The sequence below is a fragment of the Delphinus delphis genome, chromosome 2 (assembly GCF_949987515.2).
Source record: "Delphinus delphis chromosome 2, mDelDel1.2, whole genome shotgun sequence".
NCBI lineage: Eukaryota > Metazoa > Chordata > Mammalia > Artiodactyla > Delphinidae > Delphinus > Delphinus delphis.
In genome coordinates this window covers 149,199,694-149,443,486 of record NC_082684.1, presented here as the reverse complement: position 1 = coordinate 149,443,486, position 243,793 = coordinate 149,199,694, and the positions used below count along the sequence as shown (strand labels likewise).

Here is a 243,793-nt window from a genome sequence, read left to right as displayed (position 1 = left end):
GTAGATCATGTGGAGTGTCATATACTAAAATTTTAAGAGCCACCACATCTGTAAAGTGATAGCTAGAAAGGTGGATTGAAGGAGGGACTTTCACATTTACTTTACATAACTATGTACTGTAAAAAATTTTTATAGTAAACATGTATTGCATAAATTAAAAAAATTAAATTTAAAAACAAATCATTGCTTCACTCACGAACTGACTAGGGAGAGTGGGGATCCCAAGGATGAAGTTTTTGAAGGAGAAATTGCTTCCTTTCTCTAACCCTCTGGGAATGAGAGAGAACTGGTGGGGTAAAATGACAGGAGAGGGAACCTTCTGTTGGGTGCCTTGCAGCCAGTCCCCATTGTCACCACTTCTTATTAATATTTTTCATTCTCTTCTGACAAGAAAATCTCCAAGGACTTTCCGGAGGTTACTTGTGTCCTGGGGTTCCTTTTAAAAAGAAGTTATCACTCATTTTGTTAGTCTGCAAAACTGCCAAGTGAGCCTGCAGTAAGTGAGATCTCTATTATCTGTCACAGGTAGCAGTGTTGGTTGTCTTTACCTGCAAGCCAACTCTCAGTGTAGTGACATAATCTGTGAGTACGAAGAGGAGCCACACAGGAAGTGTGGTAAAGTCTCGGCCTATGACAAAAGAAGGGTAGAAAAAGAACCATTATGATAGAGATAGTGCCAGGGCAAGTGAGAGCAGACAGATGCTGGGTCACCATACCTCACTGGGAAAAAGAACACAGACAAAAAAGGCCTTAAGAAGTAGATGGACAAAATGTCAGCACTTGTTTCCCTTGCACAAACTTGCTAGGAAAAGCACAAGATGCATCCAGCTGCTTCACTCATTTTCTGGAAATTTTCTTTAAAATGCCCAGAAACGTGGAAAACCAGGTACTAGAAATAATTCTAGAAAGATTGCAGTGTCGTATCCACATAAAAAGACACCTGCATACACATACATCATTAATTTTTGGAGTACTAGAGAGGTCAAAGCAGCAATAACATTTTTTTAAATTAAATAAAGGCATTTTGATGTTTTAAATACTTGGTATTTTCTGAGTTTTATATAAAATTATCAATATTGACTTTTGTCAAATATATATAAAAAGTCTATTGGGATTGACATATACACACTACTATATACAAAATAACTAATAAGGACTTACTGTATAGCACAGGGAACTCTGCCATACTCTGTAATGGCCTGTATAGGAAAAGAATCTAAAAAGAGTAGATATATGTGTATGTATAACTGAATCACTTTGCTGTACACCTCAAACTAACATTGTAAATCAACCGTACGCCAATAAAATTTTTTTTAAAAGTCTAGATACATGTATTGAAATACATATTCCAATAATTAGATGACACTTTAAGAAGAGAAGACACGTTAATGATACTCTCACCCCATTTTCTCAATCACACAGAGCCAGAAAGGTCAGTTCCATCAGATACCATTAGAGCTAGGACTATAATCCAAACCTTATGGGTCCTAATTCCATGTTGATACCACACACCTAAAGATTAAAAACAAACCTTTATAAATTTGTGTCACTGAAAACTTTTTTTTCGTGGAGTGTAAATAGACTTTTCTCTTTAAGCTGGTGTTTCAAAAGGACTTTATAAGAGGCTTCTTGCTGAGCACCCCACAGCCTGCAGGTATACACTCTTATATGCCTTGTATAGTCTACCCATTAGCTGAGTGCCAAAGTAAAGACCTTCCCATCTCCCAAATTCCAGACTGCTCACTTGGTTCTAGACTCCCAGGTCTCCTGGGTCTGGCCTACTTGAACTGTGTGTATTTTCTAACCTGCGTTCACAGCTTTGTGTGAGCATTCCCAGTATTTGTGCCTTGTTAACTGATCTGCTGTTGCCCACTGTCCCTGTACAAAGATCTAAAACCACTCCTCTTTCTGAGGGGGATGGATGGGAAGACTTTTGATGCGCTCAATCATGTTCCTTTACTCAGTGTTTTCCCAGTTGCCAAATGCCTTCCATGTGACTGTGAATGAGAAAGTGATAAATTGGTACAAGGCTCAAGATATCTCTCCCCTCTTATCAGCTGTAAAGCTAGAATAGAAACTGTCTGATCGGTACCAGAAATTCACTCAATCATATAAATGTCTCATCTAAAAATAAAAGCCAAATACACATTTCTTTGTTTCTTGCATATATTTACAATATAAATACTAATTTGTTTTCAAAGTACATATTCTTTTAACAATTTGCAAAAGTTTTCTAGAATGGGACAGCAATTTAACGTAAAGCCTTTGTAGTAGTGATTAAGGAAAAAATAGAACTGTTTTGGGGATAAGGGATTCTAGAAGGAATATGAATGGGCATGATGATCTGAACTTGCTAAGGGAATGTGAAGCAGCTTACTCCGCGTTGCACTGCCGATACAGCATGTTAAAGGACTATTGTGTGAGACAGCAACCGGGATGGGGTGTTGTAAAAACTAAACCTGGGAGATATAAAAAGTACACATGCTTGCATAGTGCGTTAATCTTGAAAGAAGCTCAACATTTCATTCTCATTTTCAATAACTTAAATGAATAGTACTTAAAACACATCACACAAAATTAAAAGACTTGTGCATATATTTCAGATTTCAACATTAATGTCAAAAATACATAGTATGATTTTACATAGGATTTGTGCTACATTAGAACACTAAAGACAAACATCACTTGAGTAGTAAGGAAAACATTAAATATTAAATAACTGAGAAACGAAACGTGTAAACGCTAATCTAACTGTGGCGGGGGTGGGGGGATGGGGGGTGGTTTGCTCTTGCAACAAGTCCAGTGAAGTGGTTTCGACAGTACAAAAAGGGTTAGGACATGAGTGTTTCCAGTCTCCTTGGAATATGTGGATCTCATCCCAGGAATCCTTTCATAAAAACTGGTCCAGGATAACAGGAGAGGACCCACTCTCCTGCTTGTTAATTTGGTACACTCCCTTCTACGCTATTTTTTACTTTCAAACTTGGGTACTGAGCAAATACTTTAAATTGTCACTCTTTATCAACATCTTGGTGAAAACTGAGGGTTTGTTGGCGATTCAGTGTAAGATTTGAGTTCATATGCAGCACCGCTATCAACTTCCATCGACTTTCTAGAGAACAGGAGCCGTACATCTCTATGGAGGTAGATCTTTCCAGATTTAGAACTCTGGAACCTAAACAAAGAAACAACAAAATGATGCTTCATTTCAGGGAATTAGTGTTTAAAACAAACAAACCTGAGTAATTAAATTTTGAAAGCAGGAAGGATTAGTCTTGCTACAACATTAACAGTGCCTCTTTAACAAGATATTTAAAGTCTTATATTGCCAAAGCACTTGCTGCTATTTCAGTGCCTCTCCCTCACTATCCCTAAACATTCCATACTCCCTTTCCCCTCTTACAATGACAGAGGTGCTTCTTTTTGTAAATCTGGGTTTCACATGCAATCTGACTCTACATCCCTGACACCACAGCACATGCACCTTTCCTTACCTGTAGTATGCACTTTCAGTTCACGTCAGCCAATTACACTACATTTGGGCATCTTCTAGCTACAAAGAATGACCCATTTCACACAACTTGCCCTCCTACAATTTTGAGTACATTAAAATGGATTCCACACTTGGAAAGTCACCACAGAAAACTATCAAGTCTTGAGACAATCACAGGATGAGAAAGGACTGCTACCACCAGTAGTGGCTAGCTAAATAAAACTTAATCATCATTAGAAACCAAGAGGAAAGTTAGCAGTGAAATGAAAATGGTTACCAAAGCTGTGTATGGAACTGTTTCTATCCTCTGCTAACAGCTTACAGCATAATACAGGGGGTTGGAGGCTTTAATCACATAAACGTAACTGGCAGATAGTCAAACATACCCTTTAGTGTTAATTTCTCTAGTTTTCCCTTTGCATAGCAGAAATATCTGGGTTTGTGGATTTTATTCCCAAATTAGCTGAAAAATCTGGTGGTCAGTTGTATATATTAAAGCAGACCTCAGACTGGCTCACTCTTTGATTCTTTCTGCAGTTTTTCACCTTCTCAATCTGAAGAAGAACATGGTGAGCTTTGGGAATTATGCCATGCCTTCTAAAGCAGTTTCTTCACAGCATTTAAGGTATCTAATCATTATGTGGAGATGACAAAAGCTGGGATAGTTGACTTTTTGGCGAATGTTGGTTATATATGGCTAAGGCTGTTGTAACAGATTGAAGTTACCTCCTCCTGATGAATAGGGCTCCTTGGAGTAAGCAGTTAAGCTAAGATGAATTACTGTCACTGATGTGATTGAGGACTTCTTATGAACAACATCAGAAAATTATTATTAGGAATAGAGTTACAGGCAAAGGGCTACTGAGTTCTCTTCTAAGCAATACACTTGCTCATTGATCTTAAGAACTACACTAGGATTTCAGGGCTAAAAACCTTACCCTATGATGCTGGAAGCATGGACCTCAAGAGCAAACAAATGGTTTCTCACAACCTAGAGCTATTAGCTGGGTAGTAAAAGTCTGAGGAAAATATATTTCTAATGGAATCACCAGAATATAAGCTGTATAAGAACAGAGATTTTGTCCCTGCTGTTTCCAAGAGTCTAGAAGCATGCCGGACACATCAATGTTTGTTGAATAAATGAATGAATAAATGAAAGTTAAGAATTTCCCTGTCCAACTCAGCAGCCACAAGCCACATGTGGCTACTGAGCACCTGAAATGTGGCTAGTTCAAACTGAGTACAGCAAAGGAATGTAAATATCTCATTAATACTTTTTATATAGATTACATATTCCAATTATAACACTTGAATATGTTAGGTTAAATAAAATATATTAAACCTCTGCTTCTTATTACTTTTTTTAATGTGGCTACTAGAAAATATAGAACTATATAATATGGCTCATATTACAATTCTATTGGACAGCATGGGTTTAGACAACTGTGTTTCATTTCCCCCAGATATATTAGCATTGTTTTGCTATAACATAGTTTCCATTACACAGCTATAAATGAAAACTCCCCTAATTCAACAAGTAGTAATGACTGAAGGAAGATATGCCATGTGTTTTCTGCATCCTGGCCTATCATAAAGAGTGTCGAAGTTAAGCAAATTCCAAGGGGTACTCGTCTAGTTAGAATGACAGTTTTTAAAAATAAACTAAAAATTTTAGAGTTTTCTTCTAAAGTAACGTATTTTCATATTCATTTGAAACATTACCTCAGATGTATGAGGTAGCGTAATAACCGTTCTTCTGTATGTCGGATGTTCTCTTTATTAACACTTCTCTTCATTTCTTGTTTAACAGGTACAGAAAAAGTTCTTTGTCGTAGGAATGTCTGATGATTGGCTGGCATATCTCGTAAGTCATATATCACAACAAACATCTTCACCACAGTCTTATTAGGATTAAATAAGGTCTGAAGAAACAATATAGAAATTATTCTTTAAAAACAGTGATTTGTTCATTTGATTCAAAATGATTGTGCCAATAATAAAATAGGCTTTTCAATAATAAATTAATCCCAGTGGATATAATTCAGTTTGGGGGAATAAAGTTAATAAAATTTCAGAAGTTTATGAAATGATATTCAATATTTTTTAATGGTTCAATTAGATTTTTTATTTACAGAAATAAAAGAAATAAAAACTCCTGTAACAAATCAAAATCTTTAGTCACAAATGTCATATTAATAATAGATAATACATAACATTTACTCTTGTTCATATTTTAAGAAATGGTTCCATTAGATTAAGCAAAATACACCTTCACTGAATTAAAGCATTCCAGTTCAACTACTTCAAACACTAGCTTTATTAAAATAAGTCAACTGAAAAATGCTCAAAATAGAATTTTAGTTTTCCTCACATTTTAATAGTGAATAAATAGAATTTTTTTAAATAAAAAAATAAAATCTTGGTAAAACTAGACTTTGATATGATGTTTCAGGTACATATGGTTATTATAAAATTTAAAATATATTCTCAAAAAAGAGAATTTTTCTTGTTTGGAAATTTTTCCAGGTTTAGAAAATAAAGTTCATTATTATTAGTTACAAAGTAGGCTACGTAATACTTCATGTTCTCACAGTTGGATTCATTTCAAACACTGCAGTGATACTAGACTTTTTTTTTAATCATCATCAATATCATAATAGACTGAAATTAAATTCAGTTGCTACTTGGCCATTAATAACTGAAGGAATATTATTTTTTAAAGTACTAATTTTTAAACAAAATTCCAAGCTGCTGATTTGACTTTAACCAAATTACCAACACATCAATAGGTAACTTGGTGCCCATGCTTTCAGAAGCTCATCCGTGGCACTGGACATCACTCACTGAATCAAAATGAGAAATATATCAATATTATGATCCAATTTTTGAAATCTAGTGAGTCTTAAGATTAAGGCTAATAATACATTTAACAACCACAACAACTAGCAAGCCAGGAGTTCAAGCCATGTTTATACATAATTAAATTTATACAAGGAATGAAAGACATATCCAAATTTCAGATTTAAAATAGCCAGTAGAGTTGGTAGTCTTCAAACAAGGGGTAAATGTGCTGCCTCTGGGTTTCTGCCTCATTATTATGACACCTGATAGCTAGCTTTCCAGTGACCCACACTTTCACAAGCACTACAGAGCCAGAGGCAAGAGATCAGAAGATGATCACTCTTTTAGTTCAAGAAATACATTCAACATAAAAATCTTACTTTAAAATGCAGTGATTTTTCCTTGGTAAAATTTATACGTATGTACATACTGCAATACATACATGCATATATATTGCCTAGTACTATGTTTCATTCCTGTGTGATACGAAATAAACAAATGTACAGACTCTTCGCTATACTGGAACAACGAAGATGAGTAAAAGTGGTCCTTCGAAGCACTGATCACACTGAAGCCAAAGGTCATCAAAAGGCTTGCTGGATTAGACCAGATCCTTAGTGTGAGGAACTCAACTAGACTCTTTTTTTTTTTTTTTAATTTCAGCTTTATTGAGGTACAGTTGACAAATCTCAGCTAGACTCCTTCCAAGAGTTGCAAGAGCCAACACTGTAATAGACTTGCGCGCTTACAGGATTATCCTGGGTCTGACTTGGAGATGAACTCAATCACAAACTGGCCTCGATATAAAATTACTCTTCTGAGAACCCTAGATCAAGGATGATGAAGGATTACTGCTCTGGGCTAGAAGAGTTCTCCTAAGCCAAAACTAGATCTACACCTAGACCAAAAGGAAAGAGGCATTCTTTGCCCTGACATCTGTCGGACTGCATTTCTGCTTTGTGTAACCGTCTCATTAAATCAATTTTAGAAATTATTACAGTAGGGATAATATAATTTTGCTTCCCATGTTTCCCTGACAAAGCAATACTAATATTTGGGGTCTCCTTTTACATAGGTCAATCTCAGTCCGGCTTATTATATTAAGTAGAAGGTACTGGTAATCTAAATTCTAATTATACTGAAAATAGCTCTATTTAAATTATGTTAACTGTCATACACTATTTTTCTAAAGCATTCACCTTGATTAGCTTATTAATGCTTTCCTTTTATGGAGGTCCCCAAATGGTCATTCCTGAGGCAGAGCAGGGAAGCTCCAAACAAAGCTGCAGCCCCACTGTTACTTACCAAAGTTGTTGCAGCAGCAGTAGCAGGAGAAAGGGCTAAGTTCTATATGTATGTGAGAGAATGATTATTGCAATTGTAGGCTATAAAACACATACCACTTGTATTGTTCCTGAAGGAGGTACTCGATAACCCCTTTTACCAAGGGACTCTAAAGTAATCACACCCTTGAAATAAAAGAAGACAAACTGAGTACAAACTGATGCATATATATACATAAAAGACTAAAATAAGAATAATAAATCATGTAATTAATAACATTTCAGAATTGTATTTGTATGGAAAAACATTCACATTGAATTAATAGAGATACATTCTATGAATATGAAATAGTGAGGATCCCACCTCACTAGGAAACAATTTACTGTTCTTCCAAGAGATGCTTCAATAAACAATACATAACATCAATGACCATACTGCTTGAAATTAATATTAAGATATAAGATATAGAAGTGAGAAGTTCTTTAACTAAAAAGGAAATAAAGGGAGATGACAGGATTATTCTCTTGTACCATGTGGGAGCAGGGAAATGAAGCAAAACAATTTATTGGTCTTTGGACATACAGAAACTCAGGAATGAGGACTGATCCTAAGTCTTTCCCAAAAATGAAGTCAATTCTTCAGTCAGAAAGTTGAGTTGTTATATACACATATGGACTTCTGACTAGAGACAGACCAGTATCATCAGCATCACCTGTGAACTTGTTAGAAATGCATAATTTCTGGCTTCTCCCCAGACCTACCAAATCAAATCTGCATTTTAACAAGATTCCCCAGATGATATCATATGTACATTAAAGTTTGAGAGTCACTGCCATATTATATAAAATAGTTTTCTGAGAAAGATGCTGTAATCACTGCAGAAGTTGAAACAATGACGAACAGTATAAATTAAAACACGGGAAGCTAAGACTGAATGTGTGAAAGTTTCTAGATAACCAGGATGACCAAATTACTACAGGTGGTGACTGTGATACTTAATTCTTAGGTGGCTTTAAGAAACAAATGCTGATTCATTTAACTGGGTGAATAGTTTTCTTTTGAGTAGTTAAGTAGAATAATTGCATGCTCTACAACTCATATCCCATCATTTTACACTGTACCTGCCAAAATGTGTCAACCTGATGTAAAAGTAAATATAAAACAGGACTGTCCCATCAGGCAACATTTGTTGGGTTTGAAAGACAGACCAGGGGAGGCGGTGGGGGGTAGAAAGCAGTGGACAAAGGTAAAAGGGAAGGCCAGACTCTAATATGTGAATACCTAATCTCCAAGTGAACAGCAATTGACAATCAGAATATTAAATTAATACGTTAATAATGGGAAATGTTCATGGAAATGGGCACTGAAAAGACATATGTGGTTCTTAACAAATATGATTACATGGTCATTTAAAGCATGAAAACAGCATATCAACAAACTGCATCCCTAACCAACACAGTAATGAAGTTTTAATAATTTTTCTCTTACAATCTTCTCTACATGAAAAAATGCTATGGTATATAATGCTCCTCTTCTTCCTAGTTCCAGAAAGAAAAAGCAGAATATATCTAAATAATAGCTACCTTTCTAATCACATTGCTCCAGGCAATATATTACTGTTTTTCCTTGCCATCCTCCGCTAAATATATATAAGAAAACTGGTGAGGGAAAATCTACTACCAAGCCTACACTTACTTCCTTTAACACAATACAACTCTAATAGATTTTAGAACATAATAACAGTAACTAAATCAATTTATAAAGAAAGAATATGGATAAAACCCCTCAAAGTTTAAGGCAACACTTTACAACAATGATTTCTAAGCAATATAAGACTAGCATTGGCAATGGCAAGTTAGGAATTTTGAAGGGATTGGGAAAGTATTTGGAATTTTATTTGTATTATTATTAAATTTATTATTTTTTTAAATTTCATTATTTTAATTGGTTGGCATATTAATATTTCCACCTAGAAAGTTACCGTATTTAACATAAAGAAGAAAAATACATTTTCTTCTGGCATTTTAGGATGGAATAGGTAGATTAAGATGAACTAAATTTGGTCAAAATCTTACACAAAAAATTCTCAAGTGACTGGGGAATAGAGAATATGCAAAGCTAAGTAAAACTGAAGGAGGTATATCTTAATTTCGTTAATTATAAATAGAAGAAAATATATAAAATATATAGTGCTGTTAATATGATCATAAAGCAAGTCATACCATGAATTTGCCACTGGCAAAACTGCTTTAGACCTTTCTGCCTGGTTCCACCGTGCAATAGTTTCTAAACAGTGAAATGTTGCCATATTACGTAACACTTGGAGAACATTTTTACTACTGACATAGGATTGGAGAGAGACATTTGTATGGCTTTGAGCTAGTCTAAAAGGAATTATTTAATGAAAAGCCCTGTACTATCTCTACTCCACAAAGACAGAATTCTCTGTGCTAAAATTTCACCCTTGCAAGTCATTTGTATAATTTGTCATGAGAGGTCCCAAGGTTATTATTAGAGTAACAAATAGGAGTTTGGTGTCTCAGCTCCACTGGTCTGTGATATGTACTATCTTATCAAAACATGATCAGACCTTTGAAAACAGACTAAACTACCAAAATACAAATAACACTCCCTACCGAATAAGATTAATTTGATTAATTTACAGTAGGAAAGATCCGTGGTCTAAAATTTGGACTGGGTCATTTGTAAAGGGAACCCATACCTAATGAGTAAAAACAATTACATATTGGAAAATTTATTAAAGAATATTATCAGAGAAAAGTAAGAAAAAGATTCTTAAAGGATAGACTAACTTAACCTAATTTAGACTCTTTTCAATATTTATTCAAAATCTGTGATCATTTGTGTGTGCTTTCTGGAGACAGAGTGATAAAATCCTTTATCTCTCTCTTTTTAAAATTTAATTTAATTAATTTATTTTTTATACAGCAGGTTCTTATTAGTTATCTATTTTGTATATATTAGTGTATATATGTCAATCCCAATCTCCTAGTTCATCCCACCCCCGACCCCCACTTTCCCCCTAAATCCTTTATCTCTTAATCCTTATTTTTTTAGAGGTCAACCAAGGTCAAGAATTAATGTTATTTTGCTTTTTTAAAGCATAGTTCAAATTACCTCTTGCTCATGAATTTCACTCAAAGATAGTTTTTTGAGCTGACTTTCAGCCAATTCACTCTTTTACTTGTTTCTAACTCATCCTAATGGTCATCAGGGACTCTGTACACTAATGACCTCAGATCTTATCTTTCCATTCTTTATTACCATGTGCCAATAGAATACCTGAAACTAATGAGACTTCTTGATGTCCCAGTAAAGCAGAATGGCCATCTTTATAGCTATATTCTTTTTTTTTTTTTTTGCGGTACACGGGCCTCTCACTGTTGTGGCCTCTCCCGTTGCGGAGCGCAGGCTCTGGACGCGCAGGCTCAGCGGCCATGGCTCACGGGCCCAGCCGCTCCGTGGCATGTGGGATCTTCCCGGACCGGGGCGCGAACCCATGTCCCCTGCATCGGCAGGCAGACTCTCAACCACTGCGCCACCAGGGAAGCCCTATAGCTATATTCTAATATTGTAAGCATTCCAGTAAGATACACATTTTTTCTGGTATTGAGCTTATCTCAATGATATTTTCCATTTTATTAATTATTTAAAATTAACAGTTATTTTTTCAAAATTATACTGGAAAGTGGATACATCTTACTATGGTAAATGAGTAACAAGTGGTATATGTGATAACTGGGTAGGCTTGTGAAGAACTGGGCCTCTGTTTTTTATAACAACCACTGTTATGCATCTTTACAATTATGACCCACAAGTGTTATTATTATTGAAAAAAGAAAACTTTGAATAAATGACACCACTGTGCTTTTTAGATCAAAGTATGAAACACCAATCAGAGTCTTGATTAAAATTTCACCCTTAGAATGGAATAAGGCTTAACAACCTTCCGTGAACAAACTACATCAATAATGAGTAGACTGCATTTAGGTCCCTAAAAAACTGTAACTTCCCTTCCTCTGTTGTTTCTCAATTATGCAGAATTTGCTTTTCATAGTTTTTATTAATAACAAAAGACATTGCTGCTAATGTCCTTGAGGAACCTAGAAGGTGGGGGAGAGGGATATTAGAAAGGAAGCAATTGGGTCAGGAGGTAAGTTAGGAAATTCAAGTAGCAAGACCAGAGCTGTATATTTCTATGCCTACTGCAATTTGTATTTCTCAAAGTAAGACCTAACATAAAAACCCAGATCTGACTCCATATTTTATACCATCAATGTAAACTTCTTACAGACTTGCACTGCTAGCCACTAACTTGTCTTTTGGAAAAGGGCTGATAGTAATCACACACCAGGACTTGGTATCATTTTTGCAGTTGAGGGCTTATTTCATCCTCAAATCCACTGGAATAAAAGATGGGAAAGATAAAATTATAGGATCCTAAGGCTCAAGACAGTGCTCTTATTCCTCTTAGCTATTTTACTCTCCACTAAAACATTGGCATGGAGTCAGAAATAGCTAGTATTCTAAAGAACCCTAGGATTGGAAAACGAATGGTCCAAAGATAAACCAAACAGGAGAAAGGGGGTGAAAGGGCATCACAAAAGCCGTATGTCACCAAATCTTTACCTAAACTCTACTGAGATGAGGATCATAGTGAAGGCAACACTGTTAGGACTAGAGTGCCCAGTAAGCACTTGAGAATCTGCGTGAACTCAGCAAGATATGGAATCACAGTGTCACTAATCAAAATTTTATCATTTTTTCATATTACATAGAAACAAGTAAATTTTCAGCACAATCCTCAAATGTAATAGAGGATATCTGTTATTAGAGCTTGCTCAGAAAGAAGTTGTGAGGTGTTATTTTGGCATATTCATCTCTATGCAGCCTTCAATCCCCTCTTAGGAAATGCTTTATATTTTCAAGCATGGCACCAAAGTAGTACTAAATCTCTTTAAACTTAAAGGTATTTGTCATTAAGATGGTTGATTTTAGCAGAAGAAGACAATTAAAAATACTTGCCATATAAGGAGAGGGAGCATTATCATCAGAAACACTGTAGAATGACACTTCAACTGGAAGAGTCAAATGAGTGGGGCAGAAAACACCACTTGCCCCTACCTCGGCAGTAAAGCCATCAACAATGCCGAGAGGATCCAAACGATAGTTCAAGACAGACTCCTGGAAGGCAAAATAAAAGAATTTTTAAGAAATAAAATTTAAAAGTTAACACATTCATTCCTTCTTTCTATTTAAAGAAATATGTTAGTATGCTTTCTGGCACTAGAAAAGTGGTCACTGCCATTGCCATGCCCTCATTTCAAATGTTCATCTGACCTGAAATCAACCCCCTCCCAAATCAATCTTCTACCACCTTACAAAGTTTGGCCTCCTTACTATTCCAACCCCACACTGAACTATCTTTGAACTTCACCATTATTTTTTTTTCACCATTATTTTGATATAATCGTTTAATGAGTTATTCTTATCTCTGTAAAGAAAGTATGCTCTACCAGAGCAGGTATAATATCAGAAATTTTCTTATTCCTCAGAGTATATTTCTACTGTTAGCCACAGAGAAGCACTTGAAAACTTGTTAACAGGTCATATACAGAAGTTCCATCAAAACAGAAAGCCAAGTACTCATAACTTTAACTGAAAAACAACTGCCTCTTAAAAATTGTTGTTGGATGTGACATATGTTTTATTGTTTAGTTTAATTTAAAAAACAGTAAATACACATTGGGAAAAATTTAAAAGTACATAAATACAAACAACAGAGAAGCTCCTTATCCATCTCTCCCAAGCTCATTTGCTGAGGAAACCACTTTTAACAATTTAGTGTTTATCTTTCCAGGTATGAGAAACATGTTAAACCTTTCACAAGCTCTCTTTCCTATACATATATCAACATATATATGCATACATCAAGAAATGTGAGTAACATTTCTTTGATTCAGTAATTCTTTGAAAAGAAACACTCCAAGCCCTCATGAGTCTAAATTTGAAAGTGGCATCAGCAATTCTCAAGTCCCGTGTCAAAAAGACCAGACCAAGAGACCTATGTTACAACGAGCCTTCTATATCTCCCTCCTGCCCTGCAATCAATCCAATCCATACCCTGCTGATGGGACCTCTCAGTCTCACAGCCTCAGCTCTCTCAACACCAGTAACCTAGCTCAGACCCTCATAACCTCTCCTCTGAACAAATGCAATACTCTCTAATTAGTTATTCCATCTTTAGTGTATCATCTGTATTACTGCCAGAGTTTTTCTTTAAAAAAAAAAAAAGTCTTACGTTACCCACCAGGTTAAAAACTTTGTGTTTCTTGATGTCCACAGGATGAAGTCAAATACTCACAGCATGGTACGTAAGGCCCACCCTACATCTCTTACCACAGCTCTCCTCACTTGCACGCAGTCTTATACTCCAGTTCTGGATGATGCTTTTCAATATCACCATGCTCTTTTACTACTTTTACACATATGCCTTTGCACATGTAGCTCCCTTTGTCTAGAATCCCTTGACACTTCTCACACAATTTACTTGGCAAATTCCTACTCAACTTTTGTAACTAAGCTCAAATGACAGCTCCTTAGTAAAACTTTCCCAGTCCCTTAGCAGAGAGAACAAATATATGGAGACTGAGAAAATTTCTATTACAGTGCTAATTACTTTGGTTTATAGATTATTTATATGTCCAACTTCTCCAGCAGACTGTAAACTTCTCTAAGGCAGGCAGTTTATTATTTAGCTTTATATTCCTAGCATATAACATGACACATAGTAGGTACTCAATAAATGTTTCTTAAATAAGAAACATGTTCTAAGGATGTATGAAAATTTCAGAAAAAGAGCACAAAAATGCTAATGGATAAGGCCAATGATCCAATGTAGTCTACGACTTTATTCAGATTTTTGTGACTTTAAACGAATATATTGTACTAGCATGCATGTTAGGCCCTACTGAGTGCAAAACTACAAGAAAAGGAAATAAAAGGCATACAAATTACAAAGTAAGAAATAAAACTGTCCCTATTTGTAGATGATGTGGGAATCTACATACAAAAATCCGCCCCCTCCAAATCAATAAAATTAATAAGCAAGTTGAGCAAGGTCATAGGTGATTATATATGTTTATACACACATACATACATACATACATATATATATATACACACACACACACACACATACATATAAAAACACTTATATATATATATATATATATATATTTTTAGCCCCAACTCTCAGCATGCAAGATCTTAGTTCCCCAACCAGGGATCCAACCCATGCCCCCTACAGTGGAAGCATGGAGTCCTAACCACTGGGCTGCCACGGAATTCCCTAAAATCACTGTTGGGAATGTAAATTGGTACAACCGCTATGGAGAACAGTATGGAGGTTCCTTAAAAAACAAAAATTAGAAGTACCATATGCCCCAGCAATCCTACTCCTAGGCATACACCCAGAGAAAACCATAATTCAAAAAGATAAGTGCACCCCAATGTTCATTGCAGCACCATTTACAATAGCCAGGACATGGAAGCAACCTAAATGTCCACTGACAGGGGAATGGATAAAAAAGATGTGGTACATATGTACAATGGACTATTACTCAGCCATTAAAAAGAATGAAATAATGCCATTTGCAGTGACATGGATGGACCTAGAGATTGTCACACTGAGTGAAGTAAGTCAGACAGAGAAAGATAAATATCATGTGATATCGCTTATGTGTGGATTCTAAAAAAAGGGTACAAATGAACTTATCTACAAAACAGAAGTAGAGTTACAGATGTAGAAAACAAACATGGTTACTGGGGGGTAAAGGGGGGAGGGATAAATTGGGAGACTGGGATTGACATATACACACTACTATATATAAAAGAGATAAAACAGATAACTAATTAGGACCTACTGTGTAACAGAGGGAATTCTACTCAATACTCTGTAATGGCCTATATGGGAAAAGTATCTAAAAAAGAGTGCATATATGTATATATATATAACTGATTCATTTTGCTGTACACCTGCAACTAACACAACATTGTAAATCAACTATACTCCAATAAAATTTTTTTTAAAATGTCACTTACAGGTTCATGTTTAAGATTGTTTTCTAATTGAAGAAAACTAAACCCTTGATATACTTGATCCCAAGTAGAAGAGTCATTAAATAAAGCAGCACATGTATCAGAGACCTTTAACCATTTGATTTTTTAAAAATAATCTTATTTTATAATAAATTTAGATTTACAGAGGAGTTGCAAATATAGTACAAAGCACTATTTGATTTTGAAAATCAGCCTCCTTGATCATGAATCAGCTGCTATCAGCTCACCATCATCCTTCCTGGGTCCCAGAGCCAGTTTTACCAGGTAAGAAGGTGCGGTCAAGTCTACTTTCCAGCTCGAGTAACGGATACCTCCATCCAACCTGATTTCACCTAAGTCCTGCATCTCCTCCACCAGCTACCCAATTCTAAAATGTCACTGCCAACAATTCTCCCAACTTTACTTCTCATGAAAAGGAAAGGAAAAAGGGAAATCAAAAAAGGAAAAAGGGATAAGGAAAAAAGAAAAAGGGAAAGGAAAGGAGGTGATTTCAAGGCTTTAGAAAAATATAATCCACTTATTTCCTTTTTAAGAACAAATGACATAAATGACACCATGGGTCTAGGTTAGGAAACTTCAACTCTTAAAATAGTTTCAAAAAACATTACCTCAAAATTTCCTAAGAGACTAAGACTTGTTATAGGTGGAGCACTAGAACTCAGAAATGGTTTTTCATGAATATCTGGATCATCTTCAATGTTTAAACATGGTCGAGGACTATTTAAAAAAAGAACAAATCAGCAAATGGACATATTAACAACAGTATTTTCTAATTCACTTTTGTACAAATTAAATTAGGAGGATCTGATCAATTTTACTTCAACTATCATAATAAAAAATTAATGTAACCAAATTTTAAGATATGAAATATCTCATTTTAAATTCCTGATTAGATTTTATAATCTTTGTTATAATATTTGATAAAGAATATAAATAACATCCTAGGTTTCAAGGTGGAATTTATAACATATCACATAGCAGCATCTACTGGAAATATATAATATTGTAATGCAGTCTTCTATATCAATCTTCATTTTAAGTTAAAAATTAGAATACAAAGGCAAACTTATGTGACTAAGGAATATAATGAGAGTATTATTTGTCAACATGGAACAAATTGCCAAGGCTTTTTTGCAAAGGAGTATAAGACAAAGGAGGAGGTGAATGACCAGAAACAGACAAACCCACTTAAATGTTAAAACCAATGTAAGTGTTTTGTTTATCATAATGACCACTGTATAGTTAGTTACTCATCATCTTAATTTCTCCCTCACTCATCCTTAATAACTGTATGTGTGAAATCATCTTGAAAATGATAAACTGAAAAATGGGATTCCTGTTCAAAGTTTGATTTTCAGAGTCAACATTATTTACTGTGAAAGGCTAGAATTTTGTGCAAGATTATTTCATATACACTAATGAATTTTAAGATAAATACCTTCTAGATGATAAGCTTTTCAGATGCAGTAATGAAGAATCCAGATTAAAGCAACCTGATTGTGCCTTTCTTTGAGGAACCTAAGGTTAAAATAATCACTTGTTAGGTTTCAAAAGAATTTCAGAAGACTATAATTTTTTTCTTGAATTGACAGGACAATTTTCAAATGAAAGCTAAGCATATCTTAAAAAATAATAAAACTTCTCTCCTAACAGCTTATTAAAATCATGCTCTTTATTACATATTGTCCCTATGTCCTCATTTTATTAACTAGTTTGGAAAAAAAGATGATTAATAAAAGCACTTTTACTAGGTTTTTATTTTTTTCTTTTTTTGGCCAACCGCACTTCAGAATCTTAGTTCCCCAACCAGGGATTGAACCCTGGCCACAGCAGTGAAAGCGCTGAGTCTAAATCACTGGACTGCCATGGAATTCCCTCGGTTTTGATTTTTTAAGAACCAGAACCAGTTTTTTCTAAAACCAAATCTTACATGTAATCCCAACATACAATATAATAAGACTTTTACTTTTTTACTTTATATACTTCTGTATTGAGGGGGTAGGAATAAATGATTAATAGCTTTACAATAAAAGGGGGAAAAAAAGAATTAAATGGCGATGGGAGTCTGGGGTCCTGACAACTCTACTGTTCTTTTAACCATCCCTACCCGACTGCACATTTCCCAGAACCCTGGCTGGGGCTTCACAGAGAATAGGTTTGAAAAATACTACTGTGGATTTTTAACCACTATTGTATAACAAATTACATTTAAGACAAACCACCAACTAGCTAAAAATGATCTAAAAATGAAAGACCCAAGTGTAAATTAAAGGTAAAATCACATACAACATACAAGTTAGACAGATTTGTCTCTAGAATTAATGTTAAATATGTATAAAGTATCTGAGTGATTGGTCTAATTTGTGACTAAGAAACAGATGATACTGAAAGTCTAAAAAACCTCAATATTTTTGAGAGTTGTACAAGCGCACCATTCTATATTTTGGAGTTAGAACTTAATGTGAAATCTTCAATCCAAATTCTCATGTCTTCAATTCAGGAAAGTTTTCTACTTTCATTTCTTCCAATACTGCATTTTCCTCATTCCATCTAGCCTTCCTTTTGGAATTTCTACTAGGCTTATACTGAACATCTCATTTTATCCTCCAGGGCTCTTTCATATTTTACCATTTCTCTTCCCTTCTGCACTTTATTCTAGGTGCTTTCTTAATACGTGTCTATCCATTGACTAAATCTCTATTCAGCTGATTCCAGTCCACCATTTAATCCATGTGTATGTGTATGCGCACGTGTGTGTACACTTCAATTATATTTTTCATATTTTTGATTTCTATTTTTCCAATCCCACATGTTCTCTTATCTCAGTTCCCTGTCTTTATCTTCATTTATCTCTTGGAACATACATTCACTCATTCATTCATTTATTTATGTTAAAATCTTTATTGGAGTAATTGCTTTACAATGCTGTGTTAGTTTTTGCTGTATAACAAAGTGAATCAGCTATACATAAACATATAAGCCCGTATCTCCTCCCTCTTGTATCTCCCTCCCTCCCACCCTCCCTATCCCACCCCTCTAGATGGACACAAAGCACCAAGATGATCTCCCTGTCTTGAAACATTTTAAAAAGAATTATTTCTGATTCTCTTTCAAGTTGCTCTGATAACAGGATTCCTAAATATGAATTTTCCCACTTCTTCTTGCTGATTCTTTTAAGGTGCTTTGTAATTTTAATTCCCCTGAGATCATCCTCAGTAAGAGTTATCTTCCATGAAAATAAATCCTTGGTGCCATGGGTGATAGATGTGGGATAGTTTCATGTTTTCTCATAGACAGCACAAATTCAGAACCCCCTAACCATGGGTGACTTAGGCTTAGGTCCAAATTCTTTTGGGGGCTTCTTTTCCCATCTACTCTATCCCTCCTATTGCACCCCTTAAGTAAATAGGTGATTTCTTTTCTCTTCTCCCATTTCTAGAATGGCAGTCCTCACCTGTTTCTGGCTTTATGGAGTTTGGTTTTAGGTCCCAGCTACGACCGGTATAGACCTGACTCCTGATCCAGCAGGAGCATTAAACCCTAGCACTATATTAGATTTAGATATCCTAGAAGGTCATAATTTGCCCCAAGTTAGTTTCGGAGATTTACCTTTCTTGCACTTACACTATATTATGTATTTAAAAGTTGTGTTATATTTTGTCCAGGATTTTTGTGTTTGGGAAGGAGGAAGGATCTTCTTGTATTAACTCAGTCCACCACATTGAACAGAAGTCTGTAGTGCTTTTTACACCAGCATGATGCTGTAAGTTTTTTCCTCATCATTTGGGCATTTTGAAAGCACCTCATACGTAGGTCAAACATTTGGGGTTATTTTAAATTGCTTAGAATTCAACTTCCCTAAAATAAACACCTAAGGTCCAAGTTACAAATTTAAAACTAAATCTCTTATTCAAGAATTAATTTTTGAAAATATGCTAGATATTGTATGCTTTGAGTTTACTTAAAAAAAACTCACATAAAAACAAAAATTATGTCAATAGCAAAAATAAACATGTTTTTAGTTTACTAGGATATTGACTGCTTACCTCTGGTTTAACCGAAATGGCAGCTTTAGCGACTATCAAATGCTTACCAGGAATGATACTAATCATCTTCCCAACACTAAGAGACATTATCACCCATTTTTCAGATGAGGAAACTGAGGCTCAGAGAGACAATATTCCTCACCTAATGTCACACAGCTAGGGTGAAGTCAGCGTGATGCCAAAGCGAGGTTCTTAACCATCACACTCAGATCTATAAATTTATTAGTAAATGTAGAGTGGGGAAACGTCTCAAAATAAGACGATTAACTGTACAGGTTGCAAGTCAAAGACAGCCACAAATTTGATTCCCAGATGATTCAGCTGGTGGTGTCAACCAGCCACAGTACTATGATACAAATCTATTTAGAGAAAATCCACTTTACACTAAGTATTTTCTTTACATTAGTGAGAATTAATACGCTGGACAAAAGAATTTCAGAGAAATTTTATAATCCTAATACAATAAATTCATTTTTATTCATTTTTTCTGCCTTTTTCCATATTAACATTTAGCTATTAAATGTATCAAAAAATAAAATGTTTTCCCACTAGAAATTTATTTTGAAGGTATTTAAATTTTTTCAATTAAAATTTGGATAAAGTGATTTGCAAACATTTTACATGTTTTGCAAGTCTAAACATAAAATAAGAGAAAAACACTTACAGGACTGGAAAGAAGAGGCAATCCAGTTCGAGGATGAAAGGCTCTGGTTGAGGTTCCATCCAAGGAATGAAAATTATGTTTCCGCCAGACACTTGAGTGTTTAAGTGGTATAGTTCTCTGCTAGGAAAAGATTTAGATTTTAATGGCAATATTTAAAATTTTTTTGTTTCTAGATTTATTCTTAACATCTACTGAGGTATTACATCCTTGGTGGTAAAGCTAACAACCTATATAACTATCTATACACACATATATATACACTTTAATCAAAAAACAGTGTTTAAGAGTTTTTTCTAAGTTGATGAATAAACTCAAATATTCTAAAAAAAGTATGTCCAAACACAATTGCCTTATCAACATATTTATCAAAACTCAGTCTGGGCTTCCCTGGTGGTGCAGTGGTTAAGAATCCGCCTGCCAATGCAGAGGACAAGGGGTTCAATCCCTGGCCCGGGAAGATCCCACATGCTGTGGAGCAACTAAGCCCATGCACAACTACTGAGCCTGTGCTATAGAGCCCACGAGCCACAACTACTGAAGCCCGTGCGCCTAGAGCCCGTGCTCTGCAACAAGAGAAGCCACCGCAATAAGAAGCCCTTGCACCTCAACCAAGAGTAGCTCCCGCTCACCACAGCTAGGGAAAGCTCACGCACAGCAATGAAGACCCAATACAGCCAAAAATAAAAACAAATAAATAAATAAGTTTGTTTTAAAAAAAAACAACTCAGTCTATCATCTAGTAAGCTAATATTCAATTCTTTTAATCTGTGGGAAAAAAAAAACTCACAGAAAAAAATTAGTAAAATATTCTAAAATATAAAACTATGTCAGTAGCAAGAGCCATTCTCAGAAAATATAATTTGGTACAGCATGATACAAAAATTTAAATGTGAATTTTAAAATATACTTAACACAGTCACAGTATCATGTTTTTGAAGTGATATAAGAAACAGACTAATTCTTAAGAATTTAAAATGGCAAATTTATACCCAGAAACAAAAAATGCATAAAAACACATGAATAAAAATCAGAGAAGAATAATTGGGGCCCTGGCTCTACCATTTACTAGCTTTATGACCTTGGGCAAGTTACTTAACCTCTCTGGGCCTAGAGTTCTCATTTGTAAACTGGAGTTAGTAATAGCGCCTAACCTCAGAGCGTAGTGAAAGGATTTAGTAAGCCAGCATGTATAAAACACTCAGAAGAGTGCCTGGGCATCCAGTAAATGCTATATAATTATATTTAAAGTAAGTGTATGAAAAAACAAATCTTAGTGGCTTGAAAAATACCATGGTCAAAGTAAGTCTCCCTATTAGGTACCAGAAAGGATCGTGAAAAGCTAGTATTCTTAAGGCCAGGGTAGGTTTTTGTGACAATTATAGTTTTAGGAAATTGGAAACTGTCATTTGATTAAACCCATGTGTTAGAAAGAGATCGTCTGTTGAAAAATATTAATTGGAAACATGGCATACTTTTAAGACTCTAATGTCCGGCAAAACTAATTTGTATGATAAAGAAGATGAATCAAGGTCATTCAGATTTGGATCGAGGCAGTTAAGTAGTTTTCCATATAACTGAGATATAAATTTGTGATACTTCTTGGAAAAATAAAGGAAATTTAAGCCTAGTAATAATTTTCTAAAGTTAAAAAGTGATTTGGTAGACAAATAAAATGGAACTAACTTAAATATCTTTGATTTAGGTAGTGCATTAAAAGCTTACAAAATGTTTAAAAATCTATAATTTGATTATCACCACAACTATAAGCAAAAGATATTCATCGTTCTTATTTTAAAATCGAGGAGACTGAGGGTTTTACAAGTTACGTGATTTATTCAGCTTCACTCAAGGACCAAATTGTCAGGACTGACACTTGGGTATTCTGACCAACAGCCCAGTGATTTCACTATAGGTATTCCTAGGCATAACACAATGGGCACACTGCTTGTACTAGGCCAGAGCTGCTGTCAAACAATACCTTAAGCTAATGATACAAGTTTCATTTCTGACTCTTATTTACTCTCCAGCAACTGTTCACAGTATTAAAATAAACAAAAAAAGGCAACAGGAAGAATTTACCTAGCATTTGCTCTGAAGTGGGCAGGTTATTTACAAGGATGTTTATTATATCAGACAGTGAGTTCTATAGATAATGGGCATCTTGGGCCTAACTAGATCTCCTGTAAACAAAGTTCAAACCATAACAAATGTTTGAGGATTACATTTGAAATGTTAGATATTACCTACCAATACCTCTTTATCTTTCAGGCGTTCACACGTAAACAAACAGTCTTTTATATTCTTCCTCTGAGAACAGTTTTGAGATTTTTCATCAACTGGATCTTCTTTCTTATCCTGTTCATTGTTTAATTGGTTTGGCTTTTTGCATTTGAAACCTTCACTATCTTTATTGAGGTAATTTTCTATACTATTAAGTTGAGTATTTTGTTCGCATGACTTAGGCTTTTTTGAGTCTTTATCTGAGCACTCATTTGCATGTTTGTTCAAATATCCAGACATTTCCAACACAGTAACATTTATTTTCGAGTCATTTTTTTTTGAATGATCAAACTGGTGATTGTTAAAAGATTCTGGATTATAATTTTCATTTATTATTATTTTGTCCTTATACTTATTTGTGCAAATCTGTTTGTCAATACTGTTACATTTTGAATACTGTTTATTGATTTCATTGTCAATTTCTTTTTCCTTAAATTGACACTCAGAAAGTGTGTTTTCCAATCTGATTGTGAAATCTAAGTTATCTTCTTTGCAAAGAGACATATTTGAAGGATTCATTAAACCAGTGGCTTTGTTCTGTGTCTCTTGAAATGTACTTTGGATTTCACTAGGATTGTTCTGATGCAGATTTCTTCTTGTTTGAGGTTTCAAAGAAGGCTTGACATTACTATTGCATTTAAAAGAACTAAAACGTTTATTAGGTGTTAAGTGTTTCCCTTCACTGATGTTATCTAACAAGGAAAATTTTGTATCAGAAATGGAAACAGAGGTGTCATCCTTGTTCTTCTTCAACAAATTTCTGTCTTCATAGGAACTCCTAAACACTTTAGAAGGAACTGAACTGGAGTCCTGAATGTTGAATGATTGCCGGGGCATGTGAGGTGCTGTTGGATCGATGTGCTCCAAGTGCTGAGCAATCCTTGCAATGACATCTTGCCGCTCCTGGAGTAAAGAGCTTATCAAAGGATTAATCTCACCAACAGACTGATCAGAATGAAGACCATTAGAAATGCAAGTGTCACTTCGAGGAGTTTCTGGTTTTACTCGAATTTTCCCTTCATTGGTGTCTTCTGAGGAGGTGAGCGCTGGATTACCAAAAGAAATGGAGAACGTTTCTTTACATTTTCTCACATTTTCATTTTCTTGTGAAACCCGGAAAAGCTTTGAATTAAGTGAACTAGATTCTTGTGTATTAAGTGGATGTCCAGAAACATGTGAAGTGCTTGGATCACAATGAATCAAATGCTGAGCTATTCTTGCAATAACTTCTTGTCGCTCCTGAATTAAAGAGCCTATTAAAGGATTAGTCTCACCAACTGACTGCCAGGAACTCTGGCGGCTAGATTCACTAGAATCAATCACTGAAAATGATTTTAAAGTTCTCACTGATGTTTCATGTGACTTTTTATCTCCTATACCACTGAAGCCCAGAATATTGCCTTGAGATGTTCCATAGTCAGATTTACCACTAGTGCCCGGATATAGTTTGACATTTTTGACAGTTGCAGTATATTCTGGAGTTGTGCCATTTTTTGCATGTAATATTATGCTTTCGGGTGCCATGGTCCAAGTTTGTTTGCTACACAGACGCTGTGAACTGTTTGTACTACATTGCTCTGCTTCAGTAGAATTTCGGTGCTGATGGGTTTTAAGTTCATGGTCTTGAACTCTTTTCTCAAAAAGGCCAATATTAGTGTGAATACTACAGGTCAAAACTGGATAATTAGATTGTCTGGGCAAGGACTGAACACTGACTTTCAAGGCCACATTGTGAGACACATTGGGAACAGGAAACACATGTTCAATTGGAGTTTGTGAAAAATTCCACTGTAGGTCTACATCAGCAGCACTGATTCTAGAATCACACAGAAAAAAATGGAATCAGTGGATTATAAAACATATCATTATTATATGTTATTTAAAAAATGTTAAACAGTCATATACTTACCTTTGTTTGCATTAATTACTATTGAGATTTTATTTTAACCTACTTTACCATGCATGTCATTCTAACAAAACCAACATAAATAGATTATACCTGGAATAGAGACCATCTTCTTTTTAAGAACACCATTCTATTAAAGCATTAAAGCTCAAAAATACTATAATTTAAAATTTGTTGTCAAAACAGAAAAAAGGACTTTCCATTTACTACTAAATAAATGGATTCAGCTAATTCTGTTGCGCATGGTGATTAAGAGATACTCTCTATCTCACGGCCACCTGCCTAAAGAGACAGTTAAGACAGTTGTTCAGCAGCCTGTGTGTTTATAATTTTCAGGATCTAAAAATTAAGTCTACCATTATGGAAATTCAGCAACCCAGAAAGTTTTTCCACTTTATTTATAATGGTGGTACATTCTCATTGTTAGTTCTGTAAAGTAAGCTAAAAAGTTCTCTGAAAACTATTCTACACCAGATTTAACCCAAGAAGCAAAATGCATATTGAGTCATATCTAAATTTCTCCAACTTGTTTTGAAAAACAAGTAAAGTTTTTAATTTTTAATTTCAGTAAATTTTGTCCACTTATATTTAGAAATGAAGGATATAAACTGCCTAAAAGGTAAAATGTCATTCAGTAGCTAACCACTGTAGCTGAATACACATTGTCCTTTTTCTGCCCTAGACATACCTGTAAATAATATTTCGTGGAATAGCACCATGAGAAACACTCAGCCAAGCACTTAATTGAGAAAAAAACACAAATGAGCGGACAGCCAATAGGAGAGTCTTCTCTTCAATAAATCGATCGCCACTCCTAAGGGAAGTAAAAAAGCATCATCTAAATGTCAACAAGTACAAAATGGCTAAATTTTAGAAAGATAAAAGCTGAAATAAACATATCACTCAGGACATGTGCTTTCAAGAGTATAAGAGTGCATTTACCAGTGTCATTTGAAGTCACATAAGTACTAAATATGTAAATTTTACTACATAAATAGAGGGACTCAAAGATATGATATATTATTAAAATAATTTATAGAAAGTAATGGAAAACCTGATTTACAAAGGACAACTTCAAACTCAGTTCAACTTACTGTCGAGGAACTGGCTCCAATATCCATCTTTCTAATAATAACGCATCTTGCTTAATTGCAGGATCATTTAGATCAATCCCTTCTGTGGTGGGCCCATCGTCACTGTAGCAGCAATCTGGTAGTAGCATCACTTCCACCATGATTGGAAGGTTATTCTTCCACAATAATGCGACCTCAGACCTAGTTCGTCGGGCTTGGCGACACTTGAAGAAGATGGAGATAAGCAAAATGGCTCAAGAGCCCACCCAATTTTATATTTAAATTTGAAAAATATAATTGTAAAGCAGACATCTGTAAGAAAGTGAGTTGCCTATTGCAGGGCTCAGCTCAGGCTTGTCTGCCTATTTAGGTTTCCTCATTAAACAATGCATCAGCACTAGGAGCTCTAGAGTGTGGGGATTAGTAGCAAACAACAATTATGATGCAAATTTTCTCCGGGGAGGATATCTTTGCTCTATTTTGCGGAAAAAGAACTGCCATGCCCAATGTCTGACAGGCCGCAAGATGGCCCAGCCTCGCCTCATTTGTTAATTACATCATCATTAATTAGAGGAAAGATTCATTCTAAGATCAAAATATTAAAAACTCATTTTCATTAAACACTCAAAGTAGACAACATTTTTAGAAGTTTAAAATTTTGGACTACAGTTAAGAGACTGACTGGGAGGAAAATCCTTACAGCAAATTATACGCTACATATCAAAATAAATATTTTTAACAGTATTCTACAAAAACATTAATGATAGCAAAAAGTATCCTCCCATTAAAAAGGGGAGGGATATAAGAGGGAAAGTGATTAATGTGGGGAAAATAATTATGAACATCAATCTATTAAATAAACAAGAACACAAAGTTGATGAACCGGGGCTGAGACTAAAACTAAAGAAAAGCTAATTCATAGTAACAAAGATAATCTTAAATCTGGTGTGTGTGGAGGCAGGTATGAAACTGGCTGCCCACCTGCCTGCTGATGGAAAAGCCTTTTAGAGCCTTGTTCACAGCCAAAATTATTAGCTGCAGTTCAGGATTAGTACCTTTTCTTTATGTTGTGACCAATTTTATACTTAAATGTGAACATTATAATTGTGATTTAACAAAGTCAATGACAGAATTTAAACAGGTTTATATAAAAGATAAAAAACATTCAAAACACAGTTCTCACCTGGGCCAGCTTATCACTACATTCATGTTTGCTAGTTACTGGGTAACAGGACTGTGCTGGAGGGCAATGGAAACTTTCCGTCCGACCTTTAACAGAACATTCAGGTGTTCGTCCTTCTGTTATTAACAAGGCCAGAGAGACCAAGAACTCCTCTGCATCATATTCAAAATATTCATCCAGACTATCTGGTATCAAAAAAAAGAAAGAAAGAAAGATGGGTCCTTGCTTTAAGGTATTCTTGACAAGAACTCTTTTTTTTTTAACATCTGTATTGGAGTATAACTGCTTTACAAGAACTCACTTTTTTATGTCTAAAATAACTAATACCATAGCCCAAATTCAAGTATATTCACTAACAAAGAGTGAAAAGAGAATAAAAGTGAGGCAATTAAAATACAATAAACTCTTGGTACTTCCCTGGTGGCGCAGTGGTTAAGAATCCGCCTGTCAGTGCAGGGGACATGGGTTCGAGCCTTGGTGCGGGAAGATCCCACATGCCACGGAGCAACGAAGCCCGTGCGCCACAACTACTGAGCCTGTGCTCTAGAGCCCATGTGCCACAACTACCGTGAGCCACAAGTACTGAAGCCCACGCTCCTAGAGCCCGTGCTCTGCAATAAGAGAAGCCACTGCAATGAGAAGCCCGAGCACCGCAATGAAGAGTAGCCCCCCCTCACCGCAACTAGAGAAAGCCCGTACGCAGAAACGAAGACCCAACGCAGCCAAAATAAATAAATAAACAAACTTATTTAAAAAACCCAATAAACTCTTAATTCACAAGGTACAGAAGTCAGATGATGATGGATAATTCAAAATTTCATTTAAGACAAAGCCGGTTAAAATTACGGCATAAAATTGTTTTTATGTAAACTTCAATTAAAATGTTTAAGATTTAGGAGTACATTTATAATCTTTTAGATAATGATATTTTTGGACACCAAATACAATAGTTTTCACACACAAAACTTCGCCAATAGCCAAAAGGTCAAAATGTCTTATTAGGTCATATAAATATTTTCAGCTAAGACGTTTTATTACTGTTATTAAATATTAGAAAAAGAGGCAGATACAAATGTATGTTTCTCCCTTTCTCTCCCTCTCCCTTCCTTAACTAGTTCCTTGTTCTTAGAGCCCTAATTCTGTGATGTGGACACTCACAGCCACAGGGTCCTTCTCTTTCCTTGCTATGCAGTGGTAGTAGTTTCAGAGGAAGAAATTTTATAATTATCCAACAGGAGATGCAGGCCTGTATTGCAATATATGAAGTGTGATATTTTTTGGTTACTAGGCAGTTCCAAACAATCTAACCTGCAGATGTTTCACTTAGATATATTAAATTAAATTTTTTTCACAAGTCCTCCAATTTTAAAAGCACGGTTAGTCTTTAAAACTGTTAACCTGCTATGCAGGTTGAACATGCATGCATGTGTACATGCACACACGAAATTCAATTTATAGTGCAAACTTGAAAAGGTTGCTTTCTCTTATCTCTGCCAGCTAAGCAACACATATTTTAAGTGCCTAGCACACTGTAGTAGGTGACAAGGGGACACAAAGTTGTACTGCACATAGCTAATAGTTTCAGAGGATTTGATTCAGGGACGATTTTTTAAAACAATAGAACACTGAAGCATATAATAAATTCCAAAGAAGTTCAGATAACAGTGGTAAAATTTTGCCAAAGAGGTAGATGTTAAGCTGAACCATGAGAGAGAAAGTGCAACTTGAGCGGAGCATTTGTACAAAAACAGTGTAGAAAAGGCAGGACTGGAGCCTGATTGTGAATAGCCTTGAAGAGTATGACGACGAGTGCCTATTTCTAGCCTCAGGAAGGCCTTACCAGGAAAAGAAGGAGTCTTGAGAGCCAACTTGATTGAGCTGGTATTTTAAGACCATTCAGTCCCTAAAATGACCATTTGCAATATATAAAATAACAGCCAGCACTTAGTAATGTTGTTAGGCATTGCCAGTTCTCACTACTTTCTATACATTAACTCATTTACTCCTCAAAGCACCTCTAGAAGGGACTATTACCACCATTTTTATAGATAACCGAAGCATAGAGAGGTTAAATAACTCGCCCAAGATCACCCAGCTAGGAAGTTGCAAAGTTGAAATTTGAACCTACACAAGTCTGGTTCTAGAATCTGAGTCCCTAACTACCCCACACATGCTTCCTTTCACTGTGGCTACAAATTTTGCCTTTATATACTTTAATAGACATTTGTAAAAATATAAATAATATGTATTCAACATATATTTTAACAATATATTTTGGAATATTGTGGTACAGGATTTGTTTCCAGGAAAAGGACCATAATTTATAATAATGTGCCAAACTGGGGGAAAAAAAGAGGTCTCAACTTTCAACTTTCCTCCAGGAACCAATTAGGTCATAAGCCAAGGGTCTCCGGTGGTCTCCTGGGACTCACTGAGTTAAACCATGGTGTCCTTCAGAGGGAAGCAAAAGACATAAAAACAAATCCATTCAGACCTTTCTCTGATGGTTCTGTGGGTTTTCAAGGCTAGCTCAGGCTTGCCATGGGCTGGCTACATGGGATGATTTTAGCTCCCGGGAGATTTCTCTGGGCTCATCCTTTTCCCTCTCTCGGACTGTGGGGTAATCCTGCAGAGCTAAGAATTGTGGCAGAGCAGTGGCTCTTACACTATGGAAAGCTGAATGATGTCAAGATGTCAGTTACTCCATGTGAGTACCAAGGATGGTTCACAGCCTAAGTAATGTCTCATATATATTTGGCAGTATTTTTTTTAAATTATAATTTATCTCCAAAACCCTAGCAGGATATCCATTGACAGATGAATGGATAAAGAAGACGTGGTACATATATAATACCATGGAATATTACTGAGCCATTAAAAAGAAAGAAATAATGCCACCTGCAGCAACATGGATGGACCTGGAGATATCATACTAAGTGAAGTTAAGTCAGAGAGAGAAAGACAAATATCATATGATATCACTTATATGCGGAATCTAAGGAAAAAAATGATACAAATGAACTTACTTACAAAACAGAAACAGACTTAGAGAATGAATTTATGGTTACCTGGGGGAAGGGTGGGAAGGGGGAATGAATTTATGGTTACTGGGGGGAAGGGTGGGGAGGGGGATAGATTGGGAGTTTGGAATTGACATGTACACACTGTTATATTTAAAATAGATAATTAACAAGGAGCTACTGTAAAAAAATAAAAAACAACCCTATCAGGAAATGGCTTACTCATATACTAGAAATTACCAAGTTTAAAGTGATAAAAATTAAACTGTTATACACTGTAAAGCAACTATACTCCAATAAAAATTTTAAAGAACTGTTACGTGATGACAACCTTTAGGAACTTGTCAGGAAAAATTTATGAGTGTCTGAATTTTAATAAATGAGAATACTAAATCACAGTAGTCATTAGAAAAGTTGCATTATTAAAATTTTGATAATTTCAATCTCTAAAACCTCTGCCATAGTGCAGAGTTTACTGTAATAAAGAATATGACTAAGGAACTGGGAAATTTTATGTCATACTAAAGAAAATTCATTAGATCCGACGATACTTTGAGGACATAGCTTACTCAAGAAATAAGGTATAATTTTTGGGTCTCTGAAAACAATTTACTCTTTACGAAAACAAAAAGTGCTGCAAATCTAGACAAATACGGGCTGCTAAGGCTTACCTACTAGCTATACATTTTAAAAGAGATAAATTATTTGATGTGAAATATAACTTTGAAAAGAACAGAAAGGATGTTATAAATTGTCACAGGCTATCAATGACAATTGACAGTGGGAATTAATCAATCAAATCATAGTCCCTCTGCCCCCAAAACCTCAATGAGGATAGTGCTTACACCACAGTCGGACTAGAAGCCATGACCAGACTAGCTCCTTTTTTGTGGCACACTCTTCTGGCTCCGGAGTTCAGCCATCTTAAAGTTCTTCATCTGTTCTCTCCAACAAAAGAGGTTAATAATTTGGCCACTGGGAAAACCTTAAATAATCAGAATGACCCATAGGTGAAACAGACTAACGTGGGAAGTAAATTCTTCATCACCAAGGCACAAACAGACTGATAAACAATTGCCAGGGGTGTGGTTGAAGGGATTTAGCTGTCAAGTGGAAACTGAATTAGACTTGCAGTGGTTCTTTCAACCTTGAGAGTCTATGAATCTCTGTTCTTCAGAAGTACTTCATAAAAAACCTAGGGGAGAGACCAGAACCACCACTTCCTTCTTGGGAGGCCCTAACCAGGAGCCCCTCTCAATCAGAACTCATCATAAACACTTAATGGTGGTGCCTCTGGATCCTTGATTTAAAACAAAAACCTAGGATACTTCAAAGCTCTGTCTCAAGGAAACAGAAGAAGGTCCTTCCTACCATTGGGCTGCTGTATATACTGTTCAATGTACTTCTAAAGCCTGCCAAGGTAGTAGATTGCACCCCCCTCATATATGGAATAAAATGGCAAGAGAAGCATGAGAACCCCTGGGGGATTGCCAAAAACAAAGTTTCTCTAAAAATAACGTCCTTTCAAACTTATGATGGACAATCTAATAATACGACTAAAAATTATTCCATGAATTTACTCCAATGAAATAATAGAACAAGTACACAGAGATGAATGTTGAAGGATATTTATTAAAATGTTTATACCAAAAAAAAAAAAAATGTTTATACCAGTCAAAAATAATTGTAATCAATCTAAATGTCCAACAAAAAGGGACTGGTTAAATATACTGTGGTACAGTTTTATCTAAAATAATGATATAGATCTACTTTTGACAAGGAAAGATTATCTACATCATAAGTGAAACACAACTCTCAAAAGAATGTTATGATCATGTGTTTGTGGAATTACACATGCATAGAAAGATATACATGCAACAAAATATTATCAGTCCTATAAAGCAAACACACAAACACATAAACTAAATTTTAAATAAATTACTATTCTCTGACTGGCATTAGATAAATGATAAAGCCTATTAACTGAAAAATAATATGTAAATAAAAGAATTACATAGTGTCATATATTTTAATTAGAGTTATTGTTTTGTAAAACCCCTGCTAAGGAGATCATAGTCTGGTTACTCAGTAGAGGAATTTGTGAAGACACACGTAAGTAACAGCACACTGGTTCTGGTGTTGAAAAATTAGAACTTAGCAGTTTGAAACACTTTTCTGCTTTGCTTTGCTTTCTTTTTTTCTCTTTATAAATAATCTTTTAAAAATAATTAGGTAAGAACTAGCACCTCAAACTGATAATATGAGAAACATATGGATGAATCTGAGAAAGGGTGTTAAGAATTAGTAGAAGAGGTTATGCTCAGAGAATTGGACTCTCAGTTGATATTACCAGTATGTAGGTATGAAGATGGTGCTAAGTGCCATGCTATAATTGCAAAAATTGAGAATAATTATGTAAATGCTTTATACTAACTGTTGAGGGATGGCTTTTCTGAGCAGATAACATTTAATTAAGCCAAGGTCTGAACAAGGAACAAGCAATTCAAAAATCAGAGGAAAGAGCATTCTGAGCAGAGGGTCTAAGGTGACAATAAAGGAGTAATGTCCCAGGAACTAAAAGGTGAGTAAGGCTGGAATGGCAGTAGCAGAGAGGGAAAGTGGTAAGAACTATAGTTTAGAATGGTGGGCAGGGACTACATCACACAGGATTTTGAAGCTAGGGCAAGGAGTTCAGATTTTATCCTAAATGCAATGGGAAGTCACTGGAGGGTTTTAACTAGAGAAGTGACACGATCTGATTTACTTTTTTAAATGATCGCTCTGACTGCTATGTTGATAACAGAATAGGGGAAAAAGAATCAGAGTAGGTATACTAGTTAGGAGGTTGTTGTTTTCCAGGGTTGGGGATATAGTTTTGGGAATCATTGGCATTTGGATGGTATTTAGAGTGAAGAGTTACCTAGAAGCATGTAGAGGGTATTCATGACAAAGGCCAGAGGCACTCTAAGAAGTAGAGATCTGTTAGAAGATGATGAACCAGCAAAAGGAGCTGGTATATGTCAAGTATGGTATCATGGAAGCTGTGAGAAAAAAAATGTTTCATGGAGGGCATGGCCAATGGTCTTAAACACTAGTGAGGTTTAATAAAATATAAACAAAGAAATGACCACTGTATTTGACAATAAGGAAGTCATTGGTGACTTTGACAATAGCGATCTCAGTAGGTGGTGATGATGGAAGATTAGATGTGACATACATTGTCAATTATTCTGAAGGGTACAGATGATAAATACAAAAGCCTACTTTCCTAGTCCTCTCTTAACACAATGGCAATTCATGTATCACAATAATATAAGTATTACACATGCAAAATCATCACTCATACAAAATTGTCGCCAAATCCCAAAAGGGAATAAGAGAAGTTCCCTTCTAAGTCTATGGTACAGGGGCAGGAGATTCTCCCTCTTTATGGTCCTAAAATCCAGTGACTGAACAAGTCACTAACTTGTTCTTCAAATTTCTCTTGAAATTAAACCTTCCTTTTTAACCTCAAAACAGTTACCAAGTTAGATTCCTATTACTTTACACATAAATTACTACACCAGTCTCCTAGCTATGGTCTAGGACTCTAGGCCCTTTTTTATTCATCTTGCACCCTGATGCAGATCAATCTTCCCGAAAGCCATTCCATCACATTCCTCAAAGTTTTTCTGTTTGTTGTTTGTTTGTTTTACTGGCTCCCTAACTTCCTATTAAACCCAGTGTGAACTCTTAAGCCTGACATTAGGGCCAGCGCCACTGTACAGAGGTAGCTACTCTGGCTGGGCATTGCCAGATTCTGATGTGAACACTGCCTCTTGAAGTTATACACTGAGGTGACCCTGCTTAAGACTCCACCCACCTCTGGTTCTTAATCTCATCTTTTACTGCTCTCTGTGTTCTACCCAAACTGCTGTCTATACCACGCTCTACTCATTTCTCACCCTGTACCACTGCTTTTTCTTTCTGTACTGCTAACTTTAGCCAACCCTCTCCCAACTGCAGGCACTTCCAGAGTTACACTAACCCATCCATTTCTTTATAAAAATATTCTTAATATTTCATAGATGTTTATCTCCTAATGGGTTAAGTTCTACATACATTGAAATATTTTTGGTTTCTCATTTATATGTTCCAATCTCATAGGTATGTGTTGAGTGTTTCTGTTTTAAGTGAGAATTGTAAAGGACCTTAGAAATCATGTGGCCTAATCTACCTTACTTCCAGATGAAGAGAGTAAGGTAAAAAGACATTAACTTTCTTGCTTAAAGTTGTATGCAGTATGCATACTGGAGAAATCCAGGTTTCTTCATTCCTAGTGCAACTTGACTTATACACCATGAGAAGTCTTTAAGCAGAGAATAAAAGACAAAGCTGACTTTAATGACAAGTGCAAAAAATAGTGGCTGTGGCTATAAATGAAAGCAACTTTATATCTGTACTATTATTTTATTAATACTAGTGACACATAAATATTTCCACTGTCAGAAGAGTACCTTCAAACACAAAAATATTCTCTGTTTTTGTTAGCCAACAACAAAGCTTAAACTGAATTTAAAAAAATCCTCAGCACTCTATTATGAAAAAGGCAAGTGATCTGTAAACAAACTTATCATGGACTGACTTTAAAAGCTTTCTAGACGTGTGTGGTTTAAATTCAACCAAGTATTTCTGCTGTACATCTACAGTAACCACCAAAATTCAAAATTATGATTAAAACAATGAATATTCTGAGGTTCTATCTGAAAAACAAAGTCATGTGTATGTTTTTATAATAATCTAGCTCTTTGAAAATTGGCTATAAATTTTAATTGTCACGTAATACAAACATTCAGTTAAACAAAGATGATCATTATCATCTTGAGTTGTGGAGTGTTTTATCAAGTGCTTCCTCATCTTAATTCTCATTAATTAGCATAAAGTAATAGTTAAGAACATGAACTCTGAGGTCAGGCAAACAGTTCTGTTACTTGCTAGTTGTTTGGCTTTGTACAAGTTATAGCGATACAACCTCTCTTTGCCTTAGTTTTTAAAAAATCTATTAAATGGCAATAATAGTAGTATTGACCTTCAGAGGGTAGTTAATAGGTTGTTATTTGTAAAATATTTAGAATATTGCCTGGCACATAGTGAGCACCATACTGTTTCTTTTTTCTTTTATTTTCCATCTAACGTTTCTTAAATTTAAAATAAAATAGGGACTTCCCTGGTGGTGCAGTGGTTAAGAATCCTCCTGACAATGCAGGGGACACGGGTTCGAGCCCTGGTCCAGGAAGACCCCACTTGCTGCGGATCAACTGAGCCTGCAAGCCACAACTACTGAAGCCCACACGCTTAGAGGCCATGCTCCACAACAAGAGAAGCCACCACAATGAAAAGCCTGCACACTGCAAGGAAGACCCAACACAGCCATAAATAAATAAATAAATAAATAAATAAATAAATAAATAAATAAATTTATTTTACAAAATGAAATAAAACAAAAATAAATGCGAAGGCATAGGTTTTTCTCTCATTTTACAGATGAAAAAACTAAATTTGTAAAATCATTTGCCCAAGGTCACAAACAGTATCAGTAAGTAGAGAACCATCTGTAGGAGCCCACTTTCCACTACCAATAGTTCTTAATAATTCTCAATTATGAAAGTTCATTCTTATTTTTCATTTCACACAAAAAAGACTCATTTTTAGGGTAGAGGTTACCCTACCAACTCAGGGCATAGATTCTAGAAATCTCCTCAGATAGACATATCTTCAAGGATTCCTGGTATTAAAAGAATTTGGACAGCTATTCCTTTCTCTCCTTATGTCTCCCAAGTTTAAAGGTTTCTCAATTTAGATATCATGGAAAAGGTCTGGATCATGCAGTTCCAGAAAGAGCAAGAGGATATCCCACTTAAAAACATTATCCTTATAATGCTTGGCAAAACTGTACAATTACATCTGCTTATAAATAAAATGTTTCAATGTTCTGTTTTGTGCATTCAAAACCACTTAGAGTTAATTAAAACCAAACTTGGTCCCTCTGTCATCAAAGAAAAATAAGCAGCTTCTGTGGGCAAAACTACAGGGGATAAGTTAAAAAGTGGGGCGAGGTGGGGGGAGTCTTGGCTTTTGTATAGAATTCAGGAGTAAGAACTCAAAGGAACCTTCAAGAGTATGTATTTTCATTAATCTATAGATGAAGAAATTGGACTTCAGAGAGTAAAGTGACAGCTCAGACACACAGAGCAATATAATGGTAACGTGAGGCCTTAAATCAAGATCTCCTATGTATATAAAATGCTAAAAATCTGAGGACTTATTTCCAAGTCTCATCCAGGGTGCCTACCTAAACTCTACTCCCCAATTAGTCCAATTCCAATTCTGGCTCAGGAAAGAATAATGGATGGAGACTCAGCCTCAGGTATTTGTTGGCTTAGCATCAAGATCATTCTTACAGCTCATTCTGTATTGGTTATCCAGCCTGTGAATGCTGATTCTGGTCCTTACTGTAAAACATCTTGATGTTTAATTCCCAATCTCTGTTTTCCTTTGAATTCTAACTGGACTTTCCAGTTTACACGGTTACTATTCTGCAATCTTGACAGAATTTTCTTTGTTTCTCTGCTCATGCAACCACTCTGAACCCTGTCTTTCACCACTGAGACATGAGGTGCTTACCTATCTCAGGACTGTTTCCTCAATATCTATTATATCTGATAGGGATTCCTATATGCCATGGCTACCCAAACTAAACCTGACACTTTGAAAGCTGCAAAAGAAGAGTTGTGAATGAGTTGGAAAACCAAAGGGGGAAGGGAAACGGGTTAAAAACCTTAACTAAGGAGTACACTGTTACAAACTGTGTATTTTCCAATGGAGAAACTGAAAATCTGCCAACTTTTTTCTAGTCCCTGATTTCAGTTAAATTTCAACTCAGGCAGGAAGCAGACACAGAGGGAAATCCTCTCATAAGCTTCATGTGTTCCTACTGCAATTCTTAATCTACTCTAATGGCCGATTGTCTCTAATTAGATTATAAACTCTAGGCATGCAGGAGCCAGGTCTAACACATCCATCATTCTATTACCAGTGCCTAGGACAGTGCCTGGCGTATAGGAGATGCTCAATGAATACATAAGCAAAATGAAAGAGTGGTTAAAGTGTAGTTATTTAACTAATTAATAAGATCTCAGTTGCAGATCAACTTGAGATCTATGTTAAAGTATGACCAACTCTGAAGAATTCAGGTATTATAGGACAAGTGACCTCAGATTATTAGCCCTCTAACAAATGGCAGATTGAAGGTGCCAGGACATCAGGCAATGCACAAGAAGTTCTTTTAGCTTTTATTTTACTACGTTTTTTTAAAAACAGAATTTAACTTACTCACACTGACATTTTAATAAAGAGTTGTTAAAACACACACACACACACACACACACACACACACACACACACACACCACTAAAATGATTATATTCATGTGTGTTCCTGGGCCTCAATCATCAGTATCTCAAGAGAATTTGTTTCCTACATTCCAATTTGACAGCCAGTTCTGCCATCTGATAGTGTATTCTCTAAAATGTTGAAAGCAGGTAATTTTTGAGGGTCAGATCTTACAGATATCTTCACACTAAATCTCAGAGAAACCAAAGGAAAAGCCTTGGCTAATTCTCTAATCACTAATTCTCTATCGTTAACAATTAGCACAACTAGTATAACCAATGGAAATGGACTAAAGGAAGGCAGGCTTAGTGATCTGACAGGTGAGAATTAGGACTTTCAATTATTTTCAATGCTCCAAAATGTTTCTTAAATTTTTCTAAAACTGCTCATGTTTGTAGACATTCTAACAGGCTCAGAACTGGTGTTTTGAAATTTTCATATATATACACAAAAATTTAATTATTGTGAACAAAATCAATACAAAATATTCATTCCATCATTCTTAGATATTTTAAGATTAACAGTATTTTCTAAAGCACTTTGAACTTCTTGAAACAAGGATCTAAATAACATTAAAAGACAAACAGTTCTAGTTCTAAAACTAAAAAAGAACATAAGAGAATTCTGGAAGCATAGAAGGTGCTCCTTTGATATGAGCTATGACAAGCCTGTGTACTCAGAACTCAGCCCATACTGAGTTCCTATGTTCCCTAAATTACTTACAGTCAAGTAATAAGTACTAACCCTTTTCCCACCTTTGCAAATATTGCATAATAAAAAACAGCAATCACCTACCAATTTGAATTTGTTTACCACAACTATTAAATAAATTACAGTAACAAAAAATACAATGCTATGTAATTTTTTAAAACACTATCGTAGACTATATTAAAACTTTAAAAAAGGCATATATTTTATGCCATTTAAACTGCTCAGATGATTATATTATAGGTTAAAAGCTTGCATAACAAAGAAATATGGCATTTATGATTAGTATTTACATATCTTCCATCAAAATAATTTTTAACTAAAAGTGCTACATAGGCATAACACAAAAGAAACAACTCTTTATAGTAGTAAAACAATTGGTGAGTTCATTAAAAAAAATTCAATCTAATTTATGCAATACTTACTACTGAATTTTTCACCCAGTTGTTAGCAGATAGATATTGTCTAGGCACAGAAGAGTAAATAGAGTTCACCAGAAGCCAGGGAAGGTAAAGCTTGTACTTCACACAATTCTGCAAGGCGACTCTCTTCCCAGAGGACTGTAATTGGCTGCCGTAACAGACATCTTTTCCTCTACAATCCGAATTCCCAACTACACAAAGCCTCTAATATGTAAGTGCCATCCACATTCCCCTCTTGGCTCCTTACCAATTCAACCACAGTAATTTGGTTGGAGATAAGGAAAGTTTTAAAGAAAACAATCAGAAAAGAATAGAAGGATAAGTAACTAAGAATTGTGATCAAAATAAAGAGAAAAAAAGGAGGAAAGGGACAGGGAGAAACAAAATAGACAAAGAAGAAAGAATAAACAAGAAAATAAGATGGGGCGGGGGGGGGGAATATAAAGGGAAAAATAAAGTATACAGAGTAAGAGTAGAGTTAGAGGAAGCTGAACAGATGAGGGAGGGAAAAACTTTTCAGGGGAGCCATCACTTTCTGTTCTAATTGTTCCTTAGACTCTTTTCCTAAACTCCCATCTTTCAAACATTGCAAAGTAGGCTTCCCTGTCTTCTCACACATGTTCTACTAGCACCCCTAAAAGGAGCCCCAAATTTGTTAGGTAGTTGTATACCCATTGATTAAAAACATTTTAAAGTAGAAAAGGCCAATTCAATCTGGATTTCAGTTCACAATAGTGTTCAAAAGGTACAGAGCTTCAATTTAGTGAGCATAAAATATTAACTGTAACCTAGGCAAGTTGCTCTCTTAATTATTTCTCTGGTAACTAAGAGATGATTTATTGTTTGATAACCATATTGCTTATAATAATTTTTCTGTTGGTTTTAGATAAATGATCTTAAAGATTAATTTTTCTAAAGGACACATAATAAGCCAAAATTATAACTGTGAATTTTAAACCTGAAATATTAAAATTTTATGTTCTTCTATAGAACTGTGATGGTTCTAAACTGTGGCCTAACTTCGAGGAAAAAATTGGCTTTATGATCAAGTAGATGTAAATTCAAATACTGAGTGAATCTAGGCAAATTAAAATAATTCTTTGAGAAATTTCTGAGAAAAAAAAGACTCTGCCCTTTGATCTCTGGCATACACCGCTATGGTAGGAATTATCAAATTAAATTTCAGTTATTATTTAACCTTAAACAGCAAACCTCATGTAGTTGACAAATATTTATTTATTTATTGACAAATATTTAAAAACCCACTATAAATTCACTGCTCTTTATGGTCAGAAGACATTCTTAGTAAAGTTTTCATACAAAGGGCCAGAATATAAATTAATTATTGATTTCGGGCTGTATTTCCTTCATAATGTATTTGATCCAAGGAATGCTATGAAGCATAAAACCTTCCCATCTCCAGAAATGAAATGAGGTTATATACAACATAACTGATGGTCAAAGTGAAAATTAAAATTCATGTAAAGATCTAAAAATAAAATTAACCTTTAATAACTATTTCGTAACTGCAATACGTAAAACATTCACTGCAGAATTTGATTTTACTGTTTTCACAAAGACAGTAGGATCCAGTGAGGACAGTCCTGGGCAAGTTCAGGCATGTCACTTAATTTCTTCATTTATACAACGATAATGGTAAGTGTCAGGGGAGAAAGGAACTTCTTCCCTTTACCTGGGTTGGGTCTCTGTACACAGGGAGAGCAGGACTTTGCCACAACTCTTATCTTCCACCAAGGAACATACTGGGGAGAAACGCATGATTTCTATATTCATCCATTTTATGAATTCTTCCACAAGGCCAGTAGGATGGCTGACATGACTGGTTTGATTTTGGTAGTCACTGTGCTATTTCCAGTCAAAATGGAGTATCAGGGACTTGATTTACCCACACACCTAAACCACAACAAAATACAAACAACTGTTTCCAGACACTGGACAACAGACAGTGTAAGACAGTGATCTCTGAGAGAAAAATAAACAGGTGAGCTCTAAACTGCCCAACTTTAATGCCTGGAGAACGTTTCCAGGCCGAAGGACAGGGAAGGAGAAGGCAGATGGAATCCAGCAGTCTCCCTGAATCAAGCACAAAAGAACTAAGGGAAAGGGAAGTTAGGTGGCTAGAGTCACAGGGCAGAGTACCAGACAAGGGAGAGTAGCACAAAGAAGGTGAGCTCAGGAGAAATAGAGAAGGAGTGAAAGAAGAAAACTGTCAACCTGGAATTCCTGAAAAACAAACAAACAAACAAAAACCTTAGACCCAGAAAAGCTGAAACAAGTTTATCACCAACAGACCCTCACTACCAAAAATGGTAAAGGAAATCCTTCTGTCAGAAAGAAAATTAAACCATTTGGAAATCTGGATCTACACAAAGAGAACTGGAAATCATAAATATGTAGGTAAATAAAAAATAATTTATTATTTGTTTTTAAATCGCTTTTAAATAGAACTATTTAAAGGAAATGTTGAAGTATTTGAAGGTAAATACTTCAAAGTATTTGAAGGTAAACTGTGACAAGTTAATTATTGCATACTTTAAAGTAACTACTGAAAAAACAAACAAAACATACCCCCATAAAACTAATTATAATTAATAAGTTAACAAAGGAGATAAAATGAAATTATTCAAAAAAACCCCCCAAACTGTCAATCCAAAAGAAGACAGAAAAAGAAGGATAAAGGAACAAAGACCAGATGGGACAAATAGAAAGCAAATAATAAGATGACAGATTTAATCCCATCCATATCAACAATAACCTAAAATGTGAACGGTCTAATTAAAAAGCAAGGATTGGGCTTCCCTGGTGGCGCAGTGGTTGAGAGTCCGCCTGCCGATACAGGGGACACGGGTTCGTGCCCTGGTCCGAGAGGATCCCACATGCCACAGAGTGGCTGGGCCCGTGAGCCATGGCTGCTGAGCCTGCGCGTCCGGAGTCTGTGCTCCACAGCAGGAGAAGCCACAGCAGTGAGAGGCCCACGTACCGCAAAAAAAAAAAAAAAAAAAAAAAAAAAAAAAAAGCAAGGATTATCAGATTGGTTAAAAAAGCAAGACACAACTGCATACTACCTATAAGAAATCCATTTTGAATATAAAGACACAAATAAGCTAAAAGTGAGTGCTAACACTAGCCAAAAGAAAGCTGGAGTGGCTACAGTAATCAGATGAAACAGATTCCAGAGCAAATGAACTTGCAAGTGATAATGGTGGCCATTTCATAATGATAATGAGGCCAATCCATCAAGAAAGCATAACAGCCCTAAACATTTACGTACCTAAGAAAATAGCTTCAACAAGCATAAAGTAAAAATGATAGAACTGTAAGAAGAAACAGACACATCCACAATTATATTTGAGATTTCAACACCCGCTTTTTCAATAATCAATAGAACAAGTAACAGAAAATCAGTAAGAACATAAAAATCTTGAACAGTACCATCAATTTGACCTAATTGGCATTTACATTACACTCCACTCAACAAAAGAAGAATACACATCTTTACTAGGTACACATACAACATTTACCAAGACAGACCATATTCTGGGCCACAAAACAAGTCTCAATAAATTTAAATAGTTTTAAATCATCCAAAGTGTGTTCTCCAACCATAATGGAATTAAATTAGAAGTCAGTAAGAGAAAGATAGCTGGAAAATCTCTAAATATTTTGGAAGTAAATAACTGGTGTGATTTCAATAGTCACTGGACCACCTCTTTACTCTGAAGTGAGGTTTCCAAGTTTATGGACTGAAATGTGTCCCACCACACCTCCCCCGACCCCCAAACTCATATGTTGAAGCCCTAACCTCCAATGTGACTGTATTAAGAGACACGGCTTTTAGAAGGCAATTAATGTTAAATGAAGTCATCAGGGTGGGGCCGTAAACCAATAGGATTGGTGGCCTTACAGGAAGCGGAAAAGAGAAATCTCTCTACCTCTCTTCCTTCCCCTCCCACCTCCCCCCTTTCCAAGCACATGCACCAAGGAAAGACCATAAGGGCTTCCCTGGTGGCGCAGTGGTTAAGAATCCGTCTGCCAATGCAGGGGACACGGGTTCAAGCCCTGGTCCGGGAAGATCCCATATGCTGTGGAGCAACTAAGCCTGCACTGCACAACTACTGAGCCTGCACTCCAGAGCCCAAGAGCCAGAACTACTGAAGCCTGTGCGCCTAAAGCCTATGCTCTTCAACAAGAGAAGCCACCACAATGAGAAGCCCGTGCACCACAACGAAGGGTAGCCCCCACTCTCTGCAACTAGAGAAAGCCTGCGTGCAACAACAAAGACCCAATGCAGCCAAAAATAAATAAATTAATTAATTTTAAAAAAAGGGGAGACCATATGACCACACATCAAGAAGGCATCCATCTACAAGCCAGGAAGAGAACACTTACCAGAAACCAAATCAGCTGGCACCTTGATCTTAATACTTCCCAGCCTCCTTAACTGTGTGAAAATGAAATTCTGTTGATTAAGCCACTCAGTCTATGGTATATTGTTATGGCAGCCCAACCTGACTAATACATCAAGGATAAAAGCCAGGAATCTGCCTCTATATTTCCTGTTCTTTGCTGAAACTCAGAGGGTGTAGTCCTGCACCTTGTTCCAGACTTCTAGATAAGGCATGCTGGAGCCAGTGCCTAAAGCCTACATGTTCTCAATTAATAAAAGAGGGAGTAAAAATACCAGGCATAAATGGGTTTCCAGAATCCTTGCACTTGGAGAACCACAGGGTGCATGCCTGGTTTAATAAAGTGATACTCTATTTCTCATTCTATTGATACCATCAATCATGTGTGTATATACTTGCAGTTGGAAAGGAGAAATGGTAGTTAGTACTATGAATCCCTAGCAATTATAACTATCCAACCATCTTACATAATTGTCATGATGATCAGAAGTGAGGTATGCCAAACACTGATTCATTAAATTAATCTTACTCAAAGGAAAAAAAACCCCTTCTGTTCGAGGGCATGGCTACTTAATGAAGTCAAGGTGGGGGCAAGAGGAGAAAACTGAGAAAAGAGTGAGGAATAAGGGGAAAAGAAAAACAAAAGTAATGATAAATAAATGAAGAATTCACTAAGTACAACATCATATTCTACTCCCCCCTACTACCTATACATCTCCAAACCCAAATCTGCTCTTTCTCTTGAGTTCCCTATATAGTCTAACATTATCGATGCTTAACTGCCCAAGCCAAAAACTTGGCAATGGAGTCCTATAAACGGCACCACCTAAACAGCTCTAGCCACTTTTCTTCCTCACTCTATGGCCCCTACCTATACTACCAATGGCCATATGGGGACTTCCCTGGTGGTCCAGTGGTTAAGACTCTGCGTTTCCATTGCAAGGAGCATGGGTTAGAACCCTGGTCAGGGAACTAAGATCCTGCATGCTGCATGGCGTGCCCCAAAAAATTAATAAATAAAAAAATAAAATAAAGAAACCGTTAAAAAATACATACTTTAAAAAATGTCCATATGTTACACACTAGTGTGTATAAAATAGATAACCAACAAGGACCTACTGTACAGCACAGGGAACTATACCCAATACTATGTAATAACCTATAAGGGAAAAGAATCTGAAAAAGACTATACATATATATATATACGTATAACTGAATCACTGTGCTGTACACCTGAAACTTATATGATATTGTAAACTATACTTCAATAAAAAATTTTAAAAAATAGCCATATGTTAAAAAATACCTCCTGTAAAATGCTATAAAAAAATATATATGTATTTCACCAAGAGTGAACCCTAATGTAAACTATAGACTTTTGGTGATGATGTGTCGATATAGATTCATCGACTGTAACAAATGTACCACTGTGTCATGGGGTATTGATAGTGGGGGAAGTTGTGCATGTGTGGGGAACAGGGTGTATATGGCACTCTGTACTTTGTGCTCAGTCTTGCTGTGAATCTAAAACTTCTCTCTAGGGACTTCCCTGGTGGTCCAGTGGGTAAGACTCCGAGCTCCCGATTCAGGGGTCCTGGGTTCGATCCCTGGTCTGGGAACTAGATCCCACATGCATGCTGCAACTAAGAAGTCTGCATGCCACAACTAAGAAGTCTGCATGCCGCCACTAAGAAGTCCACATGCTGCAACTAAAAAAGATCCCACATGCCGCAACTAAGACCCAGGGCAGCCAAAATAAATAAATAAATATTTAAAAAAAATAGAACTTCTCTCTAAAAAAAAGTTTATTAATTAAAAAATATTTCCCTTCTATAAAATGCCAGAAAAATATTCTTGGTGTTTTTTTTTTTTTACTTTCTGCAGATTTAAAAAAATAAAAATCAATACTGAAAATAATCTATTCACTTATCCCAAAATTGTACTTAAGAAGTTTCCCTCAGGAAGCATGAATTATGAAGACAAAAACAAAGATTACAGGGGCTTCCCTGGTGGCGCAGTGGTTGAGAGTCCACCTGCTGACGCAGGGGACGTGGGTTCGTGCCCCTGTCGGGGAAGATCCCACATGCCGCAGAGAGGTTGGGCCCGTGAGCCATGGCCACTGAGCCTGCGCGTCCGGAGCTTGTGCTCCGCAATGGGAGAGGCCACAACAGTGAGAGGCCCGCATACCACAAAAAATAATAATAATAATAATTATAGTAGAAAGCAACAAAAGAAGCACAAAAGAAAATTATCAAATCTCAGATGAGCTATCACTGTCCCAGGATCAAAAAAAAAAAAGACGTTCTGTACAAACTTAAATTAACATAGTTCATGTTTTATATTAAAGCATTTTAATGCCTGATAAGTATGAATATACTTAAAAGTCTTCAGGGTCTGAAAAAAATGTGTAAGTTACTGAAAGAACTGAAATAATGTTCTGCAACATTATTTGCTATTTAATTTGTATTACAGGTAAGAAGTTAAGTGACTGAGGGAAGCACAGTTCTTATTATAACTGATATTCTCAAAGTCTACTGACAATAATATTGTTTCTCATATAACCTCTGGTGCTGAGCTTCTTGGACAAAATTCCCCTAGACTAGACTATTGAATACCTATGTTAAATTCTGTATTTTGAGAATATGCCAGAGTAAGAGTCCTTAATGAGCAGTACAGTGCAGTATATTGTATAATGATGGCTTTCAGCATTCTATAAATACAGCAGTCTTGGAAATATCAATTTAATGCCAGTCAGATTTGTTTATAAAAGAACCCACCTACAGGAAATAACTTAAATAAGTTTCACTTACAAACTGAAGACTGCTTGGACACCTTTCTCTGGTCTGTGGTTGTGGATCCATCATGCAATTATAACACTAGTATTTACAATGCTATAATAACAGCTGACACTTCCTAAGCTCTTACTATGTGCCAGATACTATGATGATTATTTTATCTTATTTAATCTTCACAACGACACTGGGAATACATCACACTGTTTTACCTCCAAAAATAGCCTGATTATATATGGAATGGTCATTCATATATAACCACTATTGTTAATTCATCAAATCTAAGATGTCATTAATTTTAAGATACATGACTATTTTATCTTTCATTAAGAAAGAAAAATCTGCCAATTTAACTACAGTGTGCATCAAAGTGTAAGAAACAAATTTCCTTCTGATTTCAAAGATTTAAAATATAGAAAATGTGCATGCTAAAATCAACCAAATATGGTAATCCTAAAATTATAAGTTTAATCAGAATCTGATTTAAATGCAGTATTTCTTAATAGACCTGAAAACAAAGTGAGCTAACTAACTGAATGTTTTTCAGCCTCTTTTGAGAAGAAATCCAACCTTGGAGAATGAAATCATTTCGCCAACAAACTTCTTAACTGAATGGGAAAAAAGAGAGAGAGCTACAGCTGCAGGTGTTCATATGAACTGCATTCATACTTTACGCTTATATATTTTTAGTCTAACTATGTACATTCATTATTCAAAGTAAAAACACCTTCATCAAAGTGTGTGTTTAACAGTGACTGGTTAATCTATATTGTAATAAAAGGGTGAAATAAGACTGGATATTTATAGTTTCGTGGTTAAGATCATGATTAACAGACAATCTGAATCCTGGTTCTGCTGCTAATAACGATGTAGCCCAAAGGAACTTATTTAGTCTCTCTAAACTTTACTTTCCTGAAAAATGGAGGTAATACCTATTTCATAGCATCAATGATTTCATGAGGTAACAGTATGTTGTGTTGGACAACATGGCATACAGTAAGCAGTTTTATATAATACATAGTCTTACTGTTCCTTAATAAGCCAAAGTATCTGGAGAGAAATTTTCAATAGTTCTAGAATCTTGTGGTTTGGAATCCCAGCTGCACATTGAACAAACTGGAGAGCTTTAAAAACAAAGTATAAGACAAAACAAAAAACAGAAACAAAACCCAGGGACACATCCAAGACTGGATATTATATTCTTATAAAAGCTCCCTAGGTAATTCTAATGTAATTTTAATGCAACAAGGATTGAGAACCACTGCTCTAATTGGAAGCTTGAGGCTAAGCAAGGGGAGAAAATGAGGATATTAGGCAAGGTGGTACATGGAGAAAATAGTGGTGACATTCAAAAAGCAAGAGACCCGCTTTAACATATGTACACTGGAGTTACATTTTCAGTTATAGCTGTGAATTTTCAAATATCCATTTATAATATATAACTGAGGTAGAAGTGGTTCTCAGACTGGGGTCTGTGGACATTCTGGGGATCTGACAGCTCTTTCTCCAAATTTAACACGTGATTTATTTTCAATGAAAATCTCAAAAAATGAGCAAAAACCTAGCCTGGAACATCCTGGACAATGATAATCAAGGATTGCCTTATAATGTCAGTGCTATATTCATATGTACTATTATGATTTACATTTACAGTTTTGCTGGTGTTTAAATAACACGACTTTAACAGCTCTAGGCTAGTGAGAGAGGTGGACTTAACACAGATGATGTTTTTATATTGTGTGCAAAATGGTGGCCTGGGGTACCAACAAAAGTTGACAATGAGTCAAATGGGACAAGCAAATATCAAGCCATTGTACGGTAGGCACGTTCATCTCAGAAGGACTTGGCCCATAATACCAATCATGATAGTCACATTTTGACCAGTAACTTTGTAACACATCATAATGATTTAAAGTTTACTGGTTCTACAGTTTTATTTGCACTTAGTTTTTAATTTTTAAAAACTTTTTAAATATTTTAATTTTATTGGAGTTGATTTACAATGTTGTGTTAGTTTCAGGTGTACAGCAAAGTGATTCTGTTATACAGATACATATATTCATTGTTTTTTAGATTCTTTTCTCATATAGGTTATCACAGAATATTGGATAGAGTTCCCTGTGCTCTACAGTAAGTCCTTGTTGGTTATCTATCTTATATATAGTAGTGTGCGTGTGTTCATCCCAAGCTCCTGATTTAACCCTCTCCCCCATGTTTCCCCTCTGGTAACCATAAGTTGTTTTCGATATCTATAAGTCAGCTTCTGTTTTGTAAATAAGTTCATTTGTATCTTTTTAAAATTAAATTCCATATATGAGCGATATTGTATGATATTTGTCTTTCTCTGACTTACTACACTTAGTATGATAATCTCTATGTTGCTGCAAATGGCATTATTTCCTTCTTTTTTATGGCTAAGTAATATTCCATTATATATATGTACCACACCTTTTTTATCCATTCCTCTGTTGATGGACATTTAGGTTGCTTCCATGTCTTGGCTATTGTAAAAAGTGCTGCAATGAACATCGGGGTGCATGTATCCTTTCGGATTATGGTCTTCTCCGGATATATGCCCAGGAGTGGGATTGCTGGATCACGTGGTAGCTATTTTAAGTTTTTTAAGGAACCTCCATACTGTTCTCCATAGTGGTTGTACCAATCTACATTCCCAACAACAGTGTAGGGAGATTCCCTTTTCTCCACATCCTCTCCAGCATTTATTGTTTGTAGACTTTTTGATGATGGCCTGCCTGCATTTAGGTTTTAAAAATCATTTTGGTTTTATAGTTGTACGAGGTCTATAAGAAAATTATACTGAGTTCAGTTTTCTACAATGTAATTAAAAAATAACTTATGTCAGCTGGTTCAAAAATTTTTTTTCCCTTAAATAGTTGTGGGGAGTCCTGGAAGAAAGACTGAATGGATTCAAATCTCAGTTCCATTATATAAGGAGGAGGCTTTCAACTTTTCATAAAATCTTTAAGATCTCTTTCTCTCTCTCAGGTATTATTCTGAAGTTGGCAAAAAGTCATACTTGGCACACCTGTCAGAATGGCTATTATCAAAAAGACAACAAATAACAAGTGTTGGTGAGGATATGGAGAAAAGGGGACCCTCGGGCACTGTTGGTGGGAATGTAAATTGCTGCAGCCACTATGAAAAACAGTATGGAGGTTCCTCAGAAAACTAAAAATAGAACTACCATAGGATCCAACAACTCCACTCCTGAGTATTTATCCAAAGAAAACAAACACACTAATTGGAAAAGATATACGCACCCCTATGTTCACTGCAGCATTATTTACAATAGGCTAGATATGGAAGCAACCCAAGTGCCCAGATGAATGGATAAAGAAGCTATGATTTATATATACAATGCAATATTACTCACAAAAAAGAATGAAATGTTGCCATTGCAACAACATGGATGGACCTAGAGGGTATCATGCTAAATGAAATAAATCAGACAGAGAAAGACAAATACTGTATGATCTCTGTTACATATGGAATCTAAAATACAAAACAAATGAGCGAACGTAACAAAACAGGGTCATAGATATAGAGAACAAATTGCCAGAGTGGAAGGGGGTTGGTTGCCAAAGTGGAAGGGGGTGGGGGGAGAAAAGAAATAGGTCATGGGTATGAAATGTACAGTGTGGGGAATATAGCCAGTAACTATGTAATATCTTTGGTATGGTGACATATCATAGCTACACTTATCATGGTGATTATTTTGAAATGTATAAATACCAAATCACTATGCTGGTGCAACAGGAACTAATATAGTGTTGGATGTCAACTGTACTTCAAAAACAAAAAACTAATGCACTCATAGAAAAAGAAATCATTGTGGTTACCAGAGACAAGGGGTGGGTGAAGGGGGAATTGGAAGAAGGTGGTCAAAAGGTACAAACTTCCAGTTATAAGATAAATAAGTACTAGGGATGTAATGTACAACATGATAAATATAATGAACACTGCTGTATGTTACATATGAAAGTTGTTAAGACAGTAGATCCTAAGAGTTCTCATCACACAAAAAAAGGTTTTTTTCCCTGTTCTTTAATTTTGAGATGATGGATGTTCACTAAAGTTATTGTGATAATCATTTCATGATGCAGGTAAGTCAAATTATTATGCTGTACACCTTAAACTTATACAGTGCTGTGTGTCAATTATATAGAGAGAGTATGATCCTATTTTTGTTTAAAAAGAGTTTTAAGGGCTTCCCTGGTGGCGCAGTGGTTGAGAGTCCGCCTGCCGATGCAGGGGACATGGGTTCGTGCCCTGGTCTGGGAAGATCCCACATGCTGTGGAGCGATTGGGCCCGTGAGCCATGGCCGCTGAGCCTGCGAGAGTTTTAAGACATCTAATATTATATATACTTACATGAGGACAGGAGAAAGAGTAAAGATACAAGCACAAAACTATAGATACTGTTTATCCCTGGGAAAGTAGGCATAGGAAGAGGTAAGGAGTTTTCCCTATTTGCTTATACACTTTTTGTTTGTTTGAATTTTTTTTCAAACACCATGTACTATTACTGTAATTTTTAATCAAATTTTTCAAAACTGGGGGACGGGGCAGTGAGAATCAAATAAAGATACATGCCTTTAAAGGATTTTAAAATCACAGATAAGAAATACCTACCATAAAAACTAGAGCATTACCAACTTTTTACTTTGCTAGATATTTTTTAAAAGACTACTGAAATAGAGAACTCCTAAGATGACTAATTATATATAAAACTTTAAGACCTCTCTCTTATATAAACTTTCCAAGACACAACAATATTATTTAATAACAGTTCAAATATATATACAGTGATTAAGGGAAAAATATTGAGTATCTACCATACACCAGTGTTTCTCAAATTTTAATTTTTCTAAATATTATGGTAGACAGAGTAATGACCCCCCAAAAAATGTCCATGTCCCAATCTCTGGAACCTGTGTATATGTAACTTTACATTGAAAAGGAACTTTGAGGATGTGATTAAGTTAATCTTGAGATGGTGGGGGAGGGGTCCCTGGATTATCCTGGTACGCCCAACATAATCACAAATCCTTATAAAAAAGAGGCAGGAGGTAGAGGTGAAAGATGATGCTACATTGCTACCTCTGAAGACTGGTGAAGGGGCCATGAGCCAAGGAAAATAGGAGGCCTCTAGAAAGCTATAAAAGTCAAAGAGACAGACTTTCCCCTAAAGCCTCCAGAAGGAGGAAGACAGCCCTCTGGACCCATTGTAAACTTCTGACCCCAGAACTGTGAGACCATGAATGTATGTTGTTTTAAGCCATAAAGTTGTGGCAATTTCTTACAGCAGAAATAGGATCCTAATACAAGTATCATCTTAGGAGCTTGCAGAAAATGTATATTCCCAGGTCCTACTCCCAGAGATTCTGACTCAGGGGGTCTGCATGTTTAATAAGAAAGCTCTATGCCTCTGATGCAGGTGATCTCTGAATCATACTTTGAGAAATAGCACTTTAGATCATACATCAAAATAAATACCTCACAAGTAAAAAGAATCACATCTAAATTTTAACGGGGAAAACTAGCAGAATATTCAATATGTATTTATTTGACCTGTGGAATAATGAGACCTTTCTCAGCTTGGCAAGAGAAAAATACACACAAAGGAAAATATTGGCAGATTAAAATGTTTTAAATCTAAATTTTATATATTTCTTTTTATATTTCTTAAAGGTAAAAGGTAGAAGGGGACTTCCCTGGTGGTGCAGTGGTTAAGAATCCACCTGCCAACGCAGGGGACACGGGTTCGAGCCCTGGTCCGGGAAGATCCCACATGTCATGGAGCAACTAAGCCCGCAAGTCACAACTACTGAGCCTGCGTGCCACAACTACTGAGGCTGCGTGCCACAACTACTGAAGCCCATGCACCTAGAGTGCGTGCTCTGCAACAAGAGAAGCCACCGCAATGAGAAGGCTGCGCACCGCAACAAAGAGTAGCCCCCACTCGCCGCAACCAGAGAAAGCCCGTGCATAGCAACGAAGACCCAATGCAGCCAAAAATTAATAAATAGAATAAATTTATAAAAAAGGGAAAATATTTCTATACTATATGGTTGACAAAGTGTTCCTATTTATATTATATTATTCTATATGCTATTTTAATTAAACTTACTATTTCAAAAGTTGAAAAGAGAAAGAATTCACATAAGGTGAAATAAAAAGAGTAAACACATAGAGAGGAATGTTTACTCTCTCTAGCAAAGAAATACCAATTAAAACCATGTTGAAAATCCATGTTTTATCTACTATAATAGTAAAGTTAAAAATAATTTTTTTAATTATCTATGAAAAATGGTTTGAGTGATGTTATGTCAACATGATGGAATATCCAACAGCCATTAAAATAATTATATTATTTAGAAAAATGCACTCAAAATCCATTAAGTTAAACAGCAATACATACAATATTATATTTAAGACCTTTTTCAATAATGTATAAACTGATATAAAGATGATCTGAAACAATGACAATATAAAAAACTATAATAAGTTTGCTAAAGTTTGCTAAAATAAACTCTCTAAAGCTTCTGAAGATTTTTAAATACTTTACTTCTTAGAAGCAAAATTAGAAAGAAAAACAGTACTATCTATCTATCTTTTTACTTTCACCATCATTTCATAAAAGAAATAACAAAAATTTAACAGTCATGATCCAGAAAAAGGAGTCTCTCTTGAGAAAGGCTGCCATCTTTGCCATGGACAAATGAAAAGCTTATGTTAGACTAGCACAGGTCTGAGGACCAGTCTTTGGGAACCAACTACTACTACCCTGAAAACTACTGGACTTTAGGCCCTGTGTGAATAATAACCAAGAGCCCAACTACAGTTCTCTGGGGGTTCTTCCTCTTTCTCTCTCTACTGCTCCCACTTCAATCAGCCTGAGAAGCTTGTCTATCATTTGAAGGAGCAATGATAGGGAGGGTAGAGACCATGTTCCACAAAAGTGGAAAACTGCCAATTCTAAAAAAAAGGGGGCAATGGACCAGAAGTCAATGAGAAAGATAGCTTGCCAAAAAGAAAATGAGATGATGTAATAGCACCAAGAAAGAATACCCACTGGTTCCTTCAGTGATCCAACTGGTTGAAGCAGGGAGACAATGCCACCCTTTTAACCATTTGTTTGTTCAAGTGGATTCATTCATTAACCTCTGTGCAAATGTGGGGAGATCAATTATTTTGAATGGAAGTTGCAGTTTAGCTGTAAATGGCTATTGTAAAGATATCACCTTGCTATATACAAGGTTGGTAAGAAAAGAAACAATACTTCTTTCTCTCTAATTTTTTTCCTCAAAGGCAGTTTCATATTGCTCTATTTCCCCTTTAAAATGGGTAACTCTGCCAAAGACAGTATCCTTTGATAAAGATAATGATCAAGCAGGGGGATTTAATGCTAATGTAATGCTTTTAATTAACGTTTTATTGGATAACTCTGTGGTCATTATCGTCAACTTCAATCAGCCAAGTACAGGATATTTCCTAGAACCAGATTAAACTGGTTTTAGTTCAGCCAGTATACACACAATTAGAACTATCGTCAGTCGAGCATAGCTATTATCATCAAGCAATTATTTATTGTTATATTATTTTAAAATCCTCTGTTTAGAAGATAAACTTGCCAACATGCTTTAATTCCATATTTAACTTAGATCTTTTACCTAAATTTTGATAGCTAAATAAATCTTAACACTAACATTTATACTTGTAACAGATCTTGAAATTGACAGATCTCTCAATAAAACAGAGGACAAATGAAAAAAATTTTTATAATAACTTGCAAAAAGTATGAAAATGCTATACTAGAAGTCAGAAGATCTGGATTCTAATTTCAGCTTTGTCATGAACTGGTTCCAAGACTTTGGGAAAGGTCAGTTAAACACAAACTCACTTGTAAAATGAAGGAATGTGAAACTAGATGGCCCCTTCCAATTTAAATAATATCTGATTCTACATGTGCCAATTTTTGGAGTTATAAAATACTATCATCCCATTTACTGTCAGTACCACTTTGTCCACAAGCACAGACTGATCCTGGTACATCTAGCCTACCACAAACTAAAAATAATCATGGGGGTGCTGGTCAGAGTACAAAACTTGTCCCAACTACAGCTGTTTTTGCTTTCTGTGACTCAAAATCTTAGAATTATCTATGCCTCCTCCCTTTCTCCTGCCTCCAATAAGTAAAGTCTGACTGCTTCTATTAACAATCTCCCATATCTGATCCCTCACCATTCCCAGTTTGGCCAAAGCGTTGGTTGCATAAAGAGAAGGAATGAGAGACGAGGTAAAATAAGGACGCTATCTGTCATTAATGCCCTTTATGCATCCAATGGTCTGGCTCACCTGATCTTATTCTCTCCCAGAGCCACCTCAAGATATCCCACCCCTCCGTATTCCACTGAATCACTATAATTTTCTTGTTTCCAGCACTCCCCTCCTGGCAAGCCTCATAGCCCCACCTCGGTTGTTTTAATCATTCTCTCCAACTATTCCAGTATTCTTAAAGCCACACCATGGAAAAACTTTGTGGTAAGGAGGTGATTCATCCTTTGTGCTCCAACTCTCCTAATACTCTTACTGCTTTTCCATTCTTGATACCCCACTAATTTACCAATGAGTCCCAAAAATTACAGCTAGTGACTCAAAAATCACTTCAACTAACTTTTTTTTTTTTGCGGAGCACAGGCTCCAGACACACAGGCTCAGCAGCCATGGCTCATGGGCCCAGCTGCTCTGCGGCATGTGGGATCTTCCCAGACCGGGGCACGAACCCGCGTCCCCTGCATCAGCAGGCGGACCCTCAACCACTGTGCCACCAGGGAAGACCTCAACTAACTTTTTTAAAACTGCATTTTAAAGGTTCAAATCTCACCATTTATACAAGCCTTCTAAAATATTCTTTGGAAGAGTTTAAAAATTTTCTTCATAAAGAATTTGCTATTAAGTTCATTCAAAATTAGATTTGTTTGTTACACTTGTGCATGGGTTTTTAAAATTACATTTTCTAACAATCTCTACTCTCATGAAGTTAAAAATTTAACTTTACCACTTGATCAAAGTTCTACAGATTAAAAGAACAGGGTATGATATGATCCGGCAATCCCACTACTGAGCATATACCCTGAGAAAACCATAATTCAAAAAGAGTCATGTACCACAATGTTCATTGCAGCTCTATTTACAATAGCCAGGACACGGAAGCAACCTAAGTGTCCATCGAGAGATGAATGGCTAAAGAAGATGTGGCACATATATACAATAGAATATTACTCAGCCATAAAAAGAAACCAAATTGAGTTATTTGTACTGAGGTGGATGGACCCAGAGTCTGTCATACAGAGTGAAGTAAGTCAGAAAGAGGAAAACAAATACCATATGCTAACTCATATAGATGGAATCTAAAAAAAAAAAATGGTTCTGAAGAACGTAGGGGCAGGACAGCAATAAAGATGCAGATGGAGAGAATGGACTTGAGGACATGCAGAGGGGGAAGGGTAAGCTGGGACAAAGTGAAAGAGTGGCATGGACTTATAAATACTACCAAATGTAAAACAGATAGCTAGTGGGAAGCAGCCGAATAGCACAGCAAGATCAGCTCGGTGCTTTTTGACCACCTAGAGGGGTGGGATAGGAAGGGTGGGAGGGAGACGCAAGAGAGAGGAGATATGAGGATATATGTATATGTATGGCTGATTCACTTTATTATAAAGCAGAAACTAACACACTACTGCAAAGCAATTATACTCCAGTAAAGATGTTTAAAAAAAAAAAAAAGAACAGGGTATGAAATAATGCAATGAGCTCTAGTTCAGCTTAAATACACAATTCTTCCCTAGGTCTTATCTCAGCTCATCTGGTCCTATTATACCTTCCCATGATGTTTTATTGTTTTTAGGAGAAGAGCTCATTGTACCTTATGCTTTTCCTTCCTAAAACTTAGCACAGATAAAAATAAATCACTATTTGCCTCTCTTCTCTAACCCACTAAGCTACATGAGAACAAGGACCAACTCTCTTACAGTTACCCAGCACAGCACTTAGCATGAAGAAGCTCTCAAACACTTGTTGAAATACTGAATGGTTAATGTTCCATCATATTTTGTTTTCTGCCTATTTCAGCTTATTTCTGGTTAAAGTGATAAAGGCTTGCTGTTACCCTTTCCAGATAATTATCATTTTATTCTTCTCTTGGATTTGACATTTTGCACTGAAATAGTTTTTGTGAGTTTTTTTTTTAATGCCCTTATCTATATAATTTTCTTAAACGGGACAAGGAAATATTTGTTTTTAAAATAAAGAAATTGCATTAGGTAATCACCACATCTCTAGCCCAGGACAAATACATTTTCATTTTAAAAAATAAAAAAGAGAGGGGCTTCCCTGGTGGCACAGTGGTTGGGAGTCCACCTGCCGATGTGGGGGATGCAGGTTCGTGCCCCGATCTGGGAGGAACCCGCGTGCCGTGGAGAGGCTGGGCCCGTAAGCCATGGCCGCTGAGCTTGCATGTCCGGAGCCTGTGCTCCACGACGGAAGAGGCCACAGCAGTGACGGGCCCACGTACCACACACAAAAAATAATAATAATAAAATAAAATAAAAAAGAGAGAGTACTTTCTGAGTTCTAATTTCCATATTGGTTATTGGAATTTCTAGGCCTCAACAGTCTTTTAAGGGATAACAGAGAATTCATCATACCAACCTATTGATTGCTTATGTGATGAGTTGGGGGCAACTTAAGCTCTAGAAAGAAAACTGTATTTTAAGTAATTTAAAGACTGGCTATAAGGTAAGAGTGGAAAAAAGAGGTATCTGCATGTCAAAAAATTCAAGTGAAATCCAGCTCTTCTCCAGAAGGCAATGGGAGAATGCCTTCAAGTAGAGGACAGTCTTATGGAGCACATTCAGATAGTCTAATTCAGGGTGATGCCTGATAGATAATAAAGGTGTTACTAGAATGCTTAGGTGGGAACTCAATCTCAGATATCAGAAAAAGCTCCCAGAAGGCCTGATATTTAAAATGAAAGAATTAGGGAATTCCTTGGTGTTCCAGTGGTTAGGGCTCGGCGCTTCTATTGCAGGGGGCACAGGTTCGATCCCTGGTGGGGGAACTAAGATCCCGCATGCTGTGTGGCACGGCCAAAAAATAAAAAAAGAAAGAAAGAATTAGACCTAGTCAGTGTTACTGAGGTGTTCTTTTGTTTTGCCTCCTTAAGTTCAGGCTGCCAGAACTGTGCTTTTAGCCACGTATCATAGATGCACAGGCACAAACTTAGAGCTACACAGATTTTATTCATTTCCTTTTTACTTGCACTGACCCTATTTTTTAATTTCTCTGTGCTCTGTGTAAACCATTAAGCCTAATTCACCACTTTTTCAGGGCCTGAAAATCCTCAAGTAGAAAATATTGTCCTTTCCACTTTTGTAGGAATATTCCTATATTCCCATATAGGGTGTTATCACTCCATACCACATGCAGAAAGAACCATGGGACAAAAAAGCTGAGAAAATACTGCCACAAAAGGAAACAAAATCCTGGGCTTCCCTGGTGGCGCAGTGGTTAGGAATCTGCCTGCCAAGGCAGGGGGTCATGGGTTCGAGACCTGATCCAAGAAGATCACACATGCCACTGAGCAACTAAGCTAGTGTGCCACAACTACTGAGCCTGTGTGCCACAACTATGAAGCCCGTGTGCCTAGAGCCCGTGCTGCACAACTACAGAAGCCACCGCAATGAGAAGCCTGCACACTGCAACGAAGAGTAGCCCCTGCTCGCTGCAACCAGAGAAAAGCCCACACGCAGCAACGAAGACCCAACGCAGCCAAAAATAAAATAAATAAATTTATTTTTTTTAAAAAAAAGGAAACAAAGTCCTGTCTCTCAAAACCACAAGTTCTAGATTTAGCTATACACTCAAAAGATGACCCTGTGCTAAAAAAGCAACAATCCACTATTCTAGTTCTGTTTTGTTTTGTTCCAGCTTTCCTAATCCCAGATAACTGGCACATAACTTTCCAAAATTACTCTCAAGCTTAACCTAATTTAGTCTTTCTTACATTTTTATCTCGTGGGAATATGGTTACAACATAGGCTAGTCCCCAAAAATACATCCTGTCCTTTCAATCTCCTTCCCTCTACCACATGCATGATTCCTACTTTTAAGTACTCTTAACATTCATATTTTCCACTGACTGTGTGTTGGTATGTGTGAACCCTAAAACTCCAGCACAAATAAAAAGTGGATAGAGAGTTGTTTTTAGTTAAGAGTTGAAAACTTGCACATACACACTAAGATCAGTTCTGCTCAGTTCTCTTGAACAAAGATGGAATTAGGTAACATCTGTTGCAGTGGACCTGTCATCTCTAGGGCAGAGCTATTTCTGGAAGAGCATCCAGGTAAAAGCCTAAGGCCATAGGAGGTGTCTTCTAGGTCTCCTCTTATCTCAGTCTGCAACTCAGAGATGATATGTAGGTGCTGGGAACCTAGATATTACATTCCAGGCCTGGTCCTTTTGTACTAGGTTCTTTACCAGAAGCCCATCCAGAATATAGGAGTCAGCGCAGGAATATGGGGTACTCCCTAGGACAAATCCATTTGCAAGAGTATTAATGTACAGAGTACATGATAGAACATTTTCCCCCTCCTCAGAAGTTACAAAACAGCATCCCATGTTCACTACTTAACACTTTGCTCGTATACATATCCTGAAGTTCTTATCCAGTTTGTTTTAAACCTCAGTTCTCTAAAATTAATGCCTTTATTCTCTGACTAAAGGCAAATTATGTTTAACAAGATTTCTTAACTTAAGAGAATTTATGAACCTCTGGATATTTTCCACAAAATTATGTATGTATATACACAGATGCATTTTTTTTCCTAGCAAGAGGGTTGATACTTTTCAGCAGATTCTCAAAAGGGTTAGTACCCTAAATGAGAAACAATGACATAGAGCAATCTTTTTTTTCTTTTTCTGTGTGGACATTTTTCAGAAAAAAATGATTTAAGGTAAACAAATATACCAATGCAATGCAATCAGGTAAAATCAGGATACTTATTTCTAAAAAGGTTCTCCTACCCTTTTTGTTAGATGTGAAATAGTCTCTGGACCCAATGCAGAAGCCACTTGGGCAGTACCACTGAATGCATTGACAGTGAAAAAATGGAGTACACTTGCAAGAGACTGTCTTTTCTTTACATTTGCTTGTTCTCTAATCCTCAGTAAGCTAAACTTTATCTTCAGCAAATTGGAAGACTAAATATGTTTGTGTTGGCTTCCCTGGTGGCGCAGTGGTTAAGAATCCGCCTGCTAATGCAGGGGACATGGGTTCGAGTCCTGGTCCGGGAAGATCCCACATGCCGCGGAGCAACTAAGAGCCTGTGTTGCGCACCTACAGCCGTTTCTCCGCAACAAGAGAAGCCACCGCAATGAGAAGCTTGCGCACCGCAACAAAGAGTAGCCCCCGCTCGCTGCAACTAGAGAAAGCCCGTGTGCAGCAACAAAAACCCAACAGAGCCAAAAATAAATAAATAAAATAAATAAATTTATAAAAAAACAATAGTTTACATAAGAATCACAAAATCTTAGCATTTGATGAAAATATGAAAACCAGGATGGGAACCCAGATTAACCCTCTCTCCCAAAATAACTTAAAATTATCACCACCCAAAGCAATGAAAATACTGTGCTCAGCTGAAAAGAATCTGAAATTTTGTGTACTTATTAAAATGACAAAAGAGCATTTTCTGAACATTTTGGCTTAGAAGTTTGAGTTTTCAAATTTTAGCCCTACACCACCAGATTTTTATTCTGTAAGTTCTTATATTTCAAAACTGTTACATTCATCACGTATGTGACAATATTTAATTTCTGGCTTCCAGACAGCTGGCTTGTCCCTTGTCATCAATGAGTGGTAAATACAAGGTCACCCTTAGCCCAATCCTAGTTGAGGAATTCAAAAGAAAAGTTAGAAATGAGTTACTTCCGGGTAAACAAATCCCCAGTGGATTTACCAACTCTAGTCAGTCAGCCCAGCACTTGTGGGCACTTGTATGCACACACAGGTGTGCACACACACACACACGCACACCAAAAATAACACTACATCAAACAAATTTTTTTCTGCCTTCTCTTCTTCATTTATCTTCCCATTTACTCATTATTTCCTTGCCATTATTGACTATTATCTTTCTTCAGAGGTTTAGTCGCATACTTCCCTATCAGCCTTGCCCTTTCTTCTGCCCAAATCCCCAAACTTCCACAATTTTCTGGGTCATAAAGTAAATTGAGACATCTGCATAAAAGTATATCTGCATATGTGAAATTTAGAGGGAAAAATATAAAAAACTATACTTAAAATTCTCAGAATTTAAAAATGTAGAAGAATTTTAAAGAAAAGAGAATGGTTAATATTTAACAAAAAAAATTATATAAATAACAATGATTGTAAATAACTGGCGGAGTTCCCCTTTCATACTCTGGATGACAAGATGCCTACAGCAAAATCTGAGGCCCAACTATGTATGACCCTTAGGGCCTGGCTATTTTTTCTACCCTATCTTGACTACTTCCTGTAATTTATAATTTTAATGTCCCTGTGCTTATCATAAACCTTATAATTCAAATCCTTTGATGTTCAGAAGTCTTTAAATGAGTAAAATAGAGACCAGTGAGCAACAAGGCAACATTTCCAGTTTCTCAAGTAACAGTCATCATACTACCACTTATAACTCAGCCTCACCACAAAGGATTATATAATCAGATTCAAGCAGTACAGTAAACGACTATGTTTTTTAAAACTTGGGTCTTTGATTTTAGATACAACGGCATCTGAAGATTTAAAAAAAAAAGATTTACTATGCTCTTGCAAAAGCAATATAGTTTATGCAATAACACTGTTGCAACATGAAAATGCTTGATAAAATGCTGTTAAGAGGCATCTGGTGGCAGGGTCTGGGGAAGGGGCGGCAGGCGCCACGTCGGGCCACGAAAGTGGCAAGAAGAAGCCCCTGAAGCAGCCCAAGATGCAAACCAAGGAGATGGATGAGGAAGATAAGGCATTCAAGCAGAAACTGAAGGAGGAGCAAAAGAAACTCGAGGAGCTAAAAGTAAAGGCCGCGAGGAAAGGCCCCCTGGGCACAGGTGGAATTAAGAAATCTGGTAAAAAGTAAGCTGTTTCTAGACTCCACGTATTGTGTCCAGGCAAGTTAATGAACAACACACACACACATACACATGTGCACACAGCAGCAGCAACAACAATCTATGGGGTGGGGGGCAGGGGTAAGAAATGAGAATCTAGATTTGCTACCATATATTATCAAATATGTCTACTTATCAAAAAAAAACAGTAAGTTGTTCCTTGTGCCTGAGGCAATGATGATCCTTAATTCCGTTCCTGTTTAAACATCTGGATTAAACATCTGGATTCCCTGCCATAACATCTGTTGCCACCTATAGCTAGAATGAAGTGTTGTCTTGAAACCTATTGTACATTTAAGAATAAACTTTTGTAAAAAAAAAAAAAAATCATTAAAAAAGAAAGTGCTGTTAAGACAAAACTTCCCTGCCTAGCTGACTATAATAATCAAATCTTTTTTGGATTCAGAACATGAACAAGTGATGGAATTTCTGCAAGAAGGAGTCAAAGAAACATTGTATCATAGAGCACTTAGAGCATACCTGTAGGAATCAAACATTTGGGATAATACTTGCTGTAGGAATGATTTTTCACAAAAGACCAAAAGAGAAAGAAATACTCAGATTGTTACCCCTTCCCAGCCTGAAATTTTAAATTACAGAATTTTTTTTGAAGAACTATAAATGAAATACTATTTTCATATTATTGCCTGGTTATTTAAGAATAAACAAAAAAAATTATTTTATTTAAAATAAAATCTGTTACAGCAATCACACTGCATCTGATAAATATAAGAACTTCTATTTGCTACTGTATCAAGTGGCTAAGAGAAAAAAGAAATCACTATTTTTGAGAACTGAAGTATTTTTCTATTTTCAAGTACAAAGAAGTATAGTTAATTTAAAGATTTGGCACAGAATAAGACAATTAAAATTCTATTGTCAAATAACAGATAAATTCAAAGAGTTGAAATATGCTAGCAGTGTCACTAGCCTTGACCAGAGGAACTTTCAGATGTGTTAAGACGTGTAAGAACCATCTTTAGGGGCTGAGCCCAGGAATAAAATCTGGGATTCTGCCAAGACTATTCCTCCTGCAACACAAGGCAAAGCTTTTGTGTGACACAACAGTAGATCCAAATTTCTTGCCAATATCATGTACCTTTATTTTTGCAGCATATGAATGAAATCACCCTGCTCTTGGAAAGTCTGTTAATTCTTAAGAAATAAACCAAGGAAAAGGGAGTAGTAAACCAGTTCAAGCAACATTTTGGTTTTTGTGGTTGTATATTAAAAAATAAAATAGTAGTTGATGAGAGTGATAGCTAAAAAAAAATGGAAACTAGATTGACTTCCATGTGGTTAGAGCTACATTTGATGATCTTGGGTCTACTCAGCATACCTCTGCCTCCCATCCCTGCCCTTCTCATAGCTCCTCTTCTGCAAATGAGTGCTTTATATTGCAAAGGCCACCAAGTCCAAAAACTATAATAGCTTTCCTTATTTTGCCATAATTTTTGTAACTCCTACCAAGTTCAAGTTTGGGGGTACACGTAACGAACTGAAAAAACTAAGAAATGCCAGTCTTTTAAAGTTTAGCAACATGTAGGCTCACATAAAACACTTTTTTAACGTTTAAGGCCAATTTATTTTGTAAATTTTCACCTCCTATTTGAAATCCTTAAATTACTATAAATATATATGTATCTTTAAAAATGATCAGTAATGGGCGCAAAAGCATGAAATGTATTTTGAGTTCTTTTCAAGAAAAGATATATCTCTCCTCTCTTATAAAATAATGCTACCCCTTCCTAATGACAAGCACTTCTTGAAGAGAACAACAATATCAAAACCAATCCTATTCCAAAATATATCATATGTAGAGATAAAAAATAAAGCTTGAATATTAACTTGGAATTTATATTATATTAATTTTATTCAGACATAAGTTACCTAGTGAATTAAAAAGGAGCCACTTACACAACTGGGTGAAACTGGATAAGCAAAAGAAAATTGTTCATAAATGGGTAATATACTAATTAGTATTCTGTTCTGCTTTAATTAATTTAAAAGAATCATTAGCTAAATCAACTATATAAAATATAATTTCACAGTATTTGAAATTATGTAAAACTTTTCTTTATATCTAAGATATTTTAAAACTTGCCTATAATTAGTTGGATAAACTGGTTTTTCCAGATCTCATAAACTGTAACCCATATTCTGTTCAATTATTACAAAATTGAATTAGGTTCAATTTAATAAGACTGTACTATATTTGCAGTATTAACTAAGTCAGATATGGAATTATTATATTTAATTAAGGTTTACTTTAATTTTAAAATATTATCTTAAACATTTCTGGTTTGTCTTCAAAATCCTTTATTTTTTCAGTTTTCTATATGGACATTTAATAGAACATGCCACTACCTTTGCAGTTGGATTTTACTACTATCCTTTATCTGAACTGAGAAAGTACTAGCCAACAGATCAAATAATTAAGAGGTTATACAATTTGAGGTAGCATCTTCACAAATCCTTTATAGAAAGACACCATGTCAAAAGTATGTCAAAATTCTCACTAAGCTAAATTCTGACAATCTCTGTCAAATTCAGAAACAATGAATTTCAGTTAAAAATACGTAACTTATATTAAATACATTCTCCTTAACAGCTTTTATTTTAAAAACACCTCCTACCCCCAAGTACAGTTAATACTTCTGTCTAAACCTCATTCTCGTCCCAGTTTTCTCATTTTTATTATATTTTTTTCCCCATTAAAGTAAGCATATTGTATTTTGGTTTCTTTTCTCCCTACTCATTGTTCAGATCAGCATTTTAAAAATCTTTTAAGCAATGCTGTTCAAAGAAAACAGGCTATATGAAGCTAAAGAAAATTCCCTAAGTTCAATGTTTTTCAACCTGAGATCATTTTCCTGGACCTATTTATTAAAAATCCACGCAAATCAAACACTACAACTGTAAACAGCTACAGAAAATTGGAAGCTTAAAAATAAAGCCGTTGAAAACACTTCATTACACACCTTCTCTGTGAAGCCCTTTGTTTCCACTGAAAACCATACTGGAATCCTTGTGTAAAATAAGTTGCCTTCTGGCTGTCAATAGCTATACAGTCAGTAACTGAGGGATCCAGATGTCTGCAGTGGTTAAAACAAATGTTCAGCAGTGGGTGCTGATTCCGCTTCCCTCTGTGTAAGGTTTTTCACAAAGGCAGCAGACTAAGAGCTCACATAGCAACAGCACTCACAGCTGATTGGATGGAGGATACGCTCTGCCGCCCCTGCTCGCTAGGTCCACTACAGCTTCCTGTCTGCTTGGCAGCGGTATCTTGTTGTCTTTGCTCCTCTTACCAACTCAGCTGTGTTTAGGCAACGTGAAAGGAAAGATCAGGAGAACGATAATGACAAAGTATTCTAGCATGAGTCCCTAAAATGTGCATCTCTGGGTGCTTTTAAAAAGGAGAGAAATTCATAGGGCAAACATTTACTTCAGTGTTTCACATAAAACTGAGGACAAAGAGGGGTAGTGGAGGGAATCAATTTATTACTTCGCATTTCAAGTAAATCAGGCTCTACCAAGTGAAACCCTCTGAAAACAAAGAATACAAAAATTTTCGAAAATTAGGATAAAGCATCAACCTCCATCTACCTAGAACTATGAATTACTTTACAACAAAGTTCACAAATTCCAAGAAAATCACGCAGGACCAGTTAGATAGTTAAAATGAGACAGGGCCTAAAAATGGTCCTCCCTCAAATTTATGCAGTGCCTTTTAAGAGGGCAAGAAAAATTGAGGTTAACAGATTGCTTAGAAAAAGATTTTAAAAGGAAAAAATAATTGCTTAATAAACTCTGACAACAATAAAAGATTTAACTAGGTATCTGCATTAATAATATCTCTTCTTACATAAACGACAATGACATAAAATATAAAACAACGACACTGAGCCTGGATTAATTTATTTTCTCTATCATAAAAGTATCTGGAGACAGGAAGGCATAGGAATTTTTTTACCCCTAGGTTTCAAATACTGGGCTTCAATGTACCAATCTACACTATCTCCACAAGCTTTAACAACAAAAACAAAAATCCATCCCCAATTTACGAAGATGTTTGGGGGAGTCAATGCAAGTGTAGTAGGACATAAACAGATATGAAGAATCGGAAAAATTCCTCATTTAGGAAATATTTCCCTTGAACTTCACACAAGCTAGGATAGTGTTTTTCAAATTTTTAAAGCAATGGAACCCTTTTAATTTGCATTCTTCCAATAAAATGCATTATTAGTGGTGGCATTAGGATTTCTATACAGGAGGGGTTTGTGGGAGTAGGCAGAGGCAACAGCAGAAGCATGCTGTTTATTACTCAGATCTTTGTTTATGTGGAGTGTCTTGTGGGTAGGGCAGAGAGGCTGATGGAAATGCTGGCACTACTAAAGCACCCCATGAGCACCATGAGGCTATTTTTAAATGAGAGGCTACAAACAACACTGCAGTTTCGTATCAGCCCCAGAATCTACAAAATTCCTACCCTTGAAAAAGCTTTTAGGATCTCTGGAGTTCTACAGTATACAAACAAGAGATATAACCTGTAAAAGTTAAATCTTATTATTACCTTAGTGTAAGGAAAGAACCTGATCCTTGCCTCCACAATTAGCCAGAGGGAGAGCTGCTAAGCCCTCTGAGAAATAACAAGAGAGAAGATGTGTTTAGGAGCACAATAACCGCTGAGCTAAGTGACTCGGAGAAAGAATGGCATAGTAGAGAGAACAAGGACGCTGGAGTCAGGCTGACCAACCTGGGTTCAAAATATTAATCTGCCATTTACAAACAGTAAGACACTATACAAATTACTTAACCACTCTGAGCTTCAGTTTTTTAATCTATAAAATGGAGTTAACTCACAGGATTATTGTGAAGGTTAAAAGGTGCTCTTTGCCAGCCAGACTGCTTTTTTGGTTACTAAGTCTCTTCAAAACTTAGGGTCTTTGCAAATACTATTCTTCTTTTGCTAGGACTTGTCTCCCACAACCCCTTCCATTGATAAGTCTCCATTAAATTTCTCTTCCCCAGGGCAGCTTTCTGTGAGCCAAGACTAGTCTCAGGCTCCCTGTACTTTTTTCTTAGTACTTAGCTCACAGAACGTTAAATAATTATTTGCAAAAAGACTGGTTGGACATTCTCCTCCACTACACTGTAAGTGCTTTAAAGGGAGGTACTACATCTGTCTACATTATTGCTTACCTAACACCATGCCTGATTTATATTCCACATACTATTTTATTTGATTTCATAACCTTGGGAGGTAAATACAAGTATCATTATCGGCATTGTTCAAATAAGAAAATCAGCTCTAAATGTTTATTTACTCAAGTCATACAACTAGAAGTCAAAGGAAATAAATTTTTTAAAATTTTTGGATGAATAACTTTATAATTCAAAATTAACTTCTGGGCTTCCCTGGTGGCGCAGTGGTTGAGAGTCCGCCTGCCGATGCAGGGGACACGGGTTCGTGCCCCGGTCCGGGAAGATACCACATGCCGCGGAGCGGCTGGGCCCGTGAGCCATGGCTGCTGAGCCTGCGCGTCCGTAGCCTGTGCTCCGCAACGGGAGAGGCCACAACAGTGAGAGGCCCACATACCGCAAAAACAAAAAAACAAAAACAAAAACAGAATTAACTTCTTCCTATATCTTTGAAAAAAAGAACATATAATCTCTAAACTGTTTTAGAATACTTCCTTTCAGTTAGAATTCTTAAACTTTTTAATTAAAGTCTAATGATAGCCTGTTTCTATAATCTAAAACTACTGATTAACATTTACAAAGAGAACTTATTGAAAAAATATTAACTTTAATCAGAAATATGTAATTATAAGTGAATAAAATGAACTCCAAGAGACATGCCACCTTAAAAAGTAAAATCCAACCAAGAGATTTATTTAGTGAAATGCTTCCTCTGCTACCAGTTTTCTAAATGGTAAATAAATTTCAAAATGGCACTTTATATAACTCTGAAGAATGCTTGCTTTTTTTCCTGGGTCATCTTGGTACACAAAGCTATAAATAATCTCAACAGTCTACAAGTTAAGAATCTGAATAGGACTTCCCTGGAGGCGCAGTGGTTAAGAATTTGCCTGCCAAGGCAGGGTACGCAGGTTCAAGCCCTGCTCCGGGAGGATCCCACATGTCGCGGAGCAACAAAGCCCGTGCGCGACAACTACGGAGCCTGCACTCTAGAGCCTGCAAGCCACAACTGCTGAGGCCTGCGCGCCTAGATCCTGTGCTCCACAACGAGAAGCCACCGCAATAAAGAGTAGCCCCCGCTCGCCACAACTAGAGAAAGCCTGCACGCAGCAACAAAGACCTAGCACAGCCAAAAAAAAAAAAAAAAAAAAAGAATCTGAATAATATAAAATGCTATACTAAGTGCTAGTCTCAGGTTGTCAATTCTCAATACTTAACCATGAAAAAGCCCCTTTTTGCCCAGCGTGGTCATAACTGTACTCTCCATAGACCAGTTCAAGAAATATAAATTATTTATATTATACTAATGTAGGAAATAAATAGGAAAGCAGATCTTCCATAAGAGTTTTCTAAGGTACATATTCCAAATATAAAATGGAAAAATTTGAATTATCAACTGTTTCAGATCATTTGTGTCCTCTGTTAGCAGAAATAATTGGAAACTATCTACTTTTAAAATACCTTAGATATAACCATGCTAGCTTGGACAGTTTTTAAACAAAAAGATATCCTTCTAGAAGGAAAAAATAACCCTTCAAAGGTAATGATTATATAGCTGCTATATATGTAGGCCCACGGGCCAGGCATGGGGCTAATTTCTTTACATGCCCATCTCTTCTGACTCTATGGTAGTTAACTATCCTGAGAGATAAGGAAACCGGCTTGTAACCTGCCCAAGTAAGCAGAACTAAGTGGGCAAAGCCAGGAAGTAGGTCTTCCTAAATCTAACATGTGTGCTCCTAACAATTCCTTTCATAATTACATTTCCATAAGATAAATATGGCATCACGTAAGAATAACATTTAAATACAGAAATCTCAAGTTAACATTTTCCACTTATTACTCATTCAATAACCACCACTACAGCCCCATTACACCTCAGAACTGTCATTGATACACTACTTATAATACAGAAAAACAGGATTTGACTACTAAACAGGGAGCCAGCCTGTAGCAATAGTGAAGGCACAATAAAAGATTCAATCTGTAAAACTTCACTACTTTATGGTCACAGAACACATACCTGATTCAGAGAAAGTATAAAGGGAGTATTATACAAATGAACATTGAACCAGGAACCACAGATCTGGGCTCTAGTCTGAACTCTACCACTAATGAGCTTTGTGATCTTAAGCACTTCTCTGAAATTGCTCACGTCTAAGTCAGGAATCTTTTTTTTTTTCCTTTTCTTTTCTTTTTTTTTTTTGCCTGCAATATTGGTATGTTGCAAGGATCAAATAGGACAAGAAACAATTATTTTGAAAACAGCAAAATGCTACACAAATAGGATATTGTCATCCCTGGTGGTCAGTCTTCTACGGGTTGGCACAGTAAACATGTTTGCACAAAATCCAGTGTAATTACTGAAAAGATCCCTTAAAGCAGCAAGACATAATGGAGAAGAGCCAGACAGTCTAGGGTTCAAGTTCTTTCCACTTAACAAGCTGTGCTATCAAATTATTTAACCTACCTCAGTCTCTTTCTTCATCTGTAAAGTGGGAGTAATAATTTCTCTAAGAGTTATGAACCATGTAGTCCAATACTTGCTCTCAAGCAATTTAAGTGTCCTCTTTTCTTTTGCAAACATCAGTTCCATAAGATGTTACTAAAGAGCAAATGTACATGCATACACACATACACATACCAACAAATAAAGGGCAATACATCAGTAGTATCCCATATTAATAACAGTGGGGATAAAATTTAAATCTTGACTACCAAAGAAAGATTTTTATGACACTGATTTTTTTTTTTTTTTTTTTTTTTTTGCCGTACGCGGGCCTCTCACTGTTGTGGCCTCTCCCGCTGCGGAGCACAGGCTCCGGACGTGCAGGCCCAGCGGCCATGGCTCACGGGCCCAGCCGCTCCGCGGCATGTGGGATCTTCCCGGACCGGGGCACGAACCCATGTCCCCTGCATCGGCAGGCGGACTCTCAACCACTGCGCCACCAGGGAAGCCCGACACTGATATTTTTTAAGTTCGTTAAATGATGTCACTTTGACGACACGTTTCACAGCTCACTAACTTATTTGCAAGAAAGACTAAACAAAACTAAATTTTACAGTTTGGGGAATTAGGGAAATTTATGGTTTTTCTAATTAAATCAGAGTTTTTATTCAAAAATTATGCTGTCAGGTCACTACTGGGATAAATTAAGCCATAAAAAGCTATATTAATTTCCACTCACATGGAGATTCCTAGTGATCATTATTGCTGAAATGATTATCCAGTGATTTGTATTTATTATGACAGGGTACCAATAAGCCAAGTGGCCAAACAACAATCCAAACATACTGTGTTTTTAAGAGCTAAAACACTTCTTAAATTTAAAATATTAAAATGTACCTAAGAGACTTAATTGGGATTCTCATCTTCCAAAAGATTTGGGGTTATGATGACCTACATTAGTTCCAGGAGCAGAGCCTTGTTTACAAAATCTAAGATCTTGGAGAGAAGAAAATGTTCTAGCCTGTTTTTTGGCATCACTCATACTACATTGTTTAAAATGAGCTAGAACAGGGATTATTTATAATCTAAGCTAGTGGACAAACACTCTAATAATATCCACACACTAGTCAGATTTAATAAGTATCAAGATCAGGTATAAGAATCCATTTTTAATATCCTATAGTACTTGGTCTTAATAAAAATATCATTATTTATTTTCTTTTTTTAAAAATTAATTAATTAATTTTTGGCTGCATTGGATCTTCATTGCTACACCCGAGCTTTCTCTAGTTGTGGCAAGCAGGGGCTACTCTTGGTTGCGGTGTGCAGGCTTCTCATTGCAGTGGCTTCTCTCCTGTTGCAGAGCACAGGCTCTAGGTGGTGGGCTTCAGTAGTTGTGGCACGTGCGTTCAGTAGTTGTGGCTCGCGGGCTCTAGAGCGCAGGCTCAGTAGTTATGGTGCACGGGCTTAATTGCTCCACAGCATGTGGGATCTTCCCGGGCCAGGGCTCGAACCTGTGTCCCCTGCATTGGCAGGCAGATTCTTAACCACTGCACCACCAGGGAAGTCCCCTATCATCATTATTAAATATGTGCCAGGATGAACATGGGTTCCCCTTTACCTATACCCATATTTCTTTAAAGATATGATCTAGGACGTTGTTAACCTTCTGCTATTATAAAGAATGGTATGTTTGATTCATACCATCAACCTAGAACCAATCAAGGGTTTTTTATTCTGATAAAATGATATTTTAGTAAAAGTATTTCCATACAGATAATGTATCTTACATTTACTTGTCCCTTAGATGATCACAACTTTGTGAAATAAGAATGAAGAAACAGAATCACCTAACCCAGGTTTAATTCCAAGTCCTGGTTTGTTTTGTTGTTGTTTTTTTTCCCCACAACTAGCCATCACTGGTAATGTCATTACCTCTACTAATTATGCCAATAGTCATACAAATGACAGATTCTGCATTTAAAATTTTGGAGAATGTTAACAAAAATCTAGTAAAGTAAATTAGTTATGTGGAATTAAGACAACCTCATGTAGCTTTAAGACTCAACTGCTAAGCCCTCAAAGTTTTAATAATTTGCTTGCATTTTTAAAAATTTTGCTAATTTCAGACTATTTCATATAGTCTTGTTTCCAAATGATATAACAACTCTTCTGGCTACCTGTATCACTGCAAACTCTAATGTATCTAAAACTGAATTACTTTTCCTCTGATTAGGATTCACCATTATTATCACTCCCAGTTTCCTAAGCTAACAAACTTCGGAGAGAATAAAAATAGCCACTGATTCTGTGTTTATTAAGTGCCTGATACAACGACTTTACTCAAGTTATGTCATTACAACAAACCTATAAAATGAATACCATTATTATCTCAATTTTAACCAATGAAGAAACTGAACCTCAGAGAAGTTAGGTAATTTGATCAAGCTTACATAGAGCAGGTGACAAAACCAGAATTTTAACCCAGGTCTTTCTAGTTCTTCTAAATGCTAAAACAATCTGCAGGATTAAATGTGAAATTAATTTAAGGGACTGGGGCTATCATTTTCTTTTTAAATGAAACAGGAAAAAGAAAAGATGAGCCACCATTGCGTGCGCAAGATTGAGTAATGAGTTTTGCTTAGGAGGAGGGAATGTTGTTATAGGGCAGGAACTTCAGCTGTCTTTGTGGGCAGTCAAAAAAATGTTTAACCTACTGCTCCGTTTGATACTGCCTCTCAGTTACCACCACCCCCTTAATTTTCCCAAATAGGTGTTTGGTTCTACCTTATCACATTCAACCAACATGGACTTTGGAAGCATATATTAAAGGCTGATGTTAAGTTTTACCTAGTTTGAGAAAGAAGTAGTTGCTAGAGATTTACCACCAGAATGCATGAATTCTGTAACTACTAAATACACTTTTTTGTGTAGAGGGAGAGCCTTTTCTTCACACAAATGCTAGTCAACCTCTCAAAGCTTTCCACTTTCAATACAATTTCAGTTTACACAATTATTTTACCCAGCAAGCCAGTGCAAAGTACTTATACTTTGCATACCTTAATAGTTTCTAACCTTTTAGACCAGGAAGGTTTTAGTTGCATCGCCTAGAGGGGAAAATCAACAAGACCTCATGAACTAAGCACCTCAATTGAAACCTGCACTTACTGAGAATAAATTTCCATTCCTTATTCTCAAAAACGAAATAAAACAGAACAACCAACACATACATACATACCCCCTATATTCAAACCAAAAATATTTGAGACAACCACAAATAGAAAAGGGTAGTGGAACGTCAAAGTTCTACAAGTCTGTGCAGGCCATCTGATACTCTCTTCCTCTGGGCCAGTTCCCCTACTCCCCACCTGCGCCTCTTCCAAAACAGTACAGGGTAACCACTCCAGTCCTGATTTGTCTGTTGACTCAGGGAAAAAAAGTCAGGAAAGACTACATTTGACAACAGGTTTCACAGGGCAAAGATCATGTTAGTTCTTGCTCATGATTATATTTCTACCACATATGTGCCAGGCACATAGGAGGTGCTCAATGAATATTTGTTTCAGGAGAAGAGAGGGAAAGGAATCTAACTGTCCAAAGTTTTATCATATTTAACAGTAAATTCTAAAAATGATAAGTCATTTTATCCATATACTATGTAATCACTAATTTAAAGTTTATTACAGAAGGCACTGTTCATAAGAATTCAGATGACTTTGAATAAATATTTTTTTTGCTATAATATGTGCATTTTGGTAGAAACATTTTAGAAATCAAGAATTTCTGAAACAAAGTCCAGGTGTTTTGTACCAAATCAACATTCCATGTTGTCAATCCCTTGATTTAGTACAAGAGTCCACATAAATTATAAAATACTAGATGCAATATCCTACAGAACACAGCTGAGGCAAATTGTCTGCCTTGAGCTATATTTAAGCTAGCTAAATACAGAATAAAATGCAAGTTAATGGAAGACAAGATTTGAGTGCACTAGCAGGACAATAAAATGGCTAATAACTAGGGTGAACATAAAGTTCTTTGTCCAAACAATGACACATTTAGAGTGAAAGGAGACAACTGTGAAATAGGATTGAACACAAGCGCAACAGGCATAAAACCAGGACCATCCCAGGTAGCATTTAATCCATCCCATCCCCCAAGAAAATGTGAATTTCATGGTTAAAATAGATATATAAAATGGTTTAAAAAAAGATATATAAAATGGTTAACTTAATTTTTTAATGTAAATTTTTTATTCCATGAAACTCACTGATCTGAGTCAAAATATAAAATTTATGATATTCTATGATATCTGAAATACTTTACAACTGTGCATTAGGTTTTTCAAATGTCCTTAAAAAAAAAAAAGTTACCATATGCAGCTCACTAGTCCTAGCTTTCTTGTCTGAAGGGAAGGGAAAGAAAGATCAGGTCTTCACCCACAAAGCACTGACAGTGATTAAGTACACAATAGGCACTTAAATGTTTTCTCAAACATCTAATAAATGCCAGCTCTGAGCCCAGCACCATAACAGGTGTGAGGGAAGAAGTCAGATGCTGTGCTGCCCTTGGAGAACAAATACTCTAGTGAAGGAAGCCCAAATTGTGGTATGTGTCCTAGTCTTCTTTCATTTCCTAAAGCATGCCAGTCTCTTTCTAAATTCAGGACCTTTGTACATACTACTCCCTTGGCCTGCAATGTTCTTCTCCTCACTCGTTACACAGCTAGCTCCTGTTCTCACCTCACTTTCTCAGAGAGGCCTTAGCTAATCATCCCAACCAAAGGGGTCTTCTCCCTGCCCTAAGTTGTCACCCTCTTAACCTTTGTATATTTCCTTCAGAGCACTTAGAACATGTACTTACCTTACTTGTTGAAGAAATGTTAATGTATTAACAATAATAGGTAACATTTATTGAATATTTCTTCAGAATCAAATACTATTCTAAGCACTTTACATGGATTACTTCATTTAACCACTATGACAGTCCTTTATTTAGGCACTATTACTAGCCCTGCTTTTCACGTGACAAAACTAAAGATGGATTTCCTCTATAATTCTTAATAAGCAGCTTACACTATTTCTTGACTTTTAAATTTTAGGCGTTATGTCTAATTTCTTTATATTCCTTTCTCTTTTTAGCAACCCAGTTTCAAGGATTAAATATTTCTTTCACTTTGAGTCTATGTATTACGATTTGACTTTCTTTTAAAAGTATGTATACATTACTTGAGAAGAATGTTAAAATATAATCACCTAGCCTTTGTTTCTTTCAAGTTCCTTGAGGAAGGCTGGATGATCATGATGTCATTTCTGATGCCAGAACCTAAAGGCAACTGTGATCTTGCTAGAGGTAACAGAGTACAGAAAAATACTCAACTGGCTAGCAGGTAATTTAAGTTTTACTTTTGTAGTTAGAGAGGTTACTTCTTTTTTGGGGGGCCTTATGTTTTCTCAACTGTAAAAATGAAAGAGATTCACACTCTCTAAGGACCTTTCCAAATCTGTTGTCTAGCAATAGCATAACTTTTAGAGTAATTTCAGAATAACAAAAGCATTTTCATGTCCTGAGCTCTTCATAATGGAATTTAATCTGTACCACGATGTAACCCGATGATTTTTTTTTCATTGTTAGTCATTCAGAGTCCCCTGGCAGATCCCTGAACTCTGCAACATAAGCTACAAGAAACAGCACAGGCCAGGGTTGTTATATGCTGGACTACAGAAACATGTCTCCAGGACTATCATTCAACCAACAGAATAACTACCAAGATTTGAGTATACTTCCTCAAAGGCACAGGTATGTTCCTTATTCCAACTTCTGAAGAGCAAGTATACCAACTTAAGAACATACATGCCCAGAGAAACAATTTTTAAGAAAGGAGTTATGAATGATGGAAAATAAGATTTCCTGCTGTGCTCTTTCTACCACAATACACTGCTGAACAAACCCCTCTTATAACCAAAATTTTTTTCTTGAAGCTTTGGTGTGATAAGTGTTTATTTGGTTGGGTAGTGGAGAAGATATATGTTCATTCTCTCCTTAACACAGCTAGAAAAGCTTATCAGTATTGTGGGGAATTTCCTTACTCTTAATGCTCACATGCAGTTGGGAGGTACAAGGGCTTCTAATCCTACAGAGTTCATTAAGTTTCTCCCAGCAATTGTCTGGAATGAGAGAAGGAATCTCCAACTTCATCCTGTTCTTTTCCCCTTTATTTGTTCTAACACACAGCTACTTTAAAATAAACTGTGCAGTTTACTACTCTGACCAAAGAATATCATAAAACAATAGCCATGGTATTGTGTGCCATCTTAATATTCCCAAGAATTTTCATAAAAGGCAATACACACTAATCCCTCATATATTACAACAAATGGTGGTGAAGGGAAAAACATATAGAGAAGAAAACAGCCAACAGTAGACATGAGTGTCAGGTAATTTTTATAATACCAGGTAATAATGTAATTTTGAGGGCTAAAAAACTGAATTTAAGACTGTCGGACATTCAATAATCTCTGTTCTGGTTTATAATGAAATTATATAAATGTACTGCCAAATTATTCTTCCAAAAAGTTCTCTTAATCATACAAAACAGTAATTAATGGTGCCCCACTATCGAATGAATGAAGCTCAAAGTCCTTAGCTTGACATTCAAAACCCGAATCCCCTCATTCCTAAGTAACCCTTCCAATTCACATTAGTATACCTGCTAGCCCTCAAACATCTTTATTGCTCATGTCCTCTCTTCCAATCTTTCCCCTCTTAATCTCTGTAAAATTTCCATCTATCCAAATCAAACTTTTAAGGCTCAATACAGCTGCTGTCTCTGCCAAAAGACAGGCTTTGCCCTGAAATTAATCATCCCAGCTGAAATTAATCATTCCCTACAAACTCTGATAGTAGACATTACTTTTACCATTTACTGTACTCAGTTACGAATATCTTGTATTATGTTTGTTTGTTTGTTTGTTTGTAGTTATCTCATTTGATCCTTCCAATAACCTTGAGAAGTGGGAATAAATATTCTCATTTAGAAACAAAAATGGACACTGTAGAATTAATTCTTAGTTATACAACTAACAAATCACAGAAAAATAATGCAAAAAGTTTTCCAGTAATAAGTTTTATGCTGCACCACAAAGATATTAAAATGCATGCAAGCATTCATTCAATGACAAATATTTATTGAGCAGCTACTAAATGCCAGGCACCAGTCCATGCATGGGGAAACACAGCAGTGGACAAACACCACTAAGTCCCTGCCCTCTTGAAGTTTACGTTCCTATTGGGAGAAAAACAAAAACAGCAAATAAATAAACATAGAACAGCAGGTCAAGCAGTGGTAAGGACTATGAAGAGTAATGCAGAGTCAACAGACAATAAAAGAACTGTACTCTTTTGATAGGATGATCTAGGAAGGCTTCTTTGAGGAGCTGACAACTGAGCAGAAAGTCAAATGAAGTAAAAGACAGTCATGAGACTTATATTCCAAAAGGGAACAGCAAATGCCAAGTCTCCATGGTGCCAATGTGCTTGTGGTGACTGAACAGCAAGATCGATGTGCCTAGAGTACAGGGAACCTTAGAGAGTACCAAAAAATGAGGTCAGATAGGTAGCATGAAGCTTCAGGATTAAAAATGGAATTCTTCCCAATGCAAAAATAATTTAAAATATAATTCTTTTTCAATTGAAAAAGTCTTAGAATTTCACCAATACTCATTTTCCTCTTACATCTACTTAGTCCAGGTAATTTTTTTTAAAGCTAAATAAAATAAGGAAAAATCTGCTAAAATCTTAATTAACTGTCCTATTTACATGACCTAATTTTTTTTTCCAGAAGCCAATCATTTTATTTACTTGTACCTTTACATATTCTTATGGTGTACTCCAAGAGCTTTCTAAATGTTGTTCAAACATCAGGGTCTAACTCCTTTTCTGTAACAGAAAGCAACTTACTTCCTTAAAAGGCAGTATGACTATAGACAATACCAGGACAACTAGAGAAATATAAATATAAACAGTATATTAGATATTAGCATTGTGCCAATAGATTTCTTGGGTGGGATAACTGTATTGCAGGTATGTAGGAGAATGTTTTTATTTTTAGGAGACACACAGTGGTATGATGGTAAATGTTTAACGACTGGCTCTGCAAAGGAAAAAAAAAAGCCCTGGTTTGTAGCACTGCCAATTTCCATGGTGTAAATGCTGGTACCATTGCTGATTTCAAGCAACCAACTGGATGCAGAGCTGGGAAGAAATGTACACAATCAGCTTTCACATGCTGTTACCAGCCAGTTCCACACTGAAGTACACAGGGTTGAAGTGTCATGATGTCTGCCACTTACTCTCAATTTATAGAAACAAAAAACAAAACAAAACGAAAAAGCCCCTATGTCTGTCTGTCTAACCACTTACCTATCTACTGACCTCCCACTCAAGAGAGATAAAACAAAAGTGGTAAGATGTTTACAATCCATGAAAAGTATTTGGATGTTAACTGTATGATTCCAACTTTTCTTGTGGGTTTGAAGTAGAGCAAGCAATGTACGGAAGTTTAAAGAAATCCTATGGCCAACTCTATTGTATACCAAAAAATTTGTTTGTATATCAAAATTTTTTTTGTATGTCAAAAAAATTTGGGGAAGTATACCGAATATGATATAGAGCTTTAACTTAAAGTTATTTTTAAGATCAAAACCTTGGAATTCCCTAGCGGTCCAGTGGTTAGGATTCCACATTTTCACTGCTGAGGGCTCAGGTTCAATCCCTGATCAGGGAGCTAAGATCCCGCAAGCCGCACAGCGCAGCCAAAAAAAAAAAATCAAAACGTTTTTAAAAAAAAGCAATTTGCCAATACTGAATGCTAAAGTTATACATTCTCCTACTATTATGAATTTAAGTAGAAGTGACCCACTGGATAATGCAACAAACCATGATATGTCTTCACAAAAGAAAATGGCTGATTTGGTTAAAAAATGTAAAAGAATTCTCTAGATGTCAGAGTAAAGTTTTATCAATATAAATGGCCCGATTTCAGCTACTGTTATCAAATTTTAATTCCATTCAGAATATATAAGTTTAATAAGTGGGAAAATAACAAATGGGAACTTCATATTAATTTAAAATGTTAATTCCTAACTATAAACTAGTTGTGCTCTCAAAAAGGATGTTTTAAAGTCCAAATAAAAGTCATACTTTGAATAAATATTATTTATAAATAATAAATAAATAAATAACAATTATAAAAAGTTATGACTAGATTCCCAGGCTAGCCTACCAAAGGTTTCTTAACCTATAATATTAGCCCATTTCTTACAGCATCATGGAACAAGCGTAAATTCTGGGTCACAGATGCAGAAGGGCCATGCTCCAAGCACTGAAATCAATCCTAGCTTATATTCTAAAATAAAGAAAAAAGCAATTTGGGGCACCATCTGACCATTCTAATAATTTCCATCAACCTCCTTCTAGTGTCCACCCCCACCCGAATCTCTTTGCCTTAACGCTGCTCTAAATGCTCTTAATGGTGTATGATCACCCAGAAATAGTTGGTGTGCTCCAATTACCTACTTTCCCTCTCCCCTTGCATGCACGTTACAGATGTGTAGTTCAGTACTTGTTTCGAGTTCCTCTAGTTGTATATTCCAGAATACAAGGTTCAGAGTGACAAACAATAAGGGCCTATCGATCTCTTATGCGTTTTATGATTAACTTTCACAACAGAGTACTGAAACATTCATTTCCTCAGTGCAGCTGATCCAAGTTGTGTATCCTTGGAAATAAAACACTCACCAATCTCTATCCTGTGCCAGGCACAAGCTAGGTGCCGAACCATAGGTTCTCAGTTCGTCTTTCCCACAATCCTTAAGGTTGATGTTATTAGAACAAAATGAACTGAAGTTCTGACAGGTTATGTAATTTGCTCAAGGTCATTTGGCTGATAAGTGCTGAAGTTAGAATTTCTAAGTTTGACCCTAAAGCCTTAGGGTCTTAACTCTTCCTTTTTAGCATGCTGTAATTTGAACTAATTTTATAACAAAATATGCCCATTATTTCAATAATCCAGAAAAATGTATAATTAAATATACATTTATTAATCTAAATGGATCTCTTGTTGGTGTAATTTCAATCAGAATAACAAGGGGAAACTTTAAAAACAGTAAAAACCAGGCACTGTGTGAATGGATAATTTTAGACAGAATGAACCCACCTAAGATACACTTGGGAGCACCTGGCCCTTTGCTCATCTGTACAGATGATCCTGTCCATAGGGCAAACCAGTCAACATATATAGCATTTCACACCTTATAAAGTTCTTTGACACATTATCTTACCTGAAACTCAGAAGCAACACTTTGAGCCCAGTACAATTTACAGATGAGAAAACAGGCTTGGAAGTTGACCCAAGTCACAGAACCTATAAGTGACAGAATGAGCCCCAAATCTAAACTCTAAATCCTTTGAGTCTTTATCCTACTTATACTCATAAATCTGAAGTTATCCAACAAATTTAATCTCTCTTTCTTTCAAAGAAATAGTAACAGGAACAAATTCAGCATGGTGGTTGGAGAGCAGAGAGCTACCAGAAGATGTCTGTGTGTGGATCATTTGTTAAGTAGATGTATATAAACTGGGGACCACCTATACCAAACAGCTTTTGCCTACTTCTTATTTTACAGCATTGTATTTCAATTTAATCAATTTAAAAATATAACCTTTTTTAACTTTTTATTTTACATTATAATTTATTAACAATGTTGTGATAGTTTCAGGTGTACAACAAAGTGATTCAGTTATACATATACAGGTATCTATTCTTTTTCAACTTCTTTTCCCATTTAGGTTGTTACATAATATTGAGCAGAGTTCCCTGTGCTATACAGTAGGTCCTTGTTGGTTAAATATAACCTTCTTTTAAGGTAAGTTACGGGCAAATATATCTTAAATCTATTTTTTTTAATTAGGTATAAAGTTGTGAAAATAGACTAACAGTCAATAATGCAAACAAATTCCTAAAGTGAGAGAATTTCAGGTGGTGACACTAAAACAATCAATGATTGCTAATCATCTGCTTCTACTCCTATTTGCTCCACAAATATTGGGATATACTAGTGATTCATTCTTTCAGCAAATATATATTAAGCACCTCCTATGCACCTACCATGTATAAGGCTATCTGCTAGGTGATGGAAATATAGTTGCAAACAAGAGATAAGGTTCTTGTCCTCATGGAACTTAAAATCAAGCTGTGGAGACAGACAATAAGCAAAGAAAAAAATCACAAAATGTGGTAAATGCGGGACTTCCCTGGTGGCACAGTGGTTAAGAATCCACTTGCCAATGCAGGGGACACAGGTTCGAGCCCTGGTCTGGGAAGATCCCACATGCCGCGGAGCAACTAAGCCCGTGCGCCACAACTACTGAGCCTGTGCTCTAGAGCCCGCAAGCCACACTACTGAAGCCTGTGCGCCTAGAGCCCATGTTCCGCAACAACAGAAGCCACCGCAACGAGAAGCCCGCACACCACAACAAAGAGTATCCCCTTTTCGCCACAACTAGAGAAAGCCTGCACGCAGCAACGAAGACCCAACACAGCCAAAGATTAAAAAAAAAAAAAAAATGTGGTAAATGCTATGAAGGAAACAGACTGCGGAGACACAGAACAACATAGGACACTAATTTAATAAATAATAATAACAGCTAGCATTAATTGAGCACTTTAAATAGAGTAGTCAGAGAACATCTCTCTGAAAAGTGATATTTAAACCAAGGTCAGAAGAATGACAAAGAGCTACCCATGTGATAACTAGGGAGAAAGGCTTTTTAGGCAGAGGAAATAGTGCACACAGGGCTGTGTGAATGGTCATCAAAAACCTAAAAGCTGGCCAATGGCACTGGGCATGCTGAACAACGGGAAGAGATGCAAAAAGCCTTATCATAATTTTACTGGATGAGTTTCTTTTATATGAAAAGGAATATGTGAGAAATCTCAACTCAGGTTATTGCTAGGTCTGTCTTTGGTATTACACATGGATTAATGTCTAATATTTTGACTAGCTACTGGCATTTTTAGCCAGTCCATCCTGTTTCAGTTTAAAAAGAAAGTCTGACACAATCAACGTCAGATTTTTCACCCATTTGAGCAAAGACAGAATTAAGTATTAACAAATTGACTTTGGTTTACCTACTAAGAAAGAAATACTGTTTCCTAGTACTACAATTTTGCTTTTTCATTTAAAAAAAAGTCAGTATTAAGTTAGAATTTCTAAGTTTAACATTCCCTCAGTTTTTAAAAACTTCAGCTTTAAATGGGGGAAAAATACTACCATAATTAGGTGCAAAGTTGAGAAGGACAAAAGAATAAATGAATATAAATATTCTTCATTTAACAACTAATTTTTTTCTATACTTGTTCATAATACAGAATGCTTAGGCCCCATGGGTTTCTTCACTTTTTGAAAAGGAAATCAGCTTTTGAGTCACTCTCCCTATGTACACATTAGCCTCTCAATTCTACCTTCCAATTATCTTTTTTCTCATCCTTCAAAGAAATGACAGTGTTCCACCCACTGAATCACTTCCTTCTTACTGAATGACAGGCAAAAACATAGGGAACCTCTATGTCAAGCCCTTTAGTACTGAATCTCAGAAGTTGTATCAAGCCAGCAATTATTTGACAGCTACTGATGTGTCAAGACCCATCAATGTAAATGGATGAAAGATCAACAGTAGTCATTTTTGGACTTGAGCTCACAGGGAGTATACAAAACATATACAGCTTAATTAGCCCCTTTCTTTTGTCCTCCCCAGCTTTCCCTAAATGATTGACTTCTTAATTAGAATATGTCCAATTGTAGCAAGAGCAGTTCACATTTGAATGTCTACTATATCCCAGCCATAGTTCTAAGCACATTACATGCACTAACTTATTTACTCAAAGTAACCCTAAGGCAAGGTACTATTACTTCCTCCATTGTAAAGATGAAGAAGGTGAGGCACAAATAAGATATACAGTTTTCCAAGATCACAATAATTAGTAAATCTGTTTTTCATTTTCCTCAGGCCTATTTTAAAACAAATTTGGTCCCAATATCTTATAATACTTTAATATAACATACTCCTACAAGTCAGAGGGTTAAGAGCATGTACCCAAGCTTATTTCAAATCTGGGCTAGCCCTCTTATTAGCTGCGTAACCTTGGGTAAGTTACCAAACCTCTCTCTCTGACCCAATTTCATTTATCTATAAAATGGAGATGACAATAGCATCTAATTCCTTGAACAATTGTGATGTTTAAATGAGTTACATATAGGGCTTCCCTGGTGGCGCAGTGGTTGAGAGTCCGCCTGCCAAGGTAGGGGACATGGATTCGTGCCCCGGTCTAGGAGCGGCTGGGCCCAGTGAGCCATGGCCGCTGAGCCTGCGCTTCCGGAGCCTGTGCTCCGCAACGGGAGAGGCCACAACAGTGAGAGGCCCGCGTACCACATAAATAAATAAATAAATAAATGAGTTACCTATATAAACTACTTGGAATAGTGCCTGGCACATAGTATGTAGAAGAGTTAGCTGTTATTAGTAATAGTACCACACCACTTCCACCCCGGGAATTTAGCAAAAGCCTGATCTATTTAATCTAGTCAACACTTCTTTTCCTCTAACATCTGTCATTCGTATTGTCTGACTTACACTGGCTAACAATGAACTATTCTTAGCAAGTAAGCAACACATCTAACTCCCATGCTATTTTTTTCTAGTCCTTACCACTTCTTTCCTCCTATTTCAGTTGCCCAGGAAGAACTGTTTGAGATTAAAATGGTTTGCATTATACTCTAGGCAAGTTCATAAGCCATCGCAATACTAAAGCTAAAGCCTGAATTTGTAATACAATCAAAAAGGGGGTTTCTTAGTCTATTCAGCCTGCTATAACAAAATACCATAAACTAGGTGGCTTATAAACAACAGAAATTTATTTCTCACAGTTATGAAGGCTGGAAAGTCCAAGATCAAGACACTAACAGATCTGGGTGTCTGGTGAGGACCAGCTTTCTCATTAGGCAGTTGTCTTTTCATTATAACCTCAGATGGTGGAAGGGATAAGGGCACTTTCTTGGGTCTCTTTCATAAGGGCACTAATGCCATTCACCCTCATGACCTCATCACCTACCAAAGGCCCCTACCTCCTACTACTATCATTTTAGGGCTTAGGATTTCAACACATGGATTTTGGGGGCACACAAGTATTCAATCTACAGCAGAGGGAAAAAACTAAGCATTCCTCTCAGTTTTAACCTCAAAAAATCAAATTGATTGGTATTTTATTCATGGAACAGGTTTTGCACTAATAGTTTTTTCTTAAGAATTATAAATGACTTACAATATGTGTTCAAATATGAATTGAAACAAAGTATGTTTAAATTATTAATGCCTTGATGATTTCCTAGATGTTATAGGCCTTAACCTTTCATAACAGTTGATAAGCTCAGACAACATTCTTAGAAATGTCTGACGAATAAACTGTTTCTAACCAAAGCATAAAGCATAGCAAAATTGACATTTATCTTTTAAATTGAAAAGATGTTGATTCTACTTAAATTGTTGAACAATACCATGAACTTGGGACTTCTGAAACCTTGGGACTTTTTTTTTTTTTTTTTGCGGTACTTGGGCCTCTCACCCCCGCGGCCTCTGCCGCCGCGGAACACAGGCGCCGGACGCGCAGGCTCAGCGGCCATGGCTCACAGGCCCAGCCACTCCGCTGCACGTGGGATCCTCCCGGACCAGAGCACGAACCCGCGCCCCCCCGCATCGGCAGGCGGACTCCCAACCACTGCGCCACCACGGAAGCCCGCCTTGGGACTTCTGAAATCAAAACATAAGCTTATATTCTATTATTTTGAAAAATATTTTTATAGAAAAAATATGCATTCAAAAACAAACAAGATTATAAATACCATACATTTATACCATAAATAAATATTAAATGTTAAAAACATAAAATGCTTTAATTGCTTCTATGCAAAGACCATACTTCAGAAATCTCTTGAAACACTGGGCATTCAATATCTAACTAGGATCAGATCCAAACTTTACATCCTTGAGTACAAGGTGAAGTAACATTGTTTAACCTCTCCAGCTGCCCAGCTCTAGTCAGAATTTAAAAATATATTTCCAGGAAGCTTGGTCCACCCATGCCACCCCCTACATATAGAGGTTAAGATGTAACTGTAATAACAAATGACACAGAAATAAATTACACATACATCAAACATCCTTTCATAGCTTTTGTATCTTCTCAGATAACTATACATTAAAAGCCTACTAAATCTGCTTGAGCCTTAGCAGGTTACAGGTTATGAATGCAAAACGAAACAAGATACTATTAGGTTATTGCACATTTGACTATTTCTTTACCTCTGTTGAACATATTTTATAACCGACCAACATATAACCACCTGTAATATCTTGTTTAACATGGTAATGATCATTTATTTAAAACCTACTATGTGCCAACCAGTGTCGTATTTCATTCTAACAACTATGAGAAGTTGGAATTATCCCCATTTTACAGACAAAGAACCTGAGACTCTCAAAGATAAAGGAAATTAATGAAGATTACACAGCTAGCAAGTAATGGAACAAGGATACAAATACAGGTCTGATTCCAAAACCTGTGCTAATGATAACATCAAAGACTCATCTTTGGCAGCATTGCACAAGTAATGTTATCTAACTGCTGAAAAATTTAGAAAAAGAAAAAAGAGGAAAAAAAAGATTTACCTCAGACTATAGTAAAATTCTATTACTGTGAAACATGGCCATTGTACAGTAACATCTTAATTATCTGGAAGTACAGTAGAAGGTCTTTTAATTTTCACTTAATCAACTAGCAAGATTGTCCAATGCTTTCCATATCTTCCATAGAAGCAAACTGACAGACATGAGCAGCTAATAAGTTACTTTCCAGTTGCCTGCACACTTCTACTCCTACTAGTTGAGTTGTATGCTTAAGTAGTATCTGGTGTTTCTTCCCAAATCTGCTTATGTGAATTTATTTTAAAACTATATAAATCAATGAAATGAATGCACAAAAAGGTTATTTCTGTGAAAACTACATTGAATGCTTTGGAAAGCACATATTTTGATGAACATAATTTTGATGAATATATATTCCCTCTCCTCCCAAAACAAATTTCTGTTGACTACACAAATATCCTTGTAATTCCTGGTGTACACAGACACCTATAAAGTTGTGTGAAACATTAAAAAAGAATTTAACACTTTTTAAATGTAAAATATTCCACCCTTGGATTTTTTTGCAGTCTTATTCCACTTTAAAGAAATTGAAAGTAGAAATCTTAGGTGTACATTTTTGGTGTGGTTTACATAGGGAAGATCATATCTAACTCTGAAAAACAGACCCCATTTCACCCCCCAAAAAAGGGCCTTGAGCCTACACCAAAAGACAAATGAAATAATTAAGGCTGTTATTTTTTCTGATTCCTCATTTAAACTTTTTAAATTAGCCAACCAACTACCACATGCAACCATGTAGGATAAGAGGGTCCTTTTGCACTTAGAAACTTTCTGAAGCACAGCTGTATACCACTAAGCAAATATCTCACAGTTTCTACACTAGAGTTCGTATACTTTCTTAGCTTCTGAGTGAATATCTGAAGGTTTTCCTATTTATTCTCATTTTTTAGAGAACTCAGTGCTAAGCATGGTTATCTAGTTCTTTATCCCAGAGACTAAAAGCAGTAAAATTAAAAGGAGACAAGAATAAGCATATTGACAACAAAGACTGTTGACAGCATGGGAATTCAAAAATCAGATCTTAAAAAAAATAGGCTGAAGTGGTTTAAGCTAGAGGAAAAAAAAAATCTGTGTCCACATATCATGATTACAACTGAAAATATTTTTGGCATTTGAAGAGTAAAGTTTCAGTTAGCCAGAAAATTAACTCATATAGAATAGCTTCTTAGTTACCAATGTAGAAAAAGTGAAGTATTACTGTTGTCAAGCTCTCCCATAATTGTGCCTTGTCAACCACAGGTCAAGAAATCAATTCAATGGATTATGCAAGCAATTTTTAACAACAGAAATAGAACAGAAAGTACAAGACCACACTGCACATAGTACGAGTAAGTATGTTTTGTGAAGTTTATTTCAGTATTTCTATACTACTTTGCAAAGTAAAAGATACTTCTTACTCTAGGTCCTGGTCAAAAGAAAGCCATGGGCCTAAAGACTCATATTATAAAATATAGTCACAATACTAAACTTTCAATCACCTCATTTTTACATCATAATGCTAAAGATAGCTACAATTTTAACGAGAAAAAAGTCTCCTTTTTAGGAGTCTTGATGCATAAATGTATTTACTTTTCCTAGTAATCTACATTAATATATAACATTTTATTGTGTTTAGTACTAGTTTTGGCTAAATAGAGATTGTGTGCAAATACTATTTTTTTTAACTGCTTAGGGGACTTCCCTGGCGGTCCAGTGGGTAAGTCTCTGCCCTCCCAATGCAGGGGGTTCAGGTTCCATCCCTGGTCAGGAAACTAAATCCCGCGTGCATGAGGCAACTAAAAGATCCCGCGTGCCTCAACAAAGACCTGGTACAGCCAAAATTTTTAAAATAAACAAACAAACAAACAAACCTGTGTAGGACCTTAAAGCGACTTTTGCAACAACCACCAACACAAAAACAAAGAGCAACTCTGATTTTCTTTGCTTGTTTATTTTGAGATGCAATTACCGACCTTGGTGCCATCTTTCCAAAGTCACAGATGAAATCTAAAAGTCTAAACTTGGCATTCTACACAAGCAACCTGCTTAGTAACAATATTCTTGCTAATACTTAATTCATACAAAGCTGATTTTAAGAAACAACCAAACACTTAAACTAATCCACTAAATTAAGTATGGCTTTCTCCACTTCTTTCTAGTGCATTTTAAGACAGTATTGCCAAAGATGTATTTTAATAGAAAAGAAAATTTGACTTTCTAATCCAGTTTGAAAAACTATATGGAAAAAATAACCAGTTTAATATATATCTTTTAAAATTATTTTATTTTATTCTTTTAAATTATCATTTATTGATTGATCGATTGACTGCCATGTCGAGGCCTGCGGGATCTTAGTTCCCCCACCAAGGATCAAACCTGTGCCCCCTGCAGAAGAAGCACGGAGTCCTAGCCACTGGACCGCCACGGAATTTCCCTTTTTTTTTTTTTTTTTTTTGCGGTATGCAGGCCTCTCACTGTTGTGGCCTCTCCCGTTGCGGAGCACAGGCTCCGGACGCAGGCTCAGCGGCCATGGCTCACGGGCCCAGCCACTCCGCGGCATGTGGGATCTTCCTGGACCTGGGCACGAACCTGTGTCCCCTGCATCGGCAGGCGGACTCTCAACCACTGCGCCACCAGGGAAGCCCTCCCATATCTTTTTTTAAATAAGCATCTAATTCATAAAGATAAATTAACATTTCCAATCTGAAAGTCTCAGATTTGGAAGGAACTCTGTCATCTAGTCCAACTCCCTACCAAATACATTAATCCTCTTCCTACAATGTTCCTTGGACTCAAATTCCCATATGACAAACTCCTACTACCACTATATTAAAACCTTCTAAAGTTGGTCCTTGCAATGGCCAATCAAAAGCAGATTGATAAATGAGTTTTCAATTCCTTTGAAATCCTTGAGAAACACAGTGTATGCATTATTCCCATAAGTCCTGAAAATACAGGTTTATTAAGGAAATGGCACATTTACAGTTACTTATTATAGGGATTTCAGTAGCCCTGTGTATATACTGATATACTGGACAAAGCCCTGGAGTACTCTGCAAACTTTTAGAGTTTGCCTAAAGCACAAAAATCAGCAATGACAAATAATATTTGTGAACTCAATTTTAAATTTTCTCAGTTTATCAAGATCAAATTCTCAAGTTGAAAAAACTTTTAAACTTCTTTAAAATCGAAGTTAGATTGAACCTAAAAATGAGTAATGTAACTCTAAAATGATACCAAGTATTGTGGCAACAGATACACGTGCTGTTCTTGGCAATTTCATTTTTAATATCTCTTGAAACTAATACTTTGAAGACACTTTTGAAGAATGTATTCTCCCATCTAGTTCCTAACTCTTCCATGCGCCCTTCTCTACCTTACCAGCTGGAATCTGTAACAGAAACAAATAATCATATGTAATTCACAGAGAGTTGATCTTGCCGCAGAACTAGGTTAACTTTTCTAAAATGGGGCACAGAAAAAAAAATCCTACTTAAATCAATTATTTACCTCGGTCTGGCTTCATCTTCACGCCAATTTCCACCCAAGGTGCTGTGAAATACACGTGTGGGTTCTTTCAACAGGCTCGCCGCCGATTCTGTGGCTACTGCTCCGTTTTTAAAATGCTAAAAGACATCAAAATAAAATTAATCTGGTCTTGCCCTCAACACTCGATCTTGCAAGAAAACTACTGCTAACAGGCCTCTCCCTGGCACTAAGCGCGGTGACAGCACCATCCGCAGGTCTGAAAAAAGCAAAACTCTGCACCGCCCTCCCCCATCTCCTCCGGACCAAGCACCCCTCTTCCCCGCCCCTGTGCTCTCCAGGCCAACGTGTCCTTCTTTGACACAGTGTTTCGGAACCAAAAGGAAGACCTATTTATAACCTGAAGGTACAGGCAGGGAAAAAAAAAAAAGGATTCAAACAACACAAGCTAACTAACCCCTTTGTAAGAAAAATACCGCTGGGAACAGTGGCACCTCCGCAGTGGCTGGTATAGAAATGCTCCGACCTGGTGATTTGGGCGCAGGAAACTCTTCAAGACCCCAAGCGCCTCGCCTACAGCTCCGCCCGCCCCGCCGGGCCTCACCTGTGTAGTTACCCTCTGGCTAGTCTTCCTGCCTCAACCGCGGCCAAGTTGACACAATGAGAGGGTCAGAAAGAAACGCGAGTCATCTCCTCGTGCCCAGCCCCCAGTCCCAAACGAACTCTACTGGGCTGTCCCGGGGCGCCCCTGCCACCCCCCGGCCCTGCGAGGTCTTCCCGGGAAGGTGTTTACGGCCGGGCGCTCGCCCCTGCTCGGCGCAGCCTGCCCGTGCGGCCCCCTTCCGTCCCGCCGCGGCCCTGATCTCCTTCAGCCACGCCGTCCGGAGCGCCGCGCCAGCCCTTTTCCCCGCCGGAGAGTTGTTTTCATGGCTCCCTCGGCCGACCTCTGCTGACTAACTCGCTCTCCTCTCCCGTCCCAATCCCTCCTCCTCTTGGCACTTCTCTCCGCCGCTCGCCCAGCGGCTCACATCACACTCCCACCTCAGACGTGAGGCTCCGAGAGGCGCAGGGCCGGCGAGAGCGGAATGTGGCGCGCAGCGGCCCCCGGGGCTGCGTTAGAGGACCATGGGGGCCCGAGACAACAAGCCCGACGCGGCTCCCCGGCGCCCCTGTGGCCATCCACCCCCGCCTCGGCCGCCGCCTCGCTCCGCTCCCGGCGCTCAGCCCCTCGCCCTGCCTGCCCGACTCGCACCCGAGCCCCGCTGCCCCCGGGCTTCGCCTGCCCGTCGCCCCGGCCGGCCCGCTCGCCCCGCGCCTCTGCCAGCTCTTCGCCCGCCCGCTGCCTCTAGCTCTGGAGCCCCAGCTCCCGGTCCCCCTCGCTCGCCCAGTTCTTTCTCTTCAGTTTGCCCTGTCAAAACACTGCCCGGGTCACGTGTCCCAACAACAGCCAACCCACCGCTCGTCACTTCCTCCCCGGCGGCCTCCGCGGCGGGCGCCCGGTTGTTATGGCAACGCTCCCCGCGCCCCGGGGCGCTAGCCTGGGGGCCTGGGTTCCCTTGCTGGTGCTGCCGGCTGCGAAGGGCCGGCGGAGCCCGGGAGGCCCGAGAGGCGCCCGGCGCTTTGGCCGCGCTCGCCTCCTGCCTGCGCTCCGAGCTGGCTGCGGCGCTTCTGGGACCAGGAACCGGAGCTGCGCTATTAGAGCACAGGGTAACTGGGGAGATGTCATCCGAGGGCCTGCCCCAGACGTGGAGGATAATTATAGTCTCCTCCTCCTCCTCCACACTGGATGCTGGCGCAGAGTTGTGACCCAGCCCCAAGGGGCTTGCAGTGCACGGTGGAAGTCGGGTCTAATTAATGTGGCCAAGACAGGAGAGTGGGCAGCCATACGCTGCAGGGATTGGGGAGTTTAAGAGCAAAAACCCTCCCCAACCAGATTTTTTTCAAATCACCAGGGATTTTAGTAGGATTCGGAACCCAAGCTCTAGAGGCCTTCACTGTGCTAAAAATAACTTTTATAACCTCTAAAACACTGACTCATGGCAGGAGGACACTTTTGACACCGTGTTATTGTTAGGGAGCTGTAATTTTGTTGTTGTGCTATAACAATGTGACATGATGACATTTCGTGTTGCGATGTTGTATCATCATTTCAACACAAACAGATGACAAGGATCTACTGTAATTAAAACAAGCAATCCTAACAAGGGCTGAAGCTATTAGTTACTCAGTTTATAGACAAAGTACACATGGGGTTGTGAGCTCAAAACAGAGACAAAGAGAAGTACAAAATTTGCAATCCTCTTTGGTTTCATTTAGAAAAAGCCTTTTTTTTTTAAGAAATAATTTTGCATACAAGAATCACAACAGGCAAGTACTAGGTTAGGTTTAAAGGTGATTTACTTTAGTCTTTGTACTCTTCTGAGGTTTCCAAAGTTTTACAGGAAGTATGTTTACTTCTACATCAGAAAAGTTTTTGTAAATTACAAGATTGGGATTGCATTTTTTTTGCCTCAGATCTATTAAATACATGAAATTTTTATTATGAAGAAAACAATATTTTCTGGATGTTTTCATATGCACAGTAAAATTACATATGCACCTGCAATTAAAAACCTTAACTCTAAGATTGCAACTAATCAAAACAGGACAGAACATTTAGGAAGGTAACATTCATCTTCATGGGAAATGTTCTGGCATCCTGAAGATGAAACTTCTGACAAATGGCAACAGTTCCTTTATGTAATAGCTGCAAATGTTAACTCCCAGTGGATTTGACTTTGATATTACAGAATACTGTAATATGTAGTTTCTTTTATGAACTGAAGCTTTACTTGTTCTAACATCACTTCTCAATTAACCTTGGTAATGGGAGACAGAAAGAGCAGTTAAAGATAATCCAAAATCCTAAATTTAGCACAACAGCTGGGACCAGATAACAGCTATTGTAAAGGCTTACTGGGTGAACAGGCAGCAAGATTTGTGATTTAGCTCCTCTTCCTCTGCCGAATTTGCAAGAGGTATAAAGACCAGAAAAATGTTGAGAGTAGAAGCTGAGAATATTGGATAATCTGGAAAACAATTCTCTTTTAAACAATTAAGTTTGTTGTTTGTTTTTTTTGCGGTACACGGACCTCTCACCGCTGTGGCATCTCCCGTCGTGGAGCACAGGCTCCGGACGCGCAGGCTTAGCGGCCATGGCCCACGGGCCCAGCCGCTCTGCGGCATGTGGGATCTTCCCAGACCGGGGCACGAACCTGTGTCCCCCTCATCGGCAGGCAGATTCCCAACCACTGTGCCACCAGGGAAGCCCTAAACAATTAGGTTTTAACAGCACATGGATAAATGATGCTGTCTGAACATTTGTTAGACTACCTTGAAGCTTTTTATTGAGAATCTTAAATTTGTTGAAAAATTGGAGATCATTATGGTAGTGGAAAAATATTTTAAAAGAGGTGTATTTTTGACTCATTCATTCATTTTTCAAATTATTTTTTCACTCAGCCTACATTTATGGAGCACTCACTGTCTGCTAGGCATATGCTAGTTTCTGAGAGCACAAAAGTCACCAAAAACAGGGTCATTACTCTCATGGAGCTTACAGTATTGATTACTACAGTTGCATAGCCTAGGTCAAGTCACATTCTACAGCCTCTTTTAACCTATAAAAATGAGGGGTTTGGACTCAGGCAGTAAATAATCTCTTTCCTTTCTAATTCTAAAACAATCCTGTAATTGTATAAAGCATTTGTAGAATGGTTAGAAATAAGGACCTACCTACCATGGCAACTCTAAGTGTTGGTGGTAAAGTGTGTTTGCACCTTGGAGCACTCAAGCAAAACAAACATCTCTGGTTCCTGCTTGGTGAGGTGTGAAAGTGGGTGAAGAAAGCATGTCAAAACAGCTGGCAGGGGGCTTCCCTGGTGGCGCAGTGGTTAAGAATCTGCCTGCCAATGCAGGGGACCTGGTCTCGGTCCCTGGTCCAGGAAGATCCCGCATACCGGGGAGCAACTAAGCCTGTGTGCCACAACTACTGAGCCTGCGCTCTAGAGCCCGTGAGCCACAAGTACTGAAGCGCGCATGCCTAAAACCCATGCTCCGCAACAAGAGAAGCCACTGAAATGCGAAGCCTATGCACCGCAACAAAGAGTAACCCCCTCTCGCCGCAACTAGAGAAAGCCCGCGCGCAGCAACGAAGACCCAACGCAGCCAAAAATTAAATAAATAAATAACTATTTTTTAAAAAACAGCTGGTAGGAACCTTTCCCCTTTTGCATCTGATTTGCTCTCCATTTTGCTTTCCCCTAGTGTTGCAAAGACTTGAGTAATTAACTTCAAAAAAGTTAGCTCATCTTCAGCTAGGAGGTAATCCCCTCAATTTTGATATGTTTTGCTGACATGGGCAGTGTATAACAAAACTGTGTGTTTAATGGAGGTGTTTTACTAACTAAGGTGATGAGGATTACTGGTTTGCTCACTTTATTAGTACAAGGCTGTTACTGTTACCAAGGTCATGGAACCAGTCCAGGCTACCAGAATGAGCTCCACCAAAGCAGGGACTGGTGCATTTTTCTTCTTGTATCTCTAACACCAAGCATAGGACCTGGTACAGAGTAGGAGCTCAATACATGTCAACCTTTGTATTCACCAATAAAATATTCTTGTACATGCCCACAAACTGTACCTCTAATACCAGTCGGCATTTACTCCCTAGTGGGATAAAGCTAGATAGAGAGCTGGGAAATCAGTGGGTGGCACAAACTTCATACATGAAGGATAAGTTTTCATTATACTTTTGGTATTGTCTTATAATAGTAGGAGCTCGTTGTGGGTTGAATTGTGCCTTCCAAAATGCTATATTGATGTTCTAACCCTGATACCTGTGAATGTGACCTTATTTGGAGTTAGGGTCTTTGCAGATGTAATCAAGTTAAGATGTAGTCATGCTGGAGTGGGGTGGGCCCTAAATCCAATTACAAGTGTCCTTATAAAGTGAGAGAGATTTGACGACAGAGGAGAGACAAGGAAGATGGCCATGCGACCGGGCAACAGAGATTGGAATGATGCAGCTGCAAGCCAAAGAATGCAGAAGGTTACCACGAGCCACCAGAGTCTAGTAAGAGGCAAGGAAGGATTCTTCTCCAGAAATTTCAGAGGAAGCATGTCCCTGCCAGTATCTTGCTTTTGTCCTTTGCATCTTCAGAACTGTGAGGGAATAAATTTCTGTTGTCTTAAGCCACTCAAGTTTGTTGTATTTTGTTACCGTAGCCCTAGGAAACTAATATAAAACTCCAGCAAAGAATATTGCCATAATTTTTTCTTGGCCTGTAAGTTGCATTGCTGATATTGCAAGTTTTCTAAAGTTTCCACATTCTGAATGGTCACCAAATCATGGAGATCTTTAATTCTATAAAAATTACAGTAAATAGTTGGAAATGTGAAGAAAATCTCTCTAGTGTCACAAAAGAACAACTTTATGATCATGAATAATAAGTGGTTGAGAATCATCACATGAAAATACACTGTTTTAGATATGGAGATTGGTAGATCTGTTTTCACCATATTGTGGAAATAAAGACTAGTAGAATTAACTGGAATGTATAGATAAATCTTCTAAGGTAAGTAAAAAAATATCAAACTGTGTACTTTTAGTTCCTGAAGCAACAAGAGGAAAGTCACGCTATCTTTTCTGTACCAAAATTGTTTCTGATTGTTCAGTCATATTTATTACAGTTCATTTCTTCCTAAGGGAGAAAGGTCATGGAGTCGTTGCTAAGGTATTGTTCTCATGTAAGCAACCCTCCACCTTCTTTTAAATCGGTTGGCTGATCTGTTCTTTTTTGAGACTCCTGTTTGTCCACCTTCTTTAACCACGGGTATAAGGAAGTGAAAAATGATTCTTTCTGGTTCCTGCTTGCAGAAAGTGACTGTAGTACTCAGAAATATGAAAGCTTCTAAACTTCAAGCCATGGGAACCTTTCATCTGAAGGTTTGCTGAGCTGCTAGAGGTCTCTGAGCCATCAAGACTTAAGATCTTTTCAAAAGTTAAAAATAATTGTTCATTTTTGTGACAGTAATTGTGCTCAGCACTTCACATATATTATACATTTGATCCTGAGAGGGTGATATTATCTTGTAGATTAGGAAACTGGGGCTCTGAGATGAGTAAGTTTCCCAAGGCTGCAGTTAATAAGTAGAAGCAGCCTGCTTCCTAAGTGGGCTCATTTAATTTCCATTACAACATGATAAAGTAGGTTAAATTATTCCAAATTTTTCAAATGGGGAAACTAATACTCAGAAACATTTGAGAATGGTTGCACATTTGGAATGTAAATTGGTTTATGTAAACTTAAGCTCAGTGCTTTGAGATATAAGTTCTAAATAGAATGGCTGTGGTTGGTTTGTTATATGTAAACTCCAAAGAGCAAATAGTCACACTTAGTTAATAACAGCAGCTAATATTTCTTGAGCTTTTAAGTAGTAAGCACTATACTGAGTGCTTTATAGGTATTAGTTCATTTAATCCTCACAATATCCCCATGAAGTATTATTATCCCTATTTTATAATCAGATAAACAGGAAAAGGGAAGTTAAATAACATGCCAAAAGTCAAGCAATTAGGAAGTGTCAGAGCCAGGATTCACACCCAAGGAGCATGACTGTGGAGCTTATGTCCTTAACTACCACCTAGTACTGGTCCCATATAGTTTGGTTTTCCTCCTAAACCTTGTATCTTCCTGCCACTGGGCTTTTGCCATTTCCCCCACAAAATGTTCCTCCCCAGTTCCTATCTAAACCCTTGTGGACTTTCAGGGCCCAAAATCTTACTTCACAATGCCTTCTAACGCCCACACTCACACACACCCATCTGTCTTTTCTATGAACTCATGTTTTATTTATTATGCTAAAACCACATACTATATATTTTTTTATCTTTTTATGGGCAGAGATGAACTGTGACCTCGGGTTCCTTTTTATTTCTTGTGTTGACTGACACCAAACTGGGCACAAAGCCTGAAGTAATTACTGAAGACCTGAGGCCATCACTATTCTCTAGAACTACTCCAGCCAATACAGTAGCCACTGGTCACATGTGGCTACTGAGCACTTGGAATGTGACTAGTGAAACTGAGAAACTGCGTTTTCCATTTTAATTTAAATATAAACTGAATGACTGGTTCTTGATTCCATGATTAGAAAAGTAAGTATGTTTGGAACAACTTAGGTATATGAATCTACTTTCTCCAACTGCAAATTGTAGGAAATATAAATATAGATCAATTATTTCTTTTTTTTCAACGAAATTTTTTATTGTAGCAAAATTCACATAACATAAAATTCACCATTTTAACCATTTTAAAGTGTACAGTTTAGTGGCAATTAGAACATTCACAATGTTATGCAACCATCACCACTATCAGTTCCAGAACATTTCCAACGCCCTATAAAAACCCTTGTACCCACCATTCAGCAGTCACTCTTCATCCTCCCTCCCCCAAGTCCCTGGTACCCACAACTCTGCTTCCTGTCTATGGATTTGCCTCTGTTGCACATTTCACATAAATAGATCAACCAACATTTTTCAGGCTCAGCACCTGCTAGGCACCAAGGGTATGAAGATAAATATGACAATCTGCTCTTAATGAGATCACTTTCAACTGGGATGAAACATTTAAAAAAATCATAGTAGAATGTGATGTGACGATTATTGTAATCAAAATATGAACATTGTGAGAAAACAGATGAGGGAGATAAGGGATGCTGCAAGAAGTAAGATTTGAATTTGGGCATGGGGGCAGAAGTTTGCTAGACCAATGAGGGCTGGGCAGGAGGGTGGTGTAGAAAAGAGGGAGCTGGAGTAGGACAGGGAGAGTGTGACCAAGGCACTATATCAATTATTTCTAATGAAAATTTAGCAACCAAATTGAAATGTGCTGAAAGTCTGAAATATACACCAGATTTCAAAGACTTAGGAAAAGTATAAAAAAAGGAATATAAAATATTAATACTCTAAAAATGTTGATTATGTGTTGAAGTGATCCTATTTTAGATAGATTTGGTTTCTTTTAAAAAATTTTTTAATGTGGCTACTGGGAAATGTAAAGTTACATATGTAATTCACATAATACTTCTATTAGACAACACTGCTCTAGGACTTGGTAGCTTAGTAGCAGCAACACAAAAGACATTTGAAAATCAGCTATGCTCCCCAACCAAGTGATGCCTTCTAGCAGTTCAGATTTAGGGCTAAGGGAACTTACTGCTTGCTCTAGTCCTATCAAGAGTTCTATGCATCTTAAGCAGAAATAGAGACACAGATGTAGAGAACAAACGTATGGATACCAAGGGGGAAGGGGAGGTGAATTGGGAGATGGGGATTGACATATATACACTATTGATACTATGTATAAAATAGGCAACTGATGGGAACATACTGTAAAGCACAGGGAACTCTACTCAATGCCCTTCAGTAACCTAAATGGGAAGGAAATCGAAAAAAGAGAGGATATATGTATACATATAGCTGATTCACTTTGCTGTACAGTAGAAACTAACACATTTTAAAGCAACTATACTCCAATGAAAATTTAAAAAAAAAAGAGAGTTCTATGCATCCTATGGGAATTCCCTGGTGGTCCAGTGGTTAGGGCTTGGTGCTTTCACTGCAGAGGGCATGGGTTCAATCCCTGGTCAGGGAAATAAGATCCTGCAAGCATAGCGGTGAGGCCACACACACACACAAAATTTCTATGCATCGTAATGAGACTTGAACGCACCACAAAATGGTGAGAGCATACCTTAGATATAGTAGACACAGTAGTGAATGACCCTTCCAAACACACATGTTAAATTCAGTAGTGTTTTCATAGAAATTATTTTCCCTTTTGTGCCTGTTAAAGGATCACACACAGAACTATCTTGCCCCCAAACAGTGTGAGCTATTTTCAGAAGCAGTGATGGGTGGATTTCAGTTAAACTCTCCATGAGCTGGTAGAGACATTAAGTCTAATATAAATCAAGTTACTGGTCCTTTAAATCTTTTCATCAGAATATATCAGTTCATTGCATCCTAATGCGAATTCTATGACAGTGTTTTTCACTGTAAAAAAAAAAAAAATCCAGACCATTTGACTTGAATGTAGATATAAACAACAACAGTGACCTCTGTTTCAAAATGTGTATGATAAGACACAGCAGTGTAAAGCAACTATACTCCAATTTTTAAAAATGTATGTGATAAACTAAATGATTAGATATTTCAGAAAAAGTATTTTGAGCAGAGTCTTATTCTTCCAAAAGTTTTTAAAGAAGCAATCTTAGGTTATTATGCTATTAGGTTTTTAAGAAAGAAAAAAGAGTGTAAGACTGTACAAAAATAATGCAGAAAATCTCCAACTCCTTTTTACAAATGGGAAAACTCATAACTGAAACTAAATTCTTCACGTGCAATTGATAGAGCATGATAGAACAATTTGTAATATAATTTTTCAAATCAAATTTCTGCTGCTTCTGCCAGAACCAAAAAGCTCAATGCAGCATAAAAAGAATTCTAGAAGTGATTCCTTTATTTGCCTGCTGTGTATATCTTAATAATTTCATTCTGCCATGCTTCAGAGAGAAGAGAACATTAGCTGCCTTCTTATTCCAAATTTCACAGGCAAAATTCTGTACTTGCAACTCAGTGTAATTGGTCTTTATTTCCAAAACGTCATTTCTGTCTAACATAAGTTTAATTCAATTTGGCATTCATTGAATTTTGAATGCCAAATACTTTGCCGGGCTCTAGAGAAAAAGAGGCCAGAAAAGCAAGTACTTACACTCCAAAAGCTTTATTAATCTAAAAAGGAGGTGGCAATGTAAATAAATAACTGCAATTTATTTGATAGCAGCAAAAAATTCATGCATAAAGAAAACAGCTGTCACAAAGAAGGAAAGTTGCTTCTCTCTAGGAGAAGGAGTTGCTTAGGAAGGAAAAGGAACATATTAGCTATGCTTTGGAGCATGAAGGAGTCATCATCAGACAAGCAAAATGGGGTGGGATGCAGATGGGGGAAGTTGTTCCTAGCATGTCACTCCAGCATGTTACTGAGGCAGGATAGAATATATTTTGTTCAAGATGCCATATTAGGTCAGATTCAAGAAAGTTAAATGAAAGTGATAGGAACAATATCAGACAGCCCCACCCCTTTTGCCATTGGCCGCAGTTCTTCATCCCTCCAGGTATCCATGCTTTTCCCTTGTAACTTGCAGTCTCTCCCAGTAATAGGTCAGAATACATTGCCCAGATCCTGGTTCAGCCACACTACTTACCCTGACAAATAGAATGAGGCTAACATGATAGTTTTGAGCTAGACCTTAAGAGGCCTTAGCTGTTTGCTCTCTTGTGCCTCTACCATTTCCATGAAAAACAGATACCAGGGCTAACCTGCAGGTCCCTGGAAGATGAGAGACAAATGGAAGGAACTTTAGCCACCTCACATGACCCACAGATCATTCCAGCTTTGATTAGCAGTACCACCATAGCCAACCCATACACCCAAGAATATGAATCGTTGTTTTAAGCCACTAAGGTTTGGAGTGGTTTGTTACACAGCATTTTTGAGGCATTAGAAAACCAATACAGCCGTAGCAATGAATTTGCGTCTTACCTTGTGCATGACAGAAAACTATAAAGGATTTTTAAATGAATAGTTAGATTGTTTCAGAAAGATGGCTTCAGCAACAAAGTGGAAGATGGAGACGGAAAGAGATGGTGGCAAAAAAGCTACTACAGGGCTTCCCTGGTGGCGCAGTGGTTGAGAGTCCGCCTGCCGATGCAGGGGACGCGGGTTCGTGCCCCAGTCCGGGAAGATCCCACGTGCCGTGGAGCGGCTGGGCCTGTGAGCCATGGCCGCTGAGCCTGCGCATCCGGAGCCTGTGCTCCACAACGGGAGAGGCCACAACAGTGAGAGTCTCGCGTACCGCAAAAAAAAAAAAAAAAAAAAAAGCTACTACAGTTGCCCGACCCCGAGAGTATGCAGACCTGAACTAAGGCACTGGCAGTGGGAATAAAGTAGAGAAGACAGACTGGAGAGAGGTTTAGGTGATAGAACTGATAGAATTTGGGTGGTGACTGGTTGTAGGCAGAGAGAGAGGGCAGCATTCCCACGCTTACCACGCCATCCTACCCTGGCTCAGAATAGCTGATGAATCACCATGTACTTTTAGACAGGAAAAATCAGATGGCCACTGAAGGCTGGGGTAGGGGTGGGCAACAGGGGATAATGTATTTAATTTAGGTACACTAAGTTTGAAAAACCTGTAATCATCTAGACAGACAGTATGAAAACAGAGGAAAATTCTGCTCCGAAGCTTGGGGATGAGGTCTCATCTGAATGCGTAGTGCTCAGAAACCATCACCATAACGAATGGTGGGTACTCCATGGGATAGAAGAAGGTGCTATCATGGGATGGAAGAAGGAAGGTGCTCAGAAATGGTGGCTGCTGCGGAGAAGTCAAATAGGTAAGGGAAATATTCTTTTGATTTAGCAATCACGTCACCCTTAAGAGAAGAAACAATTTTGAAACTGTTTTAACAGATGGACAGCAGTAGCAGTAGCCTGGGTCCAATTAAACTCATTGTCTATTCAGAAAATAACCCATAGTTGGGAAATGCACAGCACCAGTGCTTTGAATCAGATCACTACTTTACACCAGGTCAGTCAGTGTGGCATAATTCTGAGAACAGTTGATATTTGACTATGAGCACATGCTTTGGGAATTTAAAATCATTTGTGCTATATCCCAGAAACACCATTATCCTTGATTTCATGAAGTGCACCAGCAAAATCCAACATGCAGAGATTTCACAGAAATTGTTTTTCTGAGAGTAATGTACTTCAGAAATGTTTTCTGATTTATAGGAGTGTCACATATGAAAAACCAGAAAAAACCCTCCCCAGCTCTTATTCATAAGTGCCCATATATTGAATTTCTCTTCAGTGTGCTATATACATGACATTTTTCTCTCAGTAAATCATGGTTCATTTCTGTCTCTTCATCAGAATACACCATGGTGATCCTAGGAAACGTGATTGGGTATTGATGGCTTGTCTAGTAAATGAAATCCACACAGCAAAGATGTGGCAATGTGAATGTAAACTACAACTCGCGTGGCGGTCTGGATTGTTAGATATTGATATGGGACAGGCCCTGGTTATTGCTTTTAACAGTAAGGTAGTACTAGGCCAGGCCGTGCAAACTGCCTCAGGGTACCTGCCTCATTTGTGGCCCCCCTTTTGCCATGTGACCTTACCCCCTTTGCCACAGGTGACTGAACCAAGGATCATTACCTGAGCTGAAGGCAACACTATATAGGTTGGCAAGTGACCTGTGAAGTGGCTCAGTGCTAGAGAACTAAGCCCAGCAGGAGTACCATTATATTGGTTAATGACTGGCTAATCATATTCATTATGATGGTGGTGGTGGGAGGGTAGTGATGTACTTCAGACATGCAGAGTTAGTGGCAGCTGAGCAAACACAGAGGCCTCCTTAATGGTGAACAATGGGAAAGGGGGCAACAGACACCCAATTCTGAAAGAGCATTAACTGCTCTTAACCCAAGAGCTGCAATTAGGCTGCTAGGGGTGTTGCCAGTCCCAAATGATGGAAATGATGGTCAGTCGGCTGTATACCTGTTGGGATTTTTTTTAATCTTCCTTTTATGGCTCCATGAATCCTTCCAATAAACCCCTATAACAAAGGCAATCTGAAGATCTCTGATACTTGAAATTTGAAAGCATCTAACATAATTTTACATTGCTTTTTATCGTGAGTAACAATGTTGAGATACATTATTGAATTAGGGTCCCTACACACATCAATTAATTATTCAATCAACAATATGTACTGATTACCTACTATGTGCCAGATGTGTACTAGCATTAGGAATTTAGTAGTAAACAAGATTGACATGACTCCTTCTTGTATGGTGCTATGGTCTAGCCTGGAATACGTAGACTACTTGGGTCTTAATATGTACTATATGGACAAACCTAAACTTAATATGTCTCACAAGCTTGTGATCTACAATTGTTTTTCTTGTTTTAAATATTTATGGTTTTCCAAGTATATGACATTGATAAGGGTATAGCGTTAATACTTGTGTTAATACTTTGGTCTAAGGATACTTACATTTATATCTGAATAACAGTTCAGAGCTTTCTAAGATTTACCATATTAGAAACAGAGCAAACAACAGAAATCAGGGTTAACAAAACCATAAACTATTAACTAGAACCTGGCCCCTAAGTAGAGCCAGAAGTATAGTAACAAGATGAGGCTTGTATATAGAAATCAACCAAAGAGAATAAAGTGATGACATTTGTATGCCAGTATTTTGCAACAGTGGTAACGTGCTACCTATAAATGAGAGTGAGTCCTGAAGTAGAAAGGCTGAACATTTTTCTTTGCCTTAAATAAAAGATAAACTGAAAATTAATGGCATGGATTGCCCAAGATAACACGGCTGAAAATAAAGGTATAGGTGATTCATTAAACTAGACTGAAGAAAAATGGAGAAGATGGAATCTGGTGCTTGGTGAAACTGAAATCTCAAGGAGTTGACATTGACGCATCCTGTTGGTAACTCAATAGTCAAGCAAAAAATTTTAATGCTATATTTCTTAGGCTGACTAAATTAAGAGTGAATGTCTTTCTCAGTGGAGATAAGATGGTCCAGTGAGAGTAGAGAGTTGGGGGAACACTGTTAAGTTCTTCAGAGTTTCTCGCACTCTATTATTTTACTTGGAGCATCAAGGGACTGAAATACTCTTAGTTATATTTTACCATTAAAACTTTTTCACGTTTACCTTCCAAGATACTCAAATCCCTAAGCCCCTGAACTTCTAATTGCTGTATGAGAGTTAGTCTGGTTGCTATAGTAATGCTATGGAAATTATCTCTTGTTGTCTTCAATTCAATAGGTTGCAGTTTAAAGGTCTGCAGCTCTAAGCAGAGAACACAGACAACAATGGAAATTAAAGAGATGACATAACCACAGCTACAGAAGATAATTTAATTAGCACAAAATTTTATTTACATAATTTATATAATTAATTATAAAATTAATATGAAGTGGATAATCTTACGGAAAATATAAACTTATAATATGGAATCAAGAAGAGGTAGAGAACCTGACTAGACTAATCATCATCTAAGAAATAGAAAAGTTAGTCAAATATCTACTTCTTCAAAAAAGATAACAGGCCCAGAAGAGTTTGGGAGAGTTCTGCCAAACCACTGAAGAACAGGTAATTCTTTTGTTATACAAACTGTCCAGGGCAAAGAAAAGGATAAAAAGCTTCCTATTTCATTCTGAGACCAACATAACCCTGATAACAACCCAAAATGGAAAGTACTGTTTCCCCCCCAAAACCCCACAAGAAACAAATGTCATTTATGAACACAGAAGCAAGTATCCCAAATACAGTATTAGCACAGAATATGGCAGTATATTAAAGGACTAACACATCAAGACAAGAGAGTTTATTCTGGAAATACAGAACTGCTTCAACATTATGAAGTCTATTAATACAAATCACCATACTATCTGATTAAAGAAATAGAAACCAAATGATCATCTTATGCTGAAAAAAGAACTTGATAAAATTTAACACCTTTCCTATCAAAATGCCTGAGAGAGCTAACAAGACGGGAAAACTTCCTTATAGAGAATTTACCACAACCTTATGGCAAGCATCATCCTAATAGTGAGACATTCAAAGCAAGCATTCCCTTGAAAGAACAAGATAAGAATATCTACTTCCACCATTACTATTCATTATTGTATTTGAGGCTTTAGTCAACGCACTAAAACGGGAAGAAAGACATAAGATACAAGTAAATGGAAAGGTTGAAACAAAACTATTTCAGAGGTTATGGTTAAACTAGTAGAACAAATAAGGGAATTTAGTACCATGTTCAAATATGTGATCAACATTTGAAACATTAATAGCTTCTAACACTCCAACAGTAATCTATTAGAAAATGTCTATTTTATTTATTTATTTAAATCTATTAGAAAAAAATCTATTAGAAAAAGCCATTCATTTCAGCAACAAAACCATTACATCACTTAGAAATAAACCCAGTGAAAAATGTTGAAGATTTACATGGGAAAACAACAACAGCAAAACCAAAATGACATAAAATATTTAAATAGCTGGAAAGACAGACCATGTTCCTGGATAGGAAGACTCAATGTTTAAAGATAAAATACCTCAATCAATCTAAGTGATTTTTATCTTCTTTATGTTTATAGTATGTATTTTCTGATTTTTCTATAATTGTTACAAATTACCTGTAAAATAAACATGAAAACAAACACATACACACACACGCACAAAGATTTCTCAATCTATAAGTTAAATACAACCTCAATCAAAATCTCTACAAGATTTTTAAATGGAATTTGACAAGTTGATTACAAAAGTTTGCATGAAACCTTAGAATTACACTTAATACAGTGAAATGCTTACACTAAGAGCATGTGAAAACTAATACCAGCTAATGGAATCACCTCTTCAAGCCTTACTTCTCATGCTCACATAGAAAAAGATATTAGTTGAGGGGGATGGCAGATAGCAGTGCCTGCACTCTTCTCTCTCATACCTAACTCTCCTTTCTCTTATTCAAAGACTCTAGGTGAGTTCTCTAAATTAAGTGCACTATATAATGTGACTACTCGTCACTTTGATACATTTTCTAAAGAAATACTACCTAGAATTTTGCAACGTTTCACATCAGTCTCTTTGCATTTTACACTTAAACCTCCAACTGAGTACAATTTAAATATGTGATTGTTTAGAATTAAAGCATATAATTAACATTTCTCCTCTGAGACTCACGAATTCATAGAAATTTGATATGGCACCTTTGTGTTAGGTCAGGTACAAAATACAAACAATACTGAAACAAAACATTTGTAACATACACAAAACCCCACTGTTTCACAGAATGAGAAAAACCCATTACACGTTTTTAAAATCTAATTTTGAAATATATTTTGTCCTATTTCCCTGGATTACCATACTTTTCCACTGCTAAATTTAATAATTACTGTACGTTTTCTGATAGCTCTTTCTAGTGTTCTTTGTTTTGCGGTCACATTTTTTCTGACTACTTTTTAAGTGTTACTTTTCCTCCCAAATTCTTTCTGTCATTAGTCAACAGGTACTCTATGAACAAGCCCAAGTTTCAGCTATCTCCCACATGCTGATCAACTTCCAAATCTAAAATTCTGTACCAATAGTCCTTTCCCTCGAACTCCAGACCACCCAGGTATCCACCAGGATGACCCACGGATCCTTCCTTAAAATATTAAATCAATAACATTCTCTTTGTTTCCTGAAAGCTTCTACTTCTCTCCTGCCTTTCCTTTTTTAGAGCTGCATCACCATCCCCTATTCATTCATACAGTATCTATTGAGCATCTGCTGTGTACCAACCACTATTCTTTTTTTTTTTTTTTTTTTTTTTTTGCGGTACGCGGGCCTCTCATTGCTGTGGCCTCTCCCGTTGCGGAGCAACAGGCTCCGGACGCGCAGGCTCAGCGGCCATGGCTCACGGGCACAGCCGCTCCGCGGCATGTGGGATCTTCCCGGACCGGGGCACGAACCCTTGTCCCCTGCATCGGCAGGCGGACTCTCAACCACTATTCTTGATATTTGGGACCACAGTGACCAAAACAAAGATCTCTGTTCTCATGGAGCTTACATTCTAGTGAGAGAAGATAGACAAGAAATTGAATAAGTGATACAGTATGTAAAAGGCAGGAAAAAAATAAATCAGAGTAAGTGGGATTTGAGGAAATGTTACTAAACCAAACTTGGGTCCACTCACGCACGTGGAGTAAAGCCTATCTACTGACACTGGGTTATGGTGAAGGAAAGTGCAGCGTTTATTGTAATGGTGCCAAACAAAGAGAACAGGTGGCTCATGCTCAAAACCCTCGAACTCTCCAAAGGGTTTCAAGAAAGCGTTTTTAAAGGCAAGGTGAGGGAGGGGTGTCCCAGTGTATGTGATCAGCTTGTGCACAATTCTCTGATTGGTTGATGGTGAGGTAACAAAGTGGTTTCACAGGGGTTAACATTATCAATTCTTAGGTGCCAGTAGGCCTGGGGGCTACATTCTTATGATCATCAAGTAGTTAATTTCTTCCATGAGGTAGTGGTTTTAACATCTGAAAAACTCAGGAAATTTGTATTAGATACTATTATCTAGGAATTTCGGAGAGGAGCTAAAGCAGAGGATATGGGGGAGGGGTCTGTCCCAGAAAGGCCCCATAGGGTCCTTCTTGGTTACAGACATGCTATTTCAAATAGGGTTGTCAAGGTAGGCCTCACTAGTGTGATTTGAAGGAGGTTAAGGAAGAAAGGACTTGAAGAGGTTTGAGCAAAGACTTGAAGGAGTTAAGGGAATTAGCATGTGGTTAAAGAAGACTGTCCCAGACTGAAAAAGAGTCAGTGCAATAGCCCAAGGCAGGAACATTCCCTTGTTTGTTTGAGAAGAGGAGCTGTATCTGAAACAATGAATGGGGAGGGAGGGAGAGGAGAGGAAGTGGAGACAGTAGGAGATGAAGTCAGACCATGTGGGGCCCTAAGGACTATTGTAAGGACTTTGGTCATTGCAGGGCTTTGAGCAGAGACGTTATGTAATCCTACTTACATTTTAAAAGTCCACTTTGACTGTTCTGTTGAAATCAGACTGGGGGGGATAAAGACAGACACTACTAACCAGTTAGTAGGCTATTACTGCAATCTAGGTAAGAGTTAGAGTGGCTTGGACTGCCAACAGCCCTCTTACCCAGTCTCCGAACCTCAGTGAACTCCTCTAGTCAGGGCTCTCTCCTGCTTTCCCAGTCATCGCCCCACCTACTCCCAACACACACACACCTCAATTCTATTTCTGAATAGTAGACACTGCCTTTAACCCCACTACAATGGCCTCCATTCAAACTAGTCTGGACCATTGAAATGGTCTCCCTGCCTCTAGCTTATCCCTTCTTCTAGTCTATCCTATCAGCAATGGTATCCTTCTGATCACAAAGAATCTTCATCTGAGATGCACACATAGAACTCACTGGGTCTGTGAGCTTGGTGAGAAAAGAACATTTTAATTTTTACTAACATCTAACTGAAATTTAGTATTTCTTTCAGTTATGAATGTAAGCAACAAACCATAGTAATGGTAGAACCCATGACTATTGTCAACAGAAATTATAGACATTTTCGTATCACATTAAAGCTGAAACATATATCTCAAGACATCATTTATAGCCATACCTACTTTGAAATTATGATAATTATTAGATCTACCACTAGATCTTTTTACATGCCAATAATGGAACAAATGGGGCTTCACTGGTGGCGCAGCGGTTAAGAATCCGCCTGCCAATGCAAGGGACATGGGTTCGAGCCCTAGTCTGGGAAGATCCCACATGCCGCAGAGCAACTAAGCCCGTGCGCCACACTACTGAGCCTGAGCTCTAGAGCCTTTGTGCCACAGCTACTGAAGTCCACGTGCCTAGAGCCCATGCTCCACAACAAGAGAAGCCACCTCAATGAGAAGCCCGCGCACAGCAACGGAGACCCAACGCAGCCATAAATAAATAAATAAATAAATAAATAAATAAATGGAACAAATGCCATAATTTAGAAATATTTTGTATTTCAAGATTATTGGATTCCTTTGAATTCTTATGTAGTTTCACTTATACATTTTAAATTATTATTATTAGGAATTTATTCTTAGGAATTCATAGGCTTCATAGGCAGACTTCCAAAAGCATTCAAGGCCAGAAAAGATTAAAAAGATTAAACCTATTGTTCTAATCATATCATAAATCCATTTGCTTATAAATAAATTTGCTTGCAAGTCACAGAGTAGAAGATATTTGCAATACATACATCTGGCAAAGGATTCAGACCACCTTAAAAAAAAAAAAAAGACTCCTATAAAGCAATAAGAAAAAAGGCAACCAACTCAATTAAAAAAAAAATGGGCAAAAGACTTGAACAGGAATTTGGAAAACAAGGATATCTATGTGGGCAATAAACATAAGTAAAGCTCAACAGGGATTTATATGCCTCATCAGGGAAATGCAGATTAAAACCACAACAAGATTACCAGGGGGGAAGGGTGGTGGGGAGGGATAGATTGGGAGTTTGAGATCAACATGTACACACTGTTATATTTTAAATAGATAGGCAACAAGGACCTACTGTATAGCACAGGGAACTCTGCTCAGTATTCTCTAATAACCTAAATGGGAAAAGAATTTGAAAAAGAATAGACGCACATATATGTATATATAACTGAATCACTTTGTTGTACACCTGAAACTAACACAACATAGTTAATCAACTATATTCCAATATAAAAAATAAAAATAAAAAACCACAGTGAGAGACCACTATTCCCTCCCCAGAAAGGCTAAGATTTAGAAGACTGACAATATCAAGGGTTTTCAAGGATGTAAATCTCATATACTGTCGGTGGGAGCTGCAAAATGATGCAATCTCTTTGGAAAACCATTTGTTAGTTTCTACTAGAGTTAAATATGCATTTGGTTTAGGATATAGCAATTCCTTTTTTTTTTTTTTTTCTTTTTTGCAGTACGCGGGCCTCTCACTGTTGTGGCCTCTCTCGTTGCGGAGCACAGGCTCCTGACGCGCAGGCTCAGCGGCCATGGCTCACAGGCTCAGCGGCCATGGCTCACAAGCCCAGCCGCTCCGCGGCATGCGGGATCCTCCCGGACCGGGGCACGAACCCGTGTCCCTTGCATCGGCAGGCGGACTCTCAACCACTGTGCCACCAGGGAAGCCCTAGCAATTCCATTTTTTATCCCCCAAAGAAATGCCTATGCCCTCTAATTTGTACATTATATTCAAAGCAGCTTTATTTATAATATCCAAAATATGAAACAATGCAAATATTCATCACACAGATAAATAAATTATGATAATTTATGTAACGGAATACTACCCATCAATTAAAAATGAAAGTCTCCAACACAAGATGGAAAAATCTCATAGATACTGTGTTGCATGAAAGAAGCCAGACACACAAAAAATTCTAGTATGTCATTCAATTTACATACAGTTTAAGAGCAAGCTAAACTAATAGATGTTTTTAGAAGTCAGAATAGTGATTAACCCTTCAAGGAAAAGAATGAAAAGTACACAAAAGAATCTCATAGGGTGCAGGAAGTATTCTACAGTTTTACCTCAATGGTGGTTATTCAGATGTATACGTATGTAAAAACTCAAACTATATGATTAAGATTGTGTACTTTATGCACTTTGCTGCATGTACGTTATCACTCACTAAGTAAAATAAAGTTGGTCATATCTGCAGAAGTGGTAGTGTTTAGGGAAACTCAAACCATGGCAAAGCCATTTGGAAAATGGTTTTAATATAGTCCAAAACAAACTGCTGGTTGACCCAGTGGAAAAAATAAGAAAGTTATTCTTGGATGAGTAAAAGGGAGAATGAAAATAGAAGTTGTTTGTTTTTTTTTTTATGTTGAACCTTCTTTTAATTAATTAATTATTTTTTATTTTTGGTTGTGTTGGGTCTTAGTTTCTGTGCAAATGTTCATAGCAACTTTAATTGTGGTAATTCTAAACTGGAAAAACCCAATGCCCATTATCATGTGAATAGATAAACAGCTTTCCTTTTGTTATTTATTCCTAACTTCATCTCATTTGTAGTCAAAGAAGATACTTTGTATGATATCTTAATTTTAAATCTATTGAGACTTGAGTTGTGGCCTAACATGTGGTCTACCCTGGAAGATGTCCATGTACACTTGAGAAGAATGTGTGTTCTACTGTTTTGGGGTAGTGTTCTGTGTAAGTCTGTTAGATCAAGTTGGTTTATTGTGTTGTTTAAATCCTCTACTTCTTAAGGGGGAGAGGAAAGGGTAATGGATGAAGAATTGGAAATGGAGGAGAGGTGGAAGGAATATGACCGGAGGGTGAGCATGGGGGGCGGGAGTATGACTGAAGGGGGTGGAGCATTTAGAGAAAAGCAAGTAATTTCATGGCTTGTCATGATTAACTATTATTTGGTGTCGTTACTACTAATCACAACTATTAATAATATAATGCAGTTAGCATAAGTCTGGTCCAAAGTAGAAATCTGATACACAATATTTAGTATTTTCTTTTCAATTGACATGATGACTTCTCTACACAATGAAGGTACTCATTCACTGGTTCATCTAATTTGTCACACTGTGCCGGTTGATGCTGAGGACAAGGTGGTAACAGAGACAGCCCAGGCCTTTCCCTCATGGGGTTCATCTTCCAGCGGGGAGACAGACCTTATCCCCAGAAAGATTGAGCCAGGGTGGGCAGAGCAGGATTGGGGAGCCCAGGAGGGTGAAACAGGAGAAAAATCCCATACACATAGAGAAAATGGTACAATGTACACTCAGTTACCCACCAGCCAGATTCAGAACTTGCAAGATTTTGACACCAGAGGCACAGGTTACAGAAGAAAAAACAGACAAATTAGACTTCATGAGAATTAAAAAAATTTTGTGTATCAAAAGACACTACCCACAGAAGAAAAAGGTGACCCATAGAGTAGGAGAAAATATTTGTAAATCACATATGTGATAAGGGATTAATATCCCAAATATATAGAAAGCCCCTAAAACTCAACAAGAAAAAAACCAAACAACCCAGTTCAATAATGGGTAAAGATCTGAGTAGACAGTTCTCCAAAGAAGATATGCAAATGGCCAATACGCACATGAAAAGATGCTCAACATCACAAATAATTAGGGAAATGCAAATCAAAACTATGATGAGATACCACCTCACACGCATTAGGATGGCTGCTACCAAAGAAAGAGAAAACAACACGTGTTTGTGAGGATGTGGAGAAATTGAAACCTTGTGCACTGTTGGTGGGAATGTAAAATGGCATAGTCACTGTGAAAAACAGTAAGGCAGTTCCTCAAACAATTAAAAATAGAATTATCATATGATTCAGGAATTCCACTTCTGGGTGTATAGTCAAGAGAATTGAAAGCAGGGTTTGGAAAATATATTTGTATACTCATGTTCACGGCAGCATTGTTCACAATAGCTAAAACTTGAAGGCAACCCAGTGTCCATCAATGGGTGAATAGATAAGGAAAATGTGGTATGTATAAGTTGTAAATACACACACACACACACAGAGGAATATTATTCAGCCTTAAAAAGGAAAGAAATTCTGCAATATGAGACAACATGGATGATCCTTGAGGACGTTATGCTAAGTTAAATAAGCCAGTCACAAAAAGATAAATACCATATGATTCCACTGAGAGTACTTACAGTAGACGAAGTCATAAAGTCAGAGAGTATTAGTGTTGGTTGCCAAGTGCTCAGGGGAGGGGAGAAGGGTGTTATTGTTTAATGGGTATAGGGTTTCAGTTTTATAAGATGAAAGAGTTATGGAGACGGATGATGGTGATGGTTGCACAACAACGTGAATGTATTTAATACCGCTGAACTATAATTTAAAAATGGTTAAGATGGTAAATTTTATATTATGTATATTTTACCATAATTTTAAAAAAGGAGAGAAACCACTGAATTGTATACTTCAAAAGGGTGAATTATATCACTAAAGCTGTAAACAAACAAAGAGTGTCATAGAAGGGAAAGCTCTTTCTTACAACAAATGTCATTTAATAAATGTAGAGTCAGTGGTGGTATAACTGGGAAATTACTATTTTGCAACCATCATGGAAAAGAGTGGATGCTAAATCTAGTGGGAAAATTTGATGAGGAGCAGGGTATTTGTATGGTCTCATTGTCTCCAAAGATTGTTGATTGGCTGCAAGGGTACAAGCAATGAATATATAGTGAAGAAATAAACAATGACTGGGTGGTTGAAATTAACATCACCCAATAAATGCTGACAGATATCATGTGTCTCCAGATGTGATAGTCTGGGGAGACCACAAAATCACCAAGTAATGATCTAGCTGGGGATACATAATTTGAATTCTAGTGAGGAAACACTAGATAAAGCAATTGAAGAATGTATAACATAATTGGCCTACATTCTTCAAAAAGGTCAGTGTCATGAAAGACAAAGACAGACTGAAGAACTATTCCAGATTAAAGGAGACTACAGACATGGTATGATCTTATATGGTGAAGGAAGTATTATTTGGACAATTGACAAAACTGGAATATAGACTATAGATTAGATTATTTTATTATTAAATATTAACTTTCTGGAATTTGTTAATTATATTGTAGTTATGTAAAAGAATATCCTTGTTCTTAGGAAATAAACACTGAAGGCCCATGATATTTGCCACTTGCTCTCCAATGGGTGAAAAAAAAATTGCAAAATAGTGGTGGGGCTTTGTGAGGGAAGGAGAGAAGAGAGAGAGAGAATGATAAAACAAATGTTGAAACCCTGGTAAATTTGGGTACAGAGTACACAGAAGTTCTCTGTACTATTCTTACAACGTTTCAGTAAAAAAAAAAAAAAAAGTTAAATAAAAGTCTGTTTAATATTGTTAAATTCATTTGCCTTTCATATGTGAGCCCGAGAGCAGTTTTTTTTTAGATTAATTTTTATTGGAGTATAGTTGATTTACAATGTTGTGTTAGTTTCTTCTGTATAGCAAAGTGAATCAGTTATACATATACATATATCCACTCTTTTTTAGATTCTATTCCCATAAAGGTCATTACAGTATTGAGTAGAGTTTCCTGTGCTATACAGTAGGTTATTATTAGTTATCTATTTTAAATACAGTAGTGTGTATATGAGATTGGAATTGACATATACTCCTGAGAGCAGTTTTGCTTTGGATAGCCAGGAAAATCCTAGTCCCATCTCTACACTAGCTCTATGTCATAGAAACCTTGTCAACAGGGGGTGGAACCACAGGAGGCCTAGGGATGTTTTCTGGGACTTCAAGAAAGGGTCAGAAAGAGAAAGACAAATACCATAGATATCACAGATATGGAATCTATCTATCTATCTATGGAATCTAATATATGATACAAATGAACGTAACTATGAAACTGAAACAGACTCACGGACATAGAGGACAGACTTGTGGTTGCCAAGGGAAAAGGGGTTGAGGGAGGGGTAGAGTGGGAGTTTGGGGTTAGCAAATGTAAGCTATTACATATAGAATGGATAAACAACAAGGTCCTACCGTATAACACAAAGAACTGTATTCAATATCCTATGATAAACCATAATGGAAAAGAATATTACAAAAGAATGTATATGTATATATATCTGAATCACTTTGCTGTACAGCAGAAATTAACTCAACATTGTAAATCAACTATACTTCAAAAAAAAATTTAAAAAAAAAAAAAGGAGTGTAGTTACCCTCGGGAAATTCTAGTGAATGTTAATTTAGGAGAAATGTTAAATAGGAGAAAATGAAAAATGAACAAAAGGAAGGGAAGGCTAATGCCTCTCAGTCCTGTTCAGCAGCTCGGGGTACTATGACTCTTCAACCAGAACAGCATACCCCTTCCGGAAACTTCTCCTCTCACTTACATGTCCTAACCGGCCTCTTCTCAACAGAAAAGGGAGGGAAGGGAGGAAGGGGACTTTCTTTCAGGTTCCGAAAAGTGAATCAAGTACATTTTCAGATAGACTTGAGAGTAAAGGCCGCTTCCTGATTCCTATTCCTCACCCAAAATAAACTTCTCACCTGAGTCTTAACCCTTTAAGTAGAGAACAAATCTTCTCTTTGAAATAAAGTGTTCAAATGCAAATAATTGGCCAGAGTAACACAAACATGGAAATGCATTCATGTTACTGTATAATCAGTTCATGAATCAGTACAATCCACAACTCTAAAGGACTAAGAAAAAACTAGGAAGAGATTTTCTTGTTTTGGAAAAGAGAGGCATTGAGAAAAAGAAAAAGAAAGAAAGAAATTCCTGACATGTAAAGAGAGGGAAGAAACAGGAGAAGAGAGATCTTTACTACCTTTATAATTTGCTGGAAAGTTAATCCTGGGATTCTCAGGACCAAAACACTTGACGGGGTCATTGCTATTAAACTGCAGGACACTAACTTTCCTGCTTGCACGATTTACGAAGCTAGCTTATCAGACTGACTTCATAACAGATCTCAGGTTTTGGAGGATTTTCTGAATCAAGATGTGAGTATTAAATTAAGGCACTTTGCCTCCATTTTTTTTTTTTTTTTTTTGCGGTACGCGGGCCTCTCACTGTTGCGGCCTCTCCCGTTGCGGAGCACAGGCTCCGGACGCGCAGGCTCAGCGGCCATGGCTCACGGGCCCAGCCGCTCCACGGCATGTGGGATCCTCCCAGACCGGGGCGTGAACCCGTGTCCCCAGCATCGGCAGGCGGACTCTCAACCACTGCACCACCAGGGAAGCCCTGCCTCCATTTTTTAATCTGTAAAGTGGCTATAGTTATATTTGTAAAATCTACCTCATAAAAGAGTTGGGACTGAAGAGAGAGTTTCTGTTAAACTGCTTTAGGAAAGCAAGACTAGCACAGATTTAAAACTGTATAATTTTTTCCTATTCCAATTGGTCTGAACAAATTCTCCTCAAGCCTCTTACCTTAAAATTAACCCTTAGGTCATTCACCCCCATATTATCCATTGTTCACAGATAGCTAATTGTTTCACTGACATATTACTGGAGACTTCTCCCTTCCTCCCTAGTAACATGAGTTTTCTTAGTTGACCAGTGTCACAACCTCAAATCCTCCAGGGCCCAACCAAGTACCACAATTCCTGAAGCTGGCTCATGTGAGGTGAGTGTTAGGGAGCAGTGAGGACTGGGCCAATGGAGACAGCGTGCCTGCCTGAACCCCTTCACATGCAAAACATGTTCAGGCAAGTGGGTCAGTTTTGTTCCCTCTAGATTAAAGGATGTCTAAATTCCCTTTTAACTTCCAAATCTCATGATTGATTATTTTGAAATCTCACATTTGGCATGGTAACTGGCCTGGAACCCCTTTCCCAGTATGTATTAAACTGCATGGCTCTTGCTGGTCACCTATCATTGCAAAATCATTGGCCTTTGCACAGTAGCGCGGTTACTATCAAATAAAAAGTTCACATAAAATGTTTCGCGAATTTGTGAAACTTTGCCCCAAAGCTCGAAGTTGGCTGTCTCTCTTAAGGGACCAAGCTATTGGTTATAACACGACAAGTTACGGATTATTTTTCACATTGACCTTTTAACATAAAATGTATACAGGTCCCTTTCACCCTTCCAAAGATTGTACCCAATTTCTACTTTATCCCCCTTGAATATTCCAGATAACTCTAACCTCATCTGATTACAAATCCCTTCACCTTGCCTAGTCTCTCCAACCACATCGCCGCAACCACAACCTCCCATCTCTTATCTTTTTACACCCATTCCCCCTTTCCTCTTCCCCCCTTTCTCCAGACACATACCCACTAGGTCTTGTTCACAGAGGCCAGAGTGTTCCCTGCCACAGAAGATAAGATGAGGATCTGGGAGTCTGGAGACAGGAGCAGCCGCCTAGGTTGCTGCTTCAGCTGTAAATAGGCAGAGGGCGGAGCGTGTAGGAGGGGGAGACCCGTTCATTAGAGAGGCTGGGAGCTCTGGCTTGAGGGAGGAGGGGGCTCTTGGACTGTCGCAGCTGCTAACCCCAAGTAGTTTTGTTGTTAATGCCTAGTTCCTGATATTTCAGCCTGATTCGTTCAACCTACAATAAATCAGCTCAGGGTGCTTTTTATTGTTGTAATGATAATGACAATTATGCCCCCACAAGAACTCAGACCTCTAAATTTCTGGAGCTAGTGAGTTGTATTGCTGGCAGCTGATCCCAAAGAAAGGCAGCAGCGAGGTCAGGTGTCTTAAAGTTCAGAGGCCTGGTGTGAGAGGTTGCAACCTGGGAGATTGCAGCTGTAACTAGTGTAGTTTCTGTTCCTGTTGTATGTGTATCTATATGTCATTTTAGGTCCACGAGGGACAGGCCTGGGCCGACCAGCTCCTTTGACTCTTGTTAACAGCTTGCTGTTCTGCAGCCCCTGGAGCCAAACTCTATCATGGCCTCCAAGGTCCTTCCTGTTCTGCCTCTGCCAACATCTCCACTTGTTGCCCTACCATGTGACCCTCTTCCACTGTGCTCTGGCTACACTGTGTTCTCAATGAACCATATCCCATAAATAAACCAAGTGAGTTCTGCCTCAGGACCTTTGCACTGGCTATTTCTGTGCCTGGAACATTCATCCCACTGCTACTGTTCTTCCCTTTGCGTAAACATCTGGCTCCCCCTCATTCATTAGTCAGCTCATTGAGTAACAGTCTTTCTAAGGGTTTCCCTTGACTTTCCCCTCAGCCACAGGACACTGTTTGATTTTCTTCATCGTTATTAGCACTACCTGAAAGTATCGAGTTTCTTTGTTTACTTGGGTATTTCTCCAGTCCCCTCCCCTCACTAGATGGTTAAGTGCCATGAGGGCAGAGCTGGGCCTGTATTGCTCATAATATTATCCCCACCTTCAAGCTTAATACCTGACACAGTAGGTGTTTAATGTACCTTCACTGGCTAAATGAATGGGACACTGTTCATTCATTGACTGAGTATTAGTGTGTACTTGGTGTGTGCCAGCTGCTGTGCTGAGCACAGGAAATATTAACAGCAAACAAGACTGGTAAAGGTTCCCCCAAGGAGGCTTCAGGTCTAGAAGGAAAGACAACTATTAAAATAATAATCAATTAATTGAAATTGTATCTTTTTTTAGATTTTATTGAAGTATAGTTGATTTACAATATTGTGTTAATTTCTTCTGTACAGCAAAGAAACTCAGTTATACATATATATATATTCCTTTTCATAGTCTCATTTTCCTTTCCATTATGGTTTGTCACAGGATATTGAATATAGTTCCCTGTGTGATACAGTAGGACCTTGTTGCTTATCCATCCTATACATAATAGTTTGCCTCTGTTAATCCCAAATTCCCATTCCTTCTCTCCCCTCCCCCCTTCCCCCTCAGCAACCACAAGTCTGCTCTCTATGTGTGTGAGTCTGTTTTTGTTTCGTAGATATGTTGATTTGTATCAAATTTTAGATTCCACATATAAGTGATATCATATGGTATTTGTCTTTCTGTTTCTGACTTACTTCACTTAGTATGATAATTTCTAGGTCCATCCGTGTTGCTGCAAAGGCATTATTTCATTCTTTTTGATGGCTGAGTAATATTCCATTATATATATATATGTGTGTGTATATATATATATATATATATATATATATATATATATATACCATATTGTCTTTATTCATTTATCTGTCATGGACATTTAGGGTGTTTCCATGTCTTGACCATTGTAAATAGTGCTGAAACTGTATCTTTTATTTTTTAACATCTTTATTGGAGTATAATTGCTTTACAATGGTGTGTTAGTTTCTGCTTTATGACAAAGTGAATCAGCTACACATATACATATATCCCCATATCTCCTCCCTCTTGTGTCTCCCTCCCACCCTCCCTATCCCACCCTTCTAGGTGGTCACAAAGCACTGAGCTGATCTCCCTGTGCTATGCAGCTGCTTCCCACTAGCTATCTATTTTACATTTGGTAGTGTATATATGTCCATACCACTCTCTCACTTCGTCCCAGCTTACCCTTCCCCCTCCCCGTGTCCTCAAGTCCATTCTCTACGTCTGCATCTTTATACCTGTCCTGCCCCTAGGCTCTTCAGAACCTTTTTTTTTTGATTCCATATGTATGTGTTAGCATACAGTATTTGTTTTTCTCTTTCTGACTTACTTCACTCTGTATGACAGTCAGAATGGCCATCATCAAAAAATCTACAAACAATAAATGCTGGAGAGGGTGTGGAGAAAAGGGAACCCTCTTGCACTGCTGGTGGGAATGTAAATTGATACAGCCACTATGGAGAACAGTATGGAGGTTCCTTAAAAAACTAAAAATAGAACTACCATATGATCCAGCAATCCCACTACTGGGCATATACCCTGAGAAAACCATAATTCAGAAAGAGTCATGTACCACAATATTCATTGCAGCTCTATTTCCAATAGCCAGAACATGGAAGCAACCTAAGTGTCCATCGACAGATGAATGGATAAAGAAGATGTGGCACATATATACAATGGAATATTACTCAGCCATAAAAGGAAACAAAACTGAGTTATTTGTAGTGAGGTGGATGGACCTAGAGACTGTCATACAGAGTGAAGTAAGTCAGAAAGAGTGAAACTGTATCTTAAAACAATAAACAAGAAATTGCTTGTTTGTTCACAGATTGCTATAAATGTACATACCAGACGTGTTGATAGAGGAGGTAAGCTGTCAGTCACAGAGTCCAGAATTCTCAGGAACCTGAGTCACATTTATGAATTGATAAAAGGATTTTATTCCTGGAAACTTGATGAAATTCCATGGAGCAAACAATCCATTTCTAGTTCTCAGACTAATATTCTGCTGAGGTGTGTGATCAAGACTGCCCTGTGGCACCAGCGTATTTAGCAGTCTCAGGGAGTTAATTTGACAATAACCTTTGAATCCATGCTTCAACATCCAAAGAATTCAGATTGTGGGGATGACCCAGGGCTCTGAGTGTCCTTTGGAGATTGTAAAAGAGATCTGGCATAAGGCAGGCATTGCAATAGGTAAACTTTAAAGTTTTAGAAGGGAAGTTGGGAACAGGTCACTTTCCTCTAGGAGAAGTTACAACCAGTAATTTTGTTGGAACTCTCTAGTTTCCCCCAGGCTCCCGAGTCTCTACTGGACTCATTTCTTTCAGCTGTCAGGCCCCTGAAGGCATTTGATTTTATGAGCCCTGCTTCTAGACATTGAATTGGACGCGCTACGAGTTTTAGTATTCTGAAATCCCTGGAAATTTTCTGTTAGACAAATAAACTACGATTTGGGGAAATTCAAATGCTAAGATGCTGGTGATTTAAGCACCAATCCAAAAATCCTCAATATAAAGGGGTCTAAGATACTAGGATGATAAATCTCAAATCCTAAAGATTCATAAAGTAAAACTTTTTTAGCACATCCTTTTTTTTTTTTTTTTTTTTTTTTTTGCAGTACGCGGGCCTCTCACTGTTGTGGCCTCTCCCGTTGTGGAGCACAGTCTCCAGACGTGCAAGCTCAGTGGCCATGGCTCACGGGCCCAGCCGCTTCGCGGCATGTGGGATCTTCCCGGACTGGGGCACGAACCCGTGTCCCCTGCATCGGCAGGCGGACTCTCAACCACTGCACCACCAGGGAAGGCCTGTGTAGACATTCTTGCATTTAGGTTTATCAGAAAACAAATGGCCTGGTCATCTTCTGTCACGTTTAGTACATACAGCCATCACCAAAAGCTACACTTTGCTTTGGGGATAAATTCTGGGGTGCTGAAAACAATCAGTAGATCCCAAATGCTTTAGAAAGATGTTTTGCAAAACTGTGTTCTGAGCACTAGTTCCGGGAGATGAGAAATCTTCCCAGATATTAATAGCTAATAACATATGTAAGTATTAAAAGATTTCCACAAAAGAAACCTGTTTGACATTGTTTAACACGGTGACCAAAAAACTCGCTTTTCAAGGAGATCCTATTAATATCCCTTGGAACTAGTACTCTGTGGTAATACTGTAACACTGTTGTCTTGTCCTTAAAAGTGTTTGGGAACAGCATCAGAAAAAGTACTGTTGGTTTGTCATTTTGTCTTCAATGTTCATTTTTAACTTCTGATTAAACTGCTGCCAGCTGATCTGATTCACTTGGGGGCACGGAGGACAACTGGGGCCATTTGATAAAGATTCATTAATATAACACCACCGTGTTGCCTGGGTTTCAGGGCCACTTTCACAAATGTGAAAAGCAATCTGGGGTATAGACTGTAAAAGAACCACAGAGCTGGAAGAAACCTTAGCGATTATCTACTTGAACTCCTTTATCTCAAAGATGGAAACTGAGGCCTACCTCTGTTGGATGACTTTCCCAAGAAACATTTGTCTGTGCCAAACCAGAAGTGGAAGCCAAATGTACTTTCCTAGGGTAGTTTCTCCAAATATAAAAAGTGCAACTGTATGTCTTAGAGTAAGTCTGGATCCTATACCCCTTAGAAACGAGAGTTTGGAATCAGGCCTTAGGAGACTCTGCCATTTATTAGCTGTATGATTTTAGGCAACTTACTAACTCACTCACCTTCTCCAAGCCTGTTTTCTCATCCACAAATGGGACTGATATAGTACCCTAGCTGCATTATGGGGGTTAAATGAGGTAAGGTACTATACGGAGGCTTATGCAAATGTGGTTGGTCGATTGGTTTACTTGCCCTCTGCTCACATGTAGCTTTCTGGACTCCTCAGTAGTTGGATTGGTTTGAGATGCGGATGGACTCACCAATGCAATTAGTCATTTAAAGTAGCTGCTTTCTTTTTACGTCTTTGTAAATGACACAAAATGAATAATTGAGAGCAAAACCTCAAAGCACGTTTCCAAAGATTCTTAGAGGTAAAACCTAACACACCACTGATGCCTCACCATTGTGCTTAGGAGTTGTTTGTCTTGAAAAATTCTGGGTGTCATTGCAGCACTATTTGCAACAGCTAAGACATGGAAACAACCTAAATGTCCATAGAAAGATGAATGGATAAAGAAGATGTGGTACATGTATACAATGGAATATTACTCAGCCATCTAAAAGAATGAAATAATGCATTTGCAGCAACATGGATGGACATAGAGATTATCATACTAAGTGAAGGAAGTCAGACAGAGAAAGACAAATATCTATCATATGATATCACATATATGTGTAATCTAAAAAAAGTGATGCAAATGAACTTACTTACAAAAGAGAAACAGACTCACAGACATAGAAAACAAAATTACAGTTACCAAAGGGGAAAGGTGGGGGAGGGGGAGGGATAAATTAGGAGGGATTAACAGATACACAAGTATATATAAAATAGATAATCAACAAGGACCCACTATATAGCACAAGGAACTCTACTCAATACTCTGTAATAGTCTGTGTGGGAAAAGAATCTGAAAAAGAATAGATATATGTATATATATTTATATAACTAAAATCACTTTGCTGTACACCTGAAACTTACACATTATAAATCAACTATACTGCAATATAAATAAAAAATTTTAATTCTAAAAAAACCAAGACAAAAACAAAAACCAAAAAAAAAAAAAAAAGAAAAAATTTCTGCGTGTAGGGAGACCAGTTAGGCCTGTTTCTAATACTGGTAGAACTGGGGTAAGAGTCCAGAGACCCATACACCATATGTCAAAATATTTAAAAGTTGCAGATAAAACTGATCGATTGTTAAATAAATTATGTTTTATCTTCCGATCTTGACAAATACCCATTCATAACAATCTGAAGAGCCAGGTTTGAAGTTTAAATTCTCAGAAACTCATATCAAAATATAGTATCGCAGAGAGAGCTGGCCCTGGCTCCCAGCCCTGCCCCAGCACCCATCCCCTTTTCTTCATCTGAGATGCTCCAGCTCTGCGACTGCCACTCCCACATCCAAACTGCGCATCCACACCCCCCTCAAACAGCTACCCTCAGGCCACCCTTTAGATCCAGGGCTGTGCATACTGGTTACAACATTCACGGCTGGGAGGATGGATGCCAGGAAAAAGCCTGCACAGGCTCTGGAAGTAGGCTTAGGACTATTTGGACAAGAAATTCTAGGACGATAGCATTCCAACAGTGGCCTGGAAGTGGGGGCTTGGACTTGAAGTGGTGTCTCCCTCAGCTCTGCAGTATCCTCTTTGTGCAGGAGGGAACAGCCAGAGGAAGGCCAGGGCAAGGGCCCCTTTTGCCTGGGTCCAAGAAGGGCACTGCAGTTAGAAGGCTCTTGCAAAAGTCGCAGTGAAGGGTGACAAGGCTGTGACCAAAGGAACGAAAAAGAGACAGCAGTTGAGAAGATCACACAGGGAAGATTTCCAGCTTCTTAGAAACTACCAAGATGTGGGAGAACAAAAAAGAAAGAAGATGACAGAAGATGCCAGATTTTCAGTCCTGGGTTCTTGGTGGAGCTGGGGCGAACCCTCTGACCTAGGATATCTCAGATTTTTGTGAGCATGTATGATTTTTTTTTTAATATTTGTAAAATTAATTATTTATTTTTGGCTGCGCTGGGTCTTTGTTACTGCGCGCAGGCTTTCTCTAGTTGCGGCGAGCGAGGGCTATTCTTTGTTGCGGTGCACGGGCTTCTCATTGAGGTGGCTTCTCTTGCTGCGGAGCACGGGCTCTAGGCGTGTGGGCTTCAGTAGTTGTGGCACACGGACTCAGTAGTTGTGGCTCGTGGGCTCAGTAGTTGTGGCTTGTGGGCTCTAGAGTGCAGGCTCAGTAGTTTTGGCGCATAGGCTTAGTTGCTCCGTGGCACGTGGAATCTTCCTGGACCAGGGCTTGAACCTATGTCCCCTGCATTGGCAGGTGGATTCTTAACCACTGTGCCACCAGGGAAGTCTAGCATGTATGATTTTTTTGTGTGACTGAGCAAAACCCTTCCTCAAAGATTTTCAACCAGAATTTTCACCCATTCATATGTACTCATAATAGTGCAGAAATTTAAGCATTTGCTCCAAGCATCAGATATAAGAATACTTTTGCTTAGAAATGTTTATTAACAGCAATATCTTAGAGCAATAGACTTTAGGAAAATGTGTGCTTTCTATTTAAATATTATGTTACCTCAAGGTATACAAATTAACTTCATTTGATAGTTTTTATGGCTTAGAATTTGATCAGCTACAAAATAGGGCTATTGAAATTGCTTTATTATTAATTTTTAAAGTCCACTGCCAGAGTAGAATGGGGTGGTATTTTACTCAGCCTGAGTCCTCAGAAGTCTGAGACATGACTTTTCCTATTACAGGTCAATCCAAGCTGAATCATAGGTGGAAAATATGTAGATGGAATATAATTATTCTAATTGGAAAATGGTCATGACAGCTCACTAGCCAACCTTCCAGTCATAAAAACAATGGTTATTTTTTTTTTCTTTTAATTGCTTTTTATGAGCCATGGCAATAATAGTTTGTGTCAGACAACTCTGACAATGTAATTGAATTCTGGAATTATTGTTCTAAACCCACTTTGTAATATGAGAAACAAAAAGTGTCTTTCTTTAAAAGTAACCCGTCAAATGTTTGCTTGAAAGGTAAAAATATTTAGGGTTATGAAAGGTCCCATTGATAAATAATAATGGTATTCCCACAGTGGTTTTTCCTAAAGGATAGTAAGGATTTTTAAAATGGTCCACTCTTTCTCTTAATGTTGATAACTACGCAAGGAAACCACATGGACTTAAGTCTATCTTGGGGTGCGGGCTCTTAGAGCATTTGAAATACCCTGGTGATCCACGGTGTGCCCCAAATCAAAGCCTGGAGGACACTGGAAGGGAGTGGAACAGGATATAACTTGTGAATGACTAGGTCCTCGTCTCCAGCTGTAGGTGTTCTCTGGCCCACAGAATACATTTGACAAACCCCAGGTCCAAATGGGGACGGGGGAAGGTGAAGGCTAGGGGTGGAGGTGAGGGGGGCGGGCAAGATCGCTAAGAAAATGTATCAGAATAGATGCTTGTTCTTCAGGGGGCACTGAGAAGCAAGGGGGTAGAATTCTTTGCCAAGCACGTCTCCTCAAGTTGTCATTGATATCTTAGGGATGCCAGTCAAACCCATGCTTCCTCCCTTCAGGCTCTGAATCAGTTGAGAGAGAGGCACACAAATCTAGTGGGAATAAAACCACACCTTTACTAATGCTGAAGCTGGACTAGAGAGCACAGCTTGCACCTGTGGCCTAGGTAGGGCCTTCAGCTCTACCTGTGGGTGGAGGGAACTGCTCTGCAGGAAAGGGAGTTTCTGCCCTCACTCCCTATCAGACTCAGACAGGAGGCCCGGGAGACCTTGGCCTCCAGAAGGCAGGCCCCTGCCCATCTCTGCTTGCCTCTTGGGAACAGAGGCAGAGAGGAGAATGTGCAGGCAGGTTTCAGCCAGAGGGAGCAAGCCGGTGGCGTGACCTTTACCCCCATCTGCCAGGTCATGTCAGTCACTCCTCCCCAAAGGGCAGAGCCGGGAGCAGCTTTCTCGCTTCCCTGAGAGGACAAAGTGTGGGCAGAGTGACTATTTTAGGGGTCAACAATGGAGCATGAGAAGAAGGAGAGAAGTGTTCCCTCGATTGTCATGTGACTCAGTCTTAACCTCTCCGAAGAACATTCCAGAACAGTTGGGTCCTGAAAGTTATATTTTTAAATGAGCCCAAGTTTGAATCAGGAGCCGCTGTTGCTCATGGGTGAGTGAGTCGGGGGCGGCAGATGGAATTTGTAGTTGGAGCCTTTGCAACTGAAACTCTGAGATCAATCTTGAAAAGGAGCCAAAGAGTCCCTCCTGAGAACCCCACAGGACTTGTTTGAGGGAATAAAATCATTTATATTTCTTTTTATTGGAAGCTGCCTCTCCCTTCTGAGACTGTCGGGGGAGGAAAGCCTGGAGTGGGGGTGAGGGGCTGGAAGGGGGAACCTGGATATATGTGCACCGGCAAGGCTGAGGTTTGAAAAATTGTGAAAATTACATTCATCTTTGTTATTCTCAATCTGCTCTTCAGTCTGCTGCCCTGTGATTCCTTCATCTTCCAGATGTCCTTTCCTTCCTTCTAAACTTGTCAAAACAAGCATTCCTTCATTCCTTTAAGTGCAGCTCATAGGTAGACGGTAGGAGAAAAATAAATTAATTAAAATAATTAACAATGAAGTGTGAATCTTAGCCCTCCTTAGCTACCTTGGATGCATTTGAATTTTAAAGGAAAATACTAGTTTACAGGTGTAGATGTCTCAGTGGTTTAAATTTCAGGCAGAATTCTGAAGCTGTTTGCCTGGGAATCGGGGATGGAATTGTTCCCAGTGCCAAGCAGACAATACAGTCTTCTGTGAACACGTGGCATGAGTAAGGACCAGGCACAGACTCAGCAGAGGTCAAGGATGAAGACAAAGAGGTGACCCTTGGTTGGCATCGAATGAGGTCATTGGTAACTTAAAGGAACCAGGGAGCAACAGTGGCAGTGATGATGAAAGATAATACAGGTGGCATGGGTTCAATTCAGCCAGTTAGATTCAGGATACTAATTATCTGCTAAGCCCTGGGCTGGATACAACTAAAGCCACAGGAAAAGGATACACTCACTTGGAAGAACAGGACGGTGCTTGGGAAGGGTAGTAGAATGAGCGTTTTAATTCTCTGGACATCTGAACTGGTAAATATTCTTTGCTTTTTCTAAGCAAACCCCTAGTCTTGAACAATGGAAATGCTGACTTCTCCCCTTCTAGCTGCAGGACTCATGCTCTACCGTGATGGTAAGGTCTGCCCTGAGTCAGTCTCCTTATCCATCCAAATATGTGTTCTGCTCCTCCCCACAGCAACCCCTCTGTGCAGCCAAGTGGGCACCTGATTGATGTCTCACATCCTTCACATTCTCTCCTTGCCTCTGCTCTGACTGTTCGTCCTGCCACCCCGAGGTGTTCGTGCCCCTTCTGAATCCTGCACATCCTTCCAGGCTGGCTCAGGTTTCCAGACACTTCCTTCTGTGAGCAGGCTTCGCTGAGTACCAGGACCGCTCCTTTCTCTGAGCTCCAAGTATTGTAATCATAATCATAATGGCAACGATCACAGCAATAATAATAAAGCCCTACATTAGAATAGTACTAAGAATTTTTCAAAGTGCTGACACATACTGTGTTATATTTGTGCATCCCAGGATCATTCAAAAGATGCTAAGGGATTAATAGAATGCTTACCTAAAAACAAAACAAGACAAAAATCAACAAGGGAACTGAGGTCCAAAAAGAGTAAATGCTTCTCCCTAGACCATATACCCCAGGATGCATTATAGTTTCTGCCACTTTGGTCTCTCTGATTTAAGTTATGATTTCTGATGAAATGTTATCTCTCACTGTTTTCAAATAGTTTCCTGTTGCTAGTCTTGGCTCTCTGATAAGATTATACTTTTCTTCAGGGCAGGGAAAATCTCATGCATTATGGTATTTTCTCAACACCCAGAACACAATTTTGAGTACACAATTTTGGCTTAGAAAATGCTGCGTTGATGATGCGGAGGGTCACATGTTTATATTCCTGCACATTGTGTGAGTGTGGACATGGCCCTGTGATTCCATTTGACCTTACTTTGGGTGTTGGAGATCATGAGGCACACACAGACCACACACAGGAGGAGCTCTCTGAGACGGTAGCCACCATAAGTAATCTAAAAGGCCTTCAGTATTGGTATAAAGTTGGGAAGGAATGAAATATCTCTGTTTAATGTGTCACCTCCATAGTTCCTACATTATTAAGTTTAATTGGGAAACATGCATCCTGCCCTCATCTGATCTGAAATTCCTTGCCTCCCTCTCTCCCATCAATAGTGGTATCTGATGAAAACACTAATTCGAAAAGATACATGTACCCCGATGTTCATTGCACCACTATTCACTTTCATTCACATGAAAGCAGCCTAAATGTCCATCTACAGATGAATGGATAAAGAGGATGTGGTACATATATACAATGGAATACCATTCAGCCATAAAAAAGAATGAAATAATACCATTTGCAGCAACATGGATGGACTAGAGATTATCATACTAAGTGAAGTCAAAGAAAGACAAATATCATATGATATCACTTATATGTGGAATCTAAGAAAATGATATAAATGAACTTATTCAATATTTACAAAACAGAAATAGACTCATAGACGTAGAAAACAAACTTATGGTTACCAAAGGGGATAGTGGGGGTGTTGGGAGGGATAATTTAGGAGTTTGGGATTGACAGATACACACTACTATATATAAAATAGATAAACAACAAGGACCTACTGTACACCACAGGGATACAAGGTATAGTCAATATCTTGTAGTAACCTATAATGAGAAAGAATCTTAAAAAGAATATATATATATATAAATAAATCACTTTGCTGTACACCTGAAACTAACACAACACTGTAAATCAATTATACTTCAGTAAAAAAATAGTGGTATCTGACCTGTACCAGGTTCAGTGGGGAAGATGAAAATCTCTGACTTCATGACTGACAGTGACAATGCTGGTGAAGAGAATGAGCTGGGAAGCTTAGTGACTGTGCTGGCAGCTTTGGGTTTCTTAGAGGTAAACTGGGGAGGCACAGGTTGGCTCTCTCTCTCTCCCAGGGCTTTGAGGAGGAAAGATGGTCTATGGGTTACTGCTCTGGCTCAGTGTTTGACCCCTGAGGGAGAGGAAAGAGAGGAGATCTGCACAAGCTCCAAACCAGATTTCTGGAAGTTGAAGCTACTGTAGATGGTTGCAGGGATACAGTCAGGGCAATTTGGGTTTCAGTTCAGGGATGGGCCAACCCCACGTCCCAGGAGTGATGGATCCACTGGTAGATGTATCTACTGGCTTGTTGCCACGTAGATTTATGTCCCACACTTAGGGTGTGTGATCTCAAAATAAAATGATATCGGAAGATTTGCTTAAATTTACATCTGAAAAAAATATAGTGGGACATTGTAGTTTCAATACTTGGAGCAAATCCTACCAACTATTGATTACTGTATAAACTGTTAACTTAAAACAGCATTCAAATTCAAGTATGGAAGCATGCCAGTAAGATTTTTGAGGCAAAAATTATCAATGTACGACTTTTGGTTTCTGAATCAATCTTGTGGCTACCTCTTTTTTTTTTTTTCTCTTTTGCGGCACGCGGGTCTCTCACTGTTGTGGCCTCTCCCGTTGCGGAGCACAGGCTCCGGACGCGCAGGCTCAGCGGCCATGGCTCACGGGCCCAGCCGCTCCGCGGCATGTGGGATCTTCCCGGAGCAGGGCACGAACCCGTGTCCCCTGCATCGGCAGGCAGACTCTCAACCACTGCGCCGCCAGGGAAGCCCGTGGATAACTTTTAATAAACACGTAATACCTACTTCATCTCTAAGTAATGACATCAAAGGTTCCAGGGAATTTGCCCTTCTCCAGAGGGAAATCAATCAAACTATGATAATATAACAAAATCCTGAAACAAACATATGAGCAAAGGAAATAAAAAGAATATTTATTATAACAATTATTTCCTTTTCCAGAATTATGACCCTCTGATTTATCAGACTAAGAAGCCCTAGAATAGGCTGTGAAATTAAAAACAAAGAATAGTTTTTAAATTCTGAGTAAGAAAATATTCATTTTATTCATATTAAAGTATAAAATCTTATTAGAGAACCAAGACTAGCAACAGGAAATAATTTGAAAATAGTGGAAGGTAACATTTAGTCAGAGACTAAACTTAGAGAGAGCAAAATGGCAGATATAATGCACAGATGCTGGTACATAGTTAGAGTTTAACTCATAACTGAAAGTAAAATAACAAATACTCATGTAGCATTAATTATATCCCAGGCACTGCTCTAAGTGATTTAAATATATTAATGAATTCAATTCTCATAACAACCCAGCAAGATAGGCTTTATTATACTCATTTTACAGATGAGGAAACTGTGGCACAGATCTGTTAAGTAATTTGCCCAAGGTCACACAGCCAGTCAGTGACAATGCTGAGGATCTGACCTCAGGCAGCTTAGTTCCAAAGTCTGTGATCTTAAGCACATGGCTTCTCACACTTCTTCCGCTGTTAGTAGTAATAATCATAGTAATTTAAAATTGTTTTTTCTTATGTTAATACCTTCAGTAAAGCTTCGGGTGTTAAGTGAAATACATGCCTGCACGTCACTGGCCTTTGCTTTATAAGAAGCGACATCCAGAATATGCCATCTCCCAGACTGTAATGGACAGACTGTATGAGCGGCTGGCTCACTGCCCTGCTCACTTACACAAAACCTCAAGTTGTTTGTAGGCCCACAGCCCGAGGAGTTCCTTTGGTCGCTCCCCAGGAATCTTGATTGCATAAGTTGCTCTCATTTGTGCCTCGGAGACATGACCTACCACCCCAGGCGCGAACACCTGCTCCAAAGGCAACCATCGAAAGACTGGCCGGTGACCTACGGATTGGCCTCCCCTGAGACCTTCAGCCAACACTGTGGTGACTGGACCAGTCAGACTCTCTCCCTTCAAGACATTTAATGTGAGGCAGAGAGGGGATGCTGAAGGAGTGAACTGGTGTTGGGTTAGAGAGAGACACAGAGAAACCGGCAGAAGGCAGGAGGCACAGAAACTGACTTTGCAGGAGCCATGAGGTGGGCAGGGAAAGTGGGGGAGTTGGTCGGCCGTGCGGGAGGAGTGAAGAAACAAGAGGAGAGCAGGCTCTGCTTGGAGGAACTGAGCCACAAACTTGGCCACTGACAAGGATGGCAGTGGAGCCCTGAATTGATACTGGATCACCAGGGCCACGTGGTATCTTGAGATGACATGAGTGACATTTTCATGAAGCCAGAGATGCAGTTATGGAGATGGTTTCTTGTCCCCTTTAGGGTTCCACGTATCCTTAAAATCCACCCCCATTCGCAGGGGTGTTCCGATTATATTTTTTTCATCTTGCACCCTGAAAGGACCTGACTAGCCCAGGGATTCCAATCCTAGCTTCTCCTCCTTGTTCCCCCTCCTCCCAAATGCCATTACCAACTCCTGCCACATTTGTCCCCAGGCCCCTCCTCTCCACACCTTCCTGTTGATGAGAGGTCCGTAATCATCCTACCCACACAGCTGCAGTGACCTCCTGGCAGAGGTGGCTTTAAAAACTCAGAAATATAATTTTCTAATTTGTTTAAAATTTGTTCTGATAAAGATTTTCAATGGAGTTAAAAGAAAAAAGATTTTCATTTGTTAAAAAACAAAAACAAACCTGTAAATCAGCCCCTTCTGATTAGTATGCTATTACCACTGATTGAAATCAGAGAACATGGACATTTTCTAGCTGAATTTCAACAAAAATGTTTACATCATGGGTATGTGGGATTGAAAAAAAATTATCATGATTTATAAGCACGCTTCTTCCTTTGGGTCTGCTTTACTTTGGTGAGGTATCTTTTATCAGCCATGACAACCACTAAAACCCAATGTCAGAATATACCCATCTTCTGTTAAGTCATGATTTCCAAAATAATGAATCATAGCCCATCTTATGGCTCAACCTAAATTATTAATTTTGTTTTTAGGAAAAATAAATATTAAAAATTATTTTTAAAATGCTTATTTAACCAATCTACTTCATTACAATTTTTTGAGTGTATGTTTTATAATGTACATATTAGTAGAGAGTACAAATGTTATACATAGGGGTACAAGCTTAAAACATTTTATTGCGATTAAAAAAATACCCTGGCCTAAAGAATAAAATGCTAGGTCTTCAAGGCTTTTCTCCAGCCACGCTCCCCTTGCCTCACCTCTGAGCCTTATCGTACCACAGTTCCTCCACTCCGGTCAAGATTGCCATTTCTGGAAGCTCACGCTCCTCCAAGCTTCCCTCCAAGCTTCTCTTCCATTAGGCAGCCTCAGGTGACATAACTTTATCCGCCTTCCACCAATCCAGATGGTGAAATTTTATTTTTTTAGAAAAACCTTATGGTTCCTAACTTTTAATTCCTTGCCCATAACGCAGACTCTAGTTTTAAAAATGTTAATATCCAATATTGTGGTTACTTTCTATTTCATTTTGTGTTGGACTACAAATTGGATACTAACATTATAATGTTACAGTAAAAGAGTTTGTTTGGATGTACCTACATGGTTGCCAACTTATTGACTCATCATTCTTTACAGCACACCAGACCTTTCCCATCCACAATCATTTTCCAGTTTTCCTGCAGTACATGGGTAGTGGGGCTTTGCCAGTGGCCCTTCATATCCCCTCAACACTTACCACTTCCAAGCTCGGCCAGGCCTACTTCCAACTCTCAGCACCTGTCACTCGTCTTGAGGGCTCTGTTTGGCTGCTGCAGCCCAGCTACTCCTACCAGGTGCAGGCAAGGAGTATGTGGGGTGTAATGCCTCCTGGGAGCAGCCCTCCAATGAGGTCTGAAGGGAATTGGTAGATTGCCAGCTCTCTTGCCCTTTGGGGAGGAAAACTGAGACACTTTCTACACTGGCCCCAGGGTCCCTCTATGGGATGAAGCTCCCATCCCCCATGATGGTGACTTGCTTGATGGTGCACCTTTTCTGGCTTGCTTTTCTTTCCTCTCTCACTTCCCCACTTGCCTACAACTATTTCCTAGGGTCACTTTTCAAATAAACTACTTTCACTCCAATCAGAGTATACTCTTGGAACCCAAACAAAGACAAGATCCTTTAGAAATTCCCTTAATGCAGGTTTATTGGTGGCAAATTCCATTTTTGTTGATTAAAAACACCTTCATTTCATTCTTGTTCTTGGATAATGGTTTTGCTGGATACGTGATCCCAGGTTGTCAACTGTTTTCTCTCAAACTTTGAAGGTATTATTTCACTGTTTACTGTCATTCTAATTACTGTTCTTTTGTAGGTGATCTGCCTTTTCTCTCTGAGAAAAGATATCTTCTTTGTTTCTGGTGTTCTGCAGATTTCATTATGATACAATTAGGTTTAGATTTTTAAGAAATTTACCTTCCTTGGCATAGATTGTTCTTACTGCATCTGTGGATTCTTATCTTTCATCATTCTGGAAAATCCTCAGCAATGATCTCTATAAATATGCCTCTCTTGCAGTCTCTCTTACTCCTTCTGAGACTCTGGTTAGATATATGCTAAACATTGTCCTTTTTTCTATGTCTTTTCTTCTGTGCTACATGCTGGTTAATTTCTCAAGATTTTCTCTTCTAGTTAGCTAATTTTTGCTTCATCTTGCTATTCAATTTCTCCATTGAGTTTTAAAATTTTCTATAGTTATATTTTGTATTTTAAAAATTCTATAGAGATCTTTTCCCAAACCCATCATTTTTTATTCCTTTTTCCACTTTTGTGGTTCTAACTTTATTTAGATGTTTTGTATATTATTATTTTATATTGTTTAGTTGATAACTCTAGTGATGAAGTTTATATTTTAAGGCAGGTCAAGAAAAAATTAAACACAAAGTTCTCTCTGTGTGTTTGTTTGGGCCTCCTCCCTCCCTCCCTCCCTAATGCGCAGTGTGCGTCTGCATTACACATTAACCAGAGCTCTGCAAAAGGGGGAGTGCCTGCTCAACCAAGAAGAGCAATTCTTTCTCTTTCTTCTGATGCCAGCAAGACAACTTCTTAAAAGAATAGAGTTCTTTCCCAGCTCTGTAGGGGGTCATGGTGACTTGCTGCTTGCTTTGTGCATGCTTACGTGGACTATGTATCCTTGGTCAACTTTCTGTAAGATATCAGTGTGTCATTTTGATATACGATCCTTTGTCTTGAAAATGTATAAATGCAGAGCTTTCTGAGAATCTGCTTCCCAGGTTATAATCCTCAGTTGGACTTGAACAAAATTCCCTTTTTTTTCTTCTTGATAATTAATTGAATGTTCATGGACACTAGTATTTAAAGTTTGGGGCGGTTCTGATTGTGGTCTGTTGTTTTTGCTGATGCTCACTCATCGTGCCTTTTCTTCTTATTGATCTTTGGTAAGGAGCGCACATGTATTTGCTATTAACCTACAGGGACCCTTAGGGCCTAAGGTTGGGTTACTTTCTTTCAGGGGAAATTTTCGTTTACATCTGCATACAGGGGGCACTACCTACTGGGACCTTTTGGCCCCTTCCAGGATTCTAGGCTTAATCTGGAGTCATGACCCAAGGTGTAGACTCTGTTATGGGCTAGATTGTCCCTCCTTGCACCTCCCAATTCCTATGTTGAAGTCCCAATTCTCAGTACCTCAGAGTGTAACCATACTAGGAGATAAGGTCTTTAAAGAGGTGATAGGGACTACCCTGGCGGTCCAGCAGCTATAAGACTCCAAGCTCCCAGTGCAGGGGGCTTGGGTTCGATCCCTGGTCAGGGAACTGGATCCCACATGCCACAACTAAAGACCCCGCATGCCACAACTAAAGATCCCGCGTACAGCAACAAAGATCCTGCTTGTTGCAACTAAGACCCAGTGCACCCAAATAAATAAATAAAACATTAAGAAAAATAAAGAGGTGATGAAGTTAAAATGAGACTGTTAGGATGGGACCCTAATCCAATATGACTGGTGTCCTTATAAGAAGAAAAGATGCTAGGGAGGCCTGAGTACAGGGATGACCGTGTGAAGAGGCAGCAAGAGGGCGACGATCTTCAGGCAAAGCAGAGGGGCCTCAGAAGAACCCAATCCTGTCAGCACCTAGATCTTGGACTTCTGACCTCCAGAATTGTGAGAACATAAATTTCTGTGTTTCAGCCCCCTCCCAGTCTGTGGTATTTTGTTATGGCAGCCTGAGCTGACGGATACAGGCCCCACAGCGCCTTCATTAGGATTTGCACTTGGGGTAGCTGCAGTTTTCCTCCCGTGTGCTTATTATTCACCACTCTGGTTTCAGCCAGCATTTTAATCTCTACTCCAGGGAAATTTCCCTTACTTCCTAAAAGCTCACAGATGCAAAGGAGAGTATATTTCACTGCAGGTCTAGTTGTTTTGTTGGAGGATCTATTCAGAGCATCTAGTCTGCCATACTGCCAGCAGTGCCTCAAATTCTATTGTTTTCGTAAGTACCAGCTTCCATGTTCTTTTCTTCTACATCTTCTTGAGTCATCTCCCACAGTAATAGCTCGCTTCCTTAAACTCTTAGCGTGTATACATAATTTATTCTTTGCCATTTATGTTACCTTAGAATTAGTTGCCAACTACTTCCTTGAAATCAGAGGTCAAATCCTATAGCTTCTTCTCTCCCAGCTCGTAAGGCAATCCCAGATACCACAGGCAATGATTTCATGTTTATGAAATGAGTGAATATAAAATGAGAAACAAAGGACCAAAAAGCTGTCAATACTACATTGAACAGACTACATGAGCCATAGAAATGATTGTGGCTATTAAGTTGTCCAAATATGTTTTAACAACAAAAAGATCACATTCGAGGTCTGATTCACTGAGTCTTTGAGGAGTTGATGAACAGACCTTCCGTTATTCCTTAGAAACAACCCTGAAGGAAATGAAAATTGAAGTAAATCAGATCTGTAAACCTAAGCTGTTTTGCAAGTCCTGCTCTTCCTGAGAAACAATAAAAATAATAGAAACTAAATTCACGTTGCACTGCCTCACACCAGAAAGGAAAATATAGTCACCTGTTGTAACTCATGCAGCCTATTTGGCAATGACTTCCAGATTCCTCTTCCAATTGAGAAGCAAGACAGAAGAACCAAGATTGTTTAGTTAAGTCTGTGTGGCAATAGATATTAGACTGTAACCACATGAAGTCCCTTGCAATATGGGGACTTAGTCTATAAATGAATTCTGGGTTTTAAATTTACTGAGATTTCAGGTTTCTTTCATCAATTCTGTCATTTCATATTGCTGAAGGAATAAAAAAGAGTTAGGGGGAATATAAAAATTTAATAGTTATATAGCCACATGGTCAAAATTATTTTATGATTCTAGAATTTGATTTTTAAAAAGCTAAGAGATAAGACCCAACATGAAGAAGAGGGATGAGCAGTTGGGAAGCAGGAATGGAGCTGAGAGATGGAGAGGGGCCACAGCTGAGAACAGCTTGGTGCCAAGGCTACCTCTCTGAGGTGCCTTGGAAGACTGGAAGTGACCTTCCTCCCTTCCAGCCCTGAGGACTCCTTGAGGGGTTCCAAAGAGGCATTTGGAATCCGGAACAAGACAGAGAGCTAGACAGTATATATTATGCTGCCCTGGCTCGTAACTGGGAGCATTCCGTGTCAGTGACACGAGCGCAGCCAGGGCTTAGTTTACCACGATCTGAAAGACGGCGAGGAGCGAGCTTATCCTTAGACCAGTGTGAACCACAAAATCCTGCACTGAATTTGATTTAGATTCTTCAAGGAGTGCCATTTTCTGGAAGGCTGTGGAATTAAAGGATCACATAGCCTTGTAATCAGAATTTTGGTGGTCTCTATAGGTTTATAACTTCCTATTGTTTCTTTTTCGAAACAAACTCACTACCTGCTTAAGTTTACCTTCCTTTCTCCTGAGGCAAGGAGTGATTAGCTCCAAATGGGCCCAGACAAGTTCCTATCTAGCCCAGCACCCGTGTCACTAGTGGCTTACAGGGATATATGTTTACCTAAGTGATATGTCTGTACCCCTCTTTTGTTAATAAATCTGTAAATCAGTATCCCTTCACTCTCTCATTTGGTGAGAAAAAAATTCACTATCCTTCAATTTCCTAAGACTCTTTCTGTGTAACACACGTGCTTCAACTTTTGTCTTCATCTCATAGACACCACGATCAATTTCCTGTTGACTTGATATTTCTCATGCATGGGCCACTAGATCTTATGACGAATGCACACCACCTTCGGAAGAGGACCTAAATAGCCTACCTGTGATTCTAGTTCTTCTGTAACAGACCCACATCTGGTTTGTCTTCCTGGTGTAGCTAAGATGATATGGAGGTAATTTTTCCGTTCCTTTTCCCATGGGGGTGGGGGGGTCTGGTGAGCTGCCCATCCCTGCACTTTCTTTTGTCAGAAACAAAAGAAAGACGATATCCAAAGGGTTTGGGGGGGAAGCATAATAAATAGTTTTTACTTATTACGGCTTTTACAGTCCAGTTCTCCAAGGAGCATAAAACCAGCACACTGAGGTAGGGCAAACGAGTCTAAGAGTCGTATCTCAGCTTTCTTGTCTCACAGTACACCCTGGAGAATACCTGAACCTCCGTGTAAGCCAACACCAAGGTTAAAAATACCTCTCTCTGCTCTGGCTGGGGGAGAGCAGGGCTTTACTCTGCAGAGGGGCAGTAAAGGCCCAGCCACCCCTGGCTGCCCAGGGCATCCTCCTTCTGGAAAGCTGCCCAAATACAAGCATAGCTCCCACTACACTTCTCTCAGAAGTGTGGTGAGGCCTGTCCTGAGCTGTCATCGTAATTTCAGAAGAGTTGGGACAGACTTTCTTCTGGGTAAAATACCTTCCCTTCCCTGATAACCAGCCACCTGAAATGCTATTGCTGACAGATACCTTTAGCTGAAGACATGGGAAAAAGCAAATCCTCCTGAGAACGGTTACCCTATGGATCAATGCGTTAAATAAACAACCAACAAAACTGTGGTTGGTGAAAAAGTCATACGTGCACATGGTAAAAAATATTCAAATAGTGCAAAAGGTTTTACAGTAAAATTAGTCTTCCGCCCCATATCCTCGGTCTCCCTGCAGTTATACTCATCAGACTCTTATATATCCTTCCAGAAATAGCCCATATATATTCAGGCATACATAAAATAGGTGTCCCCTTACAGCACACCACCACCAGTTTTTCACCTGCTTGTGAGCACACAGGTGTGGCTTCTTGCCACCTTTGTTTTACAGACTGAATTACTCTGAGAGTAACTTAGCACATGAAGATGGAGAGTATCCTTCCCAGCAGCTACCCAGTGTTCCATGATCACCATCACAGAGGGCACAGCTGCCCCGTCTTAAGGAAGGTCCAGAGGCTCACATTTCCTAGAACAGAAGAAATGGCTGAGATCACTTTAAGGTGGCTTGTTTCTGGAAGACACAAGCTCGTAGAACAGATGATTTATTCCACAAAACATGGGAAATTATTTAGAATTTGGGGTAAACAAAGTTTTCAAATGAGGAGCCCTTGTACACTGTGAGAACAAGGTAGAATTTCAACCTGGATTTGTTGTCGCTGCTGTTGATCTGTCACCTGTGGGGTTAGGGCTGAGGCAGGGCCCGGGCAGAGCATACGTGAAGCGCATGGGCTGGAGAGGGACCAGAACGAGGATCGGGGTCAGGGTAGGGCTGTGAGTCAAAAACTGGAAACAGATCCATTTCCCAAGACAAAACAGGGGTGTTTCCTGATTTTTCTTTTTTTTTTTTGCGGTACGCGGGCCCCTCACTGTTGTGGCCTCTCCCATTGCAGAGCACAGGCTCCAGACGCGCAGGCTCAGCGGCCATGGCTCATGGGCCCAGCCGCTCCACGGCATGTGGGATCTTCCCGGACCGGGGCACGAACCCGTGTCCCCTGCATTGGCAGGCGGACTCCCACCACTGCACCACCAGGGAAGCCCTCCTGATTTCTTTTATGTTATCTTCTAAGTCATATTTGACCACATGTTTGTGACTTACAAGATTTTAGGGGTAAAATTATAAGTAGATTCCCATCCATACAATGGATAAGTAAGTAGGTTTTGCGTTTCATGAGATTAAGATAAAGGTGGCTTAACTGAGCGGTACCACTTCATACACGTGTGATACTTTATGTAATATATGATTGTCATTTATGCCATTCAGCTTTTCTGTGGGACACTTTCTCCATTTTATAAAATACATTTAGATTCAGGTTTCACCTGAATCTTTAACTTTTAGGTATAACTTCCAGGTTACAGGAAAGTCGAGGGATAGAGAAACAAGCAAACCACATCTAGAAGAATTTATCAGACACACCCAGGAGGCAAGCATTCTGCAGGTCAACTGACCCCCACATCTCCAAACGGTCAGTCAGTAGCATGAGAAAAGGGAATGTTGTAGATTAAGAGACAATAGGTACATAAGAGTAGGTGCAATGTAGGATCCTGTTATATTGGATCCTAGTTTAGACAAACCAGCTTTAAACGACATTTTTAAGGACAATTTGAGAAATTTGAATTTGAACTGGGAATTATATATTAAGGAATATAATTATATAATTTAATTTGGCTAAATGTGAAAATGTTCTTTTGACTATAAAAAAACATTATTTTAAAAAGATGTCAGGACTTCCCTGGTGGCACAGTGGTTAAGAATCTGCCTGCCAATGCAGGGGACACGGGTTCGAGCCCTGGTCCAGGAAGATACCACATGCCATGGAACAACTAAGCCTATGCGTCACAACTACTGAGCCGGCACTCTAGAGCCCACAAGCCACAACTACTGAGCCCACGTGCGACAACTACTGAAGCCTGTGCACCTAGAGCCTGTGTTCCGTGACAAGAGAAGCCACCGCAATAAGTAGCCCTAGCTTGCTGCAACTAGAGGAAGCCCACAGACAGCAACAAAGACCCAACACAGCCAATAAATAAATAAATTAAATAATAAAATATTTAAAAGATGTGTACTGAAGTTAACAAACTGTTTTTGTTTGTTTGTTTTTTTGTTTCCCCCAGACCTTGAAGCTCTTAAAATGAGGGTTACCAGATCAGGGTAGGGTAATAGGGCTGGGCTACATTTTCACTTTTGTTCTGGTTAAAACAAGTGTCACCACTGGCAACCAGGGCACTGTGGGCTGTGTTTGCAGCCAAGCATGGCTGCCTTTCTTGAGCTGCCTCTTTGCGGGGTTGAGTTCTTGTATTAAGTTTTGCACGTTCAGCAGAGCAGGCATGTGTTATGTAAAGCCAGAGATTGTTGCATCACAGCCGTCAAGCCCTCTTACCCACATCCTGTCACATTCAGCTGCAGATGTGGCAAGAGGCTCCGAGGCAGCACAAAAGGCTTGGGACTGCAACCTGTGCGCTGGGCCTCAGTCTGCTGTAGGTCAAAGTGAACTGCGGGGACTGAGTTGTGTGGGACTTCAGTGTCCCCCAAGCAGACAGACCTCAGAATTGTCTGCGCCTTGACATTCTAAGTAAGGAGTCCTTTCTCAGGCAGCGCCAATGAGATGGATTACCTGTGATCTGGGCCCTCCAGCTCTGTGATGGCTGGTTTGGACTAGACCTTGAGACTCCCGTAGAGACAGCTGCCCTCGGTGGCCTCCACCTGGACTGGACCAGAAACTCAAGAACAGCTCCTACTGGAACTGATTCCTGAAGCTCATCCTTGTCAGTCCTAATATCTCTCAGGCTGAGGTCCCTGCTGGTTCTGGCTGATTCTGAAGGCCATGTCCTTCCACACATCCTTCTAACCTGCTGCTTTGCTGAAGAGGCGGGGGGGGGGGGGGCAGTTGCAGGAGGCCAGGTGGTGAGTGCTCACCGAGCAGGCAGCACGATGTCCATCTGTCCATTAGCAGTAGGCTATGGATTAGGTGTGGTATGAAGGGTATCTTTAAATAGATTTCTCTTGTTTGTTTGGTTTCAGGCCTAGTGATTGAGGTCACTCTGGGAGAAGCTTCAGAAGCAGCAGGAAGCCCTGGTCAGAATTTTGGGGTTTTATGTTTCACAACCATTATCCATCCTCCCACTTCAGTGGGGGAAAGAAAAGGTTAGTCAGGTTGGATAGTGGAATAAGGAAGAAAAGCTCTCAGTCTAGAAAAATCAGAATCTAAAGTATTATTAAAATATATATTTTAGGGACTTCCCTGGCGGTCCAGTGGTTAAGACGCCACGCTTCCACTGCAGGGCGCGCGGGTTCGAACCCTGGTCGGGGGACTAAGATCCCGCATGCCGTGCAGCCAAGAAAAACAAGACAAAACAACAACAACAACAAAATATATATATATATATTAACAATTACAGGTAGAGTTCATCTTAGCACAGCTCAGCTTCATCGGGGACCCTTGGTGCCCAGTACCGGAAATCATCCCACCCCTGTCACCTGGGAGCCCACGCCTTCACACATGAAAGGCAGGGCCTTAGGATGAGTTTCCACCGCATGGAAGGAGAAATGGACTCATCAAAGTCTTGGCTTGAAGTCCTAGTTCTGGCACTTGCTGCCTGTGGTCTCTCCTGACCGCCTGGAGTTCGGCGACTACCAAAAGATGGCTGAGACACTGAAGTCAGGTGTTAGACTCTGATGGGAGCAGTTCTGGGGTTTGGGAGAGAAGTCAGCAGAGAGAAGAAAGAGAATGAGTGGAGTTCCTTCCAGGCCCACCATTCTCAGAAAAACCAAAAAGAAATTTGGTAAACAGTCTTATGTTAAAATTATTAAACTTTTATACTATTAATGATTTATAGTTTCTTTGTAATTCATTCTTTAAAAGTCTCGCAAAGTCACCCGTTGTTGTCCTTTCAATAGTGTGGCATTAGCACCTGGTGGAGGCAGTGTGGAGGGCTTCTTCCTGATGCTCCAGGCTGGGGTGGGAGACAGTAGGGATAGGGTGGAGTGGATGATTTTGCCTCCAAGCCTTACATCACTGTTTACAAGTTCTTTCCTCCATGCCTCATCATTTCAGTGCCCATAAAAATGGATCACCCTAGAGTGACTGTACATCTAATAATGACAATGTCACCTTTACCTCCTGTGTCCAGGACGTCTCATTGTTTCACCTCCCTCTCTTCAATCTCATCGCTCGTTCTTCCTGGGTTTGGCCGATGAGAAACTGGTCAAGTGCTGCCACCTACTGGCCAAAATGTATATAACTAAGGAGCTGTGTCCCGGAAAACGTTAAGACCTAGGGTTTCCAAGACAAGGTGCTTTGTTGTAAGTGACAGGGCTGCTGCTATTCACGTTACTCTGTTAGCAACCTATAAAGCAAAGAAGGGGTCCACAACTGCACTTTCAGAGAAAAATGAATTTGGGCAAAGTTGTTTAAAGCAAAGTTTTTAAACCTTTTATGTTGAAATAATTTGAGACTTACAGAAACGTTGCACAAATAGTACAGGGAGTTCTGTCTACCCTTTATTCAGCTACGTCTAATAGTCACATTTTACATAACCATAGTGCAATTACTGAAGCCAGGAAACTAACATAGACACAATACTTTTAGCTACTCTAAAGACCTAATTTGAATTTTGACTGTTTTCCTACTAATACCCTTTTTCTTGTCCAGAATCCAGTCCAGGAGCTCTCATTGTCAAGTCTTCTGAGTCTTCTCCAATAGTGACAATTCCTCAGTCTTTCTTGACCTTAACACTTTAAAAAACAAAAAAAAAGTTTATTTATTTATGGCTGCGTTGGGTCTTCATTGCTACGTGCGGGCTTTCTCTAGTTGCAGAGAGCGGGGGCTACTCTTTGTTGCGAGGTGTGGGCTTCTCATTGCCGTGGCTTCTCTTGTTGCGGAGCATGGGCTCTAGGCACGCAGGCTTCAGTAGTTGTGGCTCGCAGGCTCAGTAGTTGTGGCTCCCGGGCTCTAGAGCGCAGGCTCAGTAGTTGTGGCACATGGGCTTAGATGCTCTGTGGCATATGGGATCTTCCCGGACCAGAGCTCGAACCCATGCTCCCTGCACTGGCAGGCGGATTCTTAACCAGTGCGCCACCAGTGAAGTCCCGACCTTGGCACTTTTGAAGAGTACTGGCCAGTTAATTTTGTATAATGTTCCTCTGTTTGTCTGATACTTTCTCATGATTAGATTGAAGAAATATATTTTGGGTGGGGTACTGATGTTGATATGCCTTATTTATAAATAGTGATGCTAACTTTGATCTCTTGGTTAAGGAGCTGTCAGGTTTCTCTGCTGTAAAGTTACTATTTTCCCCTTTGTAATTAGTAAGCATCTTCTGGGAAGATACTTCGAGGTTTTGCATGTATCCAATTTCTCATCATACTTTTACCTATTGATTTTAGCATTCATCAATTGTTGTTGTCTGCAGCACTTATTACGGTGGGGTGGAGTTTGGCTAGTGGTGATTATCTATTTCAGTCTCTCCTACATTTTTTTAATTGGAATTCTACTGTAGAGAAAGGCTGTCCCTTCCTCCCATTAATTTATTTATTCAGTTATGTATTTATATTAGTATAAACTCATGGATATTTATTTTATTGTATGGGTTATAAGCCAGTACTCTCATTATTTATTTTGTAGTTCAGATTGTTCAAACTGAAGCCTTTGGGAGCTCTTCTGAAGTCTGCTCCGGTGCCCTTCGACATGCCTCATTATTTTAGAAATAACAGAATTATTAAGATATAATTCACATAAAATTTACCCTTTTATAGTGTACAATTCAGTGGTTTTTCGTATATTCAAAATATTGTGCAACCATCACCACTGTCTAATTCTAGAACATTCTAATCACCCCCCCAAGAAACCCCGTACCCATTAGCAGTCACTCCCCATTTCCCCTTTTTCTCAGGCCCTGGCAACCACTAATCCACTTTCTTTTTCTATGGACTTGCCTATTCTGGACATTTCATATAAATGGAATCATACAATATTTGGCCTTTTGTGTCTGACTTCTTTCACTTAGCATAACATTTTTGAAGTCCATCCATGTTGTAGCATGTATCAATTCTTTTTATAGCTGAATAACGGTTCAATACATGGACATACCACACATTGTTTATCCATCTATCCAGTTAATGAACATTTGGGTTGTTCCCACTTTTTAGCTGTTACGATTAATGCTGCTATGAGCATTTGTGTACAGGTTTTTGTGTGAACATATGTTTTCCGTTGTTCTGGTTATATACCTACTAGTAGAATTGCTGGATCAAATGGTAACTCTAAGACTTACAGTTCGAGGAACTGACAATTCATTTTCTGAAGTGGCTGTACCTTACATCCCCACTGGTAACGCAGGAGGGTTCCAATTTCTCTCATCTTTTGCCAACACTTATTATCTTTTTTAATATAGCCAGTCTAGTAGGCATGAAGTAATATTTCCGTGTGGGTTGGATTTGCATTTTCCTTATGACTAATGATGCTGAGCATCTTTTCCTGTGCTCATCTTCCCTGCCATTTATCATATTTTAATTTACTTAGATCATATTTTTCTTTCAATTATGTGTTGCAGTTTTCAGTGTACAAGTCTTGTACTTTCATCAAATTTATTGCTAAGTATTTTATTCTTTTTGTTGTTCATGTAAATAGAACTCTTTTCTTAACTTCATTTTTAGATTGCTCATTGCCAGTGTATACAAATACAGTTGATTTTTGTATAATGATCTTGTATCCTGCAAGCTTGCTGAATTTACTTATTAGTTCTATTAATTTTTTTGTAGATCCCTTAGGATTTTCTAAATACAAGACCATGTCATCTGTGAACAGAGATAGTTTTACCTCTTCCTTTCCAGTCTAGATGCCTTTTTCTTTTTCTTGCCTAATTGCCCTAGCTAGAAACTCCAGTACAATTTTGAATAGAAGTGATGATCCTATACATTCTTGTTTTGTTCTTGATCTTAGGAGGAAAGCATTCAGTCTTTTGCCATTAAGTACGATGTTAGTCGTGAGTTTTTCATAGATGTGTTTTACCAGGTTGAGGAAGTTCCCTTCTACTTCTACTTTGTTGAGAGTTTTCATCATGAGAAGGTGTTGAATTTTGTCAAATGCCTTTTCTGCATTCCATTAAGGTGATCATGTGGATTTTGTTCCTTACTGTATTAAGAATTGATACTCAGATGTTAAATTAATCTTGCATTTTCAGGAGAAATCCCCCTCAATCATGGTGTATCATCCTTTTTATAGGTTGCTGAATTTGGCTTGCTGGTGTTGCCGTGGAGAGCAAAATCATGCCTGGTTGAAAATCACTGCTGGAGGAAGGACTAAATTATCTTTCTATTCTTTTTATAGTGAACATTTATGTAAGGAGGAAATCTAAGAGTATGTAGCCAATGCCTTGGCCTGGTAGAAGTAGACTTTATATGAAGAAAAAGACTTCCCAGCCCCTCCTTCCCGTGGGCACAGCTGTATATGGCAGCCATAGATGCTATGGCACTGAGGACAGATGGGGCAATCCTTGAGTCAGGCATAGGCCGAGGAGACAATCAAATGTGTGTATCAGCCGGGAGCTGGAAATGTTAAATCTCAGATCCCACTTCAGAGGTTGAATCAGAATATGCATTTTAACAAGAACCTCAGGTGATGTGTGTGCACGTTAGTCTGAGAAGCACCAAGCTGAGAAACTTGTTGAAGATCGTAGACACAAAAAAGCCACAAGTGGGACCCATATCTCCTGACTCCTGCCTATTGTGTATTTACGTGTGTGTATTTGTGTGTGTGTGTTGTTTGTGAGTAGCCATTGTGGATTTAATTACATCCACAAAAGTGTATTAAAAGCCTCCCATGTACCAGTTAGTGTGCTGGTGCTGATGAAAGCTCCATTTACAGGGCTTTTTTTTTTTTTTTAATTTCACCTGACTCAGAGCTCACTCAATTTCAATAACCTTTTCCCTGGGGCACTTGTCAAAAAGAGTCAAGTACAATTGTTTAACGTTGCAGCTGCTTGAGGTAGTGACAGCAGGTGGGGCAAACAAGAAGCTGACTAAAAAACTTAAAAGGAAAAGCTGGGGAATGAGATATCCATAAAGGGTTCTGAAAAGCTCTGAAGGATTCCTGGGAATCTGGACATCTATGCACATCGGTGTGGGATAATCTCTTTTACTTAGAGTCAAATTATGAACTGTAATCGCATCCACAAAATACCTTCATAGCAATACCTAGATTAGTGTTTGATTGATAACTGGAGACCAGAAACATAAAACTGACCATTATAGGAGAGAATAGAGCTATAGGGAAGCAAAGTTTTACATACTATTGAACTAAAGTAGGAGGTTTCTTAGAAAATTCCCAACAGGTCAGATAATGATAATTCTCCAAGAAGGGCATTTGAGGAGAGCTCCAACCCCTTCTGCCCTCTCCAGTGGCTGCTAGGCTGTTGGTTTTCACTGTTCTTATGGAGATTCAGCTGTCTTTCTTAAGTAAACGTTCTTCAGATTGTTGCAATCTGTGAGTTAATTTCTAGGGTTCTGAGAAAGTTAATTTTGACAGTTTTTGCCAGTGTTGTCATTGCTTTTATGAAGGAGTGGCTTTTTGGAGATCCTCACTCTAACATCCCCCTGTCCTAGGGACACAAGCACAGAGGTGTGTCCAGGTGCCCTCTTAGCAAAGAAGCCAGCCAATGCAGGCCAGTGATAACATTCAGAACTCATAGCGTTTTCGATACCCATGTAACTTCTCCATGGTTGTTACTTTTGTCTTATCAAGTCTGTTTCTCCTCAGGGTAAAATGTTAAGGTCCTGAGGGCCTGGATTGGGCACAGTGGATTGTGATCAGGATCAGAATGTCACATGCCCTTTTCTGAGTTCATACGTTGAGAACATCATGATGTGTCATGTGAGGTTCCTGAGACAGTTAAGAGACATTTCAACGCTGAAATTGTCTTTTGGTCAGTTCACTGTAGAGGGGGCCATGAAATAAATGATTGCAAATGTAAAATCGAAGCAACAGGAAAGAATGGTGATGGTCAGATATTTTGGGAGGAATGATGGTATATGCCCAAGCGAGCAAGCCAGATGTGGTGTCCACCCACCTGGAGAGCGAGTGTGTGTGTGTGTGTGTGTGTGTGTGTGTGTGTGTGTGTGTGTGTGCTGGAAGAGGGAGCAGACAAAAGCAGGCAAATAGATACATGGATAAAAATTAAGAAAAGAGGGCTTCCCTAGTGGCGCAGTGGTTGAGAGTCCGCCTGCCGATGCAGGGGACACGGGTTCGTGCCCGGGTCCGGGAGGATCCCACATGCTGCAGGGCAGCTGGGCCCGTGAGCCATGGCTGCTGAGCCTGCGCGTCCGGAGCCTGTGCTCCGCAACAGGAGAGGCCACAGCAGTGAGAAGCCCGCGTACCGCAAAAAAAAAAAAAAAAAATTAAGAAAAGAGTGATGGAGATAAGGGGCAAGAGGCTGTGCTAGAGAATGAGAAGGAGGGAACCAACTATTTCAGCTAGTTGGTCACGAGGAAAAAATGTTTAAGAGACTTAAAGGAAGAGGATCCGGGCTGTAAAGATCAGTGAGCAATTCTGCATGATAAAGGGAGGGACAGCATTGCAGACAAAAGGAATTACCTTCAAAGTCTAAGCAGGCTGGGGCTGGGAGGGAAAGCCTGGGGAAGATGGCATGATGTTTAGTAGGTCAGTAAGGGGCCCACTCACACAGGATCTTAAGTGACTGTGTGTCCTGGTTTGCCTGGCATAGGGTTTAGATGATAAATTTTATGGTTACCTTACTTATAGGCTATGGTGAACAACATGAATGTTAAGAATATGAATTTTATCCTAACTACAATGGAGAGCCATGTGTTTTGGGGAGAAGATAAACCTTGATTAGGACAATTGATTGGGCCACAAAATAACAGAAGGTTTTACATAACCAGCCGGACTGTTTCACAGAGTTTATCAAATTCTTGACGGTGAGGTATTGAAGTTCCCAGCAATTATTATATTGATTTCTAATTCTCCCTTCAGATGTGTTAGTATTGGATTAATATATTTAGGTGCTCTGATGTTGAGTGCATGTATATTTATGATTATATCCTTTTAATGAGTTGACCCTTTATCATACAATGACTTTCTTTGTCTCTTGTTACAGCTTTTGAGTTAACGACCTTCTTTGTCTCTTGTTACAGCTTTTGAGTTAAAGTCTATTTTCTCTGATATAAGTGTAGCCCTGCTCTCTTTTGGTTCCAACTTGTGTGGAGATATCTTTTTCCATTTCTTCAATTTGAGCCTGTGTGTTTCCTTAAAGCTGGAATGAATCTTTTGTAGGCAGCATATAGTTAGGTCTTTTTTTTTTTTTTAAATCCGTTCAGCCACTCTGTGCCTTATGATTTGAGAATTTAATCCATTTACATTAGAGTAATTATTAAAAGTAAGGACTTACAAATGCCATCTAATTTTTTCTGGCTATTTTGTAGTTCCCTGTTCCTTTCCTCCTCTTCTCCCTTCCTTTGTTTTTTTTTAAATTTACTTATTTAACTTTTTTTTTAATTTTAATTTTTGGTTGTGTTGGGTCTTCATTGCTGTGCACGGACTTTCTCTAGTTGTGGCAAGCAGGGGCTACTCTTCATTCCAGTGCGTGGGCTTCTCATTGAATTGGCTTCTCTTGTTGTGGAGCACGGGCTCTAGGCATCTGGGCTTCAGTAGTTGTGGCATGCGGGCTAGAGCACAGATTTAGTAGTTGTGGCGCATGGGCTTAGTTGCTCCACAGCATGTGGGATCTTCCTGGACCAGGGCTCGAACCCGTGTCCCCTGCATTGGCAGGCGGATTCTTAACCACTGTGCCACTAGGGAAGTCCCTTCCTTCCTTTGTGAATTGATGATTTTCTATAGTGGTATGCTTTGATTCCCTTGTCTTTATCTTTTGTGTATCTACTGTTGGTTTTTGCTTTGTGGCTACCCTGAGGCTTACATAAAACATTTTATCAACACAATGGTCTATTTTAAGCTGATAACAACTTAACTTTGAGTGCATACAAAAACTCTATCTTTTTACTTCCCCTCCTTTATGTTTCTGATGTCACAATTTACCTCTTTTTATATTGTGTATTCATTAATAAATTATTATAGGTAAGTTATTTCTAATACTTTCATCCTTTAACCTTTATACTAGAGGTAATTGGTTAACCCACCACCATATTATATATTATAGTATTCTGAATTTGAATATATACTTACCTTTATTGGTGTGTTGTATATTTTCATATGTTTTCGCATTACTAAATAGCATCCTTTCATTTCAGCTTGAAGAATGCCTTTCAGCATTTCTTATAAGGCAGGTCTAGTGGTAATGAACTCCCTTAGTTTTTGTTTGTCCGGAAAAGTCTTTATCGCTGCTTCATTTATGAAGGATGACTTGGCTGGATAGTGTATTCTTGAGTGATATATTTTTTTCTTTCAGCACTTTGAATGTATCATTCTATTCTCTCCTGACCTGTAAGGTTTCTGTGGAGAAATCCGCTGATAGCCTTCTGGTGGTTCCCTTGTAAGTTACAAGCTTTTCTCTGGCTATTTTAAGATGCTCTATTTGTCTTTGATTTTTGACAGTCTTATTATAATGTGTCCTAGAGAAGAGCTCTTTGAGTTTGTTTGGGGACTTATGAGCTCCATGAACTTGGGATGTCTAAATCTCTCCCCAGGTTTGGTAAGTTTTTAGCCATTTTTTCCTTAATAAGCTGGGGGTGCCCATGGCCAGTTGGAGGGGATCCATCTGTCTGCAAGACATCCCCAGTAGATCATGGGTGAGCTTCTTGATGGAGTCTGTGATGTAGTTAGTAGGGTCTGCATCATTTTAATGCCCACTGAGAGTCCTATCTGCCACTCTTCCTGCCACTTCTTACCCCAGTTGTGAGCTCACAATTCTGTACTCTGGATGGAGTGAGAGAGAAATGGACCCCTTTGGCAGCATCCTGCACAGCTGGGGAAAATGGGTGCTCACTCACATACTCTCATTTTCCCCTGTGGAAGAAATCACAGGCCAAGAAGGTATCTCTTGGCCCTGAGCTTTGCTGCTTTGGGTGATGCACTAAAGTCAAACGGTACCTCTTACCTTCCCCAATGCATCCAATCTCATTTATTTTTGCTCTAATGTTGTGCTGGAACTTCTCTGCTGGACTCCTGGACTTCAGCAAAAGCTCTCTTGTCCATGGGTAACTGCCTAAGACAGTGTTCTCCAGGGGCTCCTAGACCACAGCCAAGAGGGGGTGCAGCCAGCTCACAGTCCATTGAGGGTCCGCGGCTGCAACTGAAGTCTGTATGTCTATTACCCAATGCACAGGTGGGCGAGACTCCACCCAGGTTCCTTGGTGTATGGTGCTGGATCCCACAGCTCCCACAAAGGCACTTTTTTCCATGGATGGATGCCAAATTGTTATTGTTGAAGAGGGGATATGAGTGAGGAACTTCTTATTTGGGCATCTTGCTGATGTCACTCCCCAGGTGTTGGTTTCAAAAGCTGTTTTCTTAGGCTGCTGGTTAAAAAAAGATGCCATATCCTATGACCAAAATTCTTGCTGTCTTGGAAAGATAGCTTTTTTTCTTTTTACAGGCTCCGAACGCGCAGGCTCAGCAGCCATGGCTCACGGGCCCAGCCGCTCCATGGCATGTGGGATCTTCCCGGACCGGGGCACGAACCCGTGTTCCCTACCTCGGTAGGCAGACTCTCAACCACTGCACCACCTGGGAATCCCCTCTTCTTTTTTTTTTTTTTTTTGAGGTGGCTTTTGAGACCTAATCCCTTCCCCCAACTCCAAATCAAAACACCTTAAAGAAGACACCAAAGGCAAAAATACTCCTGCTTAACATTTTCTAAGGAACTGGCTGATGTAATAAACACTGTGGTCCTGACCACAGCAACTTGACTAAAATTCAAGTGGAGCAAAGTGAATGACCTGGTAGTGGAAACTTCTTGTGGCTCTGTTGCTGAACCAAGTTTGGTTTGCCTGATGGGCTGAGATGCCAAAGTTTGCAGCAAAGAGAGGGTTTTACTCACAAGACAGCCAAGCTAGGAGACCGGAAAGCAAATTTCAGACCCACTTCCCTGAAAGCAGGGGGCTTGTGGTATTTATGGGATAAAGAATGAAGAAGCAGGGCGGTCTGAGGCTTGGGTAGCATGGGAAGAGGTGATTGGAAAAAGGTGTGGGAATTGTGGTTCTGCATAGGCGTTAACTAAACTACAGGGCGCGGCACCTTCATGAATGGAGGTGCTTGGCATGATCTGAAGGTGGAGTTTTCGGCTCTCTGATGTCAAAAGGTCAGTGAGTGGACGCCCTTGCATACCCAGTTGGAGGGTCGGTGGTCCTATCCAGTCTTCACCAGCTCAGCTTGAACTAGACACAGCTGGAAAACAACTCAGGCAAACATCTTACTGTTTAGGCTACCGGCCCCTAGAGGACACGAAAGTCTTTTGTAGCAACAATTGAAATGACCTTGATTAGTGAAGGCAGGTGAAACGATTTGACTAAAGATTACCCACGGTTTCAGTAACATGTCAGAGGGTTGGAGGGTGGGTAAAGTTTAAACACCTGAGAAAAGAACAAGGCACATTCTCTCCCATCACCTCCTTCACGCCTGTGAACCCATTTACTGAGTGCATCATACTCTTCACAAGTGTAATCACTGGAAGTGAGGACCCTGCCTAGGAGGGGAGAAAGAGGAAAAACTGCTTTGGAAGGAATTGAAATAAATTAAATAAATTAAAATTTATAAATAGTTGTTTGCCATCTGCAAGCAGTATGTACACACACTATTTTCAGCGCTTCAGTGAAACAGAAGAGAAATATTGACCCCATCTGGAGACTTCCATGTTTCTTCTGGCTTCCCTCCCCTGGGCTTTATTTATAACCCTTCTTCAGGGACTTTTAATCCCCCTAGGTTCTCCCTGTGGAGCTTCCTAAATCTACCCAAATTAACTCCACTCTCTTATGGACTCTACAGCTGAGGCCTTTAGGGGATGGTGTTTGGGATGCCTACAGAAGTCTCCCCCTCCTTTGTAAGGCTCAAAGTCACCTGCCCTTCAAAAACTTCCACCCAACAGGTAATTCTTTTTTCCTTTCTAGTGTCCAGTTACATAGACATTAAGATGGAGACCTCTTCAGGGTCAACCCACTGGACCACTTGAGAGGGGCCACATTCACAATTTCATTCTACAGCTTTCCCCACCTACCTTTGGAGAATATGATGGAATTACTGGGATTATGTCAATCAAGTAGCCCTGCTCTTATATTTAAAAAATGAAAAAACCTGACTTAGAAAGTAGTGTTTTTCTTAAATTGGAAAAAAATCTGCATTTTAACATAGTTACCAAAAATAATACAAATAGCTAAGATTTATTGAAGATTTGTCATATGCCAGACACTGTGCTAACCTTAACTCACTTCAAATTTCTAATTCTCACAGCAACTCTGTAATATAGATATTTATCCCCATTTTACAGATGAGGAAACTGAGATTTAGGGATGTTAAATAATTAAATTATTTGCCCAAAGTCACATAGCTAGTAATCAGTATAGCAGGAATTCCAAACCCAGTTTCTCTTTTCCCTGAGCCAGGCCTCTTACTCAGTCAGTATATACTCTATTAAAATACAAGAGGGTCCTAATTTCTCAGCCCTCTCCTAGCTCCACACACATACAACACACACATGCACAAGTTATTTTATTGGCCAGGATTTTAAAGGCCATCCTCTCTAATAATAATTTTCATTTCTTCCGAGGGTCAATCAGGTTAATATAAATGGCTAACATCTATAAATAGAATGTCCCGCTTCCATTTAAAAACGTCCTCCAGCTCCACTAGAGAACACCTCTTTCTGTTTTTCCCCCTTAATTAATCTTCCTTTAAATCATGGCACTGGCTTGAGTTCTCAAGCCTGTTGTCCTCTTAACTTCACCCTTCCTCCAAAGAAAACCCACAAGCCACTCACTGAGGATTGCAGAGAGAATAAAAACAAAAGAAGGCAAGAATTGTCTAAATTTAAAGTGCTGGAAAATCCAACATTTTATTTACTACATTTTGGTGACTACATAAATGCTGAAACATTTTAACACTGAAAAGCATGATGGCATCATCACTTGCTTTTTTTTCTTTTTTTCTTTTTTGCTTAGCAAACACAGCTGATGATATTGCACGGCATAAAGTGAGAACAGTAGCGAAGCTTAAAACAAATGAAAGAAACCTTAATGCGGTACAGGAGATACTCATAAACCAGAATAACGCCTAATTCATTACACTTTTTGTTGCTACACACAAAAATACAGAAGAAGCATTGGACAGAGAGAAAGAGAGACAAAATATCAGCAAACAACCATAACTGGGTACAATAATCATTTAGTCTGAAATGTAGATGCAACGTAGAAACTACCACTGCTTTCTAATTGACAAAGAAAATGACAGCAACATTTGTCTTTTATCAAAAATCTTCTAAGCCCCTCATGGTTAGGTTTTAAAATTATTATTTAATTATGTATTTACCTTTTTTTTTCTTTTTTTTCATTGCTAAGGAAGAACTCCCTCTGCTCTTGGAAGATTTTCTACTCTACTGATCTTTTTTTTAATTTAATTTTTTTTTTTTTTTTTTTACCTGATGATTGTCTTAGGCACCCTCCTTACATAATAAACCATCAAGCTAACTTGAACAGGGAAACTGAGTCACACTCAAACAATAGCTAAGGTCAAAGGTACTGAAAATAGAAGAGGGGGAAAGGACAGGTCTAAGTGAGTGACAGATGGGCTGACTTCAGAAGGGACAGGAAACACTGGGAGATATGAAGACAACTACCGAAGCAAGTGGAAGACAATGTTTTAAAGTTTATTTTGTTAAAAAATACTTGTCATTTGGTTTAGATGGCAAATGTAAAATGAACCCACAATGATTATGTAATAAATGCAGAACATACCACGAAAAAATCGAGACTCACACAGAAACAGAAAATACGACCTTGTGAATATAACTCTGTTCAGCGTTTCATTGCTGATGGTAAAAGTCTACTCCCTCAACCATTTTCCTGGGCTTTCTATAATTCACTGCACAGCATTTGTATTAAAAACAAGTAATTAATCAATGCTTACCAACAGAGCACTGAATGATCCTGCAACTCAGAGCAGATTTATTGCCCTATTAAAATACATAACGAGTATAAAAATGTTTCTAAGAAAATGTAACATTTGACCCAAAGTCTAAACCCTCCCTTTCCTTCCCCACCCCAAACACCCCTGCAAAAGAAAATAAGGTAAAATTCTTGTATTGGGAGAAAAAGTATTTACATCTATGGATTTATGCCATGTAGTTGAAGCAACTTATTTTAGCAAAACAAAACGAAATAGTGGGCACCGGGTGTTCTGAGGATGCCCTAGTCAGCTGAGAATTCTTCATGTGTGCTGATCTGAAGCAGGGCCAAGTATCTGAACAGCCTCAATTAAGGGGGCCTGGGGCAGGGACCATCTTTAGTGTGGACAAGAAAACTAGTGGGAATATGAAGAGTGAGAACTGAAATAAGTCTGAAGTTCATTCACCCCTGGGACTCTGACATTTGAGAATTCTTCTAATTCTGGTTGTGGGGAGGTGGTTTGGGGTGAGAAGGGAGTAATTGTGGGTAGTAGATTCCAAGAAAAAAACGTGGGGAGGAATACATAGCTTTGAAACATCTTTCTTAAACTTGATTGCTCATTGGGGCTCAGCAATCGTGTTTTGCTTCTTCTGTGGGTTGGCTAGACAGGCAGGGGCCAGGTCAGCTGCCCCTTACGCTTGACTTTCTCTGTATGGTACGGAACCGTGATACTCTCTTAGCTCTGTGAAAGGAACTGTGTCTCCATGCCCTGTCCCCTGCCTTGAAGCAGTTCAGAAACTTGGTGAAACTTAAGAGGATTTCCAAATTCAAGTTAGCTTGTCTCTTTGGGTTTTTATACTTTTTACTTCTCACACCCGGGGGAATGGTTAAAAAAAAAAAAAAGTAGCAAAGCTTCTCACAAATGCCGGTGCTTTGAAACATTAAACAAGTCTTAAATTCTTTGGAATTTCAGGTCTAACCTGCAAAGGAATCTTTTCTTAAAAAAAAAAAAAAAAAAACTTAATAAATTAAAGGAAGAACAAGAATAATGCCTTTCTTCTAAGTGACAAAAAAAAAAAGACTACCTCGAAACACCCATTTTGGCATGTACAAATTTTTTGAGGGGGGGCCTGGCAGTGTTCACAACACACATTGAAGTGCCTGCTAAGAAGAGCTAAAGATACACCCTGCAGTTAAGAGAAGCTCTTGCCTTCAGCTTATCTTAGCATCGAGAACAAAAAGATTGTAACGTAAAGCTTTGGCCATTTCCATTCTACTATATACATTTTAAAAACAACACAGTCATAAATTAATGCAGTGATTAAATAAGCTCATATAAAGTGTAATTTAAATTAAAAAAAATCACAGCACATTATAGAGAAAAATAGGAACCAGTTTCACAAAAAAGAGATTATACATACTTTTTTTACCCTGTGGAAACAAATTTACTACGAAACACAAAACTTCATAAGTAACCATCAAAATGAAAATCATTTCTTATTCCATTCTTGCATTTTTACACAACCCTTAACCCACCTGGGGAACATTTCCAGAAATTAAGTCTTCCTTGAGCAACAGAGCAGTTCTTCTGAGAAAATAAACCCCAAACCGAAGTGGGGGGCAGGGGACATCCCCAACATACAAACTACAAAATAAATAAGAATTATAAAGTTTTTTTAAAAGTAACCTTAACAGTTATCAAACTAGTGAGTTCTGCCTTATCACATAGACTCTCTATACAACATAACCCTAAAACTTTCTTACTATGAGGTATTTGGAGGAATTGGTAAAAGTGATGCACGGCCTGCCTGGCGAAGGGACTCGGTGAAGTGGGGGGAACTCTGAGAGGGAGCAAGGAGGAGGAGCTTTGGTCTATCAGCAAGAAATTGGGGGAAAAAAAAGTCATCCTTTGGTATCAAAGAAAGTTTCATTGCATGGTTGCACGGAAAAAGCACCACGGTGAATAATTATTCCTTTTTTTTTTTTTTTCATTAGTGGCCTTTCTAAGAGGCTGAGGTATTCAAAGAGTATAAGGTGAGAGAGGTCAACAGCGGTTTAACACTTTGGTTCAAGCAAGGCACTCGTCCTAGGAGTTTACAAAGGTTGCAACATGTTTGCCTAGAGATTTACAAGTAGAGCTACCAGTAATAAGAGTAGTATCTCCTAACGTTGTTGTTATCATTATCGTATTATTATTATTAAGAATGAAGACAAGATTACACACTGAGTGAAGAGTGAGGCGGGGAGAAGAGGCGGGGGAGGAGAAGGGGCGGAGTTCCCTCTGCAGACCAAGGCCGTGCATGAAAATATCTTTGGTATTCTTTGGTATCATCAATGTGATTAAAATCACCAATGGAAATCGAGTGAGGTAGCGTCTTTGGTTCACACTATAAATAGTAGATCTTTACACTTTTTTTTTTTTTTTTTAATACACATGGAAGTAGCTATTTCTTACCTTCTGCTTCTTTGTCCTTACTATTCAGGAAATAGTTACCAAATGTACTGTAAAGCTAACCACACCACAAGAATAATCCAGAAGGCTAGTCGCATCTCAAAACGGCCTCTGGTGTTTGAACGCACCCTAAACAACTAGATAGGAAAGGGAGAAGTGCTTTCTCTTTGTTTGCTAAATGCATAGTTTTCATCCTTTATGTACAAAGAAGGGAGAACCTTTCTTAGGGAAAATGCCTTTATAGCTCATGTGAAAATGTCCTAGGACTCTTTGGTATAGCAAAGTTTGCATTTAACCTGCAAAGACCGGTCGTTCACCTGGGGTAGCAATGGGAGTGGCATGAATCCAAAAACAGCACAGAGATTTTACTTTTTTTCCTGGAAAATTATGCTTTTGAGGGGCAGAGTGAGTGACATGTTCAGTTAGAACTTCTAAATTTCCCCACACATTTTCTTTGGGTTTGGGGGTCTGTTCCAGCTGCACCCAGGAACTGGAATACTCAGTGTCTGACACGCAGAATCCTTTTACCTGAACATTTACTGATGTCTGGGCTTTTGGAATGTCCAGACATCACACCTCCCACTCTTTCTCTTGGCCCCCTTTCAGGGAAGCTTCCGGTCATGGGAGGACCTGAATGATTTATGGCCCAAACCAGTCTAACTTCCATTCTACCAAAAAAAACCAAAATGTGTTATTTGGAGTGCAGTTTTGGAATAAACAGGCATACAAAGAAAAGAGTGAGATATCTTTTTAGGTGAATTTTGCTAAAGGATTGAGAAACGATGCATGAACAAATGGCACGGGATCTGCTCTGTAGAGTGTGGTAGGTGAAGAAACCTGAGTCATAAATTAACGCTAGACTAAACAAGAATAGAAGCATTTTCTATGTGCCAAGTCAGAAGCAATAAAGAGTCACTCATACATGATGTAATACATGTATTGCTTGTGAGAAGCTGAGTTTGTCCACTAGGATTTCTAAAAAGCAAAGGTTGTGGGTATGCTTAAACAGTCAAGTAAAAAAAACTGCTTTTCAGGCTCTGATTTGTGCATCTGTTTATGAGAAAATATATCTCTAGGCCCTGAAGTTGCATAATGGGTGCAAATTCAATGCTGGTATGAAAATTATCTTTGGTGTTAGCAAGTAGGATCACTGGTTATTTTTCAAAAAGAAAAAAAAACATTATGGGGACTTCCCTGGTGGTCCAGTGGTTAGGACTCCATGCTTCCACTGCAGGGGGCAGGGGTTTGATCCCTGGTTGGGGAACTAAGATCCTGAATTCTGGGAGGCGCAGCCAAAAAAAAAAAAAAAAAACATTATGGTGGGAAGATTAAAAATGTAGCAATATTCTTTGAGACTGTGTCTACACAGTACCAAAATAATTGGTTGAAAATGTAAATCACAGATTAATCTGAGGGGGTTATATAGGAAAAACAACGCAAAAGACATGGTTGTCTGAATTCAACTTTTGTTTTTCCTGGGGTATTGAATTTGGTAAGATTGTGTGTAGACACAACTTGAATTTCCCTGCATTTAAAATGCTCATGTTTTAAATAAATAAGGCTTTCCTCCCTCCTACATGATAAATACATTATACAGCTGTACCCTGGCCCCTTCCTTTCCTGGAGAGAGAGAAAAAGTTCATCAGTTTTTTTCTTTTTCATTTATGTCATTGACAAGATTACATTTTTAGCAAATCTCGAAGGGTGGCCATTTAAATGATCTCTTTTAATAGCTGAACTATAATTGTGCCATATTTAGAAGGGAAAATTTGAAGATGGAATTTGGGGCGAGATTAAAAATAATACTAAGACAAAATGTGTCAAGGCAAATGCACTATTTCATCAAAGGAGAAGTATGTCTTGGTTTCCTTTTCTCATCCCACAGCAGACATGAAGGAGACACAGATGGCCTGTGGGTTTAGCCTCATCTCTCCAGGTGCCTGCTGCTTCTAGACCTGGACAAGATGCTGAGACTTGATCCTAAGGAGTTAGGTTTTGTGTCAAAATAGTTTAATTTTTTTCTTTAGCATTTTAACAAATCTCAATAAACAGCTTACTGTTGAGATAATATTTAATTTTATATTTCTAGTTAGGTGTGGTGATTAAGAGTACCCAATTCTTTACCTATTAGTACAAAAGGCATCTACTTACGTGAGTTACAGTTCAACTGAATCCAGAGAGAATTTTCCTGGGAATCAAGCAATTCACCCGGGTACTACCAGAACAACTGTACTACTATTATTATTATTTTTGCCTTGATTTCTATAGCCCTGGTTAAGTGATTTGGAAAAATAGAAATTTAAAATTTTCTATTTGTAAGTTCAGGTCTAGTTTTTAATCTGTCCCTGTTAGAGAGTGGAATCTATGTTATAAAATTTCCAGCTTAATGTGGTAGCAAGAAAGAATGTAGTATTCTTTAGAGGCTATGCTTAGTGAAATAAATAGCTTAATACCTATGGAACCCCAGGTCTTGTCTTCCACTAGAGCTCTTGCTTTTTCTATGCAGTTCCACCATTTCTCTGTTGCACTTGCTATTTTTATTGGTGTCCAAGTCACAAAATGTCTGGGGTTGGCAATAAAATCAGTTGATTATATTTTCAGGATATAATGAACTGCATAGTTCATTTTAATAATAATGTTGGTCTGCTTACTTTGTGTGTTTGTAAAGTATTTCAAATAGGTATTTGGTGTCAAATGCATAAAGCAAACTTAAGTCGAATTAACCTAACTATGGGGTCCTTTATTCAGTGGCCTTTTACTGAAGAGCATTACTTTGAACGAATTTTCTAATTTAGTTACCTGTCCTGTTAAACTTAGTTTTCTGAGTTTACAAATCAGTCCTACTTCAGAAGAATCCCTAGGTTTTCTCAGCTATGAACAGACCATGGAATCATGTCTATATGTTTACTTAAGTGACATTTATGGATCCCGAAAGGGAGGGAGCCATCTGGATGTATATGTATACTGCATTGACCTCTCTGTTATGATATTGCTTCCCTGAAGCTACATTCTTTCTTGCCAGTTCTGCAAAGTAATATTTCAAATGCTTCAGGAGTCATAAATAATAGTCATGATTCTACGTGGTATGTGTATTACAGCTAGATCAGTTCATACGTATAACTTTACATAGTATCTTGTGTAAAAATAGCTTTGGTTATTAAAATCATTGCAATAAAATACCTGCACTATAATATTGTGTTCTTTGGTACCTAGGTGATTTTGTTTTTTAATGGATGGACTCTTGTTTCATTTCTTAAAAAATATCTGAACAGTCCTTAACAAACAAAGAGAATGCACTGGTTTAGGTGTCATTCAAATTTCTTTGCTGAGTTTGAATCTGCATTTAGGTCGCGGGCCTGCAGGTTCAAACGCTAGGCTAGACGAGCAAAATCACACTCCTAAGCCAATGAACTCAGACAACCCCACACTATGTTGGTTGCACCCCTACAGCACAACCCTTCCTGAAGACCAGCCCTGCCTAAGTCCCTAACCACTGGTGGTGGTGGAGGTGGTGGTGGTGATGGTGGTGGTGGTGGAGGTGGTGGTGGTGTGTGTGTGTATGTGTGTATATTCGTGCACATACCCACACACAGTACTGAGACACCATACACCTTCGTGGCGCAGTGGAGTGGATGAGAAAGTCTGATCTTAAAGATGTCCACTCAATGGTTCAAAATCACTATTCTCCAAACCACGAAACAGCCAAGCACAGCGAGGATGATCATGGACTAAAGCTGTAAGATCCAGTGGTGTCTTCCCGCTAGTAATTTTTCTTGCCAAGTCACCACCTGGCTGAAGTGTGTGTCTCCAAACAATGTCCGAATGCAGGTGAGCTAAGTCTTTGGTTTCTTTGGACTATAAATAACACTTTTTTTTCTTCAAATATTTCTAAGTATAAACCTGCTATCTTGAGGTCCTGGTCTTTAAAAAAATTTTTTTTTTTTCATTTAAAGCTTTTCCACCGAGGTTTCAGTTCGTGGTTATTCCTTCATGCTTTGGTACAAGTGCTTGATGAAGAAGATGAGTTGCCCGAATTGGAGCTGCCCTCGTCCTGCCACTTGTCCAGACTCCTCCTCCTTGCGTTCATGAAGAAGTTGCTGACGGTGCTCAGCTCCAACCCCAGCTGCTGGGAAATGGTGATTTGCAATTCTTTGGATGGACGCTTATTTTCCTTGAATATTGCGTGTAGAGTTCGACGTTGGACATCTGTGAAGACCAACCTGGGCTTTTTGGGTGTGTTGCCTCTATCTTTCCCGTGTTCTTGCTCTTTCCTTTTGCATGCTGCAAAGAAGCACAGAGGGTGTTAGAAGAGACTGCCTGGGAGAATCGAGAGTAGAAAGGCACAGCCCATAAAATCTGCTGACCTCTGACTTTAGCACCATCGTGGTCTGCGAGGGAAGTGTACCAAAAGCATGGGGAGTGAGAAGAAGGTGGAGTTCTGTGAGTCCTGGGCATGGGTCCTGGCTTTGATGAGTATCTGTATTTTGTTGGTGGTAAATCAATTAACCGACACCTGGGCCTCGATTTCTCATCTGCAGAATGTTGGGTTTTAGACAAATGAACTTATTGTTTGAATTTTTATATCACTATCTGTAAAGTGGATATAAGAACATCTACCTTGCTGAGTGTGCTAAGCATATATGAAATAATATGTAAAAGATAATGTTAACTAAAGTGCTTTACAAATGCAAAGTTTTATCACCTAGACGTGGTTGTAGCCCTCAAAGGATTTACGGTCTGCTGCTAGTGGAATACTAAGAGCTTACGTGAGGGTGTAAAAACCAAATAAAAAGGAATTGCATTTGCTCCCTTTCTGATTTTTTGTGTTTCCTAAGAAACTGTATGTAAGAAAACTCTGTACAGAGTGTCCTACCATGCCCATCAAACAGTTTTCCACTGATTCTTCAGTGGAACCAGGACTTGGGGAGCTGTGGTGAAACCCACTTCCTCAACACTGGGGCAAAACCTGTGACATTAGCCTCGTTCACCTTTGGGGTCTCCGTGTGCCTCTCTTTTGTTCTTCACGAGAGTCTTACTCTTGGAGTCCCCCTCTTCCCTCACCTCATCTCCACTGAGAAGGCCCATTCCCTACGCACGCCTTTTGGTCCTGTATCATGAAGCTGCCTCTAGGCTGCTAGAGCTATTCTGGTGCATCATCTCAAGGTGGTCCTCACGTCCGCAGGGTTTGGTGCTGGATCAGGGTCTCCTCACCTCAGATGCTGTACTCCTCTTTCTCGCCTAATGTAGATCACTAGCTTCCACCTGCCAAAGGGGCACTGAATTGCTAATGACTCCCTCCCACTCCCCGTCCCCAATCTCCACCATCAATGGATCCCTGCAAGTCATCCCCAAATAACCATGCAACTCAAGTAAGAACAGTGCTCCGGTTAGCTACTATGCCCTAACTCCAAACAGCTTCCTGTCCCGCAGCTCTCCTGTGTAGCTGGAGCAGCCGTGGCTACCGTCACACCTGGCTAGCTACACTCTGATGTGCGCTCCAACCACAGCGAAAGGCACACAGGGCAGGGCGTCTTCCTGGCGGAGGTAGGGACTGTCGCTCTTTCATGTCGCCTCCAGCTGGCTGCCCTGCCTACTGCTCTCTCCTGCTCCACCCCCACCCCCCACCCCGTCCTTTTGTATCCCAGGTTCTCAATTCCTCCTTAGATGGTTCACCAGCTCTGGCTAGATTCAGCCTCTGTACTCTCCCCAGGTAGCCCTGCTCTTCAGCCTGCCCCTACCTTTCATTCCCAGTTGCTCCACATCGTGGATTCCCCTAAGGCCTTAGGTGCCCGTTAGCACAAATTAGCTAGGCAATCGGAGCAGCTAAAAAGCTAAGGGGTAAAGGTTGAAGAAGCTTCCAGTCTTTGGAGTTCAATCTAGGAGTCTCCAGGTTTTTGGTTTTTTTTTTTTTGGCGGTACGCGTGCCTCCCACCGCTGCGGCCTCTCCCGCCGCGGAGCACAGGCTCCAGACGCGCAGGCCCAGCGGCCATGGCCCACGGGCCCAGCTGCTCCGCGGCATGCGGGACCCTCCCAGACCGGGGCACGAACCCGCGCCCCCTGCACCGGCAGGTGGACTCTCAACCACTGCGCCACCAGGGAAGCCCCAGGTTTTCGGGTTGTTTTTTTTTTTTTTTGCGGTATGTGGGCCTCTCACTGCCGTGGCCTCTCCCGTTGCGGAGCATAGGCTCCGGACGTGCAGGCTCAGCGGCCATGGCTCACAGGCCCAGCCGCTCCGCGGCATGTGGGATCCTCCCGGACTGGGGCATGAACCCGCATCCCCTGAATCGGTAGGCGGACCCTCAACCACTGCGCCACCAGGGAAGCCCTCCAGGTTTTTTTAATCATGTGCTATTTAGTAAAAAATGTTTTGAGTATTACATTCCCTTACATTATTTCTTTATAAATGATATGCATGTGTTACTATACTACTGTATTATTATACAGTAGTATAATTAAAAAGCATACACAAAATATAGAAAATTTTAAAGGGGTAAAATAACATAAATATATATAGAAATTCTCTTCTACAGGTGCATCAGCTTGCCCAGGCCCCAGAGTGCATTTGCCTAACTCCAGGGACCACAGGTCCAATATATCAGGAAATATAAGAATAAGAATTTCAGAATGGACATGAGGGGAGACCTCAGTCATAAAAGAGAGATTTTTAGGCTAGTCAGGTCTTCTTTTATAACACATTCCATAGATCATTGGCTATGCCCTTTGCCCACCATGATGGAAAGCATCAACATAATGGGAAAGATTTATTAAACACCCAGCTCCCTCAGAGCATTGAGCTATATATACTAAACTAGGTGAGAGTCCCCAAGTACAGTCCCTCCCCACCAGGAACCCATAGCCTTCACTGGGCAACTAGATTAAGTCCCTGAAAATAAAAGCTGACTAGGCTGAAGTCAAGCCTAGTTAGTTTGAGTCAGCCCATGTAGACACAGCTTTATATAATACGGATACACATGGCTGGTTGATTCATTCACTTACATTCAAAGATGAATATAACACAAGCCTTTCTGTTAAGGAGGTCAGTCTAGTGGTTATGTAAGCAAATAACTGCAAAAGCATGAAAAGAGTATATGGGATATTATCTCTGCTTGAGGATATTAAGGAAGGCATCACACAAGAGGGGTGCTTACACTAGGCCCTAAAGGATGAATAGGAGTTTGCTAGTGAGAAAAGTGGGAAAAACTCATTCCCAGCAGGGGGAACAGCATTCGTGAAGGACTGATAAGTAGTAGTAGATTGGTAGTGGGGCAAGAGTACATGGAAGCACATACATCACAGGTAGACAGAGATCAAATTTGAACTATCTTGTAGGTAAGGTTTTGAGTAAGAGTGTCGTGTGATTAAATTTGGGTTTAGAAAAACCCCTCTGGTGGTGGTGTGGGGGATGAATTGGAAAGCATCAAGATTCAGGACCAGTACGCTGTGTATGCCATTCTGACCCCCTTCAGGACTAAGGCACTCACTCATTCTTGTACCTGCTGGAAGAGGCTGGTGGCTCTCAGCTGAGGTCCATACTGGGAATTGCCCTTGGCCAAAGGTTATGCCACCCTGGGGTGCAGTTGGGGGACTAGCCACACCCAGTGGGGGATGGGGGGAGTAGGGGATGGGAGTATGGATGGTGGAGGCTGAAGAAAGTAGGGATGTGTTGGTTTAAGGCTCCCCCACCCCAAACCCTTGCATCAAGTAGGGACAACTCTGAAGGGTTATCTAGTTCCAGAGCACCCTGTAGGATTGATTGAGGCTATTTTTGCAGCTACATCAAAGTTCAAATCCATCTGCCTGGTCTTACTTCCTCCACTCCCCCTACAGGGGTTAATCTCCATGGCCCTCTTCGATAACCTTCCTGCATGCAAGCCTCAGAGTCTGTTTCTCAGAAAACCTGACCTAAGACAGAAGCCAATTAGAAAATCAGTGTAACGAGGACCCCAAGATAGACAATGGCAGTTGAAGATGGAAAATAGGAAGCAAATGTAAGAGCTTCTTGGAAGGTAGAATCAAGAGGAATCAGTAATAACAACCTGGCTGGGAGGCTGGAGTTTGGAACATCTCCCAGGTTTCTGATTGGATGGTAGTAATAAGGCCATTAGGGAATGCAGATGGAGAAATGAGTTTCATGAGAGCAGTAATCACTTCTATGTGGGACAAATCCATTTGAAATGCGTGTTAGACATCCTATTAAAGATCTCCAATAGGTGGTTTTCCAGCAGACGGCAGGATATATGGGGCCTGGAGCTCAGGGAAGAGATGTGGGTTAGGAATACAGACTGGGAAGTCATTAGGGACCTAGATGGAAAATTGCACAGAACACATACCTATGGAAAAATAAATAACTGAGCATCGGGTGCAGACTCAACTTATTTATCATTCAAAAGGCAGAACAGGGACTTCCCTGGTGGTCCAGTGGTTAAGACTTCGCTTTCCAATGCAAGGGGTGAGGGTTCGATCCCTGATCGGGGGGCTAAGATCCCATATGCCTCACAGCCAAAAAGCCAAAACATAAAACAGAAGCAATATTGTAACAAATTCAACAAAGACTTTAAAAATGGTCCACATCAAAATAAATCTTTAAAAAAAAAGGCAGAACTAAGGGAAATCACAAAGAGATATCTATTTTCTACATAACTAGGGTATCTGAATGACTTCAATGTGGTCCTTAGCATTTGGCAGGACTGAGTGGGCTGAAGCTACTCCAGAGCCACCCTTTCCCAAATGGCATCAGAGGCCTGATATTGCCTCAAATAGGAGTTACTTGAAAAGATGGTTTGCAGGCCAAGTACATTTAGAAAAACCTACTATATAGCCTCTTCCTCAAAATGCGTAATACGTGGGCTTCCCTGGTGGCGCAGGGGTTGATAGTCCGCCTGCCGATGCAGGGTACGGGGGTTTGTGCCCCGGTCCGGGAAGATCCCACATACCGCGGAGCGGCTGGGCCAGTGAGCCATGGCCACTGAGCCTGCGCGTCCGGAGCCTGTGCTCCGCAACGGGAGAGGCCACAGCAGCGAGAGGCCTGCGTACCGCAAAAAAAAAAAAAAAAAAAGAAGGAAAGTGTAATATGTGTTTAACAAATATAATTTTATTTCCCAAATTTATTTAATTCCAGAACCTTGTTTGGTAGAGACTGTCTATCAGTGTCTCATATAATACTAATGTTGTGGAAATGCAGTTTGGAAGTTCCTGACCCGAGCTCTCAATGTTAGAACCTGGAAAGTGGGATTCTCCTGGAGCAAGGAGCCTGTCTCTCCAGGGCAGGCTGGCATAATGCCTGGCTATAAGGGGAGCTCAGTACCCATATGGGTGCTGGATGGGGTGTCTGTGACTAAATGTGTGTGGTTTTACCTGGAAAGAACTTTGTGCAGAAGTTGGAGTGGCTGAATAAGGAAGCAGAGATATCTGTAGAATGGAGAGTGGACAAAAGCTTGTTGACAGTCAGTGGGTAACCTCAACAAGGTGCCCAGGAGAAGCAACCCACAGAAATAAAATCATGCTTCTAGAAGCTTCTACAGAATTATAGTTGTGAGACCTGTTAAGAGAATATAAATGAGAGCAATGCTTTGGCATTCCCATGGAATTCATTTCAAGGTAGAGATTACCCATTATAAGGTAGGAAATCAGCAACTGGTCCACACAAGTGTGCAGTGGAGAGAGAGAGAGAGAGTGGGAGCAAAGTCTGACAACAGGAACTGCTGCTTAGGGAACAGCATTGCATGTGTTTTATGGGTAAGTTATACTTTTTTGTGTGGGTGTACAGTTTTCATTAAAGATAGAATATTATAGAACTGGATTAAAGGGAAGAAGATTCCTGTTGCACGTGTAAGGTAGTACTGAAGAGGAAGAAGACCCGTCATGAGTCACCTCCATGAAGGTGGGCAAGCAGATATGTTTGCAGGATGCAGTGGCAAAGTGTAGTGGGGCTGTCTCAGGTGACTTTGATCTTCTCTGGGAATGAGGTCACCTACAGTCAGTACTATATGGGAGACAGAAGCAGACGTGGAATACGGTAAAAGGCAGAGAATGATTTTGTGCACCACAAGAATAAAAGATTATAAAGAATTTTTTTTTTAAAAAAAGCAATGCTTTTGTGGGCATTGGGCACAGGCTGTGGGCAAAGGACAAGCTTTCATCTCAGGCATGACTGGGGTCTATGCTTTGCCCATAGTTGGCAGGACAGAGCCAAGGGTATTTCAAGAAATATGAATTCTGCAGGATGTTGAAAGGCATTCCATGAATATTGAGTTTCAAGGTCAGGCAGTTTGGGAAATGCTGAGTTAATTAATGATTAAGCAAGCTTCTTTAATGCAGGACTTCTCAGAGCCTTTAATATGCTAATGTGCACTGATACTTTCTGGCGTATTGGGTCTCCCAAACTTATTTGATTAAGCAACTCTTTATTCAGGGAATTTCTCTCAGGAATGGTGTTGCTTAGAACAGTGTCTCTCAAAATGTGGTTGCCAGACCTATGTTGGTCTGTAAACTGTTACTGACCTGCGGCAAGATCAGAAAATTGAGAATAAGCAATTAGAAAGTTTTGTGGCAGTTTGACATTGCTCCAACATTCTGATTATTGTTTTAGTAATACATTTTTTATTGTATTATCAAAACTATTGGTCCAGAACAGATGGAAATTGGAAACAAACAACTACTCCTTCACTGTTTAAGAAGCCCTGTCTTAGAATACACTTTATAAAACATGATATACAGTAACATCCTAGAATCGGCTGTCAGCCAAGCATTTGTATATCAACTTATATTCATTTTCCTGATTTAACGTCACAAAGCACATTACAACATCTAAACTGCTGATTGAACTATGCAAAAGTCTGCCAAGAATTTGTCTGGGAGCAAGCAGGCACATTGCTCTACACCTGAAAACAACACAACGTTGTACATCAACTATAGTTCAATAACAATTACCAAAAAAAGATCTGTTGTACCAAATTAAAAAAAAAATAAGTAGGCACAGACATGTGGGCCTGGGAGACATTTATAAAGCCAGACGGACTTACAATACAACTTCTTAGATGAACCTGGGCTCACAGGACACAAGCTCAAGGTCCAGCTCTGTGGCCACTGATAGATGTGTGATCTTGGGCAAGCCCATCGCCTTCTGGGGCCTGAGTTTACCCAGCTGCAAAACAGAGGACAATGGCCTTCCTTCCTCACAGGATTATAATAAGCGTTAAATAAGATAAGCTATGCTGAAGTGATTGTTAAAACTATAAACGCTTAAGAAGTGTTTTAGATGTTTGCAAATCAATTTTCAGATCCTTCCTTTTTTCTTTGGTCAAGATGCAAGTATAAACATTGAATTTACACAGCAGGCTCAGGTCTTTGCTCTGTCTCTAGCCTGTGGTATAAACTTGGACACATGACTTGATCTGTTTTTCTGCATCCTTTCAATGAGCAGGCAGTATTCTAAGGCCCCGGCAGGCTTGAAAGCCCTGTGAGTCAATGAATACACCCCTGTAGTGTCTTTCCTGGTTTCCAAAGTCTAATATTATCTCAGTTAAAAAATTTCCAAGGTAACCTTACTCTGTCTTTTAGAATATATAGCCACTATGTTGACTATTCCATTTCGCCTTCTCCATCCTTATGGCTTCTCAAAAAGAGCAGGTAATGGCTCTGCAGGGACACCAGCCAGTCCTGCAAATAATCCAGATCCACGTTCACCTGAATGAAGGTGATCAAACACAAACTCACATTCCTCACAGTTGTTTCGACCTCATAAGCTTTAGAGATTAAAACAATAACAACAGCAACTACCACAGACCCTGTGAACAGTTATGCATTTGCCCTCCTAGGACTCTGAGCCATTAAACAATAGGTACTCTATATTTTTACTAGTTTCTACTTTTTCATTAAAAATGTAGGAAAATTTGCTTAACTTGCTTCCTGAGGTTCTTGGCATATTTGTCCCAGAGTTGGCTGCTTCACATAGGATGGAATTGTGGATTAGAAGAGGCTGTCTTCCTGGGGGCAGTAGTGTATGTTTCAACATGCCCTTATGGAAGGAACGCCAAGGGTCCAGGTAGAATGAGGGTGTACGTTATATTCCCAGTCTATGAGGGAGGAAGGTTCTGTAAAAACACTGCTCTAGTTGTCAAAAGTTTAGGGTTCTGGCTCTGTCATTAATTAGGTGAATGGCTGGGTTAAACCCGTTAACCAGGCTGGGTCCAGCTTCCTCAACTGTATAATGAAGGGACTTGACTAAATAACTTACAACCCCTTCTAGGTGCAGCTCTATGACTTGACGTATGTAAAGTCAACATGACTCCAGAAGGAAGATGTACAGTTCAGATTTCTATGTCATAAATGGGCACTCAGAGAAGTGTGAGCGTTGAATGGTTCACTCTAGCTGGCCCCTCCCGGGCCCCCTCCCCCCTTTTGTAAGGCCATCCCTGTGCCACCACCTCCTTCTCCCTCCTGGCAGGCAGTGGGGAGAGAAGACTTTTGGGGCGGAACACTTGCAGGTGAGGTAGGAAAGGGAACAAGACCTGTGTGCTTAGTAAACAATACTACCAGGTAAGACCCGAAAATTGAACTTCATAAACTGTAATCACAATTTCACTGATCTTAGTTATACTGAAGAGGAATATGGAGAAATGTGTGTGTGTGGTGGATGCACAGACAAGTGACCGAGGAGCCACAGTATCTGCTAGAATATGATGGGGATGCAGCCAGATGAATGGTAAGCCATGGGTCTGTCACTGTAGAGACATTATTTAATTTTAGCAACAGCTCTGTGAGGCATCGAATCTAATAGGAAATTTGGGAATTTAACCTGAGGAGAGGACAGTTTGGGCCTCAGGGTCTGGACGGTGAATCCTAGAGAGGCAGGATGAAAGGCCTGCGCGGGCAGGGCTGAGACAGAGCCAGGCCTGGGTGATTCAAATCACATTTATTTGGTGGTCTGACTCTAAGGGACTGAGGAAGGAGACTGTATGCCTGCAGCTTCCCCAATCACATGTGGCTTCTACCCTGAGAGTCCTTGCACTATGGCCGTGTACTTCCTCCATACAACTGCTCCAGGGTCTGCTGTCCTAATGTGATTGAGGCGAGGTGGGCCAGGGAGCAGTAAGGGAAAGGGCTGGGATTCCAGGGCATGGTGAAACTGCCCTGTCATCTCAAGGGGCCTGCTAGCGACGCAGTGTCTTCCCCCTGAAGGCCGGTGCCAGTGCTGAAAACTGCAACCTGCAGGGCCAAGGGCTCTTGAACAGGTAAGCCTGTGATGTCCCAAGTCCCTCAGGGGAGGTCCGGCCTGGATTTGGAGGAGGCGGGTCCAGGCAGCTGCTAGGGCCCTCAGCTCCTTTGCTGCTCCAGTGCCTCCAGGGAAGGTAGGGTGCACTGGGAAGGCAAAAAGCACACTCTGAAATTCTACCCAGATTCCTGACCGACTTGGTAGTAACATTCCTGCACACCCAGCTCTAGGGAGCTTGGGGCTTCGGGGACAGAGAAAAAGGATAAAAAAGCAGCGGGGCCAGAATAGGCAAATCTGTAGGGACAGAAAGCAGTTGGTGGTTGCCTGTGGCTGAGTACGTAGTGGGGGGAAATGGGTGGGACTGCTAACGGGTATGGGGTTTCTTTTGGGGGAGGTGATAAAAAGGTTCTAAAATTGATTGTGGTGACGGTTGCACAGCTCTGTGCGTATATTAAAAACCACTGACTTATACTCTTTAAATGGGTAAATTGTATGGTATGTAAATTACTTCTTAGTAAAACTATTTAAGAAAGAAGTAGCTGGGCATGCATACAGGGTGAGCCCTCTGCTCTCACTTCCCACTTGCCACCGAGAGGAAACCTCTTCTGGACTGGGGCAGGGACAAGGAGGGGGGGGTTGCTGTTCACGTCTACTGAGCCCCCAAACACTGTCTCTTGACAGCTGAAACTGCTTTTCAAAGTAAACTCTACAAGACAATACATGTTCGTGGAGGAACAAGCATACAAATAAAACAGATTTCAGTAAAACAAGAATGGAGGAACCATGGAAGTGAACGTGGCAGGTTCCCAAGTCCATTTTACAGGCCAGCACCCATCCTGTGGATATCACAGAGCCAGTGGGTGGGCTGCCACAGCTTCAGGATTAGAGCTCAGACTCCAGGAGTGCTGGGTCATAGTGTTATCTGCTTTGCCTTGACTTACTGTGCTGTCCTGTGCATATTTTTATAAGCCAGGCCCCCAGTTGTTTTGTCAGCTCTTAAGCAGCAAATTTGGAGAACACAGTATAAAGTACAATTTGAAAAGCTACTCTAGTGAGTTCTAACTGATATGACCACGGGCAGCCTTTACATGGGAAGGGAACTCCTGCACAGACTATCTGGAAACGGTGATGCCCAGGAGAGGGAGGTGGGGCCGATACAACCTGCTGGACACAAGCTAGCTTTTCTGGTATCTGTGACTTTGTGGGTAGCTCAAGCACCTATGGAAACTCATCTGGGCATGAGTGTGAAAGACCTAATAAAAACATGCAAAGAGCAGACGTTCTTAGTCAAGAATGATCACTAGAACTCACCCCTGTACCTTGCTTTATGGTACTTAAATCACCTCCATTAAACCTTCCCACGTGATCCCCACAAAACTCAGGTGAGGTAGAAATGGGTATTATGTCTTTTTCTGTAGGCGAAGAAACAATGTCAAAGAGGTCAGGAGACTCGCCTATGGGCACGCAGCTGGCTCATTGGGTGACCTCCAACTCCACTGTGCCCTGGAGGCAGATGCCAGCATGGTGGACACATCGTGAAAACTTTCCCTAGGATGGTTACACGGGCAGGAGTAGCTGGTGAGGGGAGCCCGGGAACCCAGAGCCACAGTGCGTGGGGTAGGAGCAGGTAGCCGGCCAGGCAGCAGGCCTGTGGTCAGCCAGAAGGCTCTGGCTGAAAGGATGGCAGTTGGCCCATCCAGGAAATCGGGCTGCATGAAGGGAGCTCAGGCCGGGAAGGGCACGGAAGACCCACGCTGGCCTGGGAGGGGGACCAGAGTGAGTCTAGTTTCAGTAGGGGGACAGAGGAGCACTAGACGCTGTCTCCGTGTGGATATCGGCTCTGAGAGGAAGCAAAAGAAAACTGAGCTGACCCAAAGGAGAAGGAAAGATGGGGAGCAGCTAAAGCCAAGAGCGGTCTGCTGCATCACACACAGGCTGGAAGAGTTGCCCGAACCTCTCACAACCCCACCCTGTTTGCTTCTATAACTGAGCTGTCCAGGACAGTGACCTGCCTTCCCTCCCATCTGCTGCCTGGAGTCCTTCTGGAGACAGCATATAACATATTTCCATCAATCTCTCTTCTCTAGGGACAGCTCCACAGCTGTAGCCCAAGAGGCAGGGCTACTGGACTTTATGATCAAAGGAGGGCAGAGGCTGCCTGGGCCTGGGGGGGATGGAAGAGGATCAGCTGAAATGTACAGCTGCTTCCCCTGTGCTAAGCCACACACATGTATCACCTTATGATGTCACTCAACAACTGTGGGAAGCAGGTGCTATTACAGCTGTAGGCTGCTTCCCTGGGCAGCCCCACTGCTCACAGGTGCCCAAGATCTGCACTTCTTCTGATCTCCACCCACCTGTCTGCCTAACCTGGCTTTAGACTGAGCATTTATTTAAGAATAAAATCGTGGTGGTGGTTAAAAAAAAAGTTTACGTTTGTTTACAAATGCACAGCCTGAGGCTCAGAGGTTAAGGGATTGGCCCAAGGTCACCCTAATAGTAAATGGTGGATCTGAGAAAAGTGCCAGGGCAGGGTCCAGTGACAGTGTGGAGGTGATGGTGTGGAGGAGGCGATGGTGTGGAGGAGGCGATGGTGTGGAGGAGGTGATGGTGTGGAAGAGGCGATGGTGTGGAGGAGGCGATGGTGTGGTGGTGGTGATGGTGTGGAGGAGGCGATGGTGTGGAGGAGGCGATGGTGTGGTGGTGGTGATGGTGTGGAGGTGATGGTGTGGAGGAGGTGATGGTGTGGAGGAGGTGATGGTGTGGTGGTGGTGATGGTGTGGAGGTGACGGTGTGGAGGAGGTGATGGTGTGGTGGTGGTGATGGTGTGGAGGTGATGGTGTGGAGGAGGTGATGGTGTGGTGGTGGTGATGGTGTGGAGGTGACGGTGTGGAGGAGGCAATGGTGTGGTGGTGGTGATGGTGTGGAGGTGACGGTGTGGAGGAGGCGATGGTGTGGTGGTGGTGATGGTGTGGAGGTGATGGTGTGGAGGTGATGGTGTGGAGGAGGCGATGGTGTGGTGGTGGTGATGGTGTGGAGGAGGCGATGGTGTGGAGGAGGCGATGGTGTGGTGGTGGTGATGGTGTGGAGGTGATGGTGTGGAGGAGGCGATGGTGTGGTGGTGGTGATGGTGTGGAGGTGATGGTGTGGAGGAGGTGATGGTGTGGAGGTGGTGATGGTGTGGAGGAGCTGGGGCTCAGGTATTCCTCAGGCACAGACTGGGAGGACATCAGAGAATCACACCAGCTTTCACTTTCCATGGCTCCTGAAACAGCCCTTTTTGTGTGATTCTAGACTATCTTAGTTCTGCTTTGTCTTCTCTCATTTTTTCAGTGTTCCCTGTGGTACAGGCTGAACATGAAACAGAAAGGTGAACTGAGAATCCTGTTAAATGAATGCATTTTCATACCCCTGTGATACCTGCATCCATCCTCTTGCTGGCCATTCACTGTCACATGCACACATTTTCCTGGGCACAGGCCCAAGCTTTTTGAGACTCACCAGAAGAGACATGACCACCAGACCCTTCCCTCCTCGAAGCTCTTTCCCTGCATTGCAGCTTCAGAAGAACCGGTGGGAAGAAAAGCTGCTGCCTCGCACCTGCTCCTTCAGTCAGTAGCAAAAGGTAATGTGGCTCTTTAATGAAAGGTTGGCTCAGGAATTCTGATTTTTAAATTCCTAAACTTCTGTTAATGCCTGATCCATTGGGGTTTTATCACATCAGTCTCCCTCATCTTAAAGAGCCCCTCAATAGTTTGGGCTATAATAATAATAATTGGAAATATGTGATATCGATGCCCTAGTTATGATGTTGATTCTGCAAAACAGTCAAAACAAATGGCAGACCTGATGAATTACATGCTTATTATGCATTATTATCTCATGCAGGCCTATTGTGAATTGTAAGTCTTAGCTTATTGATCCCATTTCTTTAATTAATAGCCATATATAACACTTTATAATATTCACAGCAATTGGAAGTTATAAAATGGAACTCCTTAAAAAATAACCTACAATTTTGACTTTTCGCCAAGTCATCAGACGTTTTTCACAGTTACTTTCAAATTAGTGGTTTTCCTTGTTTGCATTTCTGGAAAGTCATCTGTAGAGTCAATTGTAAATGCTGTTCTCCCAATGACACATGTAGTATACAATTGGCTTCACAAGGGTCTCTAGTAAGCTTGAGAGGAAAGCCCTTCTTGGCCGCTCCATTAAGATATTCAAGGACCTTGACCCTCTGACCCCAATCACCTTTTCCACTTCACTTCCCACAACTGCTCACCCACCATCCACACTGAGCCACACTGTTCAGAAGTCAGTCCTAAATACATTATGAATGTTCACACCTCTATTCCTTTGCTCAAGCTGTCCCCTCACCCAGAATGTCCTTCCTTCTCTTTCTTGTCCCTATGTAATCAAGGCCCAGCTCAAGCATTTCATTTTCTATTAAGGCTTCTCCATCCCTTCTCATCTGGGGTGAATTGTGGTCTCCTGTGCCCATAGAGCTCCCCAGATAATTAGTTATTACCTACCCATCTCTCTCACTAGGAATCCATGGATTCTGTAAGAGTAGACCATGGATTATTTCTTTGGCATACTCAGCATCCTTGTTGGATAAATAAGTCAGATGTGGCCCCAGAGAACATGGGGAGACATTCGAGACACACTCCTTTTAGAGTCCCCAGGTGATTCTAACACATAGGCTAGGCTGAGAACCACTATTCTAAATTAGTGCTTCTCAAACTTGAGTGTACAAACTTGAGTCATTTGGACATTTTGTTAAGATGAAGATTCTGATCCAGCAGCTTTGGGCAGAGCCTGAGATTCTGCACATTTAACAAGCTCCCAGTTGCTCACTGCTCAGCTGCTGGTCCAGGATGGCACTCTGAGTAAACAGGGTCTAGAGTCCAGAGCAGAAATTGTAAGGCGTGGGTTCAACACATCAACATCACCTGGGAGCATGACGGGGAGGCTTGTTCAAAATGTATATTCCGGAACCCTATCTTATCCCTACTGAATTAGATTCTCTGAGAGAATGGGATTCAGAAACACACATTTTAAACAAGTTTCCCAGGTAATTTAGGATAAAGTTGGAGGAGATTCTGTCATTAACTAATAGAACTTCCTAATGCCAAGGGGCAGAGGGGCGGCTGCTGTGGAGCTGGAGAGCACCCCCTCTGGCAAATGAGGGTACTTCACACCCATGCCTCCCTCTTCCTCCTGATTATCCACCAGGCTGGCAACGGAACAGAAACAAATAACTGGGGGCTTATCTTCTTTTACATCACACCTCCACTCGCATGCTGACAAAAGGACTGTTATTAGTCTGCACTGCACCTGTTTTATGGTTGCTACATTTAATCTTTTAAAGTATTATTTTACATAATAACATGTTGGCACAAAGACACACACACACACACACACACACACACACACACATATCACAAACCTGTTCTGCATATTTCAGGCTGTGCTTCTCAAACTTTAGTATGCTTTAGAATCATTTAGAGAGCCTGTACGAAGACAGATTACTGGGCTCTTCCCCTGAATTTCTGAATCAGCAGGATTTCTAGCAAGTTCCCAAGTGATGTTGGGGCATATGAATGGGGGAAGAATTGAAAATGAATGTTACAGAAAAATTTTTTAGCAGGTTTGTTTATTTTACAGGTATGGCTGAAGCAATTTTGAAATTATTTTAGATGTATTTTAGGATTGAGCAAATGAGTAAGTGTGTGTGTGTGCTGGGGGGTGGATATGTTATTGAGTGCCAGGTTCTCACTGTAGAGGAAGGGACACACAATTATGGAATGAGGGTAGGCAAGAAGAAATCCTACGGGGATATATTGCAATTAGATGTGGAGGTACTTGTGCGAACTCATGATTTTAAAAATATGTACGTAAGCATGTTTATGTGCACGTGTATATTATATATGTATGAGTGCATATGTATATTTGTGGTGTGTGTGTGTAAATATACATGCATATTTTTCCTGGATTTTTCTGAGGAGGCCAAAAAACAAAGTCATGCTACTAGCCATGAGCACACCTAGTGACCAGGCCTTCTTGGTCTCTCATACCATTCCCCACCAGAAAAAAACAGGGCTCATCAAGGAAGGGCAGATTCTAGGGCTGGGACAGGGTAGGTAACAGATGAGCTTGGAACATCTTATGATGCCAGAAAGTAAAAGAAAAAAAAGATGGAGGAGAAGGAGGAGGAAAAGAATGATGGAAACAAGTCACAAGAACAGAGGAACCAGATTAAAGGGGCTCCCACTGTCAAATGTGAGACAGCTTGAACACCAAAATAGGTAAGTACAGAACTGAATTAGAAACCATTGGGAAAAAAGGAATGTGTGAATCTTATCCAATAACAAATGGATACGTAAACGAGAGAGAAGGGGCTCTTGCTCACAGAAGAAAGCTGAGAGCTGACTGTCAAACAAGGCAGGAATGCCGGAGATGGAAAATCATTTTGAAGCCGTCGTGATAAACAGGTCAGGCAAGAATCAATAGATGCTAAATCTGTGGGGAATTCTGATGAAGAGTAGGATATCTGCATAATCTTAAAGTATCTCCCCACAGACTGCTTATTAGCTGTAAGAGAGAAAGAGAAAAAAATATGTGATTATACAGTGGAGAAATTAGGCAACACCTCGACCAAGTGATCAAAATTAACTCTCCAGTTAAGTGGGAGACAGACAGACTTCATGGGCCTCCAGATGTGATCCCCAGAGAAGGACACACCTCACCCATGCAGCTTTCTGGGCAAGAAAGCACCGCCTCAATCTAATCACGAGGAAACATCAGATAAACATAAAATGAGAAATATTTTTTTTAAAGTGGGGACTATATTCTTCAAACATTTCGATGTTATAAAAGGTTAAAAAAGGCTGTGGAAATGTTTAAGATTAAAGAAAAGAAGAGATATAAAACTTAATCCCAGACTGGATCCTCTCCTGGAGAACAATGCTGTGAAGGACATTACTGGGTCAACGGACAAAAGTGAACTGTGGCTACAGAAGGGAAGGTTCATACTCGTGGAAATACATTCTGAAGTATGTAGGGGTGAGGGGCCATGATGTATGTAACGTACTCTGAAACGGTTCATGAAAAAAAATTCTGTGCATTTGAGAGTGAGAGAGAAAGAGAGATTGAGAGAGAGAGAGAGAGAGCATGCATGTGCGCACAGATGATAAAGCAAATGGGTCAAAATGTTAACAACTGGTCAACTGGTGGGTAAATGGTTTATGTTCTTATTTTATTTTTGCACCTTTTGAAAAATTTGAAAACAACTTCCAAATAAAATTTTCTTAAATCATGCTTTTGAATAATATTTAATGACACTGAGATAAGTTTGACTGTAAATTCTTTATGACCTCAATTTTGTGAAAAATTAAAATTAAAAATGTATCTTATTTACGTAATTTAAAAAAGCTAGAAGGAAACAAACCAACACATAAACAGGTACCAACTCTGGGTGATGGGATTATGGATGATTTGATCCTGTCGTATGTTTATAGTATTTCATATTTTCCAAAGTTATGAGAGAAAAATTATTTTTGAAAGAGGAAAACAAATATTCAGAAAAGTTCTGCATATGTTGCTGACTGCTGTGCCATTGACTGATAATAGCAAAAACAAAACAAAACCAAAACCTTGAAATCATTGAAATGTCCAATGAAAGGTTGTTGGAGAGGTTATGTAAATTATGATGCTTCTGAAATATTATATAGTCATAAAATTTATGTTTGCCCAATCAATTTATGGACCAACCTAAGCATCCAAAAATAGGGGATTCGTTAAATTATAGCATAGCTGTAAAACATAAAATGTGCAGAAAGCTTTTTGATCCAGAGCGCTCCAGGAGCAGAGGGAGGGCTTTGACCTCTTTGCTGTCTTGCAAACTGTAAATACCCTATCTATACATATCTGCTAAATGAATAAGTGCTACTGGTGAGGTATTTGGGGGGGGGGTCAGGAATGGTGGCATTACCAGGGGTTTTTATTGTCTCCAGTTTTCTTTTATGTATTTTCAAATATTCTATCATAAATTTAATAACATGGGATTTTTAATTTAAAAAGTTATAATATAGTATGTATGGATCATCTCATTGAGAAGAGATTGGAAAGATATTCACAAAAAGGGGGTTATCTCTGTTTGGGGGTGTTATGGGTGATCCTTGTCACCTTTTTTCTTGATTAGTAGTAATAATTTTACAAAGAAGTTATTTTTAAAAGGCACTGGACCATCATTAAAAAGTCTACAAATAATAAACGCTGGAGAGGCTGTGGAGAAAAGGAAACTTCTTGCACTGTTGGTGGGAATGTAAATTGGTGCAGCCACTATGGAGAACAGATGGAGGTTCCTTAAAAAACTAAAAAAAAGTTATCATATAATCCTGCAATCCACTCCTAGGCATATATCTGGGGAAAACTCTAATTTGAAAAGATATATGCACCCCTATGTTAACTGCAGCACTATTTACAATAGCCAAGACATGGAAGCAACCTAAATGTCCATTGACAGATGAATGGATAAAGAAAATGTGGTGCAGGGGCTTCCCTGGTGGCGCAGTGGTTGGGAGTCCGCTTGCCAATGCAGGGGACGCGGGTTCGTGCCCCGGTCCGGGAGAATCCCACATGCAGTGGAGCGGCAGGGCCCGTGAGCCATGGCCGCCGAGCCTGCATGTCCAGAGCCTGTGCTCCGCAACGGGAGAGGCCGCAACAGCGAGAGGCCTGCGTACCACAAAAAAAAAAAAACACAAAAAACACGAAAATGTGGTGTAGATATACAATTGAATATTACTCAGCCATAAAGAAGAATGAAATAATGCTATTTGCAGTGACATGGATGGACCTAGAGATTATCATATTAACTGAAGTAAGTTAGACAGAGAAAGACAATATCACGTGATATCGCTTATATGTGGAATCTAAAAAATGATACAAATAAACTTATTTACAAAACAGAAATAAACTCCCAGACATGGCAAACAAATTTGTGACTACCAAAGGGGATAATGGGGTGGGAGGGGGAGATAAATTAGGAGTTTGGGATTAACAGATACACACTACAAAATATAAAATAGATGAACAGCAAGGAACTGTTGTATGGCATGGGGATCTATATTCAGTGTCTTGTAGTAACCTATAATGGAAAAGAATCTGAAAAAGAATATATATTTTCTCCATCTCTGCTGACAATGGCAGGCAATCCGACCCTCATCATCTATTGCCATCCTCCTAGCTAGTCCCCTGCTGCTGCTACTTCTCCTATCGGCTCACACTATGCTGCCTTTCAAAAGCACAAGCCTGACAACTTCACTCTACTAGAGGTTACAACTTCCTTCAGCTCCTGCTGTCACAGACCCAAGTCCCTTGGATGGCACAGGCATACAAGATCCTATGTACTCTCTTTTCAGTCTTCTTTCCAGTTTCCTCCCTGCTCCCACATAACTGTTTTCCTGCCTATCCCAGCACTCATCAAGGACATTGTAAGTATTTGTTTCCCCGCACACGTCCTTCCGTGAGCTCCTCCAGGATACGGCACGTTGTGCCTCTTTTGAGCCCCAGTACTTGGCCCAGCACCCTTCACATAGGAGGTACTCCATCAGCCTGAGGGCAAATGAAGGAAAATGGACCTTTTGAATGACGTAATATGACCCTCAGTGACTTGAATGTGCACATGAATCTCCTAGGGATCTTGTCAAGGTGCAGGTTCAGATTCAGTAGGTCTGGGGTGGAACCTGAGAGACTGCATTTCCTAATGTTCTGCTGCTGGTCTGGGGACCACACTGAGTAGTAAGGACCCAGAGAACAGTAAGAGTTTTTCGGAGGGAGGAGAGTATGGATACAATCATTCTTATAGGAATATTGAATTTTTTTAACATCTTCACTGGAGTATAATTGCTTTACAATGGTGTGTTAGTTTCTGCTGTATAACAAAGTGAATCAGCTATACATATACATATATCCCCATATCTCCTCCCTCTTGCGTCTCCCTCCCACCCTCCCTATCCCACCCCTCTAGGTGGTCACAAAGCACCTAGCTGATCTCCCTGTGCTATGCGGCTGCTTCCCACGACCTATCTATTTTACATTCGGTAGTGTATATATGTCCATGCCACTCTCTCACTTTGTTCCAGCTTACCCTTCCCCCTCCCCGTGTCCTCAAGTCCATTCTCTACATCTGCATCTTTATTCCTGTCCTGCCCCTAGGTTCTTCAGAACCTTTTTTTTTTTTTTAGATTCCATATATATGTGTTAGCATACGGTATTTGTTTTTCTCTTTCTGACTTACTTCACTCTGTATGACAGTCTCTAGGTCCATCCACCTCACTACAAATAACTCAATTTCATTTCTTTTTATGGCTAAGTAATTAGGAATATTGAATTTTTGAGTGAACTTTTAACCTCAAAAGAGATAAAAGAAGTAAAATATTATATAATGATATAATATTTATATATATTATATATCATTTAAAAATATACATAAAACTATGGAACTATAGGTTATTCCAGAAAAAGGGTAAAATAAATAACAAAGGGGCAAAAATATAAGTCATTTGCTCTTAAATTCTCAATATCAATATTCTTTTTTTAATAGAAGTATAGTTGATTTACAATGTTGTGTTAGTTCCCGGTGTACAGCAAAGTGATTCAGTTATATATATATATATATATATTGTTTTTCAGATTCTTTTCCATTATAGGTTATTACAATACACTGAATATAGTTCTCTGTGCTATACAGTAGGTCCTTGTTGTTTATTTTGTACATTGTAGTGCTCAATATCAATATTCTAATTATCAACTTGGAGTTATAGTACAATCACCTGGGAGGCTTTTTAATCAGCATATATTTTCTTGCCACCTCTCTGCCACCAACCTGATTTGAGGAATATGAAACTCTCCGCCCACCCCTCCCCACTACAAAAAACTACAGCCTTGGAGAAAGCTTTTGTTACTGATGGGAAGGCATCGTTTCACTCAGCCGTGCTGGGGAAGAAACAAGCTTCCAGCTATACAATAATTCGGATCCAAGAAATCTTCTGCAAAGGGGTTTTACCCACGGCATCCACACATGCTATTGTTCCCTTTGCCTGAAAACCTCTTTCCCCATTTCTGACCAAGTCCTGTTTTTTTTTTTTTTTTCCAGAGCTTCAAAACTATTCCTTCATCACACCCTAAACCGTTCCTTCTTGGCACAAAAAAGCAACCAAGCTATTTGTCTCTCTTCCCCCCTAGACTATGAGCTCCAAAAGACTTGTTTGTGCTCAGTACATCCCCAGTACTGAGCACAGCACTGTCATGGTTGTACTCAAATGAATAAAGAAAAAACCACTCTTTCCATATCTAATGAAATTTCCTCTTTCACATCTTATGCCCTGTCCACAGTTGGCCAGATATAATTCCAAAGAGAGTTGACATTTAGTACAGGGCTAAGAACTGTGTAAATGACAACTGAAATGTCCTGGGGTTTATTTGGTCCAAGTTGTTCGGGCTGGGGAATCAGACAGAAACAATCTTTTTCCCCCCCAAAGTTAAAATTAAATAATATTTACCTGTTACAAAACATGTATATTTAAGATAGGAAGCACAGGAACTAAATGAACACTGGTGAAGGCAGCACCTGACAAAAGAACTAGAACATCTGCTGTCTGTGAAGCTACAAGGGTGTTCTCTCCTTTTATCTCTAGCCTTTCCCTACTGGAGGTACCACTCTTAGGAACTTGAGTTTATTATTAACTTGTTTTTTCCACATACTTACGTATCTCTAAACAATAAGTTGTTTAGCATTTCTTGCTTTTAAGCCTTATAAAAATGGTATTGTTCTGGTGTGATTTTCTATAGCTTGTTCTTTTTAAAAAAAAAAAAAAAAGAAATTCAACACTGTTCCTAAGACTCAACTATGCTGTTATGTATAGCTGTGGCTCATTCATTTTCATCACTCCAATATACTCCTGCATTATATGAATACAGCACAGTTTATTCCTGCATTCCTCGTCAGTGGGCATTTGGGATGTTTCTGGTTATTTGTTCTTAGAAGCAACGCTGTTACAGACCATCCTTGTACTCATCTTCAGGAGCACCTGTGAGCTTATCTAGGGTATATACCAAGGGGTATCTAGGGTATATACCAAGGGGTAGACTTCGTTCAGCTGTGGGTTCAGGTTTATAAGCCAAATTATCTTTTGAAGCAACGGTGGCAATTTACATCCCCACCAGCAGTGCATGAATTCCTGATGATCCATATCCTTACCAACGCAGGTATTGTAACCTCAAGCTGAAATATTTTTGTGCCAGAAGGCAGTGCTCCTGACTGGAAAGGCTCTTTCCTACTGGCCATCTGATAGGAGAGCCTGATCTGAGACTCTGCCCAAGAGATGGGCGCGCCAGGGACTTACACCTTGTTGAATCCTGACTTTGGGACAGAGCATTACATTGAGAAGAGAGACTGTCATGGATACACAGTCATCATAGAAGGCAATCATTCATAGAATGTGGGATCTGGAAGGACCCTAAGGCCAAATCCTTCATTCTACATTTAAGGAGACTGAGACCCAGAAAGGTTAAATGACAAGGTCTCAGAGCTAATTAGTACAAGAACCTGTCTCTGGGGCTCTCATTGCTTAGTCTAGGGTTTTTTTTTTTTAAATGTGTTTATTTGGTTTAGTAATTTAAGATAACACAATCTAGTAAATTAAAAATGACTCCGTAAATATTCAAATAACTGCCAACTTATCTTTAAAAGGTAGTTATTTGACTTCCGTGACTGATGAATTTGATAACTTCAGCTTCTTGTGAAGTAAACAGTAATACTGAATTTCAATGGGATAAACAGGGGAAAGATGCAATCTCCATAGTAATGGTTTTCAATGGGCAAATTTAACAGTATTAAAAGACACTGATCCCCTGGGGAAATTAATTCCCAATTTTTTGGCGGATCATCCTCATCCTTGGATCATCCCCCCAGGCAAATGATAGGCGTGGGCTTAAGAAGCCATTTTATGAGGAAGGCCAACTTCAAATGCGGTGAAATTTCAATTCATCCTCCTCTTCTGAGTACTCAAAATTAACCTATCGTAGGAGGCTGGGAACTGTTTGTGGATATCATGGCAAAAGAGCCTCAGTAATCCGATGGTATATAATCTTAGATGCCTTTACTTGTGAATGGCGGAAAACTCTGAAAAGAGACCAGTTTGCAGCTGAGGTACTTAGTGCTCTTCAGAGTGTGCCTAAGAAGCATGATGTGTACAAAGGAATCTGTCCCCACATACGAAGCAGTAAAAATGCAACTGGGGAGGGGAGGAAGACTGCCTAATAGGAAGGGTGTCTGTGAGGAGGAGAGTGGCTTCGAAAGCCTGCAGTGGAAATCTTCATCCTGGAGCTGTTTCCTACAGGAAACCCTCCCTCCACCTCCCCTGTCCAAATGCCTTGCTCCTCTCTACCCCAAGAATCCATTTACCATTTGAAAATATCTTTGGTTTAACAATGTCGGCAGGCTGGCAATAAAAGCTTTCCAAGAGGCATCCCTCTTTTTTTTTTTTTTTTTTTTTTTTTTTTTTTTTGCGGTACGCGGGACTCTCACTGTTGTGGCCTCTCCCGTTGCGGAGCACAGGCTCCGGACGCGCAGGCTCAGCGGCCATGGCTCACGGGCCCAGCCGCTCCGCGGCATGTAAGATTTTCCCAGACCGGGGCACGAACCCGTGTCCCCTGCATCGGCAGGCAGGCTTTCAACCACTGCGCCACCAGGGAAGCCCGGCATCCCTCTTTTAATGTCAAGATAAGACTCAGGAGCTGCTTATTGCTTTGGGGCGGGGGGCGGGCTTGGAGGGAAAGGACACCAAGTAATTTTGCTAGGAATGCTGACCAAACTGTACCGAGGTACTCCTGGTTCAGGTTTTCCTCCCAGCAGCCATTTTAATCAGCACTTCCCCTATTTAATGAGCTTGTAATGCCATTACATAATCACCCAGCTCACTGGATTAATGACGAAAAGAGGAACTGATTTTTCCAGTTGCATCATTTGAAGTAAATGTTAACTTTCTTTCTGAGTCCTTAGTTAACCGCATTAGTGTGACAAATATGTCTTTGTCTAGCATAAGTAATTAGAATTTAATCACTTTAACTGCATCTTAATTACCCTAAATGAATTGAAAGGACATTTAATAGTAAAGATTAAATTGCCTTAATGAACGATTTTTGTGACTCCATCAATACTTGAATCGCGTTAGCCACTCCTCTCACGCACTTCACCTGCAGTGAGCAGACGGGTCACTAGGTGGCGCGCTTCGCTCGTTTATTTATTTAATTTCCCCCATTGATCTGTTTTAGAAGACATCAGGAAAGAAAGCGAAAAGCATAGAGTTTATTATGTTCCTTTGATAACCTCTCTTTGGGACTACGGGGTCATCACCAGATGCAAAATGAAAGCAGCGATTTCAGAAACTGTCGATTCTGCGTACCCTATGGCATATGCAAAGGGAGATGAGAAACGCATGGGTAACTGGAAACTTGCGGTGCTTGAGGGAAATTGTAAGTTGCCCTCTGGATGATTGCCAACATATATACAGAGTTTAAGTCAATTTATTATTTTTTAGTGCAGAGTCCTAAAACATGAGTAACAGGCAAGCTTGGAATAGCAAGACAGGCACTGATGTGAAGCCAAGAAATATAACTGCTGTGCAAGTGCAGATCAGAACACCAATGCCTGAAAGAATGGGAGGTTTGGGCCTTTGGGCCCTCCTCCAGGCTGGCTCCCAATGGACCAGTCCTACCCACAGAAAACATCTAATGAGATGGGTCTTGCCTGTGAATAATTGTTTAAGTGAACAAATGGATGGAGAGACTTGGGTTCCACGTCTAGCTCTGTGACTGCCTCACATTCCCTCTGGCTGCTTCCTCAAAAGAGAGCAATAAAAAGTCTCTCTTATAAGTCTTGAGTAAAAAAGAAATAAGTTTCCACAAGTAACTCTCTTTGAGAGTCCCAGAGGGAAGACACACATTTTCTAATTTCAAGATCTTATTATGCAGAGACTTTCCAGATTGGTGTTTATGACAGTGGATCAGACATTTCCACATTCTGGGTCCACTGACCTAGTGGACTTGCACCCATAATCGAGGCACAGGGTGGAGGGTAAGGGTGTTCTGAGCTTTGAGCTGGGAAAGCTGAGTTCAGGGTCTCAGTGATTTCCAGCTCTGTTACCATAGGTAAGTTATTCAACCTCATTGAACAGAGAAACAGGAAAAATAATGGTAATTGCCCTGTAAACTAGCAGCTCCCAAACTTTGCTGCACATTAAAATCACCTCAGAGCTCTTAAATATCCTAGTGCCCAGGTCATGCCCTATACTACTGATGCCAGGATATTTGAGGTTTTAGCCAGGAATCATTTTTTTTAAAAGATCCCTAAATGATTCCAATGCATAGCAAGATTTGGGAGCCACTGGCACAGACAGTGAGTATTAAATGAGAACATCTATGTGCCTAGCACAGTACCTGACTAATAAAATGTACACAATGGACACAAACTCCTTCCTTATCACTTGCCAAGACAAATGTGAGGGTTGTACTTCAAGGTCTGGTTCTGTTCAGCTGTTATCTTATCAAATTGTCTCACCTAAAGGAGAAGAAAATTTCTAGAAGCTAATTTGTTCCAACTTTATGATCATGTAACATCTTTTGGGAGGAACATAATGGGGATGATTCTATAGCAAGACCCTGTGATAAGACATAAATTTATATGTTTGTATCAAAATAATAAGATTGCCCTGTGATTGGTCTGGTCATCTAAGCCAATCCTACAATTTCAGAAGAAAATTAAGTTTCATTAGTATTAACATACTTGTATTAAAATAAAAGTCTGTGCAAATCTGTTGACAGAAGACAGTAATTTACGATTATGCACTAAATTCATTCACATTAGAAATCAGTTTTTTCCTTTTTGCTAAACTCTGTGAGGCTGACACTTTTCATGTAAAAATAATGTGGCTTTCTTCTTCCAAAGGTGCTTACCCATCTTATTTAAATACACACAAAATGAAAATAGTATTTAATGAATACTTGTTGAATCCTTTATCTAAGATTATAGGAAATCTATCCTCTAACTACTATGACTTCAATAGGACCCTCCTTCTGTTGCTACTTTAGGTTGGGGACCATTCAATTTTGCCAAGAGTGTGGAAACTGCTGTTTTCAAGGGGACTGAAATGAGACTAGTCACTTCTCATCCAATCCGTCAAGGCTCCTTGGTTGGCTTAAAATAGTAAATTGGTGTTTAACTATTCCAATATATGGAATTTACAAAGAACACGGAGCACTCTTACTTGAAGGGCGAGGCTTCTAACTATGGATTTTGAGGAGCAAGACACCTGAGAACCTCCTTTTTAATTACCCACCTTCATTAGACTTGAGGATTTTCTTTCTTACAAGGAAATCAAGAATAAATGTTACCGATATACACCGTAAGAACTATTTCTTCTGAGAACTTTGGGTAGCAGCGTCTGTTTGATTAGCTGAATTTGCCATGAATGTGGAAATGATGACATCAAAACAGCTCATGTAACAACCTCCTCAAAGACCTCGTAGATTAGAGATGACTATAGATTTTCCCCAGCACGGATCAAAGGGACTGAATTGAACGTTTTAGCTTAATGATCCAACCCCTGTCACACCCATAGGGACTCGAATTCCGATTGTATAAGCAGGTGTGCCCATGGACTCAGACGCACACAGAAAGCTGCTGGAGAGGGAGGAAAAAGATCAACCGCCTGATCGACGAGGATAGGTTTGATCTTTTCCATTACTTGACCGTGCCCGTGTGTACTACTGGTGGGGCCTCACGATTTCTCATAAACTTCGAAATATTAGCTGTTAGTTTTTGTTTCCTCATCACAACTGTTCAAAGCCATCCTAGCCACCCACCAGGGGCAAGAGAAACCCTGGCAACAGGCCTGGCTAGGCCCTGTCCAGGGTCCTGACTCCGCACCAGGGCTCCAGGCCGCTAGGCCTCCCAGAGCACTTCACCCAGCACACCAGAGAGCAAACAAAGACCTTCAAGCTCAAAGCCTCAGGGCAGGCTTCTAACTCCCATCAGTTAGCTGGAAGGGGAAACAACAAAGGGAACGCTAATCCACCCTCCCTTCACTACACCCCGAGCCCCAACCTCCCATTTCAGACTGCCAGGGTCACCTTCTCTACTGTGACCCTGATAGTCTCAAACTAAAACATGCCAGCAAAAGTATAATTTGGATATAATTTCCAAACATGCATCTTGAGAGGTTAGAGTTGGGGTATAATTTGGGGGGATGGCAATTTTGTCTCATCAGTGGGGTAATACCCAGGAATTGTTTAGGAGCAAGACAGATCCGCTAGGTATCCTTTTCTCCCTCCACTACACTCTCTACCTGTCAAAATAGTTCTCATTTTGAAAATCACTAAGACATCAATGTTCTAAAAACAAAGCCTCTCCTCTCCGCAGCGGGTTGAACCACAGAGGCTCTCTGGGTGCCTGGCCTCGCGGCCCGCAGGGGGCATGCGCAGCTACTGGGGAAGATGAGTCCACAAGGAGGGCATCAGTGAGGGCACAAGCTTAGCTTCCTGTGGTGCGCTGAGCGCTTGAAGATAAAGAAAGATGCAGCCTGGGCTTTGAGTTGCTTTGCTGCTACAACACAACGGTGCTATTGTTGGCACAGACTGTCCCAAGTGCCAGCTGCAAAACAGCGACGGCAGGACTGGGTCTCTACTGACCCCGATTGCCCACTGGGTGCTTCCAAAGGGCCTGGGGCTGCACCCGCTGGCGGGAGAGCCAACCACGCTCGGGACAGGCCGCAGGGTTTATTGTCTCAGGCAGCCGGGCTCGATGCTCTGACACCAGGTCACCACAAAATAACCATCAGGCCTCCTCAAGCCACAGCAGCAGGTCTCCTCCACTCTAGTCAAACTCTCCGCTCCAACCTTCACCACGTGCACACTTCTTAACTCCATGCGCCCCTTCCTCTCCTCCCTGGGGTTTGTGCTCCCCAGTGGGGGCCGCAAGAGAGAACTATTGTTCCACACCCTCCAGGAATCAGACATGGGCTGTGAGAAAGGCCCACGCAGAGCCTTCTGGGGATTGTCCCCAACAGCCAGACCCGTTCGGCTGGCGTGTGTGTGTGTATGTGTGGGCGGGGGTCCCTAGCCAACTCTCCAGGAGCACGGGCGACCCTTAGGCCTGAGTTGGTGAGGGGACTCTGGAACTCCTCGGCCTCCGCCTGACGACTGGCTGGCCCCCAGGCCACGCTGGGAGGAGTCTAGCATAAAGCTTCGGAGGTGGCTCTCGTCCGGGGCAGCCAGCCCCCATGGCCCCCAGGCTGCTAGGCGGATGCTGTCGGCAGCGCCCCGCGGGCCCTTTGTTCGGGCCGCAGCCGGCTGAGAGCAGCTGCACTGCCCGAGAACCGCCCCGCAGAGACGCCGGGCGTGGCGGGGAACCAGTCCACTTGGCACCTTCTCCCCCGACTCTTGGGCCCAGGAACCCTTCCAGTTCCTGCATTCCACACGCCCAGTTGTGGCTTTTCTCCCGGCCCAGAGTCTTCGAGGACTGGAGAAGTGGAGTTCCCAGGGCCCAGCATCGAACTCCTTCTGCTTGGCTCCCATGGCCCAGAGAAGGGAGGGGACAGTTGAAACGTCGCCCGTTGGTATAAATATTAACAAAAAGCAAATGGACTTGCGCGGGAGCCAGTTAGTTATCAATCAACCAGGCAGCAAGGCCACTTATGGCAAACATGGCCCATGTTGGTCCGGGCGAGACTTTCTCATGGCCACCTCCTGGTCAGACTGCCCCCCCACGCCCCCCGGTCCCCGGGTGGTCCTGGGGCAAATCCCGTCCAGGAAACAGGAGCAGTCTCGGGTGCTGGAGACCCGTCTGGCTCCCTGGCGCCGCTGTTGGGAGGTTTCTTCGCCTCCAGATACCGCAGGGTCGAAGCGGCGCACCACCCACCCCTGCCAGACCCCGGGCCTCGCCTGCTGGGTCTCTGCAGCACCCGTTGGTGGGTGTGCAGTGGCAGCCTCTTCCTGCGCCGGCAGCTCCCCCCTACTGAGGCCGGAGCCTTCTGGAATCTTTAATTGGAAGCTAATCTCCCCGCGTCTTAATAGGCGCCCACGTCAGAGGCGGGGCACCCACCCACCGGCACAGCCCAGCCCCCCCTCCCCACCTGGGATGAGACGCAGCGTGAGCCTGGTTGCGCTGCACTTTAATGGGGAAGCAGCAAGTGTTACATTGAGGGAACATATATTGATTTTTTAAAGGTAGTTAATTTGGTGAGAATTTCCTCCTGTCTCCCGTCGTCCGCCAGCCGATGTAATTTCGTGAAGAGAAAGCGCCTCTCCAAACACGCTGCCGCGGGCGGGCGGAGGGTTTTGACTCTCCACACCAGGCTGTACGGAACCCGGGGTACCAGGAGGGCATGAAGAAGCCACTCTCCCGCTACCCAGCGAAGGAGCCGACCTCGATGGGCCTTGCCTCGCATGGGGTAGAAACGAGTTTAAGGGGTCTTTGAGTGCAACGGCGAGCAAGAGCCGCAAGTGGCACCTCCCTCCGTGCACGGGAGCTGGCAGTGGGGAGGAGGGGGCAATGTCTCACAGCTGCGTCCAACATGCCCTGCAATCCGTTTTTAGTCACCTGCAGTCAGGGCCTACCAGAGATCATTTGAACGGTTCAGGAAACGGCCTCGTTCCGCCCGCCCCCGCCCCCACCACCAAATTAAAATGTTAACGGGAGGTCTTGTCGTTCTTCGGTGACTTAAAAACAAGTCTTGGCTCTTGCTGCGTAATGGGATTGATCCCGGCTGGCTCCGCACGCGCCCTCATCCCAGCCCGCCCCACCCCTTTAATGAAGTTAAAGAAAGGAAAATGGGAGAGACAACCCCGCATCCGGGTCTTAGGATAACGAGTTCGCTGGGGGTTTGGCGCCAAACTCACGTCCCGCCAGGGTCTCCGATTTTCCTTTTCTTTTTTTTTTTTTCTCGAGGAAAAGGCCACGCGCCTCCGTCCAAAGGCTGGGCAGGACTTTCTACGCGCTGCTGGGTGCCAGGCAGCGGCCCCTTCGGTAACTTCCTGGGTCCCGTGAGCCCGGGCGGGTACGTCCACCGCACTTCCCGTGTGCAGGTAGCAGTACTAGGGCTGCCCATGCGAGGAGGTGAGAGGGCGCTCGTACAGGGCAGGGCGCTAAGGCGGGTATCCAGGGCTCCGGGGTCGTCCCTGAACCTAATTTATCAGTCTGTCTTTCCGGGGGACAATAGGAGGCAGTGGGGAAGGAGAGTCATTTAAGTCCTGAGCAAGCGCCTTCAGGAGGTGGGGTGTTTGGAACGAGCTTCCCTGGGGGTGGGGGGGAACGGCTCTCCATTTGCATCCCCTCCCTCCATTCCCCCAGCCCCACTAACCTGCCTGTGTGTGCACTGCCTCGGTAAAAAGTCCTGGAGCCGGGCTCGAGGCTGGCGTGTGCGTGTGAAAAGGCACTACCTTGGACGCCGGCATAGGCATATCAGTCTGGGAGAGGAATAGCGTTTTCGGCCGTCCCTTCCAGAACTTCAGCTGCCCTCGGGTCTCGGTCTACCCATGGGATGGGGCGATCTGGTGGCTGCACACAAAGCTAGAGAGTGGAATTGCGGGAGCCCCAGAGGGTACCCTGTCAACCTCTTTCTTCCCCCTGCCGTCCCCTTACCCCAGCCTCTCCTGGCTTCTGGGCTCAGGCTGCAAGAGTCCTCGTGGGGACTTTGGGGCCAACGAGCGCGGGGTTGGACTGGAAAACCTGGCGGCGCAGAGGTTCAGGCGGTGCGGAGCTCCAGCAGGGAGGCCACAAGAACCCAGACCCCAGGACTGCTTTGGGTCGCATCCGGCTGGAGTCGCAGGCTCGCGGGGACGCCGGCACCCGCTTCCCTCTAGCTTCTCATTGGCCCGCACGATGTGGGGGAGGGGGCCCTGGCCTCTTGCTTTGATTTTAGACTGTGAAACGGCTCAGTGCCCACGGCTCTGCGCGGATTGACGGTCTCTCGTTCTCCAGGGACGAATTAATGGAGAACGATCAGTTAATTAACAAACCCTCATTACGGCTTTTACCTTTTTCTTCGCCAGGACTCAGGCTAGGTCGCCGGGCTGAGATTGGGTGGGGGTGTGGCAGCATGTACCCCAGGAGTCAATCAACTCAGCCCGGGTCTCATCAAACCGAGTCCACCCTCAGCTGCCCTTGGCTGTACCTCTCCGCTTGTCCTCCGCCCTAGGGGGTCGCTGAATCTGCCTGAAATCCCTCGTGTGATTCAGGCTGGGGTCAGTTGTCCCCTCCGCCGGTGGGCCGGCCAGAGCCTTCCCCTTACCTTGGCTTAGAGAGGCTGGGGGAACTGGGCGCAGTGTCTACGCAGCGCCGCCAAGACCTTCCCGCTCAACTCGGAAACACCAGGCCCTCGGGGTGTTTGGGCCCGGAGACCTCTGCTCGAAGACTTGTTTTTTTCCCTCACACTCCCACCCCCTGCATGGGATTCAGACGAAAATTCATGCAGAGGAATAAAACAAAATGCGAAGCCCTAAGCGAGTCGGCAGCGAAATCGGTCTCTGGGCTAAGCTAGAAGCTCCCTTGTTGCTCGGCCGCCCTCACCTGGACCTTGGCACGATCTGTCTCCCTCTCTACAGCCGGTCACAAGCGCAGAGTGCGTCCTAAACCTTAACGGAGCGTCTGCGCCACACACCCACCGCCGCGCGGCTTCGGAACCTTTGCTGGAACTCCCAGAGTGCGCTCCCCACCCTCCAGCCCCCCACCCCACCCCGCGCCACTAAAGTGAGCGCGGGAGCGGGGTCACCGCAGCGAGTTCAGCTAAACATTGGCGGGCAGCTCCCGCACGCTCCAGCACAGCGCCCGGGTATGTGCCAGGGATACTGGCTGGCAGCACCTGCGCGCAGTTCCACGCACGCGTCGCCTCTCTCGCCCCACAAACCTGGAGTGCCAAACCCAGAAGCGATGCACAGACCGTATCCAGCCAGGTGCTGGGATTTCTTTCCACCTACGGTGGTGCGAGCTTCCTGCGCTGTCTCCCAACACAAATGCTCCTCTGCAATCACCCAGGCCGCGCTGCTCAGTTCCCGGAGCCTTCCACAGCCCAATGCACTGAGTCCTGGAAGAGGCTGTCCGCTCCCGGGAGCCACGCTCTGGCTCTTCCAGGCCTAGGGACCCCCCTCTCGGTGAAAGGAGGACGGGATGAAGCGTGCACAGAGCTCTCTCCTTCCCTGCCTCCTTGGGTCCCTTCAGCTTCCCCAATACCTTATCTCCCCGCGCGCCCAGCTCCTTGGCCCGCTCACCTGCTAAGCGGAGCGCAGACATGCGCTGGAACTCTGGCTCCTGCAGCCACTTCCACATCCTCCGGAAGGTCTCCCGGCCGGATTTGAGTTTGCTCCAGGGTTTGGGGTTGCGCAGCAGGTCCGAGAGGGTCCCTTGGGAGCGACAGAGCACCCTCTGCGCGAAGATGGCCTGTGGTATGCTGTAGCGCTTAAGCTCGGTGGTGATACGCTGCGCCACCTCTTTGGTATTGATCTCTTCCATCTGCCCTGAATTACTTCCATTGCTGACCTGCGCACCGGTTACCGAAGGGTTGGGCTCCCGGGCCGTGCCCAGGAGTTGCCCGTGGCCCTGGGCGTTCAGGTGGGCGTGTGGGTGGTGTGGAGGAAGGCCGTTGATGGGAACCATGCCGGCCGAGGTGGGCGTGAGGTGCTGCTCCCCGTGACGGCCGAGCATGGCCGGGTGGTGGGCTTCGAAGCCATTGGGGGTGAGCATCTTGTCGGTGGGCATGGCGGCGCCCGGGTGGGCATAGTGGGGGAGCCCTTGCTGGGAGTTGTGGATGCCGCCCAGACCGGAGCCGGAGAGGGGAGAGAGGCTCTGGCCCATGCCGGCCACGTCCTTGTGATAGGGGGTATAGAGGTTATTCATGGAGGCCAGCCCGCGCTCGTCCCGCATGAGCGTGAAGCTACCGCTCACATTGCCTGCCAGGCGCTGGTGGTGGTGCGGGTGGTGGTGGTGGTGGTGGTGGTGGTGATGGTGGGGGAACTTGTCCGAGACGGTGGAGATGGGCGGCAGCGGCTGCAGAGGGGTTAAGGTGGTGTAGGTGGTGGGCATGCTCATACCTGGGGGAGTCTCGCAGGCCATGGTCATGGTGGGGTGCAGGGGGCCGGCCAGGCTGTGCTCGGGGGCCCGGTGGTGGTGGTGGTAATCGCCGCTGCCGCTGCCGCCGTCCAGCAAGGACGCCATGCCCATCGAGCGCGGGTGCGCGGGGGGCAGGTGGCTGCCGCGGTGCGCCACGGAGCTTCGCGCGTGGGGGCTACCGCCCAGCAAGTCAGCAGGGGCAGGCACCGGCTCATGGCTCACGCCGTGCAGCTCCCCGATCGCCTCCATGGTCAGCTGCGCGTTCATCGTGATCTGGGCGAGCGGACGGCGGACACAACATCGATGAGGCCGGGCAGAGGCGGCGAAGGGCGCACGCAGTCCGGTCTTCACATCGGCTGCTGGCGACTGCTGCCTTCCTTCCTTCCTTCCTCTCACTGTGGGGCTCTGTCTCCCTCTCAGTGTGTCTCGCCTTCCCTCTTGCCCCCACCTTCCCCTCTGCGTCCTCGGCTTTTTTTTTTCTTTAAATATTAATTTCCAGAAAGGATCCGCGCCGTTGGGCGAGCGCGGTGCCCCCAGCCCGCCCGCCCCCGGCCCCCTCACGTCCCTCTCCTTCCTAGAATTGTGAGGCCCCCGGCTCCCCTGACGCACCCCTTGCGCCTTCCGCGGCTGCTGCCTGCCCGCGCCGCTGGCCAGCTCCAGCCATGGCTCGGTTACTGTTGCAGACTCTGTGGCCGCTGTTCCGCCGCCGCCGCCGCGGCCCGCCCTCACGCCCGCCGGGTGCAGCGCGCAGGCGCGCGGATCAGCCCCGCCCCCTCAGTCCCAGCGCGCGCGTACGGTGACGTCCCCGTACAAATGAAGGTGGGGGTCCCAGCGCCGCTCGTAAGGCGCTGGGCTGCGGGGGAGCGGTGCGCACGTGCGAGTGTCTAACGTAGAGCACGATCTGGGGCTGCTACCGCAACCCTGGGAAACTTGGGCCCCTCTCGGCTCCCTGGCTCGGGTGGGCTCCCTTCCCAGCCCTCGGCCACACTTGCTGGGCTCGCCTCCCGGGTGGCGCAGTATGCCTGGAGAGCCATCGCCCCTCTCTCCAGTTGCTGCCTCCCGGTGCAGGTTTCCCGGGGAGCCTCAGCTGGTGTCATCACTCCTTCCACCCTGGCTTGTTTCCCGGGAGGGCCTCTGGGAGTCCACGCTCTCCCCATCTTCAGGTGCTTGGCCTTTTGAGGGGGAGGGGAGCAAATATTTTAAAGGCCTTGGTCAACCTGGTGGCTGTTGACCCGACAACCTCTGTCCTCCCTGATAATTCTCTGCCCACCCTGACTCTTCCATGCTCTGCGAAGAGGTGAGGTTAGTGTCAAGAGTCCCAGCCCCGGCCATACCTCGCTGTCCTCCTCCGCCTGGGTCGTTCTCCGGCTCAGCTGATAATTAAGGCGGCAAGCCGCTTCGTGAGTGACTCGGCGTGTGTGTGTGTGTGTGTGTGTGTGTGTGTGTGTGTGTGTGTGTGTGTGTGTGTGTGTGTGTGTGTGTGTGTGTGTGTGTGTGTGTGTGTGTGTGTGTGTGTGTGTGTGTGTGTGTGTGTGTGTGTGTGTGTGTGTGTGTGTGTGTGTGTGTGTGTGTGTGTGTGTGTGTGTTTTGAGTGCCCTGGTGGGTTCCTATGTTAACTCCTGGGTTCTGGTGGGGCCGCCGAGGCTCGGGCTGTTCCTGCGGTTTCTTCATGGCCCTCCTGCTAAAACACCAAGAGGCCGCTGCTTGCGGGAAGGACTGACGCCGGCAGGGTGGACCAGGCGCGCCGGTCTCTTCTTGGCCCGTAGGGACGCCCTCTTCCCGGCGTCCCTGCGAGAAGCCTCCAGATTTGAAAATCAATTCAGCTTCGGGCGTAGTTGTTCGCTTCCCACAATCACGGTCCAATCCAGAATCGAACCTGGTCCTTGGGCCTGGTGGGGACGCGTGGGGAGGCCCCCAGTGTGGGACGTATACCCGGCCGCCACATGCCGCGGCTTTCTTTCATTTACAAAAGAAAGGGGAAAAAAAAACCGTAACAAAAGGCAGAGCGTGTCTGCTTAGGTGCTTTCATCCCTCAGAGAAAGGACAGATGTGCCCATTGTCCAGCCCTTGGCAGTTATGACCCGGTCAGCGCCGAGCCTCAGCCCCGGGCGAGTGGTGGTCACAATGGGGGACAGCTTCTCAGAACCTGGGTATATGGGTTCGGATATGGAACAAAGTGAGTGTGGCCAAACTCAGATTGTATGTTCCTTTCCTAGGGCACCGGGTCGGAGCCCACCACCGGTGTCTCTGCTGGGAATGTTCCCAGACTCTAGGAGAGGTCAGGGTGGTGGAATGGTAGTAGTAGTGGTGGCTGAGTCCCTTAGGCAAAAGCTTGGGCCAGTCTATCCTTGGGGGAAACTTCTCACCAGCTAAGGCATGAGCAGGCCAATCTCTGCCCAGGTCCCTACCACCGCCTGGGCAACATCAAGATCAAGGTAGGTCAAGGCCAGTGGGTTACTCTACCTGCCTTCCTTGAAAGTGGTCATGTCCTGAGATCGGTTAACCTGGTTGGTTTCATCACCACGGACATTCCTGTTTTGTCCAAACAATGCCTATGGAGGTCCTGGAGATGGGGGTCCATCTCAGTGGACTTAGCATCAGCTTGCACAATGAATATTTAGTAATTTAAAATCTCCAGAGAATAGAAGGTCTTTGGGAAAAATACAGTGACAAAAAGGAACTCAGAAAACAAAATTACTCTATTTAAAGTTACTCTTGTATCTACAGCTCTCTAGTCATAAGTACATATACGCAAACTTAAAACATATTTTCTGCCTAGTGGATCACAATATGTTGGTGGGAAGCTGAATTCTTGGCTCCTTATTGTTTCTGTTCTCATTTCTTACAACATAGAGCATGTAGCTCTTATATGAGACCAAACAATGGGTTAATGTAGAAGGCAGACTTTGAGCTAAACCGTTTGCCCCCCCCCATATTTTAATCCCCCTGAAGTGATCGATTTGCCCTTATGACAACTCTCTTTCCCAAAGGCAGTTTGTTAAAAGAAAGAAGTAAATACCACCAAATGCACAAATTGTTCATGGTTTTCTATTTGTGTAACTAATTAGGGACTTGATCCTGGAAACGCTCCTTCATGTGAGGCTCTCGACTGAGCCCCTGGAGTCTACCTGAAGAGGGCTGGGATCAGGTGAGCTTAACTCCCTCCGTCCCCCCAGCCCCACCCCCCCATGAAAAGGGGGTCTGGTTCAGTGCTGGTCCCTAAAGGAGTAGCCAAAGTAAAAATCTGGATAAGTATTGTATATGGTGGACTAACGTGAGTGCAGGACTTGCTTGGGGAGTTTGCAAATCTCCCTAATCTTTCTTGGCTGTTCATTCCTTTCATTTAACCTTTGTTTTCTTGTAGTTGACTGAATTGCAGTAATTTCTCAGAAACATTTTATTCTTATTCAATGTCTTGGAAAACTTTCCTATACTAAGAATGTATGATGGGTGGGATGGATGCTCTTAGGCCTAGTTAGGGTGAATGCACATGTATGCGTGTGTGTGTGTGTGTGTGTGTGTGTGTGTGTGTGTGTGTGTGTGGCGGGGTGGGGGGGAAGGACAGGAGGGCTAGGATAGCTTTTTGTCATTTTGTCCCTCTCTTCCCTTCCCTCTTCCACTGCCCAGCATAACATCAGGTGCACTATGGAGGATTAAAGAGGCCAGGGAGGGGTCTCTTGAAATTACTCAGTGGGTCTAGTGTATGTGATTACAGGATACTGTACAGTTCTTTATCACAGCCAAGAAGCCTGAGGGGAGGGCTCATTGTCAGCTGGTTAGATTTTGAGTAGCTGCAGGGAACTTAAAGAAAAAAATAATGTCAGTCACCACCCCATTTCATACATGTATATATTTAAGAAAAAGGGAAATAAGACTATGGGCTGGATGCTTGTGGCTGGCAATGTTTTCAATGTGGAAACAAATATTTTAGACTACTTATTTTGTAGATGTTGGGGTGCTGCTGGTGGTGGTGAGACAGGTGCAATCCTTCCTATGCTGGGTGGGCTAGAGCTTGCCAGGTGACCCCACTAGGCTTAGAAAAGAGAATGAGAATAAGGTCTTTCCTCCAAATGCTGGCCACACAAGGTTCTTTGAGAACCTTCCGTGAGTTTCAGAGTTACTGCTTTAGTGCTTTTTGTGAGTAACAGAGATGTAACATATGGCCCAGTCCCAGTTTTCAGGACCATTCCAAAAAACTGTTTCTAGCCCCTCTGAGCCATCAAATGCTAACTTCCCATTTGTTGACCGCACAAACAGGAAACCTGGGTGTCAGGGAAGATTCCCTCACCCAGGGCTCCACGGAGAGTCTGACACCTTGGCCAGGGCCTCAGAATGTAACTCACCAGCATTTCTTTCTTTTTTTTAAAGCTCTCTCTTTTTTTAAAAATTAATTAATTAATTAATTTTTGGCTGCATTGGGTCTTTGTTGCTGCGCATGGACATTCTGTAGTTGCAGCGAGCGGGGGCTACTCTTCGTTGCTGTGCACAGGCTTCTCATTGCAGTAGCTTCTCTTCTTGCGGAGCAGGGGCTCTAGGCGCACAGGCTTCAGTAGTTGTGGCATGTGGGCTCAGTAGTTGTGGCTCGCAGGCTTCAGAGTACAGGCTCAGTAGCTGTGGCGCACGGGCTTAGTTGCTCCGCGGCATGTGGGATCTTCCTGGGCCAGGGCTCAAACCTGTGTCCCCTGCATTGGTAGGCGGATTCTTAACCACTGTGCCACCAGGGAAGTCCGCTCACCAGCATTTCTGATGCCTGTAGCAAGTCTAGAATTAAACTCTCCGTGAGGAACCATTTTTTTGGTGTCTGGCACAGTAGGGCACTTGGTAACTGTGGGTGAAGGATTTGGTCCTGGGTGCTTCTGGCCAGGTTCTCCTGTCTTCTTCCCACCTCTGCAGATTTTTGTTTTTCCCCCAGAAAATTGCTATTGGCTTACAATAGAACGCCAAAAAATTCAGAAGAGGGTGGCCTGATGATTCATTATTGACAACAGTTAAAAAAAATTAGTCAATGGCTTCTCTCCACTTTATGGGGGCCAAAGGAAGCAGTAATCAATTATTCTAACCCTCTTCATCAACCTTTGACCTTCATATACTTTTTATTCATCTGTTCGGTTGCCTTTGTTCCTTTTTAATGTAAATTACGGTTTTTGCTCATAACAATATATTTTTTTATTCTGTGTTTTGCACTCTCCTTTGTTCCATCTCCTAACCACACCCTCCACATCCCAGAGAAGACGCTCTGGTGAAGAGCTCTTTGACAGCTGGTGCCAACCCCAGAGGACTCCAGGTTATAGGAGGTGCACAGGGCGGTCGGGGCAGCGCTTCTAGGACCTCAGACCCCTCTGGGAGCATCTCCGGTTACTTCCATTCTTGGGGCATCCGATAAGCCAGAGGCGGCTTCTCTTGGACTTAGATTCGTTCCAACGGTTGCCCACTTCGGCGAGGGCTTTTCAAGGTCTCCAGCTGAGAGCGCTGAAGGGATAAGGGGTGTCCTGATCCCGTGGGGCTTCGGGTGGGGTCCAAGGCTCCCAGGTGGGACACGCTGGCTTCAGGACCCCGCTGCGGACGCAGCCAGCTAGACGCCGGGGCAGGTGACCTTCTCTGGCCAACCCTTCAGTGGATTTTCTTTCTTGGTCTTATCTTTGTACTGTTGAAGTATATTACAAAGGAGACCTATCCGGGCTGCGGGGTAGGGTAGGGGCAAAGAATTTACCAGATTTGGGGAGGTGGTTAATGCTCTTCCAGTGCCTCCCTTCTGGGGCTCTACTCTGGGTTAGCCGCGCGCCGCCGAGGTAGAGAATGCCAGGGCTGGAGGCTGGGGAGGCCAGAGGCAAGGGAGAGGGGGGCCCTTTCTCTGGAGCAGATCAAAGCGACCCAAAGTGTGGACAACTCAGAGCAAAGGGGGCGGGCAGAAGGCACAGTGGGCTCAAGAAGGTCCCCAGGTGGAGCAAGCTCCGGACCCGGAGGACAGGAAGGGCGGAGGTAGCGGGCTGCGGGCCAGCCGGGAGCCTGAGGCTGAAGGGGCGTGGACCCGCGCCGACAGCCCCGGGCCAACTGCGGCCTCCGCGGCCTGGCGCGCGGCGCGTTGGCCGATCTCTTCCGCAGCCTCGCAGGATAACGCCGACCCGGGCCCGAAAGCAGCTGCCCTTGGGAAGGAAAACTCTTTAAACAAATCATTTTGGTGTCTAATCAATTAGTGTTTGCGAAGTCAAGTACCATAGATTTAACAGAATAATCGTTACGGCCCTTGTCTTTATTTGACCCGCAGACACCTAGAAGATTTAAAAATGAAACGCCGGTGTTCTGGGCTCCCCATCCCTTGTTTGTGCCTCCCTCCCGGGCTGCGCCGGGCCTTGTGTTTTCTCCAGACCGAGCCTCCTTTTCCCTCCCAACCTTCGTTTCTCCTTTCCCCTTCACACTTTCCACACGTTTCCTTCTTTTCTTGCCCATCCGGCCCTGTCCGCCTTGCACGTCTCGGCCTCCTCATCCCTTCACCCTCGTGGCTGGCACGAGATGCAGCCTCTGGATGTGGGACCCTCCGGCTCTGGGCGAGCGCCTGCCCGAGCGCCATTCCGGCGAAGGATTATGGAGTCGTCAGGCGCCCAGAAGTCTCTCCCCCACCCCCATCCCCGCCCTTTAACCCTGAAGCTCACCCTCTTGCCCCCTTCTGAACCGTCCAAGGCCCAAGGGATTCTGTGCAAGCCCTTCAGGGTCCGTGGAGCTCGGAAAAGACCTTCACCTTGATGCGGCAGGACCTTCGTGCGTGAAGGTATCTTGCCCCATAAATGCGGTGACCCAGGGCGCGGGAGGGGGGTTGGGAAGAAAAGCAGAGTGTGTGACCTTAGAACCCCTCTCCCCCAATGGCAGGGTGAGGCGGCAAGGCCTGCGGGGGTGGAGGGCGGGGGCTGGGATTGGGTGAGGGAAGACGACCCTGGGGACCGATATGGGGGGAGGGGCGTTGTCTCTGAGCACGCTTCTCAGGGCCGGGCCAGCACCCAAGGTCCTGAGTCAGGCCGGGAGGGTCTCCAGGCGTCTCCCTCCCCACCTCTTATCTTTTTTTCAGGCCTAAGGTTGTAGATGCATGTTATCCATGTACTTGATGTACTTGTGTAGGCGCAGGGGCTGTGCTCCCCTCCAAGCCTCAGGCCACTGACTGGCATGTGCGAGTCCCCAGCCCTGGGGACTCTTGGTCGAGACCCAAGGGGGTTGATGGGATGGTCACCAGGGCCAATAGACCTGGAGGCGGGGCTAGGAGGCTGTGGGGGAAGATGCGCGGGGGAGAAGTGAGGAATTTTGGGTGTCAAGAATGCCTCCACCTCTCAATTTCTCTAATCATCATTTAACCCAGCAACAGATTGAGCCCGACATACCGGGGTAGTGGGTTGGTTAAATAAACCTGTAATTCTAAAAGGAGAGGGGAGGGAGAGCGAGCTGGAGTTGAGGTTGTCTTCTCCCTACACTGCCAGACCCTGGGGGATCTCGGATGCCCTTACCTGGGCCTGGATGGTCTTCAGCCCCTGGAAGTGCCTCATAGTCCTGAGCCTCCAGCACTCACCTGAGAAAGGTCGGTCTCAACAATAGATGATTACAATGTACTTGACTAATGCCTGCATTTCCCTGTTTAACATACATTAATCCAAGTAACAAAAAAAATCAATATTGCTAACAATATGGCAAACAAATCCTGGTCTCTCTCACACAAAACCTCATCCGATCGTCAGATCTTCAGTCACTCTGACCCACTTGAATTTTGTTATCTCTTCTAGCCCACTGGCAGCTCCTGGATAGCCTGGAATCCAGACCTGGCTTTGAATAGCTTCTCTCTAAAAATTCTATTTTTGTCCTCCATGGGGTGTAGGGGGAAGGACTTGGGACCCTCCCAATCATAGCCTCCTCCCGCTTGGAGTCCCCTTGAGGACTCTGAGTTTACCTAAAACTTTGTTTCTTCTGCAACCATCGAATGCCCAAAGTCACTGCCCAATGATTTTGGATTTTGTTGTTTTCTCTTCCTAACAACCCCCCGCCCCCGCCCACCACCACGGGGCAGCTCTCAGCCCCTCGGAGGGCTGAAGACCCCATACTCCTCTCTTCCAGCCAATCAGCCCCCACCCTTGCCACCCTTCGCTAATTGCAGACAGTGGTTCCTGGGAGTTTATTATGATTCTTATTATGATTATTTTTTAAAATTAGTGTTTTCCACCTGGAAGGAACAAACCGGAGGGGCTGGCTAATGAAGGAACTTAGGTTTGCAAAAACACTGTAAATAATTTAGTATTGTATTTCAAGGAAAAAAAATAGCTTTCTTAAATCATCCCTGCAATATAAATTGCAGACTTACAGTATGGTCCTGGTAAGTCTAAATTTTTAAAGGAGCAATATTCAAAGAGACATAGATGTCTGTATTAATTATTTATTCGCCGGTGCCTTCCTTCGTTTCTAACTTATTATTAATTAGGCGCCTCTAGTCTTTCGCAGAGCGCTCCACCGAGCCGGTTGCAGCTTTAAATATGAATTAAAAGCAAATCCAAGCTACTGTAATGCGAAAATTATTCCGTGTCTTGCATGGCAGAGATGAATAGCCGCGTGGATCAATACCGTGAAACTCGGCTCCGAACGACAGGGTTATTGATAGCTTATATTAAAGATGTTAATGATGGAAAAAGGAAAACAACGGCCCACCCGACTTAGAAACTTTTTAGCCGCTGAAACCCCGCAATAAAAATGGGAAGGGGGCAGGAATCGGGCTTAAGTGTAATAAGAAAATTATTTATGAAACCGGATGAATGACTTCAGAGCCTTGATGCATTTGAACCTAACGCTCTCGGCTCCTGGCGGCCCCGGCTCCAGCTGGGGAGACCGCGAAAACCCCAAGCCGCGGGGAGCTGGGGGCGGGGGGTGCTCCGCCAGCCTCTGCAGCCTCCGGTTTGCCGCCCACCTTCCCCCGGTCCCCGCCGGGAGAGCCCTCTGGGGCGCCGGTCGCAGGCGCTTTCGGAAGTTAGTGGAACGGGGCAGGCGCTAGGCTGGTTCCTGCTGTCCCGGCAGGGATGGTGAGGCAATCAGCTGGGCCCGGCAGCACGGACTTTGGCTCGATTTCTTCACTGGTTCTCTTGGCACCTATTCCCACAGAGGAGTTAAATGCTTCGGGCTTGAGGGGGGCACAAGTCTGACTCTTCACTGCCTCCCACCTGACCAGAGCTCTTCGTATCCCCAAAATGCAAACGGGTGGCTGGTGTCTGAGGGGTGCGTGACGCTTTGAAAGAAGAGAAACTGCTCTAAACAGGGCAGGAAAAATGGGAAAGAAGTCCACTCTCTTCCTACGTGCCTCAGCGGGTTCTTTACCAGGTACGGGGTTTAACTGGGCCTTGGCATCCAGCGCCGGGCAAGCGAGGGATCCATGAAGCTGGGCTTTCTGGGCGTGGGGAGCAGAATGAGCACGCTGGTTTGGGCCCCATCCTCTTGCAATTCGGCCTGGGCGCCGCCCGCTCCTATGCTGGTCCCAAATATTGACCCACTCTCCCTAGCCGAGGGCCACTGAGTGGCGGGGGCGGGGAGCAAAAGGTTAACTACTGACCCTGGAGGACGGCGGAAAAGGTCAGAGCCCTAAGATCACTCGAAGGCCCTAGGTTCCATCCCCCTCTGCCAGGCATAGAACCGCCAGGTCCCCTCCCCCGAGCCAGGGTCCTAGGCCCTTGGAAGCAGCGGCGGGGGTCGGGGGGTAGGGGGGAGAGGGTGACCTTTGCCATTCACCGCGGGGGGTGTGGGGGGCATCGGCGGACGCTGGGTTAGTAGGTGGGTCCCAGCGGTCCGTGTGCCCTGAGTCCAGCCTTTTGGATTCGAGTAAGAGTTGAGGGTCTTTGAATTTATGCTCGGGACTGTCATTTGTTCTGTGTTCCAGTGGGGAGGAGAAACCACCCGGAGCTGTGGGAAAAGTCCCAGGTAGTCCACAGAGCAAACAGTTTCCCTCTTAAGGTTGGAGTACTTTTATTTTTTATTAGGTCTTTTAAAATCTATTTTTCCTTTTTCTTTTCCTTTCTTCCTCTCCTTCATCGTCCTTTTCACTTCTCCTTTTCCCTTTTATTTCTATCTTCCCCCTCTTCCTTCCATTTTTCTTTCCTCTCCACCTCTTTTCTTGATTTCTTCTTTCCTTCCTCTCTCCACCTCACTCTTTTCTTCTCTGCAGCTTTCTCCCCTCATTCCCTCCCTCCTGCTCTTCCTTCTAGAGCTAGGTGGAGGCCTGGCCGATCTCTCTGCACCTCGAGACTTTCACAAGAGAGGTGCCAACTCCATTTGGCATCAACATCAAATATAATATTGTTTTTGAAAAAAGAAAGAGCACCAGAATTTGGAGGAATCATCCATGCCTCTGAGCCCTTTGGCAGTAACTGGCATCCCCTGACACTTCTCCGCTGGGCCTTTGCAGCAGTCCAAGATTGGCCAGCTCGGGGTCATGCCCATTTCCTGAACTTGGGGCTGCTGGGAGAGTGCACTCCCCTTGCTAACGCTCCTCATGGTGTTGTCTGGGCCCTTGACATTATCAAGATTTTTGGGGTTGTTTTTATTTTTGTTTATTTGATTTTGATTTTGAAAAAAATTAAAGTGAATTTCTGAGGCCATAACTCCGAAAAGCACCAGTTGAGCCTTAAATCTGTCCTAGGGCACCAGGCAAGGCCAAGTTGAAACCATTATCTAGATAATTAGACAAAAACCAAACTTCCTGCCACCAAGGAAGAGCCCCCTCTCAGCTACCTGGCTTCAAAGTCCACAATCAACTATATGTAGTGAAGTCTTAGAGCCACACAATCTACCAGCAAATGGCCCTTCCTCGAAAAGGAAATACAACAGACACTGCACAAAATCACTTGATTCTGGAAAAAATCAATATCGAAATTAGGTTTATTGTCTGCTTATATGATTAAAAATGACAAAGTGTTGCCTTTTATTTTCATAAAAAGACAGAAGTCTGAATAAAATAATTTACTATCGAGTTCTTCTTGTTTCATTTGCCTGGTAAAACCTGAAGGAGGCTGAAAAAGCAGTTGGGAGGTGCAGTGGCTGAGCCAGAGGCTCCCTGGGCAGGGGTGAGCTTGCCATCAGAGATGTGTGCTGCTGTGTGTGCGAGGAGAATATATTTCCTAATGTCCAGATTGCGGCAACTCCGGGCCAGCTGGGTATTTCTCAGTTCCCCCTCATTCCAAAGAAATGCTCGGTCATTTGTCACTTGCCCCTAACCCTCTTTAGCTCAAACCTAGGTCCCAGGTCTTTCTTCCCAAAATAATTATCAGGATTGCGCTGCTTTAGTGGTTGCACAACTCCGGCAGTGCCAGGGCCTCCCTCAGTCGTAGCCTCCCAGACCCCCATCTAGCCACCCTGGATCTTCGATCCTACGAAGCACTGCCTCCATGTGTGTGTGTGTGTGTGTGTGTGTGTGTGTGTGTGTGTGTGTGTGTGTGTCTGATCCACTACTTGGCCCGGATGGGGCTCCCTCCCCCGGAAGGCTCGCGGGGTTCCAGAGCCTGGGATGCAATCAGGAAAATGGGGTTTCCGAAACCACTGTGGGCTGGATTCTCCAAGTGTGGCCGGCGGGGCGCGCATTCGAGGAACACGACTGCATTGCGCGCGCGCCCGCGCGCGCGCTGGTTACACCAACGCCAGGGTTATCTATCTACGTTAAAAACAAAAAGAAAAAAACAACAGCAACTAAAAATCCACTGTGTGAATCTCAGCGTAAATACCCCTCCCCTATCCCCCCATCCCCACAAGCCGAGTTAGAATCTACTCTCATCTCCAGGCCGCTGCTCTTGGGTGAGAGTGCAGCGTGCGCAGAGCATGCTGCCACCCCGTTACTACCTTGTTCTAGAACAAAGTAGCTCCCAAAAGCGTGAGGGTTCATGGAGCGCGGCCCTCGAGAGAGTGCGAACAGTTTCACGCACACTTAGCACCATTAGGAAAATAACTGCCAAGACGGATCCCTTAGAGCCCCAATTGTGCCTTCACCTTTGGAGTTGGAGCTGTTTGGTGGGCTGCACACGCCGACTCATTTGTTAAAGTCGGTAATTGGTTCTCCTTTTGTTCTGGAACCGAGGGGACTTATCTCCTGGTGGTTGTGGAAATGAAACCCAACCGAATCATCTCCTCCACCGAGTCCACACGGGCATGGCTTCTCCAAGGTCGTCCTTGCCTTCTCTTGGGGTCGAGGGCTTATGGGGTAGCAGCCGTGGATTATGTATTACTGGGAAATGTGACAGGCCTGGCTGGGCGCCGACGGCGGGCTAGCGGTGGTTGAGCCCCACCTGCTGCCAGGCTCGACGTCTCCCTCTTCCCCCCGGTAGTGTCAGGTCAGCGCACCCTCAAGTCTTTTTTCATGGAGACGCCCAAAGGGAGGCCGCGAAGGCGCATGGGTCCAGACACGCAGGTCCGAGGAAGCCACCCTGGGGAGGCGGAAGGCAGCCCGAGGGTTGAGACGTCGGGTGGCCCCTGCTGTAGGGCAGCTTCGGGTTCCTTTCGGCGTGAAGGCAGATTCAGCCACTAACTTCTTGGGGAACAAACCTGGCCTCTCGTTTCCTCTCCCGGACCATGTCTCCAGCCTCTTTTTCCTACCTTCGTCCCTCTTCAGCCTTGAGTGCCCTGGAGCTGCTAGCCCTAGGGTCAAAGGTCAGGCCTTCACCAGGCCGGGGTGGGAGAGGGCACATCCTCGTTCAGGCACTGGCCAAGTACGTGAGTTGCCCGGGCTATCATTCGGGGCTGGACGCCCATTGCCAACTAAAGAGAGAACAGACGCTGAACTCAGAGCTCCCTCCTCCCGTACTTAGCCCTCTTGATGACATGGGGTCTTGAAGGGGATGGCAGCTTAATTTAGAAAATTATATCGAGACTATAAAGTCACTCATCTGGATATTTTAGGAGTTTTTTGGTGGGGGGGCGGGGGTAATGATTTCCGCAGGTGTCCACATTGGGGTGGTTTTGAGCACAGGATTGATCACAAGAGCAGGCTTTCATTGTGTCATTTCCCTTGCCTTAACCCTGGCCAGAGCTAGAAAGAAGTTGCCAGAAGGGGTCCAGGAGAGGGAAACGAATGCCCAGCCTCCTAAGAAGGCAGATCTGTTCCAAAGGGGCCGACCTTCTGCATGAGTGGGGGCAAGGCAGGCAGAGTAAAAAGCAGATCTCTATGCATGTTCATGTGGCTCAATGTAATGAACACATCTCCATCAATTCCTGGAGGCTGAGGGCTCAATTTACTCGGGTTTTAGCCGAGGAATGTCCTCAGCCTCAGCTCTGACTACAGAGAAGCCAGAGTAGTTAGAATTCTCTCTCCAACGAAAGCGATGGTCAATAGAATTCTCGGTATCAAATGAGCAATAATTTGCTGTGGCTACATGCTGGATAATGAAAGATGTTAGTGGGATCAATAAAAAATGAAAACACTTTTACTTACATCTTGAGTTACTGTTTTAAGAGAGTGAGAGGGATGCAACAAACCCAAAGCTAGGCTCAGAGCCTCTCCAGACCCCCTCAGATGCACAAAGCTCTGTCACCACCAGACAAAGTCTTTTTGCCACCAGGGCCTCTAACTTCCAGATTCTGTGCTCACAGGCAAGTAGGTTATTTACATCAAATTAACCCCTTAGAATCTGGTAATAGTTGAACTGTCAGGATTTAAAAATTTTTCTTTCTTTCTACAACCGGAAGTAAATCTTAAATTGTTTTCCGTCAGAATTAAACTGGTTGTAGTTTATGGAAAAAGTAGGAAAGCACCCCAAAGCTGACTTGTCCTTTGAAATGCCTCAGAATGTGCACTTGACCAAGAAAACCAGGAGTGCCTGTGTTCTTTGGTTGTGAATAAAAAATACACAGGTAAAAGAATAGATTTAATTCCTTTCAATTTGTTATGTGTGGCCATTAAATCTGAAAAATTCAGACCTTAAAATTGCTCTTTCCAGACCAGTTAATTCCCTCATCTTCTCTCGTAATCATTTCCTCTGTTCAATTTGTTTTCAATTTGCATTGGGTTTATTTGTACCTTCCAGTCTGCTTTTCTCACCATCCAATCCCCAAAGCTTCCCTACATGTCTGGTTCTTAAGAAACCTATTGCAAGACGATCGGGAAAGCATTCTCTCTCTCTATATATATTTTAAGATACAAGACTAAAAAACATCCCGAGTGCTCTGCATGAAACAGGCGCAACGAAAAAGCTCATGGTCAGACAGCTTGCAGCACCCGAGCCGATATAAACAAAGAACATTAGGAAATCTGTGCTTCTTTTCGTCATTAAAGGAAAAAAAAAAAAAAAAGACACGAATTTAGCTGCGCTTTAAGCTGTCTGACCAGAGGAGCTGTTTCTGCCATCGAGATAACGGTCAGTGCTGCAAGGACTGTGGCCTGTGATCATCCTTAGCAGGTTTGGGCTGGATTTGGAGAGACAGCCAAGCAACCTGGGAGATTTAGAAAGCGGCAACCGGCCTAGGGAAGTGTAGACAAGTTCTAATTTGGGGATTTCCTCGGGTCAGTGAATCTGGCTAGCTGCACTTCTACGACGCGCACGACAGCAGGTGCGGTTCTGCCGCTTCACGCGGCTTCGCGGGAGAACCGCGCACAAACCGCAGACGCGCGCTCGCATACCCGCCACCACTCTGGGCACGCCCGGATTATTTACACCCTGTTTGGGAGCCTCCTCCCCGCCCTCATTTGCTGCTTTAAATTTGCCAGGAGGACTTGTTAGCGGCCGAGGCCGTGAGGGCAGGCTGGGAGGGGGGCGCCCTCGTTCGGCTCGCTGGCAGTGACGCGGCTTCTGCCCTCCTCCCTCGGCTCCCACCCTGTTTGCGTGGCTACAGGCTCAGCAGGACCAGCGACGCCGGGACCCTGGAGCCCCTGCCCCGTCCTACCCCCCACCCCCACCCCCGCACGCGCCTGTGAGACTGGCTTACCCTGGTGGGCGAGTCGCTGCGCATTAGCGGATTTCATGGCAAGTTGCTTCTGTGACAAGTGATCAGGTTCGCGTTTAAGGATTTGACCCCTAGGAGGGAGGGAAGCGAGAGTCAATCTGCGTAATTTCAAATGAGAAAGAAACCGGGAAACGAAGCGGGGGAGCCCAATTTCTAGTCCCCTAATTTCCCCCTCCCACGTATCCTATCAGCCACCCCCCTCCCCGCCCCCCTCAGCCAACGCACAGTAAGAAAAAGTGATCCGCACACGTCGCCGGTGATACCTTTTATTGCTCTCATTTTAAAGACAGGGACGGGATGGCTCCCTCCATGAAGCCTTTCTCGGCAGCTCGGCCCCGGGCAGGTGGGTCAACCAGGCAGCTCCAGGGCCCGCAGATTGCTGCAAGGTCGCGAGGTGAGGGGTGCGGAAAAGAGAGACCTCGGGCTTCGTGCCAAACGGCCCCCTTCGGCGCCCGGGGTCTGAGCTAGGCGCACAAACCCAAATTCCCTCCAGCGTCTTCGGCTCCATCTTAAAGTCCAGGCAAAGATCAATTCCCCCTTTCTCTCGCACGCACACATTTGCAGCCATAAATAAACAGCTCCCAGCTAAATCAGGAACCCGAGAAGAGAAAGAGAGAAGAAAGAAGAAGAGAGAAGGATGAGATCCAGAGCAACGGTCTCGCTTCTCCCGGGCGCCGTATGGCTCTTTTTGGTCGGGCCAGTCTTGCATTTGGGGTTGCATCTTGCATTTGAATAGCTGCCTGGGCTTGTTACGGACCCGGGAAAGCACTGAAAGGGAATCACTATGCAAATTGTCCCAGTTACAATCGAAAGGTTCGATCTCCAGGAGCTGCCTGACGGAAGTTGATGTCAGCTATCTATGCATTAGGATTGCATTACCGCCTTCGCCGGCCTCCTCAATACCCCCGCTCGCGCCTGCCGGGGAGGCTTTTTTTTTTTTTTTTTTTTTGCTTATGTGTATATTTCCCTCAGTAATTTAAAAAAAGAGAGAAAGAAAGAAGAGAGAAAGAGAGAGGAAAGAAAGAAAGGAAGAAAGGAGAAAAAGAAAGAAAGAGAAAGGAAGGAAGGAAGGAGGAAGAAAGACAGAAAGAAAGAAAGAAAAAGAAAGAAAGAAAGAAGGAAGGAAAGAAGGAAGGAAAGAAAGAAAGAAAGAAAAAGAAGAAAGAAAGAAGGGGGAAAAGGGCTTAAGGTGGCTGTGTAGTTGGCTCGGGCCTGGGAGGCCCACGGGCGGAGGGGAGGAGGTGGGGGCAAAGAGGAGGAGGGGGGTGGTCGTTCTTTTGCAGCAGGTGTTGATGGTGCGTTTGAAATCAAACATTTGGAAACGGTTTTCTAGCGCTTTGCAGGACTAGGCGGCGGCGAGGGGTGGGGGAGGCGACGTCTGCCTCCGCCCGCCTGCTTGATCCTACAATGCCGGCTGCGGATCAATACCCGCTCACTGTAATCCCAGTAATTGTAGGGCTCGCAGCTTTTATTTTAAAGAAATAGGACACTAGAGCGCAGGCGGGCGGCTGAGATAGCAATGCTGGACCTTGGTGCCTCCGGGCGCCTTTTGGGGCGCCCATCTTTTACCCTAGAGCCCTGAAAGCTCCTCGCAATGGGGTAGTTTCGGGACCCCAGCGTGCGAACAGCAGCGTGGCTCGCGTGGCCTCAGGCAGGGAATGGCGCTCGCGCGAAGGCGCTCGTGGTGGCTCAGGGCAGGACGCGTACGGCAGGGCATACGGCGTGGAATCCGGCCTTTTCCGGGCCTGATCGCCGGCCCAGGCGGATGGGCAAGCCTGTGGGTGGGCATCTTGGGCTTGGACGCTGCCCTATCGGTCTCAGGCCGCACGGATCCCAGACCTCGACGCTCTGGGCCCCCGGTTGCTGGAATATGGGCCTTCCGGCACAGACGGCGAGAAGTTTTGACCCTTTTCGGCCGCCTTCCAAGGCCCAAGGCCTAACTTGGGCCTACCCTGTGTCGGGCGGTTTGCCTGGGAGGCAGGGAAGGGCGCTATAGGATCCAGAGGTTTATCGCCTGCGCGGCCACTTAGACCCTTGGTTACTCAGGGGGTGCGGGGCCGCGCGTTTGGCCTAAGCCCACCGTCCCCGCCGCGCCAGCGGGCCGCCTGCTGCCTCTGCCGGCCCGCCCCTTGCTGGCAGGGCCGGGGCAGGACCGCTGGGGCCTGGGGCCGCAGCCCCCGCGCGGCTGGCAGCCCGCAGCTTCTGGCGCCCCAGAAGATGACCATCTGTCATTCAATTAAGGTTTCAGGGCAGCTGATGGGGGAGCCAGGGTCAGCGACCTCAGGACAAAACGGCCTGCTGCCTTGGATAGGAGAAGTTCAAATGTTAAATGCAGAACATTGTGCCCTCTCCCAGTCCCGGCCCCCACCCGGCCTCAGGTTCGGCCGGTGGACAGCAGCAGGGTGAAGGGCAGCGGTCATTAGCACTTAGATTTCAGCTCTGGGCCGGGCTCCTTCTGTTGGGTCATTTTGACCAGAGAACCTTTAACCCTTTCACGCCAGCCCGCCCTCTAGGGAAGGCCAGCTTGTCTGATGGAGGAAAGAAAGAGGGCACTTAGATGCACCCATATAAAGAGGGGTCAGATTGTATTTCGGGTCACTTCTTCATTGGAGAAGAAAACCTACAAGGTAGAAGGAAAACAGTTCATTATAGCCAAAAAAAAACCTATAAGATCTTAATAGTTTTATTTTTTAAGTTTTAGCTTTGGGGGAGAAGTACATTCATTAAATTAGATCAGGGAACTACTGGGCCAGTGTGGGGAGAATGGATTTGTAAAAAATTCCAAACTCCACCCATAATTAAGTGTATTTGCCCAAACATGTGTGAGTGGTGATGAGCCACTACAGACAACCTGTAGTCTTAAGCCAGCTACAGACAACTTCCTTTAAAGTATTGGTGACGAAGTCTCCACTGCAGCCAGCCTCATCTACAGTTGAAAATACATTGGACGGTTGGGACTTTCTGATAATAAAATGAGGTTAAAATAATTTTAAAAGGAATTCGTAAAATACATTCATTAAGTATTCACAGGCTGTGGGCATTTAGGTGTTAATATTCCTGGCTTCCCTACACTAGACAGGAGAAGCAGCCACATACTTAGCAGTTTTCAGCAGAAGTTCCAACTATTCCTCTCAATTATTAACCATGAAGCCTGAAAACAACTCTATTAGCAAGATATCATTTCAAGGCTTGGAAAACTAGGTCCTTCAGCAGGCTAGTTAGTAATAGAGGAAGGAACTGGGGCTTCTGGCTTCCAGCCCCACTTCTCAATATTAAACCTAGTCTTTACTTTTTGGAAGTAACTATCAAGAAATCAATTAATCAATCAGACATTCAGCATTGAAGCACCTTAGCAAATTTTTCATTGGATAACAATGAATAATACATGGCCCTCCAGTATATTGACTGTGGTAAATGGTCTTTAAGGTAAGGTGCTGCAACAAGTACCTTTAAATAAAATCAAAATAAAAAGTTTACCACAATCATAATAAATTGTTCAGTCATCTTCCTATTGACTCACATAGCATCTTTCTTCAGGGGCATTTGGAGTTATTTTTTCCCCCTTACAGACCAGAACAAATTGATGAATTGAGCTTTCACTATGCTAATTTAGACATTATAAATATTTAATTAACATCCCTAATAGCCAGTCATAGAGGGCCCCGCTCTACTTTACACTGTTCTTAATCTAAAGTAAATGCTTTTCCCATTAATAGCCTGATGCCATATTAGCAGCTTCCTCAGTAAAAGAGCCCCACTTAGTCTAAAAGGAGGCAGCATTGAGTAGTCTGCATTAGATAGGGGTTTATTCTTGTTTGTAAAGGATCCAGGGAATGGTATCAACTCTCTACAAATTCCACCTTTCCCAGTTCTTGCTTAGACTATTCTAAGAATAGGGACAACCTCTCAGTTTCACTTTTCTAGACAAGGTAACCTTTTGAGGTTGTACTAGAATAAAAATGAATTTATTTTAGTAAAGCTTACATTAAAAAGTGAATCACAGGTAAAGGATGACAAATTGCCAATTGTGGAAGGTACTAGTCTTTTCAACAGAGTGGTGCAGTGAAAATAATTCTGTACCAGGAGTCAAAGGACATAAGTTCAAATCCTGTGACACTCAGTAGCAGTGGGACCCTTGGGCAAGGCATTTAACCCCTCTGAGCTTCAGTTTTCTCTTTTAATGAGACAACTAATGCCTATGCCACAGGGTTACTTTAATGATTAAATGGGAGGATATATATGAAATTACTTGGCATATAGTAGATACACAATATTGGGTTAATTTCTAAATGACTGCCAAATATTCATAAACCTTTCTCTCCTCTTATGTCTATTCTTGTCTTCTCTAAACTATGCCCTTATCATAATCTAACATTATCTTTGCAAATGTGGTTTGTCTCATCAATTCTTGGATCTAGTTTCTATAATGTGAAGTGGGGAAAAACTGGGAGGCCTAAACCCTGACCAGGAGACAGTGTAAGAACAGATACTAGAATTTAGACTTTCAAAAGCTCTGAGTCATAAACTCTGATCACTGATATGTTGTTATACAACAGTCCTTGTGTGATTTAGAAAGATTCCAGAAGCAGCATTATATTTCCCAGGGGGCAGGAATCGGGCCAGAACTGAGAGATCAAGAAATTAGAAACTCTCCAGGCTGATCTAACTCTGGGACTAAAATCCACAGATGCCAAACATTAGAGTAAACAGCTGAAAAAAGGAAAAGCAGCTTCAGACAATCTACATTTAAAACATTAGATAAGCCATCTTATTGTGGAATATTTCTCAAAGAATCTGAGGAAAAACCAAATTGACTTGTTGGATGTTGCTGGTTACAGAGACAAGAGAAACCCTGCATTATTCTTATTTGCCAGAACAAAATAAATACTACTTAATGTAATATAGGCACTTATATTAATAAGATAGACATTTATCTAGATAGAGTAAATATCCTAGTAAAATCACACAATTTGGATTTTTGGTACAACCCAAATTTTCCTTTTTATTTTTGGTCAGCAGTGGAAAATCCCAGATAGAAGGATCAATGGGAAAGGGGCAAGGCATTGGCTGGGATGATTTCTCAAGGAAAAGGCAGTAGTAGGAGGTATAGGCAGACAGACAGCAGAGTCTGACATTGAATAGCTCATTCTCTCTTCCTTGCACTGCTCTTCCTCTCTCCTGCTCTCTCTGTTTTTCTCTCACTTTCTCTTTATGCTCTGTGATGATGCATTAAATCAGCGGTCCCCAACCTTTTTGGCACCAGGGACCAGTTTCGTGGAAGACAATTTTTCCATGGAAGGGGGGTGGGGATAGTTCAGGCGGTAATTTAAGCAGTAATGGGAGAGATGGGAGCGGTAGATGAAGCTTCACTTGCTCACCCACCACTCAGCGCCTGCTCTGTGGCCCGGTTCCTAACAGGCCATGGATCACTGCATAAAATAGAAAGGGAAATATTTTTTATTGTCCCCTCCCCCCAACATTTTGTTTTGAGATATCCATGAGGAATGTTTTTGACAAGTGGCTCCCAGGAGTGTCCCAGAGTATACTTTCTGAGGACACCATTCATTCTATAGAAATTCCTATAGGAATTCTATAGGAATGGGCTTACAGAACTCTCATTACCTATTTCTTGGGCCTCCTGAGTGAGGGCGATGGGCCTCTTGTAGTTAAAATATGGGAAGTTGCCCTGATGCTCTTAGGAACAGAGTGGAAAGTGATTTGCAGTATGGAAAGCTTCATGTTTGCTTAGCTATCCAATGCCTGTTGCACAGGGGTTAAGAGGAAGCCAGAAGTGGTCCTTGTTCCTGATCTGAGGGAACTGACAGATATTTAGGTGCTATTTCAGAGATCTGAAGAAAGCTGTAAGAGTAGAGAGGATGGGCAGCTATCTGGGTAGGGAGTTTGTCACTGATGGCTTTCTCAAGGAAGCAACCCCTCAAACTCAGGAGGAGAGATGGAGTTGGGCAAGTGAAGATGAGGATGGGGGAAGGACATAGAAATAAAGACAATGAATAATATGTGCAAGGGCACTAAGGTCTGAGAGTTCAACCTAGCCAGTGTGAGAGTGTACAACTCAAGAAGAAAGTCAGCTAGGACATGTGAAGGGCCCTGTTGCCAAGTTCGGTTTGGGTTTTATCATTTAATCAACAGGGAACCAACAGAAGTTTTTTATTTTATTAAAAAATTTTTTTATTTAATTTTTTTTTTATACAGAAGGTTCTTATTAGTTATCTATTTTATACATATTAGTGTATACATGTCAATCCCGATCTCCCAGTTCATACTGAACTCCCAGTTCATACCACCCACGCTTTCCCCCCTTGGCGTTCATACATTTGCTCTCTACATCTGTGTCTCTATTTCTGCCTTGCAAACTGGTTCAATTGTACCATTTTTCTAGATTCCACATATATGCGTTAATATGTGATATTTGCTTTTCTCTTTCTGACTTACTTCACTCTGTATGACAGTCTCTAGGTCCACCCATGTCTCTACAAATGACCCAATTTCGTTCCTTTTTATGACTAATATTCCATTGTATATATGTACCACATCTTCTTTATCCATTCATCTGTCGATGGATATTTAGGTTGCTTCTACGACCTGGCTATTGTAAATAGTGCTGCAAGGAACACTGGGGTGCATGTGTCATTTTGAATTACGGTTTTCTCTGGGTATATGCCCAGTAGTGGGATTGCTGGGCCATATGGTAATTCTATGTTTACCTTTTTAAGGAACCTCCATACTGTTCTCCATAGTGGCTGTATTAATTTACATTCCCAGCAACAGTACAAGAGGGTTCCCTTTTCTCCACACCGTCTCCAGCATTTGTTGTTTGCAGATTTTCTGATGTTGCCCATTCTAACTGGGGTGAGATGACACCTCATTGTAGTTTTGATTTGCATTTCTCTAGTAATTAGTGATGTTGAGCAGCTTTTCATGTGCCTCTTGGCCATCTGCATGTCTTCTTCTGAGAAATGTCTATTTAGGTCTTCTGCCCATTTTTTTTTTTTTAATTGGGATAGAGTTGTTTTACAATGTTGTGTTAGTTTCTACTGTACAGCAAAGTGGATTTCCCTGTGCTATACAGCAGGTTCTTATTAGTTATCTATTTTATGCAAATCAATGTATACATGTCAATCCCAACCTTCCAATTCATCCTACCCCCCCTTCCTCCCTTGGTGTCCATACGTTTGTTCTCTACATCTGTGTCTCTATTTCTGCCTTGCAAACTGGTTCATCTGTACCTTCTACCCATTTTTTGATTGGGTTGTTTGTTTTTTAATATTGAGCTGCATGAGCTGTTTATATATTTGGAGATGAATCCTTTGTTTGTTGATTCATTTTCAAATATTTTCTCCCATTCTCCCATTGTCTTTTCATCTTGTTTATAGTTTCCTTTGCTGTGCAAAAGCTTTTAAGTTTCATTAGGTCCCATTTGTTTATTTTTGTTTTTATTTCCATTATTCTAGGAGGTGGGTCAAAAAAGATCTTACTGTGATTTATATCAAAGAGTGTTCTTCCTATGTTTTCCTTTAAGAGTTTTATAGTGTACGGTCTTACATTTAGGTCTTTGATCCATTTTGAGTTTATTTTTGTTTATGGTGTTAGGGAGTGTTCTAATTTCATCCTTTTACATGTAGCTGTCCAGTTTTCCCAGCACCACTTATTGAAGAGGCTGTCTTTTCTCCATTGTATATCCTTGCCTCCTTTGTCATAGATTAGTTGACCATAGGTGCATGGGATTATCTCTGGGCTTTCTATCCTGTTCCATTGATCTATATTTCTGTTTTTGTGCCAGAGTAACATATTGTCTTGATTACTGTAGCTTTGTAGTATAGTCTAAATTTAGGGAGTCTGATTTCTCCAGCTCCATTTTTTTCCCTCAAGATTTCTTTGGCTATTCAGGGTCTTTTGTCTCTACATATAAATTTTAAGATTTTTTGGTTCTACTTCTGTAAAAAATGCCATTTGTAATTTAATAGGGATTGCATTGAATCTGTAGATTGCTTTGCGTAGTATAGTCATTTCCATGATATTGACTGTTCCAATCCAAGAACATGGTATTTCTCTCCATCTGTTTGTGTCATCTTTGATTTCTTTTATCAGTGTCTTATAGTTTTCTGAGCACAGGTCTTTTACCTCCTTAGGTAGGTTTATTCCTAGGTATTTTATTCTTTTTGTTGCAATGGTGAATAGGATTGCTTCCTTAATTTCTCCTTCTGATCTTTCATTGTTAGTGTATAGGAATGAGAGATTTCTGTGCATTAATTTTGTATCCTGCAACTTTACCAAATTCATTGATTAGTTCTAATACTTTTCTGGTGGCATGTTTAGGATTATCTATGTATAGTATCATGTCATATGCAAACAGTGACAGTTTTACTTCTTCTTTTCCAATTTGTATTCCTTTTATTTCTTTTTCTTCTCTGATTGCCATGGCTAGGACTTCCAAAACTATGTTGAATAATAGTGGTGGGAGTAGACATCCTTGTCTTGTTCCTGGTAGAGGAAATGCTTTCAGTTTTTCACCATTGAGAACGATGTTTGCTGTGGGTTTGTTATATATGGCCTTTATTATGTTGAGGTAGGTTCCCTTTATGTCCACTTTCTGGAGAGTTTTTATCATAAATGGGTGTTGAACTTTGTCAAAAGCTTTTTCTGCATCTATTGAGATGATCAAACGGTTTTTATTTTTCAATTTGTGAATACGGTGTATCACATTGATTGATTTGCATATATTGAAGAATCCTTGCATCCCTGGGATAAATCCCACTTGATCGTGGTGTATGATCCTTTTAATGTGTTGTTGAATTCTGTTTGCTAGTATTTTGTTGAGGATTTTTGCATCTGTATTCACCAGTGATATTGGTCTATAATTTTCTTTTTTTGTAGTATCCTTGTCTGGTTTTGGTTTCAGGGTGATGGTGGCCTCGTAGAATGAGTTTGGGAGTGTTCCTTCCTCTGCAATTTTTTGGAAGAGATTGAGGAGGATGGGTGTAAGCTCTTCTCTAAATATTTGATCAAATTCACCGGTGAAGCCATCTGGTCCTGGGCTTTTGTTCGTTGGAAGATTTTTCATCACAGTTTCAATTTCATTACTTGTGATTGGTCTGTTCATATTTTCTATTTCTTCCTGGTTTAGTCTTAGAAGGTTATACCTTTCTAAGAATTTTTCCATTTCTTCCAGGTTGTCAATTTTATTGGCATAGAGTTGCTTGTAGTAGTCTCTTATGACGCTTTGTATTTCTGCAGTGTCCGCTGTAAATTCTCCTTTTTCATTTCTAGTTTTATTGATTTGATGAGTCTTTTTTTTGATGAGTCTAGCTAAAAGTTTATCAATATTGAGCTAAAGCTCAAAGAACCAGCTTTTAGTTTTATTGATCTTTGCTATTGTTTTCTTTGTTTCTATTTCATTTATTTCTGCTCTGATCTTTATGATTTCTTTCCTTCTACTAACTTTGGGTTTTGTTTGTTCTTCTTTCTCTAGTTCCTTTAGGTGTCAGGTTAGATTGTTTATTTGAGAATTTTCTTGTTTCTTGAGATAGGCTTGTATTGCTATAAACTTCCCTCTTAGAACTGCTTTTGTTGCGTCCCATAGGTTTTGGATCGTCGTGTTTTCATTGTCATTTTACTTTAGATATTTTTTGATTTCCTCTTTGAATTCTTCAGTGATCTCTTGGTTATTTAGTAACATATTGTTTAGCTTCCATGTGTTTGTGTTTTTTCCCCTGTAATTGATTTCTAGTCTCATAGCATTATGGTCAGAAAAGATGTTTGATATGATTTCAATTTTCTTAAATTTACTGAGGCTTGATTTGTGACCCAAGATGTGATCTATCCTGGAGAATGTTCCATGTACACTTGAGAAGAAAGTGTAATCTGCTGTTTTCAGATGGAATGTCCTATAAATATCCATTAAATCTATCTGGTCTATTGTGTCATTTAAAGCTTGTGTTTCCTTATTAATTTTCTGTCTGGATGACCTGTCCATTGGTGTAAGTGAGGTGTTAAAGTCCCCCACTATTATTGTGTTACTGTTGATTTCCTCTTTTATACCTGTTTAGCATTTGCCTTATGTATTGAGGTGCTCCTCAATACATATATATTGAGGAGCACCTCAATATAAATATATGTATATATTTATAACTGTTATATCTTCTTTTGGATTGATCCCTTGATCATTATATTGTGCCTTCCTTGTCTCTTGTAACATTCTTTATTTTAAAGTCTAGTTTATCTGATATGAGTATTACTACTCCAGCTTTCTTTTGATTTCCATTTGCATGGAATATCTTTTTCCAACCCCTCACTTTCAGTCTGCATGTGTCCCTAGGTCTGAAGTGGGTCTCTTATAGACAGCATATATATGGGTCTTATTTTTGTATCCATTCATCAAGACTAGGTCTTTTGGTTGGAGCATTTAATCCATTCACATTGAAGGTAATTATTGATATGTATGTTCCTATGACCATTTTCTTAATTGTTTTGGGTTAGTTTTTGTAGGTCCTTCTCTTCTCTTGTTTTTCCCACTTAAAGCATTTCTTTTAGCATTTGTTGTAGAGCTGGTTTGGTGGTGCTGAATTCTCTTAGCTTTTGCTTGTCTGTAAAGCTTTTGATTTCTCTGTCAAATCTGAATGAGATCTTTGTTGTGTAGAGTAATCTTGGTTGTAGGTTCTTCCCTTTCATCACTTTAATTATATCATGTCACTGACTTCTGGCTTGTAGAGTTTCTGTTGAGAAATCAGCTGTTAACCTTGTGGGAGTTCTCTTGTATGTTGTCTTTTTTCCCTTGTTACTTTTAATAATTTTTCTTTGTCTTTAATTTTTGTCAGTTTGATTACTATGTGTCTCGGTGTATTTCTCCTTGGGTTTATCCTGCCTGGGACTCTCTGTGCTTCCTGGTCTTGGGTGGCTACTTCCTTTCCCATGTTAGGGAAGTTTTCTACTATAATCTCTTCAAATATTTTATTGGGTCCTTTTTCTCTCTCTTCTCCTTCTAGGACCCCTATAATGCAAATGTTGGTGTGTTTAATGTTGTCCCAGAGGCCTCTTAGGCAGTCTTCATCTCTTTTCATTCCTTTTTCTTTATTCTGTTCTGTGGCAGTGAATTCTACCACTCTGTCTTCTAGGTCACTTATCTGTTCTTCTGCCTCAGTTATTCTGCTATTGATTCCTTCTAGTGTATTTTTCATTTCAGTTATTGTATTGTTCATCTCTGTTTGTTTGTTCTTTAATTCTTCTAGGTGTTTGTTCTTTAATTTTTCTAGGTCTTTGTTAAACATTTCTTGCATCTTCTCGATCTTTGCCTTCATTCTTTTTCCGAGGTCCTGGATCATCTTCACTATCATTATTCTGAATTCTTTTTCTGGAAGCTTGTCTATCTCCACTTCATTTAGTTGTTCTTTCTACTTTTAACTAAGATTGCTTTTACTGATATACCCAGGGTATAGGTTTATATTCTTATGATGTTTAATTTTGCCTCACATGTTTTCAGAATCTTTTTTAAAAAAATATTTATTTATTTATTTATTTGGCTGCACCGGGTCTTAGTTGCAGCTCATGGGATCTTCGTTGCTGCGTTCAGGATCTTTTAGTTGCAGTGTTCGGGATCTAGTTCCCTGACCAGGGATTGAACCTGGCCCCCCTGTATTGGGAGTGTGGAGTTTTAACCACTGGACACCGGGGAGATCCCTTCAGAATCTTGTATCATCAAATAATTGCTATTATTTTCAACACTCTAGGAAATCTCTTGGAGTTTCTTACAGCTTTATGATTTTACCTTTACAAGTCTAGTCTGTTCAAACTCTGTCATATCTTAATGTCTTTCCTGCCAAGTTTCAGTTACAAAGAAACACCCCTTCCCTTGTAATCACATTTAATGCTCACAGCTATCCCCAGCAGACACAGAAATGTTTTCTTGTCTTGTCTAGCTTTTTTTTTTTTCAGTTTTTCACTTTCTTCCCCAAATAGTCTTTCTTCTTCTTACAGCTGCCTTCCCACTTAGTCATCAATTGTTGTTTTGAATACTCATATTCTTCAAGAAGCCTCCATAATAATATGGAGCCTTCAAGAAGCCTCCATAATAATAGGTATTTTGTGGGATAACAAAGGAAACATTCTAAGATGTGATCAATTTAGACTATTTATTTGAAATTTACAGTAGTTGCATTGGGCTTTATATTAACCACTAGAAATATTTTGCCATTCTAATTAAAAGCACGAACAAAATGTATGGAGGTAGAAGGAAGGGAAGTGAAAAAAGTGTTTAAGAAACAGAATTATATTTTCAAGTGTTTAAAGTCAGTATCATTTAATCCACAATAATGCTGTGTAATATTTGTATGCCTCTATTAGTGCAGATCCAGCGATACTTCTTTTGTCTGTTTCATATATATAATATGTGTGTGTATATATAATATATATACATATATACACACACACATAGGTATATACATATGTACATATAAATATTTATCTATACAGGTATTTGAAAAAACACAATAATAGCTACTTATTTCTAAACAATCAAAAACTTATTTAAAATAAAAATAATATAGCTGAAATTAATATATACATATGTTAAAAGTACAATAGGGTATGAAAAGAAAAAGAAAGCTCTTTCTCCATCTATTCCTCTCCTCCAGGAATCACTCTCAACAGTTTCTCATGTAGTCTTTTATACATTAAAAATATTTAAAATCCCCCCATGTGTATGCAGGCATCTTCTTTTAAAACAGTTACACAAATAGAGCATACTATACCTATTATTGTTAGTCTTTTAAAAATTTGTTTCATTTGGTAATATATTTTAAACATATTTCCATTCTTCTATTTTATTTTTTATGGTTTTCTTTTTTATAAGTTTAGTTTTTAATTGAGGTATAGTTGATTTACAATGCTGTGTTAGTTTCAGGTATACAGCAAAGCGATTCAGTTATACACACACACACACACACATATATATATATATATATATATATATATATATATATATTTTAGATTCTTTTCCCTTATAGTTTATTACAAAATATTGAGTTTACTTCCCTGTGCTATACAGTAGGTCCTTGTTGGTTATCTATTTTATATGCAGTAGTGTGGATATGTTAATCCCAAACTCCTAATTTATCCCTTCCCACCCTTCCACTTTGGTAACCATAAATTTGTTTTCTATGTCTGTGGGTCTATTTCTGTTTCGTATATAAGTTCATTTGTATAATTTTTTTTTTTTTAGATTCCACATATAAGCGATATCATATGGTATTTGTCTTTCTCTGCCTGACTTACTTCAGTTAGTATGATTATCTCTAGGTCCAGCCATGTTGCTGCAAATTACATTATTTCATTCTTTTTTATGGCTGAGTTACATTGTATACATACACCACATCTTCTTTATCCATTCATCTGTCAATGGACATTTAGGTTGCTTCCATGTCTTTCTATTGTAAATAGTGCTACAATGAACATTGGGGTGTCCACCACCAGCGTCTCCATGTCCCTAGGGTGAGCCACAGCCACTCCCCCCCCCGCCTCCCCAGGAGACCCTCCAAGACCAGCAGATAGGTCTGGCTGAGGGTCCTATGAAATTACTGCTTTTGCCCTTGGTCCTGGAGTGTGTCAGATTTTGTGTGTGCTCTTTAAGAGTGAAGTCTCTATTTCCCCCAATCCTGTGAAGCTCCTGTAATCAAGCCCCGCTGGCCTTCAAAGCCAAATGCTCTGGGTGCTTATGTTCCCAGTGCTGCACCCCTGGGCTGGGGGGCCTGATGTGGGGCTCATAACTCTCACTCCTGTTGGAGAACCTCTGTTATATAATTATTCTCAGTTTGTGGGTCTCCCACCTGGGGTATGGGATTTGATTATATCATGAATCTGCCCCTACTACCAGTCTCGTTGTGGTTCCTTCTTTATGTCTTTAGTTGTAGAAGATCTTTTCTAGTAGGTGTCAGACTTTTTCAATGACGGTCGTTCTACAGATTGTTGTGATTTTGGTGTGCTCATGAGAGAAGGTGAGGTTAGGGTCCTTCTACTCCACCATCTTGGCTGTTCTCTGGAAATTTACAAATGCTGCTCTTGAAACCCTGCTAAATCAATTGAATGGAGTAAAAAAAGGAAGATTCTAAGTCAAACATAGTCTATGTTTGAAGGATTGTCCTCAGCCTGCAGTGCACCCATGGCCTACCAGTGAGTCGCATGGGCTGGCTGGGGCTATCCTTTCTAACAGTGTATAAGAATGCCCATTTCCCCAACAACCATAAAAACGTTTATCTGTCCAGTATAAAAAGTTTTGCTATTCTGGCAAAAATTCAAAGACAGACATTTTTATGTTATTTTGATTTTAAATCTTGAAACCTTTTTTCATTAAACTCTTGCAGCTTCCAGCAAGCGTCCCTTCCTCTTCTGGGGTTGACTAGAGACCTCTGAACTGAGGACTGGTCTCCCTTCCCACCTTCCCCCCAGAATAAAGCACTCGGACAAATGTAGGTGGTTGGTGGGGTGTAGGGTCTGGGTCCTGTGAGGGTAAGTAGTTTTAGGTCATGTAAAGCCCATGACCTTTGGTTACTCCATTGGAAATGGAGACAGGTCATATTATTGGGTTCAGGTGAGCAAACTCTGGGCTATAAGAAGCAGCGAGACCGCAGTATAAACAAGGAACATGGAGACATTTCTTTTTGCCTATTGATAGAATGTGGGTTTGTATTCCTATTCCCCATAAGTTTGTGTGCATGCGATGGCAGTCCAGCACTGAGGAGTGGCCTGGATTCTGAAGCCTAGATGCTTAGGTTTGACTCCTGGTTTCACTACCTGGCAGCTATATGATCTGTGCCTCAGCTTCCTCATCCATAACATGGGATATTAATCGTGCCTACCTCATAAGATTGTTATGAGGACTAAACATATTAATATCTGTAAAGCACTAAGAATTGTACCTGGCACATGGTAAGCAGCATCTAAATGTTCAATGAGATAAATTAAATGAGCTAGTTGGTGAATGTTTTTTTTCCTTTAAGCATATTTGGAAGTACACTTTTTCAATTTTTTCCTTCTGTTTTTCAAAGGCGCTTTGGCTGTTTTCAGAGCTCTCTCTTTGTAAGCTTTTAAGTGACAAGAAACAGTTGAGTAGAACTGATAAAATCTAAACATGAATGCCGATGAAGATGAAGAGCTGGTGCTTCTGGGTTTTATATTTGTTCTGCAAAAGGGCCCAGAGTAGACTGATATGAGGTAAAGCTCTTTTTGCATCTTTACATGCACTACATCACAAGGTAGAGTCAAGTGTGTCTTGATTCACTAGGTTCCATCTCAGGACAGGTTAGTTTTGGAAGGCACCTGGGACAGACTGGCAGTGGCCAGAACTGGGCCTTGAGTCTAGGGTGGGTAGGCACAGGGAAGAGATCAAACAAGGTTTCTCTACTGTGCCAGGTACATTGTAGGCCTTCTGTATATGTTTGATCAACTGAAGTGTACTCACGGGAGGTGCAGTAAGTGGCTCTGGTGTTCTATGCCCACTCAATCCGAGTTGACTGAGCACAGAGATACTCAGAGAAAAGGAACTCACCAGTGGGGATCCAGAAAGGATGCCTTTTCATCAACACTTTGGTCACACTCCTCTATGTGCCAATTGTCTCTATAATTCCTGGCTCTGACTGCTGCCTCTTTATTTGTAAATAAATTTTATATTTTCCAGATTATAATTGCTTAGCAAATAGTGAAAAGTGGAAAGAAGAATCTCATATCTATCCCACCACAGAGAGGTAGTCATTGTATTGTTTGCTTGTAGTTAATTCCCTTCTCTTTTGTATCATGTATTTATTTATCACATATTTTTAAATTGTCATGGACAATTTAAGATATACCCAAAGATATAAAGAATAGTAAAGCCAACACCAAGGTACCCATCATCCTGCTTAAGAAATTAAATATTCATCCATTCTATTGAAGCTCCCTTTGTGCCCTTTTCCTGTTATGTCCTTTTCCCTGTCTGTAAGAGATAATTGTTATACCATAGCTCTCTATAGTCTTATATTTATATACATTTATCATTAAGTAATGTAAAATATTGCTTTATATGTTTTTAAGATTTACTTTATTGTTTCTGCAATCTGCATTTGATACTTAATATTAAATTTGTGAAAGTTAGCTATATTGATGTAGCTCTAGTTCCTTCATTTTCATTGTTATATAGTATTCCTTTGTATGACTTGCTTACCACTTAGTCATCCATTCTCTTATTAATGATTAATTGATAAGTTGTTTTTATGGTTCACTATTATAAATAGTAAACTTTTCCATGGTTGTCTCTTTATGTCCATGTAGAAAGTTTCTCTTGGTTATATACCCAGGAGAGGAAAGTCTTCACTTTTAATAGATATTGCCAACTTATGGTACCAGTTCCTGTTATTCCACAGCCTCACCAACACTTACTATTGTTAGACTTTAAATTTTGCTGATCTGATGTTGTGAAATAGTATCTCATTGTGATATTTATTTGCATTCCCTTTAGTGAAATTGAGCCCCTTATTTTTATGCATACATTTTAATTTAGTTAAGATCATCCTATATACACATATTTTCCCACTTATAATCAAAACGTAAGGATTCCTCTTTGTTACATGCTTTTCGTAAATAATCTTTAATGGCTGTATAGCATTCCAACATGTGAATGGAATAAAACATTCTGCCATTGTTAGAAATTCAGGTTAAATCCAGATTTTAACTGTTGCAGATGAGGCTCTGAATAAATTTAACTAGAAAGCCTTTTATGTATTTGGGATGACTTCCTTAGGTTAGCTTTCTGGAAGGTAACTTACTGGACCAAATGGGATGCACAATTCTAGAGCTCTTACTAGTACATTGCCAAATTGCTCTTCAAAACGCTTGTACCAATATTCTTGCCAACCAGCAGTATACAATTGGAACCTGGAACTTGAAGGGCATTGCTTATGTCTTTTCCAGATTCTGGGGAAGTGGTTCCAAATACTTTCCAAAAGCAATTCAGAGTCTGTCATAGACCAGAGGACACAGAGAAGAGATGGGCACTAAAAAGAAGGGTCAGAAACTTAAATGTGAAAAGTTTTTGTTTTTTTTTTAATCTAAAGGAGAGGATTGCTCTTCATGCTTTTGCAGGGAGGACTGACTTCAGGAAGGAGGGACAGGGTGACTTGCCACTAACCTTGTACAGCTGCTCAGAGGCCCCCTTCTTCTCCTTAGTCTTTCTTCTGGTGTGACCCATCTCTGACTTTTTACTGTCTTCTTTTTTTGTGATTTTCAAGTAAATGATATCTACAGATAAAAACATATGGGAGTCAGAAATCACTTTTCAAGAAATTGTATCTTTTTTCTTGGAAATAAGATAGTATATTATCTATCCTATTGTATGTAATACTCAATTAGATTCAACAAATATTAGGCACCTGCCATATCCCAGGCTAGTCCCTGAGGGTACAGTGGTGAACAAAATATAGTATGATAGTTTATTATCATTAGCATGAATGCTATGGTAGTATATTCAGTATGTATACACTGTAATAAACATACTGGTTGTGGAGAGTAATAACAGTCATGTCTATTATTATCAATAATACTTAAGATTAGTATAGTGACTAGCAGTGCCTGAGAATTTGTTGTTATGAAAAGTGTTTTTCAGGCACTGCTGGAAATGAGGTGTTACGGTGTTTCTTCCTGAGTTTCCAGATCTTTCATAGCTGAGCAGACGTTGCAGATTGGTTGCTTATTAAAACTGGCACAGTGCCCTGTGGGGCTAATATGTTAATAACAAGCAGTGCCCTGCCCCTCATTAGCATCCCCCAGGATCTGCCGCTGCTGCTGCATGGGTCTCCACTCTGCCCTTGACATTCTACTGAGAGCCTCCAGGAGTGGGGTTTCACTGCTGTTCATACATCATAGGTGATTCTTTAAAAAGGGATCTTAGAGATGGCAGGACAATTTACCAGACACATGTAACATTTGTAGCTCCAGAGGCTAAGAAAATGGTGAAAGCAATGAAAGCTTGGGGTCCAGAGCAGAGTCTTTTCACCAGATAGGGTTAAGAAGGCAGTCCATGCATGTTGTGGTAGGGTTTCTTTTAATTTTTTTGATCTTCCTTTGAATGTTCTTATATTTGCTAATAGACCATGAGGAAGGAAAGATATAGAAGTAGCTAAAGAGGGAGCCATGGTATTCTGAGTTGGTATAATAGAGTGAGTGCTTCCTTTGTATGGTGGAAATTGGAAGAAGGATGACTTTTTCCACAGACTTGTGCAAACCTGGCCACACAGCCCGGTCTGGGAACCTCTTACCTATAAATACCATGTCCCAGGTCTTCATGGATAGGCATTTCTCAGGCTATATCATACCTTGAACAAGACAGTTTTTATTCCCTCTATGCACACGTTTCCAGCAAGTACTTACTGATATAATTTATGCAACTGTAAGATTTAATGATATATTTATTGCAATGTTTCAGCTTTTGCTATTTGTCAATACTTTTCAATAATAATCCTGGGTAAAAAAATGACTGCTGAGAGCTCACATTGTTAGTGAACTGATTTTCCAAGGTGATAGAATTTAAGCACTGTCGGATAAAGTTTCTCAATATGAAAAATTATATCTGATCTATTAATTTTATAAGCATATTCGTTATTATTACTATTATTAAAAGTAATGAATTCAACTTGGCATTGGATCGCCATATAATTAGAGCAATAAAATTCTCTTTCTGAATGCTGAACTCATTGGGAATGGGTAATCTGACTACTCCAGCTAGTTCTATTATTAATTTCAAGGTTGTTCAGTTCAGCTTCAATTAAAATCAAACATTGATTACTTTCAATTGAATTGAATTGAATTGTTATCTTTGGATAGGTAATGTGGGTAATTTATGCACAAGGTAATACATGCAATGGTAATAAAATTGAAACAGTATAAAATGGTACACAGAGAAAGTAAAGCTCTGTCCCACCACTGACTCTGTGTATCTGCCCCCTCCTCAATGGCAACCACTGTTATCAGAGACTTTTTGTTTTTTGTTTTTGCTTGTTGTTTGGTCTGTGTGTATATGTGTATCTTTTGAGAGATATATCAGAGATTAATCTATTATTATCTCTATATATCTCTATCCATATCTGATTTTATTTTACATAAATGGCAGCATAGTATAAACACTTCTCTGCCTTTGCTTTTTACTTAATGTTATACTTGTTCATAGTTTCATATATTTTTTGAATGGCTGCCTAACATTTCATTGTAACCCCAAAATATTTGGAACATCTACCATGTGCCATGCAGTTGTTGCTTGGGAAGCAAAGATGAACGTGACAGGTCTCTGGCTCCCAAGGCTCACAGTCTCATGGAGGACAAAGTATGTACCTGAATAATTGTAAAAAATATAGGCTAGGGCTTCCCTAGTGGCGCAGTGGTTGAGACTCCGCCTGCTGATGCAGGGGACACGGGTTCTTGCCCCGGTCCGGGAAGATCCCACATGCCGCGGAGCGGCTAGGCCCTTGAGCCATGGCTGCTGAGCATGCGTGTCCAGAGCCTGTGCTCCGCAACAGGAGAGGCCACAACAGTGAGAGACCCGCGTACCGCAAAAAAAAAAAAAAAAAAAAAAAAAAAAAATATATATATATATATGTATGTGTATATATATATATATATATATATATATATATATATATATGTATATAGGCTATTGGTGTGCTGTAAGAATGGTGTAAGCAGAGTTAAATGAATGAACCTAGGAGGAAGAGATTAACTATTTGGAAGACATGAAAAGTCCTCCTAGAAGTGGAAGATGTGAACAAAGTTTTGAATAACTGGTAAATCTGACAGGTGCAGGTGTGGGCTAGGGACATTCAGGCAGGAAAGAGTGGCAAGGCATACTAAATCTGTTCAGGGCATGGTAACTGTGGGGTGTGTTTGGAACATCAGTTTGGTGGTGGTAGTGGGGTGTTAGTGGGAAGATGGGAGTAGGGATAACGCCAGAAAGATGGTTTGGTGATTTAAACATCAGTGAAGAGCAAAGCTGTGTGTGTGTGTGTGTGTGTGTATATAGAGGCCCAGAGAAGTGGGTGGAGATGAAGGAGGGAAGGCTTTTGTGTGTGTCAGATGTAGGGAGGGTCTGAATTCGAGTAAGTTGTGTGGGAGAAGAAAGGAAGAGATGAATTCCTGACATCACAGAGCTAATTTTTCTTATGAATAAGGGTTGGGAGTTTTGTAAAATCATTAACCATTCTAAATCTATTCCCTGATGAACTTGGAGTTTTGAATGCCTAATGAGGACAATCTGACTGAAAGCCCATTTAGGATAATACAACTTAAGAGAAAAGTCAAACACACTTATATTAATAGAAGCATGCAACACCATTAATTTGCAGAAGAAAAATAACTGTGGGGTGGCACCCCTTGCCATGCAGCTATCATGGACATGGCTGATTGGAAAAGTCACTGAATAATTGTGTGTGTATGATTCTGAATTGAAACAGGGAGCACACTTCTATGTTCAATTGTGCCACTACTTGCAAAGGTGATTTTTACAAGCCAAGGTGCTAGAAAAGCTTTAAAGGGCAAAAAATGAAGGAAAATAAAATGCTCCAGATAACCTTACGAGCAAAGTATAAATGATGCTTTGCAAGCCAACTTCATTAGCCTGTCTCCAGCATGAACTGTGACAAATGGACATGTCCTGTTTTTCTTCATTATTTGGGATCTCTCACAATTCCAACTGGTTCTCTATTAGGAAATGGGGAAGCTAGACAATCAGCATATGAATTTGTCAAATTCAAATTGAACATATTCTTAAAACATCATAGTTAAAAATCTATGGATTCAAAAAAAAATTTATGGATTCTTCAGCCCACAATAGCTTTTTCTTTTTCTTTTTCTTTTTTTAAAAAAACTAGATCTCTCCTTGCCCTCTAGGGACAAATACATGTAGCACAGTAAGTGAAATTAATATCCTTTTCTATGTGCTCCTAATAAATAGTTTCTTGCCCTGAGCAAGTGACTATTTGCAAGGCCTGTCAAATATTTCAAATAGCCGGCTGGAGAGACGCTCAGATGAGTGACCCACTGCCTTTGGCACAAGCCACTTTAAAAGTTCGAAGTGGGTACTTAAGTCTCACCAAAGATTCTATGGGTCCTCACCATACTCAGGGCTGGGAATTAGACATTCTGTAACATGGGAGCTTAACTGTGTTGAGTGAGGACAAGTTGCTGGAACTTCATGTTCCTTGGAGATCAGGTGGCCAGGAATGGTGAAGGAAAGGCTCTGGAATGCACAAGCTGTTGGCTACATGGGTCATTGCCCAGCAACCCAAAACAATGCAAAAAGGCCCTCTGCATCTTCCCTTATCCTTGACATTCCCCTAAACACTCCCAGAGTGAGGTATATCTAATTGTTAGAAGGCTTCAGAAATACTGAGTTTATTTCTGCTTCTTTATGACCCATTTGTCCTAGCTCTACTTGGAGAGCAGAACTTTAGAATGCATAAACATCACCCAGGGGTGCTTTTTCCTTTTCTTAAATATTTTTATTATGGAAAAATTTAAATATAATAAACAGTAGAGAAAATTATATTTAAAACTATGTCCTTATCACCCACTTTCAACAGTTATCAGTATTTTGCAAACATTATTTCATCTATCTCTCCTGTTTTTTAATGGAGTAATTTAAGGAAAATCTCAGTCATTGTATAATTTCATGTGCATGTACTTCAATATGCATCTCTGCCAGATGACACTTTTTTCCCTATACATTTCACAATACCATTATCACACATAATAAAATTGATAATAATTCCCTCACATTAGCTAGTACCCAATCCATATTCATATTGTCCCAATTGATTCATATTTGTCTCCAAAATATATTTTAAAGGTGGTTTCTACACATTATACATTGCACTAAATTTTATATTTCTTAAGTGTCTTTTAATCTATGACAGTCCCCCATCCATTTAAAAAAATACCACTTATTTGTTGAAGAAACCAAATCATTCATCCTATAGAATATGCAACATTTTGGATTTGGCTGACTGTATCCTAGTGAATTTTAATTAGTTTGCCATTATTTCCTGTTAACTGATAGTCACTTAGATCTGAGACTTGTCTAGATTTAGTTCCACTTCAGGGCAAGAATACATGACAGGTTGTGCAGCGAGTTTCCTACTGTGTCACAGCAGGAGGAGTCCCATTTTCATGGTGCTGTGATTGATCCATGGGTTCAGGTATTATGTCCTGAAAATGCTGGTTCATGGGTCTAACCTAGACCTCTGAATCAGAATCTTTAGAGAGCAACTCAGGTAATTTGAGACTGGTGATCCATGGCACACCACTGTCTGAGAAACACGGTTCTAGAGAGGCATTCTGAGGTCAGGTAAGTCTGGGGAAACACTGTGTGAGGTGGTTAAATTTATGTGTCAACCTGACTGGGACATGGGGTTCCCAGACCTTTGGTCAAATATTATTTCTGTGTGCATCTGTAAGGATATATCTGGATGAGATTAACATTTGAATTGGTAGATTGAGTAAAGCATATTGCCCTCATTAATGTGGGTGGGGCTCATCCAATCAATTAAAAAATCTGAATAGAATGAAAAGGCTGAATAAGAGTGAACTCCTTCTGTCTGACTGAGCTAGAACATCAGTCTTTTCCTACCTTTGGACTCAAACTGAAAACCGGGCTCCTTGAGCCTACTGGCTTTTGGACTAGAACTTACACCATAATTCCAAGTTTTCCTTATGTGCCTTTACCAGCATCTTCTGTTTCCTTTTCTCTTCTTGGGGAGTTCTCTGGTTAGTCAGGGGGCCTTTTAAATAGTTATGATTCACCTCTCATATGATGTGAGGACTATGAGGAAGGCCTTGGACAAGACTTCCAGAAACAGCTGGTGTTCATCTGGTCCAGACATTCCATGTCTCAGGACACAAAATGAGACAAACAAGAAGGCAATAGTTGTTGCAGAGAGGGAAAGGATCGATAACCAGCATTCTTCCTGCCAATCTGAATTTGGAAAGGAAGGAACAATGTGAAATTTTACCTTCTTCTCTTGATTAGTCACCACAGACAGAGATCTGGGAGAGTTGACTTTGCTAAGAATCCTCACCCTTTGACAGCTTCTGCCAGTTTCCCCAGGTCTGGAGCGAGTAAGGCATCCCAGTGGGTCTCATCCTGGTCACCGAAAACTGTAGATGACAAAAAATAATTTTCCCTCTACCCATTATGCTGAGTGCTTGGCCAAGACCCTTTTTTCTCTAGGGCATCTCGTAAATGGATAAGCTTATGTAGGATGGTTGGAAGTTCTCCACTGTGGCTACTGTAATTTAAGATTATCTTCGGTAAGTTTAACCCACTTGTTCAGCCTTAAAACAGAATTTTATTTACTCGAGGCCTTACAATGGACCCGGTCTAATTTAAGTTGGACTTAATTAAGCAAGCAAGCTCAAGGGACTCACGGGTACCTACGCCTGCTTGCTCGTTGCTCCTGAGAATTACTGGGGGTCTCCTCAGTTCCCTCTCTGACACCAGAGCTGTTAAAAAATGAACTGAGGCATATTAAACATTTTAAGAGCTTATTTGCACAAAAATCGATTTGAATTGGCAGCACCAAACCAGAAGTGGTTAGGTTTGTTCCCTACTTCATATTTATTTGGTGTGCAATGGGTTAGATCCTTTGGGGAAAGTAGGTGACACACGGTCTCTGTTCCTCACCAACTTTGAGGTTAAAAGGCACCACTTTACCAATGGAAGTATGGATGTTCTTAAAAAAGATTTGCCTCTTCAGTGACATCTGGTTTTCTGTTTAATGATTTTGGTCTCCTCTAGGGCACTGCATCAGTGGGGAAATGGTGAGGTTAGTCTTTTGGCTTGATCTCTGGCTTCCTTTGCCCCTGCTGTTTTTAGTTTTTTCATAGATTTGGTTTGCTGGATTTTCTCCCTTTCTTTCCCTTCCTGTTTCTCTCTTTTCTTTCTCTCTCTTTTTTTCCTCTGACCCTCTCTTCTTTTATCTCCCATTCCTTCCTCACTCCCTCCTTTCCTTCCAATACAATTTTATTCAATGCCAATACAATTTTTGTTTTGTTTTGTATTCTAATACAATTTCACCTACTATGTGAAAAAGGGTAAATAAACCATAGACAGTCATATAAATAAATAGTTAAAATACAAAGCAATACATGCTATTGTTAATTTATATGCAAACTGATTTAGTTGTGTAACATAAGAGAAACTGAATTTGATCCAGGATTAGGGGAAATGTTTCACAAAAGAAGTGAAATTTAGTGTGGGTTTTGAGGGATATGTATGAGTTTACCCAGCGCATAGTGGAGGGAGGAGATACCTATATGTGTAATGGAGCCAGCAAGTCTGGAGAAGAAAGAAGTCTGGAGTGACAGAGAGCATCAGAAATGTGAAGGCGTGACTAAGGTAGGAAAGACAGGTCAAACCCTGGCTCTGAAGAGTTTGTAAGTGATGCAAAGGTGTTTAGACTCTTATTCTGGCTAAAAGCTTCCAATGACATTGCAAACTTTCTAAACAGGGAATATATGTTATGAGCTCTGAATTTTATTTAAAGCTCAAAATTGTATTATCAAAAGAGTCAATAATGATGATAGTAGGAGCTGACATTTATTGTGTAGAGACTCTGTGTTAGCCACTTTATACACATTGTTGCACTTGATTCTTACCACCACATCACCTGTCGGGGTGTTACGGGTTGAATTGTGTCCCCCTCTCCCACTCCCAAAATTCATCTGTTAAAGTCCCAACCCCCAGTATTTCAGAATGAAATCGTATTTGGAGATAAGGACTTTAAAGAGGCATTAAGTTAAAATGAGGCCTTTAGGGTGGGCGCTAATCCAATCTGGTTGGTGTCCTTACAAGAAAAGGAAATTTGGGCACACAGAGAGACACCAGGGTTGTGTGAGCATGGAGAAAAGACCGTGGAGGACACAGGGAGAGAGCGGCAACCTGCATGCCAAGGAGAAATGCCTCAGCATGAAATTAACTTTGCTGACACCTTGATCTTGAACTTCTAGCTTTCAGAACTGTGAGAAAAAAAGTACTGTTGGAGGGCTTCCCTGGTGGCGCAGTGGTTGGGAGTCCGCCTGCCGATGCAGGGGACGCGGGTTCATGCCCCGGTACGGGAGGATCCCACATGCCACGGAGCGGCTGGGCCCGTGAGCCATGGCCGCTGGGCCTGCGCATCTGGAGCCTGTGCTCCGCAGCGGGAGAGGCCACAGCAGTGAGAGGCCCGCATACCGCAAAAAAAAAAAAAAAAAAAAAAGTACTGTTGGTTAAGCCCCTGAGCCAGTGGTATTTTGTCATGGTGGCCCTGGTAAACTCATACAGGAAGATTGCTATCCCCATTTTGTAGCCGTGGTGACCAAAGCACGGACAGCCATCTTTCCATGATTGCACAGCAAACCTACAGAGATAGGATGAAACTGAAGTCACTGTACCTCGAGGCTTTCTCAGAGTCCTGGAGGGGCCTGGAGACTGAGGAGCATAAGGCAATAGTCCACTTGGGCTTTTAAAGGTCATATAAAAGGGTGGTAGATGGTTGAGTTTGAGGGACCCATGCTTCAGGCTGTGTTTCCCAGACACTCTTTTCATCAGAAACATGGTGCCTAACTGCTCTCTTTAACCTGTCTTATATTAGTAACATCACAAAGAAATTCTATAGTTTCTCTCTAGATCAAGGGTGAGAATCTGGAGGTATTTTTTAAAACTCAGGAAATAGTCCATATTAAGATGAGCAAGAAAGATCTATGAGGCTGTCTTCCTTGCTGTAAATTGTGTACTTTATGGTAGAAATGATTACTGCTTTCATTCACGTGGCAGCTGCTAATGAGCACCACCAGCCCATCGGATCATCCAGCTGTCAGGCTGGCTTTGCAGAGTGCACAGTTTTGGTTTTCCAGGGTATAATTCAGTGTCAGAAGAGTTTATGTGTGCTTAAGCCCCTGCAGCCTATAGATAGGAAACACACTCTGAATGCAGTAATTATATTTTTAGAGTGCTGGGTTTGTGCTAATAAATCAGAGAGGTAAGGCTGGCAGGATTAGGGACTACTGCCAAAGACAATAATGTCAAGAATCTGGCCTCCCACCCACGTGCTCAGCCCACCCAGATCCTAGCAAGGAGCTCTAGGGGCCCCTACTTAGCAGGAGGAGCCTAGCATTCAGCATCTGGTTACACAGTCACTTGTGAATTTCATGTCTACTTGTCCCTTTTCATGAAGACAAGGAAATTTAAAAAAGCCTTTTACTGATTGTGTTGGGGGATCATTGGAAATAAGACAGATTTATGAATGAATATTCTGTTTTAGTTTCCTTTTCTCTTCCTCCTCATTCTTTCAGTTCATTCCATTTCTCTTATGAAAACGAATGATAAATAGATGGAAAGAAAAGACTATATATACTATTAGTAAAAAATACACATGTGTACTCAGGAGACCTTGCTTTTAGTTCTGACATTGCCACTAATTGGCTGTGTGACCTTGGGGAAGTCATTTTACCTCTCTGAGCCTCCATTGCTGACTCTACAAAATGAAGGGGTTAGACTATGTAATTCTAATATTTGATGATACCAAAGGTTGAAGGATATCAACTAGCATGCATTATTAGTGATGGGGTCAGACCTGAGAGAGTTGGGGATGTGCTACTTTGACTGTCTCCTTTCTCCCACCTCATTTCTACATTTACTCCATTTTCTTTGTTTCTCACTAGCGGTAAGGACCTTACACCTGGGTGTCCAATGGACCATGCTTCAGGCATTTTCCAATCCTAACCTTGTCTATCAAACTTTGTCAGTTCTGGGTCCTATTCCACCAGAGCACCTTCAGGTAAAAGAAACAAATGGATATATGATTTCATAGTTAGGCAATGATTCATAGTATAGCCTCTACAATCCAATAACCACTTAGTGAGTACCTACTATGTGCAAAGTACTCTGTTATTGACAATAGGGATTTAGATAAATAAGAAATGGTCCCTGCCCTTCAGAGTGTACACTTTAGGGAGGGACACACACCACTGACTGTGACGTAAGCTGGTTTGCAATGACAGGAAGGAAGAACGCCTGAGCTGGGTCTTGCTGACTGATTGGCTGGATTCTTAAAGGCAGCAGTGGGTGGAGGAGAGGGAGGTCAACTGCAGGAAACCTAGGATAAAGGCACGTGACAGGAAGCATTCAAAGTGTGTTTGGTGAAAGGCATGTAGTCTGGGAGGTGGGTAATGATTTGGATGTAAGGATAGCTTTAGGAGAAGATGAGCTGCAGTGGAAGCAGTGACTGGGGCTTTGAATGCCAGGCTGAAGAATCTGGGCTGCGTTGTATACGTGGTTTAGAGCCATTGAAAGTTGGCTGGGTCCTGTCATGAGCTGAAGCTCTGTTCTCCCTAGCACGTGGTGTGGTTGGAGAATTGGGGTGAGGAGACCCAGCCATGGTCCATTTGCACAAGGGATCCAGAATTCTAGACTTCAGGAGGTGCTACTTTTGGTGCTAGCTCTGATGGGAGACACTTCCTATAACCCTGTAAATATTGTAGGGATAGGGGACATTGGTAGCCCATAATTTTGGTTTTGGAGCACCTAGGAAATACCCCTGGGGATTTTTGTGATGATTTGGGAGGATCTGGAGGGGTCTGCAGGTCCTGCAGAGTGGGTGGGGGTAGAGCCAGAGAAATGCTTTTGCATGCATGTCATTGTCTCCCTGGGAAGCCGTGGTTAGGAGAAGAGGAGGGGGCTTCAGAGGGCAGTGTATTAGGGAGAAAAGAAGGGGCCTGATGACCAACACTTTTTGGAGCCATGGTGGTGGAGATGAGGCCCTTGGACACATACCATTGTGGGGGTTGGTGAACTTGTTTGGTCTCAGCACAAGGTTGCTGCTAACCCTTTAGCATCAACTTTGGAGGCTGACGCCTCCAAAGGTCACCTCCAAAAGGTGTGGGGGCAAATACAGTGAACTCTTTGTTACCTTTGACTTGAGCAGCAAACACCCTAGGAGACACCATTGGTCTACTAGCTTTTAAAAATTTAATGGTATCTTTAAAAGCCTGGGGATTAGCCAATGAGCTTCCTCCTGTCACAGAAAGGACTAAGGAAGATTTGAAGGAAGAGCTGGCCTCTTCCCTTTCCTCCTGGGTCTGCTAGACAAACAGGTTCTGGCAGCTTACGCACCCAATTTTGGCCTGGAAACGTGAAGAGTTAGCACACGGGGAGTGGGAGGACCCTTTAATTCTGTATGATAACCTGAGAGAGCTGTGGATAATGGGTATGAAAAGGCTGAGGGCTTAATTTCAGTTGAGGCCTTTCACATTTCAACGCCCTGATCTTGCATTCTCCCAGCAGCACCCTCTCAGATACGCTCAACACATCCACTTAAGTAACTCGATTACTCTTGCAGGCGCTTTTACATAATGCACCTCCCATCAGGTTGGGTGCTCAATCATTCAGCACAGGACCCAGCATCTCTCCTCTAATATCACTTTACACACAGCTAACGAACACGGGTTCCCAACAAGTGACTGCACCAGTCAATAAAGGACGGCACAATCCTACCTGCCCACGCTGCTGCCACTGCCTCTGGAGCCAATTAGCCTGCTCCTTCCTGGGTGCTGCGGGAATACATTTCCCAAAGTGGTTCTCCTGTTCACCCTGGGGTTATTGTTCTCTCGTTCTCCTTCTTTGCAGAGGGCATGCAAAACAGAGAGGCTGTGGCAGTTCCTCTCACAGGATAGACAGGTTAGCGCTGGGAGCTGGGGACATGATTTAAATTCACCATCCAAATCCAGCACCTTAATCCAAGCAAAGGAGAGTGTGGTAGATGTGAGGAACCCCCGTGATTCCTGATGCTCTGAAAAGCAAGGAAGCTGCTGAGAGAACAGACTGGTGTGTATATCACCCCCTTTCCTCTTTTAGTCTCATGGTTTGAATTGTTACGTGACAGGTACAAGATCCAGGAATAAATGAAAGTGCACGTTCCCTGTTTGCACGAGTCCTTTCTCCTGCTCACCCCTGCCATGAAATCACAGTTAGGTGTGAAGCAATGGTCCCTGTGCTGGGAGTCATGATGCAGCAACAATCTCTGTTTGGATGGCTTCAGGCAGGAAAACTCACCAACATTCTAATTTGCTCTCCTCCTGTGGAATTTCTGCCCTGCCTCTCACACAGCACTGAGAGGACCAAATGATAAAACGTCTGTAAAAATACTTTGTGAAAGTAAAGCTCTGTACAGATATATGTTTTGAGTGATAATGTGGGGAAGTGGAAACAATGATAGCTAGATGTCAGCAGGTTAGAGCCCTAAATTATTTTCTGTTCAGCTCTGCCACTTGCTAGCTCAGGAGCCTTGGACACGTCACCTCACTGACGTGGGACTGTTTTCTCATCCAGAAACTGGGGAAGATAAAGCCTATTTCATAAAATTGTTTGAAAATTAAGAGGTGATATGTGTGAAGAGTTAGAAAACTGTGGAGTATTGTACACATGTAAGGAATAGTTTGTTATTGCCTATGTTGATTTAATTGTGGCCTTAATCCAACTGTCCCTGGCCCTTGGGTATTTCATTTGCATTTTATTATTTTCCACTAGTTTTTATGCTGCTCTTTCTTTAGTTTGAAAAAAGCCTCCTCTCTGTTTTAAGTCTTCTCAATGAGATAATAAGCTTCTCAGGCACAGCCTGCATGGTTAGGTCTGCAGTGGGTTCTTCAGCAGCAGCTATCATCCCATTGAAGGATTTGTATACAGCCAGTGCTTAATAAATGCTGCAGATCCACTGAAGTCACTTGAGCACTCAGATCCATGTTCTGAAATGCTACCTCATTTCTAAGAAAGATGCTAGTGGTCTGACTCAAGGAAAGAAATAAAAAAGTGAGCCTCGAGAGTTATTCTTTGATGTTCTCTTCTTTCCTTGATGTTCTTTTTCTTGATTCAATGAATGAGTCTGGTTCCCTAAGCCAATTATGAGAGTCAGTCACTCATCACAAGTTCTCTCCCAGTGAGGCAGTAAAGTCTTTAATGATGGGGCCTTGTTGTAACTAATGGAATGAGACTGGAAGAGATATCTCTTGAGTAAAAGTTTTAATCTCCGTTCCAGTCTAATATAGTATCTTAAACTGAAAGATGCAATAGGATTAAAATACCTTTATTTCTCCAGATTGGAAATATCAATGCTTTTGAAACTTTAAGGCTACAAATCCATTGCATTTATATATAGTTTTGAGCTGGATCAATTTCTATAGGCGCTAGTTATGGTATGTATTGTGAATTTTGTGCCTGGGTTGAGATTGCTAAGAGCAACTCTCCACTTCAATCTATTAATTGCTTATTGAGTTCCTAGGAGGTGGAAAACACTGTGCTGAACTTGTGGGAGACATAGAGAAGGGGGAGATATGGGCCCTGCACCCGCATTAACTCCTACCCACCCAGGGTCTGCATCGCAGTAGGTAGGGGAGCTGGAGGTATGTTCCTTTGCAATTATCAATAAATGCTTTCTCTCAGCATGTGGAGGCTGAGAGAATCAAATCCCACGACTTCATGCCTCCATGCTTTATTTCCTAGAGTCCAAGCCTTAGTACAGAGAGTCATGCCTCTTTTCCTGATTCCTCCACAATGACATTGGTCATAATAATCTTTGGCAAGTTTCTGACTTGTCAAAGGGATTTCTACGATGACTGACAGCATCGTTGATATTGAGAAATCATGGATTAGAAAGATAACAGCAGTAAAAGGAGATGGGGAAGGTTAGGATTGGAAAGGGAGCAAATGTGGTAGGATCAAGGAAAACTGTATTTGGTTGAAGGTAATTTATGTACTCCTGATCATTTTAAGACATTTCCCAAAGCTGAGTAGATGTTTTTTCTCCTCTGCCTTCCTCCATCTCTAATCTATTTCATCAAGTCACTGCGTGGAGGCCTGGAATGCCCTCAAATTCACTACTATCAGCAATTAGATGGAAATTCCAATGGTAAATAGACTCAAATTCAAAGTTATTTCAATGTTCCCACAAAGATATAGTTTCTTTAATTATGAAAGGTCAGTGTCATACCCTCCAGGAATACTGGCCAGCTGTGCTAAAGTCTGCTGCTGCCTCTAGAACTTCTCCTCTTGCGACTTCACATCTGGAAACTTCCCTAACGAGATCCAAGCAGTCTTCCGGAAGCTCGGGACGTCGGCTGGTGGCTGATCCCAGGGCAACCACAGCCTCTCACAGAGGAGTCTCACGTTAACCAGCCAACCACTGCTGCATAACACAGACCCTTCTCTGCGTGTGGACACTGTTACTCCCACCACAGAGGAACTCACCGGGCGGCGGGTCTTACGTGGCCGGCGGCGGGTCTTACGTGGCCGGCGGCGGGTCTTACGTGGCCGGCGACGGTCCGAACGTTCTGCGCAGGCGTGGCCCCGCCCTGTGAACTCCCGCGGAAGGTCTCGCGTGGTCGCACGCTCTCTACTCCGGCAGAGATCCTGAGGAGACTGAAAAGATCCTGAGGAGACTGAAAAGGAGGCCGCTGCTGACGAGGCTGTGACCCAGGAGGCGTCTCAGAGACAATGGGCTGTGCCAGCTCCCAAATTACTGCTTCTCAACCCTGGGTGGCGGGCTGGTCTGAAGGCGTTTGGGTAGGAGCCGCAGCGCGCCACTCGGCACTGGACGGCGGCTCCGGCACTCAGGCCACGCAACGGGCAGAAACAACCACTCACTGGTCTTAAGCTGGCCTTCCACAGACTCATAAACAGAAACTGGAAATAAGGCTGACAGAAAATAAATGGTCCTTTTTAAAAACAGAGCAAGGCCCAGACAGTGGGAGTTTGAGAAGGGAAGGCCTTGAGTGAGGAAAACCTCCCGAGGGGCTAGCCTGAACTGGAAGGGACTGCCAACGCCTGCTATCTTGTCTTCTTTGGCCAAGGACCTTCGACCACACACTGTGGTGTTGTCGACTCCTCATCACCGCAGCTGCTCCGCGGGTTAATACCCCTCGTCAAGTGTGGCTTCTACAACTGGACACGATATTCCAGGTGGGTGACCAGTGTGGAGCAGGGCCTCTTGCTGACCTTGTTCTGTACATTATGTCCAGGTGTATAGCTCGATATCCCTTACAGGAGCTTTCTGAAACTTTTATAAAGATGTCTATGGAAGGGTGATAGTTTCAGAAAGCAGAGTTCAGAAACATAGGACCCTTAGAATGTTAGTGTTAACATTCTTAAACCGGAGAAATCTTCACAGGAAAAGAAATCCCCATAAGAACACTATAATTGTGAATTTGTATCTCCAAAGAGTTTTAGATTGGAAAGTCATCCTAAGGAGGTTCTCTTTTTTTTAAATATTTTTATTGGGGTGTAATTGCTTTACAATGTTGTGTTAGTTTCTGCTTTATAACAAAGTGAATCGGCTATACATATACCCCCATATCTCCTCCCTCTTGCGTCTTCCTCCCACCCTCGCTATCCCACCCCTCCAGGCGATCACAAAGCACCGAGCTGATCTCCCTGTGCTATGCGGCTGCTTCCCACTAGCTATCTATTTTACTTTCGGTAGTGTATATATGTCCATGCCACTCTCTCACTTCGTCCCAGCTTACCCCTCCCCCTCCCCGTGTCCTGAGGAGGGTCTTGTAAAATGTTTATAGTTATCCCAGACATGCCTTGTCTATACAGAATTTCTTGGACTGACTTATGTATTTCCCTATTAGAAATTTACCCGACTCTTCTACCACGGAAAGTCTGGGTTACGCTACTGTGATGGTTTCAGATTGGTCAGTTCCATGGCATTGGGTGAAATTCTCCTGGAATATGCAGCTTTCTTCTATAAAGGGGAAGAATGTGGGTGGAAGTTGGAGTATTGAAAGAGCTCAGAATCAGAGGATGGCCTCTGGGAGTAGCTTCAGGAAGCCTCAGGAATGACTGAGGCTCCAATGAGATGATGGGAGTAAAAGCCACAGACCACAGGTATGGAGTTCTATGAAAATATAAGGAGCACAGTATTGTGAGCAGGCTCTTGTCCAGTGTGGTAGGGCAGGTGCTAAGAAGCTTTGCAGTCTGCTCTGGTTCTTATAATATAGAGCTCCTACCCGGTTTCCCCTTTGCCATATTCTAATCCTAATTGCTACTTTGGACAAGTTGCTTTAACTTTAAGCCATGTTTTTCTTGTTGCTACAGAGATTATTTTACTACTAATGACTGTAACTCCTTCTCCATGTTTCTTCCAACCCCTCCCCTACTCTTATAGATAGTTCTGGAAGTGTGTATCCTAGGCACTGGTAATCATAATCACCTTCCTGTGGCCTCCATGGTGCGAAGTCCAGGACATGTATCTATGGCAGTGCTGTCCTGGGCAGAGTGGAGGAGGGGCTATTTATCGTTAGGTTTTGACCAAATTCCTTGAGTCATAGGCAGTATGGAGTGGCCAGGGCCACCCTGACCTGCACCCCATGCCTTCTTACCCTGCAAGCAGTGGCATGAGATTGGGGGTGGGGTGTAGGGTAGGGACACTGTTTCTCTTTTCTCTGGAGGAAGGGTAACCAAGGAAGTTTGAAGTGTCCTTGGATACACTGCCAAGGTCTGCTTCTCCCATAAGCATGGGGCCAGGAGAAGGAACTGGGCTCACTGGGTGACGCCCAGAGGTCAGAGCAGCCCACCACGTCCTCCTTCCTGAGTGAATGTGGTGGTTTCCCTGGGACCCATGTAGGGAGAGTACTTCTGTGATGCCAGTACACTCAGTAGCTTCTAATTAAGCCAAGCCAAACCTTCAATGTAAATCATCCTTGTCCCAGACATTTGCTTTTTACCCAACAAAGTCATCAGATCCTTACCTGAAGTTATGCAAGAAGTGTTTTAAAGGAACCCTGTGAAATGAATTCCTTTTTCCCCTGTTTCCTTCCCTGGCCCCTCGGCAATCCCCATTGTTCAGCAAGGGATTACTGCACAAACCAGGCAACCTCTCTTTCACTCAACAAAGAAATTTAGCGATCTCTGAGGCTGTGTCACCTTGCCAGCAGAAACACTGAATGGCAATAGCGCTGAGAGTCGACACTAATAGCTGACACCAAATTAAACTGCCAGACTCAGTGTGATGTAGCTCTGTCACCTCTTGACACTCCTGATGTGAGTACAGGGGCTTCTGCAGGAAATTCATCAGCTGTAGTTCATGATGCATCATCTTTACATATCTGTCCATCTACATCTGTCAGCAGCGGGCAATCCTCAGATGACTTCAGTGATTGGTATACAGATTGCACTACCTCCAGACATAGTAAACAGGGTTTTAACTCCTAGGGCTCCTTTAGCTCTACCTTCCCTACTGACAAGGCCTGGTTACTGGTGTTGCCATTCGCCTTGTGTTTCAGGTGGTGATTGACAAAGGCTGATTAAGACGGTCTCCTTTCTTTTTTCCTACTAACCAGTATCTCACATTCGTTCCTTCTTTCCAAGTTAGCTATTCTGTGGATGCATATTTTCTTCGATGTGTATTTCTAGAATGTCATCTAAAAACATGTATTTGCTCATTAATGGTTTCATTTGCCATTGCCCTGATGGGGAAAATTATGTTTAGTACAGGCTCATCTTGATAATCAAACTTGTTTGCTTCCCAGTGGAAAATGTCTTTGATTTTTCTGTGCCTTCCTGGCAGATCATTTTAGTATAGTAATAGCTGCTAATGTGCCAAGATCAGCGACTTGCTGATTTAAAAAATATTTTTAGACCCTTAAAATTCTCAGTGGTTATTACCACCTTAGGTATTTATTTCACACGTTTGTTTACATCTTCAAGTTTCTACACACTCTGAGGAGTAAGTTAAGTTGCTTTTCAGGGGGTGCAAATGTGTTTTTTCCTTTGCATGTCTTCCTAATATGATTCTGGAAAGAATAATCTCAAATATATAAATAGTGGTGAGGACATGGGAGTCTCCAGCTTTTGGTATCATAGTACAAGCTGTATTTAAAAAAACTTTTTTTGGGGGGATTCATTGCAACGATACTAGTGTCCATATGCATTTCTCCAGAATAAAGACTACAGTTTTTCACAAACCACATGTGAGTGTTTATTTTTTGTTTTAAGGAAAATGAGCTTTTCAGTGGTAAGGACGATGCTTTCTTGTTTTAATTCATTGATAATAGAGCATTTGCTATCATTGCCATAGTGACTGGGAAACGCTGTCCCATGCTGGCTCATGAGGGCCATTCTTAGGCCAAGAGTAGTGCTGTCCCTCAGGTTGTAAGATTCATCTGGTAGTTGCTCTTACTTGGGATGCCTAGTCACTTCCTTCGATTTTGGGCCACTGATGAGGTTCATAGTGTGTTTGAAGACACCCCTGCGAGGACATCTCTGGTGGCAGTGGTCAGTTGTGAGACCTTCTTGAGGGTGGTAGGGGTGTGAGAGTGTAGCAGGGGGTACGCCCAGTGCACTAACTAGAGGTGGTGATCCATCCAGAATGGACTTTCTAAGGCAGGTGAAATTCCTGTTTAAATTTCTTGAAATAGTCTGAATTTAGCTTTAAAATAATCTGGGGATGGGTGAGTAGAGGTGTTGATGGCAAGTAGAGATGAAATAAGATTTACCAGGAATTTATAGTGTTGAAGCTGGGTGATGAATATATGGGGTTCATTAAACTATTCTCTCTGCTTTTGTATATGTTTTAAAATCCCTACAATACAAAGTTAAAAAATGATATTCAGTGTCTTGAAGTGGTAGGTTATGACTCTGTAAACTGAAATTACATTGATTTGATTGTTGTTAATGATCTTGCATTGTTTAATAGATGAATCCATATCAAGCATCTTTAATCCTAATTTTACATTGATCTCAAAAAGGATTCAATGTGGACTGTATTTTCTTAGTTCCTTTTGGACTTCTCTCTTTTCACAAAACCACTGGTTTTGGTGTCAGCCTTAAGCGTAGGTCAGCTCCTAAGGTCACTGCCTAAGGGAAGCCTGACATTTGATATACTTACCTAGGGTATTGCCTGGTACTTCAAGAAAATAAGGATCCCCCTCCACATCCCTTCACCCTAGAGTTCTCCTGACAATTGTGGCTATGGAGAAGGGGCATTCTGAGAGCAGAGAGGGGGAGGCAGTGCTCACAAGACTGTATCCACGTGAATCACATTTTTATACCTAGGTCACCCCATTTGAGTTTTATTCCTGTTCTTCAAAGTGCTGTCTTGATTCAGAATGCAAGACACTGTTACTTTTAATAAGGCTGGTCTTTACATCAAGGAGGATCATGTCATGTAAGGTTTATGGCATAACAGTAAGATTAAATATCTCACACAGTCCAAATTTCACATGGGTTTCATGAATGAATGAATTTTAAGGAGAGCATGCTTAGGATGAATTCACAGAACACAGTTCTTGACTAATACACAAGACTATATTCTAATACAGCCCAAAGCAGGAATATATTCCTGTTTACTCAGAACCATTGTGGTAAGGTCAAGTCCCAGTATATCGAGCCAGCCTGAGAGAAAACAGCAAATGAAGTGGTGGGAAAGAATGCTTTGAATCTAACTTATAAGTCCTATCTTAAACATATTTGGATAGAAGGTACTTAGGACATTTTTGTAAAATGATAGATATCTCAGCAATAAGACAGCTGTGAGAATCCAGTTTATATGATTTGAGATTGCTCTGCTTAAATATACATTTGATATGCTTATGAAACATGGAGTTATTGGAATAAGGCACAGGGTAAAAACAAATTCAGACTGGCTACTTAAGGCTATGTTTCAGAGGCTGTGACTTGAAGTGGCTGAGGTAAACAGCTCACTCAGCTGGGGATTATAATGGGAGTGCTGACAACCCTCACTAATTAGGATGCTCTCAGGCAGCTCTGTAATAGCTGTGGGGAGCAGCTATCAGTAAACAGTGTTATATTCGGGGGGTCATTGCATCGGGTGTCTCTCTGCACAGCAGAGACTTCACTTGCCTTGCTTCTAGCAGTCATCTTGCTTCCAGCTCTTTCTTTAACACCTCAAGGATCTCATGCCCTTCTCCAAGAGACACAAAGGATTCTGAGCTTACTAGCAGTCTCCTCCCCGGGCAGAGGGTGAAAGATGACACGTGCAAACACACAAACTAATTATAACCCTGTTTAGTTCCTGTGGGTGAATCTATCTGTTCATCCCCTTTGCCCTTTCCCACATTTAATTCCTATTTGGTGCAGAGGGAAGGATTATTTCTGGAAACCATCCTTTCCCCTCCAGTTCTCCCCCCAGCTGCCAAACACAGGCAGTCATCCTGTGGTAATTAACAATCTCATCATGAGGAGTACATTTTATGGTACTCTTCATCAGGTAAATTCTAAATTAGCTCAGTTAAATCGGGTCATAAGACACAATGCTGCCATGTCTATTAGCTCCTGGACCTCTGCCAATACACCACACTATTTCGGGAGCTGGGCTTCTGGCAAAAGGAATCATTACCCAGAGATTATGGGCAGGAAGGGTGGTGTGGGGGCACCCAGTAATGGTGGCTTTCTCTCATTCTGGCTTCACTCTCAAGTTCTGGGGTGATAAATGAAGGGTTAGAGCGACTGACTGGGGGCAGGGTAGGGTATGGGGATGCTGAGGGAGTGCTGAGGGACCTATCACTGAGGTCACTGTCCCTGCCATCACCTGGGATTTCTGGGGAAAGGCTGCTGCCAGGTTCACTCTTGGTTTCCCAATGGCCCTGAAGAGGATGGAAGGGCATCTCAGACACTGCAAAGAGTGGTTTGACCTCCCGAGGCCATGCTCTCAGAATGAGATTGAGTGGAGAAAGACTGGGGGCTCCAGGCCCTTCTTGGGCAGAACATCTGGATGACTTTGAGCAAGTCACTTTCTCCCTTCTTGTTCTGTTTCTTCACCTACTGATTGAAGAGGTTGGGCAGTAGGACCCCTGAAGTCCTTCCTGTCTCAAACATCTTGTGACTCTGACATTCTCTGCAAACCAGTGGAGTTGACCTGGGATGTTTTCCTGACTCTCTAGAGACAGCTGTGGGCTCTGTGGGCGCAGGCTGGTGCCCTCCTTTGGGTGGTGTTTAAAGCATGGCTGCCTCTGGTTCTGAAAATACATCTTTCTAAGATTTTTCTGGCTACTTTTGATGTTCTGAACCTGCAGGGAGCAAGGAATTCAGCACAGAATAACCCACTGTGTACTAAATGCCAAGAGAGGAACATTTAACTTCAAAAAGATATGCAAACAAGCATGTTTTTTTAAAGGACCTACAGTGTGCCACAGCAGTTTTCCTGGAGTATGTGTGTGTGTACTGTGGGGAGGGGTACAGGATAGATTACTGCCATGAACAAAATACTCTGCCCTTAAGTAGTTTGCAATATAATGGAGATCAAAGTGGGCTAGCTGCCAGTTTTGTGCTAGAAATTCTACCTTGAACTACCAGAAAACCTCCACAGGCATTGCTGCCTCCACCACCCCAAACTACATGTCTCTGCCACTCCTTTCTCCAGGAGCAAGGGACATCCCATCAGCCTGTCATCAGCACTGCATACTTTCCCCAAACAGTGTCATCTTTGTGTGCCTGATTGGTAGAGCCTAAACCTCAGGCCTGTGTCCTAGCTGCAAGGGAGGCTGGGCATTTGTGTTCTACTTTGGGGAGGTTGGATTCACAATGTGGGGATTTTCCCCAGACACAGGAAGTTGATTCAAAAGCTAATGGGCCCTGTGAAAGTGGCAGATGTCACTACTCCATCCCAGCCAACTTCCTGCTTCCAAGTATATGAAGGAGTGACATGTGGGCAAGAAAAGACCAGAGGAAACTTTTATCAAGAAGCTCTGTAGCAGATGTGGTGGGTGTGCCACCCATATCCATTGGAATTTACCATATTAAGGTGCTCTGTTGCTTCCAGCTGCCAGCATCTGAATCTCTTCGCCCAGGATGGGAGTGCTGGGGGAATTAACACAGTTAATTGAATTAACTGTCAATCAATCACTGAGCTCAGCTCCCTTGCCCCTTGGGTGGGATAACCCAGTGGCTCTTGTTTTACACAAT

At 40.9% G+C, this 243,793-nt stretch overlaps 3 protein-coding genes across 10 annotated transcripts; 1 reads left to right on the top strand and 2 right to left on the bottom strand.

Annotated features, from left to right (window-relative positions):
• Nucleotides 1–2,133: 2,133 nt before the first annotated feature.
• Nucleotides 2,134–117,369, bottom strand: ATOSA (atos homolog A). Of its 8 annotated transcripts, none has more exons than XM_060005950.1 (13): nucleotides 117,220–117,369; nucleotides 87,904–88,019; nucleotides 26,913–27,097; nucleotides 25,751–25,953; nucleotides 25,345–25,470; nucleotides 22,718–24,566; nucleotides 20,471–20,590; nucleotides 17,199–17,278; nucleotides 16,369–16,477; nucleotides 12,665–12,823; nucleotides 7,735–7,803; nucleotides 5,216–5,415; nucleotides 2,134–3,175 (listed from the first exon to the last, which is right to left on the bottom strand). In XM_060005950.1, the coding sequence occupies exons 2-13, from the start codon at nucleotides 87,917–87,919 to the stop codon at nucleotides 3,022–3,024; spliced, it is 3,270 nt and encodes a 1,089-aa protein (XP_059861933.1). In that variant the 5' UTR covers nucleotides 87,920–88,019; nucleotides 117,220–117,369; the 3' UTR covers nucleotides 2,134–3,021. The 8 variants fall into 8 exon arrangements, 7 of the variants coding, with proteins under 7 accessions (XP_059861933.1, XP_059861930.1, XP_059861931.1 ...); XM_060005947.1 differs by lacking the exon at nucleotides 117,220–117,369 and adding an exon at nucleotides 114,349–114,464; XM_060005948.1 differs by lacking the exon at nucleotides 117,220–117,369 and adding an exon at nucleotides 89,336–89,503.
• On the top strand, nucleotides 60,665–61,144 carry LOC132421193 (translation machinery-associated protein 7-like; the record flags this gene model as incomplete). Its single annotated transcript, XM_060006398.1, has 1 exon — nucleotides 60,665–61,144. A coding segment is annotated over one exon (249 nt), but the record flags the coding sequence as incomplete, so codon positions are not given.
• A 40,121-nt stretch (nucleotides 117,370–157,490) lies between the features above and the next one.
• ONECUT1 (one cut homeobox 1) lies at nucleotides 157,491–190,340 on the bottom strand. The gene is made up of 2 exons (XM_060005944.1): nucleotides 189,042–190,340; nucleotides 157,491–157,783 (listed from the first exon to the last, which is right to left on the bottom strand). Exons 1-2 carry the CDS (start codon nucleotides 190,144–190,146, stop codon nucleotides 157,491–157,493), a joined length of 1,398 nt encoding a protein of 465 aa, XP_059861927.1. The 5' UTR covers nucleotides 190,147–190,340.
• Nucleotides 190,341–243,793: the final 53,453 nt, after the last annotated feature.

What these genes read in the sequence shown, in the direction of transcription:
- ATOSA (XM_060005950.1), bottom strand. An exon ending in TGCCTCTTCTTTCCAGTCCT is followed by an intron (nt 17,279 to 20,470) that starts GTAAGTGTTTTT and finishes TTTTAACCTTAG; the next exon opens with GTTCCTCAAAGAAAGGCACA. An exon ending in AAAAGCTTATCATCTAGAAG is followed by an intron (nt 16,478 to 17,198) that starts GTATTTATCTTA and finishes TTTTTTAAATAG; the next exon opens with TCCTCGACCATGTTTAAACA.
- ONECUT1 (XM_060005944.1), bottom strand. Translation starts at nt 190,146, where the DNA reads ATGAACGCGCAGCTGACCATGGAGGCGATCGGGGAGCTGCACGGCGTG. An exon ending in GTCTGCGCTCCGCTTAGCAG is followed by an intron (nt 157,784 to 189,041) that starts GTGAGCGGGCCA and finishes GCTTCTTTGCAG; the next exon opens with CATGCAAAAGGAAAGAGCAA.